Source organism: Erythrolamprus reginae, chromosome 10 (genome assembly GCF_031021105.1).
Source record: "Erythrolamprus reginae isolate rEryReg1 chromosome 10, rEryReg1.hap1, whole genome shotgun sequence".
In the NCBI taxonomy this organism is placed as follows: Eukaryota; Metazoa; Chordata; class Lepidosauria; order Squamata; family Dipsadidae; genus Erythrolamprus; species Erythrolamprus reginae.
Window position 1 is genome coordinate 45,964,174 of NC_091959.1, and position 265,658 is coordinate 46,229,831.

Consider the following 265,658-nt stretch of genomic DNA (forward strand, 5'->3'; position numbering starts at 1 on the left):
TTCTCCAAAGCAGCTGAGGGTAGAAAAAGAAGCAATGGGTGGAAACTAAACAAGGAGAGAAGCAACCTACAATTAAGGAGAAATTTCCTGACAGAACGGTTGAACAGTGGAACAGAAGTTGCCTCCAGAAGTTGTGGATGCTTCAATACTGGAGGTTTTTATTAAGAAGATGTTGGATGACCTTCTGTTCTGAAGTAGCGTAAGGAGGAGGTTGGACTAGAAGACCTTCAAGGTCCCTTCTAATTCTCCTCCTCCTCCTCCTCCTCTTCTTCTTCTTCCTTCTTCTTCTTCTTTTTCTTCTTCTTCTTCTTCTTCTTCTTCTTCTTCTTCTTCTTCTTCTTCTTCTTCTTTTTCTTCTTCTTCTTCCCCCTCTCTTATTCTTATTTATGATTGTGGACACCATAGCTGGTTGATTGGGACACAGATATTGGTCATTTCTCACAGGACTTCCGTAAGTGCTTGAATTTCCCCTACGGGAAATCAGAAATTGTGCTACAAACGTTTTTGGCCTTGATCCAACTGGATTCTTCATTTTCTTATCATCTCCCGGAAAGTTCCTTCTCATTGGCTAAGTTAATGTACCAGACCAAACTCACTCACTAAACTAATCCACTTCCTGTTAGAAACAAGACAGTTCGGAAGATTTCACACGAGTTGACTCCTGTCTCTGCAGTTTCCTTTGAGAATGATATGGAACAAGATTGACCTTTCTTTCTGGGATGTTTTGGGAGACCTCCTTGTAGTTTACAGCCCTGAGATTACCTTGTGGTCTCCCCCTCCTAGGATGAACCAGGCCCTTTTAAGATCATCCACCTCTGTCCAAAAGCAAAAGGATTTTTGGAAAGGAATCCATAAATGGTTAAAAGAGGTCACAAAAGAAGAAATAGAATTTTTGCCCGAAAATATGGTGCTAGGAATAGGGGGGGGGGGGGGGAGGCAATTAATTATCTAATGATGCATATAACGACAGCAGCTAGAATATCCTATGCCCAACTCTGGGAAAATAAATGGATACCATCAGAAAATAATATAATTGATAAAATTTATAAATGCGCTGGAATGGACAAAATGACCGTGGAAATTAAGGGAATAAACCATTCGAAATGCTACAATACAATAAAGTGATATAATGTGTAATCGCATACAAAACCAGATCAATATATGTAATGTAATGAACAATTTGCAAAGGCAAACTGATTGATATAGAAATGTAAATATATAAAATGGAAAAATGGAAATATAAGGAACATGAAGAAATGGGTAAGATCTGTAAAAAAAAAAGGAAGATATTGTGTTGTATACACCTTTTATTTATTACTTTGCAAAACTTAATAAAGAATTAAAAAAAAAGATTATCCATGGTTTGCTGGGGACTCACAGTCATTTGAACTGTGGGACATTTATTTATTTATTGTTCTATTTATTTTATTTTATTTATTTATTCATTTGTCCAATACACAAATACATAGGAAGAAAAATAGACATGTAGTAATATATATAAGGGTAAAGTGAACTTAGAGGAGAGGATATATGAAAGGAAGAGAATATATATAATAGGTGAAAGAAAGGAAAGACAATTGGACAGGGGACGAAAGGCACACCAGTGCACTTATTCTATTCTATTCTATTCTATTCTATTCTTTGATCCCTAAGACAGATCAAGATAAGGAAAAAATCCTAAACTATAGACTGATATCTCTTTTGAACACTGACTATATAATATTTATCACAATATTTGCAACAAGGATTAAAAAAAAATTAGATCCAATAATACACCAAGACCAAAATGGGTTTTTACCCCAAAGACAGATCAGAAATAATTTGAGAACAATAATCAATCTACTTGAAAACTATTAAAACAACCCGTGAAAGCACTATTTATTTATTTATTTATTTGTTTGTTTGTTTGTTTATTTATTTAGTACAATACACAATGAGGGTTTTAGTGGGTATATATCTATATACACATAGTAAAACACATGATGAAGGTTATAGAGGAGATACTCATAGTAAAATATATCTAAGAAATAATAGAATAGAAGGTATAGTAATAGAACATATCAATGAAAGAATAGAAGAAGAGATATAGGAATAGAAGAAAGGTCTAGGAGATATAGGAGAGCAATAGGGTATCTACGAGACCGCCTTCTGCCGCACGAATCCCAGCGACCGGTTAGGTCCCACAGAGTGGGCCTTCTCCAGGTCCCGTCAACAAAACAATGTCGTTTGGCGGGCCCCAGGGGGAAGAGCCTTCTCTGTGGCGGCCCCGGCCCTCTGGAAGCAACTCCCCCCAGAGATTAGAATTGCCCCCGCCCTCCTTGCCTTTCGTAAGCTCCTTAAAACCCACCTCTGCCGTCAGGCATGGGGGAACTGAGATATTCTTTCCCCCTAGGCCTTTACAATGTATGCATGGTATGTTTGTTTGTATGTATGTTTGGTTTCACAAATAAGGGTTTTTTAATTGTTTTAGTATTAGTTTTAGTATTGGATTTACACAATGTTTTACATTATTGTTGTTAGCTGCCCTGAGTCTACGGAGAGGGGCGGCATACAAATCCAATAAATAAAATGAATAAATAAAATAATAAATAGGACAGGGGATGGAAGGCACTCTAGTGCACTTGTACTCGCCTCTTACTTAGGAATTCTGGGACTTGAAGTCTACACAACTTAAAGTTTCCAAGTTTGGGAAACGCCGAGCTATTTTCTAGGGCAGTGATGGTTAACTTTTTTCTATGAAAGGAGCAAAAAAGCCTTCCCCATTCCTGTCTTGTTTTATTTTTATTTTTTAAAAATTGCACAATGAGGACTTGTATATCGGGGAGACGAAGATGGCAAAGGAGCTGAATTCAGATGGGATTTAGCGAAACCTGACTTAGCAGTCCACTGGGGGGAAGTGATATCTGTTTGAGGTCATCATCCTTTCAAACGGATATCTATACATTTTGCTTTTTTGCTTATGATTTCCTGTCTTTCGCTTTTAACAGGAAATTAGTGGCATTGCACTTGCAAATATCTTTCTTCCAGGAAAAAGGCAGCTGGACTTTCAACATAATCTTACGCTCGGTGGGTCTCGGATGTGCCATTTGCTAAAATCCTGATGCAGTGGGACCTCTATTTACGAACTTAATTCGTTCTGTGACCAGGTTCTTAAGTAGAAAAGTTTGTAAGAAGAAGCAATTGTTCCCATAGGGATCAATGTAAAAGCAAAGAATGCGTGCGATTGGGGAAACCACAGGGAGGATGGAGGCCCTGTTTCCTCCCAGGAGATTCCTAGAGAGGCCCCACAGAGGCTTCTCCCTGCCTTTTCCGGCCCTATTTCCTCGCAGGAGATTCCTAGAGAGGCCCCAAGGAGGCTTCTCCCTGCCTTTTCCAGCCCTTTTTCCTCCCAGGAGATTCCTAGAGAGGCCCCACGGAGGCTTCTCCCCACCTTTCCGGCCCTATTTCCTTGCAGGAGATTCCTAGAAAGGCCCTACGGAGGCTTTAGTAACCAAGTAGTTGATGCATGGAATGCACTACCTGACTCTTTTATATCATCACCTAACCCCCAAAACTTTACTCTTAGGCTATCTATCCACTGTTGACCTCTCCCAATTCCTAAGAGGTCAGTAAGAGGCGTGCACCAGCCTGCCTTCCATCTCCTCTCCTAATGTTTCTCTATTATTAGTATCATGTTTAGTATCATTAGTATCATTAGTATCAGCAGACGTGATTGGTAAATCCACAGTAACTGAATTGAAACATGCCTAGGATAAATATATATATCTTTCCTAAGATAAAATACAGGAAATAGTATAAGGGCAGGCTAGGTGGACCATGAGGTCTTTTTCTGCCATCAATCTTCTATGTTTTCTACGTTTCTATATATACAGTGATACCTCTAGATACGAGCTGCTCCACATGCGAGTATTCCAAGTTACGAGCCGCGACGTGAGCGAAATTTCTGTTCGACACCCGAGCTCAAATTCGGGATACGAGCCGAACTTCCGCTAGTTGGCGCAAGAATCTCCTTGCTTCCGGTTATCTCAGCGCGAAAAACAAAGTCTAAAGGCATTCGTTCAAGATACGAGTTGATTGACTTACGAGCTCGGGTCTGGAACGAATTAAACTCGTATGTCGAGGTACCACTGTATAAACATTGTTATATCTTTTTATACTGCCCATACATACTTGACTAAACAAACAAACAAACAAATAAATAATAAACAGTGGACCCGAAGTTGCCTGCAGAGGTGGTAAGTGCTCCATTACTGGAGGTTTTCAAGAGAAGTTTGGACAGCCATTTGTATGGGATAGAACAAGGTCTCCTGCTTTGGGCTAGAGGTTGGACTAAATTCAATCTCAGTTGAAGCGGGGTAGGAACCTGATGGATAACAGGGCTTCCAATTCTTCAACCCACCTCTCCAAATAAGTCTCAAACTCTCCTGCCCTTTTCCCATTGAAGGTCACTTATAATGCAGTGATGATAACTGAGTTTCAAATATATACTGCTCAAAAATAAATAAATAAATAAATAAATAAATAAAGGGAACACTCAAAGAACACAATATAACCCCAAGTAAATCAAACTTCTGTGAAATCAAACTGCCCACTTAGGAAGCAACACTGATGGACAATCAATTTCACATGCTGCTGTGCACCTTCAACTTTGTACAGAACAAAGTATTCAATGAGAATATTTCATTCATTCGAGATGAGAAGGAAAATTTTAAATAAATGGTATTATACACCGGCACAACTTGCACACTTCCAGAGGAAAGGGAAAGGTAATTGTTGGCATGGTTGCCAAAAGAAAGGAATCTTCATGCATATGTTCTGGGAGTGTGTTGAAGTTCAGAAATTTTGGAAGGAAATGCAGAATGAAATAAATAAAATGTTAAATATTAAGTGGATAATTACAAAAGAAATAGCGATATTAATTAAACAAAGAGAATTAAGAGACTTCAAAGAAATAAAAACTGCAGCATTGGAAAGCACTCCAGCGGTAGTGGTATTGGGTTGGAAAGAGTCTAAAAATGGACATTACAGAATTGGTACTGGTACATGGTGGATCACATTCATTTTGAAATTATGGAAATAAAATTAAGCAATTTTGACGAAAATAAATTGGATAAGCTGATGGTACAATGGAATAAGGTGAAAGATTATATGTTGAGTAGAATTTGTGACGAAAATGTGAAAAATAGACTCCAATCACTCTTTTAATAATAATAAATGCAAAGTAGAGCTAAGGAAATAAAAGAATATAAACTAGTAAATATTTGAAACCCCCGCAATTGGTGGTGGTGGTGATGGTATTGTCAGTCGGGTGATGGGCACATGCACTGTGCACCGTGTTTTATGTGTGTTTATGTAATTCTTATGTGCAAAACCAATAAAAATAACTTTAAAAAAAAAAGAGAATATTTCATCCATTCAAATCTAGGATGTGTTCTTTGAGTGTTCCCTTTACTTTTTTGATCAGTGTAGATCAGAATATCTTAAAAGGATGTCCTGTTCTTAAAAGACATCAAGACGGTTGGGTGTTGTTTTGTTTTTTGTTTTGATGAGCTTGGTTTCAAAGAATGCTTGGCCGGGGTTTTTTTTTTTAGCTAGTTTTAATTTTTTTACATCCACTTTTGATAAGCTTCCCAAGACCACTAAAGGGAGTGGCTGGCATATCTTTTTTTTTTAAATTGATGAAATAAAATATTTCAGGAGAAATGTACTTGTGGAGCTGACTTTGAGATAAGGACCTTATTGGGGTTTTTTTTTCTTTTACTCAGCGATAAAAATAAAATTTGCAAACCCAACCACCATAGCTATGGATGATTTAAAAAGAAATAAAGCGAGTTGCAGCAAAAGCATAAGAAAAGCTAGAGTTCAGCCAAGCCACGGACTAGCCTATTTTTGGATGGAGTTGGGGTGGCTAAGCCTAGATAAGAATTTCTTAAAAGAGTAGAGTAGAGTAGAGTAGAGTAGAGCAGAATAGAATCCCTCAACTCCGTCAAACTATTTACTAAATCTGCACTACTATTACCACTAAATTTTCTCATCATTCCTATCACCCATCTCCTCCCACTTAGGACTGTATGACTGTAACTTGTTGCTTGTATCCTTAAGATTTTTATTAATATTGATTGTTTCCTGATTGCTTATTTGACCCTATGACAATCATTAAGTGTTGTACCTCCTGATTCTTGACAGATGTATATTTTCTTCTATGTACTGAGAGCATGTGCACCAATGACAAATTCCACGGCCAATAAAGGATTCTATTCTATTCTATTCTATTTCTATTCTATTCTATTCTATTCTATTCTATTCTCTGTTCTGTTCTGTTCTGTTCTATTCTATTCTATTCTATTCTATTCTTTTATGTACACTGAGAGCAAATGCACCAAAGACAAATTCCTTGTGTGTCCTATCACACTTGGCCAATAAAGAATTATGTTCTGTTCTATTCTATTCTATGTTATATTTCCGATAAGGTCCCACAGAGTTGGCCTTCTCCGTGTCCCGTCGACCAAACAATGTCGTTTGGCAGGCCTCAGGGGAAGAGCCTTCTCTGTGGCAGCCCTGGCCCTCTGGAATCAACTCCCCCCCCCCCCCGGAGATTGGAACGGCCCCCATCCTCCTTGTCTTTTGCAAGTTTCTCAAGACCCACCTATATCGCCAGGCATGGGGGAATTAAGACATCTCCCCCAGGCTTTCTTATATTTTATGTTTGGTATGTATGTGCTGTATGGTTTTTTGTTGGGGTTTTTAATATAATTTTAATATAATTTTATTATTAGATTTGTTCCATTGTTTTTATTACTGTTGCATACAAATCTAATAAATTGAATTGAATTGAATTCTTTTATGTACACTGAGGGCATCTGCACCAATGACAAATCACTTGTGTGTCCCACATCACACTTGGCCAATAAAGAATTCTATTCCAGTCTATTCTAAAATTGCCAAGAGAGAGAAGCTGCCTCGGATGTTAGCCTTGCGATGCCAGGTTTAGATTCCCGGCAAGGGCATCTGTGGAAGAGCCCCCGCTGTCGCAGGAATGCATGGAAACTCAGAACTTTTGGCCTGGTTTTGCATGCAGAAAATGCAAACGGTACAAAGCAGCCCTTTGAGCTATAAATAGAAACCCGCTCCGAATAAAAATAGCCTCCCTTGGCATGCAGGCATTTTTCCAAAGAAGCAGACAGCAAGGAAGCCGAAGGAGAAATCCTCCCCATTTTGTGCAGATATTTTATCATCCTGGAGAATGTTTGCAGGACAACTCAGCACTGAGACAAAGCAACAGACCCAAACACATAAGCAGAAAGAATTTTATTTTTTATTTGTTTCCTTTGTCAAGTACGTATTGGTTTTATGCAAAGTTATAACAATATTTATATACATGATACTAGTAAGAGAGAAACATTAAGACAGGGGACAGAAGGCACGCTGGTGCACTTATGCACGCCCCTTACTGACCTCTTAGGAATCGGGAGAGGTCAACAGTGGAGAGTCTAAGAGGGTAAAGTTTTGGGGGTTTGGTGATGATACTACAGAGTCTGGTAGTGAGTCCCATGCATCAACTACTCGGTTACTAAAGTTGTATTTCCTGCAGTCGAGTTTGGAGCGGTTTACTTTGAGTTTGTATTTGTTGTGTGCTCATGTGTTGTTGTGGTTGAAGCTGAAGTTATTGACAAGAATGGACACTGTAGCAGGTGATTTTATGGGCTTTGCTTAGGTCGTGTTTAAGGCGACAACGTTCTCAACCTAGGATTGTTACGTAGGGTATTCCGTTGCGAGTGGAGGAGTGGAGGACTCTTCTAGTAAAGTATCTCTGGACGTTTTCTAGGGTGTTTATGTCCGAAATGTGGTGCTATTCCAGACAGATGAGTTGTATTAAAGGATTGGTCTGGTGAAAGTTTTGTATAGAAACATAGAAGATTGACGGCAGAAAAAGACCTCCTGGTCCATCTAGTCTGCCCTTATACCATTTCCTGTATTTTATCTTAGGATGGATCTATGTTTATCCCAGGCATGTTTCAATTCAGTGACTGTGGATTGACCAGCCACGACTGCTGGAAGTTTGTTCCAAGCATCTATGACTCTTTCCGTCAAATAATATTTTCTCACGTGGCTTCTGATCTTTCCCCCAACTAACTTCAGATTGTGCCCCCTTGATCTTGGGTTCACTTTCCTGTTAAAAACACTTCCCTCCTGAACCTTATTTAACCCTTTGACATATTTAAATGTTTCGATCGTGTCCCCCCTTTTCCTTCTGTCCTCCAGACTATACAGATTGAGTTCATGAAGTCTTTCCTGATCAGTTTGATGCTTAAGACCTTCCACCATTCTTGTAGCCCGTCTTTGGACCCGTTCAATTTTGTCAATATCTTTTTGTAGGTGAGGTCTCCAGAACTGGACACAGTATTACTCCAAGTGTGGTTTTTGTAGGAACCTGTGAGAGTTGAGCTCCCGGTAACAGAGACGCCAGAAGCTCCCCAGGAGACAAGCGGTGATGCGTGAATAATGTGATGAAACCTTCCACCAGACAAACTTCTCCCGGCTTCTTGCCAAATCTCCGAGAGCGAGTGAATGATCTCAGATCCTGTTGGATCATTCTCCAGATCTCTGGGGGATTCAAATCCCTTCTTCTCTCCGCAACATGCCTGGTCAGATGGCTTTCTCCGGTCTTGTGGAACGGAGAAATCACGAGGTGGCCTCTTGACCTTCCAGTGATGTAAAAGGACTGGTGATGAGTTTTGTTTTGTCGTTTTGTCCTCTGGGCTGCCTCAAAAAGTGGCCTGGTTCACAGATGCCCCATTGATGTCTGGGTTTTAGATAGTGGTGGGAATAAGTGCTTGTCTTGTGTCACCCACTCTCTCCCTTCCATGGCATCGGAGAGCTGCGTCACCCGCCCAACATAGCAAGAATGAAATCCGGGATCTCTTTTGGTTCAACGGCGTGGAGAAACATACTTTGGTATTTTTTTCATTTTTTTAAAAAAAATCTCCGCCTTCTCACATACAAGTTTAACATGGATATACCTTCCAAGATTACATACAATATGTATAATTTACACATTTTTATCCATTGTTCATAAGCCAATATCTTATTTAATTTTTTTCCCTTCCTTCCTTCCTCACCTATCCCTAACTCCTTTCTTTCTTTCTTTCTTTCTTTCTTTCTTTCTTTCTTTCTTTCTTAGTTTCTTTCTTTCTTTCTTTCTTTCCTTCTTTCCTTCCTTCCTTCCTTTCTTTCTTTCTCTTTCTTTCTTTCTTTTTTCTTTCTTTCTTTCTTTCCTTCTTTCTTTCTTTCTTTCTTTCTTTTTTTCTTTCTTTCTTTCTTTCTACTAGTTTTTCTCATCATTCCTATCATTCTTTTCCTCCCACTTAGGACTGTATGACTGTAACTTGTTGCTTGTATCCTAAGATTTTTATTAATATGGATTGTTTCTTCATTGCTTATTTGACCCCTATGACCATCATTAAGTGTTGGACCACATGATTCTTGACAAATGCCTCTTTTTCTTTTATGTACGCTGAGAGCATATGCACCAAGACAAATTCCTTCTGTGTCCAATCACACTTGTCCAATAAAATTCTCTTCTCTTCTCTTCTTCTTTCTTTCTTTCTTTCTCTATCTCTCCCATTTCCTTCCTCTTTCTTTCTTTATTTGTCTCTTTCTCTTTCTGTATATTTTTCTTCCCCTTCCTTCCTTCCTTTCCTTTCCTTTCCTCTCTCTCTCTTATTAATTTTGAAACATATCAAATGGAATACCAAGTTGAACTTCTCTGGATGTGAAGTTACTCTTCTTTCTTTCTTTCTTTCTTTCTTTCTTTCTTTCTTTCTATCTATCTATCTATCTATCTATCTATCTATCTATCTATCTATCTTTCTCTCTCCCACCTCCTTCCTCTTTCTTTTTTTATCTTTCTCTTTCTGTATTTCTTTCTTCCCCTTCCTTCCTTTCTTCCTTTTTTGCTTCGGCTATGACTAATAAATACCTGCATAATAAAGCCTTGCCTGGCCATTAGCAGTTACAGCTCACAGAGAAGTAGAGGTTACACACCCTATAGTGAAACCTAACAATGGTTAGGAACACACAATTGTCTTGGCTCTTTAACAGCTCCCACCAGTAAAAGATGCCCAAATCCTCTGGGAGTTTAGAGAAGAGAGGGGAGATCAATTATACACAAGGGTCCTTGTAGATTTGGCCGTATAATATAGCCTAGATGGGAGTTGTAGCTTTTTTGTGGCACCTGTTTTCATGGTCCATTAGCCTTAAGGCAAACGGGATTTTCCTGACTGCTGTCCAAAGCTGGTGACTGAAAGAGTGGGGAATTTTAATGACATTCCAATGGGTGAACAGCATTCCCATCCAACAGGGAGGTGGAAATAGCTTCTCTGGTGTTAGTGTCACATCTCTTTCTGTGTGTGTGCATTGAACCTCACAACCCAGAAAGAAAAAAAACTCTTTTTTTTCCTCTGGTGAATTCAAATAGTCACCGGACACTACTCGGAAGTCATAGCTCAGCCATCTTTTCAGCTGAGCGCGGAAATTCAACGCAGATACTATCTCCTTAACAGATGGAAAGGCAGGAAAAAACAACAACTTCGTACCCACCAGCGTATCTGAGATGAAAGATAGGGATTTCTTGAAACAATTTTTATACCTTGATTATATCCTCCACTTAGAATCATAGAGTTGTAGGGCAGGAAGAGACCTTGGAGGTCTTCCAGTTTTGATGCCCTGTCCAAAGACATAGAAACATAGAAGATTGACAGCAGAAAAAGACCTCCTGGTCACCTAGTCTGCCCTTATACTATTTCCTGTATTTTATCTTAGGATGGATCTATGTTTTCCCCAGGCATGTTTACATTCAGTCACTGTGGATTCTTCCTTCCTTCCTTCCTTCCTTCCTTCCTTCCTTCCTTCCTTCCTTCCTTCCTTCCTTCCTTCCTTCCTCCCTCCCTCCCTCCCTCCCTTCTTTCCTTCTTTCCTTCCTTCCTTCTTTCCTTCCTCCCTTCCTCATTCATAGAAACATTGAAACATAGAAGATTGATGGCAGAAAAAGACCTCCTGGTCCACCTAGTCTGCCCTTATACTATTTCCTGTATTTTATCTTAGGATGGATCTATGTTTATCCCAGGCATGTTTACATTCAGTCACTGTGGATTCTTCCTTCCTTCCTTCCTTCCTTCCTTCCTTCCTCCCTCCCTTCCTTCTTTCCTTCCTTCCTTCTTTCCTTCCTCCCTTCCTCATTCATAGAAACATTGAAACATAGAAGATTGATGGCAGAAAAAGACCTCCTGGTCCACCTAGTCTGCCCTTATACTATTTCCTGTATTTTATCTTAGGATGGATCTATGTTTATCCCAGGCATGTTTAAATTCAGTGACTGTGGATTCTTCCTTCCTCCCTCCCTCCCTCCCTCCCTCCCTCCCTCCCTCCCTCCCTCCCTTCTTTCCTTCCTTCTTTCCTTCTTTCCTTCCTTCCTTCTTTCCTTCCTCCCTTCCTCATTCATAGAAACATTGAAACATAGAAGATTGATGGCAGAAAAAGACCTCCTGGTCCACCTAGTCTGCCCTTATACTATTTCCTGTATTTTATCTTAGGATGGATCTATGTTTATCCCAGGCATGTTTAAATTCAGTGACTGTGGATTCTTCCTTCCTTCCTTCCTTCCTTCCTTCCTTCCTTCCTTCCTTCCTTCCTTCCTTCCTTCCTTCCTTCCTTCCTTCCTTCCTTCCTTCCTTCCTCCCTCCCTCCCTCCCTTCTTTCCTTCCTTCTTTCCTTCCTTCTTTCCTTCCTCCCTTCCTCATTCATAGAAACATTGAAACACAGAAGATTGATGGCAGAAAAAGACCTCCTGGTCCACCTAGTCTGCCCTTATACTATTTCCTGTATTTTATCTTAGGATGGATCTATGTTTATCCCAGGCATGTTTAAATTCAGTGACTGTGGATTCTTCCTTCCTTCCTTCCTTCCTTCCTCCCTCCCTCCCTTCTTTCCTTCTTTTCTTCTTTCCTTCTTTCCTTCCTTCCTTCTTTCCTCCCTCCCTTCCTCATTCATAGAAACATTGAAACATAGAAGATTGATGGCAGAAAAAGACCTCCTGGTCCACCTAGTCTGCCCTTATACTATTTCCTGTATTTTATCTTAGGATGGATCTATGTTTATCCCAGGCGTGTTTAAATTCAGTGACTGTGGATTGACCAACCACGTCTGCTGGAAGTTTCTTCCAAGCATCTACGACTCTTTCAGTCAAATAATATTTTCTCATGTTGTGTCTGATCTTTCCTCCAACTAACCTCACATTGTGGCCCCTTGTTCTTGTGTTTATCCATCCTAAGATAAAATGCAGGAAATAGTATAAGGGCAGACTCGGTGGACCATGAGGTCTTTTTCTGCCGCCAATCTTCTATGTTGTTTCTATGACTCGACTGTCATGAATTGCTACTCCCTCCCCCTTCCTTTACAATGACTTCATCTGAAATTCTTCCCCACGGGGGAAAGTGGAATCCAGCAGTACCTGAGGGCAGGTGAGATCCTTCGGGCAGTGGCCTGATTTGATGACGGTGATGCCATACCCGTTGAGTGTTTGCCTTTGCATCATGTGTTAGGAGCTGGGAATTTTCCATATTTTGTCACGACCTGTTTTGCAATGGGGGTGGTGATGATGATGTTGTTATTATCCATTCAGTGGTGTTCAACTCTTGGCAATTCTGTCCACATCTCCTGATCCTGCACTATGGCTTTGAGTTGTTCCCAGGCTCCAGCTGATGTCAGGTTTGATGACGATTTTGCAATGGGATGCCCAGCCTAGCCCAAATTGGGAAGGTTGTCTTGATAGATAGATTATAGATGGATAGATCAATAGATGGATGGATTGATTTTATTATTATTATTATTGTTGTTGTTGTTGTTGTTATTGTTATTGTTATTGTTATTATTATTATTATTATTATTATTATTATTATTATTATTTATTATTTATTTATTACTTAGATTTGTATGCCGCCCCTCTCCGAAGACTCGGGGCGGCTCACAACATGTAAAAAACAAATCATAAGCAATCCGACAGATTTAAAATATTTAAATATTTAAAAAACCCCATATGCTAACAGTCACACACACAGACATACCATGCATAAATTAAACGTGCCCGGGGGAGATGTTTCAGTTCCCCCATGCCTGCCGGCAAAGGTGGGTTTTAAGGAGTTTACGGAAGGCAGGAAGAGTAGGGGCAGTTCTAATCTCCGGGGGGAGTTGGTTCCAGAGGGCCGGGGCCGCCACAGAGAAGGCTCTTCCCCTGGGGCCCGCCAACCGACATTGTTTAGTTGACGGGACCCGGAGAAGGCCCACTCTGTGGGACCTAATCGGTCGCTGGGATTCGTGCGGCAGGAGGCGGTCTCGGAGATATTCTGGTCCGATGCCATGAAGGGCTTTAAAGGTCATAACCAACACTTTGAATTGTGACCGGAAATTGATCGGCAACCAATGCAGACTGCGGAGTGATGGTGAAACATGGGCATACCTAGGTAGGCCCATGACTGCTCTCGCAGCTGCATTTTGCACGATCTGAAGTTTCCGAACACTTTTCAAAGGTAGCCCCATGTAGAGAGCATTACAGTAGTCGAATCTCGAGGTGATGAGGGCATGAGTGACTGTGAGCAATGAGTCCCGGTCCAGATAGGGCCGCAACTGGTGCACCAGGCGAACCTGGGCAAACGCCCCCCTCGCCACAGCTGAAAGATGTTGTTCTAATGTGAGCTGTGGATCGAGGAGGACGCCCAAGTTGCGGACCCTCTCTGAGGGGGTCAATAATTCCCCCCCCAGGGTGATGGACGGACAGATGGAATTGTCCTTGGGAGGCAGAACCCACAGCCACTCCGTCTTATCCGGGTTGAGCTTGAGTCTGTTGACACCCATCCAGGCCCCAACAGCCTCCAGGCACCGGCACATCACTTCCACCGCTTCGTTGACTGGGCATGGGGTGGAGATGTAAAGCTGGGTATCATCCGCATATTGATGATACCTCACCCCATGTCCTTGGATGATCTCGCCCAGCGGTTTCATGTAGATGTTGAATAGCAGGGGGGAGAGGACCGACCCCTGAGGCACCCCACAAGGGAGAAACCTAGGAGTCGACCTCTGGCCCCCCACTAACACCGACTGCGACCGGCCAGAGAGGTAGGAGGAGAACCACTGAAGGACAGTGCCTCCCACTCCCAACCCCTCCAGCCGGTGCAGAAGGATACCATGGTCGATGGTATCGAAAGCCGCTGAGAGGTCAAGGAGCACCAGGACAGAGGATAAACCCCTGTCCCGGGCCCGCCAGAGATCATCCATCAACGCGACCAAAGCGGTTTCCGTGCTGTAACCGGCCCTGAAACCCGACTGTTGGGGACCTAGATAATCGGCTTCTTCCAAGGACCGCTGGAGCTGGAGTGCCACCACCTTCTCGACAACCTTCCCCATAAAGGGAAGGTTGGAGACTGGACGATAGTTGTTAAGTACGGCTGGGTCCAGAGAGGGCTTCTTGAGGAGGGGGCGCACAAGCGCTTCTTTATAGAGTGATGGAAAAACTCCCCTCCCCAAGGAAGCGTTGGTAATCTCCTGGGCCCAGCTCCGTGTCACCTCCCTGCCGGCCGAAACCAACCAGGAGGGACACGGATCCAGTAAACAGGTGGCGGAACTCACAGCTCCGATGGCCTTGTCCACTTCATCAGGTGTCACCAGATCAAACTCTTCCCAGACAGGTGGACAAGTACGTGCCCCAGTCACCTCGACTGACTCGTTGTCAGTCGACTCTGTTACACAATTGGAGTCGAGATCGGCCCGGATCCGAGCGACTTTATCAGCGAAAAACGTGTTAAAATCCTCGGCACTACTCTGTAAGGGCTCCCCAACTCCCCCCTGGTTGAGAAGGGAGCGGGTCACCCTAAACAGAGCGGCCGGGCGGGATTCCGCTGATGCAATCAAGGCGGCATGGTACGCGCATCTTGCCGCCTTGAGCGCCACTTTGTAAGTCTTAATAAAAGCTCTTACAAGTGTTCGATCGGATTCAGACCTACTCTTCCTCCATCGCTTCTCTAGACGTCTCTTTTGGCGTTTCAACTCCCGGAGCTCCTCGTTGAACCATGGGGCTCTACGGGGTCTAGCGCCATGGAGAGGTCGCAAAGGCGCAATCCGGTCAAGAGCCCCCGCTGCAGCCCTGTTCCAGGCCTCCGCGAGAGACTCCGCCGAACTGTGGACGAGTGCCTCTGGAATAACCCCAAGCGCCGTCTGAAAGCCCTCTGGGTCCATCAGGCGCCTGGGGCGGAACATCTTCATTGGTTCCGCCTCCCTGCGGGGGAGGATTGGAGCCAGGAAGTCAAGCCGTAGTAGAAAATGGTCTGACCATGACAAAGGCAACACTTCTAAGCCCCTTAGTCTCAGACCATTACTCAATTGCTCGGAGAGGAATACCATGTCAGGTGCGTGCCCTCCCTCGTGAGTCGGACCCTGAACTACTTGAGTCAGGTCCACGGCTGTCATGGTGGCCATGAACTCCTGTGCCAACCCAGAGGTTTCGCCGAGTGACGGCAGATTGAAGTCCCCCAAGACAATAAGTCTGGGGAACTCTACCGCCAACCCGGCTACCTCCTCGAGTAGCACAGGCAGGGCTTTTGACACGCAGCTGGGAGGCAGGTACGTGAGAAATAAGCCCACCTGAACTCCTAAGTCCAACTTCATCAAGAGAGACTCGCAACCCGCTATTTCCGGAGCAATGAGTCTACGCAGGCAAAGGCTCTCCCTGGCTACAATAGCCACTCCTCCCCCCCTCCCCTGGGGTCGCGGTTGATGCCATATCTGAAACCCGGCTGGGCAAATTTCAGAGAGAGGAACACCTCCCTCCGGGCCCAGCCAGGTTTCAGTAATACATGCCAGGTCGGCCTCCTCATCCAGGATCAGATCCCGGATGAGGAGAGCTTTATTAACCACCGACCTGGCATTCAACAGCAGCAACCTGAGCCCAGGGCCAGAGTTACACTCATCACCAGTACCCAAGATTGGGCTCACAGAGCCAGAACAGGGGACCGTTATTAAGCAACGGTCCCTCGTTCCCCTGGAACGGCTAACTCTGTGGCCCCCGCCATATCTGCCTCTCCCCAGCAACACAGGGATATTCCGACCCCCTGCCACCCCAGAGATCGGTGCCCCTCCCTCTCCTGTCTCCCGGGCGTCAGGTGGGCCAGACATATCATTCACACTACTATCGATACACTCATCCATACCATATCCCCCCCCGCCCCCGCCCTCGCCCATCCAATCGTACCAGTCATTCGATTCGTAACCACAAGCAAATTTATCCCAATCATCCATTACTTAGAACCCTAATAACGTTAAAAATCAATTAAATTAATAATAGTATAAAATGACAGTTAATAACAATTTAAAAACACTAAAAACTGTTAAAAATATAACTATATACAATATACACTAAAATTATAAGTTAATATAGATTAATATAAAATTAATTAATTATTTATTGGATTTGTATGCCGCCCCTCTCCGTAGACTCGGGGCAGCTAACAACAGTAATACAAAACAGCATGTACAATCCAATAGTAAAACAGCTAAAAAACCCTTATTTGTAAAACCAAACATACATACAAACAAACATACCATGCATAATTTGTAAGGGCCTAGGGGGAAAGAATATCTCAGTTCCCCCATGTCTGACGGCAGATGTGGGTTTTAAGGAGCTTACGAAAGGCGAGGAGGGTGGGGGCAATTCTAATCTCTGGGGGGAGTTGGTTCCAGAGGGCCGGGGCCTCCACAGAGAAGGCTCTTCCCCTGGGTCCCACCAAATGACATAGTTTTGTTGACGGAACCCGGAGAAGGCCCACTCTGTGGGACCAAACCGGTCGCTGGGATTCGTTCGGCAGAAGGCGGTCTCGTAGATGGATGGATGGATGGACAGACGGACGGACGGATGGACAGACAGACAGATGATAGATGATAGATAGATAGATAGATAGATAGATAGATAAAGATAGATAGATAGATTGATAGATAGATTGATAGATTGATACATTGATAGATGATAGATGATAGATAGATAAATAGATAGATAGATAGATAGATAGATAGATAGATAGATAGATAGATAGATAGATATGATAGATATAGGGAGACAGTGAGAAATTCAATGACGACACGCTACTTGTAACATAGAAACATAGAACATAGAAGATTGACGGCAGAAAAAGACTTCATAGTCCATCTAGTCTGCCCTTATACTATTTCCCGTATTTTATCTTAGGATGAATATGTTTATCCCAGGCATGTTTAAATTCAGTTATTATGGATTGACCAACCACGTCTGCTGGAAGTTTGTTCCAAGCATCTACTACTCTTTCAGTCAAATAATATTTTCTCATGTTGCTTTTGATCTTTCCTCCAACTAACCGCACATTGTGCCCCCTTGTTCTTGGGTTCACTTTCCTATTAAAAACACTTCCCTCCTGAACCTTATTTAACCCTTTCACATATTTAAATGCTTCAATCATGTCCCCCCACTTTCCCTTCTGTCCTCCGGACTATACATATTGAGTTCATTAAGTCTTTCCTGATACGTTTTATGCTTAAGACCTTCCATCATTTTAGTAGCCTGTCTTTGGACTCGTAACACACGTCACTGACAGGTCCCATTTCGAAATTCTGCTGCTGCTACGCTATCCATCTGAAGAAACGTTTAAATTTACAAACCAATTACTGACAATTCAAATAATGTATATCTAAAGTTTCGCATTCATACCATTACTGTCGGGTGAGAAAAAAATGTGGTGCATTGCTTTCTGGGCGACCCTCGTAGCTGCGGAAGTTTTGAATCCTAATTTACAAGAGTAAAACTACCTGTAGCTGTAGGTCCTTTCTTCCGTTGAGTAAGATGAGGAATATTTGGAGTACTGTGTCCAGTTCTGGAGACCTCACCTACAAAAAGATATTGACAAAATTGAGCGGGTCCAAAGACGGGCTACAAGAACGGTGGAAGGTCTTAAGCATAAAACGTATGGAATAAGGTGAAGATGGAATATGGAATAAGGTGAAAGGTTATATGCTGAGTAGAATCTGTGATGCAAATGTGAAAAATAAACTCCAATCACTCTTTCAGTAATAACAAATGCAAAGCAGAGCCAAGGAAATATATATATATATATAAATTAGTAAACATTTGAACCCTCCGCAATTGGTGGTGCTGGTGATGGGGTTTTTTTTGTCGGTCAGGTGATGGGCACATGCACTGTGCACTGTTTTATGTTTGTTTTATGTAACCATATTTACAAAATCAATAAAAAAAATTTTTTAAAAAAGGAAAGACTTAATGAACTCAATCTGTATAGTCTGGAGGACAGAAGGAAAAGGGGGGACATGATCGAAACATTTAAATATGTCAAAGGGTTAAATAAGGTCCAGGAGGGAAGTGTTTTTAATAGGAAAGTGAACACAAGAACAAGGGGACACAATCTGAAGTTAGTTGGGGGAAAGATCAAAAACAACATGAGAAAATGTTATTTTACTGAAAGAGTAGTAGATGCTTGGAACAAACTTCCAGCAGACGTGGTTGGTAAATCCACAGTAACTGAATTTAAACATGCCTGGGATAAACATATATCCATTGTAAGATAAAATACAGGAAATAGTATAAGGGCAGACTAGATGGACCATGAGGTCTTTTTCTGCCGTCAGTTTTCTATGTTTCTATGTTTCTATTTGTGGGTAGGGCAGGGGTAGGCAAAGTTGGCTCTTCTCTGACATGTGGACTTCAACTCCCACAATTCCTGAGCTAGCACGATTGGCTCAGGAATTCTGGGAGTTGAAGTCCACATGTCCTAGAAGAGCCAACTTTGCCTACGCCGGGTTTAGGGAATCAAGATGGCTTACACAACCGAGACCAAACCGATTTCTACCGCTTGCACGCACCACCTTACGTCAGATTGTTCCTCTCCTTCTTCGGCTTGACCTGGCAAAGAGCGAGAGAGACCACGAGTCTCCTTTTCCCACCACTCATGTGGGCTTGGCCCGATGGGAGAAGAAAGGCAGCTGTTGCTCGGCAGAAGACTCGAAAACGCTGCAGATCGAGGACCGAGGGAGCAGTTCCAGCTGATGTGACATTTCAAGGCCCTCTTTCCGTGCGTAGACAAAACAACACGTCCGAGGCAGCAGATGGTTGGACTCAAAGGAAGAGATGGGCAAGGAATGTGGTGGAACTCTCAGCCACACCGGCTTATGTGTATATTGTGAGTCTGAAGGGAGGGGGTGGGAAGGAAAAGAGAGCATCACGAATCATTTAAAAAAAAAACCACTGTGCAGAAATGACCAATTGTCTCTCCTTTATCTCAAATATCTTTTCTTCCTTTCATATATCTTCTCCTCTATTTCAAGTTTCAAGTTTTATTGGATTTATATGCCGCCCCTCTCCGAAAACTCGGGGCGGCTAACAACAATCATAAACAATATACAATAATAATCCAATACTAAAAGCGAATTAAAACCCCTTAATATACAAAACCAAACACACATACAAACATACCATGCATACAATTGTAACGACCTAGGGGGAGAAGAAGTCTTAATTCCCCCATGCCTGTCAGCAGAGGTGGGTTTTAAGTAGCTTACGAAAGGCAAGGAGGGTGGGGGCAATTCTAATCTCTGGGGGGAGTTGGTTCCAGAGGGCCAGGGCCACCACAGAGAAGGCTCTTCCCCTGGGTCCCGCCAAGCGGCATTATTTAGTTGACGGGACCCGGAGAAGACCCACTCTGTGGGACCTAACTGGCCGCTGGGATTCGTGCGGCAGAAGATGGTCCCTGAGGTAATCTGGTCCGGTGCCATGAAGAGCTTTATAGGTCATAACCAACACTTCGAATTGTGACCGGAAACTGATCGGCAACCAATGCAGACTGCGGAGTGTTGGTGTGACATGGGCATATTTAGAGGAGCCCATGATTGCTCTCTTTTCTTCTATCTGTTTCTTTATATACAGTCTTCCCTCGATTTTTGCGGGTTCGAACTTCGCAAATAGCCTATACCACGGTTTTTCAAAAAATATTAATTAAAAATACTTCGTCGTTTTTTTCTATACCCTGGTTCTTCAAAAAATATTAATTAAAAATACTTCGTGTTTTTTTCCCTATACCATGGTTTTTCCTGCCCGATGACGTCATATGTCATCGCCAAACTAATAATTTTTGCAAATAAGTAAGAAAAAAAAAATTATTGTCAATAAATAATTATGTTTATAAATATCAGGATCACTAAGTGTCTTATTCAATGGTGAGTATCGGTAATAATGGTGAGTAAATGGTTGTGAAGGGAATGGGAAATGGTAATTTAGGGGTTTAAAGTGTTAAGGGAAGGCTTGTGATACTGTCCATAGCCAAAAATGGTGTATTTACTTCCGCATCTCTACTTCGCGGAAATTCGACTTTCGTGGGCGGTCTCGGAACGCATCCCCCGCGAAAATTGAGGGAACCCAACAGGACCGACACAGACTTCAGAGGAGAATCAGAACTGCAGAAAAAACAATCGCTGCCAACCTGCCTTCCATTGAGGACCTGTATACTGCACAAGTCAAAAAGAGGGCGGGGAAGATATTTACTGACCCCTCACATCCTCGACACAAACTGTTTCAACTCCTACCCTCAAAACATTGCTACAGAGCACTGCACACCAAAACAACTAGACACAAGAACAGTTTTTTTTCGAACGCCATCACTCCACTAAACAAATAATTCCCTCAACACTGTCAGACTTTCTACTAAATCTGCACTTCTATTCTACTAGTTTTTCTCATCATTCCTATCACCCATTTCCTCCCATGTTGACTGTATGACTGTCACTTGTTGCTTATATCCTAAGATTTTTATTAATATTGCTTCTTCATTGCTTATTTGACCCCTATGACAATCATTAAGTGTAGTACCACATGATTCTTGACAAATGTATATTTTATTTTATGTATGCTGAGAGCATATGCACCAAGACAAATTCCTTGTGTGTCCAATCACACTTGGCCAATAAAATTCTATTCTATTCAATTCAATATATTACTACATGTCTATTCTCTTCAATATGTATTGTGTATTGGACAAACAAACAAATAAATAAATAAAAAGTTCCCCCTTCCCTAGTTTCCTCCGTCCTGTACCCAGAAGGGAAATTGGGGAACGTATTAAGAGCAATAAATATGTCAAGACAACCAAACTCTGCTGCCAGGCGTGTTTGGGAAATGAAATTTCCAGTTGGCCAGGACTGCAGGCAGAAGGAATAAAAAGGAGGAGGTGGCATTGCAAGAAATGTAGGCAAATTTTCAGTGGCTGATATCCAGAGTCGAGAGCAGGAAATTAAAGGATGGAGCCCTGTGTGTTTGTGTTTATGTTTTCCTCTGTGTTGCTAAAGGATTCCAAAACGTCAAGATTGGGGGTTAAAACTCACCCTTCGGAAATTTGTGTATTCTTTTACGACCCCCTACCCATTGTGGACTCTCCTCCGGAGACAAATGGAATTGGTTTGGCTAAATTGGGCGAACGATTTCTGGAATACAAGCTGAAATGAGAAAAAGGGGAAGTGGAAGGAAAGGAAGGAAGGAAGCAGAAAGGAAAGGAAAGGAAAGAAAAGAAAAAGAAAGAAAGAAGAGAGAAAGGAAAGGATAGGAAATGAAAGAAAAGGAAAGGAAGAAAAGAGAAAGGAAAGGAAAGGAAAAGAAGAGAGAAAGGAAAGGATAAGAAAAGAAAGGGAAGGGAAGGGAAGGAAGAAAACAGAAAGGAAAGGAAAGGAAAAGAACTCTGGGTTTTCATCCCCAAACCCCCCAAAATTTAACCTTAGGTTGTGTACTGTTGACTTCCCCCCATTCCTAAAAGGTCTGTAAGGGCTGTGCATCAGCACATCAGTGTGCCTACCATCCCTGTCCTAATGTACCCTTTTATTTTTATTCATATACATTTCATGTATTCAATTCATGTTTATTTTATCTAGTACATGCTTGACAAAATAAATAAAATAAAAATAAAAGAGAAAGAGAAAGAGAAAGAAAAAAGAGGGATAGAAAGAAAGGAGAAAGAGGGAGAAAAGGAAGGAAGGAGAAAATGGAAAAAAGAAAGAAAATGATGAAAAATGATGATGATGATGATGATAATGATAATGATAATGATAATAAACAATGTTTATTTATAATGCCCTTTTAACAAAGGGCATGACAGCAAGCCAACTAACAAGGACAGACTGTAGGCAATACACACACTTAGCTAAAACACAACTAATAAAACCACAAACCTTGTTAGAAAGAAAAGAGGAAGGAAGGAAAGGAAGGAAGGAAAGGAGGGAGGGAGGGAGGAAAGGAAGAAAGGAAGGAAGGAAGGAAAAAGAAGAAAGAGGAAGGAAGGAAGGAGAAAGAAGGAAAGAAGGAAAGAAAGAAAGAGGAAGGAAGGAGGGAGGGAAAGAGGGAGAAAAGGAAGGAAGGAAAAAGAAGAAAGAAAGAGGAAGGAAGGAGAGAGAAAGAAAGAAAGAGGAAGGAAGGAGGGAGGGAGGGAGAGAGGGAGAAAAGGAAGGAAGGAAGGAAAAAGAAGAAAGAAAGAGGAAGGAAGGAGAGAGAGAGAAAGAAAGAAAAGAAAAGAAAAGAAAGACTTCTAGGTTTGAACTACAGACTCTGGGTCTGTTGTGGGTGAGTCATTCCACAACAAAGCATGACCTCAGCTTCCGAAGGGGAGGAGGCCAAGTGAGTAATGGGACAAGAGGTATCTCTTCCCCTCTTCTGACCCGGCAACTTTCCTCTACTTGGCAAAGACCAGCCTGGCACGGAGAGCTCTGCCTGGGCAGAGAGTGAGGAAGGCAGGAGGAATGGGGCAGTCTCTTCCGCTCTGGGCCTTCGCAAGGGGAGCTCATCCCACACCCAACTTTCACACACACCCAACTGCTTCTTTTAAAAAAACAGGGGGGCTATCTTATTTATTTTATTCTTATTTTATTTATTTGTTTGTTTTGCCAAGTACATATTGGTGGTGGTGGTGGTATTATTATTATTATTATTGTTGTTGTTGTTGTTGTTGTTGTCATTGCTGTTGTTATTGTTATTATTGTTGTTATTATTTATTAGATTGGTATGCCGTCCTTCTTCGAAAACCCGGGGCGGCTGGTATATAAAACAATGATGTGCATGATACTAGTAAGAGAGAAACATTAGGACAAGGAATGGAAGGCAGGCTGGTGCACTTATGCACGCCCCTTACTGACCTCTTAGGAATCGGGAGAGGTCAACAGTGGAAGGTCTAAGGGTAAAGTTTTGGGAGGTTAGGTGATGATACTGCAGAGTCAGGTAGCGAGTTCCATGCATCAACTACTTGGTTACTAAAGTCATATTTCCCACAGTCGAGTTTGGAGCGTTTTACATTAAGTTTGTATCTGTTGTAGGCTCATGTGTTGTTGTGGTTGAAGCTGAAGTAGGAAAGAAGTTGTATGGGCTATGCTTAGGTCGTGTTTAAGGCGACGTAGTTCTAAGCTTTCTAAGCCTAGGATTGTAAGTGTAGTTGTGTAGAGTATTCTGTTTCCTTTTTCCTCTCCCTCCCTTCTCTTCCCTTCCCTTCCCTTCCCTTCCCCATTGCCTCTCCCTTTCCCTCCCTTCTTATTTTTCCTTCCTTCCTTCCTTCCTTCCTTTCCTTCCCTCCCTTCCTTTCCTATCCTTCCTTCCTCTCTCCCTCCCTCCCTCCCTTCCTTCCTTTCCTTCCCTCCCTCCCTCCCTCCCTTCCTCCCTCCTTCCCTCCCCTCCCTCCCTCCCTCCCTTCCTTTCCTTCCCTCCCTTCCTTTCCTATCCTTCCTTCCTTCCTTCCTCTCTCCCTCCATCCCTCCCTCCCTTTCCTTCCTTCCTACCTTCCCTCCCTTCCTTTCCTCCCTCCTTCCCTCCCCTCCCTCCCTCCCTCCCTTCCTTCCTCCTAAAATGGTCTTCCAACTGTACCGGATGGGCCTCCCTTCATTTCTCAATCTCAGCAGGAAAGCACCAGCCAGCTGCTTTGGGAATTTCTGGTGGGCTCTGACTCAGGGATCAAACAACTCTAGACTCCGCTTAAACTTTCAAGCCCGGACAAGTCCAGACGATTCCACCTGCGGCATAATTATGAATGAACAAAACAAAGGAGAAAAAGAAAAAACACAAAGGGGGGGGGGCACACATTCACAATTCCCAACCAGTAGCCAAGGTAAGTGAAACCCATTACTGGTCCACAGAATCAAGAGCCGGGGGTGGCGCAGTGGTTAGAGTACAGCGCTGCAGGCTACGTCAGCTAACTGTAGTTCAGCAGTTCAAATCTCACCACCAGCTCAAGGTTGACTCAGCCTTCTGTCCTTCCAAGGTGGGTCAAATGAGGACCCTGATTGTTGGGGGCAAGAGGCTGATTCTGTAAACCACTTAGAGAGAGTGCTGTAAAATCACTGTAAAAGTGGTATATAAGTCTAAGTGCTATTGCTATTGTCCTTCCTTCCATCCTTCCTTCCTTCCTTCCTATGTTTCCTTCCTTCCTTCTTTTCCTTCCTTCATTCTTTTCCTTCCTTCCTTCTTCTCTTTCCTTCTTTTCCTTCCTTCCTTTTCCTTTCTTCTTTTCCTTCCCTCCTTAGAAACATAGAAACATAGAAGACTGACGGCAGAAAAAGACCTCATGGTCCATCTCGTCTGCCCTTATACTATTTCCTGTATTTTATCTTAGGATGGATCTATGTTTATCCCAGGCATGTTTAAATTCAGTGACTGTGGATTTACCAACCACGTCTGCTGGAAGTTTGTTCCAAGGATCTACTACTCTTTCAGTCAAATAATATTTTCTCACGTTGCTTTTGATCTTTCCCCCAACTAACTTCAGATTGTGTCCCCTTGTTCTTGTGTTCACTTTCCTATTAAAAACACTTCCCTCCTGAACCTTATTTAACCCTTTGACATATTTAAATGTTTCGATCCTGTCCCCCCTTTTCCTTCTGTCCTCCAGACTATACAGATTGAGTTCATTGAGTCTTTCCTGGTAAGTTTTATGCTTAAGACCTTCCACCATTCTTGTAGCCCGTCTTTGGACCCGTTCAATTTTGTCAATATCTTTTTGTAGGTGAGGTGTCCAGAACTGAACACAGTATCCTTCCTTCCTTCCTTCCTTCCTTCCTTCCTTCCTTCCTTCCTTCCTTCCTTCCTTTCCTTCTTCCTTCCTTCCTCAAGGTTGACTCAGACTTCTGTCCTTCCGAGGTGGGTCAAATGAGGACCAAGTTTGTTGGGGGCAAAAGGCTGATTCTGTAAACCGCTTAGAGAGGGCTGTAAAGGCACTGTGAAGCGGTATATAAGTCTAAGGGCTATTGCTATTGTCCTCCCTCCCTCCCTCCCTTCCTTCCTGACTCAAGGTTGACTCTGTAAAACTACTTAAAGAGGGCTGTAAAGCATTATGAAGGGGTCTATAAGTCTAAACGCTATTGCTATCCCTCAACCAAGCATGACCTCGAATGCACTCGGAAGAAATCTCTTCAGATTGCACAGCTTTTTCTTCAACTAGCTCTCTTGCCAAGTCCCATATATGGGGCTCCAAGGGCCAGTCTCTCTGAGGAGCAGAAGATCGTGGCCTGATATGGTTAGACATTTGATCAGATTTGGCTGACAAAATGAAAACCGCTGCACGATCTGATGGTTGATGCTTGCTGTTTCCGACGGATATGTCAGGTTTTTGTTCCATCCTTCTCTAGCTTTGCTAAGCGATAACAACTGTTCAGTGCCCGACTCGCTACCAAGTGATCTCCTTGATAGGGTTCTGATAGACTAAGACGGCTCCACGTTACAACCTCAAACCCAGCAAACTAAGCGTAGCCATGTTCATCTCGCGTCCTGTTTTCTGCAAATGTACCACACATGGCTTCACATGATGGGTTGGCTGATAAAGTATGCTTAAGATTGATTGATTGATTTACTTGCTTATTCATTTTATTAGTAGTACTGCTTGTTTATTATTTATTAATAACCCAGAGAGCTTATGCATTGTGTGTCCAATCACACTTGACCAATAAACTATTCTATTCTATTCCAGTCCAGTCCAGTCTAGCCTAGCCTAGCCTAGCCTAGTCATTCCTACTCTACTCTACTCTACTCTACTCTACTCTAGTTTAGTCTAGCCTAGTCATTCCTACTCTATTCTATTCTATTCTATTCTAGTCTAGTCTAGTCTAGCCTAGTCTAGTCATTCCTACTCTACTCTACTCTACTCTATTCTATTCTATTATATTATATTCTAGTCTAGTCTAGTCTAGTCTAGTTTAGTCTAGTTTAGTCTAGTCATTCCTACTCTATTCTATTCTATGCTATTCTATTTTAGTCTATTCTATTCTAGTCTAGTCTAGCCTAGTCTAGTCATTCCTACTCTACTCTACTCTACTCTACTCTACTCTACGCTATTCTATTCTAGTCTAGTCTAGTCTAGTCTAGCCTAGTCTAGTCATTCCTACTCTACTCTATTCTATTCTATGCTATTCTATTCTAGTCTAGTCATTCTTATTCTATTCTATTCTGTTCTGTTCCGTTCCATTCTATTCTGTTCCATTCTATTCATTCTTATTCTAGTCTATTCTACAAGAATGGTGGAAGGTCTTAAGCATAAAATGTATCAGGAAAGACTTCACGAACTCAATCTGTATAGTCTGGAGGACAGAAGGAAAAGGGGGGAAAGGATCGAAACATTTAAATATGTCAAATGGTTAAATAAGGTCCAGGAGGGAAGTGTTTTTCATAGGAAAGTGAACACAAGATCAAGGGGACACAATCTGAAGTTAGTTGGGGGAAAGATCAAAAGCAACATGAGAAAATATTATTTGACTGAAAGAGGAGTAGATCCTTGGAACAAACTTCCAGCAGATGTCATTGGTCAATCCACAGTAACTGAATTTAAACATGCCTGAGATAAACATATATCCATCCTAAGATAAAATACAGAAAATAGTATAAGGGCAGACTAGATGGACCATGAGGTCTTTTTCTGCCGTCAGTCTTCTATGTTTCTATGTTTCTTGTAGCCCGTCTTTGGACCTGTTCAATTTTGTCAATCTCTTTTTTGTAGGTGAGGTCTCCAGAACTGAACACAGTATTATTCCAAATGTGGCCTCACCAGCGCTCTACACAGCGGGATCACAATCTCCCTCTTCCTGCTTGTTATACCTCCAGCTATGCAGCCAAGCATCCTACTTGCTTTTCCTACCGCCCGACCACACTGCTCACCCATTTTTGAGGCTCACCAGCGTTTGCAATGGGAAGCACGCTACCCAATCTGGCTCGAGGTCATTCATCGAGCCGGATAAAAGGTTTCTGAATCAGCCTGGGAATTTCCAAAAGGCCAAAACAAATGAGGGATGCTCCGAACGGCAGCAACTACAACAACAACAAAATCTCTCTCCGTGAGGTCTCGGGGTAAACAGGAGAGAGAAACGGGGATGTTCCAGGGAAAGCCGAGAACAAAAGTGGCAGTGTGCTTTGGCACGGAACTCCCTGCTCACCCACGCCGACTTCGCAAAGTTTTCGTGTCCTGAGGGTGACACGCCCGAGTAAGACAGTAAAGGAATGGATTTATTGGGATTATTCAAAGGAGGAAGGTGGCATTTTGCCCTGCTTGTTAAAGCTAATGGAAATAGATAGGAACTGCCGCCTTTTGCCAAAACAAGCCACCTGGGATAAATTACATTTAATTAACCACTTCCTTCAGACTTCGGTGAAGTATTTGGGGAATGTTAGTGTAGTTTTTAGCCATGAACTAGGCAACCCGTAACCTATTGGCTCGTCGTTTCAGGGCCTAAACAGAGAAACAGAATGACTTAAGGTCTCTAAAAGTAGTTTTCAAATGTAAAAATAATGCACTTGGGGAAAAGGAATCCTCCATCTGAGTATTGTATTGGCAGTCCTGTGTTAGCAAAAGCTTCAGAAGAGAAGGATTTAGGGGTAGTGATTTCAGACAGTCTCCAAATGGGTGAACAGTGTGGTCAGGCGGTAGGGAGAGCAGGTAGAATGCTTGGCTGCATAGCTAGAGGTAGAACAAGCAGGAAGAGGGAGATTGTGATCCCGCTGTATAGAGCACTGGTGAGACCCCATTTGGCATAATACTGTGTTCAGTTCTGGAGACCTCACCTACAAAAAGATATGGATAATCTTTCAGCTGTGGCGAGGGGGGCATTTGCCCACGTCCGCCTGGTGCAAAGGTTGCGGCCCTATTTGGACCGGGACTCACTGCTCACAGTCGCTCATGCCCTCATCACCTCGAGGCTCGACTACTGTAATGCTCTCTACATGGGGCTACCTTTGAAAAGTGTTCGGAAACTTCAGATCATGCAGAATGCAGCTGTGAGAGCTATCATGGGCCTTCCTAAATATGCCCATGTTACACCAACACTCCGCAGTCTGCATTGGTTGCTGATTGGTTTCCGGTCACAATTCAAAGTGTTGGTTATGACCTATAAAGCCCTTCATGGCACCGGACCAGAATATCTCCAGGACCGTCTTCTGCCGCACGAATCCCAGCGACCAGTTAGGTCCCACAGAGTTGGCCTTCTCCGGGTCCCGTCAACTAAACAATGTCATTTGGCGGGACCCAGGGGAAGAGCCTTCTCTGTGGTGGCCCCGACCCTCTGGAACCAACTCCCCCCAGATATCAGAGTTGCCCCCACCCTCCTTGCCTTTCGTAAGCTCCTTAAAACCCACCTCTGTTGTCAGGCATGGGGGAATTGAGATATTCCCTTCCCCCTAGGTTTATAAAATTTATGCATGGTATGTCTGTATGTATGATTGGTTTCTTAAATTGGGGTTTTTTACATTACTTTTAATATTAGATTTGTTCATATTGTCTACGGAGAGGGGCGGCATACAAATCTAATAAACAAACAAACAAACAAATAATAAAATAAAATTGAATGGGTCCAAAGACGGGCTACAAGAATGGTGGAAGGTCTTAAGCATCAAACTTATCAGGAAAGACTTCATGAACTCAATCTGTACAGTCTGGAGGACTATACAGATAAACCTATATCCATCCTAAGATAAAGTACAGGAGATAATACAAGGGCAGACTAGATGGACCATGAGCTTTCCCTACTGCCTGACTGCACTTTTCACACATTTTAACACCCACCTGAACAGCTCTAAAATTCTTGCCAGAGTTAAATAGAGATCCAGATGTGGCTGGGGTTGAGGGGGAGAGTGCATTTTTGGCCCACTGGGTTGGAGAAGTGGAACGTGGTTAGATATGTATCAGGCTATCTTCATTTTAACCGCTTCCCAATAATCAGTTATCCTGGAGGCAGGAAGTGCATTTCTAAATATATTAGGCAATTATTTTTTAATTGCACAAAATTTTAAGGACATGTCTTGAATACAGGAAAATCCCCTCCCAAATTGCAACTCAGCCTTGAATGGGGAAGTGCCACGCCTTGGTGGTGGTACTTCTGCTGATTGCCGGCTGCCGGCAGTTTGGCAGATCGAATCTCACCAGGCTCAAGGTTGACTCAGCTTTCCATCCTTCCAAGGTGGGCCAAATGAGGATTCAGATTGTTGGGGGCAAGAGGCTGACTCTGTAAACGGCTTAGAGAGGGCTGTAAAAGCACCGTGAAGCAATATATAAGTCTAAGTGCTATTTCTATCTCCTTCCTTCCTTCCTTCTTCCTTCTTCCTTCTTCCTTCCTTCCTTCCTTCCTTCCTTCCTTCCTTAGTTCCTTCCTTCCTTCCTCCTCTCCTCTCCTTCATTTCTTTCCTATTCTGCCCACTGCCAGGAGTTTGATCCTGACCAGCTCAAGGTTGACTCAGTCTTCTGTCCTTCCAAAGTGGGTCAAATGAGGACCCAGATTGTTGGGGGCAAGAGGCTGACTCTGTAAACGGCTTAGAGAGGGCTGTAAAAGCACCGTGAAGCAATATAGAAACATAGAAACATAGAAGACTGACGGCAGAAAAAGACCTCATGGTCCATCTAGTCTGCCCGTATACTATTTTCTGTATTTTATCTTAGGATGGATATATGTTTATCCCAGGCATGTTTAAATTCAGTTACTGTGGATTTATCTACCACGTATGCTGGAAGTTTGTTCCAAGGATCTACTACTCTTTCAGTAAAATAATATTTTCTCATGTTGCTTTTGGTCTTTCCCCCAACTAACTTCAGATTGTGTCCCCTTGTTCTTGTGTTCACTTTCCTATTAAAAACACTTCCCTCCTGGACCTTATTTAACCCTTTAATATATTTAAATGTTTCGATCATGTCCCCCCTTTTCCTTCTGTCCTCCAGACTATACAGATTGAGTTCATGAAGTCTTTCCTGATACGTTTTATGCTTAAGACCTTCCACCATTCTTGTAGCCCGTCTTTGGACCCGTTCAATTTTGTCAATATCTTTTTGTAGGTGAGGTCTCCAGAACTGAACACAGTATACTGTATAAGTCTAAGTGCTATTTCTATCTCCTTCCTTCCTTCTTCCTTCCTTCTTCCTTCCTTCCTTCTTTCCTTCCTTCCTTCTTTCCTTCCTTCCTTCCTTCTTCCTCCTCTCCTCTCCTTCATTTCTTTCCTATTCTGCCCACTGCCAGGAGTTTGATCCTGACCAGCTCAAGGTTGACTCAGCCTTCCGTCCTTCCAAGGTGGGTCAAATGAGGACCCAGATTGTTGGGGGCAAGAGGCTGACTCTGTAAGCGCCTTAGAGAGGGCTGTAAAAGCACCGTGAAGCAATATATAAGTCTAAGTGCTATTTCTATCTCCTTCCTTCCTTCTTTCTTCCTTCCTTCTTCCTTCCTTCCTTCTTTCCTTCCTTCCTTAGTTCCTTCCTTCCTTCTTCCTCCTCTCCTCTCCTTCATTTCTTTCCTATTCTGCCCACTGCCAGGAGTTTGATCCTGACCAGCTCAAGGTTGACTCAGCCTTCCGTCCTTCCAAGATGGGTCAAATGAGGACCCAGATTGTTGGGGGCAAGAGGCTGACTCTGTAAACCATTTAGAGAGGGCTGTAAAAGCACTGTAAGGCGGTATATAAGTGCCATTGCTATTGCTAACCCAATGCTCACACCGGAGACCTATATTATGGATCCAGCCGCTTGGAAAATGCTCAGCCAAGACCAAGAAACATCTGGAAGGCATCAGATTGAGGAAAGTTGCTTGATGCCACTGATATGGGACTTGTCTCCTTCCTACATATCTCTCCCTTAAACACACAATCACGTGAAGGGTTAATAATAATAATAATAATTATTATTATTATTATTATTATTATTTATTAAATTTGTATGCCGCCCCTCTCCGTAGACTCAGGGCGGCTCACAACAATAGTGGCAAAACAATATGTAATACAAATCTAATAATTTAAACTAAATCCCATAATTAAAAAACATGCACACAACACACCATACATAAACAATATAGGCCTGGGGAAGTTATTTCAGTTTCCCCATGCCTGACGGCAGAGGTGGGTTTTAAGGAGTTTACAAAAGGCAAGGAGGGTGGGGGCAATTCTAATCTCTGGGGGGAGTTGGTTACAGAGGGTTGGGGCCACCACTGAGAAGGCTCTTCCCCTGGGACCCACCAGACGACATTGTTTAATCGACAGGACCCGGAGAAGGCCAACTTTGTGGGACCTAATATCACTTTATAAGGCCTTGGTAAGGCCACACTTGGAATACGGCATTCAGTTTTGGTTGCCACGATGCAAAAAGGATGTTGAGACTCTAGAAAGAGTGCAGAGAAGAGCAAAAAAGATGATTAGGGGACTGGGGGCTAAAACATACGAAGAACGGTTGCAGGAACTGGGCATGGCTAGTTTAAAGAAAAGTAGGACCAGGGGAGACATGATAGCAGCCTTCCAACATCTCAGGGTTGCCACAAAGAAGAAGGAGTCAACCTATTCTCCAAAGCACCTGAGGGTATAAAAAGAAGCAATGGGTGGAAACTAAACAAGGAGAGAAGCAACTTAGAAACATAGAAGATTGACATTCTGATCTTTCCCCCAACTGACCTCAGATTGTGTCCCCTTGTTCTTGTGTTCACTTTCCTATTAAAAACACTTCTCTCCTGAACCTTATTTAACCCTTTAACATATTTAAATGTTTCGATCATGTCTCCCCTTTCCCTTCTTAGAACTAAGGAGAAATTTCCTGACAGGGAGAACAAAAAATTCCTGGAACAGTTTGCCTCCAGAAGTTGTGAATGCTCCCACACTGGAAGTTTTTAAGAAGAGATCGAACAATTATTTGTCTGAAGTAATTTAGAGTTTTCTGGGTTGGACTAGAAGACCTCCAAGGTCCCTTCCAACTCTCTTGTTGTTGCTATTGTTATTGTTATTGTTATTGCTATTGCTATTGCTATTATTATTATTATTATTAGTAGTAGTAGTAGTAGTAGTAGCAGTAGTATTACAACATAGACTCCCCTTCCCCTGTCCAAGAATCTCTCGAGAAACCTCTTCACCTGACGCCAATGTCAAGTCTGCACAACCTCTTTGTAGTTTGGTCCTGCAACAAGAAAGTGGTAGATTTCAATGTCATTTGGCAGGCCCCAGGGGAAGAGCCTTCCCTGTGGCGGCCCCGCCCCTCTGGAACCAACTCCCCCCGGAGATTAGAACTGCCCCCACCCTTCCTGTCTTAAACTACCCAAGACTCACTTATACCGCCAGGCATGGGGGAGTTGAGACACCTTTCCCCCAGGCTTTTTTTTAATACTTTGTTTTATGTTTGGTATGAATGTGCTGTTTGTTTTTTTAAATAATGGTAGGGTTTTATATGTTGTTTAATATTAGATTTGTTCCACTGCTGTATTGTTTTTATTACTGTTGTGAGCCGCCCCGAGTCTTCGGAGAGGGGCGGCATACAAATCTAATAAATAAATAAAATAAATAATAAATAGATCCATAGACCGTGAGGTCATACTGTCCCATTTGTCTGCATTCTTTGTGAAAATAAGCAGGCGTCCCCCCCCGCCTGCCCCCCCTCCCTGTTCATTGATCTTTCCTCCTCTGCAACAGACACACATATATACAAATACCCTAAGGCATCATCAACCAAAGGATTGGCACCGTGTGAGCATTCTTAGATGTCTTGATAGCGCTTCAAAGCAGAACTCCATGATGAAATGGAATTGTTTGGAGCACGCCCAGATCAGCATGGTTTCCACAGAGGCCTGATATAATCATGAGGCAGGTCTCCAGGAATCTCTGCGGGTGTTCGGATTTTAGACAGAAAAGGGGTCCGATCTGAGCATAGCCCATGACATCATCTGCTACAGCGTCAACGGCTACTTCAGCTTCAACCACAACGACACACGAGGCACACAACTGATGCAAACTCAAAGTAAACCACTCTAAACTCGACTGCAGGAAATACGACTTTAGTAAGTACGCTCCGAGTCTTCTGAGAGGGGTGGCATTCAAATCTAATTAATAATAATAATAATAATAATAATAATAATAATAATAATCAATAATAATAATTAAAAAAAATAGCTGATGCATGGAACTCACTATCAGACTCTGTAGTATCATCACTTAACTCCCAAAACTTTACCTTTGGACTATCCACTGTTGACCTCTCCTGATTCCTAAGAGGTCAGTAAGGGGCGTGCATTAGTGCACCAGCGTACCTTCTGTCCCCTGTCCTAATGTTTCTCTCTTTTAGTATCATGTATATAAACATTGTTATAATAATAACAATAACAATAACAACAACAATAATAATAATAATAAATAAAATAATAGCTGATGCATGGAACTCACTATCAGATTCTGTAGTATCATCACGTAACTCCCAAAAATTTACCCTTGGACTCTCCACTGTTGACCTCTCCCGATTCCTAAGAGGTCAGTAAGGGGCGTGCATAAGTGCACCAGCGTGCCTTCCGTCCACTGTCCTAAAGTTTCTTTATATTTTTTTTACTAGCGTCGTGTATATGAATATTATTATATCTAATGTTTTTTCTTATTTTTCTTTTTACTAGTATCATGTATATGAATATTATTATATCTTTACATACCTCCAATGTGTACTTGACAAAACAAACAAACAAATAAAAAATAAAGTTATTTTTTTTTACAAAGCCTTACTTCCTAAACAGCAAAACACCTAGCAATGATTTTCCTTAATGTGGGGGTGAGTTGAGGTGAATTTAATGTCAGGCAAAGAAAATGAGGAGTCAGAATTAACAGATTAACAGAGTTGGAAGCAGTGATGGGCTGCCAAGTTTTTTTACTGCCACAGTGTGGGTGTGGCTTGTTTTGTGGGGGCGGTTTGATGGTCATGTGACCCGATAGGAGTGGCTCGCCAGCCATGTGACCAGGTGGGAGTGGCTTGACAATCATTTATTTATTTATTTGTTGGATTTGTATGCCGCCCCTCTCCGGAGACTCGGGGCAGCTAACAGCAATAATAAAACAGCATATAATAGTAATCCAATACTAAAAACAGACCGGAAACTGATCGGCAACCAATGCAGACTGCGGAATGTTGGTGTAACGTGGGCATATTTTGGAAAGCCCATGATTGCTCTCGCAGCTGAATTCTGCACGATCTGAAGTTTCCGAACACTTTTCAAAGGTAGCCCCATGTAGAGAGCATTGCAGTAGTCGAGCCTCGAGGTGATGAGGGCATGAGTGACTGTGAGCAGTGACTCCCGGTCCAAATAGGGCCGCAACTGGTGGACCAGGCGAACCTGGGCGAACGCCCCCCTCGCCACAGCTGAAAGATGTTTCTCTAATGTGAGCTGTGGATCGAGGAGGACGCCCAAGTTGCGGACCCTCTCTGAGGGGGTCAATGATTCTCCCCCCAGGGTAATGGACAGACAGATGGAATTGTCCTTGGGAGGCAATCATGTGACCGGGGGTGGCTTAAAGGTCATGTGACTGGGTGGGAGTGTCTTACCGACCAAGATAAGTTTTCAAATAGGTGCTTGGACTCTTTTTTCAGTGGATTTTTTTGAATAGCCACAAAAAGGACAAATGATAGACAGCGTTATTTGTTGAGAAGCACAGGAACATTTTAAGGTTTTGTACCAAACCCACAAGGTTCAGTATGATAACAGATTAGGCAAGTAGTTCAATTTTCTTTAATTGCTATCAAAGATCAGTTCTTCATAATGATTAAAATGATTAAAGTGTTTATGGGTAAGAACATACTATTGAATTGTTTCCTATTTTAAAAGTAATTATGGATCGTACTAAGGTACTAGAGAAGGAAGGACAATTTTTTAAAAAAACTATTAAGTATTCAATAAATATTTGTCTTGGTGCAGATGCTCTCAGCGTACATAAAATAAAATATACATTTGTCAAGAATCATGTGGTACAACACTTAATGATTGTCATGGGGTCAAATAAGCAATGAAGAAGCAATATTAATAAAAATCTTAGGATATAAGCAACAAGTTACAGTCATACAGTCAACATGGGAGGAAATGGGTGATAGGAATGATGAGAAAAACTAGTAGAATAGAAGTGCAGATTTAGTAGAAAGTGGCCAATAAAAATTCTATTCTATTCTATTCTATTCTCTTTATATATATTACTTCATGTCTATTCTCTTCCATATGTATTGCGTATTGGACAAATAAATAAATAAAATAAAATAAATCAGTTTCCAGAGCCCAGGCAGTTCAAATGAATTTAAAGGTTTGTTGTACAAGAATCTGAACTACTAAGAGTCAAAGCCGATGGGTGGTAGAAAAAAAAAGTCTACTACACTGAAACAACAAGAATATAATTAGCTTATCTGGCCGTATTACCTATCTGGTCTACATGACAAGAAAATACAAGTCATTTCTACTGTCACAATACGCTGCTTTCGTGAGAAGAATCAATAAAACCTACTTCACTTAAAGTCCACACACATTCTCTCCATTGTCTGAGATTCTTGCAAATAAGAAGTGGTCATACCAATTGTATTTGGAGATCCAGGGACGTATTTATAGGAAATTCTCTTCCACTTCAGTCTGGGCAAGGTAATCTTCTGTGTCCAAAAAGGATTTTGTGAGAAGTAACACCTTTTTTTAAAAAAAGAAATTGACGTTATTTTATGGTCAACATCATGTGGTTTCTCTCTCCACCCATTTTTTTTAACCATTAATGTTGGTAAAGGTAAGCTACTCACCTCCAGGTGGAGATCCAGATAAATGGTCAGAAAACGTTTATAGTTGTTTTTTTTAATTGACGGGCATTTTTTCTGGGTCTTTTTTACTTCCATCCTTGGCTCCTATCGCTTATTGCTGAATTTTCAATTTATTCAATTCAATTTATTAGATTTGTATGCCGCCCCTCTCCGAAGAATCGGGGGCAGCTCACAACAATAATAAAACAATATTCCAGCGAAAACAAATCTAATATTAAAAAGCACATAAAACCCTATCATATTTAAAAAAGGAAACAACATATACATACCCAAACATAAATATAAAAAAGCCTGGGGGAAAGGTGTCTCAACTCCCCCGTGCCTGGCGGTATAGATGGGTCTTGAGTAATTTACGAAAGACAAGGAGTGTGGGGGCAGTTCTAATCTCCGGGGGGGGGAGTTGATTCCAAAGGGCCGGGGCTGCCACAGAGAAGGCTCTTCCCCTGGGGCCCGCCAAACGACATTGTTTGGTCGACGGGACCCGGAGAAGGCCAACTCTGTGGGACCTTATTGGTCACTGGGATTCGTGCGGTAGCAGGTGGTTCCGGAGGTACTCTGGTCCAATGCCATGCAGGGCTTAAAAGTCATAACCAACACTTTGAATTGTGACCAGAATTTTCTGCTTTTTACATGCAAATTGTCCTCAACTTGAGCCCAAACTTTCTTTCTTTTTTTTTTTTTTCAATTTTTTTATTATTTTTTTCATAAAAAACAAACAAATACATACAAACAATAAACATAAAGTGGGGGTATATTTCCCCCGCTTCTTTTGAAAGTATACATTCAAATATAGAAAAAGAATACATAGTTAAATATATGTTAACTATTATAGTAAAAAAAAATTAATAAATTTGAGTTAAAGTTTTACAAATCTTGATATGCGTATTAAGTAGGGTTAGTATAACATAATTACCAAAAAATACCTTTAATATAATCTTAATTACTATAGTAAAATAATGTCAAACCTTCAATTCAAACAATAAAGCTAAATTCAACTATTATGCATCTTGGTATATTGCTTATACTTATACATACATACACTACTATATCATAATCGTCAAAAAGTCCTTTTAAACTAATATTAGTATTATTATCACCTAGGTAAAAACTAATACAGAAAAAAAACAACTAAAGATATATCTTATTTTTTCTTATCTATCCATTTATAGACATTGTTCCATGTTTCATAAAATTTAGTATCCTCTTGATCGTTTAATCTTCTTGTCATCATATCCATTTCAGCGCAATCTAATATTTTACCTATAACCTCTTCTTCCTTGGGGATTTCCTCCCCTTTCCAATTTTGCGCATATATTATTCTAGCCGCAGTTAATATGTGTATAATTAAATAAAAGATTTCTTTCTTATAGGTCTGATTTGTAACACCTAGTAAATAAAATTCCGGGGTATTATCTATATCTTGCTTTATTATTTCTTTTAATATTTTTTCAATCATTTTCCAATATATTTTTGCTTTACCACATGTCCACCATTGATGATAGTAGGTTCCTATATCCTTCTTACATTTCCAGCATATTGGGGATGTTTTAGGAAACATTTTTGCTATCCTATTTGGTGGAAGGTGCCATCTATAAAACATTTTGATTTGATTTTCTTTTAGGGAAACTGATTTAGTCATTTTCCAATTATTAATCCATACTTTCTCCCATGTGTCTATATCTATTTCCTTACCAATATTTCTACACCATCTTATCATAGTATCTTTTAAAGTCAACTCTATATTTTTATGAGCAATAAGTAGTTTATATATTTTCCCTATCATTTTTGTTTAATTGATGGTGATTAAAGTAGTTAAAGGATTTTTACTTTTATTAAAAATGTAAAGAGTTTTATCCTTCTGATATCTAGATCGGATCTGGGCGTAGTGCCACCAATCTATTATTATCCCTTCTTCTTGTAATTCAATTCTAGATTTAAGCTTCATCTGATCATTTAATAGTTCTTTATATCTATAAGTTATTTTCCTATCCTTTATAGACTTTGGATGTATTATTGCTTCTAAAGGAGCTAGCCAGTCTGGGATACTTAAAAAATGATTTTTCTTTATGTCTTTCCATACTTCTAATAAGTATTTCCTCAACGTATGCCTTTTAAAATATGAATGGTTTTTGTCCTTATCATACCATAAAAATGCGTGCCATCCAAGCATTAAATCATGTCCTTCTAGGTCAAGTATTCTTTTGTTATCTAAAGTTATCCAATCTCTAAGCCATGTTAATGCAGCGGCCTGATAATATAGTTTCCAATTTGGAAGGCCAAATCCGCCTCTTTCTTTAATATCTTCTAAACAATTCATTTTTATCCTTGCTTTTTTACCTTGCCATATAAATTTTTTAACTAAGTTTGTTAAAGTTTTTAAAAAAATACCCCCTGGGTTTATTGGTATTGTCTGGAAAAGAAATAAGACCTTGGGTAAAATGTTCATCTTGATTGTTGCAATTCTTCCTAAGAAAGATATTTTCAAATTATTCCACATTGCTAAGTCATTTTTAATTTCTGCTAATAATTTCATATAATTATCATTTTTTAATGTTATTGTTTTCGCTGTTAAATTTATTCCTAAATATTTTACCTTTTTTACAATCTTTATTCCAGAAATACTTTCTAATTTCGTTTCTAGTGTTTTATTCATGTTTTTTGTCAAGTAATGTGTTTTGCTTTTGTTTATCTTTAAACCTGCTACATTTCCATATTGTTCAATGGTTTGTAATAAAGTAGGAACTGTTGTAATCGGGTCTTCAATTATAAACATTAGATCGTCTGCAAAGGCCTGGAGTTTGTAGGTTTCATCTCCTACGGTTAAACCTTTTATTTTGGGGTCCGCTCTTATTTTAATTAATAAAGTTTCAAGGGTCATAATAAATAGCAATGGTGATATAGGACATCCTTGGCGAACTCCCTTATTTATGTCAAGTATTGGTAATTGACTGTTATTCAATATTATATTCGTTGTTTGTTTTGAATATATGGTATCTATTAGGTTAACAAATTTTGGGCCAAATCTCATTTTATTTAATTGCATTTTTATAAATATCCAATTAACGTTGTCAAAGGCTTTTTGAGCGTCCAAAAACATTAAAGATGCCGTCTTGTCTGGGTGTTGTTCATAGTACTCTAGTATATTTATTACAGTTCTAATATTGTTTTTAATTTGTCTCCCTGGAAGAAACCCATTTTGGTCTTGGTGTATTATTCCATTTATAACTCTTTTAAGTCTCTCTGCATAAATGGCGATAAAAATCTTATAATCTACATTTAATAGTGAGCCCAAACTTTCTGTGGCTATGTGAAATATTCGCTAAGTGGGTTTTGCAACATCTTACGACATTTCTTACCACCATTGTTAAGTGGATTGTGTCCCCTTGTTCTTGTGTACACTTTCCTATTAAAAACACTTCCCTCCTGGACCTTATTTAACCCTTTAACATATTTAAATGTTTCGATCATGTTCCCCCTTTTCCTTCTGTCTTCCAGACTATACAGATGGAGTTCATGAAGTCTTTCCTGATACGTTTTATGCTTAAGACCTTCCACCATTCTTGTAGCCCGTCTTTGGACCCGTTCAATTTTGTCAATATCTTTTTGTAGGTGAGGCCTCCAGAACTGAACACAGTATTCCAAATGTGGTCTCACCAGCGCTCTATATAGCGGGATCATGATCCCCCTCTTCCTGCTTGTTATACCTCTAGCTATGCAGCCAAGCATCCTATTTGCTTTCCCTACCGCCTGACTGCACTGTTCACCCATTTTGAGACTGTCTGAAATCACTACCCCTAAATCCTTTTCTCCTGAAGTTTTTGCTAACACAGAACTGCCAATGCAATACTCAGATTGAGGATTCCTTTTCCCCAAGTGCATTATTTTACATTTGGAAACATTAAACTGCAGTTTCCATTGCTTTGGCCATTTATCTAGTAAAGCTACATCATTTACCATATTACAGACGCCTCCAGGAATATCAACCCTATTGCACACTTTAGAGTCATTGGCAAATAGGCAAACCTTCCCTACCAAACCTTCCCCTATGTCACTCACAAACATATTAAAAAGAATAGGACCCAGAACAGACCCTTGTGGCACACCGCTTGTAACCTGTCTCTGCTCAGAATACTCGCCATTAACAATAACTCTCTGATGTCTACGCTTCAGCCAGCTGCAAATCCATTGAACTATCCAGGGATTAAGTCCAATCTTCACTAATTTATCCATCAGCTCTTTATGTGGATCCGTATCAAAGGCTTTGCTGAAGTCCAGGTAGGCAATATCCACGGCACCACCTTCATCCAACACCTTTGTGACATAGTGAAAGAAATCAATGAGATTAGTCTGACATGATTTGCCTTCATTAAAGCCATGCTGATTTGGGTCCAATAAGTTATTGTGTTGTGTGAATGTTTTCTTGTTATAAAAATCAATAAAAATCAATAAGAAAAAAATAAGAAAAAGCACTGCGAGTGTGGCTCCTTTAAAAGAAACTGCGTGTCTCAGGTCACATTTTCTGGGCCTTGTGACTTGAAAGGGTAAAGACAGAATTTCCAGGATGCTGGTTGTTTTTGTTCTTACTCAGCAGATCTCTCGGCAGTTCTTGAAGTCTTAAATAAGGGCATCACTGGAAGCCAAAGGACCTGGCGGGGAGCCAGGCTGAGAGCTTCTTCAGTTGCAAACAGCTGGCTCGGTTGTGCCTCAGCAATGCCTTTTGCTGCAGTGTGTGTCGTTCCTTTGCAAAAAATAAAAATCGTGAATCAGACCCTTTCTCCTCTGATCCGGGCTTGACGCCCTCCTCTACTACACCAACAACAACAACAACCACCCCCGGCTTCCAAGAAAAGCAGGCTTTAATTGGTGGAAAGTGAATTCTGCCTTTTGCTTTGCAAAGTAAAAGTTGTGTTTTTGTTTTTGTCCTGTTGCAATCCAGCTGTTGGTTGTTTGAATCAACTGAGTTCAGCAGTCGGGGCGGCAGACGGTGGGAATTTCTGAGATCCCTGAACGAGAAGCAGATGTTTAAAGGATGGAAGTGAACATTTCGTGTTCTTGTTTCCTCAGGCAGATGCCCTACAAATGGATTGAAGAAGGACACTTGGAATTCTCATATGGGCTGAGAGTTCTCACAGTGAAGGGCTACCAAAGTTTTTACGACCACACTGTGGGCATGGCTTATGCAGGGTGCCCTACATTTTCTTTCAACATCTGTGGGACCGATTAGGTCCCACAAAGTTGGCCTTCTCCGGGTTCCGTTGACTAAACAATGTTGTCTGGTGGGCCCCAGGGGAAGAGCCTTCTCTGTGGCGGCCCCGGCCCTCTGGAATCAACTCCCCCGGAGATTAGAACCGCCCCCACCCTCCTTGCCTTTCGTAAAACTGTAAAAAATATGACTTTAGCAATCAAGTTGTTGAAGCTATGTATCATCTATCTATCTATCTATCTATCTATCTATCTATCTATCTATCTATCTATCACCTTTCCCCTCTCTCTCTCTCAATCTATCATCTATCTATCTATCTATCTATCTATCTATCTATCTATCTATCTATCTATCTATCTATCTATCTATCCATCCATCCATCCATCCATCCATCCATCCATCTATCTATCTATCTATCTATCTATCAATCACCTTTCCTCTCTGTCTCTCTCAATCTATCATCTATCTATCTATCTATCTGTCTGTCTGTCTGTCTGTCTGTCCGTCCGTCCATCCATCTATCCATCCATCCATCAATCGATCCATCTATCCATCCATCCATCAACCTTGTGCTGTAAACATATATTGAAATAATATTCCATGGCTTTTTTTCTATTCATTACTCCTAAAGGAAAAAGTTTTGAACTCAGTTGCACATCCATCTTTAAAATCATCTGTATTAAAGTAAGAATTTGAATCAATGCTTCATCTGCTGCAGCATAGCTTTTTTAAAAAAAAGAAAATGTAAGAAAGCCCTGACTCATATTATTTCCTGCTTCCCATCTGATCTGCAGACTGTACTGGAGAGTGCCAGAGACCAGTGCCAGGCACGGGGGTGGGCGTGGGGATTAAAACTCTCTCCCTCCCCCCCGTTAAGTGTTTTGAAACACCAAATGGTTTTCCAAATGTGTTTTCAATGGAAAAAAAGAATTGAGGAAAATGGAATGTGGTGCTCTGGCATTTGGACAGAGTATGTGTTTGTCTATGTGTCTGTGCGACAGTGTAGATAGTGTGTTTGTGTGTATGTGTGTGTGTGTGTAAGAGACAATATCCTACCTTTTTTATTTTTTTTATTTATTATTTATTCATTTTATTTATTTATTTATTACTTAGATTTGTATGCCGCCCCTCTCCGAAGACTCGTCCAATACACAAATACATAGGAAGAAAACAGACATGTGATAATATAAAAAGAGGATGAAAGTGAACTTAGAGGAGAGGATATATGAAAGGAAGAGAATATATAAGATAGGTGAAAGAAGGAAAGACAATTGGGCAGGGGACGAAAGGCACACCAGTGCACTTATGTACGCCCCTTACTGGCCTCTTAGGAACCTGAAGAGGTCAATCATGGAGAGTATAAGGGAGAAGTGTTGGGGGTTAGGGGTTGACACAATTGAGTCCGGTAATGAGTTCCACGCTTCGATAACTCGATTGTTGAAATCATATTTTTTACATTCAAGTTTGGAGCGGTTCGTATTAAGTTTGAATCTGTTGCGTGCCCTTGTGTTGTTGCGGTTGAAGCTGAAGTAGTCATTGACCGGTAGGACGTTGCAGCATATGATCTTGTGGGCAATACTCAAATCGTGTTTTAGGCGCTGTATTTCTAGGCTTTTTAGGCCTTTTATTCTACAGCCATCGTTTAAAATCTGCAGATCCCCTGCCTTCCAACACTTCAGTGTCTCCCCCCCCTCGAAACAAGAAATTAATAAGAAATTTCTTTCCCAAATCAATTCCTTTGCCCATTCCCCACTCCTCCAAAATGGAATTGTGTGACTGTAGGATGGTATTTATTTATTTATTTATTGTTAGAGTTGAAAGGGACCATGAAGGCCATCGAGTTCAACCCCCTGCCCAAGCAGGAACCCTATAGTACACCAGTCAAGTGGCAGAGAATTTCCAAACTGGGTTGTAAATATATCTGGGAAAAGCTGTTGTAACTTCGAATAGTTGCCAAGTGACCAGTCATAGGTCAGGGACTACCTCTAAAGAATTATTCCCTCAAGAAATGGCTGGTAAATTTCTCCTTTCCAGAAACTGTATTGCATATTCTTTTCAGATTCAATTCGCTGTAAAATTGTTGACAGTGAGGAGACTCAATCAGTGGAGTGGCTTGCCTTCAAATAACAAATAACAACAACAGAGTTGGAAGGGGCCTTGGAGGTCTTCTAGTCCAACCCCCTGCTTAGGCAGGAAACCCTACACCACTTCAGATGGATGGTTATCCAACATCTTCTTAAAAACTTCCAGTGTTGGAGCATTCACAACTTCTGGAGGCAAGCTGTTCCACGGATTAATTGTTCTGACTGTCAGGAAATTTTTCCTTAGTTTTAAGTTGCTTCGCTCCTTGTTTAGTTTCCACCCATTGCTTCTTGTTGTACGCTCAAGTGCTTTGGAGAATGGGTTGTGGGTTGTCCATCACTGGAGTCTTTTAAGAAGAGACTGGACAGCTACTTGTCTAGCAAGGTTTAGGGTTTGAACAAGGGGTTAGACTAGAAGGCCCCCGAGGTCCCCTGAACTAGGAGACCTCCAAGATCCCTTCCAGCTCTATTACTAAACTATCACCTTGTTGCTAAATTATCAGCCTTATGTTTCAGCCATTATATCATCCACCTTTTTGTGTACAAATAGGGCTCAATTTATTCATAGAAGAGGAGGGTTGGACAGTGTCAAGCTATTCTCCAAAGCATCTGAGGGTAGAACAAGAAGCAATGGATGGAAACTAATCAAGGAGAGAAGCAATCTGGAACTAAGGAGAAATATCCTGACAGTTGGAGCAATTCATCTTGGAATGGCTTGCCTTCAGAAGTTGTGGGTGCTCCATCATTGGAGGCTGGTTTGGACCAGAAGACCACCAAGATCCTTTTCAATTCTGTTATTCTGCTGGAAAATTTCTACAAGCTCTTCATTGAAGTGGGTTGAAAAAGGAGATGATGGATTGCATATATATTGAAATACAGTGGTACCTCTACCTACAAACGCCTCTACTTATGAACTTTTCTAGATAAAAACCGGGTGTTCAAGATTTTTTTGCCGTTTTCCACTTACAAACCCGAGCCTCCAAAACTGTAACCGGAAAAGGCAGGGAGAAGCCTCCATGAGGCCTTTCTAGGAATCTCCTGGGAGGAAACAGGACAGGAAATGGCAGGGAGAAGCCTCCGTGGGGCCTCTCTAGGAATCTCCTGGGAGGAAACAGGACAGGAAAAGGCGGGGAGAAGCCTCCGTGAGGCCTTTCTAGGAATCTCCTGGGAGGAAACAGGACAGGAAAAGGTGGGGAGAAGCCTCCGTTGGGCCTCTCTAGGAATCTCCTGGGAGGGAACAGGACAGGAAAAGGCAGGGAGAAGCCTCCGTGGGGCCTTTCTAGGAATCTCTTGGGAGGAAACAGGAAAGGAAAAGGTGGGGAGAAGCCTCCGTGGGGCCTCTCTAGGAATATAGAGTGCTATTGCTAACATGTTGTAAGCCGCCCTGAGTCTAAAGAGAAGGGCGGCATAAAAATTGAATAAATAAATAAATAAAATCTCCTGGGAGGAAACAGGGCCTCCACCCTCCCTGTGGTTTCCCCCATCACACGCATTATTTGCTTTTACATTGATTCCTATAGGAAAAATGGCTTTTTTCTTACAAACGTTTCTACTTAAGAACCTGGTCACGGAACGAATTAAGTTCGTAAGTAGAGGTGCCACTGTAATGGGCATTTTTCTCAGGCCGATCACAACCATAGGGAGATGAAGTTTAGGAATTGTCAGGGAAATGTCTTGGGTTGTATCACCGTGGAGTTTCCTGCTGATGAATAAATAAATGGGGCATGGCAATTCATCAGGAATTTAATTCTTTGCTTTGCTTCTATGAAACAGGGGTGCCTAGTTAAATGTTTTCTTTGCCCTTTGGATTATAAGAAAAAAACGAAATATGGAAACCACCTTGGCTTGGAGAAACATTCACCCTCATCATCAAGGAAACCAAACAGGAGGATTTGGTTTGATAGAGTGTAAAAATCAAAAGGCCACATACTTCAATTTTGCATTTTTGGCCTCTTTTGCGTGATTTCCATAAACGGATATAGAAAATTTTGGCTCACTGCTAGGCTTTCTCAAACCTCACGAGTCGGCTCTTGGGAAGATGCCAGCGGTTTGACTTGCCTGCTACTCATGCTCCAAGGCCCACGTTGTTCGCTGAAACCGTGGCTGGTGACCACGGACAGAGGAAGCTGGCAAACACCCGTTCTCCTGACGTGCTGCTTTGCAAGCAGAAAAGCCCTGAGTCAGGAAAGCAGTGACGCCAAAGAGTTGGCAGAGCAGCATTAGTAACATCCAGAGCAATTCGGCTCATTCATATGGAGAGACATGACTTAATGGGCATTGCTTACCTAATTACTTCATGCCTCTTTATTCATTTGCAAATCGGACCTTATTCTGTTTGACTCACGGATGAGGCTTTGTCAATCCAGCCTCTTAGGATGCTGAATCCATCTCCAGGAATTATTAGTGTGTTTCCATACCTTTCAGGTCTTGGAGAAGTGTTGTACGTTTGTGGGGAGAGCAGCTTAGGGAAAGCTGCGGTTGGTCAATCCACAGTCACTGAATTTAAACATTCCTGGGATAGACATAGATTCATCCTAAGATAAAATACAGGAAATAGTATAAGGGCAGACTAGATGGACAAGGAGGTCTTTTTCTGCCATCAGTTTTCTCTGTTTCTATGTTTCTGTGAATGAGGAAGGGAGGGGGGAGGGAAGGAGGGAGGGAGGGAGGTAGGAAGGAAGAATCCACAGTCACTGAATTTAAACATGCCTGGGATAAACATAGATCCATCCTAAGATAAAATACAGGAAATAAGGGCAGACAAGATGGACCATGAGGTCTTTTTCTGCCGTCAATCTCCTATGTTTCTATAAAATGGGGGCAAAGCTCACTTTAACAAATTACCTTTCTTATATAAATTTTGGGCTGAATTGTGACCATAGCTGAACTTCTCTGCTCAGTACTAAATATTGTTTTGAGCTGAAAACGAAGGCGCGAGGCCCACGCTAATAACCTTGAGGAAAAATGCTGTCTCTTGCTTTAAAAGAAAGATTACAATTTAAATTATTTCAGTTTGGATGCAGCCCAACTCCAATCAGCTCCATTTCACGGAGGTCTATTTTCTCACTTCTTGAAGACTTTGAACATTGGGGAGGGGGGGAGGAAGCTTCCTGAAAAAGAACCCAGGTGCTGCCCAGTGAGATCATGGGAAACCATAGCAGAAGAAAAGGAATTGCCAAGAGGTGATTCACCCCTTTTGCCCAAGGATGCCTGGCTGACTTTGGAGGTGAGAACTAAGTGGGTGAAGCCACGAGGCCCATTGTCTCCTACCTCATCACCGAATGAACTATGCGAGGAGCTGCAATGATGATCTGGAACTTTTATTACTCACTGGAAATTGAGAAAGGTCAACACTCCTTTGACCAGACATATCAGATGAGATTTGGCTCCGCAGAGCGGGAAAGTTTGGCACACCGGAACTTGCCTTCTGCTTGGTAGAGTCCCTTAGTTTTCCCTGCAGTGAAATGAAAAGCAAAACAATAATCCTGGACCAGTCTCCACTGAGCTCACACGCAGAGTAATAATCCTAGACTTATATTCATCACCAGTAGTGGAATTTCCACTGAAACTCATTGGGATTGTAAATGTTCTGACCCAGCCTTAGTAGAAACCAGAAACAGACTCCTCATCATGAAAAACCTCTCTTGTGGATTAATGGCACCGAAAAGTCCAGGCAAGAGCCCTGCAAGAGTTAACTTAAGGGGCGAGCATAAGTGCAAGGGGCGTGCATAAGTGCAACAGTGTGCTTTCCGTCCCCTGTCCAATTGTCTCTCCTTTATGACATAGGGGAAGGTTTGGTAGCGAAGGTTTGCCTATTTGCCGATGACTCTAAAGTGTGCAATAGGGTTGATATTCCTGGAGGGGTCTGTAATATGGTAAATGATTTAGTTTTACTAGATAAATGGTCAAAGCAATGGAAACTGCAGTTTAATGTTTCCAAATGTAAAATAAAGCACTTGGGGAAAAGGAATCCTCAATCTGAGTATTGCATTGGCAGTTCTGTGTTAGCAAAAACTTCAGAAGAGAAGGATTTAGGGGTAGTGATTTCTGACAGTCTCAAAATGGGTGAGCATTGTGGTCGGGCAGTAGTAAAAGCAAGTAGGATGCTTGGCTGCATAGCTAGAGGTATAACAAGCAGGAAGAGGGAGATTATGATCCCGCTATATAGAGTACTGGTGAGACCACATTTGGAATACTGTGCTCAGTTCTGGAGACCTCACCTACAAAAAGATATTGACAAAATTGAACGGGTCCAAAGACGGGCTACAAGAATGGTGGAAGGTCTTAAGCATAAAACGTATCAGGAAAGACTTCATGAACTCAATCTGTATAGTCTGGAGGACAGAAGGAAAAGGGGGGACATGATCGAAACATTTAAATATGTTAAAGGGTTAAATAAGGTCCAGGAGGGAAGTGTTTTTAATAGGAAAGTGAACACAAAAACAAGGGGACACAATCTGAAGTTAGTTGGGGGAAAGATCAAAAGCAACGTGAGGAAATATTATTTCACTGAAAGAGTAGTAGATCCTTGGAACAAACTTCCAGCAGACGTGGTTGGTAAATCCACAGTAACTGAATTTAAACATGCCTGGGATAAACATATATCCATCCTAAGATAAAATACAGGAAATAGTATAAGGGCAGACTAGATGGACCATGAGGTCTTTTTCTGCCGTCAGTCTTCTATGTTTCTATGTTTCTATGTTTATTTCCTTTATCTTTTCTTTCTTTCTTTCTTTCTTTTATTTATTTATTAGATTTGTATGCCGCCCCTCTCCGAAGACTTGGGGCGGCTCACAACAGCAATAAAAAACAATATAACAGTGGAACAAATCTAATATTAAAAACATATAAAACCCTATTATTATTTAAAAACCAAACAGCAAAAGGCTCTTCCCCTGGGGCCTGCCAAACGACATTGTTTAGTCGACGGGACCCGGAGAAGGCCAATTCTGTGGGACCTTATCGGTGGCTGGGATTCGTGCAGTAGCAGGCGGTTCCGGATGTAATCTGGTCCATTGCCATGTAGGGCTTTAAAGGTCATAACCAACACTTTGAATTGTGACCGGAAACTGATCGGCAGCCAGTGCAAGCCACGGAGTGTTGAAGAAACGTGGGCGAATCTTGGAAGCCCCATGATGTCTCTCGCGGCTGCATTCTGCACGATCTCCTACATCTAACTTTCGGGGGATGCCTTATATTACGCAATTCTACCTCTCTTATGTCTTACTTTCGGGGGTGACTTATTTTCGGGAAAACAGGATATTTATTCCTCAGCCAGGGAGGAGCCATTCAGCACCCATGTGTGCTTTGCTTCCTGAGTCGACTGTTGCTCATCCTCTGTTGCTCACCTATCCTAAGTGTTCTGCACACAGGTGCATCTGGAATAGACCCCCACTGTTCTTCCTCCCCAGTCATCTCAGCCTCCAAAGGCAGCTGTCTCTCTGGTGGCTGGGAAATGGCAAGACAGCCCTGGCTCTATCTCTGCATCCAACTCAGAGCCATCCCCAAACTCCAGAACTGGCCCACGTTCCTCCCCAAACCGCCTCATCGTCAGAGTCTGCCTCTAGCACCCTTGGCAGCTGACGGGCCTCAACAGTAAATCAAGTCAGATCAAATTTTATAAGTGGTTATTTAGTGCTTATGTGGTCCTTAAGTGAATCCAGCTCCCCCAAATGGCCGTTTTGTTTGTTTGTTTGTTTGTTTGTTTGTTTATTCATTCATTCATTCATTCCGCCCCTCTCCGTAGACTTGGGGCGGCTAACAACAATGATAAAAACAGCATCTAACAATCCAATCCAATACTAAAATAACTAAAAAAAACCCTTATTATAAAACCAAACATACATACAAACATAGCATGCGTAAATTGTAAAGGCTTAGGGGGAAAGAATATCTCAGTTTCCCCATGCCTAACGGCAGAGGTGGGTTTTAAAAAGCTTACGAAAGGCAAGGAGGGTGGGGGCAATTCTAATCTCTGGGGGGAGTTGGTTCTAAAGGGTCGGGGCCGCCACAGAGAAGGCTCTTCTCCTAGGTCCCGCCAAACGACATTGTTTAGTTGACGGGACCCGGAGAAGGCCAACTCTGTGGGACCTAACTGGTCGCTGGGATTCGTGCAGCAGAAGGCGGTCCCTGAGATAATCTGGTCCGGTGCCATAAATTGGCAAAAAAAGATGGCAAAGGGACATTACAGCTGGTCATAAAGTTGACTCAACTGCCCAATTGCAATTATGAAATTGTCAGAGTGGTGCGATGGCTGTAAGTAGGGGTCATAAGGTGCTTTTTCTGAGGGCATTGCAATTTTGAACCTTTCTTAGATAAATAAATCAAGAAGTTACCTGTATTTGCAGCATCCTTTCTACACCAGGTGAACAGGAGCAGGTTATTTCGCCTCAAAGGAAAAGGACTAAACCAAGTGAGGAAGGTGAAATCATTAATGTCGGTCGAGAGTCACTTCACACGGTCACAATTGCTTACACACACAGGGCAGCTCTGTTTTGAAAACTTGACATCGGGTTGAAGAATAAGGAAGTGGCTTGCGTTGCGAGTCTTTTCTGGAAAAGCAGTGCGGCTTTAACTCAAGTGATTCCTGGCTAGAGAGGAGTACAAGATACCTCTGTGAAAGGAAAGGTGTACAGTGTTCCCTCGATTTCCGCTGGGGATGCGTTCCGAGACCGCCCGCTAAAGTCAAATTTCCGCGAAGTAGAGATGCGGAAGTAAATACACCATTTTTGGCTATGGACAGTATCACAAGCCTTCCCTTAACACTTTAAACCCCTAAATTATTACTTCCCATTCCCTTAACAACCATTTACTCACCATTATTACTGGTACTCACCATTGAATAAGACACTTAGTGATCCTGATATTTATAAACATAATTATTTATTAACAATAATTATTTTTTTTTGTTATTTATTTGCAAAAAGTATTAGTTTGGTGATGACATTTGACGTCATCGGGTGGGAAAAACCGTGGTACAGTATAGGAAAAAAACCTGCAAAGTATTTTTAATTAATATTTTTTGAAAAACCGTGGTATAGGCTATTCGCGAAGTTCGAACCCGCAAAAATCGAGGGAACACTGTATTCCGTGTTTGTAAAACATACCGGATAGGCAAGATTTGTGGGAGAATCCCCCTCACTTAGCAGTTTCTTGAAACAAGGTAAAGGAGGCTATGACTTGTGTGTGTGTCTCTCTCTCTCTCTCTCACACACACAAAACCTTTGCATTGCCTCTGTTAAGTTGGTCAAGAGTTGACATGGAAAATATTTCATTTCTGTGTTACACACCTCATAGTTTCCCCTGCTGATTTCCCTCGCTCATCCAGAACATAATAAACAAGACATGAAGTAATGGAGTGGAAGGTCAGCAAAGGGAGATCAAAATGAGAATTAAGGAGCGATTTCTTGACAGTGAGAACGATGAATCGAGGGAGTGATTCCTCTCCCAGAATTAAGGTTGCTCCATCATTGGGGTTTTCTCAAGAATGAACATTTGTCTGGAACGGTATAGGGTTTTCTGCATGAGCAATGGGGTCGGACTAGAGTAGAAGACCTCCAAGATCCCTTCCCAATTCTCTTATTCTATGTTCTAAGACAGCGCTTACCTCTAATGGGTCTGTTATAACTAAGAATTCCAAGGAACCAGGAAATGGTTTCTGTTTCTCAACTACAGTGTTACCTCTACCTAAGAACGCCTCTACTTACGAACTTTTCCAGATAAGAACCGAGTGTTCAAGATTTTTTTGCCACTTCTCAGTCTTCGAGTCTACGGAAAGGGGCGGCATACAAATCTAATAAATAAATAAATAAACCATTTTCTACTTACAAACCCGAGCCTCCAAAACTGTAATCAGAAAAGGCAGGGAGAAGCCTCCATGGGGCTTATCTAGGAATCTCCTGGGAGGAAACAGGGCCAGAAAAGGCAGGGAGAAGCCTCCATGGGGCTTATCTAGGAATCTCCTGGGAGGAAACAGGGCCAGAAAAGGCAGGGAGAAGCCTCTGTGGGCCTCTCTAGGAATCTCCTGGGAAGAAACGGGGCCAGAAAAGGTGGAGAGGAGCCTCTGTGGGACCTCTCTAGGAATCTCCTGGGAGGAAACAGGGCCGGAAAAGGCAGGGAGAAGCCTCCATGGGGCTTATCTAGGAATCTCCTGGGAGGAAACAGGGCCAGAAAAGGCAGGGAGAAGCCTCTGTGGGCCTCTCTAGGAATCTCCTGGGAAGAAACGGGGCCAGAAAAGGTGGAGAGGAGCCTCTGTGGGACCTCTCTAGGAATCTCCTGGGAGGAAACAGGGCCGGAAAAGGCAGGGAGAAGCCTCCGTGGGGCCTCTCTAGGAATCTCCTGGGAGGAAACAGGCCTCCACCCTCCCTGTGGTTTCCCCAATCGCATGCATTATTTGCTTTTACATTGATTCCTATGGGCAAAATTGCTTCTTCTTACAAACTTTTCTACTTAAAGAACCTGGTCACGGAACGAATTAAGTCCGTAAGTAGAGGTACCCCTGTACTGCCCTTCAGGGGAATCTGGATTATTGCAGCCCTGTTCTGTAGGGTACAATCACACAAAACTCCAAAAACTTCTTTGCAACTCAACTGAACATTTGGAAAAAAGCCGTACAAAGGGTATTTGGACCGTGTCTGTCTGTCGGCAGGATAATTCTCCTAAACCTGAACAGAACAGAGCCAAACATGCCCTTGTGGGAGGGTGATAAGAAAAGCATTCCAGAAAAATATCCTTTAGCGTGGGAATGACCTTTGAGAGAAGGAGGAAGGGCTGCAGCCTAGACAATGGCCTGATAAATGAAATTTGAATCCAAGGGAAGAGGGGTGGAGAATGCATCTCAGACGAGCTCCTCCTTAGTTTTGGAGAGAGTAAAAGCAAGGGATGGGAGGGGTACTTTTGGACTTGCAGAACTGCTGTTAGCCCTTCGATATAGTGTAGACAAGAAACACAAGCAGAAGTTCATCTGTCTGGAACCCATACCACATCTCGGACATCAACACCCTTGAAAATGTCCAAAGATACTTCACCAGAAGAGCCCTTCACTCCTCCACTCGAAACAGAATACCCTACGAAAACAGACTATCAATCCTAGGTCTAAAAAGCTTAGAACTACATCGCCTAAAACACGATCTAAGTATTGCCCACAAGATCATACGCTGCAACGTTCTACCTGTCAATGACTATTTCAGCTTCAATCGCAACAACACAAGAGCACGCAACAGATTCAAACTTAATATTAACCTCTCCAAACTTGACTGTAAAAAATTTGACTTCAGCAGCCGAGTTGTCGAACTGTGGAACTCATTACCTGACTCAGTAGTGTCAACCCCTAACCCCAAACATTTTTCCCTTAGACTATCCACAATTGACCTCTCCAGGTTCCTTAGAGGTCAGTAAGGGGCGTGCATAAGTGCACCAGTGTGCCTTCCGTCCCCTGTCCAATTGTCTCTCCTTATCTCATTTATCTTTTCTTCCTTTCAAATATGTTCACCTATACATTTATATCTTTTCTTCTATTCTTTTCTTTACTTATATTATTACATATCTTTCTCTTCAATGTGTATTATGTATTGGACAAAATAAATAAATGAAATAAATAAATAAGTAATAGCTTTATCTGTATCCTCCAGAGTCTGAAATGTGCGGTAGGAATTGCTCAATATACAGCAATTTTTATGGCACATTAGTAGAAGAGTATCTTATTCCTAAAGCTGTATTTGCTGAAAAACCATCTGCTCTTTAGGCACAGCCTGTGTTAGAATACACAGTTGATATCAACGCAACAAACAAAACACCGATCTGTCGTATAAATTATAGCTGCTAGATACAATCAATCAACTTATGTCTGTTTTTAGTGAATAACTTAAAGCTATCATTTAACAGGATCATCAGGGGGGTTTTTTATACCAGAACTGACAAGTTCTTCCTGCTAGATTAAATCTCTCACATTAGAATATCAAATTCCATCATTTACAAATAGCAAGGGGGAGATCACAAAGTTTTACATTAAAAATCTCTGAAGGTTTTGGACCAATACTGTGTGCTTGGCCCTATGAAGCGGTATGCTTTACAAATATACATAAAAGAACACCACCACTACCACCACACTACCCACCCCCCAAAAAAGTGAAAAGGAGCAAAACAACCTAGAGAAAAAAACACCATTACAGGAAAATGAAATGTTTTCTAGAAATGACTAAGATGAGACTCGAGATAAGTCTAGCCATGCAAAGTGAGGAAATGGCTTTTTTCCCCCTGGGTTCTTGCTTAGCTTAATCAAGTTAGAAGTAAAGATAGCAATTTAAATTAGCCTTGATGTTTTTGATAACTGGTGGCTCCATATACCCTACTGAGTAACACTATACCAAGAAATGCAATTATTAGTGGTTTAGAACGAGAGTTATACGCAATTCTTCTGTATGTATTTAAAAATAAAGAGAAAATGGGGAGAACGCATAACATCTCCAATGCATTCTCCTCCATGTAGAATAATCCACAACAAACATCACTGGAAATTTTGTGCCCAGGGAAACACAATGAAACAAAACTTATGCCAGACCCATCCTTGAATATAGCTCATCTGTCTGGAACCCATACCACATCTCGGACATCAACACCCTCGAAAACGTCCAAAGATATTTCACCAGAACAGCCCTTCACTCCTCCACTCGAAACAGAATATCCTACGAAAATAGACTAACAATCCTGGGTATTAAAAGTTTAGAACTGCGGCGCCTAAAACACGATTTAAGTATTGCCCACAAGATCATATGCTACAACGTCCTTCCAGCCAACGGCTACTTCAGTTTCAACCGCAACAACACAAGAGCACGCAACAGATTGAAACTTAATATTAACCGCTCTAAACTTGACTGTAAAAAACATGACTTTAACAATCGAGTTGTCAAAGCGTGGAACTCATTACCGGACTCAATAGAATCAACCCCCAACCCCCATCATTTCTCCCTTAGACTATCCACAATTGACCTCTCCAAGTTCCTAAGAGGTCAGTAAGGGGCATACATAAGTGCACTGGTGTGCCTAACGTCCCCTGTCCAATTGTCTTTCCTTATCTCATATATCATATATATTCTCTCCCTCTCATATATTTCTCTTCTTTTTCACATATTATATTTATATATATTACTCAATGTCTATTCTCTTCCATATGTATTGTGTATTGGACAAAGAATAAATTAATAAATAAATAAAATAAATAAAAAGTACTACAGGTTAGCTGTATTTCTAAGCTTCTAAATTGTTAACCAAAAGGGTGATACAATCTCATTACATTGACAGAAATTTTTTATTGAAGAAAGACTGGGAGATGCCTTCCCAAATGGCAGAATCAGTTTGCTTATTTTGGCTGGGATAATTTTTCCCTTTATTCCAAATGGGCTCAAAATTGCCATTGTCCCAAATATATGCCGTCTATAGGTAAGAGATCAGAAATCACTGTCCAGATACATTACAGTCACCGCTATTGCTTTCAAGGTTGTCATAACTTTTGAGGGGCAAGAATCATATCAAATGTTGTGCCGACTTCTTCTTCTTCTTTGCTACACTTGTGTTTTCTTGGCTGGAAGCAAAGTCCATTTGCCATGCCTGCAAGAACCACCAAAGAGGACATTTAATGCAAGAATTCATATTCATATTTACTCATTCTGCTATATTTTGACATTTTCAATACTGCCCCTTCACTCACAAAAATGGACTTGGTACAAAGGTAAGGGAATAATGCTAACACGGTCTGTGTTTATCTTATAAAAATAAATAAGTATGAAGGAGGCAGCAAGAAACATTCTTAGAATAAACATAAAATCAATGTGTCTGAACATATAATGTATTTTTAATCTGGCACCCAATGAATAGAAAGCTTGAAATAATGGAAAGTTATTTAATATGCTTAAAGAAGGCAGATTTTTTTTTTAATTTTTAATTTTTATTGGATTTGTATGCCACCCCTCTCCGCAGATTTTTATTGAATGTCAGGAAAACTTTTCAAAAGTAAGAACAAATTGACAATTTCCCCAAACAGCAGGGTGATTATTTTAATAAAATGAATTGAAGATGAGGTTAAAGAGGCATCTGTTGGAGAATTCTTAAACTGGATTTCTACATTAAGCATGAATAGAACTGATGGTTCAATGGTCCTGTCCAACTCTACAATTCTAAAATCATTGACACATCAAAGTGTTGCTCTTCATGACTATTTCTTATTGCACTAATGCAGCAGAAAGATTTCAGGAAAGAGATGGAAACACCATCTAAAGTTATTAAAAATTACAGTAATAAAAGTAATCAATAAATTAATAAATTAAATGGTAATAAATTAATAAATTAGAAATAAAGAATGTTCAATTATTTAAAATTATTTTAAATGAAAAATAAAAGAAAAAAGAAACAACTGAAAAAAAGAAGGAAAAAATAACGGATAAAATATCAAGAGGTAGAAAAGTACTGAAGTTGCAGAGTTAGTGCTCATTGAATTGTTTGTTTGTTGATTTGATTTGATTTGATTTGATTTGATTTGATTTGTATGCCGCCCCTCTCTGCAGACTCGGGGTGGCTAACAACAATGATTAAAAAACAACATGTAACAATCCAATTTAATAAAACAACTAAAAAACCCTTATTATAAAAACCAAACATACACACAAACATACCATACATAACTTGTAATGGCCTAGGGGAAGGAATATCCTAACTCCCCCATGCATGGCGACAAAGGTGGGTCTTGAGTAATTTGTGAAAGACGAGGAGGGTGGGGGCTGTTCTAATCTCTGGGGGGAGTTGATTCCAGAGGGCTGGGGCCGCCACAGAGAGGCTCTTCCCCTGGGGCCCGCCAAACGACATTGTTTGGTCGACGGGACCTGGAGAAGGCCAACTCTGTGGGACCTTATCGGCCACTGGGATTCGTGCGGTAGAAGGCGGTTCCGGATGTATTCTGGCCCAATGCCATGTAGGGCTTTAAAGGTCATTACCAACATTTTGAATTGTGACCGGAAACCGATCGGCAGCCAGCCAGTGCAGGCCGCGGAATGTTGCAGAAAAATTAACTATAAGTACAAAATATATTTTAAATATTTGACTGTTTCTGATTTCAGTTCTTTGGTGATTTCTTTTCTACTCTCTCCACCACCCCCAAACTTAGATTGCAACATAATATGTAATATGTGCTATATATGGAAGCCATTCTTGCTTAAATTTGTCAAACATCTGTTATTAATATGAGACGGTAATTTTGTCATTATTGCATGTTCTCCAAGTTCAAATCCTCCAGTGTAATATGGTTGGTAAGGAACTTCTGGTGTTCAAAACATTGCTCAATTGCCGATTATCCTTACATATTCCTGATCGGAAATCTGAATTTTTGTAAATTAAAAAATAACTTTCTGTAAGAAAGGAAAACATTTATAACATATAACGGTAGGTAAAAATGATTCAAGCATCATTGCAACCATGTTTATGCGGCTGTTAATTAATTCAAAGATTTTTTTTGCTGGAAAAACAGGAAATGGGTCACAATTCTATGAAGATACTGGTTTATTCTAAAAACCCTGCGTGCAGTTTACTAATTTAATTCTGTATGATATCATGTTTCATAGAATCATACGATTGCTTTACCAGGGAAGAGTGACATATCGTTCTTTGAACTATAGTATCATCCAAAACAAATTAACAAACTTCATGCAGGATTTAGTTTGTTTGTTTATTTATTCATTTGAGTTATGCCCAATTCAAATATTCTTTCAGCCATATTGAGTATGGCTGAAAGTTATAGTTCCCAATTCGAATGGTCTTTCAGCCATACTGAGTAACTTCGTTGAGGACGTGTTATAGAATTACAACACTTGCGAAATTACCTCGGTTCAATCTCTGATATTATGCAAGAAATAAAAGGAAAATGCTATTACCCTGTTTCCCCGAAAATAAGACAGTGTCTTATATTAATTTTTGCTCCCAAAGATGTGCTACGTCTTATTTTCAGGGGATGTCTTATTTTTTTTCAATGAAGAAGAATTCACATTTATTGCTGAACCAAAAAATGAACATTTATTATATACTGTACAGTAATTGTCATCACAAACAAGCATAACCAGACAAACTGAATCCTATCAAGAATTTCTTACTACTACCATACCATTATTTCCATGTACAACAATTATACTTTCTTCAAATATATGTTATATATGTTCTGTTTGGGAATGCTGTGAAATGAAACGTCTCTATTTGCATACCGAGCAAATAGATCAACAGATGATGCTCTTAATATGGCTCTACACTACATCCTTCAACATCTTGAATCTCCAATGACCTACGCTAGAGTCTTCTTTGTGGACTTCAGTTCAGGATTCAATACCATCGTACTGGACATTGTCTTAACCAAACTAAATCATCTAGCGGTCCCTGAACACACTTGTAAGTGGATCACAAGCTTCCTAACAGACAGGAAGCAGCAGGTGAAGCTAGGAAAAATCACATCAGATACATGTACAATTAGCACAGGTGCCCCCCAAGGCTGTGTACTCTCACCACTTCTCTTCTCTCTATACACTAATGACTGCATCTCAAATGATCCATTTGTTAAACTACTGAAGTTTGCAGATGATACAACAGTGATCGGACTCATTCGAGACAATGATGAATCCGCATACAGACAGGAAGTTGAACAACTATCCTTGTGGTGTGACCAGAACAATCTAGAACTGAACACACTCAAAACCGTAGAAATGGTGGTAGACTTTAAGAGAAACCCTTCCATCCTTCCACCTCTCACAGTACTAGACAACACAGTATCAACAGTAGAGACCTTCAAATTTCTAGGTTCTATCATATCTCAAGACCTAAAATGGTCACCTAACATCAAAAACATCATCAAAAAAGCGCAACAAAGAATGTTCTTTCTGCGCCAGCTCAGGAAGCTCAAACTGCCCAAGGAGCTGCTGATACAGTTCTACAGAGGAATCATTGAGTCTGTCATCTGCACCTCTATAACCGTCTGGTTTGGTGCTGCAACCCAACAAGACCGACACAGACTTCAGAGGACAATCAAAACTGCAGGAAAAACAATTGCTGCCAACCTGCCTTCCATTGAGGACCTGTATACTGCACGAGTCAAAAAGAGGGCGGGAAAAATATTTACTGACCCCTCACATCCTGGACACAAATTGTTTCAACTCCTACCCTCAAAACATCGCTACAGAGCACTGCACACCAAGACAACTAGACACAAGAACAGTTTTTCCCTGAACGCCATCACTCTACTAAATAAATAATTCCCTCAACACTGTCAGACTTTCTACTAAATCTGCACTTCTATTCTACTAGTTTTTCTCATCATTCCTATCACCCATTTCCTCCCATGTTGACTGTATGACTGTAACTTGTTGCTTATACCCTAAGATTTTTATTAATATTGCTTCTTCATTGCTTATTTGACCCCTATGACAATCATTAAGTGTTGTACCACATGATTCTTGACAAATGTATATTTTATTTTATGTACGCTGAGAGCATATGCACCAAGACAAATTCCTTGTGTGTCCAATCACACTTGGCCAATAAAAAATCTATCTATCTATCTATCCTATGTCTTACTTTCGGGGGATGCCTTATATTAGGCAATTCTACGAAACCTCTCCTATGTCTTACTTTTGGGGGTGACTTAGTTTTGGGGAAACAGGGTATGATAAAATGTCATTGTAACGGACTAGCCCTTGTTATTCACAAATGTCTGTTAAATAAGAAAGCATCATGTGACCGACCCTTAAATATGACAATGATACAAGCTTATGCTCCGACCATTGATGTTAAAGAAGAGGACAAAATGATCAGTCAAGCAAAATGCACTCTTGGTGGAATGTCAAAACTTGAAAAACCAAACGGAAGTGAATTGATGATAGAAAGGTTTGGGAGGGGGGGCTGCTCTCAAAAGCTAAATGGTGGTTTTTTTTGTTGTTGTTGTATGTTGTATGCTCACTTCCCACTCAGAAAGTAGAGAGTTCAATCTTAGGCAAGGATTTCTCTACCAGGACACAAAGAGAAACTATCCGCGTGAACTTCGTGTAGGCATCAGCTAGTAAACACTCAGCTCCAGAGTAGATTTAATAATTCTATGCATTCTATACACTTTTACACAATTTTGCACATGTCAGCAGTGACAGAACTGCAACTAGATCGACCACATTTTCTCTGCAGAAGCATTATTGGAACCCTACATGGCATTGGACCAGAGTACCTCCGGAACCGCCTGCTACCGCACGAATCCCAGCGGCCGATAAGGTCCCACAGAGTGGGCCTTCTCCGGGTCCCGTCGACTAAACAATGTCATCTGGCGGGCCCCAGGGGAAGAGCCTTCTCTGTGGCGGCCCCGGCCCTCTGGAATCAACTCCCCCCGGAGATTAGAACTGCTCCCACCCTCCTTGTCTTCCGTAAACTACTTAAGACCCACCTATACCGCCAGGCATGGGGGATTTGAGACACCTTTCCCCCAGGCTTATTATAATTTATGTTTGGTATGTATGTGCTGTTTGGTTTTTAATTATGATAGGGTTTTTAGTTTGGTTTTTTTAATATTAGATTTGTACCAGTATAATATTGTTTTTATCGTTGTTGTGAGCCCCCCCCGAGTCTTCGGAAAGGGGAGGCATACAAATCTAATAAATTATTATTATTATTATTATTATTAGTTGCGGTGGCGCAGTGGTTAGAATGCAGTACTGCAGGCTATTTCTGCTGCCTGCCGGCTGCCTGAAGTTTGACAGTTGGAATCCCTCTAGGCCCAAGGTTGACTGAGCCTTCCCTCCTTCTGAGGTGGGTAAAATGAGGACTCAGGTTGTTGGAGGAAAGATGCTGTCTCTGTAAACTGCTTAGAGGTGGTTGTGAAGCACCGTGAAGCGGTATGTATGGTAAGTCTAAGGGCTATTGCTATTATTTCCTTTAAGCGTTGTTTTATTTTGATTAAAGAATAAACCATCTTCATAGAATAGAAAGCTCAACTAGATTTTGTTTTAAAAAATCATTTCTGTAGATCTGAAGGTCAGCAGTTCAAATCTCATCACCGGCTCAAGGTTGACTCAGCCTTCCATCCTTCCGAGGTGGGTAAAATGAGGACCCCGATTGTGGGGGGAATAGGCTGGCTCTGTTAAAAAGTGCTATTGCTAACATGTTGTAAGCTGCCCTGAGTCTAAGGAGCAGGGCGGCATAAAAATTGAATGAATGAATGAATGAATAAACTTAAGTATAAAGTGAAACCTGATATTCCCAAAGAGAGAAGAGGGAATTTTCCACAATTCTCCAAACAAACTATCCAGAGGATCCTTGTTCCCACATTAGAAAAAGTCTTAAGTGCACTTTACAAGCCTCCCCAATTAGCCATGTGAATCATATCTTCCTGGAGATCTCTAAGACAATAGGATTGATTGTTGGGTCGGTAATGGTCCACTAATGACCAAATGGATTCACTTGGCTGGCCCTGTAATTTTTCACAGGGAAAGCATTACACCTTTGAAGTCTTAGTATTTTAGTCATCCACAATTGCAGACATATCTGATGGAGGAAAAGTGTTTTGGGAAGTTCATTTTAATATTTAATCCTGCTAGTGTTCAAATCAGACCTAGGCAGACTCTTTAGCCTAACTTTCTTCATCATTTTAATGGAAGGTAGGGTGAACATTATTATTATTATTTATTATTTATTGGATTTGTATGCCGCCCCTCTCGGGAGACTCGGGGCGGCTAACAGCAATAATAAAACAGCATATAATAATAATCCAATACTAAAAACAGTTAAAAACCCATTATTATAAGAATCAAACATACATACAGACATACCATGCATAAAATTGTAAAGGCCTAGGGGGAAATAGTATCTCAATTCCCCCATGCCTGGCGGCAGAGGTGGGTTTTAAGCAGCTTACGAAAAGCAAGGAGGGTGGGGGCAATTCTAATCTCTGGGGGGAGCTGGTTCCAGAGGGCTGGGGCTGCCACAGAGAAGGCTCTTCCCCTGGGTCCTGCCAAGCGACATTGTTTGGTTGACGGGACCCAGAGAAGACCCACTCTGTGGGACTTAACTGGTCACTGGGATTCGTGCAGCAGAAGGCGGTCCCTGAGATAATCCGGTCCGGTGCCATGAAGGGCTTTAAAGGTCATAACCAACACTTTGAATTGTGACCGGAAACTGATAGGCAACCAATGCAAACTGCAGAGTGTTGGTGTAACATGGGCATATTTGGGAAAGCCCATGATTGCTCTCGCAGCTTCATTCTGCACGATCTGAAGTTTCCGAACACTTTTCAAAGGTAGCCCCATGTAGAGAGCGTTACAATAGTCGAGCCTCGAGGTGATGAGGGCATGAGTGACTGTGAGCAGTGACTCCCGGTCCAAGTAGGGCCGCAACTGGTGCACCAGGCGAACCTGGGCAAACGTCCCTCTCGCCACAGCTGAAAGATGTTTCTCTAATGTGAGCTGTGGATCGAGGAGGATGCCCAAGTTGCGAACCCTCTTTGAGGGGGTCAGTGATTCTCCCCCTAGGGTAATGGACGGACAGATGGAATTGTCCTTGGGAGGACAAGACCCACAGCCACTCCGTCTTGTCTGGGTTGAGTTTGAGTTTCTCAACCAGCGGAAAGGTTGATGGTATGCCTATCTAGGTAAATTAACCAATAAATCTTAATCAGGTTCAATTAGATTAAACGTAAGAACTGTAGAAAACACAAATGTGTTTAAAGCCAAATACAGTAAGGAAAAACACAAAGGGGAAATGAAAAATCCTGTGGAATTATTTCCATATAAGCACGTCCATTGAAAAGTGACGTGGGAAGAAAGGCATTTCCATCTTCTGGAAACCTGCTCTCTCCCTTCTCACAGACAGATGTGAATGGAGACAAGAGAGGAGATCGCGATCCGCCCTCTGGCCTTTGGGGACTGCCAAGACCAATATTAGGGATGGGAAGATGGTAGAGTTTCCTAGGGAAGGATGGAAAAGGGTCCCCACCCTGTCTGCTACAATATTTTCCCCGTCGTTCTTCTAAGAAGCCGAAGGGTGGATAGGAAAGAACTGGAAAACTAACTTTTAGGGGAGGCTCAAGATTTCCCAACAATAGCAAATTATACTATGTTTGGGATCCTGGACAATTCGGTTTCTTTGTACTGGGTGTGGCATCTCTATAAAATGAGGGAAATGTAATTGTCATGTTTTAAAAATAAAAAAAGGCATTTGGACAGTTACCAGATTTGAGAGGCCTGGCCATATGTTCTATGTACAGTTACCAGATTTGGACAATTTTTTTAAAGCTGTTAAGATTAGATTAGATTAGATTTATTGGATTTATATGCCGCCCCTCTCCGCAAACTCGGGGCGGCTCACAACAAAGTAAAACCAATACATAATAACAAATCCAATACCCACCAATCCAATTACAACGTTAAGCTAAAAAAATTCATAAAAAACAACCCCAGAATATTAAAAAACAAGCACACAATCAATCTAACACCAAAACAACATGGGCAAGGGGGAGATGTTTCAGTTCCCCCATGCCTGACGGCAGAAGTGGGTTTTAAGGAGTTTGCGAAAGGCAAGGCAGATACATACAAGGAGTTGCAATCTTGTCTCCCCTACATTATCCTACTATTTAATGTCACTTTTTTCATCTCAAAGCTCAAATCTGATCTCTTCTAAATTTTTATGCTCCCCAGAGTCACCTTATAGGGGAGATGGGTGGCACATAAATTAAACCAACCAAGCCAACAAACAAATAAAATCTATACAGGTTTGTTTTCCTTTTCAACTATTACAAGCTTGCATTTTAAAAACAAATATGTGTTAGCATATTTATGTTGTACTGTAGAGCCCCATGATCATAGTTCCCTCTAAGCTGAGCAGTGAGCAATCGCTCACTTAAAAATCATCATCAACTCAGAGTTTTCCAAACCTGTCCAGAAGCCGAGAGGGAAAGAGTGAGAGGGAAGGAGAGAGAGAGGAAGAGAGGAAGAGAGAGAAACAGATAGAAAAAAGAGAGGAAGGAAAAGAGAAAGAAAAAGAATGGGAGTAAGGAAGAGAGAAAGAAAATCAAAATCTAGTTTGAAACTAGCTCAACTATTTAAGTGGCATTTTGATATTGATAGAGTTGCCCTATTATGAGCTCACTGTTATAGACACACAGTACAGTATTTTATTTTGAAATTCTCTGAGGCAAAACAGGGTGGGTTTTTTATTTATTTGTTTGTTTGTTTGTTTGTTTGTTTATTTATTATTTCTGTGCCGCCCAGTCCCGAAGGGACTGCCGCTCAGACACTATACTTTTCCGCCCCCCCAAAAAAAAATTAGAGGGAACACTGCCTATGATAATCAATTTGAAATTAATCAAAGGATAATAAAAATGGATTGAGGAGAGCCATTAAACTGCAGACAAAATTAAATTTGCAGGATCTATCAGAGTTATGTGCAATTTGCTGCCAACTTTAGAAATGCTGTTTTTCAGTTCTGGATTTCATAACAATTGGTCAAATGAACTGGCATCCTGATATATCAATAGATCATATCCTGATAGCATCATTTCCTGCCCTTGCTCCATATTTCTAGGTACTTATCAACAGCAATGTCTAATACGTTAATGATTTCGGGACTGGGCAAATATAACAAAATAGGAGAAAAAGAGAAGTAGGAACTGAGGATGTGGTTACCATTCTGGTTTCCATCGAGTCTTTAGAAGAACGTTTTCCTTGGCCCTGGGAGAAAGGGAAATTAAAATATTACAAAATGTGGTAAATCCTGCAACAGTGGTTAACACAGCTGGAAGGGGCCTTGGAGGTCTCCTAGTTCAATCCCCTCTGGAGCAGGAAAACCTATATGCCAGTAATTTCACACAAATACTTGTTAAATGTTCTAAGAAATTTCTCATTGGTTCTAGATTGGTTCTCTGCTTGATCAGTTTCCATCTGTTGTTTCTTGTTCTGCCTTTAGATGCTAGTAGCGTGCCTCTTAAATAGAAACATAGAAACATAGAAGACTGACGGCAGAAAAAGACCTCATGGTCCATCTAGTCTGCCCTTATAGTATTTCCTGTGTTTTATCTTAGGATGGATCTATGTTTATCCCAGGCATGTTTCAATTCAGTTACTGTGGATTTACCAACCACGTCTGCTTGAAGTTTGTTCCAAGGATCTACTACTCTTTCAGTCAAATAATATTTTCTCATGTTGCCTTTGATCTTGCCCCCAACTGACTTAAGATTGTGTCCCCTTGTTCTTGTGTTCACTTTCCTATTAAAAACACTTCCCTCCTGGACCTTATTTAACCCTTTAACATATTTAAATGTTTCGATCATGTCCCCCCTTTTCCTTCTGTCCTCCAGACTATACAGATGGAGTTCATTCAGTCTTTCCTGATACGTTTTATGCTTAAGACCTTCCACCATTCTTGTAGCCCGTCTTTGGACCCGTTCAGTTTTGTCAATATCTTTTTATAGGTGAGGTCTCCAGAACTGGACACAGTATTATTCCAAATGGGGTCTCACCAGCGCTCTATATAAGGGGATCACAATCTCCCTCTTCCTGCTTGTGATACCTCTAGCTATGCAGCCAAGCATCCTACTTGCTTTTCATACTGCCCGACCACACTGCTCACCCATTTTGAGACTGTCAGAAATCACTACCCCTAAATCCTTCTCTTCTGAAGTTTTTGCTAACACAGAACTGCCAGTGCAATACTCACATTGAGGATTCCTTTCCCCCAAGTGCATTATTTTACATTTGGAAACATTAAACTGCAGTTTCCATTCCAGATATTGGAAGACTGCTGTCATGTCACACCTAGTCCTTCTTTTAATTAAACTATACATATCCAATAGTTTGTGATTTAGTGCATTGTGCAAATACAGGAAAGGAAGTACAGTTCAGGAAGCCAAGTCGTCTTAATTTGGTTGTTCAGTAAACTGTAGAGAAAGAGACTGAATCACACCCCCATACATTCTTTAGCTTCCATTGCCTACATTTAATGGTATTTGGCACAATTTATATCCAAATATCTCACCCATGATGTGTCACTTTGTGGGTTTTTTTTTTGAACTGCCATTGCATGGATTCCAATGAGCAACCTGCTGCCCAATCATTTTGCTTACCTATTTCCTAGTGAGACAATAGGTAGGGAAAGTCCCTCTGCTATGTCGAAGAGAAATAATGAATCATTCATAAAGTAATAGCTTTTCCAGACAAATAAACTGGTTTTGCCTAGCTTTCCATTTTTCCATGAAATGAGCCACATGATCGTTCTAGTCTAACAGTCCTGCAAAATAGGGAACAACAGTTTCCCCATGAAAATAAATAAATAAAACCCCATGAGTGAACTGAAAAATTGTTGGTGCTATAATGGTATAGCTTAGGCACCAAACGGTAGAAGAGATAGAAACATAGAAACATAGAAGTCTCATGGTCCATCTAGTCTATTTTCTGTATTTTATCTTAGGATGGATATATGTTTATCCCAGGCATGTTTAAATTCAGTTACTGTGGATTTATCTACCACGTCTGCTGGAAGTTTGTTCCAAGGATCTACTACTCTTTCAGGAAAATAATATATTTCTCATGTTGCTTTTGATCTTTCCCCCAACTAACTTCAGATTGTGTCACCTTGTTCTTGTGTTCATTTTCCTATTAAAAACACTTCCCTCCTGGACCTTATTGAACCCTTTAATATATTTAAATGTTTCGATCATGTCCCCCCATTCTATAATGGGCTCATACAAAATAGAATAGAATAGAATAGAATAGAATTTTATTGGGCAATTGTGATTGGACACACAAGGAATTTGTCTTGGTGCATATGCTCTCAGCGTACATAAAATAAAATATACATTTGTCAAGAATCATGTGGTACGACACTTAATGATTGTCATAGGGGTCAAATAAGCAATAAAGAAGCAATATTAATTAAAATCTTAGGATATAAGCAACAAGTTACAGTCATACAGTCAACATGGGAGGAAATGGGTGATAGGAATGATGAGAAAAACTAGCAGAATAGAAGTGCAGATTTAGTAGAAAGTCTGCCAGTGTTGACGGAATTATTTGTTTAGTAGAGTGATGGCGTTCGGGGGAAAAACTGTTCTTGTGTCTAGTTATATATATATATATATATATATATATATATATATATATATATATATTTGTTTTCGTAAATTTTCACGGGTATATGTATGTAGATTGTTCTGAGTTCGGGTTTTGCCCTGTGTAATGTTTTGCATGTCTATGCGACGTTTCGGCGAAATCACATTCACCATCATCAGGCTGGAGTTCCAATCTTTGTGTTTTTGCAAATGAATATTAGCAACTGACATTTCTTCTTAGCATGTAGTGTGGGGGTGGAGATTTGCTTTGAATGTAGCAAATAGATTGGGTGACTATGCTTCCGTGATCTGATTGGTTGGTGTAATCATGGTTATAGAAGGAATGGCATGAAGATTATGAAGTGTTTTGTTTAAGTCTGATTTCCAAATATAAAATTCTAAAATCATAATAATTAAAGGATTGACATATTGATTATAATGAAGTGTTTATTTTGTTTAAGGCTGGTTTCCAAATCTCTGGCAGGCGCGAGGTATCATCCCTTTTATTTAAACAAAAGGATCTCTTTTCAATTTCGATAGCTTCTAGAGAGATTCTTTTATATAAATTCTCTGTTTTGTGGAGTAATTTAGTTTTTTCAAAGTCAATTTCGTGCCCTGTTCTTTTAATGTGCTGGACAAGGGAGGAGGTCTTCTCCTGTTTCTTGACTGCATTCATATGTTCTGCCATGCGCTGGCTCACTCTTCGGTTAGTTTGTCCAATGTATGTGGCTGCACATGTTTTGCAAGGGATTTCATAGATTCCTTGGTATTCTAATTGGATTTTATCTTTGGGGCTCCTTAGGATATTAGATATTTTTTGGTTAGTGCAAAATGAGGTTTTGATGTTATGTTTTTGTAGAATTTTACTAATTTTATCCGTGGTGCCTTTGATGTAAGGAAGGATGGTGGTGCCATTGTCCTGTTCTTGATCTTGTTTTTTGGGGGGTGTCTCTTTATTGATTAGGTTTGTTATTGTTTTCTCTTTGAATCCATTAGAAATTAGTACATCTTTGAGTTTGTTCAATTCAGTTTTTAAGTGCTCATGGTCAGCTAAGCGTTTGGTTCTGGTGATGAGAGTTTTGGCCACTGAGGTGATTTGTGCGGGGTGGTGGTGTGAGTGTGCATTTAGATAACGGTTGGTATGGGTTTTCTTTTGGTAGATAGTATGTCCTAGGCTGCCATTGGGTTTTTTATAGACCAGTACATCTAGAAAGGGAAGTTGATCATTGATTTCTGTTTCCATAGTAAACTGTATTTTGGGGTGTAGGCTGTTGAGATGAGTGAGGAAATTGTCTAGTTTTTCTTTACCATGTGGCCAAATTACAAAGGTATCATCAACATATCTCAGCCAAAGTTTGGGTTTGTATTTGGCTTGCTCTAAAGCATTATTTTCGAAATATTCCATATAGAGGTTGGCTATGACAGGTGATAGAGGTGATCCCATGGGGGCTCCCTCTATTTGTTTATATCTTTGTTCATTATAGATGAAGTATGTATTGGTCAGGCAGAACCAAACGCTTAGCTGACCATGAGCACTTAAAAACTGAATTGAACAAACTCAAAGATGTACTAATTTCTAATGGATTCAAAGAGAAAACAATAACAAACCTAATCAATAAAGAGACACCCCCCAAAAAACAAGATCAAGAACAGGACAATGGCACCACCATCCTTCCTTACATCAAAGGCACCACGGATAAAATTAGTAAAATTCTACAAAAACATAACATCAAAACCTCATTTTGCACTAACCAAAAAATATCTAATATCCTAAGGAGCCCCAAAGATAAAATCCAATTAGAATACCAAGGAATCTATGAAATCCCTTGCAAAACATGTGCAGCCACATACATTGGACAAACTAACCGAAGAGTGAGCCAGCGCATGGCAGAACATATGAATGCAGTCAAGAAACAGGAGAAGACCTCCTCCCTTGTCCAGCACATTAAAAGAACAGGGCACGAAATTGACTTTGAAAAAACTAAATTACTCCACAAAACAGAGAATTTATATAAAAGAATCTCTCTAGAAGCTATCGAAATTGAAAAGAGATCCTTTTGTTTAAATAAAAGGGATGATACCTCGCGCCTGCCAGAGATTTGGAAACCAGCCTTAAACAAAATAAACACTTCATTATAATCAATATGTCAATCCTTTAATTATTATGATTTTAGAATTTTATATTTGGAAATCAGACTTAAACAAAACACTTCATAATCTTCATGCCATTCCTTCTATAACCATGATTACACCAACCAATCAGATCACGGAAGCATAGTCACCCAATCTATTTGCTACATTCAAAGCAAATCTCCACCCCCACACTACATGCTAAGAAGAAATGTCAGTTGCTAATATTCATTTGCAAAAACACAAAGATTGGAACTCCAGCCTGATGATGGTGAATGTGATTTCGCCGAAACGTCGCATAGACATGCAAAACATTACACAGGGCAAAACCCGAACTCAGAACAATCTACATACATATACCCGTGAAAATTTACGAAAACAAATATATATATATATATATATATATATATATATATATATATATATATATATATATATATATATCAATTCTTTGTTGATGCAATGTTCTCTTGCAAATGTGCACCAAATTGTCACAATATTTTGATGAGGAGTGCTCTTCAGTGAATGACTCGGCAAATCTGGAATTGCTGACTCAAGAAAAGTATATATTTTTGAAGCAAAAAATGGGGCATAAGGGAACAAGCAGCCCAGAAATCTACCTAGCCATTACTTCAAACAAAATACCAGATAATCATTTCAACTTTACCAGGCCAACTGAGGCAATGACTTCTGAGGTTAGAAATAGACAAGGGCTAAGATTCTGACTGAATTTTAAATGTTTAGCGTACAGACAAAAGTTTCACTTAAATTCTTGCCCAACACAAAGTTCTGGTTAGCACCAGATGACAAACAAAACATAACAAAACCCCAAGTCAAAACAGTGAGCCTCACTTTGCGAGACGTCTTAGTGCCACATTTTTTCGCTGTCTCTTCAGCTCCATCCTTTCTGATTGTTTCTAAAATAAACAGTTTATATAATTTACAGACAGACATCAAAAATATTTTGTACATGAAAACAAAACTTGCAAAAATGGCAACAACCTATCTAAACAAAAAAATTGTGTGAAAGTAGGCATTGTTGGTTAATTGGAAAATTTTATAATCTCAGTCTTTAGCCAAAAGGATTCATTTATGTATCCTAAAAAGTCAGAATGGTTCCTACACACAGGCATCCCAAATTATTAGATTCATGCAGCTATTGAAATGTGCACATTGAAGCAATATGACAAGCAAAAATAAAACCTAAAACTCATCAGGGGAGTGAATTATTTATAAATAAATATTGTAGTCCAGAGGTTGAAGGGATTTGGGTGACCTTGTTTAGTTTCAAGTTTCAAGTTTTATTGGATTTATATGCCGCCCCTCTCCGAAAACTCGGGCGGCTAACAGCAATCATAGACAATATACAATAATAATCCAATACTAAAAGCAAATTAAAACCCCTTAATATAGAAAACCAAACACACATACAAACATGCCATGCATACCATTGTAACGGCCTAATTCCCCCATGCCTGGCAGCAGAGGTGGGTTTTAAGTAGCTTACGAAAGGCAAGGAGGGTGGGGGCTATTCTAATCTCTGGGGGGAACTGGTTCCAGAGGGCCGGGGCCGCCACAGAGAAGGCTCTTCCCCTGAGTCCCGCCAAGCGACATTGTTTAGTTGACGGGACCCGGAGAAGGCCCATGTTTAAAATTTACATGATGCATTTATGACTCTTCATGAAAGAAAACAGAAACTTTTAAAATTATTTATTTGTAAAATTTATATGCGGCCCAACTCCACTTGGACTCTGGATGACTTACACTAATTTTTTTAATATTTGAAAAATCTTTGCTTATGTCCCCCAAAGGCAGCATCCAATAGCAATGCAAAAGTAGTTGATAATCTAAGGCAACTTTGGTAACTTTAAGACTCGTAGACTTCAACTCTCAGAATTGTTTATGTTTCTAACTTTGCTTTAAAAAAAGAAAATCCAAGAGTAGAACAGAAACACGCATTCTATTAAAACGTCTAAAATCAAATAGTGTGCGTAAATTTATTTTTAAAAGGCAATTCAATTCCCATGTTTTTCACGTGAATGCAAAAAACTGTGCATGAAGTGATACCATTTATATGGTAAAAGTTCTGTGTCCAATATAACAGATAAAAGTGAGTTTTGGAAGAATAAATAAACTGAAAATACAGCTTTCTGAAATAAATGACTGAGAGCATTCATCCTTGTCCTTTGTAATGAAGGACATGGGGTTACTGTAAAGCAGGGGTCCCCAAATTTTTTACACAGGGGCCAGTTCACTGTCCCTCGGACTGTTGGAGGGCCGGACTATTAAAAAAACCTATGAACAAATATCTATGCACACTGCGCATACCTTGTTTTAAAGTAAAAAACAAAATGGGAACATACTATTTAGAGGGGGGAGAAGGTCTGAAATTCGTATATGTTTATGTTTTGTTTTTAATTTTCTTTTGTTGACATCAGATTGGCTATAGAAGGTTTTCTTGGCTTATGCAAAATGTATAAAGAAAGAAGGAAGCACTTTGGCATAATGGTTAATAAGTTAGAAATATAATTGGTGTTGCACTTTTTGAAGGAACATTAGGGAGGGAATTTAATTAAAAGAAAATGAATGTAACTGGATGACAAAATTAGGGGGAAAAAACTTTTGCAACTTTTTTGATGACTGATATTAGTTACTAACAAAATACCACATTTTATTCATGGAAAATTAGATGGTACACTGTGTTGTTTGAATGTATGTTGAGAGAAAAATTTAAAAAAAATTACTCCCCCCCAAAACAGTCCTTCCTTCCTCTTTCCCTCCATTCATTTCATCCTTCCTTCCTTCATTTCTTCCTTGTTCCCTCCATTTCTCCTTCCGTCCTTCCCTCCTTCATTCCTCTCCACTTCTCCTTCCCTCCCTCTCTTTCCCTTTTCTCTCTCTTTTCCCTGTGCTCTTGTCACTCACCGGCGGGCCGGATAAATGGCCTCAGTGGGCTGCATGTGGCCCACCGGCCATAGTTTGGGGACCGCTGCTGTAAGGAGAGTCCATGAAACCATTATAAAATATATTCGATGAATATATTTTATTCCTTTGTGAGATTTTGCAGAGGGGGAACAAGAGATGACATATTTGCTGCGTGCAAATATTGTGACTTACGTATCTAATGGATGATACCTGCAATACCTGGGCAATGCTGACTGTGACTTAATGACCATTTTTCACACTTACAATTGTTGCAGCATTCCCATGGTCACACACAATCAAAATTCAGGTGCTTGGCAAGGGCGGCATATAAATCCGATTAATAAATAAATAAATAACTGACTCATATTTATGTTGGTTGCCGTGTCCCGAGTTCACAGCATCCCCTTTTGTGACCTTGTAACAAGCAAAGCCAAAGGGGAAGCCAGATTCACTTAACAACCGTGTTGCTAACTTAGTTGCAATGATAAACTAGAAAGTTTAGAACTACGACGCCTTAAACAAGATCTAAGTATTGCCCACAAGATCATATGCTGCAACATCCTGCCTATCGGTGACTACTTCAGCTTCAACCACAACAACACAAGAGCACACAACAGATTTAAACTTAATATTAACTGCTCCAAACTTGACTGTAAAAAATATGACTTCAGTAGCATGGAACTCATTACCGGACTCCATAGTGTCATCCCCAAACCCCCAACACTTTATCCTTAGATTATCTACGTTGACCTATCCAGATTCCTAAGAGGTCAGTAAGGGGCAAGTACAAGTGCACTAGAGTGCCTTCCGTCCCCTGTCCTGTTGCTCTCCTATATCTCCTATACCTTTCTTCTATTCCTATGTCTCTCCTTCTATTCTTTCATTGATATGTTCTATTACTATATCTTCTTTTCTATTATTTCTTAGATATATTTTACTATGAGTATCTCCTCTATAACCTTCATCATGTATTTTACTATGTGTATATAGAGATATATAGCCACTAAAACCCTCATTGTGTATTGGACAAAATAAATAAATAAAATAAATAAATAGATTTACTTAACAACTCTGGCAAAAAAAAAAGGTCGTAAAATGGACCAAAACTCACTGTCTTGCTTAGCAATGGAAATTTCGGACTGAATTGTGGTCATAAATGAAGGATGTATCTCAAAACCAAGCAAACTGTGTCGTATAAATCCAATTAATGACAGAAAATGCCTCTGGGGTGTACACATAATGTATGTTTTAGATACATATACCTGTTACATCTGCATTCAAATGGGGCATCTGCTGTGACCCTGTGTTTTCTTCGAGCATCCTATTTTTATCCATGTAAGCCCCCGTAAGCTTCCTCTGCAAGACAATAGTTCTATTTCTTAAATTTCCGTTGAAGGAAGACGTAACAATCTTATTTGCCTAACTGACAACAAAAGGTATTGCTCAATTCACTGCACGATACCCTGTGATGCGTGAATTTGGTTAACCCACAGGTTAAATGTACCAGAACTGAAAATCTTGCTGTAAAAGTGAAAGTAACGAGGGAATTTAAAAACTGTTAGAACAACCGCAAGAGAGTAATAGGTAGGTTTCTCTACCAGTTTTCTAAGGGCTTAATCATCATCACTTTCTCATATCACCTTGGCCATTGTATGAGAAATGAGAAAGATACGTATTTTCCGTTAAGAAATTTAAAATGTGCTTTCCCTAACAGTTCCCTGCAGGAGAAATTTCCCCTTTCAGAGAGGACTCCACCTTCATTCATCTACAGAAAATCATATATATATATATAAACATGTGACATATATATATATATATATATATATCCTAGTCTCCCTTAATTTTCAAATTCAGCTTAAACATGTGACATATATATATAATATATATATATTATATATATTATATATATAATTATTTTTTATTATTAAATTTATTATTAAATTTATTATTAAATTATATATATAATTATAATTATATATAATTATTTATTAGATTTGTATAAATAATTTTATATATACAGTATATATATGTGTGTGTGTGTGTGTGTGTGTCACATGGTTTTTTTTTTCTGAATTTGAAAATTAAGGGAGACTAGGATAGATCTATTTCGGCCTTATTTTGGCCTCATCAGCTAGCCATACCCTCACTGGGACTTGAACCTGCAACCTTTGCCTTGTAAGGCAGAAAATTATCCTCTAGGCTACAGTATCCAATCCCTTCAGCTCTGCACCAGGGAAGGGTTACATATTTTTGTGTCGAATCACCCTGGTGTATTGAAGGAACATCACAGCTCCTTATTTGCCTCTCAGCAATAAATAATTATTCATTAGATTTGTATAAATAATATAATATAGTTGTCGGCTATAAATAAAAAATTAACTGCCTTGTAATGGTCCTGGGTTGGACCTAGAGGCAAAAAGGAGCTGTGACGTTCCTTCAATATACCAGGGTGATCCGACATAAAAAAAACCCCATATATATATATATATGTAGATTGTTCTGAGTTTGGGTTTTGCTCATTGACAATGTAGCACAAATGAGTCAGTCTCTGTCAATGTGACTGATTTGTGTCAGCATAAAGCTAATCCTTTAAATCTATCTGGGGGGAATTTGTGTGTGTGTGTGTTTGTGTGTGTTTGTGTTTGTGCACGCACATGTAGATATTTGACTGAAACCAGAGGGTTTTTTTCTGGGTAAAAATAACTAAATTGGGATACATTTTTCCCTGAGCAAAAACAGGTACATTTTTACCTAGGCCTTCTGATTAAGTTAGAGGGTGGGTTTTCTTCATTTTGGAAAGAGATTGCTGTTATGGCCTACATAGAAACATAGAAACATAGAAGTCTGACGGCAGAAAAAGACCTCATGGTCCATCTCGTCTGCCCTTATACTATTTCCTGTATTTTATCTTAGGATGGATCTATGTTTATCCCAGGCATGTTTACATTCAGTTACTGTGGATTTACCAACCACGTCTGCTGGAAGTTTGTTCCAAGCATCTACTACTCTTTCGGCAAAATAATATTTTCTCATGTTGCTTTTGATCTTTCCCCCAACTAACTTCAGATTGTGTCCCCTTGTTCTTGTGTTCACTTTCCTATTAAAAACACTTCCCTCCTGAACCTTATTTAACCCTTTGACATATTTAAATGTTTCTATCCTGTCCCCCCTTTCCCTTCTGTCCTCCAGACTATGCAGATGGAGTTCATGAAGTCATAGAAACATAGAAGACTGACGGCAGAAAAAGACCTCCTGGTCCATCTAGTCTGCCCTTATACTATTTCCTGTATTTTATCTTAGGATGGATCTATGTTTATCCCAGGCATGTTTAAATTCAGTTACTGTGGATTTATCCACCACCTCTGCTAGAAGTTTGTTCCAAGGATCTACTACTCTTTCAGTAAAATAATATTTTCTCATGTTGCTTTTGATCTTTCCCCCAACTAACTTCAGATTGTGTCCCCTTGTTCTTGTGTTCACTTTCCTATTAAAAACACTTCCCTCCTGGACCTTATTTAACCCTTTGACATATTTAAATGTTTCGATCATGTCCCCCCTATACTCCACAGGTAGAGTATAAAAATAAGAGTCATATCCTGCTCTAAGGGAGGAGGGATAGTAATTGGCAAATTTCATCTTTTTCCTACGGGACAATATGCTTTTTACAGAAGTTACCAGAAACTCTTTTCCACTTCACAAGAAGTCAAATATTAACTTTTCCCCATAGCTGACAAATTATTTATTTACTAGATTGTTAAGGCACCTTTCAGATGCAAACAGCATCACCTCTACCCATGTTTTCTCACCAAGAAAAAGCCTTGAGGTAACAATTGAAGAGAGCATCTGTAGCTCAGGACTGAACTGTGGATTCCTTGGTGCTCTCTGGGCTATTGTTTGTTTGTTTGTTTGTTTGTTTGTGGATGTTTTATTGCCCAACTAATACATTTAAATCTCCATCTTTCCAATGATATTCATACACCATATTGGCTCTCCCCAAGTTTTAATCTATGGGTCTTTGCTCTATGTGTGTAGCTGTGGATTTCTTGGTGCTCTCTGGGCTATTGTCTGTTTGTTTGTGGATGTTTTATTGCCCAACTAGATTGATTAATACATTTAAATCTCGATCTTTCCAATAATATCCATACACCATATTGGCTCTCCCCAAGTTTTAATCTATGGGTCTTTGCTCTATGTGTGTAGCTTTAGCCTTTAAACATTCCTTCAGGTCTTCATGGAAGATGGGTTTGATCCAACTTCAATGACCCTGGTGTGTTCAATGAAAATGTGAGTAGTTCGGAGAACCGGCAAATACCACCTCTGGATGGCCTTAGAGTGGAGTGGGAATGGGATTTAGCAATATCCTTCCCGCAGGAGTAAGGAGGGAATGGGGATTTTGCAATATCCTTTCCTGCCACACCCACCAAGGTAAAAATGTTGAATTTCACCTCTGCTCATAAACCCATTTTATGACTGATGTCAGGAAAACAAAAACCCCAGGCCACCCTAATTTTTGTAGAAAATGGTTTGTGGAAAAGACAGTGTAACCTGTTCTGGTACTTTAGTGCTGTCCTCTTCTTCTTCTTCTTCATCATTATCTTCATCATCGCAGTCTAAACCTTGGTGGGAAATTTCAGTGGGGCCGTTCTCCTCCGCTAGCATCCCTATTCTTTTGCTCTCTGTTGTTACCTTCACTTTCAACACATGGAATCCAGTGGAAACAGATCCTACTTTTAGGTTCACAGGGTCACCATCAAAGAGAAGACCATCTGAACTGTCACCTTCTTTGAAGCCATGAGGTTGGTAATCAATGGGCGTGACTGCAAAGGAAGCAGGTGTGAATCCTGGAGCAACAGGTATTGTCTCTAGGACAAGATTGTGTCTGTCTGTCTGTCTGTCTGTCTGTCTGTCTGTCTGTCTGTCTGTCTGTCTGTCTATCATCCATCCCTCCATCCATCCATGAATGATGGGGCAAAGCATCTAAATAAATTCCATGGACTGTATGCACATATTTGCCCCAATAATTCATTTAAAACATGTTTACTTTATGAATCGGAGAAGTTTCTCATAATGACTTTTTATTTATTTATTTTTAATTTTATTTATTTATTAGATTTGTATGCCGCCCCTCTCCGAAGACTCGGGGCGGCTCACAACAATAATAAAAGCAATAAAACAGTGGAACAAATCTAATATTAAAAGAAAAAATATATAAAACCCCAACAATTAAAACCATACAACACATACAATACATAAAATATAAAAGCATGCGGTAGGTGTCTTAGTTCCCCCATGCCTGGCGATATAGGTGGGTCTTGAGTAATTTGCGAAAGACAAGGAGGGTAGGAGCCATTCTAATCTCCAGGGGGAGTTGATTCCAGAGGGCTGGGGCCGCCACAGAGAAGGCTCTTCCCCTGGGTTCCGCCAAGTGACATTGTTTGGTCGACTGGACCAGGAGGAGGCCAACTCTGTGGAACCTTATTGGCCGCTGGGATTCATGCCATAGAAGGCGGTTCCGGAGGTATTCCGGAGGTCCAATGCCATGTAGGGCTTTAAAGGTCATTACCAACACTTTGTATTGTGACTGGAAACTAATCAGCAGCCAGTGCAGGCCACGTAGTGTTGTAGAAACGTGGGCGAATTATGTTTATATTAATAAACATAATGTTATGGACAGAGATTATCTTGTCTAGAAAATACAACAGTGAAGGAAAAGAGGAAGCAGAGGAAGGAGAAAAATGTAAATCCTTGTTCCTGGAGAGAGCACTGGAATGCAAACAACTGGGAGAGAAAATGATGATAATAATAATAATAATAATAATTTATAGTAATTTATTCGATTTGTATGCCGCCCCTCTCTGGAGACTTGCGGTGACTACAGTCCTGAGCTATGATTTTCAATGAAAGAGAGAGGAGGGAGGGAGGGAGAGGGGGAGAGAAAGAGAGAAAGAGAACAAGGATCTGGTCTCTGCTTTATAATTGATTCCTGATTCCACATTTAGTTCTAGTTAGGTGACAAGCCCCCAGTCCTTCATTGGCAACTCCAATGTCATTTCAATGGCAACTTCTACATCTCTGGGTTGGGTTTTGTCCTAAGTGTTGGTTATGACCTATAAAGCCCTTCATGACATCGGACCAGAATATCTCCGGGACCACCTTCTGCCGCACGAATCCCAGCAACCGGTTAGGTCCCACAGAGTTGGCCTTCTCCGGGTCCCGTCGACTAAACAATGTCGTTTGGCGGGACCCAGGAGAAGAGCCTTCTCTGTGGCGGCCCTGACCCTCTGGAACCAGCTCCCCCCGGAGATCAGAACTGCCCCCACCCTCCTTGCCTTTCGTAAAGTTCTTAAGACCCATCTCTGCCATCAGGCATGGGGGAACTGAGACATCTCCCCCGGGCCTATACAGTTTATACATGGTATGTTTGTGTGTATGCTTGCTTTTAATAATGGGGGTTTTAGTGCTTTTTAAATTATTAGATTTGTTCTTACATTGTCTTTGTTATTGTTGTGAGCCACCCCTAGTCTACGGAGAGGGGCGGCATACAAATCTAATAAATAATAATAATAATAATAATAATAATAATAATAATAATAATAATAATTGGAAGCCGGAACAGATAGGAAATCTTGCCACTTACCATCTTTGTAATAGAACAATTTCATGGTCAAAGTAATATCATTAGGAAGGGGTCCAAGATGTTGCATCAATATATATAATTTGCGGATCAGTAGAATACTGGCTTTTTGAATTTCTTTGCTGTTTGTTCCATTGCGAAAGCTGACTTGAGAACTACCAGGAAAAAAAACACATATGTTAAAAATGATCTTAACTGATGTGGCTTAAACCAAGAATGCACATGCAGCCTAGAGGCATGGATTCTGTAAATCCTAGAGCAGAGGTCTCCAAACTAGGCAACTTTAAGACTTGTGGACTTCAACTCCCAGAATTCTCCAGCCTGGCTTCCCTGAATGGAATGGGGCTAAGAATTTGGATTCTTTTTGCATATTGGGGGAAATAAGAATTGTTAAGAGCTAAATGACTGCCTTAAACTTTAATTGCTTATTTATTTTATTTTTTATATTTTATTTTATTTATAGGCTAAACATTTAATAGTATACTGAGCTGTGTCTTCTTTTGCTTTCTTTTAAAGAGCAATGTACTTATTTAATATAGGTAGTCCTTGATTAATCCTGGGCCTAGAAAGCCTAGAACTAAGACGCCTTAAACAAGATCTAAGTATTGCCCACAAGATCATATGCTGCAACGTCCTGCCTGTCGGCGACTACTTCAGCTTCAACCACAACAACACAAGAGCACACAACAGATTTAAACTTAATATTAACCGCTCAAAACTTGACTGTAAAAAATATGACTTCAGTAACTGAGTTGTCGAAGCGTGGAACTCATTACTGGACTCCATAGTGTCATCCCCAAACCCCCAACACTTTACCCTTAGATTATCTACGGTTGACCTATCCAGATTTATTTATTTACTTACTTACTTACTTACTTACTTACTTACTTACTTACTTACTTACTTACTTACTTACTCGATTTTTATGCTGCCCTTCTCCTTAGACTCAGGGCGGCTTACAACATGTTAGCAATAGCACTTTTTAACAGAGACAGCCTATTGCCCCCACAATCCGGGTCCTCATTTTACCCACCTCAGAAGGAAGGAAGGCTGAGTCAACCTTGAGCCGGTGATGACATTTGAACCGCTGACCTAAGATTCCTAAGAGGTCAGTAAGGGGCGAGTACAAGTGCACTAGAGTCCCTTCCGTCCCCTGTCCTATTGCTCTCCTATATCTCCTATACCTTTCCTCTATTCCTATATCTCTTCTTCTATTCTTTCATTGATATGTTCTATTACTATATCTTCTTTTCTATTCTTTCTTAGATATATTTTACTATGAGTATCTCCTCTATAACCTTCATCATGTATTTTACTATGTGTATATAGATATATACCCACTAAAACCCTCATTGTGTATTAGACAAAATAAATAAATAAATAACTAAATAATTTGAAAGGTGTATCATTGGGTCCCCATTCCCTTCATTTCCCTAGGAGTACAATGAAAGAATTGTGATTGTAATTAATTGTGAAATTAAATGATACTGCCTGACTCGCAACTTTGCGAGTATTCATCAGAATAATCTGCTCACAAAAGGGATAATTTAGAGACATTAATAGAACCAAACTAATGACTTCACGGGACACTAAATGGTTAAACCATCCTAAAAATGGGAACAAGAAGGCACGTGGACTAAATCTGAGCAAAATGTCCCGTCCAAAAGTATTTTGGTCACTAAATAAAGTCGCTGTGAGCCCAATGCTAAATACCTAAACCAACACTACATTGACCCAATGCCAGATGGACTCCCTACTGAAAAAGACTTGTTAGAGACTGCTAGAGTATCCAGATGGATTTTGCCACAAATAGCATGATACATTAATTAAGTCAGAGTAAGTCAGATGTCTATATTCCACAACTAAGACATTTGTTAGAATTGGGGTACCACTTCTCAGTTGCAGCGTAAGTCAAAAGAGTAAAAACGAAACACAGCATTAGGACAAATATAGAGCACCCACTGACTCATTTTACTGGAAGGACAGGACAAAGCGGCAGAGTCCTTTTTATAATTTCAATAAGATAAATAGGGTCACGGAGGCATATTAGTGGTTGGCAATTGTCTAGAGTTACAAACTGGGTCATTAACAGTGAATTGATACTATGATGCACCAGGGCACATCTCCAAACACACAGAAAGATGATGAATACTCCTTTGTTGGGCTATTGAACTTATGTCTCTGTGTGACCCCTCTAAAAAAAAAAGAAATGGGGCATTAATTCCCATTAGACAGAATGGGCCCAGCTTCTTCAACTACTTCAGCTTCAACCACAACAACACAAGAGCTCACAACAGGTTTAAACTTAATATTAACCGCTCCAAACTTGACTGTAAAAAATATGACTTCAGTAACCGAGTTGTCGAAGCGTGGAACTCATTACCGGACTCCATAGTGTCAACCCCAAACCCCCAACACTTTACCCTTAGATTATCTACGGTTGACCTATCCAGATTCTTAAGAGGTCAGTAAGGGGTGAGTACAAATGCACTAGAGTGCCTTCCATCCCCTGTCCTATTGCTCTCCTATACCTTTCTTCTATTCCTATCTCTCTTCTTCTATTCTTTCATTGATATGTTCTATACTTTAACTTCTTTTCTATTATTTCTTAGATATATTTTACTATGAGTATCTCCTCTATAACCTTCATCATGTATTTTACTATGTGTATATAGATATATACCCACTAAAACCCTCATTGTGTATTGGACAAAATAAATAAATAAATAAATAAAATAAATAAAAAGGGGAGGAAAAAGGCTGGACGGTAGGTACAACTAGAGTTCCTCCCGGTTTGACCAGTTCACCCAAACTGGTAGCAAACTACTGATGATGTCACAATGACATCACGGAATTGGTTCAATTGGTGCTGGTCCTTGAAGGCTGCCATCTTTTTTAAAAAAAAATTTAAATGGGATTCTTTTCCGGGTTGTATTTCCTTCTGTACATGCGCAGAAGCTAAGTTTCCAGCACTGCATATGCATCACCATCTTGTTTTCAGGGATTTAAAATTTTTATTTTATTTTATTTTTTGTTATTGAGCAAGTGCAGTATGAATGGCCATGCGGCATGGGAGGAAGCAAACTGGTAACGAGTTATGTTCGAACCCAACCCTAGAGACTACATTTACACAATGAAAATATTAAAAATTAAAGAAATCAGAATTGGCATTCCTCACAACAATTTCCGCTGGTGAGATATTTAATACAAAGTGTCTGTTGTTTCCAGAAATTAAAGAATGAAAAAGTTACCTAGCAAAGTCCATCTGAGGTCCATTTTTTGAGTATTTGAACTTGAACTGATAGAATTCGGTCAAGCACTAAGGATGGAACAGGAAACAGAAATTGAACTTGTTTTCCTTTTTTTTTAAAAAAAAGAGAAAACTAAAAGTATTTATTCAATGTACAAATACAGATTTAAATTCAATCAATGATCCTATTATTGTTATTCAGAAAAGTTTACAGTTCTTTCCGTCAATTAAAAAAATATAGCAGCATGACAGGAAAAAACACAACATAATAAGCACAGAGACAGGCCTTAAAGGCATTGAATAGGAAATAATTTAATATCATTGCTATAGCATAAATTTAATATCAAACTTTCTGTTAGCTTATTAATTATCAGAATAACAGAGTTGGAAGGGATGTTGATTGCTTGCTTGCTTGCTTGCTTGATTGATTGATTGATTGATTGATTGCATATATATGCCGCTTACTCCGAAATGGATGTTTAGATGTTAGAGATCATCTAGTCCAGGCTTATTCAGGAGACCCTATCCCATTTCAGACAAATGGCTGTCCAGTCTTTTCTTTAAAACCTCTAGTGACGAAACACCCACAACTGTCAGGAAATTTCTCCTTAGGTTGAGTCCCTCCTTGTCTGGAGGCTGTTGGGGTCTGGATGGGTGTCAACAGACTCAAGCTCAACCCGGATAAGACGGAGTGGCTGTGGGTTCTGCCTCCCAAGGACAATCCCATCTGTGCATCCATAACCCTGGGGGGGGAATTATTGACCCCCTCAGAGAGGGTACGCAACTTGGGCGTCCTCCTCGATCCACAGCTTACATTAGAACAACATCTTTCAGCTGTGGCGAGGGGGGCGTTTGCCCAGGTTCGCCTGGTGCACCAGCTGCGGCCCTATCTGGATCAGGACTCACTGCTCACAGTCACTCATGCCCTCATCACCTCGAGATTCGACTACTGTAATGCTCTCTACATGGGGCTACCTTTGAAAAATGTTTGGAAACTTCAGATCGTGCAGAATGCAGCTGCAAGAGCAATCATGGTAGTATGCCCATGTTACACCAACACTCCGCAGTCTACATTGGTTGCCGATCAATTTCCGGTCACAATTCAAAGTTTTGGTCTTGACCTATAAAGCCCTTCATGGCATCGGACCAGAATATCTCCGGGACCGCCTTCTGCCTCACGAATCCCAGCGACCGATTAGGTCCCACAGAGTTGGCCTTCTCTGGGTCCCGTCGACCAAACAATGTTGTTTGGCGGGTCCCAGGGGAAGAGCCTTCTCTGTGGCGGCCCCGACCCTCTGGAACCAGCTCCCCCCTGAGATTAGAACAGCCCCCACCCTCCTTGCCTTTCGCAAACTCCTTAAGACCCACCTCTGTCGTCAGGCATGGGGGAACTGAAATATCTTCCCCAGGCCTATACTGTTTATGTATGGTATGCTGTGTGAATGGTTTTTTTAAATTATGTGTTTTTAGCTTTCTAATTATTGAATTTGTATTTTACACTGTTTTTCTGTTGCTGTTGTGAGCCGCCCCGAGTCTGCAGAGAGGGGCGGCATACAAATTTAATAAATAAAATAAATAAATAAAATAATAAGTTTCCTTCCATTAGAAATTTTCTGTATCTTGAGAATTAGGCAAATTTAATGCATAAAGCTAATCAAAAGTTTGGGCAAAAACATTATCTGAAGGAGGGTGGAAAAAGTGTGGTGGCCCACATTGAAGAAAGCAAAAAATAGATGTAATAATGATACTAAAGGGAATTTATATATTTCATTTGCATCATTATCAAGGCAGCTAATCAGATGAATCCTGTCTGACTTAAATATGAAATGAAAACATTCCGTCTGTACTGCTTGTGGTTTACAGTTTGTACCTCTTACCTCGGGGTCTTTGGGGTCGGTATAGATCTGTTTCAAGAAAGTAGACAAAATTAATATGGCTCTTCAGTGAATTATCATAACAAAATAAAGCCAAACCACAGCTTTGTTTGATCACAGACTGATAATCATGACTGCAGGAATGTTTCTTTTTGTCATTCTTCTTGCATCTGTAACTAGTCATATAAACAGCAAATTATAAAATGATGAGAAGAGTGTGCCTATATTTGGAGAAATTAAGTAATTTTTTCCATAAACCAAGCTCTTATCCAGAGAATTGTTCACCACCTACATAGACAACTGTGGTCAATTCATCAACCCTTCCAACCCACAAATAATTTGTTTTAAAAATCTCAAATAGCAGAAGTGTGTGGCCTCACTTAATTTCAGTGAGGGGTTTTTTGCAGAACAGAGATAACACCATCTATTTAGCTAAGATGGTGAAGTGATGCAATTTGCCTCACCAAATGATTTTCTTGTTCAATTGTTCCATTAGTGGAAGAAGGCTTTATCATTCCAATAGCAAACAGAAGAGCTAGAAGGGAAGTTAACTTTCCTAGCATTAGAACTTCATTTTTGCCTCTTTCCCCTAGTGGGAGGTATTAATACTTTGTGAATGTGTTTTCGTAGATTTTCACGGCTGCAGGTATGAAGGTCTTGGCATATTCCGGTTTCTTCCCGTGTAAGACTCAGTGATTTCTGGCGAAGTTTCGACAAGTTCCCACTCGTCATCTTCAGGCTGGTGCTTCTGTCCTTGTTCTAGGGTGAACACAGCTGTGATTTTAACCCCGTGTTCGCCCTAGAACAAGGACAGGAGCATCTGCCTGAAGATGACGAGTGGGACCTTGTCGAAACGTCGCCAGAAATCACTGAATCTTACATGGGAAGAAACCCGAATATGCCAAGACCTTCATATATATATGAAGTCCCAGTGGGTATGGCTAGCTGATGAGGCCAAAATAAGGCCGAAATAGATCTATCTTAGTCTCCCTTAATTTTCAAATTCAGCAAAAAAAAAACCAAACCATGTGACACATACAGATAGAATTGTCAGCTATCAATAAAATTAACTGCCTTGGAAATGGCCCTGGGTTGGGCCGAGTAGCAAATAAGGAGCTGTGATGTTCCTTCAATACACCAGGGTGATTCGGCACAAAAATATGTAACCCTTCCCTGGTGCAGAGCTGAAGGGATTGGATACTGTAGCCTAGAGGATAATTCTCTGCCTTACAAGACAAAGGTTGCAGGTTCAAGTCCCAGTGGGTATGGCTAGTTGATGAGGCCATCCCTTAATTTTCAAATTCAGCAAAAAAACATGTGACATATATATATATATATATATATATATATATATATATATATATATATATATATATAGTCATCTCAAATCTTATATATATATAAAATATATATATTTTATATAAAAAATATATATATATTTTATATATAAAATATATATATTTTATATATAAAATCTTATATATATATATATAAAAAAAAAAAACACAAAGATTGGAACTCCAGCCTGATGATGGTGAATGTGATTTCACCGAAACGTCGCATAGACATGCAAAACATTACACAGGGCAAAACCCGAACTCAGAACAATCTACATATATATATATATATATATATATATATATATATATATATATATATATATATATATATATATATATATGATAGATAGATAGATAGATAGATAGATAGATAGATAGATAGATAGATAGATAGATAGATATAGATATAGAGAGAGAGATAGAGAGATAGATATAGATATATAAAAGATTTGAGATGACAATGCTTTGGCTGTGAAAGACAAACCCTTCTGTCATGATACGATAGGATTCCTCAAGCTACCTTTTCTAAACTGAGAATGAAGAAAGTACTTACTGCCAAAACTGCCATATGTAGCTGCGAAATAGAAAGAAACTGTTCAAAATTTGCATTTCATTTACAATGTACTCATCATTGCCTTTCAACTACCAGTTACCTTGAAGAGAAAAATCCCTTCTATTTAGTGTGCCACTTTTTTATTTGCTAGTTGGTTGCCCTAAGAGGTGTTAATGCTTCCTTTCATGTTAAAAAAGAGGAGAAGAAATGGTTATCCTGCCTCCTCACAATGGGAAAGATCTACTTCTGCAATGACTAGTAGTCAATGACTACTTCAGCTTCAACCGCAACAACACAAGAGCACGCAACAGATTCAAACTTAATATTAACCGCTCTAAACTTGACTGTAAAAAATATGACTTTAACAATCGAGTTGTCAAAGCGTGGAACTCATTACCGGACTCAATAGTGTCAACCCCCAACCCCCATCATTTCTCCCTTAGACTCTCCACGATTGACCTCTCCAAGTTCCTAAGAGGCCAGTAAGGGGCGTACATAAGTGCACTGGTGTGCCTTTCGTCCCCTGTCCAATTGTCTTTCCTTATCTCATATATCATATATATTATTTTCCTCTCATATATTTCTCTTCTTTTTTACATATTATATTTATATATATTACTCAATGTCTATTCTCTTCCATTTGTATTTGTGTATTGGACAAATGAATGAATAAATAAATAAATAAAATAGGTGTCGTTTCCCCCATCAAGAATTTGAAGAATTTCAGGACTCAGATGAATTGCAAGAACATCACTGACCCTCTGTGGCCATTTGGCTTCATTACAAAGACAGAAGCTGGGGTTGATTTTTTTTTTTCCCCAGATGGGTTTCCCTCTGTCCAAATAGTACGCTAGAAATTGTCTTTCTATACCAGAATAAAATTACCAACTTAAACCACTCTTTTGCATATTTCAACGGCTCTTTCAAGGACCCAAACTGCATCCCTCAAACTTTTTTTCAAAAATTAAAAAAAACCCTAATTAAATGTGTATACCGTGTTTCACGAATAAAACAATTCTCAAGCATGCAAATATTTCCTTCATCATATTAATGACTCTAAAAAGCAATAATAAGCCTGGATTCCATGAAGATGAGCATAATTAGAATACCAAAGTCTGTGCTGGAGTGGAGAAAATGAATGTGAGAAAATGGGTGAGAAAATACCTTTAATTGCAATCTGACCCCAAGAAAACCAAGGGAACATATATGTTTATAGATATTTGTTAAAGCAGGCACCTAGAAAAATACTTGGAATTTAAAAGGGAAAAAATATTTTCTTTTAAAATACAAATAGAAATTTGGATTTTCAAAAACAAAAGGCATGATGGGGAGAAGGCATTTTAAATGCTGGAATTACAACTCCAAACCTCTTTTTTATATTATCATTTATTGGATTTACAATTTAAAATAACTGAACTTGGATTTTTTAATAACATTGCAGAAGTACTGGAGTAGATTGAAGTGAGAGCGCCATCTGCTGATAAAAGAGGAACTAAGCAACTTTGGAAATAAATACTCAAAAAGTCTAAAAATATTTGTTGGATAAGCTTCTACCTTAAGACAACTGGAGATTTTGCTAAAATAGAGGTAGAAATAAGAGAGGAATAATAGTAAAAACGGACACTAAAATGATACAACGTATGGAAGAACTATGGGAAGGTTTAGAACTGAAAGATGATAGTAAAAATTATGGGTTAGCAAAATAAAAATGAAAATGAAATGTAATTATTAGGAATAATATTGTTATGTTTATTTATATTGCAATGTATGATATCCAGGTACCAGATCACTTTGTTGTGAGCCGCCCCGAGTCTGCGGAGAGGGGCGGCATACAAATATAAATAAATAAATAAATAAATAAATAAATACATACATACATACATACATACATACATACATACATAAATAAATAAATAAATAAATAAATAAATACACACACAATGAGATGTATAAAATATAAAATAAAATAAAACCTTAAAAAAAAAAAGGTGAAAGCCTTTCTCTTTTTAAAAAAATAGAAAGGATGAATCAAAGGTTGGAATTAATTCAATTCAATTCAATTTATTAGATTTTTATGCCGCCCCTCTCTGAAGACTTGGGGCGGCTCACAACAGTAATAAAAACAGTATAACAATGGAACAAATCTAATCATAAAATATATAAAAACTTCAACAATTAAAAACCATACAGCACATACACATCAAACATGAAATATAATAAGCCTGGGGGAGATGTCTTAGTTCCCCCATGCCTGGCGATATAGGTGGGTCTTAAGTAACTTGTGAAAGACAAGGAGGGTGGGGGCCGTTCTAATCTCCGGGGGAAGTTGATTCCAGAGAGCCAGGGCCACCACAAAGAAGGCTCTTCCCCTGGGGCCCGCCAAACGACATTGTTTAGTCGACGGGACCCGGAGAAGGCCAACTCTGTGGGACCTTATCGGCCGCTGGGATTCATGCGGTAGAAGGCGGTTCCGGAGGTATTCTGGTCCAATGCCATGTAGGGATTTAAGATTGTTGGGAGAAATATAAACAACCTCAGATATGCAGAAGATACCACTCTAATGGCAGAAAGTGAAGAGGAACTAAAGAGCCTCTTGATGTGGGTGAAGAAGGAGAGTACAAAGGTTTGAAACTTGGCTTGAAACTCAACATTAAAAAAACTAAAATCATGGCATCTGCCCCTCTCAATTCCTGGCCAATAGGTGGGGAAGAAATGGAGCCAATGACAGATTTTATTTTCCTGGGCTCCAAGATCTCCGCAGATGGGGACTGCAGCTGAGAAATTAAAAGATGCTTGCTCCTGTGGAGGAAAGCTAGGGCAAATCTAGACAGCATGCTAAAAAGCAGAGACATCACCCTGCCAACGAAAGTGCGTATAGTTACGGCTATGTTTTTTCCAGTTGCAATGTATGGCTATGAAAGGTGGCCCAGGAAGGCCAAAGAATTGAGGCGTTTGAACTGTGGTGCTAGAGAAGACTCCAACGAGTCCCTTGGACTGCAAGGCGATCCAGCTAGTCAGTCCTAGAGGCATGTGGAAGTGATGTGCCGGTGCCTTGAGGCTGTTGGGATCTGGATGGGTGTCAACAGACTCAAACTCAACCCTGATAAGACGGAGTGGCTGTGGGTTCTGCCTCCATCTGTCCATCCATAGCCCTGGGGGGGGGAATTATTGAGCCCCTCAGAGAGGGTCCGCAACTTGGGCGTCCTCCTCGATCCACAGCTCACATTAGAGAAACATCTTTCAGCTGTGGCGAGGGGGGCGTTTGCCCAGGTTCGCCTGGTGCAACAGTTGCGGCCCTATCTGGACCGGGGCTCACTGCTCACAGTCACTCATGCCCTCATCACCTCGAGGTTCGACTACTGTAATGCTCTCTACATGTTGGTTATGACCTATAAAGCCCTTCATGGCATCGGACCAGAATATCTCCGGGACCGCCTTCTGCCGCACGAATCCCAGCGACCGGTTAGGTCCCACAGAGTTGGCCTTCTCCGGGTCCCGTCGACTAAACAATGTCGTTTGGCGGGATCCAGGAGAAGAGCCTTCGCTGTGGCGGCCCCGACCCTCTGGAACCAGCACCCCCCAGATATCAGAGTTGCCCCCACTCTCCTTGCCTTTCGCAAGTTCCTTAAAACCCACCTCTGTCGTCAGGCATGGGGGGATTGAAATTTTCCCTTCCCCCTAGGCTTATAGAATTTATACATGGTATGCTTGTATGTATGATTGGTTCTTTAAATTGGGGTTTTTAAGATTTTTTTAATATTAGATTTGTTTACATTGTCTTTTTTATTGTTGTTAGCCGCCCCGAGTCTTCAGAGAGGGGCGGCATACAAATCCAATAAATACAATACAAATACATGGGTGGGCTACTGCCCAGACGGGGTGGAACGCAGTGGGGTAGCAAAAATAATAGAGCTTCCACCCCAGAGCACCCAATTTGCACTGAAAGATGTTGAAAGAAAATGCATAAGCCACGCCCACAGTGTGGTAGTAAAAATTTTGGTAGCCCTTCACTGCCTAGAGGAGATGAACCATAACTGCTCTTTAGAAGGCCAGATCCTGAAGATGAAACTCAAATCCTTTGGCCTCACTGGAGGAAGGACTCACTGGAGAAGAGCCTGGTGGTGGGAAGGATTGGGGGCAAAAGAAGGGGAAGGCAGAAAATGAGGTGGCTGGATGGAGTCAGTGAAGCAGTAGGAATAAGCTTAGATGGACTCCAGGGGATGGTAGAGGACACGAAGACCTGGAGTTGTCCATGGGGTTGAAACAACAAGCCCCTTTCATGTCTCGAGCAAAGTATTGCAGTGCATTAGGCAATCTTAAAAATATGACAATTAATTAGATTTATTAGCATTTATATAGTCACTCCAAAGGCAAAATATCAAAGTTAAGCATTTGAAAGTTTTCAGCATACCATTTGTATGGAATTGCTTTTGTGTATATGGCCGTTCAAAGCAAAAGAACAAGACTTCCCCCCCCCCTGAAAATTTGGAATGAAATCACATTGCATCAAAAATGAGAAATCACTTTTCAACACCACTGATAACACACTCACCCCCCAAAAAGACCTGGACTTTGTCTCAGACTGGTCTAACACCTGGCAACTTCAAATATCAACCAACAAATGCTCTACCCTCCACATTGGCAAAAAGAATCCTAACCGCACATACGAACTGAATAAACAATCTCTCACTGCTAACCCACACTCAGTAAAAGACCTTGGAAGACTAATATCAAATGACCTAAGTGGCGAGGGGGGCGTTTGCCCAGGTTCGCCTGGTGCACCAGTTGTGGCCCTATCTGGACCGGGACTCATTGCTCACAGTCACTCATGCCCTCATCACCTCGAGGTTCGACTACTGCAACGCTCTCTACATGGGGCTACCTTTGAAAAGTGTTCGGAAACTTCAGATCGTGCAGAATGCAGCTGCGAGAGCAGTCATGGGCTTACCTAGGTATGCCCATGTTTGTTTGTTTGTTTGTTTATGTTTATTTAGATTTGTATGCCGCCCCTCTCTGCAGACTCGGGGCGGCTCACAACAAAGTGCAAAAAGACAATTTATAACAAATCTAAATTTCTACTAAAACATTTAAAACCCCATTTCTAAACACACATACATACACACATACCATTCATAAATTGTATATGCCCGGGGGAGATGTCTCAGTTCCCCCATGCATGGCGACACAGGTGGGTCTTAAGGAGCTTACGAAAGGCAAGGAGAGTAGGGGCAGTTCTAATCTCTGGGGGGAGTTGGTTCCAGAGGGTCGGGGCCACCACAGAGAAGGCTCTTCCCCTGGGGCCCGCCAACCGACATTGTTTAGTTGACGGGACCCGGAGAAGGCCCACTCTGTGGGACTTAATTGGTCGCTGGGATTCGTGCGGCAGCAGGCGGTCTCGGAGATATTCTGGTCCAGTGCCATGAAGGGCTTTAAAGGTCATAACCAACACTTTGAATTGTGACCGGAAGTTGATCGGCAGCCAATGCAGACTGCGGAGTGTTGGTAAAACATGGGCATACCTAGGTAGGCCCATGACTGCTCTCGCAGCTGCATTCTGCACGATCTGAAGTTTCCGAACACTTTTCAAAGGTAGCCCCATGTAGAGAGCATTACAGTAGTCGAACCTCGAGGTGATGAGGGCATGAGTGACTGTGAGTAGCGAGTCCCGATCCAGATAGGGCCGCAACTGGTGCACCAGGCGAACCTGGGCAAACGCCCCCCTCGCCACAGCTGAAAGATGGTCCTCTAATGTGAGCTGTGGATCGAGGAGGACGCCCAAGTTGCGGACCCTCTCCGAGGGGTCAATAATTCCCCCCCCCAGGGTAATGGAAGGACAGATGGAATTGTCCCTGGGAGGCAAAACCCACAGCCACTCCGTCTTATCCGGGTTGAGTTTGAGTCTGTTGACACCCATCCAGGCCCCAACAGCCTCCAGGCACCGGCACATCACTTCCACTCCTTCATTGACTGGACATGTGTTTCACCAACACTCTGCAGTCTGCATTGGTTGCCGATCAATTTCCGGTCACAATTCAAAGTGTTGGTTATGACCTTTAAAGCCCTTCATGGCATTGGACCAGAATACCTCCGAGACCGCCTTCTGCCGCACGAATCCCAGCGACCGATTAGGTCCCACAGAGTGGGCATTCTCCGGGCCCCGTCAACTAAACAATGTCGGTTGGCGGGCCCCAGGGGAAGAGCCTTCTCTGTGGCGGCCCCGACTCTCTGGAACCAACTCAACCCAGAGATTAGAACTGCCCCTACTCTCCCTGCCTTCCGTAAAGTTCTTAAAACCCACCTCTGTCGACAGGCATGGGGGAACTGAAACATCTCCCCCGGGCATGTACAATTTATGTATGGTATGTTTGTGTGTGTGCTTGTTAGTATATCGGGGTTCTTTTTAAACTTTTTTAAATATTTAAATTTATTTGGATTTGTTACGATTTGTTTATGCCTTGTTGTGAGCCGCCCCAAGTCCGCGGAGAGGGGCGGCATACAAATCTAAAAAATAAATAAATAAATAAATAAATAAATAAATAAATAAATAAATAAATAAATAAATAAATAAATAAATAAATAAATAAATAAAGCCCACTGCAACAATATCGCCAAAAAAACCTCTAGAGTTGTTAACCTGATCCTACGCAGCTTCTGCTCAGGCAATCTCACACTACTCACAAGAGCCTACAAAACTTTTGCCAGACCCACCCTAGACTACTGCTCATCTGTCTGGAACCCATGCCACATCTCAGACATCAACACCCTTGAAAACGTCCAAAGATATTTCACCAGAAGAGCCCTTTACTCCTCCACTTGAAACAGAATATCCTACGAAAATAGACTAACAATCCTGGGCCTAGAAAGCCTAGAACTACGGCGCCTAAAACACGATTTGAGTATTGCCCACAAGATCATATGCTGCAACGTCCTACCAGTCAATGACTACTTCAGCTTCAACCGCAATAACACAAGAGCACGCAACAGATTCAAACTTAATATGAACCGTGCCAAACTTGACTGTAAAAAATATGATTTCAACAATCGAGTTATCGAAGCGTGGAACTCATTACCAGACTCAATTGTGTCAATCCCTAACCCCCAACACTTCTCCCTTAGACTCTCCACAATTGACCTCTCCAGGTTCCTAAGAGGCCAGTAAGGGGCGTACATAAGTGCACTGGTGTTCCTTTCGTCCCCTGTCCAATTATCTTTCCTTTCCTTCACCTATCTTATATATTCTCTTCCTTTCATATATCCTCTCCTCTAAGTTCACTTTCACCCTCTTTTATATTATCACATTTCTATTTTTCTTCCTATGTATTTGTATATTGGACAAATGAATAAATGAATAAATAAATAAATAAATAAATAAATAAAATAAAGACACTTTCTATATCGGTTTAATTACAACTTACATAGTTCTTTTCCAGTGCATCGAAACATCCCTGGATCCTATCAAAAAAGAAAGGTAGATGAGTAAACATCAAATATCTCTGTTGGTACGAGAAATTTCTAAACTGGCAGGTGCAGTTAACAGCTGATCACTAATAAAACGAAAAACTGAAATGCAAAATTGCAAAACCAGATTTAACAATAAAGATAATATCTCTGGGGTTATTTTCTCACTCTTACCATTTTACTACCTGAAGTGATCCCTGGCAACTTTTATCTTCTCGGAGGATTTTTAAACATATGTCTGGAAAAAGAAGTACATAATATTTTAGAATTAACCAACTTTTCATGTGGTTCATTTTCAGGTGCTGTGAGAACTGAACATTGGGAAAGTTTGAATTGCGCAATTACTTTTTAGTGCACTTAAATGACAGTTCTAACGAGAGCCTTACAGTGTTAAAATATAAAGTGATTTTTCCAGCACAAGCAATATAAATACAGGTGGGAGACTCACTTGATAGGTTATGGGTAACAGGTACCTTTTAAGAGTATTGTCTTTTGTCTTTTTATTTTATTATACTAAACCAAATCATTTTGAAGAACATATGCGGATTTACATGTTTCCCTTTCATGACAATATATAATTCTGAATCTGCGGAGAGGGGCAGCATACAAATCTGATTAATAAATGAACAGTTATTAGGCTAGATCTTCAACCGGGATGAAATGAAATGCCATGACTGATGTGGTTGTAAAATGTAGCGCTCACACACACTTATTATTTATTTTATTTATTATTTATTAATCAGATTTGTATGCCGCCCTTCTCCGCAGACTCGGGGCGGCTAACAGCAGCAATAATACAATGTAAACAAATCTAATATTTAAGTTAATTTAAAATCCCAATTTAGAAACCAATCATACATACTAACATACCATGCATAAATTTTATAAGCGTAGGGGGATGGAAAGTCTCAATTCCCCCATGCCTGACGACAGAGGTGGGTTTTAAGGAGCTTATGAAAGGCAAGGAGGGTGGGGGCAACTCTGATATCTGGGTGGGATTTGGTTCCAAAGGGTCGGGGCCGCCACAGAGAAGGCTCTTCCCCTGGGTCCCGCCAAACGACATTGTTTAGTTGACGGGGCCCGGAGAAGGCCAACTCTGTAGGACCTAACTGGTTGCAGGGATTCGTGCGGCAGAAGGCAGTCCCGGAGGTATTCTGGTCCGGTGCCATGAAGGGCTTTATAGGTCATAACCAACACTTTGAATTGTGACCGGAAACTGATCGGCAACCAATGCAGACTGCGGAGTGTTGGTGTGACATGGGTGTATTTAGGAAAGCCCATGATAGCTCTCGCAGCTGCCATTCTGCACGTGAAACACATTCACTCACAGATGTGAACTGATTGTAAGAAATCATTCACAACGAACTGAATTCTCCCTGAGTGAACTTGCTGGTGAGAAGATTACAAAGAGTGATCCATCGCCTCTGGATGCTGCAACCATTCAAATTTTATTCAGTACATCGTAACAGTTATGAAAGATCGTCATAAATCACTTTCTTCAATACCATTGTAACGTCAAGCGATCAGTAAACGAATGGTTGCAGGTTCAAGAGTACTTGTTTTACTTGTTTCACTTTTCTGCATGCAAATAAATTTAGCATGTTGTATCTTCAAAATGCTATGGCTGTTTTATGTGAGACAAGTTTGGGTCTGGAGGTTCTGGAGGCTGCCAAAAGGAAAGTGTGCAAACAGCTGGCACGTTCTTGTTCCAGAGCAACGTTGGAAGAAATTTCCTTCTGGGTTCAGTTCCAAGCAGGGAAGAAAGACACTGGAAATATGGTGGTTGTTTGGAAAGATGGTTTTAATGGTGGATCACATGTCTTGAAGATGTTGGGCGAAGGAAAAAAAAGGGAAGAGATGCTGAGAGTACCTGAGTTTTATACCCTCTCTGGACTTTTGAATTTGAGCTTGCATTCTGATTGGTTGTCAGATAACCATGAGCAGTGTTCCCTCTAATTTTTTTTTGGGGGGGGGAGCGGAAAAGTATAGTGTCTGAGCGGCAGTCCCTTTGGGACTGGGCGGCACAGAAATAATAAATAAATAAATAAACAAACAAACAAACAAACAAACAAACAAATAAAAAACCCACCCTGTTTTGCCTCAGAGAATTTCAAAATAAAATACTGTACAGTACTCTGTGTCTATAACAGTGAGCTCATAATAGGGCAACTCTATCAATATCAAAATGCCACTTAAATAGTTGAGCTAGTTTCAAACTAGATTTTGATTTTCTTTCTCTCTTCCTTACTCCCATTCTTTTTCTTTCTCTTTTCCTCCCTCTCTTTTTTCTATCTGTTTCTCTCTCTTCCTCTCTCTCTCCTTCCCTCTCACTCTTTCCCTCTCGGCTTCTGGGCAGGTTTGGAAAACTCTGAGTTGATGATGATTTTTAAGTGAGCGATTGCTCACTGCTCAGCTTAGAGGGAACTATGCCCATGAGTCACTCCAAGTCTTCGGAGAAGGGTGGCATACAAATCTAATAAATAATAATAATAACTCTGTAGGCTGTCCTAAGTCCCATGCTGGGTGATGATGTAATGAAAGGGCTTTGGGATTCCTATTATGGCTCTGCCTGAAGGATCTGCCTGATCTTTGTTATGTAGAATTTATTTATTTATTTCTTTATTTTGTCCAATACATAATACACATTGAAGAGAAAGATATGTAATAATATAAGTAAAGAAAAGAATAGAAGAAAAGATATAAAAGTAGAGGTGAACATATTTGAAAGGAAGAAAAGATAAATGAGATAAGGAGAGACAATTGGACAGGGGACGGAAGGCACACTGGTGCACTTATGCACGCCCCTTATAGAATAGACTGGCCCAGGTCTTAATGACCCATTAACAAAGGTGTCTGGGTGAGCAGGGAGCTGCTTTATCTTGAAAACATTTTTTCATCCAGGGAAATATAATATTCTTGTTTGTTTGTTTGTTTGTTTGTTTGTTTGTTTGTTTGTTTATTATTTAGATTTGTATGCCGCCCCTCTCCGCAGACTCGGGGCGGCTCACAACAGAATAAAAACAATTTATAACAAATCCAAATATAATTTAAGAAATTTAAAAAAACCCGATTTGATTTTTTTTTTAAACCCCATTTACTAAACAAACATACATACAAACATACCATGCATAAATTGTATAGGCCCGGGGGAGATATCTCAGTTCCCCCATGCCTGACGACAAAGGTGGGTTTTAAGGAGCTTACGAAAGGCAAGGAGAGTAGGGGCAGTTCTAATCTCTGGGGAGAGTTGGTTCCAGAGAGTCGGGGCCGCCACAGAGAAGGCTCTTCCCCTGGGGCCCGCCAACCGACATTGTTTAGTTGACGGGACCCGGAGAAGGCCCACTCTGTGGGACCTAATCGGTCGCTGGGATTCGTGCGGCAGAAGGCGGTCTCGGAGATATTCTGGTCCAGTGCCATGACGTGCTTTAAAGGTCATAACCAACACTTTGAATTGTGACCGGAAACTGATCGGCAACTAATACAAACTCTTCCTTTTTAATATTTCCTAAAACATTTCATTCTTCTAGGAGAGGGTGTGTGTGTGTGTGTGTGTTAACTTCCTACAGCAATCTCAGTTAGGGAGTTAAGGCAGTAAGCATGGTTACCTTCTAAATAGCAGGTACCATAAGAGCTTTCCGGGAAGAGACCTCGCAGGTAACTGATGCAGGAAATTGAAACTGCAAGCAGCTTTTTCACCAGAATCAGGGACTCTTGTTCAGAAGCAATTCGGCTCGGAAAAAGGGCTGTTTCCTGCATCAGACAAAAATGAGTTGCATTATCTGTTACGAAAGCAAATTGAAAAGCAAATCCCCAATTTTCTTTCCTGGAGTTTCATACCTTCAACGTTTTATGCCTCTGGCCGATGGGCTTGGTTTGGGCAGTAGCCATATAAATTTAGAGAGCTGGCTTTTGGGTCACAACCTAAAGGAAGACAAGACAGTTATGTTTGAAATAATCTTTACATTCACACCATGCACATTCGGCTTGTGCTTCTCCTTTGATCAGATCATCCGCAATGAGCACAAATTGCCATCAGTAACCTCCTGGATATGAGGTTTTTTCAGCCTCAGATTTTGCCTATGAAATATCTCTGAGGTTTTCTCCTTTTGAACTCTGCATTATCCACCCCGAGTCTTTGGAGAGGGGCAGCATATAAATCCAGATAGATAGATAGATAGATAGATAGATAGATAGATAGATAGATAGATAGATAGATAGATAGATAGATAGATAGATAGATAGATAGATAGATGATAGAGAGAGAGAGAAAGAGAGAGGGATGGAGGGATGGATGGATGCATGCAGATGGGTAGGTAGGTAGGTAGAGAGAGAGAGAGAGAGAGAGAGAAAGAGAGAGAGAGAGAGATGGATAGCTGGATGGATGGATGGATGGAGGGAGGGAGGGAGGCAGATGGGTAGGTAGGTAGGTAGGTAGGTAGGTAGATAGATAGACAGATAGAAAGAGATAGATAGAAAGAGATAGATAGAGAGATAGAGAGATAGATGGATGGATGGATGGATGGAGGGAGGGAGGCAACTGGATAGGTAGGTAGGTAGGTAGGTAGGTAGGTAGGTAGGTAGATAGATAGATAGATAGATAGATAGAAAGAGATAGATAGAAAGAGATAGATAGAAAGAGATAGAGAGATAGAGAGATAGATGGATGGATGGATGGATGGATGGATGGAGGGAGGCAACTGGATAGGTAGGTAGGTAGGTAGGTAGGTAGGTAGGTAGATAGATAGATAGATAGATAGATAGATAGATAGATAGATAGATAGAAAGAGATACATAGAAAGAGAAAGAGATAGATAGATAGATAGATAGATAGATGGATGGATGGATGGATGGATGGATGGATGGAGGGATGGATGGAGGGAGGGAGGCAGATGGATAGATAGATAGATAGGTAGGTAGGTAGGTAGATAGATAGATAGATGATAGAAAGAGATAGACAGAAAGAGATAGATAGAAAGAGATAGAGAGAAAGAGATAGAAAGAGATAGATAGATAGAGAGATAGATGGATGGATGGATGGAGGGAGGGAGGGAGGCAGGTGGATAGGTAGGTAGGTAGGTAGGTAGGTAGATAGAAAGAGATAGATAGAAAGAGAAAGAGATAGATAGATATATAGATGGATGGATGGATGGATGGATGGAGGGAGGCAGATGGATGGATAGATGATAGATAGATAGATAGATAGATAGATAGAAAGAGATAGATAGAAAGAGATAGATAGATAGATAGATAGATAGATAGATAGATAGATAGATAGATAGATAGATAGAGATAGGTAGGTAGGTAGATAGATATAGATAGATATAGATAGATAGAAAGAAAGAGAGAGAGAGAGAGAGAGAGATAGATAGGTAGGTAGGTAAATTTTATAAATTGCTGTTTTTGATGCATTTTTTGCCTTTAAGACTTTTTTTTTAACCTTTAGAATTTTCATTATAAAACATTTAAGAGGAAAAATAAATGGCTGGATAAAACGTTACAGGAGGAAATAAAAAAGACATTCTAAACAAAAAGAATAGCAGAATAACAGGTACCTTAGAGGTCATCTAGTTCAACCCCCTGCTGAAAGAAAATCCCTCTATACCATTTTTGACAATTGGCTATATAATTTTTTCTTGAAAGCCTCCAGTCCAGCACACAACTTTTGATAAACAAACTTTTACAATTTCATAACATTAAAAATATATTTAGCTTGGCAGCTGTTTGTTTTTATTATTCTTAAAAAGTTTAAATGTCTGTTTCAAAACACGTAAAGAACAAAATACATATAAAAGACAAAAAATGACATAATGAATAAAAATACATCTTTCGATACATTTTAAATAAAATTTAACATGTTTTTCATTTTGTTTTTTCAATCAATGCATTTAATGTCCTATTTTGTTTTTAAACGTTAATTTAAAATTAATGTAATGGACAAATGAAGAGAAAGTTCTTTTTCATAATAGTTTTAAGGTACAGGTAACTGAAGAGATAAAAAGGTGGGTTTTTTTAGTAATTTAAGGAATAGCCAAGTGAAGAGAAAATGTAATTTATAGTAATAATTTAAGTAATAGAAAACTGAAGAACAAAGAGGTTTTTTAAACAATAATTTAAGGGGCAGACAGTGGTGGAGAATTGAATTGAGACAGAATATCAATTGATTAGGAATAATTAAATAAAGATAAGAATCAGTTTTGAGGGGGCTGTTTGCTTTTATTGCTTTAAAGATTTAAACATTTGTTTCAAAACATTTTAAAAGGGCAAAATAAAGAAGACAATAAAGACAAAGAAGGCATTATGGGTGAAAATAAATCTGTGAATAAATTTTAAATACAATGACATGTTCTCATTTTGGTGTTTTTTTTTTAAATCAATGCATGTTATATTTTTTAATCAATTCAACAAGCAAATGAAGAGGGGAAAAATCCTTTTAGTAATACTTTAAGGGGCAGCTGATGAAAGAGAAAAAGCTCACAATAATTTAATTGAAGCCAATTGAAGAAAATACAGTATCTACTTTCTAGTAACAGAAGGCTCTTTTTAACAATCATTTAATGGGTAGGCAACAGTAGAGAAAAAAGCACCTTTCGATGTCAGTTTACTACAAATAATAAAATGGGGAAAACAAGAGCAACTTTTCAAACAGCTGTGAGGGGATTTTGGCGGGAAGAAGGAGGCCATCTTGGTCCGCCATTTTTTTCCCTCAGGTGACTCACCCCTCCCTCAAGCTCTCCTCTCAGTTGCTCTTTTAGCTTTTTCTTCCTTTTATTTCTTGCTATTTATTGCATCCCTCATTCTCCTCTCCATCCTGGGAAGCCTATGAATAGCTAAAATAATATTTCTTTCTTCCCAGTTGATAAATTTCTGTTTGTTTCTTTGTTTCTCTCTCTTTCAGTCTGCTATCTCCACTTCTGTTTATTTAAGCCTCAAAGGAAACTCCCTTTTCAGCTGAAGCAAGATAAACCTTTGGATGGGAAAAGATGGCACCTTCAATTCTTTTAGTGAAGGAAGCACACAGATTCTTATTATTTTCTTCTTATTTCAGATCCCACCCTGCTTTTGTATTTGCTGCCTCTTCTTATATAATAAGGGATTGTATATGTAGGGGAAGAAAACTAAGTCATCCTCCTTAGGGGGAAAGGTAGAATTACTGGCAGTGCTACAATAATAAAATAATAGATTCAAATAATAATAATAATAATAATAATAATAATAATAATAATAATAATAATAATAATTTTTTAAAAACAGAGTTGGAATGGACCATGGCAGTGCTACAACAATGAAATAATAGATTTATCAACAACAACAATAACAACAACAATAATAATAGTAATATAACAATAATATAACAACAGAGTTGCGAGGTACCTTGGCAGTGTTACAACAATGAAATAAAAGATTTAACAATGCTGCTGCTGCTGCTGCTGATATAATAATAATAATAATAATAATAATAATAATAATAATATTTTTTTAAAAACAGAGTTGGAAGGGACCACAGCAGTGCTACAACAATGAAATAATAGATTTATCAACAACAACAATAATAATAATAACAACAACAACAACAACAATAATAATAATAATAATAGTAATATAACAATAATATAACAACAGAGTTGGAAGGGACCTTGGCAGTGCTACAGCAATGAAATAATAGATGAACAATAATGATGATGATGGATGATGATGATGATAATAACAATAATAATAACAATAATAATATAACAACAACAACAACAACAACAACAACAGAATCGGAAGGGACCTTGGGGGTCTTCTAGTCCAACCCCCTGCTTAGGCAGGAAACCCTACACCAAATGGTTCAATTTAATGAGATTTAATGTTAAATAGCCTGTCTTATATATTGTCAAGGTTCCATTTCTCTTTGAATTCACTGCCTCTTCACCGCATTTAACAAGCATCCTTCTAACATTGTGTGTTTGTGTGTGTGTGTTTGTGTATCTCCCTTTGCTGTGGTTTTCTCCTCTTCCCGTTAATTTAATCAAACCTCCTCCTCCACCATCCCACCTTTTCCCCTGAATGCATCCTCAACTCTGTCACTTTGCAACTTCAGCAGTTTTAAGCCCAGAATTCCCCCCAAAACTCCGAGAATTCCCCAGTCACTGTGCTGATGAAAGATGTACAGGCTTTTTCAGTTGCTTTTCAAATTCAGCATCTTTTTAAGATCCTAAGTTCTAAGTTGTTTCTCTCCTTGGTTAGTTTCCATCCATTGCTTTGGAGAATAGGTTAACCCCCAACTCGTCTTTGTGGCAGTCCCCAGTGGTGACTAAGCATCTGGATAGGGCCACAGGCCCAATGGGAACATCACAAAGTTGAGAAAGGGGGGGGACAGTATGTACAACATTATATACAGGGGGGGGGGAGAGATTTGTCAGCGCTTAGGACACCAGTGAGCCTTAATCTGCCCCTGGCATCCCCTCAAATATTGGAACATTGCTATTATGTCACCCCTAGCCTTTCTTTTCACTAAACTAGAATAGAATAGAATTTTTATTGGCCAAGTGTGATCGGACACACAAGGAATTTGTCTTGGTGCATATGCTCTCAGCGTCCATAAAATAAAATATACATTTGTCAAGAATCATGTGGTACGACACTTAATGATTGTCATAGGGGTCAAATAAGCAATGAAGAAGCAATATTAATAAAAATCTTAGGATATAAGCAACAAGTTACAGTCATACAGTCAACATGGGAGGAAATGGGTGAAAGGAATGATGAGAAAAACTAGTAGACTAGAAGTGCAGATTTAGTAGAAAGTCTGACAGTGTTGAGGGAATTATTTGTTTAGTAGAGTGATGGCGTTCGGGGAAAAAAACTGTTCTTGTGTCTAGTTGTCTTGGTGTGCACTGCTCTGTAGCGACGTTTTGAGGGTAGGAGTTGAAACAATTTGTGTCCCCAATTCCTGCAAGTGTTTTTCATATGTTTTGATCTCCAGTCCCCTAGAAGAAAATATCTTCTAGTCCGCGATCTTTTTCTCTCGCACTGGCGCCTCCCCTGAACACCTACTATCGCCCCCGGGATACCCGCCTACCCTAAATCCCTGTAGGAACGCCCTGCGCGGGGCGGGAGGGCATCATTTCGCCCACGGCCACCTTTCTTCCCCGAACGAAGCCTTTGCGGCGACCGGGAAACTGCGGAGCGCTCGAAGGTGTCAGGGTGTGATCATGGAGGCGCCTCGCACAGGGAATCCCTACCTGGAAGACCCCTTGCTCCAGGGCTACCTGAGAGCCCATCTGCCCGCCCAGGTGGGTCAGCGCCAGGTGGGGACTCAGCGGTGGGGGCTGCAGGGCTGGTTCGGCGCTTCCCCGCCTCCTTTGCTGCCCGTGGCCCCCTCCTCTTGAGCCCCCGGCCCCTGCCGATGTCCCTTGATCGGATAGGGACGGGAGGGTGGGATGCGCACCCGGTTGGGAACCGTCACGCTTCCGGGCAAATGGGTGGACTGGAACCTTGGCAACGTATTTGTTTGCTTGCTTGTTTGTTTGTCAAAACGTGTACAAGATAATAGGTATGATATAAACATAAACAAAAGCAAGTAAGTAAGTATAGGTAAATTTGGACAATAGGACAGGGACAGTAGGCACGAGGGTGCGGTTATGCACGCCCCTTACAGATCTCCTAGGAATGGGGTGAGTTCGACTCTAAGTTCGACTAAGATTAAAGTTTTTGGCGTTTGGGGAAGAAACCACAGAGTCAGGTAGTGCATTCCAGGCATTGGTCCCTCTGTTGCTGAAGTCCTATACTGTATTCTGCAGTCGAGTTTCGAGCAGTTTACATTGAGTTTGAATCTATTTTGTGCGTGCGTGTTGTTGCAGTTGAAGCTGAAGTATTCACTCACTGTGAGGACATTGTGGTAGATGATTTTATGAAATACATTTAGATCAGATCCACGTCGCTCTAGGTTTTCTAAGCCCAAAATTTCAAGTCTGGGGGAATAAGGTGTTCTGTTGTGAGCAAGGGACATTTCTTGTGAAATATTTGTGGACTCTCTCAATTGTATTAATGTCCGATGGGCAGCGTGTGTTCCATATGGGTGAGATATATCCAAGGATTGGTCTGGCAAATGTTTTGCAGTTTAATATAGCCAGAGAAGAAGTTATGCAAGATTTATTTATTTATTTTATTTATTTATTTTGTCCAATACACAATGAGGGTTTTAGTGGGTATATATCTATATATACATAATAAAATACATGATGAAGGTTATAGAGGAGATACTCATAGTAAAATATATCTAAGAAATAATAGAAAAGAAGATAAAGTAATAGAACATATCAATGAAAGAATAGCAGAAGAAATATAGGAATAGAAGAAAGGTATAGGAGATATAGAAGAGCAATAGGACAGGGGACGGAAGGCACTCTAGTGCACTTGGGTTAACAACTCTTAGTGCAATGGTCTCTGGCACTTAGGTCATTAGATATGAGTATTCAAAAGCAGTTATTCAATCATGAAGGGGACCAGAGATGCCATACGTTTTTAGTTTTCAAAGTAGTTTGTTGAATCAAAGGTCTATCTAAATTGCATCTATCAGTTTACGAGTTGTGAAGTCCATATGTTTTTGCAGTGCAGGAGTTCTAAGTTGGTGGATATTTTTTTTTCTGAAACCAAACTGTTTGTTAGAGAGTAGGTTTTCATTTTCTAGGTGAAGTGTGATGGATTGATTTATGATTGATTCCATGACTTTGTAGGTGATGCAACGTAACGAGTTTGGTCTGTAATTTTCAACCTTATTATGGCTCTCCTTTGAAGATAAGGATGACTGTGGCTGATGAATTCTGGAGTTGATGTCCACAAGTCTTAAAGTTGCCAAGATTGGAGATCCCTGGACCAGAAGACCTTCGAGGCTCCTTCCAACCCAATGGTTCTATGACAGAGTCAACGAGGGTGGAAAGCTCCAATTTTCTGCAATTTAGATTTTTGGAGTACTTTCCAACCGCTCTTGTAGGCAGGTTGTGATGGCAGAGTTATGATGGCAGAGTTGGAGTCATGCTTTTCCTGAGTAGCTTCAAACTTCGATATTTCCATCTTTTGGAACCCTGCCATGATTTTGTATGCTCACTGACCAAGGCCCCATTCATTAAGCAATACCTTTGGCACATGAGCAGTGAGCAAATAGAACAGAACAGAATGTTTTTCATGAGCATCTTGATTCTGGAAACACAAATGTGAAGACTTGAAAAAAAATAGCAATGATCCAATTCTTTTTTTAAAAAAAATAATTTTTGTTGAACTTTTCCAAATTAATGACTATATTGATTAAACCATAAAAAACAAACATATAAACCAAGTGTACATGACATATAGAAGGAATTTCCTTCTCAATTCATTTCCTAATTATGGCTATTGTTTTCTACTTAAACATGTTTTTATCTTTGCTTATTTATTATATTCACCATTAACTAATAATTCTATACATTATTCAAATTTAAGTTACATCTATCACATTTACACCTTTTTCTAACCTTATCTTAATTAATTTAAATTTTCTTTTGAAGCCAATCATAGCATCTGTCCCATATATTATAGTACCGTTTCCTCTTTCTCTCTCAATTCCATGGTTAGTTTACTCATCTCAGCTGCAGTGATCCAACTCACTCATTAGATTACACAAATTGAGTTTCAATTTGATACAATACCATTGCAAACAAATGATTATACAAAAACATACCTTAACTTGCGGCATCTACAAGATAAGCATCTGTGGCTCTTGTAATGTAGTTCACACCATTAGGTGTGGTGGCTGAGGCTGCTTGGAATTCTGGTAACATTTTCTACTACCCTTACCTTACGCAGTGCAACCTGACAATTGTTAAATCATTACATGCAACAAATGTTGGACATGTTGTAATATCCCACTCAAGCTAAAGAGTTAAACATGCTCCGGAGGCCTTGGGAGAACCACTGAAAACTTTGATTCATAAATATTGGCGGGACCCAGGGGAAGAGCCTTCTCTGTGGCGGCCCCAGCCCTCTGGAACCAACTCCCCCCAGAGATTAGAATAGCCCCCACCCTTCTTGCCTTTCGCAAGCTTCTTAAAACCCACCTCTGTCGTCAGGCATGGGGGAATTAAGATATTCTTTCCCCCTAGGCTTCCACAATTTATGTATGGTACTTTTGTATGTATGATTGGTTTTAAAATAAGGGTTTTTAGCTTCTTTAGTATTGGATTGTCGCATGTTGTTTTTACCACTGTTGTTAGCCGCCCCGAGTCTACGGAGAGGGGCAGCATACAAATCCAATAAAATGAAATGAAATGAAATGAAATCCCTTTTCAATGCTGTATTTTCATCAATTGGTTTACTCAAAAACCCCCCAAAGATGATGGAAATACAGTGAACCGAGCTTGAAACTCAGCTCATATACATTGTGAATGTTCTTTAGAAAAGACATTGAGAGGTGACTAAGTTGTTCTAAGAACTAACCAGAAACCAGTTTGTTGGAAGAAGCAACACCGGATGAAACTACTGGCCAAATAAGAAAGAAACCAGCAGCCCTTTAACTTAGCTTCCTTTTTCTCCTTTCAAAACTACATTCTGGTTGGTGTCCTACCACCTCTTCATGTTCTGTGTTTATGCATTGACCTTGTAGGTGTTTGCGGAGGTGAACGTTGACCTGGAACGGTTTGGAGCTCGTTTGAGATATGAAATCGACTTCTTGATCCAGGACTGTGAGCTAAACCCACCCAGATTATTGCATTTTGATGCCTGGGGACGACGTGTGGACCAAGTGACCACCAGCCCATCCTGGAAGAGGCAGAAGGACATCTCTGCTGAGGAGGGCCTTGTGGCTGAAGGTTATAAAAGGAGATATTCCTGTTGGAGGTACTGTTGAGATTTATGGGAGCCATTCAAAGCCATGTGAACCTGTTTGGCCATCTCTGGCATATTCTCATTAGCATGGCTTAATGTTTGGTAGGGTGTTTTTTTTGTTTAATAATAATAGATTAAATCTGCTTTCATTAAAGTCCATTAAGAGACACCAGAAACAACAACTATATTGATTAAACCAAATAATCCAATCTCACAGTCCTTTCTTTTCGATTAAAGGATTTTGGTCTTTAGACCCTTAAAATCATCCGTTTTAAATCAGATCAAAATCTCCAAATTCCAGACAAAATTCTGAGAAGTTTCCTCATTTTACAACGGCTCTGCCCACCATGGAATCAATTTCAATTCACCAACTACATCCTCAAAAGTCCTTCTCCTTTTCCAATGTTTTAAATCTGCCATAAATGTGTTGGTGAGTACCAAGTACACCTTCATGTATCTCTTTTCGCAGCCGTGTACATCAGTTTGCCAAGGTGTATCTTTTTCCATCCCCTTATGCAGCCCCTCTAGCCATGACTGATGGCGCAGCAAAAGTAATTGAGGTAAGTCATTAATGTTGCAAAGGGGGAACTGCTAGACTAAGTGACTGTTTTTGTTATTTAAAACCTCCAGGTGTCCTTTATTATAATCTCTCCGTCCTATCTCCTATCCTTCTATACTATCTCCAAATCGGAAAGTCATATCCATTTTCCACCTGTTAAATAGTTATGGCGCTTCCCACCTACACCACCGAAAAATTCCCTGAAGGATGGTTGGATTCTGCCTCCCCTCCAAGATTCTCTCCCAGGATCTGGCTCCAATTCCAGAGCATTTGTTAAGCTGTCCAGAATCATCAAGAATGAACTGGGTGGCCATATAAATTTTCTTGAATATGAATATTAAATCATGTCCTCTCACTCCCAGTCTCTACAGCGATACTGGCTCTGTGTGCCAAAAGCCCCAGTTGATGATGAAATTTAATAACTGGTTCTCAAAATAGTCTTGACAGCGAAGAGGAGAACATTTGGCTGTCACGTTAATAGGGAGTAGAAGAGCTGGTTGGACCACAGCATCCTTCAACTTTCTTTCTTTCTCTTTCCTTTCTTTCTTTCTCTTTCCTTTCTTTCCTTCCTTCCTTCCTTCCTTTATGCTGCCCGTCTCGGAAGACTTGGGGCAGTTTACAACATTTGTCGATACTGTGGGTGGGATCAGCAGAAGTGGGGTTGCACATCCTGATGGCTGATTTGCTAAAAGACACACACTACACCCAGAGAAGTCAAAGACCAGACCTACCTTCCTTCCTTCCTTTCTTTTTCTTTCTTTCTTCCTTTCTTTCCTTCCTTGTTTCTTTCTTTCTCTTTCCTTTCTTTTTTCTTTCTTTCTCTTTCCTTCTCTTTCCTTTCCTTCCTTCCTTCATGCTGCCCCTCTCAGAAGACTTGGGGCAGTTTACAACATTTGTCCATACTGTGGGTGGGATCAGCAGAAGTGGGGTTGCACATCCTGATGGCTGATTTGCTGAGAGACACACACTACACCCAGAGAAGTCAAAGACCAGACCTTCCTTCCTTCCTTCCTTCCTTCCTTCCTTCCTTTCTTTCTTTCTCTTTCCTTCCTTTCTTTCTTTCTCTTCCTTTCTTCCTTTCTTTCTTTCCTTCCTTCTTTCTTTCTTTCTTTCCTTCTCTTTCCTTCTCTTTCCTTTCCTTCCTTCCTTTCTTTCTTCCTTTATGCTGCCCCTCTCAGAAGACTTGAGACAGTTTACAACATTTGTCGATACTGTGGGTGGGATCAGCAGAAATGTGTTTGCAAACCTTGATGGCTGATTAGCTGAGAGACACACACTACATTCAGAAGTCAAAGGCCAGAGTGGTCTGAGCCCCAATTGACTTTCTGCAGATAAAAGGTTTATGCAGTGAACGGGTGAAGCACTCAGAGCTGAAGGCCCAAGAATAATTGTCAAGCCAGCATATAAGGAGTCACTTCCAAGGATCAGGAAACCTCTACCGGAGAGATTTTATAATCCGGGCTGCAGCCCTTTACTCCAATTCATCTGGCATTCATTAATTCTGAAGAGCCACCCAAGGCACCCTGTCTTCGAAGGAAGCTTTGGTGCACCTCTGGGTCTGTTAATTGGAAGCCAGCAGCTGGGTGGCTGCATGGGGTATACTGGTATTTCATCTCCCCATCCATCTGTATAGGGTATCTGCCTTTTGTCTCTTGCTTACAACTCCAACAGTCTTTAGGTATCCCAAAACCCCTGGAAGAAGCCTATGCTCATTTGACATCAAGTGACCCCAAGACATTCTGGATCTCTGGCCAATGGATGACTGAACGCAAAGGCGGCTCTGATGTTGGTAAGGAGGGGCAACACAGTGGTGGGAAGGGAAAGGGAGGGGAGGGGAATAGGGAAGGGACTATAGGTTCCGCTCTGGAATGAAGGACTGACTTTCCCAACAACATCAACAAGCCACCATCAGATAAGCTTCAATTATTTTGTCATAATTACACTACCTTTGATAATTTTGTTACACTTAAACAACCTTTAAAGATTTTGTTTTGATTACATAAGCATTTATGATTTTGTGATTATAAAATAAGCATTTATAATTTTGTTATGTTAAACAGGTGCATTTCATATTAATAAAATGGAAGTTCTCTGATCATTATTTGACAAATGTATTTATTTTTTTAAAAAACCATATCAGTGGCCCGCGGGACTTAAAATTATAAATTTGGTGGTGCCTGAAGTCCAAAAGGCTGGGGGACCCTTTGTTCTAGATTACTGTTCATTGTGGTTCCTTCTGTAGCTTTTGAATTTTGTGCTTTTATTTATGCATGCTATTCTCTAAAAAAAATGGAATGCGATGTCCATAAACTACAACTTGCACAATGGTAATACAAGTTACCGTCTTCTAGATTACTGTTCAGTGTGGTTCCTTCTGCAATCACAGATAGCAGATAAAATCAGATACCTTGTTCACACAGAAGTTACCACAATATTCCTGATGAAACTGGAAACCTTACAACATGTCCTCGGAGGCAGAGGAATTGTGCTGACCGTTAATTTAAGCCTTAATATATGTATGTATGTATGTATGTATGTATGTATGTATGTATGTATGTATGTATTTATTTATTTATTATTGATTGATTGATTGATTGATTGATTGATTTGATTTGTATGCCGCCCCTCTCCGTAGACTCGGGGCAGCTAACAACAGTAACAAAAAACAGCATGTAAATCCAATACTAAAACAACTAAAAAACCCTTATTGTAAAACCAAACATCCATACATACAAACATACCATACATGAATTGTAAAGGCCTAGGGGGAAAGAATATCTCAGTTCCCCCATGCCTGATGGCAGAGGTGGGTTTTAAGGAGCTTACGAAAGGCGAGGAGGGTGGGGGCAATTCTAATCTCCAGGGGGAGTTGGTTCCAGAGGGCCGGGGCCGCCACAGAGAAGGATTTTCCCCTGGGCCCCGCCAAATGACATTGTTTTGTTGACGGGACCCGGAGGAGGCCCACTCTGTGGGACCTAACTGGTCGCTGGGATTCGTGCGGCAGAAGGCGGTCTCGTAGATACCCTGGTCCGGTGCCATGAAGGGCTTTATAGGTGATGACCAACACTTTGAATTGTGATAGCTAGTCTGTTAAGTAGGGATTGACATTGATGAGAAAGTATTGTGTCATTAAAAGGCATTTTGGTCTTTTAATATTTGGGATCTGGTCTGGCTGTAAAAAAACAGTTTGTTTTGTAACCTACCTCACAGTTTTGAGCTGAGAAAATAGCAAGAGGGAAATACGTAGGTCACCATAAACTCCTGAATGAAAACAGGATCAAAACCTAACTAATCAGTCCAAAAATGTGGGGTTTTTTTCCCCAGGAGGTGGAACAGAAACTGCTGCACGGAAAAATCCAGATGGCTCCTACAGCCTCCACGGATTCAAATGGTTCACGTCAGCGGCTGATTCAGACATGACACTGACCCTGGCAAGGATCGTGGGACCTGATGGGCAGATAAAACAGGTCAGATTCCCAGGCCAACCCAAAGAATATGAAACAGCAGCTTGCAAGTACAGTGTTCCCTCGATTTCCGCTGGGGATGCGTTCCGAGACCGCCCGCGAAAGTCGAATTTCCGCAAAGTAGAGATGCGGAAGTAAATACACCATTTTTGGCTATGGACAGTATCACAAGCCTTCCCTTAACACTTTAAACCCTTAAATTACAATTTCCCATTCCCTTAACAACCATTTACTCACCATTATTACTGGTACTCACCATTGAATAAGACACTTAGTGATCCTGATATTTGTAAACATAATTATTTATTAACAATAATTATTTTGTTTGTTATTTATTTGCAAAAATTATTAGTTTGGTGATGACATATGATGTCATCGGGTGGGGAAAACCATGGTATAGGGGAAAAAACCATGAAGTATTTATTAATTAATATTTTTTGAAAAACCGTGGTATAGGCTATTCGCGAAGTTCGAACCTGCGAAAATCGAGGGAACACTGTAGTTGTGCGGTCAGTAATGTCCGAATTCCAGCTCCGTTTATTTGGTCTCACGCTGGCATCTTTTGTGTGGCAGGGCTCCAGAGGCCTCTCGCTCTTCTACCTGAAAATATATGAGGATGGGAAACTGAACGGCATAAAAATAGAGAGGCTGAAAGAGAAGATGGGCACAAGGGCCTTGCCAACTGCAGAGCTGACGCTGGATGGAGCTCGAGCCCATCTGGTAGGAACCACGGAGGAGAGGCTGCTGCCTTTGAAAGGAGAGAACCAGCAAGATGGAAGGGATCATTTTGACCAGCGTTTTTCAGGCTTGGCAACTTTGAAATATGTAGACTTCAATTCCCAAAATTGCCCAGCAGGTCCGAGGGTAGCCTAAAATAGGATTAATGATCTAAGCATTTGCAATGGACAATTGCTCAGGCTCTACATTATCATTATTATTTATTAGATTTGTAGATTTGAGGAGTGGAAAAGCTACGCAGGGGAAGATCCTCACTTTTAGTGTCTGGTGTGGCTTCTTTGAAAAGATTAGATTAGTAACTAAATACTGTATTAGTTTTTAAAGTTGTTAACAAAGAAAAAAAAAAGCTTGAGATTTGCCAGCAATGTTTTAAAAGTCTTTGGACCCAGAGGCAGACAAAATAGCTCCCTTTTGTGCATTGGTCAACAGATTTTGATGGAGTATTTGAAATATGTAGACGTCAATTCCCAGAATTGCCCAGCTAGCATATGGATTTATACCAGCAGATCTGAGTGTAGCCTAAAAAAGATCTTCTATCCAATAATGTCCACAATGGCAAGCCCTCGTCCAGATACGGTAATCTGAAGCTATTTCTTTTATGTTTTCAGATCTCTGCGGAAGGCCAGGGGATAGGTTGCATTGCCAACATGTTGAACATCGCCAGGATTTACAATACCATCTTTGCAAGTCAGCAGATGAGAAGGTGATTTTCATTCCACCCCATAAGAAATGGAAGCAACTAGGAAGAACTGGGCAAAATTTGAACCAATTCTGTTCTGCTGTTGTCTGAAGGATAATTAAGCAAAGCTTAATTGGCATGAACAATTTGAAAATGTAGTTTGGAGTCTCCTGACTTCCAAATTGCTACCTGAATACTCTTGTGGAGTTCAGCTTCCTCATTTCCTCATTTTATTATAACTTTTCCAAGCCTGCTTATGCATGTGCAGAAGCAAAAACCAGCAAAAACCTCCATTTGGGATTTGACCATAAATTGGGACATAACAGAGAAGGGCTATTTTATATTTTGAAAAAAAATCTTGCCCCGAAAGGCTATTATAGAGGCCATGGGAGATGTGATGTCACCTGAAAATGTTGGACATCTTACTGGAGACCTGAAGTAAAGGAATACTCAGGTGTATTAATGTTTTGACATCTTTGTGCGCCTACCTGCAAAGGTTGCTTCATGCAAAAAATAAAGCCAAGAAAAATACATATTTTGTTCTCCAATATTGGCAGCATGTTCTTCAGTGGAGAGGTTATTATTATTACTATTTTATTATTTATTAGATTTGTATGCCGCCCCTCTCCACGGACTGTTTCTGTAGTCTATATAATGAGAAATTGAAATAATTTTGCTACCTAGAAGTTGGATTGATAAAGAGGAAAAATTTCCTAGCATTTTTATTGTATCAATGTTATATCCCTCCAGTATATAATATTATATATTGGTTCCCCTGATGTTATGCCTTAATTAAAGAATGAAATAAGTGTTGGGAAATAGCAGAAATACACTTTAAGTAGGAATAAAGTTTGTAGTTAATCCCTGTCTTTGTTCCCATCCATAGAATTGTCGATCTGGCAAGGGATTATGCCACCAAAAGGGAAGCCTTTGGAAAACCCCTCAAAGATCACCCTTTGCACATGCAAACTCTGGCACGAATGGAGGTGAGCACATACCCTCTTGGGTCAAGAAGTGATTGGGAAAGATTCCAGCATGTCCTCTTCCTATTGTTTGGAATCAGGAGACAGTGTAGGGAATATAGCATAGAAATGAAGAACTTGGAGAATCTAATCCTACGTAGCTTCCGCTCTGGCAATCTCACACTACTTACCAGAGCTTACAAAGCTTTTGCCAGACCCATCCTAGAATATAGCTCATCTGTTTCGAACCCATACCACATTTCTGACATTAATACGTTCAAAAATGTCCAGAAATACTTCACCAGAAGAGCTCTTCACTCCTCTACCCATAACAGAATACCCTACGAAACTAGACTTGCAATCCTGGGTATAGAAAGCTTAAAACTAAGACGCCTCAAACATGATAAGTACTGCCCACAAGGTCATATGCTGCAACGTCCTGCCTGTCAAAGACTACTTCAGCTTCAACCACAACACAAAAGCCCACAACAGATACAAGCTTAATATTAACCGCTTCAAACTTGACTGTAAAAAATACGACTTTAGTAATTGAGTTGTCGAAGCGTGGAATTCACTACCCGACTCTGTAGTATCATCCCCTAACCCCCAACACTTTACCCTTAGACTATCCATGGTTGACCTCACCAAGTTCCTAAGAGGTCAGTAAGGGGCGTACATAAGTGCACCAGAGTGCCTACCATCCCCTGTCCTATTGTCTCTCCTATATCTTCTCTTCTATACCTATATCTTTTTCTGCTATTCTCTCATAGTTATATTTTACTCCTTTATTTTCTCCTCCATTCCCCCTTTAATACATTCTACCTGATTACATCCTGTATAACCCTTATTGTGTATTATTGTGTACTGGACAAAACAAACAAACAAACAAACAAGTTCTTAAGACCCATCTCTGCCGTCAGACATGGGGGAACTGAGACATCTCCCCCGGGCCTATACAGTTTATACATGGTATGTTTGTGTGTATGCTTGCTTTTAATAATGGGGTTTTTAGTGGTTTTTAAATTATTAGATTTGTTCTTACATTGTCTTTGTTATTGTTGTGAGCCACCCCGAGTCTACGGAGAGGGGCGGCATACAAATGTGATAAATAAATGAATGAATGAATGAATGAATGAATAAATAAATAAATAAACAAACAAACAAAACAAACACACATACAATAAAATAAAATAAAATAATAAAATAAAATAAACATTAACAACAGAATGAAGCGTGTAAGATCCAAAAAGCTTTCCAAGAGAACTGTCGGGATTCGTCCAGGAATCATAGGGAAACTGCCATTGCCACCCACCAACCATGTTTTGTAATTTGCCATGTGATTATTGCTCCAGGTAGTTGTAGAAGGAGGAAGCAGGAAGGGGAAGGAAGGAAGTTCTCAAAGTGCCGGTCTTGCTCAGATGAACTGCCTTCCCACTTGTGCAGGTGCAAACCCAAGCAGCGTTCCTGTTGGCGATGGAGGTGGCGAGACTGCTTGGCCTGGAAGAAACGAAGGAGGCGACGGAGGAAGAGAAACACCTGCTGAGGCTGCTCACCCCTCTCGCTAAACTTTATACGGCAAAGCAGGTCATTTTCAAGTTTGATGCCCTGGGCTTAGCAAAAGATCAAATGCAAAAAACCCCAAAAGTATCTGCAATATTTTTTAAATATGTAAACAAGTCCATTTGTGTTTCAGGCTATTGCTGTGTCCTCAGAAGGCCTGGAGTGTTTTGGGGGACAGGGCTACATGGAAGACACAGGCCTGCCTGCCATTCTTTGCAATAGCCAGGTAAGGAAGCACTGGACTTTTTATTTTTGTTTAATCCTTCTCTGGGGGAAAAAAACCACCTGCTTTTTGAGCTCTGCTTCTCTTTCCCCACTAGGTGCTATCAATCTGGGAGGGAACTACAAATGTCTTGTCCCTGGACGTTCTGCGCTCCATCCTCAAGAGCCAAGGAAAAACACTGGATGTCTTTTTCTCCACTGTCCAGGTAGGCAGCAATAAATGAGTTTGTCACACCACCTATAAATGTTAGGGCTCATGTAAAACTGAGGTGGTCTGTATTGATGTTGATGTGCTGCTATTACTTCAGAACTCACTTCGCTGTAGTTTGCAGTTTATTTCATCTTGTTCATAGTTAAGGGAATGAAATTGGTTCACTAGAGAAATTGGTCTTTTAGGTAGCACAGTCCTAATTTACTGCCAATTCTTTTACTGCGTACATTCAGAAGTATTGTGAGTTATTATGTTTGTTCTGTGACTTGGGGGATACCTTGCAGGCCAAGTTGGAGGCAGCTACCCGGCAGTCCGAACTGCAGTCTTCTGTGCAAATAATTCAGAATAATCTGCAAAAACTCAAGGAGTTTGTTCGAAGAATGGACTCGGAGGGAGAAGCTGGCTGGCAGCTTGCAGCAAGAGACTTTGCCTATAATCTGGCATGGATCTATGAAGGTAATGAAAGAATTGCCAAAAAACTCCTGTGCTTCCTTATCACAAAACCATCTTAAATTGTTGAATGTTGTTCTGACAGACTGAATAATCCTCTGAAACAACCCAGCATTCGGAGTTGAAATGAATGCTTTAAAAAGATTCTGCAGCCCCCTCCCCAACACAAAGAAGAGACACATAGAAAGAGGCTCATTGGAGAGATGGAGCAGACAAAAATGAGAACAGTCTTAAGCCTCACAAATGTTGGAGGTTGTGTAGCAGGCTAATTAGAGTGTTAGAAAGAACTAGCCTGTGATATGTGCAGCACTGAAGATGGCTATGATGCACAATTCGGATTAAGGTTAGGTCTTAGTAGGAAGATAAATCAGAAATGTTCATAGACAATATATTTAATTCCCACAGGAGTCCTTCTACTGGAGCATGCTGCCAGGACTGGTGCATCAGCCACAAACATCTACGCTGCTCAGAGGTAGCCATTAAATCTAAAGTCAATGCAAATTTCTGATATATATGTGTTATTAAACTCAGGGCAGATGCCATCAAAGCTTTGTGCTATATATTCTTATTGAATGTTGATTATCACAGATCTGCATTGGTAGCCAAGATGTGCCATCACCATTCAATTGTAGCAATAGGAAGCAATGGGGTCTGAGACTGGGAAATGCAGTTTTAATTTAAAGACGGAAGGTTTTCTCCTCTCTTCTGCAGGTGGTGTCAGGAGGACATCTGCCTTGTGGACAGAAAAGAGAAGGCTGGTTCTTACAACTCTACAGCAGCTTCCCTGGATAAATCTTTGGTTTATGATGGGTATTCTTCCCTGAGAGGAAAACTGTAGCAATTGACAGCTGATCACTGATAAAGTAAAGGCCAGGAATATAAAATTAATTCCATATTATTTAAAAGTAATGATAATATTTCTGGGTTTCCACAGCCCTTGTATATTCAAAGTGTATAAGCCTACCGTTCCTGTCCTAATGTCTTTTTTTATCTTTTCTATCTCTACTTTATGCTTACATTATGTTAAACATACTACAATACAATACTATATTTGTATGACAAATAAAATAAACAAATAAATAAGTATTGACAGATAGATACTCAGTATTATGGCATTCAATTCTCATTTTTACCATTTGACAACCCATACAAATTTATTCTCTCAATTAAAAGTGATTCTTAATAGACTACTTCCCTCCATATAAATAGGTCTGAAATTAAAATTGTTTTCATAATTTGTCCAATAATGTCATGATGGGCATATCACTGTAGCTATCTGATACCTGTGATATTACACTGGCATCATTCAGTGTCAAACGACCATGGTATCATGCTCTGGATTACCTGTGATAAATGTCTTGAAATATTGAATATGGATGTTTAAAAAAAAATTCTTTCTCTTTTAGATTATAAATGTGCTTTCGTGATTCAGAACAATGTGGATTTATTTTTCATTTTGTGTAATTCTTCCATTCTGATTTATTTTTTTTAAAAAGACTTAAACAAGAATTACGTAGAACTTTTCTGAAGTTTTGTTTATGCCTGATAGATTTTTTTTTTTTAATTACATGCCTCTGCATACTTTGAATAAAGAAATTTCTGGCTTGCTATAATTATATTCTTAATATGTTATCTCAAGTTTTCCCTCGTTCACCTCTTTCCAGAACTCTTAAGTTTGCACTTGTGTATTATGAAATTGATTCCACGTATCTTGGGCTAAACAACTATAAACCCCAATAAATGAATACAGATGGATTATTATTGGAGTTCAAGCTTATTTGGTACCAGCATGGTTTGTGATTAATGGTTGATATTCTCTTAATGCCATTAAAGATAATTTCCATGCTAATAAGTTTAGCAGTTTGGATCTTCAAAATATTTTGGCTGTTTTATGTGAGACAGGTTTGGGCTACTAAGGTATATTATGGGCCTACGGTTCCTGTCCTAATATTCCCTTTTATTCAGAGTTCTAGTTTAGTTTATAGTTTATTAGATTTGTATGCCGCCCCTCTCCAAAGACTCGGGGCGGCTCACAACATAGCAGTGATACAATATATTACAAATCCAACAGTAGCAAATTAAATCAATTTAAAAAACATTAATAACATAATAAAATCCCTAACTCTACAATCATACACATTCAACCTAATCCATCATACAGTAAGGCAGAAAGCATAATAAAAAAGGGGGGAAGGTGGTAATTATCCCGCCTGGTGACAAAGGTGGGTCTTCAGCATTTTACGGAAGGTGAGGAGGGTAGGGGCTTTTCAAATTTCTGGAGGGAATTGATTCCAGAGGGCCGGGGCCACCCCAGAGAAGGCTCTTTCCCGGGGTCCCACCAGCTGACATTGTTTGGTCGACGGAACCCGGAGAAGCCCAACTCTGTGGGACCTAATCGGCCGCTGGAATTCATGCGGCAGAACGCGGTCTCAGAGATATTCTGGTCCGATGCCATGTAGGGCTTTATAGGTCATAACCTATAAATCGTGTATTCATAATCATGTTAATACTTATCTCTGTTATCTAATACAGTGTTTCCCAACCTTGGCAACTTGAAGATATCTGGACTTCAAGTTGCCAAGGTTGGGAAACACTGATCTAATACATGCTTCATGAAATAAATAAAATAAAATAAATAAAATACATTGGCAACAGCTCTGGAGACTGTTAAGAAAGCAAATTCAAAAGCAAATCCCCAATTTTCCTTCCCTGAGCATTTTGTTCATCTGGAGTTTCATACTTTCAAGGTTTTATGCTTCTGGCTGATGTGCTTAGTTTAGGCAGCAGCCATTTCAATTTAGAGAGCTGGCTTTTGGGTCACAACCTAGAGGAAGACAAGACAGTTTTATGTTTGGTATAATTTTTATATTGTGCTTATCCTTTGATCAGACGGTCTGTGATGAACACAAATTGCCATCAGTAACCTCCTGGATATGAGTTTTTTTTCGCCCCCAGACACTGCGCTGAAAAAGCTCTGAATTTTTCTCCTTTCAAACTCTGCATTTGCTTTGATGCATTTGCTGTTTTAAAAAAACCTTTAAAATCTTTATTTTAAAACATTTAAGAGACTAAATAAATTGCTGGATAAAATGTAACAGAAGACCAAAAAAAAGTACAGTGTAGATTGAATATAAAACATGAGTCTATAAACAAAATGTAACAATTGTCAAAACATTCAAAATGCACAATCTCAGTTTTGAAAGGGCTGTTTGTTTTTTTTATTATTGTTTTAAAGATTTGTTTCCAAACATTTAAAGGCCAAAATGAAAGACAAAGAATTGCCAATTGACATTATGGCTGAAATTTTAATTTAATCTAACTTGACATGTTTTTATTTTTAAATCAATACACGGCATGCCCTGATTTGTTTTTAAATCAATGCAACAGAGAAGTGAAGGGGGGGGATCTTTTTAATAATAGTTTAAAGGGCAGACGATAGAAGAGGAAAAGTTCTTCTTTATAATAATTTAAGGAATAGCCAATTGAAGAGATAATATCCCTTATAGCAATGATTTAGGCCAGTGTTTCCCAACCTTGGCAACTTGGAGATATTTGGACTTCAACTCCCAGAATCCCCCAGCCAGCGAATGCTGGCTGGGGAATTCTGGGAGTTGAAGTCCAAATATCTCCAAGTTGCCAAGGTTGGGAAACACTGATTTGGGCAATAGGGAGCTGAAGAATGAAAGGCACTTTTTAAGAACAATTTCAATGGTATAGAAAAAGCTCTTTTGAATATCAATTTATTACAAGTAACAAAATGGAAACAACGAGTAACTTTTCAAAAAGCTCTGAGGTGATTTTGGCAGGAAGAGGGAGGCCATCTTGGTCCGCCATCATTTTCCCCTCAGGCACCTCATTCCTCAGCCCTGCCCGGGCAGCATTCCTCTTAGATGCCTTTTTAGCTTTTTAAATTTCTTTTTCTGTTATTTCTTTTATTTATTGCCTCTTCTGTTCTCCCCCTGGCTCAGAGCAGCCTATAAACCTCCCAACAGAAAGATTGAAATAGCTAAAATAATATTTCTTCTTGTAGGAAGTTTTTCTCTTTCTTTGGAGCATCAAAGTTCTGTTCATTCCATTTGGGAGGCAAAAAATGGCCCATAGAGAATTAAAGAATAAAGGGCTATTTTTAAACAATAATTTAACGGGCAGGCAATAGTAAAGAAATATCTCTTTTGAATATCTATTTAATAAAATAAGGGGAAAAAGTCTGACTTTTCAAAAAGCTCTAAGGGAATTTTGGCATGAAGAGGAGGGAGGCCATTTTGATTCTCCTATCATTTCCCCCTCAGGCACCTCATTCCTCCCTCAGCCTTCACTTGGCAGCTCTCCTCCCATCTGCCTTTTTAGCTCTTTTATTTCTTTTTCTTTTATTTATTTTTATTTCTTGCCTCTTCTGTTCTCCCCCTGGTACAGAGCAGCCTACAAACCTCCCAACAGAAAGATCGAAATAGCTAAAATAATATTTCTTCTTCTGGGAGTTGTGTACTGACTGGGCTGCTTTTCTCTTTCTTTGGAGCATCAAAGCTCTTTTCATTTTATTTGGGAGGCAAAAAGTGGCCCAATTGGTAAAATTCTGTTTTGTTTTTTCCCCACTTTCTCTCACTCTGAAATAACGTTCCCCCACCCCCCAAAATCAAAGCTCTTTTCATTTCATTTACTATTTGTTTATTGGTTCATTCATTTTATTACCAGTAGGGTGGCTCGGTTGCTAAAATTCTGGCTTTTCCACCCTTTTTCATTCTGACATGCTTGATTCTCTCCCTCATGTGAGACCAGTTTAGAGGGAAAGCTGTTTGCACATGCTCTAGGGCAGAGGTCCCCAACCGCCGGTCCGCGGACCGGGACCGGGCCGTTGGGGTTTTCCAGCCGGTCCGCGGTGCCGCTGCCCTCCCGGCAGAGGACATTATGCAGGACAGGGTGGGGCGTCGGGCAGGGCGGGGAGAATCAGGAGGCTCCTTTGGTGGCTGGGGGCTGCCTGGCTTTGTGATTTTGGCTGGGGGGGAGTTAGGAAGGTCCTAATTCTCCCCCCCCCCAGCCAAAAACTCAAAGCCTATCTGCTGGATACGGGCGATGAGCGGGACGAGCGGCGCCGAAGCCGGTGGCTGTGGCAGCTGCTGCAAGAGGCTTCCGCGCCGCTCTGTCCCACTCATCGCCCGTATCCAGCAGATAGGCTTTGAGATTTTGGCTGGGGGGGACTTAGGAAGGTCCTACTTCTCCCCCCCCCAGCCAAAAACTCAAAGCCTATCTGCTGGATACGGGCGATGAGTGGGACAGAGCGGCGCGGAAGCCTCTTGCAGCAGCTGCCACGGCCACCGGCTTCGGCGCCGCTCGTCCCGCTCATCGCCCGTATCCAGCAGATAGGCTTTGAATTTTTGGCTGGGGGGGGAGAAGTAGGACCTTCCTAACTCCCCCCCCCAGCCAAAATCACAAAGCCAGGCAGCCCCCAGCCGCCAAAGGAGCCTCCTGATTCTCCCCGCCCTGTGGAGAAGTGTGGAGGGCTGCGTCACTAAGCTCCACCCCTCCATAACCCCACCCCCATTTGACCAAAGCCCCCCCCCACCGGGCCGTGGAAAACTGATCTAGCTTAAAGCCGGTCCCTGGTGCAAAAAAGGTTGGGGACCTCTGCTCTAGGGCACCAGGCCCAAAGGGAGCAACACAAAGTTGATAAAGGGGGGGAAAAAACAGTATATACAACAGTATATACAAAGTGGGGCGGGAGGGGGGCAAGATTTGTCAGTGCTTAGGGCACCTGGGTGCCTTAATCTGTGACTGGCACCCCCTCAAATATTGGAACATTGCTATTATGACTCCCTTAGTCCTTTTCACTAAACTACACATCCCCAATTCCTGCAAGGAAAACTTTTGCCTTAGTTCTAAGTTGTTTCTCTCCTTGATTAATTTCCATCCATTGCTTTGGAGAATCGAGTGATCCCCCCCCCCAGTCTTCTTTGTGGTGTTGTAATAATAACAAGAAGAAGAGAGTTGGAAGGGACCTTGGAGGTCTTCTAGTCCAACCCCCTGCTTAGGCAGGAAATCCTACAGCACTTCAGACAAACGATTATCCAACATCTGCTTAAAAACTTCCAGTATGGGAGCATTCACAACTTCTGGAGGCAAGTTGTCCCATTGATCAACCGTTCTGACTGTCAGGAAATTGCTCCTGGTTTTAAGTTGCTTCTCTCCTTGTTTAGTTCCTACCCATTGCTTCTTGTTATGCATTAAGCAGAGCTACCTGCCAACCTTTAGGACAGAGTTTCCCAACCATGGCAACTTGAAGATATCTGGACTTCAACTCCCAGAATTCCCCAGCCAGCGAACGCTGGCTGGGGAATTCTGGGAGTTGAAGTCCAGATATCTTCAAGTGGTCAAGGTTGGAAACAACCCCTTTCTCTCCGTTTTCGCAACGTCCCGGAGACTGAAAACTCGCGATCTTTTTCTCTCGCAATGGCGCCTCCCCTGAACACCTATTATCGCCCCCCGGGATACTCGCCTGCCCTAAATCCCTGTAGGAACGCCCTGCGAGGGGCGTGGGGGCAACACTTCGCCCACGGCCATCTTTACTTCCCCAACCGGAGCTTTTGCGGCAATCGGGAAGCTGCGGGGCGCTCGAAGGTGTCAGGGTGCCAGCATGGAGGCGCCTCGGACAGGGAATCCCTACCTGGAAGACCCCTTGCTCCAGGGCTACCTGAGAGCCCATCTGCCCGCCCAGGTGGGTCAGCGCCAGGTGGGGACTCAGCGGTGGGGGCTACAGGGCTGGTTCGGCGCTTCCCCGCCTCCTTTGCTGCCCGTGGCCCCCTCTTGAGCCCCCGGCCCCTGTCCATGTCCCTTGATCGGATAGGGACGGGAGGGTGGGATGCGCACCCGGTTGGGAACCGTCGCGCTTCCGGGCAAATGGGTGGATTGAAACCTTGGCAACTTATTTGTTTGCTTGCTTGTTTATTTGTCAAAACGTGTACAAGATAAAAGGTATGGTATAAACAGGGGTGGGCTACTGCCCGGAAGGGGAGGGGACGCAGACGGGTAGCAAAAATGAAGCTCCACCCCAGAACACCCAATTTGCACTGAAATATGTTGAAGGAAAATGCATAAGCCACGCCCACAGTGTGGTAGTAAAAAGTTTGGTAGCCCTTCACTGGGTATAAGCATAAACAAAAGCAAGTAGGTATAGGTAAATTTGGACAATAGGACAGAGACAGTAGTGAGTAACATTCTCACCACCCTTACCTTATGTAGTGCAATCTGGAAATCATTACATACTACAAATATTGCATATGTTGTAATAGTCCAGCATAAGTAAATCATTCATATCACCAGCAGCTCAAAGGTTACAAGTAACTTTTTCCAAGGCCTTCATAATTTTGAACTGTTGTTAAAGAAATGCTTATAAGTCAAGTAGTAGGTGTACATTTACGTAATGTATCATGCATTAAATTCCCACTCAGGCTAAAGAGCTAAACAAGCTCCAAGGGTCTTGGGAGAACCACCTAAAACTTTGATTCATATTTATCATCCCTTTTCAATGCTGTATTTTCATCAAATGGTTTACTACCACCACCACCACCCAAAATGGATGATGGGAATATAATGAACCGAAACTGAGCTCATATATATTCTGAGTGTTCTTTTAGGAAAGAGAGGCGACTTGGTTGATCTAAGAACTAGCTACAACTCAGTTTGTTTGAAGAAGCAACATCGGATGAAACTAGAAAAGAATAGAATAGAATTCTTTATTGGACAAGTGTGATTGGACACACAAGGAATTTGTCTTGGTGCATATGCTCTCAGTGTACATAAAAGAAAAGATATATTTGTCAAGAATCATGTGGTACTTACTTATTGTCATAGGGGTCAAATAAGCAATGAAGAAACAATATTAACAAAAATCTTAGGATACAAGCAAAAAGTTACAGTCATACAGTCCTAAATGGGAGGAAAGGGGTGATAAGAATGATGAGAAAAAAACTAAAAGAAATAGAAGTGCAACTACTGGCCAAATAAGAAAGAAACCAGCAGCCCTTCAACTTAGCTTCCTTTTTCCCCCCTATCAAAACTACATTCTGTTTGGTGTCCTACCACCTCTTCATGTTCTGTGTTTATGCATTGACCTTGTAGGTGTTTGCGGAGGTGAACGTTGACCTGGAACGGTTTGGAGCTCGTTTGAGAGATGAAATTGACTTCTTGGGCCGTGAGTGTGAGCTAAACCCACCCAGATTATTGCATTTTGATGCCTGGGGACGACGTGTGGACCAAGTGACCACCTGCCCAGCCTGGAAGAGGCTGAAGGACATCTCTGCTGAGGAGAGCCTTGTGGCTGGAGGTTATAAAAGAAGATATTCCTGTTGGAGGTACTGTTGAGATTTATGGGAGCCATTCAAAGCCATGTGAACCTGTTTGGGTATCTCTTGCATATTCTTGAATCTTAGCATGGGTTAATATTTGGTAGGTTTTTTTAAAAATAATAAGAGATAAAATCCACTTTCATTAAAGTCCGTTAAGAGATACCAGAAACAACAACATATATTGATTAAACCAAATAATCCTTACAGTCCTTTCTTTTCAATGGAAAGATTTTGGTCTTTAGACCTTTAAAATCAGCAGTCTCCAACCTTTCGGGTACCATTCCATGAAAAACAATTTTTCCATGAACCCAAGGTGGGGAGGGTTCACACGTTATCTAGATCCCATGCTTGCACAGATGAAGTTTGGCTCACTTGCACAGTCTGGTTAGAAATTAATTCGTGGAAAAATGCTGATCAACAGGGCCTGTCTGCTTGACCCAAGTACTTTTCTTTTTTAGAAGGCAGGGGCCCCTGCAGAAACCTTCTCTAAATTTTAGAGGGTATTAACCCTGGCATGTTGCAATCCTCTACCCAAGCAGTTCTGAAGGGCCGATGTAAACAGGTCCCATATGAGCCGAGATTGTGAAACTATAGCTCATTTGTATTGCCCCCTCAATATGGACTTATATAACAGATGAAATATATGTGGGGCGATCCTAAGTCGCCGCCTCCTTCAGAATTCCAGACAGAATTCTGAGAAGCTTCCTTATTTTTTATTTATTTATTATTTATTTATTATTTTATTTATTAGATTTGTATGCCGCCCCTCTCCATAGACTCGGGGCAGCTCACAACAGAATTTTGCAAGGACTCTGCTCTCCATAGACTCAACTGCATCCTAAGGAGTCCTTTTCCAGTGTTTCAAATCTGCCAAAAAGTCATTTGGGGGAGGCATGCCAAGTACACCTTCACGTATTTCTCTTTTCGCAGCCGTCTACATCAGTTTGCCAAGGTGTATCTGTTTATGTCCTTTTCTGCGCTTTATGGGTGCCCCCTAGCCATGACTGACGGAGCAGCAAAAGTAATCGAGGTAAGTCTTTAATGTTGCAAAGGGGGAACTGCTAGACTAAGTGACTGTTTTTGTAAGTGACTGTCCTTAGTAACATTTGGAAAAATCTGCCTGTCATATTTATTTATTGATTGATTGATTTGATTTGATTTGAATGCCGCCCTTCTCCTTAGACTCAGGGCGGCTTACAACATGTTAGACATAGCACTTTTTTAACAGAGCTAGGCTATTGCCCCCACAATCCGGGTCCTCATTTTACCCACCTCGGAAGGATGGAAGGCTGAGTCAACCTTGAGTCGGTGATGAGATTTGAACTGCTGACCTTCTCCTATCCCTCTGTTCTATGGAAAGTCATATCCATTTTGTACCTGTTAAATAGTCATAGTGCTTTCCATCTACACAACCAAAAAATTCTCTGAGGGATGGTTGGATTCTGGACCCTGCAAGATAATCTCCCAGGATCTGGCTCCAATTCCAGATCATTTTACTTTGTAAACCATCCAGAATCATCAAGAATGAACTGGGTGGCCATATAAATTTTACTGAATAAATAAATATAAATATTAAATCATGTTGTTTCACTCCCAGAGTCTCTACAACAATACTGGCTCTGTGTGCCAAAAGCCCCAGTTGATGATGAAATTTAATAACTGGTTCTCAAAATATAAAACCAGACCAGATTATCTCAGGGACCGCCTTCTGCTGCACGAATCCCAGCGACCAGTTAGGTCCCACAAAGTGAGCCTTCTCCGGGTCCCATCAACCAAACAGTGTCGTTTGGCGGGACCCAGGGGAAGAGCCTTCTCTGTGGCGGCCCCAGCCCTCTGGAACCAACTCCCCCCAGAGATTAGAATTGCCCCCACCCTCCTTGCCTTTCGTAAGCTCCTTAAAACCCACCTCTGCCGACAGGCATGGGGGAACTGAGATATTATTTCCCCCTAGGCCTTTACAATTTACACATGGTATGTCTGTATGTATGTTTGGTTTTATAATAAGGGTTTTTTAGTTGTTTTAGTATTGGATTGTTACATGCTGTTTTTATTATTGTTGTTAACCGCCCCAAGTCTGCAGAGAGGGGCGGCATACAAATTCAATCAATCAATCAATCAATCAATCAATCAATAAATAAATAAATAGTCTTGACAGGGAAGAGGCGAACATTTGGCTGTCAAGTTAATAGGGAGTAGAAGAGCTGGTTGGCTCACAGCATCCTTCAACTGCTGCCTATTTGTTGATCTGTGGGTGGGATCAGCAGAAATTTGTTTGCAAACCCTGATGGCCGATTTGCTGAGAGACACACACTACACCCAGAAATCAAAGACCAGACCTGGTCTGAGCCCTAGGTGACTTTCTGCAGATAAAAGGTTTATGCAGTGAACGGGTGAAGCACTCAGAGCTGAAGGCCCAAGAATAATTGTCAAGCCAGCATATAAGGAGTCACTTCCAAGGATCAGGAAACCTCTACCGGAGAGATTTTATAATCCGGGCTGCAGCCCTTTACTCCAATTCATCTGGCATTCATTAATTCTGAAGAGCCACCCAAGGCACCCTGTCTTCGAAGGAAGCTTTGGTGCACCTCTGGGTCTGTTAATTGGAAGCCAGCAGCTGGGTGGCTGCAATGGGTTATACTGGTATTTCATCTCCCCATCCATCTGTATAGGATATCTGCCTTTTGTCTCTTGCTTACAACTCCAACAGTCTTTAGGTGTCCCAAAACCCCTGGAAGAAGCCTATGCTCATTTGACATCAAGTGACCCCAAGACATTCTGGACCTCTGGCCAATGGATGACTGAACACAAAGGCGGCTCTGATGTTGGTAAGGAGGGGCAACATAGGAGACCCAATCCTTTCTCTCTTAAATAAAAATGGTTTAGAATAGAATAGAATAGAATTTAATTGGCCAAGTGTCATTGGACACACAAGGAATTTGTCATGGTGCAGATGCTCTCAGCGTCCATAAAATAAAATATACATTTGTCAAGAATCATGTGGTACGACACTTAATGATTGTCATAGGGGTCAAATAAGCAATGAAGAAGCAATATTAATAAAAATCTTAGGATACAAGCAACAAGTGACAGTCATACAGTCAACATGGGAGGCAATGGGTGATAGGAATGATGAGAAAAACTAGTAGAATAGAAGTGCAGATTTAGTAGAAAGTCTGACAGTGTTGAGGGAATGATTTGTTTAGTAGAGTGATGGCGTTCGGAAAAAAACTGTTCTTGTGTCTAGTTGTCTTGGTGTGCAGTGCTCTGTAGCGACGTTTTGAGGGTAGGAGTTGAAACAGTTTGTGTCCAGGATGTGAGGGGTCAGTAAATATTTCCCCCACCCTCTTTTTGACTCGTGCAGTATACAGGTCCTCGATGGAAGGCAGGTTGGCAGCAATTGTTTTTTCTGCAGTTCTGATTCTCCTCTGAAATCTATGTCGGTCCTGTTGGGTTGCAGCACCAAACCTGATTTAGCAAATCAGACTGTATTTGGGTAGACTGACGTATTCAACAGGAGTCTGCATTTAAAGAAATTGCATTTGTATCGCAGGCGGGTTCCTGCCTATCCGGACTAATTCGCCTGTAATGATCTGTTGGTGACGTGATAATGGCAGCACCGAACCAGTTCTGTCAGTGCTGGACTGTGGGCACTACCATCTTTTTAAAAAGATTTTTTGAATATTGTCAATTTTTTTTGCTGAGTTTCCAAAAGTGTGCATGCGTTGCCATCTTGTTTGGGGCTTTTGGGGGGCATGTGTGTACATGCAAAGGGTGCATGAGGTGTGGCCCCGATGCATTGGTGTAAGCAAACTGGCAGTGAGCTAAGTTAGAACCCATCTCTGATTTATATGATGGGCTATTTGTCAATAGTGTATGTTTTGTGTGTGTGTGGGGGGGTTTGCTACGTTTCGTGGGGTGGGTTTTTTTTTTTGCTACGCTTTTATTTATGCATGCTATTCTCTAAAAAAAAATGGAATGGGATGTCCATAATGGAATGGGCTTTCCCAAATATGCCCATGTTACACCAACACTCCGCAGTCTGCATTGGTTGCCGATCAGTTTCCGGTCACAATTCAAAGTGTTGGTTATGACCTATAAAGCCCTTCATGGCATTGGGCCAGGTTATCTCAGGGACCGCCTTCTGCCTCACGAATCCCAGCAACCAGTTATGTCCCACAGAGTGGATCTTCTCCGGATCCCGTCGACTAAACAATGTTGCTTGGTGGGACCCAGGGGAAGAGCTTTCTCTGTGGCGGCCCCGGCCCTCGGGAACCAACTCCCCCCAGACATTAGAATTGCCCCCACCCTCCTTGCCTTTCGTAAGCTGCTTAAAACCCACCTCTGCCGCCAGGTAAGGGGGAATTGAGATACACTTTCCCCCTAGGCCTTTATAATTTTATGCATGGTATGTCTGTATGTATGCTTGGTTTTTATATTAAGGGGTTTTTAATCGTTTTTAGTATTGGATTATTATTGTATGCTGTCTTATTATTGCTGTTAGCTGCCCCGTCTCCGGAGAGGGGCAGCATACAAATCCAATAAATAATAATAATAATAATAATAAGCTACAACTTGCACAATGCCTATACAAGTTAGCATCTTCTAGATTACTCTGCGATTGCGGTGTCCTTCTGCAATCAGATGTCAGATAAAGTCAGACACCTTGTTCACACAGAAGTTACCACAATATTCCTGATGAAACTGGAAACCTTACAACACGTCCTCGGAGGCAGAGGAATTATGCTGCCCGTTAATTTAAGCCTTAATAGCTAGGCTTTTTAAGTAGGGATTGACATTAATGAGAAAGTATTGTATCTTTAAAAGGCAGTTTGGTCTTTTAACATTTGGGATCTGGTCTCACTGTTTGTTTGCAAGCAATATCTCTTCAAATCTAACCTACCTCACAGTTTTGTGCTGAGAAAATAGCAAGAGGGAATTACGTAGGTCACCATATACTCCTGAATGAAAGCAGGATCAAAACCTAACTGATCAGTCCAAAAATGTGGGTTTTTCCCCCCGCAGGAGGTGGAACAGAAACTGTTGCACGGAAACGTCCCGATGGCTCCTACAGCCTCCACGGATTCAAATGGTTCACGTCAGCGGCTGATTCAGACATGACGCTGACCCTGGCAAGGATCGTGGGACCTGATGGGCAGATAAAACAGGTCAGATTCCCAGGCCAACCCAAAGAGTATGAAACAGCAGCTTGCAAGTAGTTGTGCGGTCAGTAATGTCCGAATTCCAGCTCCGTTTATTTGGTCTCACGCTGGCATCTTTTGTGTGGCAGGGCTCCAGAGGCCTCTCGCTCTTCTACCTGAAAATATATGAGGATGGGAAGCTGAACGGCATAAAAATAGAGAGGCTGAAAGAGAAGATGGGCACGAGGGCCGTGCCAACTGCAGAGCTGACGCTGGATGGAGCTCGAGCCCATCTGGTAGGAACCATGGAGGAGAGGCCACGTTTCGGCCGACCAGGAAGGACGTCTTCGTGACATCAAAGCTCCGCCCATGGAATTCCCTATTGGGATTCCCCACCTCCTTTCCAGCCTCCAGATCGGCTGAAAACGCTGCCACCGATCGCAAAAACAGCGCTCCGCCGAGCGGTGCTGCCCGGCTGCAACCTTCTGAAACAGCCGGGCACTTCTCGGCGGCCTCCGGAACCCAACCCCGAACTCAAACTTTCGGGTTCGGGAGAACGCCGAGAAGCCCCCCTGCTGTTGAAGAAGGTGACAGGCAGGCGGCGGCGCTTCTCGGCTGCCTCCCGAACCCGAAAAGTTCCGGTTCAGGAGAACGCCGAGAAGCCCCCCGGCTGTTTTAAAAGGTGACAGCTGGCCGGCGGCACCCAGCGGAGCGCCATTTTGGGATTTCCCCCCCCCCCTTGCACGCATTAATCGCTTTTACATTGTTTCCAATGGGAAACATTGTTTCGTGTTACAAACTTTTCGCCTTACGAACCTCCTTCCGGAACCAATTAGGTTCGTAAGACGAGGTATTACTGTATTAGTTTTTAAAGTTGTTAACAAAAAAAGAAGCTTGAGACTTGCCAACAATGTTTTAAAAGTCTTTGGACCCAGAGGCCGACAAAATAGCTCCCTTTTGTGCATCGGTCAACAAATTGTGATGGAGTATTTATTTGCCTTTCTTATCACAGTTGTTAATAATTGCAGTTAAGTTAGTAATAGTTATTAAATGCTGGCTTCCCCATTGACTTTGCTTGGCAGAAGGTTGTGATTTCATGACTCCTGGACACTGCAACCGTTATAAATATGAGCCAGTTGCCAAGCTTCTGAATTTTGAATATGTGACTATAGGGATGCTGCAATGGTTGTTAAGTGTGAAAATTGGTCATAAGTCACTTTTTTCTGTGCCATTGTAGCTTCAGTCCCAAAACGAATGATTGTAGGCTGAGAACTATTTCTATTGACTAAATTCTTATGCTGTCCATCTCACTGTTATGGGACTTTCAATGGTAAAATATTATGAAAGATTAAACCAGTAAGACAATATATATAACTTAAAATTAGCAAATAACTAAGATAGTTGGGTACACCATAGAATAGACGGGAGATCTGCTATCCCATAATGTCCACAATGGCACGACTCTGTCCAGGTACGGTAGTCTGAAGCTATTTCTTTTTATGTTTTCAGATCTCTGAAGAAGGCCAGGGGATAGGTTGCATTGCCAACATGTTGAACATCACTAGGATCTACAATACCCTCCTTGCAATTGCACTGATGAGAAGGTGATTTTCATTCCACCCCATGAGAAGTGGAAGCAACTAGGAAGAACTGGGCAAAATTTGAACCAATTCTGTTCTGCTGCTATCTGAAGGATAATTAAGCAAAGCTTAATTGGCACGAACAATTTGGAAATGTAGTTTGGAATCTCCTGACTTCCAAATTGCTGCTTGAATACTCTTCTTGTGGAGTTCAGTTTCCTCATTTTTTAACTTTTCCAAATAGAAGTCTGCTTGTGGATCGGTTTTAATTATGCATATTACAGGGGTGGGTTCTAACTTACCTCGCTGCTAGTTCGCTTTCTCCCACACCAAATGGGTGCACACACATTGCTGAAAACTAACCTCTAGCCAGCTCAATGACGTCACCACCGGTTTACATTGGACCAGAGTACCTCCGGAACCGCCTGCTACCGCACGAATCTCAGCGGCCGATAAAGTCCCACAGAGTTGGCCTTCTCCGGGTCCCGTCAACTAAACAATGTCGTTTGGCGGGCCCCAGGGGAAGAGCCTTCTCTGTGGCGGCCCCGGCCCTCTGGAATCAACTCCCCCTGGAGATTAGAACTGCCCCCACCCTCCTTGTCTTCCGTAAACTACTTAAGACCCACCTATACTGCCAGGCATGGGGGATTTGAGACGTCTTTCCCCCAGGCTTATTATAATTTATGTTTGGTATGTATGTGCTGTTTGGTTTTTAATTATGATAGGGTTTTTAGTTTTTTTAATATTAGATTTGTGCCATTATAATATTGTTTTTTTAATCATTGTTGTGAGCCGCCCCGAGTCTTCGGAGAGGGGCGGCATACAAATCTAATAAATTATTATTATTATTATTATTACTACCTGTTCCAAAGAACTGGTGCAAAATGGGATGAATCCACGTCTGGTGTATTACAGATGTGAGCGGATTTGGGATCTGAGCATAAATTGGGCTTCATTTATATGTAGGGCATAATAGAGAAGGGCTATTTTATACCTTTATTGCCCCTAAAGGCTATTATAGAGGCCATGGGAGATGTGATACTCAGGTGTATTAAGCATTTTGACATCTTCAAGCACCTGTCTGCAAACTTTGTTTTAAGCAAAAAAAAGCCAAGAAAAATACCCATTTTGTTCTCCAATATTGGCAGCATGTTCTTCAGTGGAGAGGTTATTATTATTATTTTATTATTTATTAGATTTGTATGCCGCCCCTTCTGTAGTCTATATCAGTGTTTCCCAACCTTGGCAACTTGAAGATATTTGGACTTCAACTCCCAGAATTCCCCAGCCAGCGAATGCTGGCTGGGGAATTCTGGGAGTTGAAGTCCAGATATCTTCAAGTTGCCACGGTTGGGAAACACTGGTCTATATAACGAGAAATTGAAATAATTTTGCTACCTAGAAGTTGGATTGATAAAGAGGAAAAAAATCCTAGTATTTTTTATTATATCAATGTTATATCCCTCCAGTGTATATTATATACATTCCCTGATGTTATGCCTTAATTAAAGAATGAAATTAAATGCTGGGAAACAGCAGAAATACATTTTAAGTAGGAGAAAAGTTAACAGTTAATCACTGTGGCTGTCTTTGTTCCCATCCATAGAGTTGTCGATCTGGCAAGGGATTACGCCACCAAAAGGGAAGCCTTTGGAAAACCCCTCAAAGATCACCCTTTGCACATGCAAACTCTGGCACGAATGGAGGTGAGCACATACCCTCTTGGGTTGAAGAGTGATTGGGAAAGATTCCAGCAAGTCCTTCTACTATTGTTTGGAATCAGGAGACAGTGTAGGGAATGTAGCATAGAACTGGAGAACATTAACAAGAGAATGAAGTGTGTAAGATCCAAAAACCTTTCCAGGAACCATAGGGAAACTGCCATTGCCACCCACAAACCATGCTTTGCAGTTTGCCACGTGATTATGGTTCCAAGTAGTTGTAGAGGGAGGAAGCAGGAGGGAGAAGGAAGGAAGATACTAGTCTCAAAGAGTGCCGGTCTTGTTCAGACGAACTGCCTTCCCACTTGTGCAGGTGCAAACCCAAGCAGCGTTCCTGTTGGCGATGGAGGTGGCGAGGCTGCTTGGCCTGGAAGAAACGAAGGAGGCGACGGAGCAGGAGAAACATCTGCTGAGGCTGCTCACCCCTCTCGCTAAACTTTATACGGCAAAGCAGGTCATTTTCAAGTTGGATGCCATAGCTAAGCAGTGTCCATGACTGGCCAAGAGGGTGCAGATATTAAGGGGAGTGAAGGGAGAAACCATCTCTGCAGGCTGTTATATTCTTAACGAGGCTGTTTGGCATGGAGTCTACGGCAGGGCTGTCAAACCATGGTATGATGCGTCATGTGCTGGCCATGCAAACATCTAGTTTAATGAGAGGGGGGGGATGTCCCGATATGCAAAATAAAGACGGTTCTGTCATTAGAATTGGGGTGATCTATAGGCCTCCAGGGCAATCTGACAACAAGATGGTGGATGAAATTACTCTAATGGCAGTAAAGGGAGATATTGTGGTTATGGGTGATTTCAACATGCCTAATGTTGACTGGAATATCCCCAGTGCCCTTACATGCAAAAGTAAGAATATAGTAGAGGCCTTTACAGGAGCAGCACTGGCACAGCTGGTTAAGACACCAACTAGAGGGGAGAATATTCTAGATTTAGTTTTTACGAATGGGAATTGGGTTTCAGAGGTCAAGGTGGGAGAAAATTTAGGTTGCAGTTACCATCTATGTTTGTGGTTTGATGTACGTGAGACCACATTTGGAGTACTGTGTTCAGTTCTGGAGACCTCACCTACAAAAAGATATTGACAAAATTGAACGGGTCCAAAGACGGGCTACAAGAATGGTGGAAGGTCTCAAGCATAAGACGTATCAGGAAAGACTCAATGAACTCAATCTGTATAGTCTGGAGGACAGGAGGAAAAGGGGGGACATGATCGAAACATTTAAATATGTTAAAGGGTTAAATAAGGTCCAGGAGGGAAGTGTTTTTAATAGGAAAGTGAACACAAGAACAAGGGGACACAATCTGAAGTTAGTTGGGGGAAAGATCAAAGGCAACATGAGAAAATATTATTTTACTGAAAGAGTAGTAGATCCTTGGAACAAACCTCCAGCAGACGTGGTTGGTAAATCCACAGTTACTGAATTTAAACATGCCTGGGATAAACATATATCCATTGTAAGATAAAATACAGGAAATAGTATAAGGGCAGACTAGATGGACCATGAGGTCTTTTTCTGCCGTCAGTCTTCTATGTTTCTATGATATGTTACTCCACTCTGATGATGTGAGTTTGACACTCCTGGTCTATGGGATCAAATCAGCCCTTCTTTCCCCAACAACGTTTATTCAAAAGCATCAGTTTTTGTCACAAACTTATGAAGGCAGATGTCTTTGAATGAAATGGGTTTATCAGGAGAGGAGCTACTGGGTTCCTGGTTATTTGGCTGGGCCGAAGACCATAAGCAGACCGGCCTTTGAATCCTTAAGTAAATATGGCTTAGCAAAAGATCAAATACACCAAAGCAAAAAACTTTCAAACATTTAAGTATCTGGACCCTGGCATGTTTTTTAGATGTGTAAACAAGTCGGTTTGTGTTTCAGGGTATCGCTGTGTCCTCAGAAGGACTGGAGTGTTTCGGGGGACAGGGCTACATGGAAGACACAGGCCTGCCTGCTATTCTTCGTGATAGCCAGGTAAAGAAGCCCTGGACTTTTAATTTCGTTTTTTACTCCTTCTCTATTTTCTTGCAACCTGCTGCTATTTTAGGGGAGGAAGCAGGAAAAGAATTCTGCACTTTAGTTCCTTTATTTCTCTTTTTTCTTTCTGACATTAATTTTGTTATCAGAGTTCTGAAATCATGAAGAAAAGGGGGGAAAGTAATTCAGGCCTCTGAATACTCAGAAAGTTCTTACTTAAGGAAATAAAATGTCTTTAAACTGAACATTTCTCTTTGAAAAAACAAGAGGGCCATTCTCTAACACTTAGAGATGTTCCAAATATTTGGAAACAAACCTACTTACAAAGAAAAAATGTTTAAAGGTACATTTATAAAGTCATGACTGACAGATGTTGTTACTTTTAAGCAATTCTAATGAGACTAACACATGCATGTACAGAGCGGTCATTCATAGGAATGTGAAAAAAACCTGCTTTTTGAGCTCTGCTTCTCTTTCCCCACTAGGTGCTATCAATCTGGGAGGGAACTACAAATGTCTTGTCCCTGGACGTTCTGCGCTCCATCCTCAAGAGCCAAGGAAAAGCACTGGATGTCTTCTTCTCCACTGTCCAGGTAGGCAGCAATAAATGAGTTTGTCACACCACCTATAAATGTTAGGGCTCATGTAAAACTGAGGTGGTGTCTTTATTGATGTTGATGTGTTGCTATTACTTCAGAACTCACTTCGCTGTAGTTTGCAGTTTATTTCATCTTGTTCATAGTTAATGGAAATTGGTTCACAGTCCTAATTTACTACCAATACTTATTTTGCCTACATTCAGAAGTACAGTGTTCCCTCGATTTTTGCGTGGGATGTGTTCCGAGACCGCCCGCGAAAGTCAAATTTCCGCAAAGTAGAGACGCGGAAGTAAATACACTATTTTTGGCTAGGAACAGTATCCTAAGCCTTCCCTTAACACTTTAAACCCCTAAATTGCAATTTCCCATTCCCTTAGCAACCATTTAGATCATTACTCCCCATGTTTATTTATTAAAGTTTATTTTAAAAAATGTTTTTTAAAGGCAGACGAAAGTTTGGTAATGACATATGACGTCATCGGGTGGGAAAAACCATGGTATAGGGGGAAAAACCATGTATTTTTTAATTAATATTTTTGAAAAACCGTGGTATAGACGTTTCGCGAAGTTCGAACCCGCAAAAATCGAGGGAACACTGTATTGTGAGTTATTATGTTTGTTCTGTGACTTGGGGTGGGACCTTGCAGGCCAAGTTGGAGGCAGCTACCCGGCAGTCCGAACTGCAGTCTTCTGTGCAAACAATTCAGAACAATCTGCAAAAACTCAAGGAGTTTGTCCAAAGAATGGACTCGGAGGGAGAGGTTGGCTGGCAGCTTGCAGCAAGAGACTTTGCCTATAATCTGGCATGGATCTACGAAGGTAATGAAAGAATTGCCAAAAAACTCCTGTGCTTCCTTACCACAAAACCATCTTAAATTGTTGAGTGTTGTTCAGAAATACTTTGAATAATCCTCTGAAACAACCCAGCATTCAGAATTTGAATGAATGCTTATCTTAAGCTCCACAACTGTTGGAGGTTGTGTAGCAGGCTAATTAGAGCATTAAAAAGAACTAGCCTCTGATATGCCCAGCAAAGTGCTGGTGAGACCCCATTTGGAATACTGTGTTCAGTTCTGGAGACCTCACCTACAAAAAGATATTGACAAAACTGAATGGGTCCAAAGACGGGCTACAAAAATAGTGGAAGGTCTTAAGCATAAAACGTATCAGGAAAGACTTCATGAACTCAATCTGTATAGTCTGGAGGACAGAAGGAAAAGGGGGGACGCGATCGAAGCCTTTAAATACGTTAAAGGGTTAAATAAGGTCCAGGAGGGAAGTGTTTTTAATAGGAAAGTGAACACAAGAACTAGGGGACACAATCTGAGGTTAGTTGGGGGAAAGATCAGAAGCAACGTGAGAAAATATTATTTTACTGAAAGAGTAGTAGATCCTTGGAACAAACTTCCAGCAGACGTGGTTGGTCAATCCACAGTCACTGAATTTAAACATGCCTGGGATAACACATAGATCCATCCTAAGATAAAATACAGGAAATAGTTTAAGGGCAGACTAGATGGACCATGAGGTCTTTTTCTGCCGTCAGACTTCTATTTTTCTATGTGCAGCACTGAATATCGCAATGGTGTGCTAATGTTAGAAACTTAAAAACTCCAGAGATAACAGTACAAACTTTTGAGCAGGGAGGCAGAAAAATCCACATTTCTGTGGCCTGTGGCCTTTAGCTGCTGCATCAACTTCCTAGGCGTGATTCTGTTTATTTGACAGGCTTGGGGTTCTTTCCTAATTCCATAGTTTATTCTGTGAACTGTCCTTCCAAAATCCAAGCTTGGCAGTGGCATAAGAAGAAGCAGGAAGACCTTTCTTTAGGGGAAAGTGGTTCCTGGAATTTAGCAGCCTAATGGGGATGAATAGGAAGACTTTAAAAGGAGCTTGCGAATTATTCCCTACGGTGGAGAATTCCCCATGTGGTCAAGTGTGGAGCCCATTTCAGGTTACAGGTTAGGTTTTAGTAGGAAGATAAATCAGAAATGTTCATAGACAATGTATTTAATTCCCACAGGAGTCCTTCTACTGGAGCATGCCGCCAGGACTGGTGCATCAGCCACAAACATCTACGCTGCTCAGAGGTAGCCATTAAATCTAATGCCAAAGCAAAAATTGACAAACCCCAAAAATTGCACACACTAACTTGGGAAACAGTTCTGCCCTATGGCTGGAGGCGCTGAAAATTGAGAAAGGGGAGGTCAAATAGGACAAGCACTTTCCAACCAGGCGAGAATTGACAGGAGATCAGAGGAAGAATAAATGCCCAGCAAAGAGCAGTTATGAGAGTCTTAGTGCCCGCAGACAATGTGTTCCCCACAGCACCCCTGAATTTAAGGTGATTTTTAGTGGCACAAACTGATTTCCCCTTTGCCCACCCTCCTTTTAAACATTAAGGATGGAAATAGGAATCAAGCAGCTGTTTCGATCCTTAAAATCAGCTTCAGCCCTAAAATTATTCTACTGAAATTTGACAAAATACAGATGATATAATTTCAGATTTGCAACTTAGGTAGGGTGGTCTATCCTTCCATCCATCCAAACACAGCTCTCTGGTCTCCAAAGGGCCCCAGTCCATCCTTAAGATACGGGCCATCTTCTAACTGGTGGTGTGAACAAGTTCCATCCCTGTATTCTGGAGAAGTCACTCACCTCTGTCCTCACAATGGGGTACACCAGGGGGTTCATGGACTGCCACCAGTTATGCTGGAAATTTTCCCCTTAGGAATCAATGTAAAAGCAAATAATGTGTGAGATTGGGGAAAGCACAGGGAGGGTGGGAGCCCTGTTTCCTGCCAGGAGATTCCTAGAGAGGCCCCACGGAGGCTTCTCCCCGCCTTTTCCAGTCCTGTTTCCTCCCAGAAGATTCCTAGAGAGGCCCCACGGAGGCTTCTCCCCACCTTTTCCAGTCCTGTTTCCTCCCAGGAAATTCCTAGAGGCCCCACGGAGGCTTCTCCCTGCCTTTTCCAGCCCTGTTTCCTCCCAGGAGATTCCTAGAGAGGCCCCACGGAGGCTTCTCCCCACCTTTTCCAGTCCCGTTTCCTCCCAGGAGATTCTTAGAGAGGCCCCACGGAGGCTTCTCCCCACCTTTTCCAGTCCTGTTTCCTCCCAGGAGAATCCTAGAGAGGCCCCACGGAGGCTTCTCCCCACCTTTTCCAGCCCCGTTTCCTCCCAGGAGATTCCTAGAGAGGCCTCACGGAGGCTTCTCCCCGCCTTTTCCAGCCCCGTTTCCTCCCAGGAGATTCCTAGAGAGGCCCCACGGAGGCTTCTCCCCGCCTTTTCCAGTCCTGTTTCCTCCCAGGAGATTCCTAGAGAGGCCCCACGGAGGCTTCTCCCTGCCTTTTCCAGCCCCGTTTCCTCCCAGGAGATTCCTAGAGAGGCCCCACGGAGGCTTCTCCCTGCCTTTTCCAGTTAGTTTCGGAGGCTCAGGTTTGTAAGTGGAAAATGGTTCTTGAGAAGAGGCAAAATAATCTTGAACACCTGGTTCATATCTAGAAAAGTTCGTAAGTAGAGGAGTTCGTAGGTAGAGGAACCACTGTACTCTTATTGAATGTTGATTGTCACAGACCTGCATTGGTAGCCAAGATGGGCCATCGCCGTTCAATCGTAGCGACAGGAAGCAATGTTGAAGAAGATGGAGGTCTGAGACTGGGAGGATTTATAAGTTTTAATTTAAAGACGGAAGGCTTTCTCCTCTCTTCTGCAGGTGGTGTCAGGAGAACGTCTGCCTTGTGGACAGAGAAGAGAAGGCTGGTTCTTACAACTCTACAGCAGCTTCCCTGGATCAATCTTTGGTTTATGATGGGTATTCTTCCCTGAGAGGAAAACTGTAGCGAAGTACGAGGAAGGTGAAAGAAGCCATCGGGCGAAGGACATGACCTGGAGGAGAAGTGTGTCTGTATTGTGTATGCGTATACGTAAGTCTCAAGCTTCCTGTTCAAAATGAGTCTTGAAAGGACCCACGTAGACAATGTTCTGACATTAACATTAAGCACCTCTATTGTAGGTCAAATGGTCAGTTGGCTTCTGAACTCACAAACTGACTTTTGAAATAATTCTTGAAGGTAGAAATTGTGTCACCACTGTTTTATATATATATATAATTTTAAGCAATCTTTCCCATTTCTTGCTCTCTGGATGTGCTGGACTTCAACTCTCATGTCTCATAGAACAGGTTATCCACCAGGTGATGGTAGTTGAAGGACAACACATCTGAAAGGGGCTGGACCTGGAAAGGTAGTAGTGTCCCCTTCAAACTTCACGAAAAGTCTATACCATAGTTTTTCAAAAAAATTAATTAAAAAATACTTTGCGGGCTTTTCCCCTATACCACGGTTTTTCCCGCCCGATGACGTATATGTCATCGCCAAACTTTCGTCTGCCTTTAATAAATATTTTTTTAATAAACTTTAATAAATAAACATGGTGAGTAATAATCTAAATGGCTGCTAAGGGAATGGGAAATGGTAATTTAGGGGTTTAAAGTGTTAAGGGAAGGCTTGTGATACTCTTCATTGCCAAAAATAATGTATTTACTTCCGCATCTCTACTTCGCGGAAATTCAACTTTCGCGGGCGGTCTCGGAACGCATCCCCCGCGAAAAGCAAGGGAACACTGTATTACGATTATTGTGAAGCTATAGTACCAGAATCTTGAAAACCTGAACAAGCTTCTCTCCCCCTCCCTTGGAGTGAACCAGGAAGGAACCAGATTGTGACATATTCTCACATTATCTTTTGGGGTCCCTTCTCGAGGCCCTTTTTATCTGGCCTTGACTTTGGCAGTGCCTCATTTTCCTGTTCGTTAAATTTGTCCCCCCTGCTCTACACTTTTAACAATCCAGGCTCAGACCAAGATTTGTTCAGGTTCCCTTCCCTGATTTTTTTTTCTTCCAAGTAACAAATTTGGCACTTAGTTGTCATAATTAGTAAACTAATTTCTGGCCGTCTTTCAAACTCCTCTCTTCTATTTAACATTAAATCTGAAGATACAGAAACAGAGCACATTGTAATGAAGCACTCAAAGCAGCTCAGTTTTTTTAATTTTGTTTTTTAAACTATTTTAATTGGTACAAGAATGTGAACTACTCTAACCAAATGGAGACAGTTGGATACCAGATAGATAACAGTGCCTTTTAATTTTTAAAGAACAAGCAAATATTGGGTTTGCTGGACTCTGCTTAACTTGATGCAATAATAGACGGTTTCTTGGATATAATTTCCATAAAAATAAACTTTATTCTGACTCTCCTGCCTTACCGCATTCCACATTATTTTCATGAAGATCCACCGTTGACTTTCTTTTGACTTGAGCTCCTGCATTCCTTTTTTATCTTCCATAAATTTAAATGCCACAAATATTTTCCATGAGCAGCTGTTGCTGATGAAGCAAGTTCCAAATGACTGGAATTACTTGCAGATATGGATAGCGGAGGATCAAAGTTCCACTTGCAGGGAACTTGCTTTTAAATTTTTTATTGAGCTGAGGGGAAATGGATGGCTCTGTTTAGTTGGAGCGAGTACAGCTTAGATGTTACGAGATGAAATAAATCCAAAATATCAATGGATACCTGACGTAAGGATTGAGTTACTGACATCAATGGCCTGACTGGCTGATGTTGAGAACAAGATGCAGAAGAGCTACACTTTTCCAATGTGGTTTTGATAAAGAAAATGAACAATATCAGGAACAATTCTTCCAAAAGGATATTACTCCAAAAAAACCAGCTAATAGCAACTAACACGAAATAACTTGGGTTACAAAGGTGGTTTGCCAGCACGAAGCACGACTTTTCCTGTGAATGTTCGGTCTTTCATTAAACCCTCTTTCTCAAACGATTAAAAACCCATTAATATAAAAACCAGACATACATACAGACATACCATGCATAGAATTGTAAAGGCCTAGGGGGAAAGAGGATCTCAGTTCCCCCATGCCTGACGGCAGAGGTGGGTTTTAAGCAGCTTGTGAAAGGCAAGGAGGGTGGGGGCAATTCTAATCTCTTGGGGGAGTTGGTTCCAGAGGGCCAGGGCCGCCACAGAGAAGGCTCTTCCCTTGGGTCCCGCCAAACGACATTGTTTAGTTGACGGGACCCGGAGAAGGCCCACTCTGGGATTCGTGCGGCAGAAGGCGGTCCCGGAGATATTCTGGTCCGATGCCATGGAGGGCTTTATAGGTCATAACCAACACTTTGAATTGTGACCAGAAACTGATCGGCAACCAATGTAGACTGCGGAGTGTTGGTGTAACATGGGCATATTTGGGAAAGCCCATGATTGCTCTCGCAGCTGCATTCTGCACGATCTGAACTTTCCGAACATTTACTCATCCGGGAGCTAGTTGGCTTGTTTGTTCTTGCCACTGTGACACACTCACAAAGTTTAAAACCATTGTAAGAAGAGAAACCGATGATGTCCCAGTTAAAAAAATAACACATACACCCCCCCCCCCCAAACGAAACCCACATCCCCAACAGAACTTATCTAATTGCCTGGCTCTGGAAGAATTTCCATGAAACCTTCATGACTTACCGTCCTTTCAGCCAGGTAGGCTTCCTGGCAATTGGAAATCCAGAGAAAACTGGAAATGGTGGTTGTGTGTCCCCCTTTGTGGAATTCCAAATGACTGCAGAGTTGCCGGATTCACACATTCATATGAAATCTCACCTAAGTGCATACACTGAACCGGCTGAGCAGAGGCAGCAGCAAAGGAAGGTTTTAAACAATGTGAGACTTGCAAAATAGAACCAAAGTGTGGGGGGGAGGTCTTGCTTTATTAATATGACTTGTGTCGCATGAGAAACCCCTACTATGGAAGGTGTGGCTAGCACCGTTAACTGGGAATACAGTGTAGTGTCATTATACTGGACGTGCCTTTCCACAAGTGAGGATTACAGTGCTTTTAACTTTGTCAAAGTGCCTTTTCAAATCACGTTCAACATTCTCGGGAAACTGTCTCAAGTCGTCCCCTTCATCCTTAGAAACATAGAAGACTGACGGCAGAAAAAGACCTCCTGGTCCATCTAGTCTGCCCTTATACTATTTCCTGTATTTTATCTTAGGATGGATCTATGTTTATTCCAGGCATGTTTAAATTCAGTGACTGTGGATTTATCTACAACGTCTGCTGGTAGTTTGTTCCAAGGATCTACTACTCTTTCAGTAAAATAATATTTTCTCATGTTGCTTCCGATCTTTCCCCCAACTAACTTCAGATTGTGTCCCCTTGTTCTTGTGTTCACTTTCCTATTAAAAACACTTCCCTCCTGAACCTTATTTAACCCTTTAATATATTTAAATGTTTCGATCATGTCCCCCCTTTTCCTTCTGTCCTGCAGACTATACAGATTGAGTTCATGAAGTCTTTCCTGATACGTTTTATGCTTATGACCTTCCACCATTCTTGTAGCCCGTCTTTGGACCCGTTCAGTTTTGTCAATATCTTTTTGTAGGTGAGGTCTCTCATCCCAAAGAAGGACACAAACTTTTTCAATCCTGGAAACTGCAAGGAAGAAGATCAATTGGGATCATTAACAGATAACTGAAGATTTACTAGCTAAATCCAATATGAGAAATGAAGGGAATCTGGTCTAGCCTTCAAGCAATGTAGGGAGGATTCCTTGAAGCTATCTAGGAAAATAAAATTCACTTGGTTAGCTTTTAAATGTGACGGCCTTGAAATTAAGGGAAGTTTGGGCAAGAGAGAAACCTCCAGACTGATGTACACTGCTCAAGAAAATAAAGGGAACACTCAAAGAGAACATCCTAGATCAGAATAAAGGAAATATTCTCATTGAATACTTGGTTCTGTACAAAGTTGAACGTGCACAACAGCAGATGAAATTGATTGTCAGTCAGTGTTGCTTCCTAAGTGGACAGTTTGATTTCACAGACGTTTGATTGACTTGGAGTTATAAGTGTTCCCTTTATTTTTTTGAGCAGTATATTTCAGCAGGAGGAAATAACAGTTCAAGGACAGGGGCAGATGAAAATTAGGAAGTATTCATTATTTCACTGAAAGAGTAGTAGATCCTTGGAACAAACCTCCAGCAGACGTGGTTGGTAAATCCACAGTAACTGAATTGAAACATGCCTGGGATAAACATAGATCCATTGTAAGATAAAATGCAGGAAATAGTATAAGGGCAGACTAGATGGACCAGGAGGTCTTTTTCTGCTGTCAGTCTTCTATGTTTCTAAGTAGCTCAACAATTGTTCCTGTGTGCAATCTCTAAAGTTTATTTCATTTTTAATTATATATTGAATCGTTCTAGAGTATTTAAGTCTGCATTTGACAAAAAGTAAAAAATCAAAGTAGTTTTGCTCCTCTTTAGAAGATCTATGGAGTACACACTCTCTCTCACACACACACACATACACATGCACGCACACACAGAGCCATGTTTCCTGCTTCACATCCAACGGGAGAACACATGAATAAAAAAAAGGGCTCCATTGATTCAAAAGACTAAGAGCTGCAAGCTTTTATTCACACTGTACATCACAGCCCCCCCCCCCCAAAAAAAACCCGTATTGGAACCCCTTGGCACCTCTTACGAACTGCTGAACGTTATACCTTTTTTTTTTTGCCATCTGTACCATAAAACCACACCGGCTCAAGTGCGTCACACAATACCATTCCCCTTTATTATTCTTTGCTTGTTTGAAAATGTCTCGCTGTACACCCGTTGCATTGGAAAAAGCGTGATTAGCCAGCTTTCTGTATGTCACTTCAATAACCTGCTTCCACGTCCCCCCACCTGGGACTTTATACCTCTGCTGGTTTCCCCAGTGTTTCATTCCTTAAGGGTGGGGAGGGTGGTGGTGGGGGAACCATATTGAGAATTTTGTACCAGTCCTCCCAGTTGAAAGAAGCAGGCAAGGAGTGCCAAAAAATGACACCTGGCCTGCGTTAAAGAAGACGGCGCCTCTGGCTATGCGCTGCCGGAATTTGGATCCTTATTTTCAAAGGTCTTTTTCCCTGCATTGTGTTTCTGTTCTACGCAAGACAAGCCTCCTTCACAACCAACCTGGGAAAATTGAAACATCAAGAATGAAATGGGCTCACAAACACACCTTCCTTTTTTTTTGGAATCAGTCTGAAAACTAAAAACTGTTTTTGACAAGCCTCACTTTTACATTTCCTCCTTGGCCACAGGCTCACTAAACCGGTTTGGAAGGCCAGCCTAGTTATTACAACACAAACTGCTTGGAATAGCGTTTGTCGTGTTCTTTTTATGGCTCGTTGTTGTGTGGCCTGCTCTTTTTATGGCTCTTATGCAGAGCTTCACGCCAGGGCTGTGCGCTTGTGGCAATTGTGGGTGTGGGAATCTCCCTCTTGGTAGGGCTCGAGGCCAGGGTGGAGATCTGCATTGTGTGGAAATTAATGTTGCGGAGAAGGTGTTTGAAGTGTGGTGACACAGAAAGACAGGAATGGCATGTGCCAATCTAGGTTCTCCAAGACAAAACAGGTGACAGCAGTAAGGAAAGAATGGATTCTGGTTATCACAGGTGGTAAACTCTCTATTATGGTTCTTCCTCCCACTCCAAAACCATAAACTCAGCCCATTTTGAAGAGAGCGAAGCCTGAGGGAAAATACAAAATTTAGAAAAATAGGAGGACTCTATCAAACGTTGATGGGAGGAAAACAGTTTCAGATTGTTCCGGACGACTCGTGTCTTTTCCCAACGCCTCGTGTTGGGGGGGCTTCCAGCAACCCACCTTTCCCTAGCTAGCTCTAGAGCAAAGTAAAACCTTGCTTCAAGGGGTCGTTTTTTGTGAAAAGGACACCTCGACGTTGCGCAACGCCTACTCGGGTGCGGTGAAAACAGCTCTACTTCCTGTGTAAACTAGGTTTAAAATGAGGGCAAAAAGGAGAGAGAGGCATTTCGAAAGCTTCCGTCAAAAGCCCAGGCACCGATTCCTTTACAAAATAAAAATAAAAATGGATGTACAGAATTTTACATCGGGGAGGCGCCGGTTTAAAGCCGCCCCTTCCCCTCTCGCGTCTCCCCAAAGCCGAGGCGTCTCCAGAGGAGGGCCCAGCGTGGAGATCCGCCACCCACCCCTTTTATTTGGGCCGACGGGGGCAAGGGTCCTTTTGAGAAGGCCGTTTCCGTTTCTTCTAGCAGCAACAACTCTCCAAACAGCGTGGGGCTGCTGGGAAGTCACAGGAGTGACCGAAAGCACTAGTTCTAACTACAGGTATTCACAATCTCTCTGGTGATTCCCCTTCCTCTCCTCTCCGCAAAGGAAGAACAGCGCAGGGAGACTCCCCACAAGACCCCGCTCACCGCCTTCCTGCAAAATCCACTGCTAAATTTACATGAGAAGGGTGGAAGGGGAAGAAGTATCCGTGGGGAAGGACCGCTCCTGCTCATCCAAGACCTATCTACCCATCCTCCTCCTCTTTCTCTCTCTCGTAAGCAGTAACCTGTACTTCCAACTCAAAGTGCATAGCTCCTCCAATCCTACCAGCTTCAGTCCACCGGCAATCGATGAGTCTCCTCCGTCAAGGGACAAAGGCGGCTTTGCCTCCTCCTCCCAAGCTTTCCTTCCAGGCTGAAGCCTCAGTTTGAGGGGGCGGCAATGGGTTTGTCCAGTTCGAGGTCAAGGCTGGCGCTACTGGGGTGCAAGCTGCTGTAGCAGGTTTTGCAGACCCGGCTGGGTTCGAAGAGCTGTTGGCTGGGGACCGGCGCCTTCTGGTTACAGCAGCTGGAGCAAAACACATTTCCACAATTCCTTCGGTCAGAAGCGGGAAGAATAAAAAAACAAAACAAAACAGATGAACGTGAGTTTGCAAGGCGGAAAGGCAATTTCTAAACAAGAAGAGTCCGAAAGGAGCCCTCCTGGAGAGAGAAGAACCCCGGGAGTAGAGGTTGGAGTTCCTTCCCTTCAGGGACGGGGCTATTCCTGCAATGTAAGGGTCGGGAGCAGGAGGAGTGGACAAGAGGCATAAAATCCCTTTTGGACCGTCAACGTCTCTGTGCTGGCTGCAATGGGACACTTGGACTCTGCCTCCAGGTGATAGAAACATAGAAGATTGACGGCAGAAAAAGACCTCCTGGTCCATCTAATCTGCCATTATACTATTATTTTATCTTAGGATGGATCTATGTTTATCCCAGGCATGTTTAAATTCAGTGACTGTGGATTGACTGACCATGTCTGCTGGAAGGTTGTTCCAAGCATCTACGACTCTTTCAGTAAAATAATATTTTCTCACGTGGCTTCTGATCTTTCTCCCAACTAACCTCAGATTGTGCCCCCTTGTTCTTGGGTTCACTTTCCTATTAAAAACACTTCCCTCCTGAACCTTATTTAACCCTTTAACGTATTTAAATGTTTCGATCGTGTCTCCCCCTTTCCCTTCCGTCCTCCAGACTATACAGATTGAGTTCATGAAGTCTTTCCTGATACGTTTTGTGCTTAAGAGCTTCCACCATTCTTGCAGCCCGTCTTTGGACCCGTTCAATTTTGTCAATATCTTTTTGTAGGTGAGGTCTCCAGAACTGAACACAGTATTATTCCAAATGGGGTCTCACCAGCGCTCTATACAGCAGGATGACCATCTCCCTCTTCCTGCTTGTGATACCTCTAGCTATGCAGCCAAGTATTCTACTTGTTTTCCCTAATGCCTGACCAAACTGTTCACCCATTTGGAGACTGTCAGAAATCACTACCCCTAAATCCTTCTCTTCTGAAGTTTTTGCTAACACAGAACTGCCAATACAATACTCAGATTGAGGATTCCTTTCTTCCAAGTGCATTATTTTACATTTGGATTCCCCAACATCGACACCAACTGATCCTGACGACGGAAAGCAAACCACGTTGCCCGAGAGAAGTTGTTAGGACTTGGAGTCCACCGTAGCCCACCAAGGCTTCGGCGCCAGAACAGGTGAATCTGCCATGCAAAAAGAAGTCACACAGCAAGCCGCGAGGGAAAACAAGTTACAGTCCCCGTGGTGTGAGCGATGGATGCAGCAGCTGAACGGCCTGGCCGGTGGTCAATCAGCACGAGCATTCTAGCACATGCGCCTGGTCTGGGTCACTGGAGGCAATGCAAGGGCATCCTCGTTGCTTACAGCAGTGTTTCCCAACCTTGGCAACTTGAAGATATCTGGACTTCAACTCCCAGAATTCCCCAGCCAGCATTTGCTGGCTGGGGAATTCTGGGAGTTGAAGTCCAAATATCTTCAAGATGCCAAGGTTGGGAAACACTGGCTTAAACTGAGAAACTGGACTGAAGAAAGACCTTTTGCTCTTCGCCCCAAAGGTTTATTCCGCGCCCTATGCGGCTTTCCAAGAGAGATGGTGATGCTAGAGAAAAGGATGTAGTAGAGCAAGTCCCCCCCTCCTCACTGTTTGATTTAAACTTTTTAATATTTGGCTGTGATTTCGTTTATGTTATCACATAGATAAAAAGAGACACTTGGCGAAGCAGCCTGAAAATTATCGAGCAGAAAAAAAATAAAGGGAACACTAAAACAACACAATATAACTCCAAGCAAATCAAACTTCTATGAAATCAAATTGTCTACCTAGGAGGCAACACTGATGGACCATCAATTTCCCCTGCTGTTGTGCACATTCAACTTTGTACAGAACAAAGTATTCAATGAGAATATTTCATTCATTCAGATCTAGGAGGTGTTCTTTGAGTGTTCCCTTTATTTTTTCTCAGCAGTATATTTCTACCAGGGAAGCCAAACTAGGCTGGGATAAGCGATTCCAGAGGCTTCTTGTGGATTCAAATAGGCCCTGCTATTAGAACTCCAATACTCTGGACATTTTAAAGAAAAAATTGGACTGCCATTTGGCTAGGAAGCTATAGGGTTCCTGCATAGGCAGGGGGTTGGACTTGATGACCCGCATGGTCCCTTCCAACTCTAACAATAAATAAATAAAGAGAGAGAGAGAGAGAGAGAGAGAGAGAGAGAGAGAGAGAGAGAAAGAAAAAGAAAGAAAGAAAGAAAGAAAGAAAGAAAGAAAGAAAAAGATAAACAAATAAACCAAGAACAGCAGGAGGGGAACTTTGGTAAGAGAGAAAGCAAAATCAATCTCAAAATAACTATTTTCTTCAATTTGCATTGCTCATTTAGGATGGAAAGAATCTCCTGCTATGGGAGGCTATTTCTGAGATATTTTGAGAAGCAGAGGCTGTTTATGGAATCCTGCCTGAGTAGATCTCAAAAAGATTTGTTCCTTTTGCCAAAATTGACCGTTGGCACTGATGGAAACAGAGTCCTTGATGATCCATATGACTAGCAAAGCTGAAAATATGGACAATACAGTGACACCTGGTCTTACAAATGCCTCATCATACAAACTTTTCAAGATACAAACCTGGGGTTTAAGATTTTTTTGCCTCTTCTTACAAACTATTTTCACCTTAAAAACCCACCACCGCCGCTGGGATGCCCCGCAAAAACACAGAGGTCCGGAGGTGGGATTTCGAGGACTTCGGTGTTTTTGCGATGCTGCGATTTCACTGATGCTCCCTTCGCTGGGAAACCCCACCTCCGGACTTCCGTTGACAGCGAAGCGCTAGTTTTTGCGATGCTGGGATTCCTCTGCAGCATCGCAAAAACACGGAAGTCCAGAGGTGGGGTTTCCCATGGAGGGGAGCCTCAGGGGAATCCCAGCAGCGCAAAAACGGGCACTTCGGCTGGCAAAAGGGGTGAATTTTGGGCTTGCATGCATTAATCGCTTTTCCATTGATTCCTATGGGAAATATTGTTTCGTCTTACAAACTTTTCACCTTAAGAACCTCATCCCGGAACCAATTAAGTTTGTAAGACAAGGTATCACTGTATACGCCCCCAACCATTATTTTTACCTAAATTTTATCCCTTGGTGTTAAAATTTGTTTGCTTTTAGATTTGGGACTGATTGTTCCAGTACCCGTGAGCTACCGTCAGCTGCCCCATGACACCAAGGAGACCAAGACCAAAATAATCTGCTGATGGGGCAGCGTACACGAACCAGCTGCTGTTGCAAGGGAAACACTTCACCGGTTAAGACATTGGCAGCCCCCATTGTTAAACAAAAAGCCCTGGATTCCACATCTCATTGGCTGCTTGTGCTTTATGACTTCTGGGGGAAAGGAAGCGTGGGGGGGGGGGGGGGGGGAGGCAAATGTTAGTCTGGAGAGCTGACCGAAGAAATGCGGACAAGACAACAGAGGCCGATGCAAATGCTCACCCAGTCTGACCCACATGTTCGGGATCCCTGCAGGGAGGGGAGAAAGAGCTCAGAGCTGACACTAAACCAGAGAAGTTTAAAAAGTACCACTAATACCTTGGGGGGGAATTTGGAAGCACAGGAGAGCAATATCTGAATTCTTTTTTTCCCCTTTCTTTTTCTTTTATTTCTTTTTGTTCATATTTGTATGCCGCCCCTCTCCGCAGACTCGGGGCAGCTGACGGCAATAATAAAAACAATGTACAACAAATCTAATATTTAAAAATATCTAAAAGACCCTTATTTAAAAAGCAAGACATACACACATACATACCATGCATAAACTATATAGGCCTGGGGGAGATGTCTCAATTCCCCCATGCCTGACGGCAGAGGTGGGTTTTAAGGAGTTTGCAAAAGGCAAGGAGGGTGAAGGCAATCTTAATCTCTGGGGGGGGAGCTGGTTCCAGAGGGTTGGGGCCGCCACAGAGAAGGCTCTTCCCCTGGGTCCCACCAGACGACATTGTTTGGTTGATGGGACCCGGAGAAGGCCAATTCTGTGGGACCTAACTGGTCGCTGGGATTCGTGCGGTAGAAGGCGGTCCCAGAGATATTCTGGTCTGCTGCCCTGCTTGCCAAACAGCTGGATGCTTGGCCAGGGAGCTGCACTAACTGGGAAGGAGGTCGGCCAGAGGTCCAAAGGCCTAGTGGGGATTGCAGAGTGCTGTCTTGAGAGCACCAAGGCGGGGCTGCACATGGGAGGCACCGTACCTGCAGTGGTGTTTCCTGCTGACGAGCCAGAAGACACTGTCACAGCCGTAACAGTGCGCAGCCAGGTGATCGGGCAGCCACCGCGTCACCTGCAAAGACAAGAAGAGAGCCTTTGCTTTCACATGTTAACACCGACAGGCGAGCACCGAAAGAAACGAGACAACAGCGGAAAAACAAACCGAGAAGCTCCAGCATTTGGGAGAGAGGAGAGAAGAGGAGAAAACGTCTGAACATTCTTCTGGAAGAGAAATCCCAAACCCAAGTGACTCGACCCCCGTGTGAGGAAGCCGTCACACGCTCCTTTCCCCCTGCACGCTTGAGTCCCCAAAGGGTTTTCCCCCGCTTCCCAAAGATGCAGAGCAGAAAGCAAGTGAGCCTTTGGCACAGGCAGAGTCGAGGAGGAAAAGCTTTATCGAGGCCGGTGTTAGGAGCCGAGGGAGGGAATCACAGAGCGGCATCGTTAGTAGAACCGGTGCGCTGATTAGGCAAGGAAGAGAGGGCGCCGGAGACGGGTAGAGGAGGCCTGTACCTCGGTGTCCTGCTTATCCACCTGCTCCCAGCTGGCTTCAGAGAAAATCTCTGTACTGCAGCGAGACAAGCAGTTGTGATCCGGGTTGCTTTCTGAGTCGAGCACTGACGTCTGTTGGCAAACAAACACAGCTGAGCATAACCTACTCCCGGTCCGCGGAAGGGGTTGGCGGCTGAGAACAGGGCCTCTTCTACCTCTGCGGTGGGGGGCAACCAGAGCAGAGGTTGGGAAAAGCAGGGTGGGGAAACTGACCCTATCTACCTCTGGAAGACGGCCTCCCCGAGAAGAGCAGTGAGACTGGTGTTGGATTATCTATCCGTCTGTCCATCCGTCCATCCATCCACCTACCCATCCGTCCATCCGTCCGTCCATCCATCCACCCACCCACCCACCCATCCATGCACCAATTATCTTATTTATGCCGCCAGTCTTGGGGCAATTAGACCCTAGCCCCCTGGCCAACAAATGTTGTGTATGGTTGTTGTTTGAAGGGGTATGATTGATGTTTAATATAATTAATGATTTTAGAGTACCGTAATTTATTTAGTTTTAACTAATTGGATTAAGCGTATTGTATCTTATTGTTTTTTTATATGTTGTAAGCCACCCTGAATCCTCGGAGAGGGGTTGTACATAAATCAAATAAATAAATAAATAAAATCCATCCATCCATCCATCCATCCATCCATCTATCCCCCCTCTATAATATCTATCTATCTATCTATCTATCTATCTATCTATCTATCTATCTATCTATCTATCTATCTATCTATCTATCTATCTATCTAATCATCTACCTACCTACCTAATCATCTATCTATCTATCTATCTATCTATCTATCTATCTATCTATCTATCTATCTATCTATCACATTTGTATGCCGCCCCTCTCTGTAGACTCGGGGTGGCTCACAACAATAACAAGAACAATGTAAGAACAAATCTAATAATTTAAAAAACGCTAAAAAACCCATTATTAAAAGCAAACATACACACAAACATACCATGTATAAACTGTATAGGTCCGGGGGAGATGTCTCAGTTCCCCCATGCCTGACGGCAGAGATGGGTCTTAAGAACTTTACGAAAGGCAAGGAGGGTGGGGGCAGTTCTAATCTCTGGGGGGAGCTGGTTCCAGAGGGTCGGGGCCGCCACAGAGAAGGCTCTTTCCCTGGGTCCCGCCAGATGGCATTGTTTTGTTGACAGGACCCAGAGAAGGCCAACTCTGTGGGACCTAACCGATCGCTGGGATTCGTGTGGCAGAAGGCGGTCACGGAGGTATTAAGTTTTTACTTGCTCGTTTCACACTATCTTTTAAACCTTGTCATCATTTTGCAAGGCACTCAAGAGTTGAACCAACTCAATCAGGGATAAAGTCATCGATGGGTTGCCCGTCTCTAGGGCAGCCTTTGGTTTGGGGTTGTTTTCTGTGCTGCATTTCTGCCCTGGGCACTGCGGTTAGTGTGAGTACTATGTACATAACAGTTTGGGTTTGGCAATATATAAACAAGCTAACAATGAATGCTTGTATGTATTGAAGCACTATAGCTTCAAGCGTTAGTGTTGGAGATGGCCACAAGAGGGAGCCAGAAGCGTGATTCTCTTTTTCTGTCTCTGTTATTTCTCTCTCTGGTACTGCTGATTCATTGTGTCTGCTGTAGTAAGAACTGTGTGTTTGGTGATAGTTTATGTCTTTGTAACCTGTACAAGTAAAGCCTGTAGTATTGTTAAGGTATTGAGAGTTATTGACTGATTTGACTGTGTATGATTGGACTGTTCAACTTGACTACGATGTTTGCTGAAGTAAATACAGTGTCCCCTCGATTTTCGCGGGTTCGAACTTTGCGAAACGGCTATACCATGGTTTTTCAAAAATGTTAATTAAAAAAATACTTTGCTGTTTTTTTCCCTATACCATGGTTTTTCCCGCCCGATGACGTCATACATCATCGCCAAACTTTTGTCCGCCTTTAATAAATATATATTTTTTAATAAACTTTAATAAATAAACATGGTGAGTAATGATCTAAATGGTTGCTAAGGGAATGAGAAATTGCAGTTTAGGGGTTTAAAGTGTTAAGGGAAGGCTTATGATACTGTTCATAGCCAAAAATAGTGTATTCACTTCCGCATCTCTACTTCGCGGAAATTCGACTTTCGCGGGCGGTCTCGGAACGCATCCCCCGCGAAAATCGAGGGGACACTGTACTATTTTATACAATTTAATGTATCTGGTTTGTATGACTGAACCATTACTCATATCCCCTGATAGCTATACAGTGGTACCTCATGATACGAACCCCTCATCTTACGAACAACCCGAGATACAAACCAGGGGTTCAGAAAATTTTTGCCTCTTCTTACGAACTTTTTTCTTCTTACGAACCAGCCACGCCGCCCGGCTGTCGCTTTTTGAAACAGCCGGGGAGCTTCTCAGCCTCCTCCTGAACCCGAACGCCAAACCCGAACTTCTGGGTTCGGCGTTCGGCGTTCGGGAGACCGCTGAGAAGCCCCCCGGCTGTTTCAAAAGACTACAGCCGGGCGGCGGGACTTCCCAGCGGCCTCCCGAACCCAAACTTTTGCCAAACTTCCGGGTTCGGCATTCGAGAGGCCGCTGGGAAGCCCCGTCGCCTGGCTGTCACCTTTTAAAACAGCCGGGGGGCTTCTCGGCGGCCTCCTCAACGCTGAACCCGGAAGTTCGGGTTTGGCGTTCGGGTTCAGGAGGACGCTGGGAAGCACCCCCGGCTGTTTCAAAAGGTGACAGCCGGGCGGTGGCATTTTTTTGCAGGGTTTTTTTGTTGTTGTTGCACGGATTAATTGATTTTACATTGTTTCCTATGGGAAACAATGTTTCGTCTTACGAACCTCCCCCTGGAACCAATTATTATTATTATTATTTATTGGATTTGTATGCCGCCCCTCTCCGCAGACTCGGGGTGGCTAACAACAGTGGTAAAACAATATAAACAATCCAATTAATAAAAACAACTAAAAAAACCCTTATTATAAAAAAAACCAAACATACACACAAACATACCATGCATAACTTGTAGTCGCCTAGGGGGAAAGGATAACTTAACTCCCCCATGCCTGGCGACAAAGGTGGGTCTTAAGTAATTTGCGAAAGACAAGGAGGGTGGGGGCCGTTCTAATCTCTGGGGGGAGTTGGTTCCAGAGGGCCGGGGCCGCCACAGAGAAGGCTCTTCCCCTGGGGCCTGCCAAACGACATTGTTTGGTCGACGGGACCCGGAGAAGGCCAATTCTGTGGGACCTCATCGGCCGCTGGGATTCGTGCGGTAGAAGGCTCGTAAGACGAGGTATTACTGTACTTGATATCTACTAGAAATACACATTTCCTTGATGCTTCCTTTATAACTCGGGGGTCACTCTGCCTACTCCTTAAGAATTGGCACGAGTGGAGGCAAGCGGAGAGGACAAAGGAACGGGCCTACTCACCACTTCATCCCCGTACTCCCCGTTGAAGCGCAGTGAGCTGTTCAGGTACTGGCTTTCCAAGCGGCTCTTCAGTTCCTGCACCTGCTTCTTCAAGCTCTCCACCTCCTGCTGGTGCCCGCTCTCAATCTGACGGAGGCGCTGCTGAACGACGTCGGCGTAGATGGGCATCCCGTCGTCATCCAGGTGATTCCGGGCGGGCTGGTCCGGGCTGCCCGCTGCTTGCTGCCGATTCGGGACGGCGTGAACCCATTTGTGGTGGAGGCTCCTTGGATGCGGCGGGGTGGAGCCGCTCCCTCCGCTGGTGGCGGAGATCTGCCGGCCGAGGGGAACTTTCACCCGGCTTTCTTCCCCGTTCAGGCAGTGCCCGTTGGGCGCGGCATATTTCTGAGGAGCAGCAAACCCTGCCGGGCCCTCGGACATCTTGTTCTCGGTCGCCAGGTCTCCGTTGCACACCACCTCTTTGTAGTCTATTAAAGGCAAGGCACACGGGGAAGGGTTGCTGCTGTAAGGAGTCCTATTTAGAGCTGCGGCCAACTTGTGCGCGTCCATCAAGTCCTCCTCCTCCTCCTCTTCCTCCAGCCGATTCTCCACCGCCTGGGAAAGATCGCCGACACTGTTGTCCATGGGATGACCCCAATGGGAAGCCAGTGCCCTTTCTGGCCTGGCTCCTGTTTCTGTTAAGGTCTCGGTCGAGCTCTCCATATTTGGTGTGGCCGCCTCAAGTCCTACAGGCAACAGCGGGATGGGTTGGGCAGGACTAAGAGCATCTTCAGCTTCTGCCGAACTACTACTAACACCCTCCTCCTCCTCCTCCTCTTCTTCCTCCTCTCTTGAAACTTCGCTATTTCCAGGATTGTCCCAAAAGCCAAGCAGCATCTCTGCCCCCTGAATTGGCTCCTGGATCGTGCAAGGGACAGCTGGGTGGCTCTCCTCCTGCAGCTCAGAAGCACCCTGTGATACCACCTGTTGATTAGAAACTGGATTGTCTAAGGAGCTTTCCTCATCCGCGTCGGACTTTTCACAAACAGTGGCAGAACCAGCCAGGTGTTCAGTCCTGCGTCCCTTGCCTAGCGCGAGATCCCCTTCTCCGTCCTTCCCTGCCCTTCCCTGGCTACGCCTCGCGTTCCCCTCAAGGTTCCCTTCTTCTTTGGTGGCTTCTTGCAAGATGTTCTCCATCTGCCCCTCGGCCACGGCTACCGAAAGCTCTGCTCCGATCTGGGGCCTGCTTGACTTGCCCAAACTCTCGCCCTCAAAGAGGTCTTCTCCCGGGTTGCCGAGGTTGCTGAGCTCCAGGGACCGGCGATGTTCCTGCCATTTCTCGTTGAGGCTGGGGTCGCTGCTACGCCGGTTGGTGGGGGCGACGCTGCTGTCACAGGCTGTGGTCAGATTGTCAAAGGACCTGGTCTTTGGTAGCCTGCAGAAGAAAAGTGAGAGCAATCAACGGTAAGTTTAACTTTCTTAAGTTAAGGGAAATGGTGGATGTGATGTGCCGGTGCCTCGAGGCTGTGAGGGTCTGGATGGGAGCGAACAGGCTCAAGCTCAACCCCGACAAGACTGAAGGGCTATGGACTATACCAGTGATGGCGAACCTATGGCATGGGCGTCACTGGTGGCCCGCGGAGCCATATCTTCTGGAACACGAGCCGTTGCCCCAGCTCAGCTCCGACGTGCATGTGTGTGCCGGCCAGCTGACTTTTGGCTCACACAGAGGCTCTGGGAGGGCGTTTTTGGCTTCCAGAGAGCCTCCGGAGGGATGGGGGAGGGCGTTTTTACCTTCCCCAGGCTCCAGGGAGGTCTTTAGAGCCTGGGGAGGGCGAAACATGAGCCTACTGGGCCCACCAGAAGTTGGGAAATAGGCCGTTTCCAGCCTCCAGAGGGCCTCCGGGGGGGCAGATGAAGCTGTTTTTGCCCTCCCCAGGCATTGAATTATAGGTGTGGGCACTTGCACATGGAAAAAAGGTTTGGCATCACTGGACTATACCATCTGTCCATCCTTGGTTCTGTGGGGGGGGGATATTAACCCCCTCAGAACGGGTTCACAACCTGGGTGTCCTCCCCGATCCTCAGCTGAGACTATCTATCTATCTATCTATCTATCTATCTATCTATCTATCTATCTATCTATCTATCTATCTATCTATTTCCTTCCTTCCTTCCTTCCTTATTTATTTATTCAATTTTATGCCGCCCTTCTCCTTAGACTCAGGGCGGCTTACAACATGTCAGCAATAGCACTTTCCAACAGAGCCAGCCTATTGCCCCCACAATCCGGGTCCTCATTTTACCCACCTCGGAAGAATGGAAGGCTGATTCAACCTTGAACCGGTGATGAGATTTGAACCGCTGACCTTCAGATCTACAGTCAGCTTCACTTGCCTGCAGTACAAAACTCTACCTGCTGCGCCACCCGGCTCTCTGGAGACTAGAACAACATCTCTCGGCTGTGGCTAGTGGGACCTTTGCACGGGTTCGCCTAGTGCACCAGTTGTGGCCCTATTTGGATCAGGAGTCTCTTCTCACGGTCTTATTACCTCATGACTCGACTATTGTAACACGCTACCCTTGAAAAGCATTCGGAGACTCCAGTTGATTCATCATGCACCCACATCACATCAACACTCCAGTCGCCTCTCCGAGTGCAATTCAAGGTGTGGGTTATCACCTATAAAGCCTGTAATTCTTACTCCATTCATATTTCTCCTGAAATTCCCACTCACCTGCTCAGAGGCTGATCCTCGGGGTTGGAGCCTGGGACGGGATAAGGGGCACAGCTATCATCCACAGGGGTGGAAGGTGAGGAGCAAGGCAGGTACACGGCACTCCACAGCATCAAATTGCGCACGTGGCACACAGGATACAGCACCTAAGAAAGACGGACAGAGACTGAGCTCAACCCAAACTTACAGTTTTGTTTAGTGACCGTTTAAGTTAGAGCAGCACAGGAAAAAAGTGACCTTTGACCTATAAAAACTATTGCAGAATACCCAACTGCCTCTTATTTATGGTAGTTCCAGTCTCCCAATGTCGTTGTCGTTATTATTATTATTATTATTATTAATTAGATTTGTATGCCACCCCTCTCCACAGACTCGTCATTGTCATCCCCTTCTGGCAAACAAGGTCAAACAAGATTCACTTAACCAACCTAACTTAAGAGCTGTGGCCAGAAAGGTCTTCAAATGGGCCGAAATCCACTTAACAGATGTGGGCTTAATTGTGGTGGCAAGTCGAGGATTACTTCTATTTAAGGCTGCAGTGGCCCCACCCTCCTTGCCTTTCGTAAGCTACTTAAAACCCACCTCTGCCGCCAGGCATGGGGGAACTGAGATACTCTTTCCCCCTAGGCCCTTACAATTTTATGCATGGTATGTCTGTATGTATGCTTGGTTTTTATAATAATAGGTTTTTAATTGTTTTTAGTATTAGATTATTATTGTATGCTATCTTGTTATTGCTGTTAGCCACCCCGAGTCTTCGGAGAGGGGCAGCATACAAATCCAATAAATAAATAAATAAATAAAATAAATAAATTATGAAGCTGAGCTTATGTAAACTGTAAATTTATAAGATAGAAGCAACCTTCCACTTGAGGGGTGGAAAGTTATAAAGGTCTTAGTACCAACGGTAATTTATTTGATGGTTGGGTGCGATTGATTTTTAATTTAATTAGGGACTTTAGATAGCTTTGTAATTTTAATTTAATTGGATTGATTTTATTGAAATTTATTGGCGTTTCTATATGTTTTAAGCTGCCCCGATTCTTCGGAGAGGGGCGGCATAGAAATCAAATCAAATCAATAAATAAATATGGGTTTTTCCTTCCCTGATTATATTACTCAAAAGTTTGAGAAAGAAAATTTCAAGCATGTTAAGATTGACACTGACCCCTGCTGGTCATTATCAGTATGACAGACACTGTTTATGGTCAATGGGTTACAGTATTTTCAATTTTCTGTGCAATTCTCAGCTGTTGAGTCTAGAGAAATGCACAGAAATGTTAGCCATAAATTTTAAAAAACCCTACCTTCCTCCAATTAGGTACACCTGTAAAGTGATATCCTCCACTACTCCAAAGAGGGTAGAAATAACACAAACAAAAAAAGGACCAATGCAGAAAACTAAATTAGGTGAGGCTGGAGGAGGCGGAAGAAGAAACCAAGCAACTATGTGGCTTCCTGGAGGATCTCAATGCGTGTGATAGAATGAGCACCTGGAGAGGAGGGGGGGGGGGTCATGGCAGGGGCATGGTGGTTTGCCAGGGAGGAGGAAGTGCATTTGAGAGAGAAGACCACATTAGGAGAATGCAGAGTCCCGAGCTACATGGGGAAGCAAGAAAGAGGTTCAGGGGGAGGGCAACTTTATAAGCTGTGGACTTCAACAGGTCCAAAGACGGGCTACAAGAATGGTGGAAGGTCTTAAGTATAAAACGTATCAGGAAAGACTCAATGAACTCAATCTGTATAGTCTGGAGGACAGAAGGGAAAGGGGGGACACGATCAAAACATTTAAATATATTAAAGGGTTAAATAAGGTCCAGGAGGGAAGTGTTTTTAATAGGAAAGTGAACACAAGAACAAGGGGACACAATCTGAAGTTAGTTGGGGGAAAGATCAAAAGCAACATGAGAAAATATTATTTCACTGAAAGAGTAGTAGATCCTTGGAACAAACTTCCAGCAGACGTGGTTGGTAAATCCACAGTAACTGAACTTAAACATGCCTGGGATAAATATATATCCATCCTAAGATAAAATACAGTAAATAGTATAAGGGCAGACTAGATGGACCCTGAGGTCTTTTTCTGCCGTCAGTCTTCTATGTTTCTAGGTCTATGGCATGGCTGGCTCAGGAATTCTGGGAATTGAAGTCCACAAGTTGTAAAGTTTTCATAGCTGCCTATCTCTACTCTAGAACCTCTCAGGACGTTGCAATAGCACTTAGACTTATATATCGCTTCACGGTGCTTTCCAGCCCCCTCTCTAAGTAGTTTATACAGTCAGTCTCTTGCCCTCCAACAATCTGGGTCCTCGTTTTACCCACCTCAAAAGGATGGAAGGCCGAGTCAACCTTGAGCCGGTCAAGATCGAACTCCTGGCAACGGGCAAAGTTAGCCTGCCATAATGTTATCTAAACTTTAGACGTTATAGCTTTAATCTGGCAAGATTCTGTCCATTTGGCGCAAACAAATAAAGGATTGAACTCGGTTGCATGTGTGTCTGGGCTTAGGGGCTTCATGGGGGGCAGCTGTGAGAGTCAAACAGGGAGAGGGAGTTGGGGGCTCAGGCCCCTGGGAAGAAGGAATCAAGAGGGAACAAGAACCAGTACGTACAGTTTCAGACTGGGAAGAGTAAAGCAGGTTTTTGAAGGCCTTGTTTCCTCCTCGCAGCAGGGACCACACCGAGCAGGTCCTTTCTTGGGTGTGCTTCTCGCCTCTCTCCTTCGCGTTGTTGCACAGGAATGTACCAAAGAGGCAGGAGTAGGTGTGTTGCACCAGCTTGACCTGCAAGAAAGGACAGTCCTGGGATCTGGGCTGGCCAGAGCCCTACACCACAGGAGGGACAATGTGTATCCACTCGCTTACTTGGAGCCCATCAAGGTCTAGAAATAGATTCACTTCTGCCGCACGAATCCCAGCGACCAGTTAGGTCCCACAGAGTGGGTCTTCTCCGGGTCCCGTCAACTAAACAGTGACGCTTGGCGGGACCCAGGGGAAGAGCCTTCTCTGTGGCGGCCCCGGCCCTCTGGAAGCAACTCCCCCCCGGAGATTAGAATTGCTCCCACCCTCCTTGCCTTTCGTAAGCATCTTAAAACCCACCTCTGCCGCCAGGGCATGGGGGAACTGAGACATTCTTTCCCCCTAGGCCTTTACAATTTTATGCATGGTATGTCTGTATGTATGTTTGGTTTTATATTAACGGTTTTTAACTGTTTTAATATTGGATGTTTATATGCTGTTTTTATTACTGTTCTTAGCTGCCCTGAGTCTACGGAGAGGGGCGGCATACGAATAAAATAAAATAAAATAAAATAAAATAATAAAATAAATAAAATAAAATAATAAAATAAATAAAATAAAATAATAAAATAAAATAAATAAAATAAAATAAAATCAATCAATAAATAAATAAATAAGACACATGAACGGACTCATCTTTGATGAAATGAACTTTGAAAAAATGTCCAAAGAAGTACAAAGAGAGGAAAATAAACCATGCATGATTAATTACAATTATCTAATTCCTGTTCAAGACGGGGTTGAAAACAAGATACAAAAATCCCCGGAATGTTATCTTTCTGTTTTTAAGATGTGCCTCGTTGTGACAGTTTGCGTTACGGTACGCAACACCTACAATTCTATATAGTCAAGTCCTACTGAACAGTGATTGGACCGACACCAAAGCTCACTTGGGACACCAAGAATATTATTGGAATGAAATTAATTCTTGAAATGAAAACGTTTCACTGGGAGCCTACACAAAGAATTGTGAAAATTCGACTTCTACTTTCGCCGCCTTCGGAAGTCTGATCCGCGAGCTCTGCGGTCAGCTCCGGCCTCTCCTTATTGGAGGGTCCAAATCGGGACGATGGCCACCCTGGAAGGGTGGTGAAGCAGAGGGGGACCGCCTAGCAGGTAGAGGGGAGCCTCATCTCCTTCCCTGTCTAGGAAAACCCCTTCCGCCAATGACAGGGACCAGCGGCAGCATACATGGCTGCCATGGTGGAAAGGCAGCTTGAATACCTAAGACTAAGCAGGAGAAGAAAGAGTGGCTTGCGAACTGGGTAAAATAACTTTAAAAAAACCAAACAAACTGAAAATTACCCCAAGAAAATTAAGGGGGAAGCATATTGGAGCTATTTTCCAGCGGCGAAAAAGCACATAAAGAAAATCGGAATACAGTAGTACCTCTAGATACGAGTTTAATTCGTTCCAGAAGGGAGCTTGTATGTCGAGGCAACTCGTATCTGGAACAAATGGCTTTAGACTTTGTTTTTCCCCTCCGACATAACCAGAAGCAAGGATTCTTGCGCCACCTAGTGGACGCTCGGCTCGTATCCCGAATTTGAGCTCGGGTCTGGAACAGAAATTTCTCTCCCCTCGTGGCTCATAACTTGGAATACTCGCATGTGGAGCAGCTCGTATCTAGAGGTACTACTGTACTTAAGAGAATTTTGTTGAAAAAATAATAATAAAGAATTGAACTCTCCAAAGGAAGACGTGGTATTGAAAAGATATTTAAAAAATACTGGAACTTGAGCTGGAACTTGGTTTTTTTTATTATTGGAAAACCTGCCCTTTTATTAGATTTATAAATTTGAAATAATTACATATCAGGTGGGAGAGGCAGTACCAAGTTGGAGCTGGAGCGCCACCTGCTGTTAAAAGGAGAATAGTGGGACTTTTTGCATTTGCTGGATTACCAATGTTTACTTTATATATATTATTATTATTATTATTATTATTATTATTATTATTATTATTATTATTATTATTATTATTATGTCAGTACAACACAGCAAACGAGATCACTATGCTGGATTTCGTATTTCATCACCAGTCGGGCGCTTCCCAAGCACCTAGGACTGCGTGATGTAGCGGCGAATGTTTGCCGATCCCAGTAAAGCGGCCTTTTGCAATTGACAGATGGAGATGTTGTCAATTCCGATGGTTTTCAAATGTCCGCTGAGATCCTTTGGCCCTGCGCCCAGCGTGCCAAGTACCACTGGGACCACTTTCACGGGCTTATGCCAGAGTCGTTGCAGCTCGATTTTGGCATAAGCCCGTGAAAGTGGCTTATATTATCATCATCATCATCATCATCATCATCATCATTATTATTATTTTGTATTAAAAAATACAAATGTTTACTTTAAACATCTTGGAGAATAATACAATAACAAGATCTTTAACCAAGTGACCCCTGAACATTGTTGAATAAATAAAAGTGCTTGGAAGTGCTTGGAATTCATCACTCAAAACTCTTTATTTTTCCCCCAGAAATATATTTTTTTTCTGAGCAGAGGTGAAGTGAAGCCCCACTTTTACTCCAAGGCAGGATCTCAACATTCACCCAGATTGTGTAGATTGTTGACCCGGATATTATCAGCGGGAAGAATTATGAATCACTTACAAGGAATGCTTCATTGAACTCGAAGGAGCAGGGGAATTGCCTCTGGAGTTGGTGGACACAGTCGAGCCACTGCAGAAACACCGGGCAGCGTTCGTTGAGGTCGTCCGAGTTCTCGCCGTGGCCACAGCGGTCTGCAAACTTATGGCCGAAGTCCAGCCATTCCATCTCCACCAGCACTTGGAAACCCTGCGGGAAACAAGCCCGTCCTCTCTTTGAGCTCCTGGATCCACTGAAGCCCCTTCGGAGACAACCGTAGCCCTCCGTGGCCCTGACCATCAGCATCTTTGCAACTTTTAAGACCTCTGGATATGAGCTCCCAGAATTCCTCCATGCTGGCTGGGGAATTCTGGGAGTTGAAGTCCACAGGTCTTAAAGTTGCCAAGGTGGGTTTGCAACCCCTGATATACATCTCTATTTCCATTTGATGCCTCTATCAATGAAAGTCTTCCACAATCCTTATTGTATTCACTTGTAATAATCAGGTGTGATAATCTGTCATTTAAACCTACAAAGAATCTGGCAAGCCTAGTCAGGCCATTCCTTCATTTCCTGTCCTTGTGGACCTTTATCTGTTTTATTTTCATTTTTTGCTTATCCTTGTCTTTCGGGGGGAGGGGTGTGTGTCTGGGGGTTTGTTTGTTTGTTTGTTTATTTGATTTGTATGCCGCCCCTCTCCATAGAATCGGGTTGAAGTCCACAGGCCTTAAACTTGCCAATGTTGGATGCCCATGGAATCAAACCGCCACAAAACCTCTGGGGAAGTGTAAAACACACCAAGGCTGCTTTAATTTAATTCAATTTATTAAACATTGGGGGGGGGGGGTTGGTCCCATAGAGTCGGGGCAGCAACAGAAAAGGCCCTCCCCTGCGATCCCGCCAACCTACATTGTTCGGTCGACGGGACCTGGAGGAGGCACTTCTTCTTTAGTGCAAGAACGAGGGGGCTGTATGTGTGAATCGCTTGTGGTTATGTCTCCAACAAGCCAGATTTCTTTCACTTGGCCTTTCCCCCAAACTGACCTAAGTCCCTTCCGGTCTCCACCTGCTTCATTCATCCTAGGACACAACTTTGTGCCTCCCAGTACTCTCTAAACATAGAAATCTAGAAGATTGACAGCAGAAAAAGACCTCCTGGTCCATCTAGTCTGCCCTTATACTATTTCCTGTGGATCTATGTTTATCCCAGACATGTTTAAATTCAGTTCCTGTGGATTTACCAACGTCTGCTGGAGGTTTGTTCCAAGCACCTACTACTCTTTCAGTAAAGTACCTCCTTACTCTTACTAACACCTCCTTCCTCTGCCTTCCCTCCTTCCAGGGAGTACCGCCCAAGCATTCTAGCTCAAAGCCTCTTCTCAACCCAGAGCCAAAGGTGTCCCCCGATCTAGACCGGTTCCGGAGCGACAAACCTCAATGGTCCGGTAATATGGATCCAGCAGCAGCTTGGACAGAGCCACGATCTGCGGAGTCCGATCCCAGCCGTCGGAGCAATGGACCAGGACAGGCCGCTGGTCTCTGTCCACTGCGTGAACCACCAGCAGGGCTGATTTCAGGAGCACGGAGAGATGCTGGAGCCACTTGGTGCTCTCCAGAGCCGACAGCCAGCTGCAAAGGCAGACAAGAGGGGGCAACCTGGCTTGGGTGTTAAACCACACGCAGAGGGGGGGCTTTCCTTGAATGGGATTAAAGGGGCTTGGATTAAAGGGGTGAAAACAGTTATAGGCACCGTATTTTTGGAGTATAAGACACACCTTTTTCTCCCCTAAAAGAGGCTGGAAATTTGGGTGTGTCTTATTATTATTATTATTTATTAAATTTGTATGCCACCCCTCTCCGTAGACTCGGGGCGGCACCCAACTTATACTCCAAATGTAGCTTTTGTGAAGGTCTTTCCCCCCCCAGCCTTAATGTGTTAACGAGTTATAATGTGTATGAGTTATAGTTTATAAATAATACTTGTAAAGCTTGTTTTTTTTAATAAAAACTTAATCCAACCCAGTTAATCCTTGCTTAGTGACCAAAATTGGGACCAGGAGTTCTGTTGCTAAATGTTGCAGTCACCAAAACTCACATGACCATATTAGGCTTATTTATTCCTTACAACAAGAGATAGAAACCTCTAATCCCTTCACTACCACTGAGTTTTTAAGACTAAGCTATTAGGGTTAGCTAAAGGGTGGAGCTAATTATTATGCTAATTTAACTCAGTCCCTAACCAATAAGGCTGAAGTATCACCCATGTTGGACTCTCCACAGCAGTGCATTGGAGAATTTCAATGATACGGAACATAGCTTTGATATCAATCTTTATATTTACAGTCCATTGCAATTGCTTGTGTTTATGGGATTACCATTCAAGTGCTTTGCAACTCGTACACATCTTCCCTGCTCTGCAGGCTTTTTTTTCATTGCTAATCGCTCAGAAGATGGTTTTCCCCCCCAGCCCTGAGTTATTTGCAGGCTTGTTTCCATTGCTACTCCCTCCAAAGAATATTTTTTTCAGCCCCAACCAGGGGATAAAGTAATGCGCTGAATCTAACCAGGCTAAGGACGCTAGCCAGACGAATACCTGGTAGGTACATTCCCCCCCCCCTACTTTCCTCCCAAAAAACTAAAGTGCGCCTTATATTCCGGGGTGTCTTGTACTCTGAAAAATATAGTAGTCTTCGACTTATAAAGTTTGTTTGGCGACTGCTTCAAGTTACGACGGCACTGAAATAAGGGACATATAGTTGTTTTTCAGGCTTACAACCCCTGCAGCATCCTCAGTGATCGAAAGTTCAGATGCTTGGCAATGGACTCATATTTCCAGTGTCTGGGGGGGGGGGGGGTGTCATGTGACACCCCCCCCCCTTTTTGTGACCCTCTGACAAGCAAAATCAATGGGGAAAGCTTAACAATCATATCATTAACTAAACAACTGTGGCAAGCAAGGTCATAATATGGGGTACAACTCACTTTAAGAACTATCCTGCTTAGCAATGGTGGTTTCCAGCTCAATTGTGGTCTTATGTCGAGGACTTCAATTCCCAGCATTCCCCCAACTATGCGGGTGGGGGAATTCTGGGAGTTGAAGTCCACAGATCTTAAAAGTGGCCAAGATTGGGGGCCACGTGTGCTAAGGCCAGAAAGGAGGAGTGGGGGCCACTTACTTTCCAGGGTCCGGCATCTGCGTGCAGAGCAGCCTCAGTGACTGAAAACTCTTCCGAATCGAGTGGATGTTAGCCATTCCCATGAACACCACTTCACAGTTGGGGTAATACTCTGTTCGAAAGCGGGAGAGAGAGAGAGAGAGGAAGAGACAGAGGGAGGGAGGGAGAGAGAGAGCGGCAAAAGCAATTCAGATAAGAGGTCGGGATGAACCCTATTATTATTATGTCAGTACAACACAGCAAACGAGATCTCTATGCTGGATTTCGTACTTCATCACCAGTCGGGCGCTTCCCAAGCACCTAGGACTGCGTGATGTAGCGGCGAATTATGTTTGCCGATCCCAGTAAAGCGGCCTTTTGCAATTGACAGATGGAGATTTTGTCAATTCCGATGGTTTTCAAATGTCCGCTGAGATCCTTTGGCCCTGCGCCCAGCGTGCCAAGTACCACTGGGACCACTTTCACTGGCTTATTATTATTATTATTATTATTATTATTATTATTATTATTATTTATTAGATTTGTATGCCACCCTTCTTCGAAGACTCGGGGCGGCTCACAAGTTACAAAAACAACACAACAACAAATCTAATAATTAAAAATCACTACTAAAATCCCATATATAATAAAACCAGTCGGCCAATTCATTCACAGCCACACATTACATCTCGTAAAGAGAGGAGGGGGGCTTGATCTAATCACCCCAAGCCTGGCGACACGAATGAGTCTTGAGGCTCTTGCGAAAGGTGGGGGCAGTGCGAATCTCTGGAGAGAGCTGATTCCAGAGGGCCGGGCCCCCCACAGAGAAGGCTCTTCCCCTAGGCCCCGCCAGACGGCATTGTCTAGCCGACGGGACCTGGAGAAGGTCAACTCTGTGGGACCTAACCGGTCGCTGGGATTCATGCGGCAGAAGGCATGAATCCCATGAATCCCAATTACAACCTTTACTATGGAAACATGCTGGCAACCGATTGGGGCCCGTACCTTGCCCCCTCCCGCTTCTTGGGAGTTATTTATTTATTTATTCGATTTCTAGGCCGCCCAATCCCGAAGGACTCAGAGTGGTTTACAACAATATTAAAAAGTACAGTTAACAATAAAAAGAATTCAAAACAATCGCCCCAGTTATTGTTTTAATTCAAAAGGAGAGGGTGGCAACGCATGGGAATCATTCGGACACAATGTTAAGGGGACCATACGTATTTATCTCCCCGTGAGCAAATAACAATAGGGGAGTAGCAGCTAAGGTGTAGGCATGGCAGCTGCCAGTTGGAGAGGATTTTATTTATTAATCAGATTTGTATGCCGCCCCTCTCAATGTAAACAAATCTAATATTTAAGTTAATTTAAAAAACCCCAATTTAAGAAACCAATCATACATACTGACATACCATGCATAAATTTTATAAGCCTAGGGGGAAGGGAAAGTCTCAATTCCCCCATGCCTGATGACAGAGATGGGTTTTAAGGAGCTTACGAAAGGCAAGGAGGGTGGGGGCAACTCTGATATCTGGGGGGAGTTAGTTCCAGGGGGTCGGGGCCACCACAGAGAAGGCTCTTCCCCTGGGCCCCGCCAGACGACATTGTTTAGTTGATGGGACCCGGAGAAGGCCAACTCTGTGGGACCTAAGTGGTTGCTGGGATTCGTGCGGCAGAAGGCGGTCCCGGAGATATTCTGGTCCGGTGTCATGAAGGGCTTTAAAGGTCATAACCAACACTTTGAATTGTGACCGGAAACTGATCGGCAACCAATGCAGACTGCGGAGTGTTGGTGTAACATGGGCGTATTTAGGAAAGAATTAGGATCCCAACTCTGCCCTCTCTGGCATCAATTGCAACAGGAAGGTGTGTTTGGGAGGGGGAGGGAGGAGACAGGCAAGGTGAGAATTTCAACGTTTGTACAGTATTGTCCACCTTCTTCCTGGTCTACGTTGAACTGAAGGCATCAAGGCCAGGTCCAGAGACGCTTTCCTGCCTCCCGAGGTGTATAAATGCACGGGCGCCTTGAGACGAATGTATTCTCACCTGGACATTCGCAGCCCCCTCCTTTGGCTCTGTTGGCGACTGCGGCTGTGTAGGAGCGGGCGTCTAAGATCAAGAGCTTCTGGGGCTGGATGGCTAAGCTCTCTGCTCCCGAAGCATTGGAAATGGAAGAGTCTAGGGGAAGAACAGGCAGAACAGAGAGAGAATGACAAGCTAGCTAGCAAAACGGGCCTCTTTCTCCCTAGCGCTCACCCGTTGTGTCATTTCTCCATCTCAGCCATAGTTCCCTCTAAGCTGAGCAGTGAGCAATCGCTCACTTAAAAATCATCATCAACTCAGAGTTTTCCAAACCTGCCCAGAAGCCGAGAGGGAAAGAGTGAGAGGGAAGGAGAGAGAGAGGAAGAGAGAAACAGGTAGAAAAAAGAGAGGAAGGAAAAGAGAAAGAAAAAGAATGGGAGTAAGGAAGAGAGAAAGAAAATCAAAATCTAGTTTGAAACTAGCTCAACTATTTAAGTGGCATTTTGATATTGATAGAGTTGCCCTATTATGAGCTCACTGTTATAGACACACAGTAAAGTATTTTATTTTGAAATTCTCTGAGGCAAAACAGGGTGGGCTTTTTATTTATTTGTTTGTTTGTTTGTTTGTTTGTTTATTTATTATTTCTGTGCCGCCCAGTCCCAAAGGGACTGCCGCTCAGACACTATACTTTTCCGCCCCCCCCCCCCCAAAAAAATTAGAGGGAACACTGATCTCAGCTACTTTAAGACGGGTGGATTTCATGGGAATTCTGGGAGCTGAGGTCCTCCCAATGTAAAACTGCCGAGGTTGCATGACATTGCCTTGTATGAACCCTGGAGTCCTCCAGATGTGCAGAGCTGCTATTTCCAGAATTCATAGGTGAGCACAACCCAGGGGAGCGGCCGTCCCGAGGAATGTGCAGCAGGCTGATTGGGAAAGAAACCTCTTTAGTTTATCTCACCGTCGAAAGAGATGGTGGAAGATTTGTACCTTCACACTTGCAAGATTCTGTTCGTGTAGCTTTACAATAGACAGTAAGATCCATAGTGGTGCAGAGGTTGGAAGGCGGTATTGTAGGAGAACTCTGCCCACTATAAACCGATTAGAGAGGGCTGTAAAAGCACTATGCTTTTGCACTATTAAGTCTAAATGCTAATGCTATTCTTTCTTTCTTTTTTTCCTTCCTTCCTCCCTCCCCTTCCTTCCTTCCTTCCATCCATCCATCTATCCATCCGGCTAAAGGTTGAGTCAGCCTTCCATCCTTCCGTGCTGGATAAATGAGAACCCAGATGGTTGGGGGCAAGAGGCTGATCCTGTAAACCACTTAGAGAGGGCTGAAAAAGCGCTATGAACTGATATATAAACATAGAAACATAGAAGACTGACGGCAGAAAAAGACCTCATGGTCCATCTAGTCTGCCCTTATACTATTTCCTGTATTTTATCTTACAATGGATATACGTTTATCCCAGGCATGTTTAAATTCAGTGACTGTGGATTTACCAACCACGTCTGCTGGAAGTTTGTTCCAAGGATCTACTACTCTTTCAGTAAAATAATATTTTCTCATGCTGCCTTTGATCTTTCCCCCAACTAACTTCAGATTGTGTCGCCTTGTTCTTGTGTTCACTTTCCTATTAAAAACACTTCCCTCCTGGACCTTATTTAACCCTTTAATATATTTAAATGTTTCGATCATGTCCCCCCTTTTCCTTCTGTCCTCCAGACTCTACAGATTGAGTTCATGAAGTCTTTCCTGATACATTTTATGCTTAAGACCTTCCACCATTCTTGTAGCCCGTCTTTGGACCCGTTCAATTTTGTCAATATCTTTTTGTAGGTGAGGTGTCCAGAACTGAACACAGTACTCCAAATGTGGTCTCACCAGCGCTCTATATAAGGGGATCACAATCTCCCTCTTCCTGCTTGTTATACCTCTAGGTATAAGTCTATATGCTAATGCTCTTCCTTCTTTCCTTCCTTCATTCCTTCCATCCATCCATCCATCCAGCTAAAGATTGACTCAGCCTTCCGTCCTTCCGAGGTGGGTCAAATGAGGACCCAGATGGTTGGGGGCAAGAGACAGACTCTGTAAACCGCTTAGAGAGGGCTGTACAGCAGTATGTAAGTCTAGGTGCTACTGCTGTTGCCAAATAGCTCCTCAGGTCCTGCTCTCTGTCTGAACTATCTGGAAAGACTGACCTTAGTGATTGTTGGCCAGTTGCACTGCGTAAGGCAGCCAACCCTTTGGACACAAAGCAAGGTCATCAAGCCCAGCTTACCAAACTCTGCGTCGGAGAAGTCTCCCCCATTGGAGAACTCTCGCGAGCAGTTCCCGTTCACCAGTTTACCGCTGCTCAACTTGGAATCGGAGGCGCAGGCTTTGGCCACTGACTGGACAAGATGTTCGTCGTCGGCGTTTCTCCAGCCCCACCAGCTGACCTCAGGCTGCCCGCAGCGAGAAATGACCGCCCCGTTGGTCTGGTGCCTGCATGGAAACAAAAATCAATCCGCCACCATTGTAACAGGAATAAACTGCAGGTCATCCGTGGATGCAACAGGAACTAACTGCCACAGAGGATGAACAAGTACGAGGGTTGCCCAGAAAGTAATGCACCACTTTTTTTTTTCTCAGGCTACAGTAATGGTATGAATGTGAAATTTTAGATATACAGTGATACCTGGTCTTACAAACGCCTCGTCATACAAACTTTTCGAGATACAAACCCAGGGTTTAAGATTTTTTTGCCTCTTCTTACAAACTATTTTCACCTTACAAACCCACTGCCGCCGCTGGGATGCCCCACCTCCGGACTTCCGTTGCCAACGAAGCACCCGTTTTTGCACTGCTGGGATTCCCCTGAGGCTCCCCTCCATGGGAAACCCCATCTCCAGACCTCCGTGTTTTTGTGATGCTGCAGAAGAATCCCAGCAGCGCAAAAACAGGCGCTTCGCTGACAACGGAAGTTCGGAGGTGGGGTTTCCCAGCAAGGGGAGCCTCAGTGAAATTGCAGCATCGCAAAAACACAGAAGTCCGGAGGTGGGGTTTCCCATGGAGGGGAGCCTCAGGGGAATCCCAGCAGCGCAAAAACGGGCGCTTCGGCTGGCAAAAGGGGTGAATTTTGGGCTTGCACGCATTAATCGCTTTTCCATTGATTCCTATGGGAAACATTGTTTCATCTTACAAACTTTTCACCTTAAGAACCGTGTCCCCGGAACCAATTAAGTTTGTAAGACAAGGTATCACTGTACATTATTTGAATTGTCAGGAATGCGTGTGTAAATTTTGCCTTTCGTCAGACAAATAGAGTAGCTGCAGAAGTGTTTCTAAATGGCGTCTGCAAGTGATGTGCATTAAAAGCAGGCGTGTCGTCACTGCGGAGAAAGAAACTGTTGGGAACATTCACAAACGTTTGTGTACAGTTTATGGAGAATCTGCAGTCGACAGAAGTACGGTTAGTCGCTGGGCACAGAGGGTGAGGCCATTACAAGACAGAAATGGCTTTGTGACAAGAATAAGGAGTGGTACCGACAGGGCATTCATGCCCTTGTGTCTCGCTGGAGGAAGGCCACAGAACGGGACGGAGATGACGTGGAAAAATAGGGAGTGTAGAAGACACATCCTTCCTTCTTGTGCGTAAATTTCATTGTGTTCAATAAATAATTGTTGAAGAAAAAAATGGGGTGCATTACTTTCTGGGTACTTAGAGCAAGGGTCCCCAACCTCCTGTTCAGAACTGGGCTGCAGAAGTGGTGAGACAACAAGTGTGTGCAGCCCTATTTGTGCATGGGCATACGTGCAACTTGTGCAAATTGAGCTCTGAGATCGTTTGGGCCTGCCTCACGCGGAACCACCCACCCTCCACTCCCTCATCCAAGGAAAATTGGGGATTACTGATTAAAGAGACTTAGGATGCTCTCTGAAGAATTCCAAAGGAGTTAAACTTGTCAATTTAAATAACTCCCAATATTGGCCACCACTGTGATAAAACACACAAACTAACGTCCGCTGGGATTTAAGCAAGTTTTTTGGACGCTGGTGAAGGAACATGCTGCGAAGTCATATCCAAATATATCTGAATACTTAGGAAGAATTGAGTTTGCTGGGTTTTTAGGGGAGGAACAAAAACTACCAACGAATAGCACACACAGAAAACATTGAAAAAGTATGCAAAGAGAAAGAAAAACAAAAACTAAAGACTGAATCAGCTTTTGCAGACGAGTGTGAAATAACCCGAATAGAACTCGAGGTCAGCCAATTGTTCTCTCATTTTTTTAACAAAAGGCAGGTCCAAACTGCTGATGTTTCCACTCCACATTAACCCGGCTGCTGTCGCCTGACCTTGAGTTCTAGATAACTCTGGGTTATTTCGCATCACGTCTCATCTAGAGTTTACATGCACCTGCGAACGTCCAAAGTCAGTCCCCGCCTGGGCAAATGGGACCTAAGAAACATTACCTCCGGAACCGCCTGCTACCGCACGAATCCCAGTGACCGCTAAGGTCCCACAGAGTTGGCCTTCTCCGGGTCCCGTTGACTAAACAATGTCGTTTGGCGGGCCCCAGGGGAAGAGCCTTCTCTGTGGCGGCCCCGGCCCTCAGGATCTGCCCCCACCCTCCCTATCTTTCGTAAACTACTCAAGACTCATTTATACCGCCAGGCATGGGGGAGTTGAGATAGCTCTTCCCCCTAGGCCATTACAAGTTATGCATGGTATGTTTGTGTGTATGACTGGTTTTATAATAGGGGTTTTTAGTTGTTTTTTATTATTGGATTGTACATGTTGTGTTTATTTATTGTTGTTAGCCGCCCCGAGTCTGCGGAGAGGGGCGGTATACAAATCCAATAAATTATTATTATTATTATTATTATTATTATTATTATTATTATTATTATTATTATTATTATTATTAGAATGACCCCTTGCAGACTTCCGCAAGATGATTATTATCCATTCCTACAGAACAAGAGATTATTTAGAGTCTTGCCTCTCTGGGTCTGGATTTGAAGGAGGACTCCAGAGCTGAGCTGCCTGAAAAATGCCCACATATTTGGAAAAGAGAAACGCTGCGACGGTTGTAAGCACAAAAAATGACCATCGGTCACTTTTTTCAATGCCGTAATTTTGAACGGTCACTGAACTAAGAGTTGTTAAGCTGAGGACAGGGTGGCCGGGAGGGGAAAGCATTTTGAAATTCCCTGATAATTTCCCTGACATTTCCCGGTAACTTGGAATCTAGTTAAGGCCGCGGTCGTAGATGACGTCATACCCAACGGCTCAGCCGTAGAGAAATATCAGTAGCTGAGGAAACAAGTTGTTGCCACAGTTGTGCTCATTTTTGCTAGACTCTGCCAGGCAGCGCAGTCCGTGTTTTTTTACATGATTTTTCCCTGACTTTTGAACATTTTAATACAGTTTGTGTGTGCCCCCCCCCCCCCCCCATTTATTCCCCTTTCTTCACAAATTCCCTGATATTTCCCTGATAATTCCCTGATTTCCCTGTTTTTTTTGCTGGACACCCTGCGAGGACTACCTATATCAACCCTCTCTCTTCTACCCTCAAAGGATGTCCAAAGGCATCTCCCAGAAATCTCTCCCGAGATCCGGCCCTGGGATCCGGCAAACCGACCCACAAAAAACCCCGAGTCCCCTCAGAGGCCAGAAAGACCGCCTTCGGGAAGGCCTGACCTGTAAACCACCACAGGGATGCGTTTCCAAGACCGGAAATTGGCCACGCTTTCCAGCTCTTTGTCCGTTATCCAGACAGGCACGATGAGTTCTTGAGGGTAGCTACTGCAGAGCCTGCATGGAAGAGAAGAGAGAAACCACACGTGAGCAGGCACATCCGGTCTCTCCTTCTACGCTGCTTTCACGCGTGAAACACCAACAAGGTAGAAGCAGACACAGGGGTACCTCTACCTATGGACTCCTCTACTTACAGACTTTTCTAGATAAGAACCGGGTGTTCAAGATTTTTTTGCCTCTTCTCAAGGACCGTTTTTCCACTTACAAACCCCGAGCCTCCGAAACTGTAATCGGAAAGGGCAGGGAGAAGCCTCTGTGGGGCCTGTCTAGGAATCTCCTGGGAGGAAACAGGACCAGAAAAAGCGGGGAGAAGCCTCCGTGGGGCCTCTCTAGGAATCTCCTGGGAGAAAACAGGGCAGGAAAAGGCGGGGAGAAGCCTCTGTGGGGCCTGTCTAGGAATCTCCTGGGAGGAAACAGGACCAGAAAAAGCGGGGAGAAGCCTCCGTGGGGCCTCTCTAGGAATCTCCTGGGAGAAAACAGGGCAGGAAAAGGCGGGGAGAAGCCTCTGTGGGGCCTGTCTAGGAATCTCCTGGGAGGAAACAGGACCAGAAAAAGCGGGGAGAAGCCTCCGTGGGGCCTCTCTAGGAATCTCCTGGGAGGAAACAAGACCAGAAAAGGCGGGGAGAAGCCTCTGTGGGGCCTGTCTAGGAATCTCCTGGGAGGAAACAGGACCAGAAAAAGAGGGGAGAAGCCTCCATGGGGCCTCTCTAGGAATCTCCTGGGAGAAAACAGGGCAGGAAAAGGCGGGGAGAAGCCTCTGTGGGGCCTGTCTAGGAATCTTCTGGGAGGAAACAGGACCAGAAAAAGCGGGGAGAAGCCTCCGTGGGGCCTCTCTAGGAATCTCCTGGGAGGAAACAAGACCAGAAAAGGCGGGGAGACGCCTCTGTGGGGCTTCTCTAGGAATCTCCTGGGAGGAAACAGGGCTGGAAAAAGCGGGGAGAAGCCTCCGTGGGGCCTCTCTAGGAATCTCCTGGGGGGAAACAGGACCGGAAAAGGCAGGGAGAAGCCTCCGTGGGGCCCCTTTAGGAATCTCCTGGGAGGAAACAGGGCCTCCACCCTCCCTGTGATTTCCCCAATCACACACATTATTTGTTTTTACATTGATTCCTATGGGGAAAAAATGCTTCTTCTTAAAAACTTTTCTACTTAAGAACCTGGTCACGGAACGAATTAAGTTCGTAAGTAGAGGTGCCACTGTAAGCTTTTTGTCTAGAATTTATTGGATAGAACTAGCTAAGCCATAATTCACTGTTGGGCTCCTGTACGTATTGAAACAACACCAACCGCATGATGGCTAAAAGCCAAAGACCGACTCGTATGATATAGCTGGTGTCAAAAGTCCAACTTTTTGAGACCAGAAAGAAGAGAGTGACCGTTGCATCCATCTTTCCACTGATTAATTTACTTCGATCGGCCTTTGGAGACATTAAAGCTGTTCCCAAAATGTCAACGTGGCTTCAAATAATTAGCAGTTATTGGCACGCGATCACAGCTAGGGATCAGCTGAAATGCCCAGAAATGTTAGGGAGGGTGAGCCTCTGCGATCATCGAAAGGGCTTACTTGTACTTCTCGTTGATGTTGGAGATCCGCCAGGCGTTGTTCATGTCAAAACCCATCCGCTCCACTTCGTTTTTGAACCTCGACGTCACGTGCTCTCCTAGAAGAAGAGCGAGAAGCAAAACAGAAACCATGCCTGTGTTTGTAGAGGGAGGTATTGCCCAACGGCTGAACAATAGCAGAGCATTCCTGCGCTCGTTTTCACTCCTGAGCCTGTTCAGGACTTTGGAAAGCTTATTAATCCTGCTTAACAGCAAACACACAATGCTCCGTAAAACAGAGCTGTGCTCTTTTCTGAGAAAAGCCCAGTGGTCTTAAAATTGATGACGTTGGGACATCCTTGCTGTAAAGACAAAACACGCAAACCGTCTTATTTGCTCCACTGGGCTCTGAAGGGAAGCCGAGTATAGAAGCATAGAAGATTGACAGCAGAAAAAGACCTCCTGGTCCATCTAGTCTGCCCTTATACTATTTCCTGTATTTTATCTTAGGATGGGTCTATGTTTATCCCAAGCATGTTTAAATTCAGTGACTGTGGATTCTTCCTTCCTTCCTCCCTCCCTCCCTCCCGCCCTCCCTCCCTTCCTTCTGTTTCTTTCCTTCCTCCCTTCCTCATTCATAGAAACATAGAAGATTGACGGCAGAAAAAGACCTCCTGGTCCATCTAATCTGCCCTTATACTATTTCCTGTATTTTATCTTAGCATGTTTCAATTCAGTGACTGTGGATTTATATATCTTTTTTAAAAAAATTAGATTTGTATCACTGTTACATTGTTTTTACTATTGTTGTGAGCTGCCCCGAGTCTTCGGAGAGGGGCAGCATACAAATCTAATAAATAATACTGATAATAATTTTAAAATAACCACGACTGCTGGTAGTTTGTTTCAAGCCTCTTCTACTCTTTCAGTCAAATAAAATTTTCTCACGTGGCTTCTGATCTCTCCCCCAACTAACCTCAGATTGTGCCCCTTTGTTCTTGTGTTCACTTTCCTATTAAAAACACTTCCCTCCTGAACCTTATTTAACCCTTTAACATATTTAAATGTTTCGATCCTGTCCCCCCTTTTCCTTCTGTCCTCCAGACTATACAGACTGAGTTCATGAAGTCTTTCCTGATACGTTTTATGCTTAAGACCTTCCACCATTTTTGTAGCCCGTCTTTGGACCCCTTCAATTTTGTCAATATCTTTTTGTAGGTGAGGTCTCCAGAACTGAACACAGTATTATTCCAAATATGGTCTCTCCAGCGCTCTATACAGCGGGATCACCATCTCCCTCTTCCTGCTTGTTATACCTCTATCTATGCAGCCAAGCATTCTACTTGCTTTCCATACTGAACCACCGAACCGTTCCTGGCATGGGATAGTGCCATGTAGAAAGTACAACTTTGCATCCAACCATGTGCCGGTTGACGCTTCACAGGTCAAAAGCCTCATCTCGTGCACAAGCCTATCGTCAACGAGTCATCAACTCCAATGTGGTGCTTGAAGCATTGCTTCATAGAAAGAGTGTCCAATCTTGGGCTTTAGGAGCTGAGGTGGTGTAGTGGTTAGAATGCAGGATTGCAGGCTAATTCTGCCGACTGCCAGGAGTTCGATCCTGACCGGCTCAAGGTTGAGTCAGCCTCCCCCTCTTTCTGAGTTGAGTAAAATGAGGACCCAGACTGTTGGGGGCAAGAGGATGAATCTATTATTATTATTATTATTATTATTATTATTATTATTATTATTAATTATTTGTTCTGCCGGCGTGTCTCAACCGCCCGTAATTACAGGGTAATTAGTCCAGGAAGACACACACCACACGATAAAAGGAAAACCCAAAAGATTTTATCAACAGAAAAACAGAAACAGCTCCCTTTTTAAATGTCAAAGGGATTTTCTGGTACACACAAGGCACAGGTGAAATGCAGTCCAATTGCTCACCCAATAACTGGGAAATTGAGTCCAATTCTAAAGTCCAGAGAGTCCACACACACAATTCTGAACAGCAAAAAACCACGATCTTGACGAAACAATGAATCAGATAAACTGCCATGAGGCTAAAACACCAGGCTGCACTTTTATCTGTGGCACTAATTAAAGCAGCCCCACCCAACCACAGGCGGCCTCATTTTCTCTTGTAATAATCCTTCAGTTGTTGTCTCCTATGCATTCCTCTACGCATGCGTGGATGTGTCATTAATTCTTGTTCAGAATCCAGGGATGATATAGATGACTGATCTCCTCCTGGGCTGTCTGCCAAACTCCCCTCTTCCCCCACGTCACTCACGCTTCCTTGGTCAGAGGAGACTTTGTCGGCAGATTCTACTGGGAGCAAAACAGGCCTGCGGCACGTGGATGTCTCCCCAACCTCCACCTCCACATTCCTCGGGGCAGGAGCTGGGCCAGAGCTAACCACAACAATTATTACTATTACTATTAGAAATTTTAAATAAAATTCAGTTTATATAATATAGAATTCAATAAGATATAATAAGCCGATCATATTAAATTATTTATTACTGTTTACTGTTATTAACCATTAACTATTAACTATTAATTATTAATTATTGTTGACTATTTATATACTTATTGATATTTATTGATATTTACTGATTAATTAAGAATACATATATAGACATATAATTAGAAATTTTAAAGTTGATCTTTATTAACCATTGATATTTGATAACTTAGAACTGTATTAAGTGGGAAAAATCTGATAAGCTGGATTGATTGACCTTCTGAATCAAACTATAACTTCTCTCCCATAATTAATTGACGCCGTTGAATATACCTCTTATAGAGTAATTTTTAAAGATAAACTTGAGGAAATTTTATGAACTTCTAAATATTATTATCACTATTATTATTATTATTATTATTATTATTATTATTATTATTATTATTATTATTAATTAGATTTGTATGCCGCCCCTCTCCAAAGACTCAGAGCGGCTATTATTGCTATTCTACACTGCTCAAAAAAACAAAGGGAACCCTCAAAGAACACACCCTAGATATGAATGAATTAAATATTCTCATTGAATACTTTGTTCTATACAACGCTGAATGTGCACAACAGCAAAGGACCCATCGTACCTGGGCGGCACAAATCCCCATGTTGCTCCTTTTCACTGGCGTAGACCTCCATGCACCAGGCATGGTAAGCGAAGGAGAAAACGTCCTCGATCTTCGATGGGGGGCGGATGGCGTTGTTCAGCCGCTTCAGCCACTCTTGACACTGCTCAAAAGTAGAGAACTGGCACCTGCCAAAAAATATAAATAAATGCAAACGCCAATTAAAGGCAAGGAGTGCTTTAAACTTTCCTTCACAAATATCCCACCTGACGGATGAAATGGGAGGCTAAGGTCAGAGCAGAAATTACCTTTTGAGTCTTAAACTTCCTAAAGAGCTTATTTTAAATAATAATAATAATAATAATAATAATAATAATAATAACAACAACAACAACAACAACAACAACAATAATAATAATAATATGCTGTTCATTATGACCTATACATTGATTTTCTGATAGGTCAGGGGTTTCCAAACTTGGCAACTTTTAAAACTTGTGGACTCCTAGAATTCCCCAGCCAGTTGTGTCTGCAATCTGTTTCTAGACTGTGGCTAAAACTAGGACGAGGGATGGATTCTTGTTGTGTTTCTTTTTTGTGGCTTTATTGTTCTATTATTTTATTTCTCTTCTGTTTAACCCTCTTTTTCTTTCTTCCATTTGATTGTTGTAAGCCGCCTAGAGTAACCCCGTGACAAGCTAGGAAGCAGATAAACTTAACATGGGTGAAGAATGAGCCATTATTTCTGACATCCCAATGCCATCCACAGCTAAATTAAAACTTTTGAGATTATTCTGCCAGTATTACATAGAAACATAGAAGACTGACGGCAGAAAAAGACCTCCTGGTCCATCTAGTCTGCCCTTATACTATTTCCTGTATTTTATCTTAGGGTGGACATATGTTTATCCCAGGCATGTTTAAATTCAGTGACTGTGGATTGACCAACCACGTCTGCTGGAAGTTTGTTCCAAGGATCTACTACTCTTTCAGTGAAATAATATTTTCTCACGTTGCTTTTGATCTTTCCCCCAACTAATTTCAGATTGTGTCCCCGTGTTCTTGTGTTCACTTTCCTATTAAAAACACTTCCCTCCTGAACCTTATTTAACCCTTTAACATATTTAAATGTTTCGATCATGTCCCCCCTTTTCCTTCTGTCCTCCAGACTATACAGATTGAGTTCATGAAGTCTTTCCTGATACGTTTTATGCTTAAGTCCTTCCACCATTCTCGTAGCCCGTCTTTGGACCCGTTCAATTTTGTCAATATCTTTTTGTAGGTGAGGTCTCCAGAACTGAACACAGTATTCCAAATGTGGTCTCACCAGCGCTCTATATAAGGAGATCACAATCTTCCTCTTCCTGCTTGTTATACCTCTAGCTATGCAGCCAAGCATCCTGCTTGCTTTTCCTACTGCCCGACCACACTGCTCACCCATTTTGAGACTGTCAGAAATCACTACCCCTATTTTGCTGGTATATAGAAATCCAATAAATAATTAAATTAATAAATACCACGAAGTCTAGAGTTGGGAGGAAACTGCCATAAAAGGGTAATTCATAATTATTCAAAAGGCAGTTGTATTTATTTTAGGGGAGGGGAGGCCACGCTTGCATTAACTAATATGAAATACCAGGGACTGTACATACCTAATAACTTTGCAATCTTTGCATGTCAAGTGAAGCTGGAATATATCCCGACATTCCACGCTTTCTACGAGCAGCAATGGAACCTGTGATGGAAAAGGAGACATCATTTACTCTGAAAGGCTAACGCCCATTTTCTCACAAGGATTTTGTAGACAGCTGGAGGTCTGGAATGAAACATGACTCCACACCCTCCTGTTGCACAAAAGTATCCAAGGTTAAATCGCGATGCATAATACGGCATGTGGACACATTTCTCATTTCGATCTAAACTCCCATCTTGATGAAACGGCGTTGCGTTCAACTCTACTGCAAAACTAACAACGTTTTTAGAATATGTCTCCGAATCTGGCCGTAAGGAATGAGGAGGACAGCTGACCTACAAGCATCTGTGGAGATTCTCCATCATTCCGCCCCGAGTCTGTGGAGAGGGGCGGCATACAAAATAGATAAATATATAATATATATAATATTCAGGTCACGACCGTCCCAAAGTGCTTTTCCAAAAGGCAACTGGACTTTCTTGGGATTTTTTTATTTGTTCTCAATCCAAGAAGGGTCGAAGGTGCCTTCGCAACCAACAGCTATCTTTCTTAAATAGCTCTTGCTTCACCGGCTTTCAAAATTACTCTTGAGGGCTCTAACGAAGCCTGTCTATGTATGAGGAATCGAGGAAGCGTTTTAGAAATTGAGAAGGTGCTTGCAAAACTTCCCCACATTCACGTCTGGCTTGACTTCTCCAAAGACATGTGATGGGACTTCCCCAAAGACTTAAAAGCCTGTCCAGGCTCACATCGGTTCCTGTGGCTTTAGGATGAGCACCAGTTGCATAGAAACATGGAAGATGGATGGCAGAAAAAGACCTCCTGGTCCATCTAGTCTGCCCTTATGCTATACACTATCTTAGGATGGACAGATGTTTATTCCTGGCATGTTTCAATTCAGTTCCTGTGGATTGACCAACCATGTCTGCTGGGAGTTTGTTCCAAGCATCTACTACTCTTTCAGTCAAATAATATTTTCTCACGTTGCTTCTGATTCTTTCCCCCAACTAAACTCAGATTGTGCCCCCTTGTTCTTGCGTTCACTTTCCTATTAAAGACACTTCCCTCCTGAACCTTATTGAATCCTTTAACATATTTAAATGTTTCAATCATGTCCCCCCTTTCCCTTCTGTCCTCCAGACTAGACAGATGGAGTTCATGAAGTCTTTCCTAATAGGTTTTATGCTTAAGACCCTTCCACCGTTTTTGCAGCCCGTCTTTAGACCCGTTCAATTTGATCCATCTCTCTCCAGAACTAGACACAGTATTCCAAATGGGGTCTCACCAGCGCTCTATACAGCGGGATCACAATCTCCCTCTTCCTGCTTGTTATACCTCTAGCTATGCAGCCAAGCATTCTACTCGCTTTTCCCTACCGCCTGGCCGCACTGTTCACCCATTTGGAGGCTGTCAGAAATCACTGCCCCTAAATCCTTCTCTTCTGAAGTTTTTGCTAACACAGAACTGCCAAGGATCCTGTGACCAGAGAGAGGCTGCAACTGTTGTGACTTTGAAAAACGGTCATATTTTTCCAAGGACATCGTAACTTTGAATGATTATAAGTCGAAGATTACCTAGGTTAGAATTTATGGACCGGTTTGGTGTCCGGGGAAGAAGGCCGTCCCACAGATAGCCACAAAGGCCTTTAAAAGGGAACTACAGTGTCCCCTCAATTTTCGCGGGGGATGCGTTCCGAGACCACCCGCGAAAGTCGAATTTCCGCGAAGTAGAGATGCGGAAGTAAATACACCATTTTTGGCTATGGACAATATCACAATCCATCCCTTAACACTTTAAACCCCTAAATTACCCTTTCCCATTCCCTTAGCAACCATTTACTCACCATTATTACTGGTACTCACCATTGAATAAGACACTTAGTGATCCTGATATTTATAAACATAATTATTTATTAACAATATTTTTTTTTTTGTTATTTATTTGCAAAAATTATTAGTTTGGCAATGACGTATGACGTCACTGGGCGGGAAAAACCGTGATATAAGGAAAAAACCGCAAAGTATTTTTTAATTAATATTTTTTGAAAAACCGTAGTATAGGCTATTCGCTAAGTTCGAACCCGCGAAAATCGAGGGAACACTGTATACCTAGAAGTCAAAGGCCTTGTTTGTTTCACTGAACTAAATATTCTAGTCTTCGCTTGACTTCTTTTCTCTTCTTCTTACTAATTCTGGCGCTTCGACACTTACAGCCCCCTCAGTTGTCACTTCCTCTGCTCCTTGTTTCCATCTGTTCTGCTGTCCTTCCTTCTGAACAATTTCCTTTATGTGCTCCATAAAAATGGCGTGTTTACTCCCTAAGAAAGGCATTTCATGCTCCATTGGATTCTGCCTTATTTTTCCCGTGCCAAGCATTTTATCCCACTCCCCGAGCAATCTCCATGCTGAAAAATTCACCACAAAATCAAAACATACCATGCAGATCAATCATTAGTGCCAGCCTCCAATAACGATTTGCTGAATTTTGTTAGCAAAATGCAACGTTTAATAAAACAATCAATCAAGGGTTTGGGGGGGGGAATGTAACCCCTTTAGAAATGGGGAATGGGAAAAGAACTTCCAGGAGAAAGAACAACAATATAAAGATGTAAGCCAGGATATAAGCGAGCAGGGAGTATTTTAGAAATTTATATGGGAATGACAGGGACATGTTAAAGAGCAGGCTTGAAATAGATGCTATTAATTATCTGTGACCGAGAAAAATTGGCAAAAAGGAAAGCCGTGATTGTGAGAAAATGGAAAATAATAGGCTGCAGGTGGTAGATGCTGGACCCAGGAGAAGAGCCTTCTCTGTGGCGGCCCCGACCCTCTGGAACCAGCTCCCTCTAGATATCAGAGATGCCCCCACCCTCCTTGCCTTTCGCAAGCTCCTTAAAACCCACCTCTGTGGTCAGGCATGGGGGAATTGAAATTTTCCCTTCCCCCTAGGCTTATAGAATGTATACATGGTATGCTTGTATGTATGATTGGTTCTTTAAATTGGGGTTTTTTAAGATTATTTTTAAGATTAGATTTGTTTACATTGTCTTTTTTTATTGTTGTTAGCCGCCCCGAGTCTTCGGAGATGGGCGGCATACAAATCAAATCAAATCAAATCAAATCAAATCAAATCAAATCAATAAACTGGAGAAGAAGGATGTGGCTTGCTTAGGAAGCCCATTTAATTCCAGTGTTAAGATTGCATTTGTGCCCAGCAGTTAGGAGAATTATTGGATTGCTCCTCTAAATTTGAGGCCCACAAATTGGAAGGGGGGGGGAATTGTAACTTTAATTTTCCACTCATTCATTTTGCGCATTTAAATGTACTTTTCTACAAAAGGTTTTTAGGTTTTGGATCTCAAAGTGGCCCCCCAAATAGAGAAACTCTAACCTCCCCCCACCCTCAAAAAGGTAGCAACTAGGGTGAAAGGCTGACTTAAATCAGGAGTCTCCAAACGGGGTAACTTTTAAGACTTGTGGACTTTGACTTCCGTGGCTGGCTGAGGAATTCTGAGATTGGGGACCCCCTGGTTTAGGTAGGAAAGCTGCAAAGATCAAGGAGCGCCAAGGATCCCTCCCAAAGTCACACCTAGATGAAGCTGACAAGGTCTCCCAAGATTGAGAGGTGGGATTAATGAAATGTATGATGGGTGTGGGCAGAAGTCAGGAAGGTTTGGCAAAAAGCTACAGAAAAAAAATAGTTAATGATAGTGGTGCAAGTCTCTTTACCCGTTTCCCTTTCTTTGTCTTATTTAGGTTATCAAAGGCTTTCTCAGCATCCAGAAATAGCAATACAAACTCCTTGTCACTATGACTTTCAGAGTATTCTAGCATATTTAGAGTGATTCTTATGTTGTTTCTAATTTGTCTATGAGGCAGGAATCCATTCTGATCTGGGTGTATTATTTTGTTTAGAATTTTTTTCAATCTGTCTGCTATAATTGACATGTATATTTTATAATCTACATTCAGTAGAGATATCTTTCTTTGTCTTATCTTACCCTTTTTAATTGCTTTTGATTCGCTATTCCTTGTCACTTTTCTGTGCTCCTTCTCCCGATTGGTACATACATTACCAATCGCCTTCCTGGCTATGAATGAGCAGGCAGAACTAGTCAAGCTCACCCCTGGCATTTCACAGAGTATAATTTCTAGGAATGCTGATTGCCTGCAATTAAATAAACAGTCTCCTAAAGATATTAGAAGGTCCTGAACTGGCTGCGTGCTGCGGCTGGGAAGTCTTGGGGGGAAAATACACGAGTAAGGGAATTTTAAAAATTCAAAATGAAACCAAATAGGAGAAGAAAGGCTACGGTGTACAGTGGCACCTCTACTTACGGACTTAATTCGTTCCGTGACCAGGTTCTTAAGTAGAAAAGTTTGTAAGAAGAAGCAATTTTTCCCCTTAGGAATCAATGTAAAAGTAAATAATGCGTGCGATTGGGGAAACCGCAGGGAGGGTGGAGGCCCTGTTTCCTCCCAGGAGATTCCTAGAGAGGCCCCATGGAGGCTTCTCCCCGCCTTTTCCTGCCCTGTTTCCTCCCAGGAGATTCCTAGAGAGGCCCCGCGGAGGCTTCTCCCCGCCTTTTCCTGCCCTGTTTCCTCCCAGGAGACTCCTAGAGAGGCCCCATGGAGGCTTCTCCCCTCTTTTTCCGGTTACAGTTTCAGAGGCTTGGGGTTTGTAAGTGGAAAATGGTTCTTGAGAAGAGGCAAAAAAAAATCTTGGACACCCGGTTCTTATCTAGAAAAGTTCGTAAGTGGAGGCATTCTTAGGTAGAGGCAGTCAATGTCAAATCTGAACCATTGGAACTGAGCGAATGTATCCTAGACTTATTTAGGATCAAACCGAATTCAAATGCTTAATTTGAAGAGAGAAGCCTCTTACATTTCAATGCATGCATCAAGTATCCTGGCTGAATACAGTCCAAACGATGGGTGTGGGCAGCACTTCAGAGAAGCCATCATTGGTCTGCTGAATCTTTTATTCAGGTGTTTATTTAAATAGGAGGCAAGTTCATGCTCTGACATGAATCCATGCACGCCTGCCTCTGTTGCAAGCCACGGTCAGCGCATGTTCACTGTATTCCAAGCAAAAGGCGCGGCAGTTGCAAATGCTAAACAGCAATGTTCTTACTTACTGAGATCTCATAAGCAGCAAACCTACAGACGTTCTAACGAATTGCAAACAGAGAACAAAATTAGGCAAAACCCCCGAAGACGGGCTAGATAAACCTACATCGGCGAGGTAACGTAAAACAATTGCAAACTGGACGCTGGGCCCATTCAAGCTCACGTCCTGACTGGAGGGAAGCGATGTCTTTTAAAGCAGTGTGTGGGGGGGTGTATTTCATGGGGTTCACACCTTTTGTGCTTGCGAAGGAGAAGTGAGGCATCCACGGAAGGAGAACGCAACCCATACACCTGTTTTCCCCATGGCAGTCTGCTAAAACAAGGTTGGCGGAGTGAATTTGGGGTTGCTGATTTTTCTGCCTAGGCGAGGCACTCTGAAGCAAAACCTCCAGAAATCCCATCCAGTGTTACAAGGAAAGAGCTGCTTTTGTGGTTCAGGGGCTAAGTCATGTCCAACGCTCCGTTGTTCTCCAATATCTCCAGGACTTGACCCAAATTCATTGTCCCTTGCATTGGAGGAACTATCTAAACAACAAGGAAAGAGTCCAGGGGTCCGTTTTCAATGAAGCTGTGAGATAAAAGCTATCCAAGGTAATCATGCCTAATAAGGATTTGGCTTGTTCTGTTAACTCCATGGATAAAAATACTTAAAAGGGGGGAGAAGAGCTCTCCAAAGTACTGAAAATTGCAGCTGCACTACTTAGAATCAAACCATCAAACCGACCCGAGTCTACAGAGAGGGGCGGCATACAAATCTAATAAATTATTATTATTATTATTATTACAGTGTTCCCTCGATTTTCGCGGGGGATGCGTTCCGAGACCGCCCGCGAAAGTCGAATTTCCGCGAAGTAGAGATGCGGAAGTAAATACACTATTTTTGGCTATGAACAGTATCCCAAGCCTTCCCTTAACACTTTAAACCCCTAAATTGCAATTTCCCATTCCCTTAGCAACCATTTAGATGATTACTCACCATGTTTCTTTATTAAAGTTTATTAAAAAAAATATTTATTAAAGGTGGACGAAAGTTTGGTGATGACATATGACGTCATCGGGTGGGAAAAACCGTGGTATGGGGAGGGGGGGGACCGCAAAGTATTTTTTAATTAATATTTTTGAAAAACCGTGGTATAGACTTTTCGCGAAGTTCGAACCCGCGAAAATCGAGGGAACACTGCATTATAAAATTACTCAATGCGAGAGTCAGAAGGGACCAGAGAGATCATCTTAACTGACTCCCCACAAGAATCCTTCCTAGATGAAATATCCAGCCCTATTTAAACACCTACTAGCAGGTTTAAGGTTTAATCCCGTCACCATTTCTTTTGTATTGAGAAATTTCTTGGAATCTTCGTCGGTCAACTCTGTAAGGGGTGAAGAATCAAGAATCAAGAAACCAACTCCACAGGAAGATCTAGAACGATATTTACTGAGAGAGTCCAGGGCTTCTCAATTTCAGCAGCTGGGAGGAGTTGAAAGTCCACACCTCTTAAAAGTTACTAAGTCTGAGAAATACTTGGATAGGATATAGTAAACAGATTGTTGCAGGCATGGGGAAACTGAGATACTCTTTCCCCCTAGGCCTTTACAATTTTATGCATGGTATGTCTGTATGTATGTTTGGTTTTACAATAAGGGTTTTTAATTGTTTTAATATTGGATTGTCATATCCTGTTTTACTACTGTTGTTAGCCGCCCCGAGTCTGCGGAGAGGGGCGGCATACAAATCCAATCCAATCCAATCAAATCAATTTTCCCCCCACAAGGCATAGGGTTTTTTTACACTGAACAATAGCACACAGTACAGAGCAGGGGATATGAAGTGCATAGAACAAACCTTAAGAGACACCATGGAAAAATATTGAACAGGGATGAAAAGAAAGGAGGAGAGAGACGGAGATCATGAGACAAACATAAGCCTCCCGAAAGTTAAGACGAGGAAACATGTCGAAGTGTATGTAGCGCGTGGCTTCACCGGGACTACGGTGGGAGACGAGGAAAGAGCGGTAGGTTTACTGTGTCTAAAAATGTTGGCAGTGGACAGCATGAAGCCAAATAAATTAAGGCGTCACTTAAACACATGACATCCCAATCACACTGATAAGCCGCTTGAGGTTTTTTAGGGAAAATGTGCAAACAATCGTCCTGGCGGAGAGTTGGGGGGGCATAACAGAAAATAATTGAGTCATTCTTTGTCAAGTGGACCAGGTGAACTTGAAGCCTTATTTGAAAAGAAACCATCACAAAAGCAACATGTGTGATAGAAAAAAACATCCTCTTTCTACTGAAATAAAAATGAAAATGATTGAAGATGAGAAAACAGAGCGATAGGAAAAAAACTTGCTCTTTCTAATGAAGATGATTGAGCGATCTGTTTTCTCACCTTCAATCATTTTCATTTTTATTTCATTAGAAAGAGTTGGTCTTTTTCTATCATATATGTTGTTTCTGTGATAGTTTCTTTTCAAATAAGGCTGCAAACATCGGTCAAGTGGACACCTGGTCCACTTGACGAAGAATGACCCAATTGAGAAACACTGCCTATGGGGAAGGCAGCCCTGTAGATCGGGGCCTTGTTGCCATGTATTTCAAGACTCCTGTTTGAACCTCCTTTCTCAAAAATCTCAACCCACAAATCCTTGTCTTGCCCAAAAGGCCCAGAAAATGCTACCACCTCCAAGGGGTCCCTGGTGCCCTGTGAACTTGGGGGTTTGGGGACAGAAATTTCATGACTCAAACTGGTAGGTGAACCCATTGGCGCTCTGACAATGTTATTACTTTGGGTAATGAAATGCCCTTGCAGGGGTCCCTCACTTCAAAACTCCAAATATTCTCCTTTATTAGTGCCACCTCTCTTCCACACGGCCGCTCTTTGTATCCAACTATCACAGCTCTCACTATTCTTTCTCTTGCAAGGAAATAATCACATAAGAACCTAAGAAGAGCCCTGCTGAATCGGGCCAAACCTCATCGAGTCCAGCATTCTGTGGCCCACAGTGGCCCACCAATTGTCCATGAGGATCTTGAGCAGAAAGAGAAGGCAAGACCCTCCCTTTCCCTTGACCCCCAACAAATGGGACCCAAGGGAACCCTGCCTGCCTCAACCAATATAGGGGGGCACAAGGACATGATACACTTGGCATCCATTAATCTGTCTAATCCTGCCTTGAAGCTATCCAGCCTGACAGCTGTCATAACCTCTTCTGGAAGTAAATTCCATCAACCAAGGATCCTCTGGGTGAAGAAATAGCTCCCTTTTTTTGTCCTCACTTTCTTACCTATGAGCTTTAGGGAAGGCCCCCTCGTCCTAGTATTGTGTGATAGGGAAAAAAAATTTCTCTATCCACCTTTTCTATCCCGTGCATGATTTTATACTTCGATCAAGTCACCTCTTAAACGCCGTCTTTCAAGGCTGAAGAGACCAAGGCGTTGCAACCTGGTTTTATAAGGGAGGTGCTCCATTTCTTTGATCATACTTGTTGCCCTTTTTTGCACCTTTTCCAGTTCCATTCTATCCTTCTTGAGGTGAGGTGACCAGAACTGTACACAGTCCTCCAAGGGTGGTCTCACCATCGATTTGTACATATTTCAACTTAAGAAGTCTTCTTAATATTCCAATGAATGGATTAGTTCCAATAACATTCCTAGCCTAGCCAAAATGATCATCGCTGTGTAAACTGTGGTGGTTTAATGGAAGGGTCCAAATTGTTTTGTGGGAACCCAGTCACTATCTTTGTATTTTATGCAAACCAGGCCACGTTAACGCCCGTTTACGGTTTGCTTGCAGCTCACCCTGTTATAGGCACACAGCAACTATACGGTTTGTGAACTGAGGCTGGGAATTTGGTGTGTTGCACAAGCCAGCTCGCAACTGGGCCTCTTGAACTGCGGCTGCCTTCCGCTTGCCCAAGGTTTCTCATTGCAGCAATTCCCATGCAATATGAAGAGTATAAATTCATTTAATATTACATAATGGTCTGAGACGGTACCCATTCCGAGCGCTCGCTCTCGCATAGCTGAGCAATAACTCACTTTCATGTCAGCCCGCAGTTGCATTCTTTATTTAGAATGCTGTCAATTGCTAAACAAACCACATTTTTGTTCTTCGGGGTTCTTTAGGAGGTTAATTTTGCAACTGACTCGCTGCACATCAAAGACCAGAATCAACTAAAATGAAAACAAACTTGCAGCTGCGAAGGAAAGACAGAGAGAGGAACCAATCCAGTCAAGTCTGAACAGGGATTTCTTTCCGTTTACTGCATTTTTTGGAGTATAAGACGCACATTTTCCTCCCTAAAAGAGGCTGATAATTTGAGTGCGTCTTATACTCTGAATGTAGCTTTTATTTCCAGCTCTAACTAGCTACTAACTATCTTCCCAGCTCTTACCTTGCAGGCTCTTTCATTATTACTCTCTGCAAAGAATGTTTTCCAAGCCCTAAGTCTCTGCAGGGTTTTTTTCAATGCTCTAACTTGCTCTGAATAAGTTTCTTTCCAGCCCTAACCAGGTGCTAATGATTTTTCCAGCTCTTAGCAGCTTACAAGCTCTTTCATTGTTTCTCTCTGCAAAGAATGTTTTCCAAGCCCTAAGTCTCTGCAGGGTTTTTTTCATTGCTCTAAATTGCTCCGGATAAGTTTCTTCTGGTTTTAATATGATAGGGTTTTAGTTATTTCTTTTAATATTAGATTTGTGCCACTATAATATTGTTTTTATCATTGTTGTGAGCCGCCCCGAGTCTTCGGAGAGGGGTGGCATACAAATCTAATTAATAATAATAATAATAATAATAATTGTTGTTGTTGTTGTTGTTGTTGTTGTTATTATTATTATTATTATTATTATTATTATTATTATTATTATTATTATTATTATTTCCCACCCTAACCAGGTGCTAACAATGTTCCCAGCTCTTACCCGCTTGCAGGCTCTTTCATTGTTACTCTCTGCGAAGAAAGTTTTCCAAGCCCTAAACCTTTGCAGGGTTTTTCCATTGCTCTACATTGCTCCAAATGTTTCTTTCCAGGTGCTAATGGCTTGCAAGCTCTTTCAATGTTACTCTCTCTGAATAAAGTTTTTTTTTAAAGCCCTAAGCAGGGGATAAAATAATGTGCTGGCTAAGGAAGCTAGCCAGATGAATACCTGGTAAGCAGATTCTTTACCCTATTTTCATCCCCAAAAACTAAGGTGCGTCTTATACTCTGAAAAATATGGTAATTACATAATTCTGTTTTCTGGATTAGCGTGAGGGCCCTGTTTTAAAAAAAGGGAGGGTGAAATTACAGCTAAATTTGGGTTATGGCTGGGTTATGTGAAGGCACACCATGGAAAATATTTATTTATTTATTTTATTTATTTATTAGATTTGTATGCCGCCCCTCTCCGAAGACTCGGGGCGGCTAACAACAATATAAAAAGACAATGTAAACAAATCTAATATTAAAAACAATCTAAAAAACCCCAATTTAAAGAGGGGTCTAGAAAAAAACCCTGCCAAAACCTGGCTTAATATTAAGGTATAAACCAGAGCCAGTTTGGTGTAGTGATTAAGGAACCAGAGTAGAAACCAGGAGACTGGGAGTTCTAGTCCTCCTTTAGGCATGCAAGCGGGCTGGGTGACCTTGGACTAGTCACCAGGAGATGGAGAGTTCTAGTCCCGGTTTAGGCATGAAAGTCAGGTGGGCGACTTCTCTTTCAGTCCAGCCTATCTCACAGAGTTCTCCTTGTAGATATAAGTAGGAGGTGGAAGCAGTTTGAGGTATTTTCTCCACCTTATTTATTTTAAAAAGTAATAACAAAAAGCAGAATAAAAACAAATCTAAAAATAAAAATCTAAAACGAATGAATGCGACTCTTTTGTTCCAGCAGATCAAAGGCTGCAAGTATGACAGCTGAGGCTACCAAAATCCCTACAAAGATCTACCTGGCATCTGCCAGTCTAATTTGAAACAGGTGGATGAAATGGCTGTCAGGCCTGCTACAAAGAACTGGTCTCCAGCAGTTTTATTTCCTAAAAGGCTTCAGAGTCTCACATCCACAGAATTCGCATTCTGAAAAAAAAGATATGGAGATCAATGCGCTGGGAACAGAACAAGCAACCCAGAAACGACTGGTCAGCTGGGGTGCTGCAGGTGGGGAGGGGAGAGGAGGGCTCCGAGTAGGACGCTATCTATTTATTATTTCTTTATTTCTATGCCGCCCTTCTCAAAGCGACTCAGGGTGCCGTACAATATTATAATAATACAATATTATTATCCTGACCAGCTCAACGTTAACTCAGCTTTCTGTCCTTATGAGGTGGGTCAAATGAGGACCCAGATAGTTGGGGGCAAGAGGCTGGTTCTGTAAACCGCTTAGAGAGGGATATAAAGCACTGTGAAGCAGTATATAAGTCTAAGTGCTATTGCTATTCCTTCCTTCCTTCCCCCCTTCCTTCCTTCCTCCCCCTTCCTCTCTCCCTCCCCTTCCTTCCTTCCTACCATCCATCCTTTCTTCCATCCTTCTTTCCTTTCATCATTCCTTCCTTTCTTCCTCCCTCCCTTCCTTCCTGACTCAAGGTTGACTCAAGCCTTCCATCCTTCCAAGGTGGGTCAAATGAGGACCCAGATTGTTGGGTGCAAGAGGCTAGTTCTGTAAACCGCTTAGACAGGGCTGTAAAAGCACTGTGAAGCGGTATATAAGTGCTATTGCTATCTCCTTCCTCCCTCCCTCCCCTTCCTTCCTTCCTTCCTACCATCCATCCATCCTTCCTTCTTTCCTCCCTCCCTCCCCTTCCTTCCTTCCTTCCTTCCTACCATCCATCCTTTCTTCCATCCTTCCTTCCTTCCTGACTCAAGGTTGACTCAAGCCTTCCATCCTTCCGAGGTGAGTCAAATGAGGACTCAGATTGTTGGGGGCAAGAGGCTGGTTCTGCAAACCGCTTAGAGAGGGTTATAAAGCACTGTGAAGCGGTATATAAGTGTGATTGCTATAAAGGAAGATTCTCCAGTTTTGATACCCTTCCTGAGATTTTGAGCCTTGCACCGCAGAACTGCAATCCTATTTAACAATATTCCAACAGCTCCCATAGCAAAGTTGGGGATTGGTTAGCACCGAGGCCTGGGTTGAGTTAACCACCAGGATAAATTCTAACGCTGCTCTGTTTCTTCTCCCGGCCATGGGCTTTGAGATGACTCAGAGCTTCGTGATGGGAGAGGAAGAAGAACGAACCCTTGCGGCTGCGAGGTGTCCTAACTTGTCAGCGGATGAGGAAACTCGCATGTTTCCACAGCAGAATATGCACGAGGATTAAATTTATTTATTTATTGGATTTGTATGCGATAAAGGACGATAAAGGACGACAGCGATGCTCCCGTTGATGTCAACCGACCATTTGGAACCAGAGCCTGAGACAGCTTTAAAATGCCACACGCCTTTCTGCACTAGTGCCCACATCCGGGTGGCACAAGCGTTAACAATAACAACAACAACAGAGTTGGAAGGGGCCTTGGAGGTCTTCTAGTCCAACCCTTATAAAGTGGTATTAACACTTCACACTCTGTTAATGCAGCCTAGAACTGCGTTGGCTGTTTTGGCAGCTGCTGCACACAGCTGGCTCCTGTTTAAATGGTTGTCCACTACAACTCCAAGATGCGCTAGGACTCCAAGTTATCCCAGTCATCCACTAGGACTCCAAGATTCCTTTGACAGCAAAGGAATTGAAATGCCACCAACGAGAGATGCTGCCCAAAATCTTATGCCATGCTGGCTTTTCGGATATTTTCAGTTTTGAACTTGAAGCCCCACTGAGCTATCTCCCGCTGCCCTCTACACAGAGTTCCGGCTTCCGAAGAGACAACTTACATTCACCACCGATTCCTTGAATTTGATGTGAAGCCTGTAGTTGGACAGGGCAATGACGGCATCGTCCGCTCGGCCGACATACTCGGTGCTCTCCCCATGAAGCTCAAGAAATGGGACCTGCGGGCACAGTGGGGAGAATTCATTTCCTTGACAGAATGGAAGGGGTCACATCTCAAGGGTGACTGGTGAATGAAGGCTGGGGAGTTCTGGGAGTTGAAGTCTGTTGTGGTTAGCTCTGGCCCAGCTCCTGCCCCAAGGACTGTGGATGTGGGGAAAACATCCACATGCTGCAGGCCTGTTTTGCCCCCGGTGGATTCTGCTGATGAAGGCTCCTCTGACCAAGAAGGCATGAGTGACAGGGAGGAGGAGAGTGGGGCAGACAGCTCAGAAGGAGATCAATTCTCTAGCTCCTCCTTGGATTCGGAACAAGAGTTAATGATACAGCCACGCATGAGGAGAGCGATGCATAGGCAGCAACAACTGAGAGATTATTATCAAAGAAAATGAGGCCACCTGTGGTTGGGTGGGGCTGTGGTCATTAGTGAGGCTGCTATAAATAGCAGCCTGTGGGTTTGGCCATTGTGGAGGATGATCTGATCATTGTGTTTCGTGACTGCTTTAATGACTTTGACCTTTTGTGTGCTGATTTTCCCCCGCTTTGAAACTAAACCAGGGCAAAGTGTGTTTCACTTTGTGAAAGAAGAAGGACTGTGAATTGCCTCACAGCTGCAAGGTAAGTATCACAGAACTGATAAGGGACTTGTACAAATTACCAGTTTGTTTGGAGACCAGTGCTCTTTGCTATACCAAAAGAGGGCTTGGGTTAAGTGAATTTTCATTATAAAGAACATTGTTTTGCATTTTCAAACGTGTGAGTGTGTCTGAAATTTGTACCTGTCAATTTTTGGGAGGAGTCTACCAGAGAGCCCGTCAGAACAGGTGGAAACCAAACCAGGCACCTCAAAGGTTCTGCGGCCTGATCCTAGACTAAACCCACGCAGTCCCGGATCCCACCACAAGATCAAAGGAGAATCAAGTGCTCACCTGGAGATTTTCATCGTCCCGGATCAGCTGCTTCCTGGGGAAGATCTGATTAGCTTGGATGCATTCAAGGCTATGATGAGTCTCTTCATCCTGAGAAAGATTAAAGTTTAGAATTGAAGCCGACAATGCCGTTCGTGCCAATACACTGGTATGTGCCAGTCACATTTTTTTTCCTACTAACTGGATAATGGCAAAGGTTCGTTCTTAGTCACCACATTCTGAAATTCTAACAAAGCATAATCCTTGAGCGTAAATTCTGGGAGTTGAGGTTCATCCAAGTTACCAAGGTTCAGAAGATGTGGTTTAGAAACATAGAAACATAGAAGGCTGACGGCAGAAAAAGACCTCCTGGTCCATCTAGTCTGCCCTTATACAATTTCCTGTATTTTATCTTAGGATGGATATATGTTTATCCCAGGCATGTTTGAATTCAGTGACTGTGGATTTACCAACCACGTCTGCTGGAAGTTTGTTCCAAGGATCTACTACTCTTTCAGTGAAATAATATTTTCTCACGTTGCTTTTGATCTTTCCCCCAACTAACTTCAGATTGTGTCCCCTTGTCCTTGTGTACACTTTCCTATTAAAAACACTTCCCTCCTGAACCTTATTTAACCCTTTAACATATTTAAATGTTTCGATCATGTCCCCCCTTTCCCTTCTGTCCTCCAGACTAAAGAGATTGAGTTCATTAAGTCTTTCCTGATACGTTTTATACTTAAGACCTTCCACCATTTTTGTAGCCCGTCTTTGGACCCGTTCAATTTTGTCAATATCTTTTTGTAGGTGAGGTCTCCAGAACTGAACACAGTATTCCAAATGTGGTCTCACCAGCGCTCTGTATAAGGGGATCTCCCTCTTCCTGCTTGTTATACCTCTAGCTATGCAGCCAAGTTCCTGTGGATTGACCAACCACATCTGCTGGAAGTTTGTTCCAAGGATCTACTACTCTTTCAGTCAAATAATATTTTCTCATGTTGCTTCTGATCTTTCCCCCAACTAACTTCAGATTGTGTCCCCTTGTTCTTGTGTTCACTTTTCTATTAAAAACACTTCCCTCCTGAACCTTATTTAACCCTTTGACATATTTAAATGTTTCGATCATGTCCACCCTTTTCCTTCTGTCCTCCAGACTATACAGACTGAGTTCATTAAGTCTTTCCTGATACGTTTTATGCTTAAGACCTTCCACCATTCTTGTAGCCCGTCTTTGGACCCGTTCAATTTTGTCAATATCTTTTTGTAGGTGAGGTCTCCAGAACTGAACACAATCAAATGTTGTAAACACCTAAGGGTGACCCTGTTTAGCTTCCCTGCGCTTCAGCTCTCTTTCCCTTTATTCAACCCTGAAGGATCTGGGCACGTACCATGACAGAGCCGAGCTGCACGGCAAGGTTCTCCCCCTTGCTTTCCAGTTCTTCAGCGCTATATATCATGGAAAGGTCTGGAAGACAAAATTAGAAAGTGGGTGCTGAGAGCAGGACATTTATTATTTGCAATTAAATACTGCAATGTCAGAAATACCAGGGTCTGTCTGTCTGTCTGTCTGTCTGTCTATCTATCTATCTATCTATCTACTTACTTATTTACTTATTTACCTATCTATCTATCTATCTATCTATCTATCTATCTATCTATCTATCTATCTATCTATCTATCTATCTATTAGATTTGTATGCCACCCCTTTCCGTAGACTCGGGGCGGCTCACAACACAATAAAAACAGTTCATGACAAATCTAATAATTTACAATTTTAAATATATTAAGAACCCCATTATTAAGCAGACATACATACATACAAACATACCATACATAAATTGTATAGGCCCGGGGGAGATATCGCAATTCCCCCATGCCTGACGACAAAGGTGGGTTTTAAGGAGTTTACGAAAGGCAAGGAGCGTGGGGGCAGTTCTAATCTCTGGGGGGAGCTGGTTCCAGAGAGTCGGGGCCGCCACAGAGAAGGCTCTTCCCCTGGGGCCCGCCAAACGACATTGTTTAGTTGACGGGACCCGGAGAAGGCCCACTCTGTGGGACCTAATCGGTCGCTGAGATTCGTGCGGCAGAAGGCGGTCTCGGAGATATTCTGGTCCGATGCCATGAAGGGCTTTAAAGGTCATAACCAACACTTTGAATTGTGACCGGAAATTGCTCGGCAACCAATGCAGACTGCGGAGTGTTGGTGTAACATGGGCATATTTAGGGAAGCCTGTGATTGCTCTCGCAGCTGCATTCTGCACGATCTGAAGTTTCCGAACACTTTTCAAAGGTAGTCCCATATAGAGAGCATTACAGTAGTCGAACCTCGAGGTGATGAGGGCATGAGTGACTGTGAGCAGTGAGTCCCGGTCCAGATAGGGCTGCAACTGGTGCACCAGGCGAACCTGGGCAAACGCCCCCCTCGCCACAGCTGAAAGATGGTTCTCTAATGTGAGCCCAGAAAGTAAAGCACCATATTTTTTTCTCAGACTACAGTAATGAGACGAATGCGAAACTTTAGATATACATTATTTGAATGGTCGGGCGTGCATGTGTAAATTTTGTGTTTCTTCAGACAGATTGCGTAGCTGCAACGGTGTTTTGAAATGGTGTCTGTAAGTGATATACATTACAAGCAACGTGTCGTCATTAAATTTCTCACCGCGGAAAAAGAAACTGTTGGGAACATTCACAAATGTTTGTGTACAGTTTGTGGAGAGTCTGCAGTCGACAGAAGGACGGTTATTCGCTGGGCACACAGGGTGAGGCCACTGCAGTGCAGAAATGGCTTCATGAGCAGAAGAAGGAGTGGTACCGACAGGACATACACGGCCTTGTGTCTCACTGGAGGAAGGACATAGAATGGGATGGAGATTACGTGGGGGAAAAAGGAGTGTAGAAGAAACATCATTCTTTCTTGTGTGAAAGTTTCATTGTGTTCAATACATAATTGTTGAAGAAGAAAAAATGTGGTGAACTATGTTTTGGGCGACCCTCGCATTAGACTTGCCCCGCAGACCCAAAGGATACATGTAGAATTCTAGTTTATTTATTTATTTATTTATTTGTTTGTTTATTTATTTATTTATTATTCAGACTTGTATGCCGCCCCTCTCCGTGGACTCGGGGCGGCTCACAGCAAAATATAACAATCGTAACAAATCCAAATAAATTTAAAATATTTTAAAAAGTTTTTTTAAAAAAGAACCCCATTTACTAACAAGCACACACACAAACATACCATGCATAAATTGTACATGCCCGGGGGAGGTGTTTCAGTTCCCCCATGCCTGACGGCAAAGGTGGGTTTTAAGGAGTTTACGGAAGGCAGGGAGAGTAGGGGCAGTTCTAATCTCTGCGGGGAGTTGGTTCCAGAGAGTCGGGGCCGCCACAGAGAAGGCTCTTCCCCTGGGGCCCGCCAACCGACATTGTTTAGTTGACGGGACCCGGAGAAGGCCCACTCTGTGGGACCTAAACAGTCGCTGGGATTCGTGCGGCAGAAGGCGGTCTCGGAGATATTCTGGTCCAGTGCCATGAAGGGCTTTAAAGGTCATAACCAACACTTTGAATTGTGACCGGAAACTGATCGGCAACCAATGCAGACTGCGGAGTGATGGCGAAACATGGGCATACCTAGGTAAGCCCATGACTGCTCTCGCAGCTGCGTTCTGCACGATCTGAAGTTTCCGAACACTTTTCAAAGGTAGCCCCATGTAGAGAGCGTTACAGTAGTCGAGCCTTGAGGTGATGAGGGCATGAGTGACTGTGAGCAGTGAGTCCCGGTCCAGATAGGGCCGCAACTGGTGCACCAGGCGAACCTGGGCGAACGCCCCCCTCGCCACAGCTGAAAGATGTTTCTCTAATGTGAGCTGTGGATCGAGGAGGACGCCCAAGTTGCGGACCCTCTCCGAGGGGGTCAATAATTCCCCCCCTAGGGTAATGGACGGACAGATGGAATTGTCCTTGGGAGGCAAAACCCACAGCCACTCCGTCTTATCCGGGTTGAGTTTGAGTCTGTTGACACCCATCCAGGCCCCAACAGCCTCCAGACACCGTCACATCATTTCCACTGCTTCGTTGACTGGACAGTTGATAAATTTTAGGAAGAGGCATTACTAATTCCTTAAAATATTTACAGACTGCATTTCAACTCAAAGCTCTTGCCGAAGTGGCTATGTATAATGAAAGGCGTAAAGACATTCTTAAAATTAACATATAATCTACGTAAAAATGTCAAAATTTTCAAAGACACTAGGGTTCAAATTTGAATCTGACTCAAGGAACCTGTTCTGAAAAAAAGGTGACTTGCATAATGCCTTTAATGATGATAATATAACCAACCACAAATCTGACTTGTTTCTCAACTGTTTCCTCTGCTACAAATTAATTCCCTTTTAAATCTTCCCTGGCGTTCAAATATTATACAATTTAGCAGTATGTTGATCAAAAGTTAAAAGTAAAAAAACCCAACAAAACATTTCATTTTCTGGGCACACCTAAAAGAGCTCCTTGCATTCTGGGCAATTCATTTCCTAATTAAATCTAACCACCGTAATGTTCAATTCAATTTTAATGTTGCTGATACCACAATTCTAAGGTGGGAATGACGATCCAGTGTCCTCCAGTGACTTAACTTACAAGTCAGCAAAGCCACAGCTGGGAATCATGGCTACTGTTGTTCAATGTGGTATCGGAAAGTAAACCTTCAACCCCAAACCAATCGTTTTACAGGTTGGTCATCAGTTATATAGAACATAAGAACATAAGAAGAGCAATGCTGAATCAGGCCAAAGCCCATCGAGTCCAGCATTCTGTGTCCCACAGGGGTCCCCCAATTGTCCATGGGTATCTTGAGCAGAAAGAGAAGGCAAGACCCTCCCTTTCCCTCGACCCCCAACAAATGGGACCCAAGGGAATCCTTCCTGCCTCAGCCAACATAGAGGCGGCACATGGACATCCATTTCAATAACCACGGATATACTTGGCATCCATGAATCTGTCTAATCCTGCCTTGAAGCTATCAAGACTGACAGCTGTCACCACCTCTTCTGGAAGGGAATCCCATCAACCAAGGACCCTCTTGGTGAAGAAATATTTCCCTTGATTTGTCCTCACTTTCTTACCTATGAGCTTTAGGGAGGACCCCCTCGTCCTAGTATTGTGTGATAGAGAAAATATTTTTTCTCTATCCACCTTTTCTATCCCATGCAGGATTTTATACACTTCAATCAAGTCACCTATTAAACGCCGTCTTTCAAGGCTGAAGAGACCAAGGCGTTGCAACCTGGTTTTATAAGAGTGGTGCTCCATTTCTTTGATCATTCTTGTTGCCCTTTTTTGCACCTTTTCCAGTTCCATTATATCCTTCTTGAGGTGAGGTGACCAGAACTGTACACAGTCCTCCAAGGGTGGTCTCACCATCGATTTGTACATATTACAACTTAAGGAGTCTTCTTAATATTCCAATGAATGGATTAGTTCCAAAAACATTCCTTTTTCTTTTTTTAAGTGTCTGGTCTGATTTCCTGAAGATGGTAAATTGTACACTTAGCTTTTTGGATTTTGGCTTAGTGCTTCATGCGTACCCGCCACAACCCTCTGCAAATCACATTTTTGTAGGTTATTTTAACATATCCTATTTGGACAGGGAGTCATTGCTCACAGTCGCTCATGCCATCATCACCTTGAAGTTCGATTACTGCAATGCTCTCTACATGGGGCTACCTTTGAAAAGTGTTCGTGCAGAACGCAGCCGCGAGAGCCATTGTGGGGCTTCCTAGATTCGCCCACATCTCTGCAACACTCCGTGGCCTGCATTGGCTGCCGATCAGTTTCCGGTCACAATTCAAAGTGTTGGTTATGACTTTTAAAGCCCTACATGGCATTGGACCAGATACCTCTGGAACCGCCTGCTACCGCACGAATCCCAGCGACCGATAAGGTCCCACAGAGTTGCCTTCTCCAGGTCCCGTCGACTAAACAATGTCGTTTGGCGGGCCCCAGGGGAAGAGCCTTCTCTGTGGCGGCCCCGGCCCTCTGGAATCAACTCCCCCCGGAGATTAGAACTGCCCCCACCCTCCTTGTCTTTCGTAAACTACTCAAGACTCACTTATACCGCCAGGCATGGGGGAGTTGAGACACCTTTCCCCCAGGCTTTTTTATATTTATGTTTGGATATGTATGTGTTGTTTGCTTTTTAAATATGATAGAGTTTTTAATGTGCTTTTTAATATTAGATTTGTTTTCGCTAGAATATTGTTTTTATTGTTGTTGTGAGCCGCCCTGGGTCTTCGAAGAGGGGCGGCATACAAATCTAATAAATTGAATTGAATTGAATATCCAACTGCAGCTTATTAAACAAAACATGGCTGTTGTTAAGATACGTGAACCACCTTTTGAGAAGGTGAGGGTCCCGGAAACCAGACCTAGAGAACATATTCAATGTCGTTTGGCGGGATCCAGGGGAAGAGCCTTCTCTGTGGTGGCCCCGACCCTCTGGAACCAACTTCCCCCAGATATCCTTGCCTTTCGTAAGCTCCTTAAAACCCACCTCTGTTGTCAGGCATGGGAGGAATTGAGACTTTCCCTTCCCCCTAGGCTTATAAAATTTATGCATGGTATGTCAGTATGTATGATTGGTTTCTTAAATTGGGGTTTTTAAAATACTTTTAATATTAGATTTGTTCATATTGTCTTTTTACTGTTGTTAGCCACCCCGATTCTACAGAGAAGGGCGGCATACAAATCTAATAAATAAATAAACAAATAAATAATTCTGATCTGTACATTCAGCATGATGTATATGGGAGTCCCAATTGCAAGGAAAGTCAGATCTTAGAAACCAGGGAAGGTCAAGGGTTTATTACAGCAATTTCTGCTAGGGTTCCGGCTAGGGCAAGGAACAGAAATGACAGAAGTGAAGAGCCAATCTTCCCCAGTGACGTTCAAAGTTGCGTCACAGATATCAGCAGGTTGGACTGTCCTGGCTAGCTGATGTCATTTATAGGCATGAAAGCCAGGAGGGTGACTTTGGGCCAATCACCAGGAGACTGTCAGTTCTAGATCCGCCCTAGGCATGAAATCCGACTGGATGACTTTGGGCCAATCGCCAGGAGGCGGTGAGTTCTAGTCCCGCCTCAGGCATGAAAAACCGGTGTTCTTGTGGGTAAAACAGGAGGAGGAAGGAGTATAAAAATAATAAAGGCAGGATAAAAAATTCAAGGCGAGGGAAAACTTCCGGTTGGTGCTGACTAAGAGACAGGGTGGAAGGCGAGCGAGATTTATATGCATAGTCTATATGGATCTTTCCTAATTAGGGACTTAATGAAACGAAGGCTCCACACAAAACTGGTTTGGTTAAAAGAGGAAAAGGGAGAAATTAATCACGGGCCCAGACTGCGGCTTTCCTGATCGTATGAAAACACACAATTTGTGGATAAACGAGTGCTGAAAGAAAAGAAGGAGAAATCGACAACAAGGGCCCAGATTGTTGGGGGCGAGGTGCTAACTCTGTAAACTGCTTAGAGAGGGCTGGGAAGCGCAGTGAAGCAATATACTGTATGTGCTATTGCTGTTGTTATATACCATATTAAGCAATTCCACACAAATATTTGAGAGGTTAAAGAAAAGAATTTAAAAAAAATATTGTGCCCTTTCAGCACACTTCCACTAGCCTACGGACAGAATCAAACAATTAAAAATAAATAAATACCTGGAAAGTTAAACAAGATGACCTTTAAAGCCCTACATGGCATTGGGCCAGAATACATCCGGAACCGCCTTCTACCGCACGAATCCCAGCGGCCGATAAGGTCCCACAGAGTTGGCCTTCTCTGGGTACCATCGACCAAACAATGTCGTTTGGCGGGCCCCAGGAGAAGAGCCTTCTCTGTGGCGGCCCCGGCCCTCTGGAATCAACTCCCCCCCCCCCCGTAGATTAGAACGGCCCCCACCCTCCTTGTCTTTCGCAAGTTACTCAAGACCCTCCTATATTGCCAGGCATGGGGGAATTAAGACATCTCCCCCAGGCTTTCTTATATTTTATGTTTGGTATGTATGTGTTGTATGGTTTTTAAATTGTTGGGGTTTTTAATGTAATTTTATTATTAGATTTGTTCCATTGTTATACTGTTTTTATAGTCTTCGGAGAGGGGCGGCATACAAATCTAATAAATTGAATTGAATTGTTGTAATAATAATAATAATAATAATAATAATAATAATAATAATAATAATAATAATAATAATTTATTAGATTTGCATGCCGCCCCTCTCCAAAGACTCGGGGCGGCTCACAACAACGATAAAAAAACAATATTATACAGGCACAAATCTAATATTAAGAAAAAACTAAAAGAATTTTTCTCTATCCCCCTTTTCTATCCCATTCATGATTGTTATATACCATATTAAGCAATTCTGCACAAATATTTGAGAGGTTAAAGAAAAGAATAAAAAAAAAATATTGTGCCCTTTCAGCACACTTCCACTAGCCTATAGACAGAATCAAACAATTAAAAATAAATAAATACCTGGAAAGTTAAACAAGATAAGTGATTGGCTATTAAATTATGCAAAATAATTAGCAGGATTTAAAAACAAACAAACAAAGAAACGCAAGGAAAACTCTGTTGGGCATTAACAATCTATAAACTTACCGATTAACAATAAACCCCTCTGATAAATTTTAGATGCGATTCACGATTGTCAGGTATTTCACAGTGAAGTCTGAAAGGACAAAAAGGAGCATTCTGTAATTAAACTGAATCGCATGATTGTGAATCAGCTTCATCCTAAAACAACATTTAAGCAGCAAAATGAAAGCAAAATGCTTCTAATTTATTCTCCCAATCTCGGTCAATACAGGGATAATCCTCGGCAGTCCGACGTTACAATGGTGCTGAAAAAAGTCTCACACTTATGACAGTCGCAGCACCACCCGTAGTGACAGCATGAAAGTTCAGGTTCTTGGCACTGGTGTGCATTTACTGTACAATGGTTACAGCATCCCGGAGTGGTGGGAATTCTCATGTGCAACCATCCTCACACTACTCACAAGAGCCTACAAAACTTTTGCCAGACCCATCCTAGACTACTGCTCATCTGTCTGGAACCCATGCCACATCTCGGACATCAACACCCTTGAAAATGTCCAAAGATATTTCACCAGAAGAGCCCTTCACTCCTCCACTCGAAACAGAATATCCTACGAAAATAGACTAACAATCCTGGGCCTAGAAAGCCTGGAACTACGGCGCCTAAAACACGATTTGAGTATTGCCCACAAGATCATATGCTGCAACGTCCTACCGGTCAATGATTACTTCAGCTTCAACCGCAACAACGCAAGAGCACGCAACAGATTCAAACTTAATACGAACCGCTCCAAACTTGACTGTAAAAAATATGATCTCAACAATCGAGTTATCGAAGCATGGAACTCATTATCGGACTCAATTGCGTCAACCCCTAACCCCCAACATTTCTCCCTCCCACGATTGACCTCTCCAGGTTCCTAAGAGGCCAGTAAGGGGCGTACATAAGTGCACTGGTGTGCCTTTCGTCCCTTGTCCAATTGTCTTTCCTTTCTCTCACTTATCATATATATTCTCTTTCTTTCATATATCCTCTCCTCCAAGTTCACTTTCACCCTCATATATATTACCACATGTCTATTTTTCTTCCTATGTCTTTGTGTATTGGACAAATGAATAAAATAAATAAATAAATAAATCCTTGGGCGCTTCTGACAAGGGGCCAATAAGGGAAGCCAGATCCACTTAATGATTGCACGATTCACTTAATACAGAGGCCTTCAAACTTGGGCCACTTTAAGACGTGTGGACCTCAACTTCCAGAATTCTGAGAGTTGGAAGTCCACAAGTCTTAAAGATGCCAAGTTTGGGGATCCCTGACTTAACGGCTATAGTGATTCGCTTAACAACCATAGCAAAAAAAAGATTGTAAAACGGGGCATCACACATTTAACAACTGCCTTGCTTATCCACAGAAATTTGAGGCTCAGACTATTTATGGGACCGCCTCCTGCAACATATCTCCCAGAGACCAATACGAGCACACAAGTTGGCCTCCTCCGGGTCCCATCGACTAAACAATGTACGTTGGCAGGACCGCAGGGGAGGGCCTTCTTTGTGGCTGCCCCGGCTCTATGGAACCAACTACTCCTACCTTACTGGCCTTCCGCAAACCTGCGAAGACCTGGGGGCCATGAATTGTACACCTTTCATGGCCAAACTCTATGAATGCCGCACGAATCCCAGCGACCGGTTAAGTCCCACAGAGTTGGCCTTCTCCGGGTCCTGTCGACTAAGCAATGTCGTTTGGCGGGACCCAGGAGAAAAGCCTTCTCTGTGGTGGCCCTGACCCTCTGGAACTAGCAATCCATTTCACAGGTTGTCAGCACATTCACCTCTGCCGTCAGGCATGGGGGAATTGAAATTTCCCTTCCCCCTAGGCTTATAGAATTTATACATTGTATGTATGAGTGGTTCTTTAAATTGGGGTTTTTAGACTGTTTTAATATTAGATTTGTTTACATTGTCTTTTTATACTGTTGTTAGCCGCCCCGAGTCTTCGGAGAGGGGCGGCATACAAATCTAATAAATACAAATACAAATACAAGTATGTATATGATTGTAATTGTTTTTTATACTATGAGTTTTATTACGGGGTTTGTTTTAAAATTATATCTGACTTCTTTTATTATTGTATCTTTTTGTATTGGCATAGAAGTTGGATATAATAGATAGATAGATAGATAGATAGATAGATAGATAGATAGATAGATAGATAGATAGATAGATAGATAGATAGATAGTGGTCTTACATCAAGGACTATGTGTATATAAAAGTTACATCAATATATTAGGAAACCCCAATTTACTCAAAAAGCTCAGGGCTGGTATCTAAATCAAACTAGGACCTCCTGGTTTGTCGCTCCCCAACAAGCTAAGATCTTTGCATCAGAAAATGCCCTTTTCTTGACTGAATTGTTCTCATTGTTTGCCAAGTGGGTACACATGAACTAAGTGAAAGAAATGTTAAGTCGGGAAATGTCCAGATATTAGCTCTGACTCTGTTTAGACATAAACTGCAGCCACCTCAGATAATGCAGATAAAAATTAAAGCTAAACATTAAAAATCTGTGAGGTTCCTCCCCGGCCACCCTTTCTTTTTCCCCTTTTTTGCTAAAAAACAAGGACAGGACGGTCTCTAGAAGAAGAGAGAGACAAGGTCAGGAGGCAATGCTTACATTCCCTTCAAATCATTCCTGGGAGCCTGCCAATACGTTTTTCTAGCTTTTTACAAGTCAACCCTAACCTACATCTCTCCCTTATAAAATCCAATTTCCTCCCCACCCCTCACATGCTCCCCCCTCCCCCCCGGAAAAACGAGGATAAGCAAAAAAAATGAAAATAAAATAGATAAATCTCCACAAGGACAGGAAATGAAGGAATGACCTGACTAGGCTGCTGGATTCTTTGTAGGTTTAAATGACAGATTATCACACCTGATTATTACAAGTGAATATAATAAGGATTGTGATAGATTCGTTGATAGATGGAAATAGAGATGTATATCAGGGGTCACCAAACTGGGCAACTTTAAGACTTGTGGACTTCAACTGCCAGAATTCTGCGATTTGGAGTCCACAAGACTTAAAGTTGCCAAGTTTGGCGACCCCTGATTCAATTCAATTCAATTTATTAGATTTGTATGCCGCCCCTCTGCGAAGACTCGGGGCGGCTCACAACAATAATAAAAACAATATTCCAGCGAAAACAAATCTAATATTAAAAAGCACATAAAAACCCTATCATATTTAAAAAGCAAACAACATATACATATCCAAGCATAAATATAAAAAAGCTTGGGGGAAAGGTGTCTCAACTCCTCCATGCCTGGCGGTATAGATGGGTCTTGAGTAATTTACAAAAGACAAGGAGGGTGGGGGCAGTTCTAATCTCCGGGAGGAGTTGATTCCATAGGGCCGGGGCCGCCACAGAGAAGACTCTTCCCCTGGGGCCCGCCAACCGACATTGTTTAGTTGACGGGACACGGAGAAGGCCCACTCTGTGGGACCTGATCGGTCGCTGGGATTTGTGCGGCAGAAGGTGGTCCCGGAGATATTCTGGTCCAATGCCATGTAGGGCTTTAAAGGTCATAACCAACACTTTGAATTGTGACCGGAAACTGATCGGCAGCCAATGCAGGCCACGGAGTGTTGCAGAGACGTGGGCGAATCTAGGAAGCCCCACAATGGCTCTTGCGGCTGCATTCTGCACGATCTGAAGTTTCCGAACACTTTTCAAAGGTAGCCCCATGTAGAGAGCGTTGCAGTAATCGAACCGCGAGGTGATGAGGGCATGAGCGACTGTGAGCAATGATGTAAAGCTATCCGTTCTAAAGTCTGATGAAATGACAGGTTGGATACCCAAATTACCTTTCAGATCTGGTCCTATTTATAGCATTTCTTCTCTGACTATCTTTCCAGATTGGAAACCATCTTAGCAGATATGATCTGCTTACAGATAACAGCAATGATTCCAACGATCTGGCCAAAAAATAAATAAAAAATGCCCTGCACGCCAGCTTTAATTTTGAGTAAACAAAGCCAGAATAGCAGATCAAGCCGGCCTCAACCTCTTAGGCTGTATCTCAAGCAAACAGAAGCATGTGATAACACAAGTTAAAACATGTGCCCTTCTGCTCTGGTTCTGATAAGGGCTGGGGTTGGGTTTTGTTTTTTGGCCTATTAATAAACACCCAGCACACACACATTCAAAGTTATGTCTTCGTTCTTGAGGAACAGAAATCCAGGGATCATAAAAATGAAAAGGGGTGCTAACCGGAACTGGTGTGAATGTTATTATTAAGAAAGGAAGAAAAAAACTCCTCCCTTTTCCAAAACTTCAAAACTACAGGACATGAAATTGATTTTGACAGTACCAAAGTAATTTCCAAAACAGAACACTACAGCAAAAGAATAATCATGGAAGCCATCGAGATAGAAAAACATCCCCAAAATATGAACAAGCGGGATGATACCTCCCGCCTACCAGACATCTGGAAACCAGCCCTCAAACGTATCCCAGCCATAGAAACTGAAACCAGACTCAGAACACACATTGCAAAACAATCAAGTAGCCTGAAAGCTCCAACTACTCAGGGTATCACGCCTAATCTACAATCATTAACTAATCAGCATACCTCAGCTACATCAACGACCCCAGGTGTTACCCCACTGACTCACCAGGAAGTTTCTACACAACAGGCAATTGCTGAGCCATCAAACCACACCCAGCCACCAGTATTTATAGAAAGAAGGCAGCTCAGGTCTTGCTGTGTTCGCCCTAGAACAAGGACAGAAACACCAGCCTGAAGATGACGAGTGGGACCTCGTTGAAACGTCGCCAGAATATAACTCCAAGTAAATCAAACTTAAGGATGACCCACAGTCCAAAGAATGGATTTCTCAGATTATGATCAGGGTAGCAATGTTTTGTTTGAACCACCCTCTAATTTCCAAAATAGGACCTTGCGATAAATATGTCTGACAGAGACGGAGCTCCCCAAAAAAGCCATTCGTACTTGAAAGGAGAGAAAGGTTTTAACTCCAAAAAGTTTATTGTTTGTTCTTCAATGCTGACTGAGGAATACTTAGCCACTGTCTCGTTTAGCGACAGAAATTTGGGGCTCAATTGTGGTTCGGAAACCGAAGATTACCTGTTACCTTTCTTCATGTATTTAAAGGGCTTTATGATAATGCTGCAAACTGCCCAGAGTCGCTTAGGTGAAATAGCCGACATAGAAATTAAACAAACACATAAATACCATAAAGTATGAATTTGGGAACACACGCAGAATTTCCACTGATAACTTGTCGCACAACATTTAGTTATCTTCTTTCTAAGTGAAGCCCTTATCCACATTTTTAAAAATGCCACTGATACCGCAGTGCTCCAAAATATACACTTATCATCACACAAGGGCAGCTCCTGTTTTGAGGCAGAAAGCACAGGCAAACAATGCTGCCCATATTTTTCTTTCAACAGGAAAGAGGTTCGTCCACTTTCCGGCAATTTCCCAAGCAAAAACCTTGGACGGGCACCTCAACTATTTCCCCTTGCCCTCTGTCATTGCCAAACTTTTGATCAAACACGGCAGCAATTGAATGGGTTAAGAGGGCTCTTAACCCATTAGAGGACGGTGTCACTTCTCAGGCTCCATTAGGAAGAAAATACAATGCCCTCGTGCTGTACAATAAAGTAAACACCAAGGTAACATAAGCCTTCCCCTTCCAATCTTGGGGTTTTTATAATTTATTTATTTATTTTATTTATTAGATTTGTATGCCGGCCCTCTCCGTAAACTCGGGGCGGCTCACAACACAATAAAACAATTCATAACAAATCTAATAATTTAAAATATTTTTAAAAAACCCATTATTAAGCAGACATACGTACAAACATACCATACATAAATTGTATAGGCCCGGGGGAGATATTTCAATTCCCCCATGCCTGACGACAAATGTGCTTTGAGGAGTTTACGAAAGGCAAGGAGGGTGGGGGCAGTTCTAATCTCTGGGGGAGCTGGTTCCAGAGAGTCAGGGCCGCCACAGAAAAGGCTCTTCCCCTGGGGCCCGCCAAACAACATTGTTTAGTTGACGGGATCCGGAGAAGGCCCACTCTGTGGGACCTAATCGGTCGCTGGGATTCGTGCAGCAGAAGGCGGTCCCGGAGATATTCTGGTCGGGTGCCATGAAGGGCTTTATAGGTCATAACCAACACTTTGAATTGTGACCGGAAACTGATCAGCAACCAATGCAGACTGCGGAGTGTTGGTGTAACATGGGCATATTTGGGGAAGCCCATGACTGCTCTCGCAGCTGCATTCTGCACGACCTGAAGTTTCCGAACACTTTTCAAATGCCCTAAAATTATGCCAGGTGGGCTCTCTAGGATAAATGTAGAGTTTTAATCCAACTCAGAAAGGACGGGCACGGGGATTTAAAGGGCCAGACTCTGATTGGAGTAACTTTAACCTGGATAAAGTTAAAATCTCTGACTTGAATTCTTTATCCTAGGGGCCAAATGATTATGCTATCTCTCTCATCCATCCATCTATCCATCCATCTCCCCTGGAGGAAATTTTAATCTAGGTGGTTTACAATCAATAAAACTGGGTTTTTTTTCCTTTTCTTTTTACAGCCCTTTAATACCTGTATTCTGGGTGGAGTCACGGCAGTTCAATGGAACCAGTGCACAACATTAAAACAATAAATAGCATGGAATTTAGGTTTAAAATTCATATAGAGGGGGAAGAAGGGAGCAAGAAGAATGAGATATTGAGCAGAAAGAGAAGGCAGAACCCTCTCTTTCCCTTGACCCCCAACAAATGGGACCCAAGGGAATCCTGCCTGCCTCATCCAACATAGAGGCAGCACATGGACAAGATGCTTGGAAACAATATGGAAGCATCTTGCCAACATAATCTACCTGCCACCCTAAAAATCATCAGGGATTTTTCTTCTGAGCACATATCCTATTTATATATATCATGAAGTTTAAAACTAGTCCAGGGAGGGTTGACAGCAGAGAAGCAAAGGCAATCGGCAGCAAACATCAGGAAAAATAATAATAACATCCTCATTGATGTATATACAGCCTGCTCAAAAAAAATAAAGGGAACACTCAAATAACACCTCCTAGATCTGAATGAATGAAATATTCTTATTGAATACTTTGTTCTGTACCAAGCTGAATGTGAAATGGATTGTCAATCAGTGTTGCTTCCTAAGTGGACAGTTTGATTTCACAGAAGTTTGATTTACTTGGAGTTATATTGTGTTGTTTAAGTCTTCCCTTTATTTTTTTTTGAGCGGTGTATATATTGGGTCTTGAGCCATCGATGGATCCAGGTGGGTCTCTACAGCTCGAGGCAGGCCTAAAACACATTCCAAACATAAGTCAAAAAGAGGGTGGGGAAAATATTTACTGACCCCTCACATCCTGGACACAAACTGTTTCAACTCCTACCCTCAAAATGTCGCTACAGAGCCCTGCACACCAAGACAACTAGACACAAGAACAGTTTTCTTCCGAACGCCATCACTCTACTAAACAAATAATTCCCTCAACACTGTCAGACTTTCTACTAAATCTGCACTTCTATTCTACTAGTTTTTCTCATCATTCCTATCACCCATTGCCTCCCATGTTGACTGTATGATTGTAACTTGTTGCTTATATCCTAAGATTTTTATTAATATTGCTTCTTCATTGCTTATTTGACCCCTATGACAATCATTAAGTGTCGTACCACATGATTCTTGACAAATGTATATTTTATTTTATGTACGCTGAGAGCATATGCACCAAGACAAATTCCTTGTGTGTCCAATCACACTCAGCCAATAAAATTCTATTCTATTCTATTCTATAAGCAAGAAATAACCATCAGGAAACACGATATTGAGATGTCAATAAAAGGCACGGCATTCTGCAAAAAAAAAAAAAACCCAACGGATGAAACTGTCCCAAAATCATTTACATAAGTTCCATGGGTCTGTATTTGATGTATGCCTCTGTGCGTGCCACTGAATCGATCCACAGTAATTATTCAAAACAGACTCAGTAGTCATTTCAGAAAAAATGTGGAAGGACAGCTTGAAAATTAGATTTCGAGTCAGAAATTTAATTAAAGAAAACGAACAAAAGGCATCCATTCATTTTTTTACCGATGGGTGAGGAGGGTTTCTCTCTTCCCGAGTTCAGCCAGAGTTTCTGAACGAGAAAGGGCATTTTAAATGCGTTTCTTGATTAAAGGGGTCACTATGAAAAGGACAGGCCTCTATCTACTGAACTTCTCACCAGTGGCAAGACAAACCACGGATTTCAATTCTCCGCCTTTCTAGTTTTACAGGGCAGCTTGCTTTTCTCCTCGGCAAACAAACAGGTGGTAAAAGGAAGGTATAGAGAAGTAGTTACACTGCCCATTTTCTATTGTTTTGGGTGGTCTTGCGGTAGGTATCTTTCACAGAAGATTGATAACACTGTAGTCAAAGTGAATATCAATCATTTATTAATTCAATTCAATTCAATTTATTAGATTTGTATGCTGCCCCTCTCCGAAGACTCGGGGCGGCTCACAACAACAATAAAAACAGTATAATAATGGAACAAATCTAATAATAAAATTATATTAAAAAAACCCAACAATTTAAAAACCATACAACACATACATACCAAACATAAAATATAAGAAAGCCTGGGGGAGATGTCTTAATTCCCCCATGCCTGGAGATATATGTGAGACTTGAGTAACTTGCGAAAGACAAGGAGGGTGGGGGCCGTTCTAATCTCCGGGGGGAGTTGATTCCAGAGGGCTGGGGCCGCCACAGAGAAGGCTCTTCCCCTGGGGCCCGCCAAACGACATTGTTTGGTCGACGGGACCCGGAGAAGGCCAACTCTGTGGGACCTTATCGGCCGCTGGGATTCGTGCTGGGATAGAAGGCGGTTCCGAAGATATTCTGGTCCAATGCCATGAAGGGCTTTAAAGGTCATTACCAACACTTTGAATTGTGACCGGAAACCAATCGGCAGCCAGTGCAAGCCACGGAGTGTTGTAGAAACGTGGGCGAATCTAGCCATCTAATTAGCCATTACATTGGTTGAAAGTATGCATCGTTTTTTTATATACAAGAATTTTTATTGAACATTTTGTAAGTTACAAACACAGAAATTTCTACAATTCCCTCCTTTTTAACAATTTCACGTCGCTAGACATTTTGAATTTTACATTTTTTTTCCTCTTCAATTTCCCCTTCATTTTATACATATATTTCGCAATTCTATTTGTGTACAACATATAGTAGTATATTGTATTTCTACCTTATGCGCTCTTTCCCTTCTACTTCTTTCATACATAATTCCATTATCAAAAATCAATGATATATTTTTCCTCCATTCTGTATTTCAATCAATAATGTGTTTCCCTTCTCATCTTCTTCTAACGTAAATCGCTATTTCTCTTTTTCAGGGTGTCCAGGGGGAAAGCATTTTGAAATTCCCTGACATTTCCCTGTAACTTGCGATCTAGTTGAGGCTGCGGTCGTAGATGACGCCATACCAAACAGCTAAGCCATGGAGAAATATCGGTAGCTGAGGAAGCAAGTTGTTGCCATAGTTATGCTCATCTTTGCTTGACTCTGCCCGGCAGCAATCCTTTTTTTTTTTTTTACATGATTTTCCCCTGACTTTTAAACATTTTAATACAGTTTGGGTTTTTTCCTCTGATTTATTCCGGGGTTTTTTTCAGGAATTCCCTGATATTTCCCAAACTGCCGATTTCCCTGATAATTCTCTAATTTCCGTTTTCCAGGTTTTCTGCACCCCCTAATTTTTTGTTGTTGTGCTACTACTACATATCAACAAACTCAAACTCAACCCAGACAAGACGGAGTGGCTGTGGGTCTTGCCTCCCAAGGACAATTCCATCTGTCCGTCCATTACCCTGGGGGGAGAATCACTGCCCCCCTCAAAGAAGGTTCGCAACTTAGGCATCCTCCTCGATCCACAGCTCACATTAGAGAAACATCTTTCAGCTGTGGCGAGGGGGGCGTTTGCCCAGGTTCGCCTGGTGCACCAGTTGCGGCCCTACTTAGACCGGGAGTCACTGCTCACAGTCATCATGCCCTCATCACATTGAGGCTTGACTACTGTAACGCTCTCTACAAGGGGCTACCTTTGAAAAGTGTTCGGAAACTTCAGATCGTGCAGAATGCAGCTGCGAGAGCAATCATGGGCTTCCCAAGGTACGCCCATATTACACCAACACTCCGCAGTCTGCATTGGTTGCCAATCAGTTTCCGGTCACAATTCAAAGTGTTGGTTATGACCTATAAAGCCCTTCATGGCACCGAACCAGATTATATCAGGGACCGCCTTCTGCTGCACGAATCCCAGCGACCAGTTAGGTCCTACAGAGTGGATCTTCTCCGGGTCCCGTCAACTAAACAATGTCGCTTTGCGGGACCCAGGGGAAGAGCCTTCTCTGTGGCGGCCCCGGCCCTCTGGAACCAACTCCCCCCAGAGATTAGAATTGCCCCCACCCTCCTTGCCTTTCGTAAGCTACTTAAAACCCACCTCTGCCGTCAGGCATGGGGGAATTGAGATCCTCTTTCCCCCTAGGCCTTTACAATTCTATGCATGATATGTATGTATATTTGGTTTTTATATTAATGGGTTTTTAATCGTTTTTAGTATTAGATTACTATTGTATACTGTTTTATTGTTGCTGTTAGCCGCTCCGAGTCTCCGGAGAGGGGCGGCATACAAATCCAATAAATAAATAAATAAATATAAGTTACCTAATGTCTTAAGTCATAAAACAAGGAGCTGGGAAGCAACACGAGGCCTCCTAGAACATTCAAGCGTGAGACAGAAAAAAGTCGAAGCAAAAGTTGAATTACTCTGCGCTTACTGGACAAAGTGATCCGCATTTCAGGCAGAATGCACAAACCAAATCCTACAGGAATGCACATGGTAAGAATTTATTTTTAAAAAATATGTTTACTTAGCAAAAAAAAAATTAAATATGGAGAGCGGCAGGAGCAACATTCTTTTCCATCTGCAAAGTGCATTATCTTGCTGTGACAGCTTGTCTAATAAAGTAGAAAGGTTCACTGCGTACAGACAAAAGAACCTAATTTGATCACACTAAATACCCAGCCACGATGTCATGTTCCCCGTTCACAGCAAATTCTTGCTAGTTACTGGGACTGTGAATAGTGAAGACACAAGCAGAAAATATCTCAGAGGGTTTTTTTTAAGTTGAAGATGCCATGCAACAGGCTTTATTCCACTGCTATTGCAAAGTCCAAAACTAGTCTCAGACCAAAGATTAGTGGACATCATTTATTTATTTTATTTATTTATTTATTTTGTCCAATACACAATGAGGGTTTTAGTGGATATATATCTATATACACATAGTAAAATACATGATGAAGGTTATAGAGGAGATACTCATAGTAAAATATATCTAAGAAAGAATAGAAAAGAAGATATAGTAATAGAACATATCAATGAAAGAATAGAAGAAGAGATATAGAAATAGAAGAAAGGTATAGGAGATATAGGAGAGCAATAGGACAGGGGACGGAAGGCACTCTAGTGCACTTGTACTCGCCCCTTACTGACCTCTTAGGAATCTGGACAGGTCAACCGTAGATAATCTAAGGGTAAAGTGTTGGGGGTTTGGGGATGACACTATGGCGTCTGGTAATTAGTTCCACGCTTTGACAACTCGGTTACTGAAGTCATATTTTTTACAGTCAAGTTTGGAGCGGTTAATATTAAGTTTAAATCTGTTGTGTGCTCTTGTGTTGTTGTGGTTGAAGCTGAAGTGGTCGCCGACAGGCAGGACATTGCAGCATATGATCTTGTGGGCAATACTTAGATCTTGTTTAAGGCGTCTTAGTTCTAAACTTTCTAGGCCCAGGATTGAAAGTCTAGTCTCGTAGGGTATTCTATTTCGAGTGGAGGAGTGAAGGGCTCTTCTGGTGAAGTATCTTTGGACATTTTCAAGGGTGTTAATGTCTGAGATGCGATATGGGTTCCAAACAGATGAGCTGTATTCGAGGATGGGTCTGGCAAAAGTTTTGTAAGCTCTGGTAAATAGTGTGAGATTGCCAGAGCAGAAACTACGTAGGATTAGGTTTACAACTCTTGAAGCCTTCTTGGCTATATTGTTGCAGTGGGCTTTGGCACTTAAATCTTTTGTTACTGGTATACCAAGGTCTTTAACCGAGTGGGGATTATCTGTGATAATTTGATTATTCAGTTCGTATTTGGAGTTCAGATTCTTCTTCCCAATGTGTAGGACAGAGCATCATCTCTAACTCCAAACAGCTCAAGTTAAATTTTATGCATTTGGTGAATAAACATCGTTCAAAAGGATGCCATGAGCCAGTAGTGCATTAGAAGTGGTCTAGTTATAGTCTAGTATGTTGCACTTAATAGGAAATTATAATTAGTGTTCTATGAAAACAACAACTTTTTAAAAATCAACTGGCAGCTTCCTGCTCAATTTTGCACCTCGTCAGCCTATATAGAAATAGAATGCTTGACTCATCCATAGCCACCTGTAGTAGCAGGCCCTGGAAATCAATTATGGATAGAACTCCCTACCAAAAGGATACTCACTGTTTTCAAAGGTTTGCTTTTTTTATACAACATAATTTTCTACCTGTTGCAAATGGATGTCAACACTGATTCACTTCTATCCTAATAGCTGGAGAATATCCCTCCTACAGAAGCCAGTCTACTACAGAATAATCACATTAAAACCAGACCAGGTTGCAATTAATAGTTCCAAACTTCCAACGTTCATCCTACTTTACAATCAAGAAGCCCTTGGAAACATCTTGATTCTCTCCTCCCACCAAAAGACATCGCTTATAAGTAGTTCTCTACTTATGATCATTCGCTTAGAGACTGTTTGAAGTTACGGCACTGAAAAATGTGACCTGTTTTTCATACTTATGACTGTCACACGGCTCTCCTCCCTGGTCACCTGGTCAAAATTCAGGCGTTTGGCCACTGACTCATGTTTACGTCAGTCGTGTGATCAATTTTACAGCGTTCTGAATGAGGAAGTCATATTTAATCAACAGCCCATGTCATTAACCTAAAAGCTGCAGGGATTCACTTCACAACCGTGGCAGGAAAGGTGGTAAAATGGGGGCAAAATTCACTTAACAACTGTTCATCTTTCGCAACGAAGCGGCTCAACTGTGGTTGTAAGTCAAGGACCTGTGCTGAAATCTCGTCCTGTGGAATTTAGATAACTACAACGTTGAGATTAAAGGGGCAGAAGAATAAGGGAGAAATATGCTACCAATAGGAACAGGGTACAGAAGATACCTGTACATCAGGTAAGAAGAATTTATGTTTGGGAAGAGGAAAAAGAAATCGCCAATGGAAGGACTAAAAACCTGGGAGAAATATCACAAGAAATCAACAGAAACCTGTTTTCACGTTGTTTTGAAAGGAAGGCAGGAAGTTACGACAAACAAGGTACATACATTAAGATTTTTTTTTAAACACCATTTCCTGAAAATGTAAGAGTGAGTGAGTGATATGTTCAAGCAAATAGAGTGGATCTTCTCCGGGTACAGTCAACTAAACAATGTCGCTTGGCGGGACCCAGGGGAAGAGCCTTCTGTGTAGTGGCCCCGGCCCTCTGGAACCAACTCCCCCCAGAGATTAGAATTGCCCCCACCCTCCTTGCCTTTCGTAAGCTACTTAAAACCCACCTCTGCCGCCAGGCATGGGGGAACTGAGATCCTCTTTCCCCCTAGGCCTTTACAATTCTATGCATGGTATGTATGTATGTTTGGTTTTTACATTAATGGGTTTTTAATCATTTTTAGTATTGAATTACTATTGTACACTGTTTTATTGTTGCTGTTAGCCGCCCCAAGTCTCCGGAGAGGAGCGGCATACAAATCCAATCAATCAATCAATCAATCAATCAATAGGAGAAAGGCAAGGAAGAATTTTCTAAGCGTTCAATGCCCTGGATAATCAAATAAACATTTTTTAAAAAAAATTGGGGAAAGTCTCCAAAGCACCCCAATATCCTTGGAACAATCTTATGAAAAAGCCTTCTCCAAACGATTAGCTTTAACAGGGGATGCCATTCCACAGAATTAGAAGAAAGAATGACCGCCAGTCCAATTCACAATGTTGGTTGTGTATCAAGGAATTTCTACTAATAAGAGATTTGCTGACTCAACTGTTTTGCTCTCTCTGACCCCATGGACATAATTTCACCGAAATAAACCCATACAATGGTGTGCTGTGGCAGCCTGATTCATACACTCGCACTCACATATAATGGCTGGGTTTAATATTGTGCTGAACGACAAAACTACCCCACAGGCATTTCAGCATAGGTAAAAGTGTTAGCTGTAATTGCGTTACAACAAAATACGAGATAAAACATAGAAACATAGAAGACTGACGGCAGAAAAAGACCTCATGCTCCATCTAGTCTGCCCTTATACTATTTCCTGTATTTTATCTTACAATGGATATATGTTTATCCCAGGCATGTTTAAATTCAGTTACTGTGGATTTACCAACCATATCTGCTAGAAGTTTGTTCCAAGGATCTACTACTCTTTCAGTGAAATAATATTTTCTCATGTTGCTTTTGATCTTTCCCCCAACTAACTTCAGATTGTGTCCCCTTGTTCTTGTGTTCACTTTCCTATTAAAAACACTTCCCTCCTGAACCTTATTTAACCCTTTAACATATTTAAATGTTTCGATCATGTCCCCCCTTTTCCTTCTGTCCTCCAGACTCTACAGATTGAGTTCATGAAGTCTTTCCTGATACGTTTTATGCTTAAGACCTTCCACCATTCTTGTAGCCCGTCTTTGGACCTGTTCAGTTTTGTCAATATCTTTTTGTAGGTGAGGTCTCCAGAACTGAACACAGTATTCCAAATGTGGTCTCACCAGCGCTCTATATAAGGGGATCACAATCTCCCTCTTCCTGCTTGTTATACCTCTAGCTATGCAGCCAAGCATCCTACTTGCTTTTCCTACTGCCCGGCCACACTGCTCACCCATTTTGATGTATGCGAAACATCAATGCAGCAGCTTAAATCTGAAATTTATCCCGCTTAGGCAGGTTGCACTCTGGAAGAAAGGAGAATGACATATAAATAGTGTCACCGGCCTTTTAAGTTAAAAAGAAATGATTCTTTTCCTCAAGGAAATGACAATGCGATTTATTAATATTTTGGGAATAACTGTCGTTCTGGCATGATGTGCCAACACCGATAACGGAAAACTGACAGGTAGCAATTAAGTATGGATTCACATCACAAGGAAAGCCATCATGGGGATTGATTGGTTTTGACTCTGTGGGTGGCATGCTGCAAGAGCCCAGCGTGGAGGTAACATGAATGGATTAATATAGAGTGCCAACCAGCAACTGGCTTGATTCACTAAAGTGGGTGCACATTACCTAAAAACCCCAGACTTCATTGATTTTGTGTACAGTAAGGCTGGATATGTGTGCATTTCTTCGAAAGTGAAGAGTTGTTAACAGGTAGATAAAGGGGACGGAAAAAATATTAAAAAGTCCTTGACTTATATCCATTAATGCAGTGTTTCCCAAGCTTGGCAACTTGAAGATATCTGGACTTCAACCCCCAGAATTCCCCAGCCAGCATTTGAATTCTGGGAGTTGAAGTCCAAATATCTTCAAGTTGCCAAGGTTGGGAAACACTGCATTAATGAATGCTCAAAGCTGCAACGGAGCTTCCGGATGGTACTTAGGACCCAGCTTCAAAGTTCTGATGTCTCTATCTCTCTCTCACACTCACACACACACACACACACACACACACACACACACACACACACACAAACAGGCAGTGTCACACGACACCTTGGCAACCAGTACACATTTACAGCTATTTGCAGTGTTCTGGGGACATGTAATTTCAATTTGCTATATGTATGCATATGTATATATGTATGTATGTATGTATTGTATTTACGGTATTTATTTACTGGACTTGTATGCCGCCCCTCTCGGAGGCCTTGGGGCAGTTCACAACATATCAAAAAACAACAACAATATACTATGAAACACCTGAAATCCAATTAATATAAATAACTAATCTAAAAGCCATTCTAAAAACCTTAAAACATTAAAAATCATTCATTCAGATTCAGACAACAAACATTCAGCATTCTTGTTGACCAGAGGCTAGGGTCTAGTGACCCCAAGCCTGACGGCATAAATAGGTTTTCAAATTCTTGTGGAAGGCGAGGAGGGTGGGGGTCGTACGAATCTATGTATGTATGTATGTATGTATCTATCTATCTATGTATCTATGTATCTATCTATCTATCTTATCTATCTATCTATGTATCTATCTATGTATCTATGTATGTATCTATCTATGTATCTATGTATCTATCTATGTATCTATCTATCTATCTATCTATCTATCTATCTATCTATGTATCTATGTATGTATGTATGTATGTATGTATCTATGTCACTTTTTTTTTTTTTTTTTTTTTGGCTGAATTTGAAAATTAAGGGAGACTAGGATAGATCTATTTCGGCCTTATTTTGGCCTCATCAGCTAGCCATACCCACTGGGACTTGAACCTGCAACCTTTGCCTTGTAAGGCAGAGAATTATCCTCAAGGCTACAGTACCCAATCCCTTCAGCTCTGCACTAGGGAAGGGTTACATATTTTTGTGTCGAATCGCCCTGGTGTATTGAAGGAACATCACAGCTCCTTATTTGCCTCTCGGCCCAACCGAGGGCCATTTCCAAGGCAGTTAATTTTATTGATAGCTGACAATTCTATCTATATGTGTCACATGTTTTTATCTATCTATCTATCTATCTATCTATCTATCTATCTATCTATCTATCTATCTATCTATCTATCTATCTATCTATCTATCTATCTATCTATCTATGGGAAATTGGCATTTACTATATTTTTCAGAGTATAAGGCACAACTTTTTCCCCCAAAAAGAGAAGGTGAAAATCTGGGTGCTTCTTATACTCCGAATGTAGTCCCACTACCCAACCTCTCAAATAGAGCTTTCAAAGGCTGAAAAAAGCCTATAAAACGGAGCTTCAGACCCCCCCCCCTCTGAAATGAAGGTTTTAGAGGCAGGAAAAAAAGCAAGGTGCACAGCTCACAAACAATGAACCTGTTGCTAAAATTCACCTCTGGGAACAGCTGATTGGGGATATTCTGGGAGGCCAATCCACCCGCCAATCAGCTGTTTTCTTATTTTCCTCCCCAAAAACTAAGGTGTGTCTTATAGTCCGAAAAAATATGCTACTTCTGCTTTCCAGACGTAAATTGCAACACCCATTGCAAACAATGACTTTGCTTAATAATCACATTGTTCCTTTAACTAACATCATGGAAAAGGTTGTAAAATCAAGAACTACCGAGTGGGGAAAGACTTTTTAACAACTGACACGACTTACGACCTTCTGGGCTCAATTATGGCTGCAGGTCGAGGGCCACAATGGTGCTGTGAATGGATCTATGGGTTCCTGTCATTTTATATCTAGTTGATGCCCCAATCCATCCGGCTGGATTTTGTTTTAAAAAAATGCTTTCAATCAAAATGAAACAAGAAGTGGCTCGGCGGCCTCCCTCGTGGAAATTGAATGGAGAGAGGTTTGCTATTAATACACGTTCAAGCTGATTGCTATTAATTGCCCTGTTCCTTTCAATGCTTGCACTAATTTCATAAGCAACAGTATCTTTTATCTGCAGGAAACACATACCACGAAGGAAAGCCCTTCCTTTTTCTGACATGGCGGTCTTTGGTGAGCTACCCTAAAATCTCTGGGTTTTCCAGACATTCTTGGAGAAAGGAGTTTGGCAAATTCAGAAGTTTAGCCATGCTTTAAAAAAAAAAATGAAACAATACTTTTGTTAAAATCACATTTCTTAGGGAAAGGGACCAGCAATGGCACTAGGAGGTGTGACAAGGTTGGTTCTCGCTGCTTTCCAACTTCAGGAAAGTGTTGGGAAATAAGGAATATTGTATTTTTCCGACTATTTTATTTTATTTTAATTTATTTATTTATTTATTTATGGATTGGATTGGATTGGATTTGTATGCTGCCCCTCTCCGTAGACTCGGGGCGGCTAACAACAATGATAAAAACAGCATGTAACAATCCAATCCAATACTAAAATGACTAAAAAACCCTTATTATAAAAACCAAGCATACATACAGACATACCATGCGTAAATTATAAAGGCCTAGGGGGAAAGAATATCTCAGTTCCCCCATGTCTGACGGCAGAGGTGGGTTTTAAGAAGTTTACGAAAGGCGAGGAGGGTGGGGGCAATTCTAATCTCTGGGGGGAGTTGGTTCCAAAGGGCCGGGGCCGCCACAGAGAAGGCTCTTCCCCTGGGTCCCGGCAAACGACATTGTTTAGTTGATGGGACCCGGAGAAGGCCCACTCTGTGGGACCTAACCTAGATGCACCAGTGTGTAAGACGCACCAAGATTTCAAATAGGTAAGTTTAAAAAAAAAATGTTTTTGACCTCCCTGGCCCCCAGGAGCATTTGACAAGCCTCCCAAACCCTCTACATGTCCAGGTTTTTTACAAAAATTGTGGTGTTTTTGCCTTTCCCCAAGAGCACTCTGCAGGCCTCCCAAACCCTCTGCGCACCCCATTTTTGTGGAAAAACGGGCCCATTTTTTGCAAAAATGGAACGCAGGGGTGTGGTTTCGGGAAGGCCAAAATGGCTGTATTTGGTGTATAAGACGCACCGACATTTCCACTCTCTTTTGGGGGGAGAAGGTGTGTTTTATATCCAAAAAATACATTAATTGAAGGTCTTCAATTGCTGCCTTCCAATAGCAATCTTAGAGTTCTCAACATTATCAGAAGAAGTTTTCAAAAGTTGGTTTTACGCACAAACCCACAAACACACCACTACCACTACATGCTCCAGATTGGAATGCTAGCATAAATTAGTTAACGCAAGTTGATCACAGCTTTTAACAAACAGATAGGAAGTGCTACTAGATTTACAAGCAATACTGGTGTGTTTGTGTGTATGGCGCTAGCACAGGAACGTGTATAAATATTTTTTTGATTCTGACTCAAATGCCCTTTTCCTCTGGGCTGCTGTTTCCTTTACATTTCCTCAGAGAGCTGTCCTCACGTTCTAAATCACTTTTTTATGAACATTGCTTAATCCTTATTTTTGGGTATAGCCTAATGGGCCATTTTTAAATTAACTAAGTGTGTCTTCCCAGACCAAAACAAGACGACGTTTTACACAAATCACTGCGCTGAAGAGAACAAAAATAAACAAGGCACTGCAACCCAACTCGCCCCCTGGGAACCATTGCAGTCGTAAAATATGTGACATTAAAAAAAAGAAAAAGAAACCGTTAGAAAGGTGGCTTGTGCATCAAATTGCATCCCAGTCCGGAGACGGCCATAAACCCGATCGGGAGAAGAATCCCCAAACACCGGACGAGAATAAACACGGTCAAGAAGCCAAGAAAGGAAGAAAGGCTCCTTTTGTCCACTAGCAAGGTTGGTATCCATATTTAGGGTCCCGTGGAACGCCCCTCTGGTTTGTGTAAGCACACTGAAAGGGAGTTTGTGCAACTGAAACAGGCCTCAGCAACCTCACCTGGGGAGAGGAAACCTCAGCATCTGTCTCTGCGGGCAGGAAGAAGTTGCGTATGGCCTAAGCAGAGGTAGTTATTTCATTCTCTTCCCCCTTCGCTCCTGTGTCAGGAATTGCCAAGGAAGAAGACACAGCTACTAGGATGGATAACTACCCTGTTTCCCCGAAAATAAGAGCCTGTCTTGTGTTTTTTTGAACCCTGAAATAAGCGCTTGGCCTTATTTCCATGCACCCGAAAGCCCGATAATTAGCAAGGGAGGACTTATTTGGGGAGAAACAGGGTAGCAGACTCCTGAGTCTGAATTTTTTTGTTCCATGTGTCCAGAGGGATGTTGCAACGGACGTTAAGTGTGGAAAAAAACAGTCGTACGTTATTTTTTGCCACTGTAACTTTGAAAGGTCATTAAATAAAGGGCTGTAAATTGAGAACATGTTTCAGGAGTGCAATAGAAATATTACCCTATTTTCCCAAAAATAAGACCCTGTCTTATATATTTTTTTGAAGCCTGAAATAAGCACTTGGACTTATTGCCATGCACTCAAAAGCCCCATTGGGCTTATTATCAGGGGAGGTCTTATTTTAGGGGAAGCAGGTTATCTGTCTGCCTGTTTATCTATCTCATCTATCCATCTATCAATATGTTTCTTTCTATTACTATCTCTATTATATCTATATCTACTGATCTTTCTTTCCTTCCATCTATCATCCATCTATCATCTACCATGTTTCCCCCAAAATAAGACCCTGTCTTATATTTTTTTTGAACCCTGGAATAAGTGCTTGGTTTTATTTATTTATTTATTTTACTTTTTTATGCCGCCCTTCTCCTTAGATTCAGGGCGGCTTACAACATGTTAGCAATAGCACTTTTTTTAAACAAAGCCAGCCTATGGCCCCCACAATCCAGGTCCTCATTTGACCCACCTCGGAAGGATGGAAGGCTGAGTCAACCTTGAGCCAGTGGTGAGATTTGAACCGCTGACCTGCAGATCTAGCAGTCATTGCCATGCACTCAAAAGTCCAATCGGGCTTATTATCAGGGGAGGTCTTATTTTGGGGAAAACAGGGTTGGTCTCCCACAGGCCCTCCATTCCCATTCTGAAATCTCCCCAAAAAGGGAGGGGAAGAGAAATTGGTCTGGTTCTCGCCAATGGCGTCCTCAGAACTTCCTCTCTAGGAGTCTTGTTCTTCTCTTCCACCCTTCAAAGGACTGCGGCATTGCAGCACACCTGAAACCCAGAAGGCTTTTTTTGGAATATTTACATCCTATGGAGGCTGGCATTCCTTAAATATCATTTTAATTTAAAACTGATTCATTAGCCTACTTCTGTCAGTCACTTGAAGTAACCAGCTTGTCTGTGGCTACGTCTGACATGCTAAATAGGCAACGTAAAGTCTACATGGCAGTGTGCCTGGGCTCGCACAAGGGCAAGGCTCGGAAACCCCAGCATGGCTAAGTTCCCATTATGCTTTATTGCCTTCCCATTAATCATAGGCCTGATGGATTTATACACTTTTTGTCCAGGAGCTCAAGGCAACGCACACAGTAGGCCCTCCCACCCCAAAAAAACCCTCCTCCCCAACAATCTGGTGAGACAGACTGAGCTGAGAGAGAAAGTCTGCTCGGTGAGCTTCCGTGGCTAAGAATGGAACAGACCTTCCTCGTCCAGGGGTGGCCAAAGTTGGCTCTTCTATAACTTGTGGACTTCAACTCCCAGAATTCCTGAGACAATCATGCTAGCTCAGGAACTCTGGGAGTTGAAGTCCATATGTCATAGAAGAGCCAACTTTGCCTACCCTTATCCTAATCCAACATTTTAACCTTCACATTAAGAAGCGGGGACTTCGATTCCCAGAATTCCCATCTCTGGCTAGGCGCACAGGTAGGCAAAGTTGGCTCCTCTATGACTTGTGGACTTCAACTCCCAGAATTCCTGAGCTAAAATGACTGGCTCAGGAATTCTGGGAGTTGAAGTCCACAAGTCATAGAAGAGCCAACTTTGCCTACTCCCGGTCTGGGGAATTCTGGGAATTGAAGGCCACACCCTTTTACCAATGTTGAGAAACACAGCCTCTATACCACATATTAAAACACCTGGATTCCTACAAAATTATGACCCACAAAGTAACCGAACACACTTCAGCCTAACTGCGGTATGTTTTATAAACCCAACCGTTTATTTTATTTATTAAATAGGCGTTGATTGCTTACCTGAACGCCTCTTCTCGTACGGTGAGCGGGTACAGCAGTCACATGGGTTGCTCATGTCCAATCCGGTGGAACTGAGCCTAGTATTAAAAAAGCTTGCCGGATCCGCCCCTTCCCCAGAATTCGCGAATCCATAGACTAGGCTCAGTTGTGAAGCTCTGTAGTGTTCAACTCTCATTGTTAGAGGAAAAAGGATTATAGAAAGGTGAAGAAGACACATACAAGGGCGGGAAGTGACTGCTGTACCCGCTCACCGTACGAGAAGAGGCGTTCAGGTAAGCAATCAACGCCTATTCTCCGTACTGAAGGAGCGGGTCCAGCAGTCACATGGGACATACCCAATAGATGGTCCCTAGGGTGGGATTAGATTGCTATCGTGTGAGATAACGGATTGGAGTACCCTTCTGCCGAAGGCAGCGTCCGCTGAAGCGTAAGAATCAATCTTGTAGTGCCTGATGAAGGAATTTGGCGAGGCCCAAGTGGCTGCTTTGCAGACCTCCTCCAACGGGGCTTGAGTCGCCCAAGCGGCCGAGGTGGCTGCGCTCCTGGTGGAATGCGCTGTGATGTTCCTTGGAACTGAGAGGGAGGCCGACTCATAGGCCTTAGATATAGTCCCTCTGATCCAACGGCCTATTACTGTTGAAGACACTTTGGCCCCCATGACTCTGGGATGATAGGCTACAAAAAGTGCTTCTGACCTCCGAAAGGGTCCTGTGCGTTGGATATAAATTCTCAGCGCTCTGGTGAGATCCAGGGTGTGCCATCTAATTGCCAAGGGATGGTCTCGTTGGAGGCAGAAGGAAGGTAGGACAATATCCTGAGATCTGTGGAACATGGAACTGACCTTGGGTAAGAAGGTGGGGTCCAGTCGCAAGACTACCTTGTCCTGATGGAATTGACAAAGGTCCTGCCTGATTGAGAGGGCAGCCAGCTCCGAAATGCGTCGGGCAGAGGTAATAGCCACCAGGAATGCTACCTTAAAGGATAGGTACCTGAGGGACGCCGATTTTAGGGGTTCGTATGGTGCCTGCGTGAGGGAATGGAGAACCCGTGGCAAATCCCAGGATGGGTACCTGTGGACCTTGGAAGGTCTGAGGTTGGCTATGCCCTTGAGGAATTCCTGAACTTCAGGGAAGGATCGGAGAGGCTGTCTGCGGGGACCCCCTAGGACAGATGAAATGGCTGCCAGATGACGCCGGAGGGTGCTGGTGGAAAGTCCTTTATGGAAGCCTTGCAGAAGGAAGGAAATTATTCTGTGTATGGGGATGCACAGAGGGGAGAGACCTTCCTGTAGACACCACTGGTGAAACTTGGACCACGTGTGGTCATAGATTCGATTGGTCGAACCCCTTCTGGCCTTTAAAATGACCTCCACTGAATCGGGGTCATGACCACGCAGTTCTAAATCTCTCCTGATAACAGCCAGGCGGTGAGGTGGAACCACTCCGGGTCTGGATGGAAAGAGGCCCCCTGCCGCAGCATATCCCCCGAAACGGGGAGTCGCCAAGGGTCCTGGACGGACAGCTGTTGGAGATCCGCGAACCAGGGCCGGCGGGGCCAGTGAGGGGCGATTAGGATTACTCGGGCCCTCTCGGTGAGGACCTTGTGAATCACGTCCGGGAGGATTGGAATTGGAGGAAATGCGTAGAGTAGGCCTGGAGGCCATGGACTCCGGAGGGCATTGATTGCTTCCGCTCCCGGGGATGGAAATCTGGAATAGAAGCGAGGGAGTTGGGCGTTCGCATTGGTCGCGAAGAGATCCAGGATTGGTAGGCCGAATCTGAGGGTGATTTGATGGAACAGGTCCTGATGGAGGTTCCACTCTCCTGGGTCTATCGTTGCTCGAGATAGCCAGTCCGCCTGGACGTTGAGGCTCCCCGAGATGTGATCGGCTAGGAGCGACCGAAGATGTTTTTCCGCCCAAAGGCCTAACTTGAGGGCCTCCCTCATGAGAGCTTTGGATCTCGTGCCCCCCTGTCTGCAGATATGGCTTTTTGTGGCAATGTTGTCGGTGAGAATGAGAACGTGCCGGTTGGGAATGCGAGGAGAGAAATGCTTCAGAGCCAGGGAAACGGCTCTTAACTCTAGCCAATTGATTGGCCTGGAAGCTTCCTCCGGGGACCACGTGCCCTGGGCTATCATCCCCTGGGCGTGGGCGCCCCATCCCGATAGACTGGCATCTGTGGTGATGACAAATTGATCCGGGCATCTGAACGGGGATCCTTTGTCCATGGCCGGAGACTTCCACCACTTGAAGGATCTGCGAACACTTGGTGGGATGACAATGCGCCGATTTGAGTTGCTGTGCCCCGATCTCTGAAAGGGTAATAGGAGCCACTGGAGTTCCCTAGCATGAAGGCGAGCCCAGGGAATGATGCCTATGCATGACACCATCTTCCCCAAAAGGGAAGACAGAGTGACTATGGATACTGAAGAATTAGATAAAATGTTAGAAATTAACTCCCCTATACTGAGTTTTCTCTCGGGAGAGAGAAAAACCTGGGAAGATTCTGAATTGATAATGGAACCCAGGTGAGAAATGGATGTGGAAGGTTGGAGGTGACTTTTTTCAAAGTTGATGGAAAAACCATGGTCCTGAAGGACTGACATGGTGACAGAAAGGTCTGTTTTCACTTTCTCTAGGGAGTTCCCCTGAATCAAAATATCATCAAGATAACATAAAATGTGAATGGGAGACGCCCGGATATAGGCCGCCAGGGACCCCAAGAGCTTTGTAAAGACCCGAGGGGCCGAGGAAAGGCCAAATGGCATCGCCCTATACTGGAAATGCCTGCCTTGAAAGGAAAAACGTAAAAACTTCCTGTGGCATTTGGCTATAGGAATGTGAAGGTAGGCCTCAGTGAGGTCTAAGGAGACCATGAAATCTCCGGAGTGAATGGCGGCCAAAATAGAAGATAAGGAGTGCATTTTAAACTTCCTATATTTGATGAATAGGTTTAGTTTCTTTAAATCCAAAATAGCTCTCCAACCTCCAGAGGATTTTGGAACCATAAATAAAATGGAGTAAAAACCTAGGCCCTTCTGACCGGAAGGAACCGGTTGAATGGCTCTGATGGACAATAGATGAGAAATGGCCTCCTCCATACGGTTACAATCTGAGGAGGACCTGGGAGAAGGGCAGGAAATAAAACGTTTGGGGGGAGGAGAAATAAATTCTAAAAGAAGGCCAGTTTGAACAGTGTCAATGACCCAGGGGTCCTTGGAGGTGAGACGCCAATTTGAGGCGAAATGGGCTAGGCGACCCCCTATGGGAATAGAGGGAAAATTACCATCTAGGTTTTTTTGAGGCCCTGTTAGAAGAAGCTCCCCTTTGGAAGCGAAAACCTCTACCCCTGGAGTTCCTACTTTGGGAACGAAAGCGGGGGGAATACTGACCTGGAGATCTCTGATAGGAAGCCGCTTGATCTTGCTGGCGCCCCGGGCGACGAAAGGACTGCGTTTTGGTAGCCTTTTTTGTGGTTGGACCCAAAACTTTCTTCTTATCCGTGGTTTCCGTGAGGAGTGGATCCAGAAGATCACCGAAAAGAAGGTCGCGCTTTAAGGGTCCCTGGGATAACTGCCACTTCTGGCGTACTCCCGCTTGCCAAGGGCGAATCCAGAGGAGTCTCCTTGCCGTTGTAGAAGCTGCAATAGACTTAGCAGAAAATCTGGTAGATTGCAAGGTGGCATCAGCCACGTACTGGGCAGCTGCAAAGACCTTGTTGAAGTCTTGTTGACCTCTCAAGTCATCGGGAGGAATATGCTGTTGAAGTTGGCGAAGCCACAGCAGCATGGCTCTGGAGAAAAAGGAGGCTGCTGCAGAACTTTTAATGGCCCAGGAATCTGCCGTGAATCCTCTTTTGAGCATTTGTTCAATGCGCTTGTCCTCTGGGCGGAGGACTTCCTCCGCCTCTCCCGGCACAGCCGCTGCCGAATGAAGGATCTTGACAGGTTCATCCGGTTTGGGAAAGGATAGAAGCTCTTCATAGGAAGAGGAAAGTTTGTACAACTTCCTGTCTTTAGTTGAGGGATTAAGACTAGAGGCTGGGAAATCCCACTGTTTGAGCAAGGCATCTTTAAATAATTTAGGCATAGGAATTACCTCGTTATCCTCCTGTTCCTCAGTGAAATAAGGTAAATTCTCCTCCGGGGGATCAGTGGAAGTGGAGGCTTGTTTCTCCTGGGCCGCTAATCCCGTAGAAATCCTAGCTTTGAGGAGGAGAGATTTGAATAATTGAGAAGGGAAAATGGTAATTGGAGAAGGAACCTTTATTTGGGATTCCTCATCATCTGATAGCCCTTGGAAAGGGTCCTCATCATCCTCCATATCCTCATATTCGTCCTGAGAGGAATCTGAATCATCCTGAATAGGAGCCCTAACCGCTGGGGAAGAACCCAAGGGGCGGGAGGGACGAGGAGGAGGAGGAGGTAAGGGAGGCTCATTGATGGAAGAGAGTTTGGCATCAATGGCCTTAGACAACACAGCAAAAATAGATTGGAACTCAGGAGGTAGATTAGAAATATCAGCAGGAATGGCAGAAGAATCCCTAAAGGCCTGGGAGGATCCTGGCTGGGAGGGATCTTCAATAATATCTGGTTCCTCTGGCCCTATGCCCCATAGGTTAGGTTGGGGTCTGTCTAGGTTAGGCTCATCCAGAGATAACACAGGGACCCCAGAAGGAGGTAGACTAGAAGCCTCTGGGGGGTCTTGACTACTGAGTACTTGGGCCTGCACTTTTAAACGTTTTGCTGATTTGTCATGGATTCTTTGTAGGGCTAGGTCCCTTCTCTTCTCGGCCCTGGTGACCTTAGTCGAGGGGCGGGCCCCAGGAGAAGAGGAGGAAGAGGCCTGGGGGATACTAGTAATCTCATCGCCTGTAGGCCTGGCCTCTCTGGGACCTTTAGTTGTGCCTCTCTTGGGAAAGGAAGCCATAGTCTGAAAATTAACAGAAGACAAGGCTGAGCCAATAACTGAATAGAAAAGGAGAAGAATTTTAAGGACTTCCCAAGAGGAATGGATCCTGCTTCGAGGCCTCGAAGCTGCTGAGACGTGAGGACAATCTGGGCAAACCCAGAGTTCGTGCCCCCAAATCCAGCGGGGCCAGCCTCCCTAAACTTTTCAATTAAGTAAACCAAGGCACTCTGGTTGGAGGCTTAGCCGGTGGAGAATTTAGCCTGGGACCCCCAAGGCCCGCTCCGGGATCCACGCGGTGGACTGAGGCCTACGCGGCTGGCAGGAGGCCAACACGAGAGGCCTAGATTTAAAAAGGGCGCGAAGGCCTTCGCGCCGAAAAATCGCTCCGAATATGCCTTAAAGGGGAAGCGATCGACTAAGTCCAGGAGACTAGAAAGCCGTCTCACTCCGCAGGAGGTATATTTTAAGCCCTTTAATATATATGCAATAGAGAATCAATAAGGCAATCAATTAATACTTGCACTAGAACCTCCAGGCCAAAGGATTAAAAGAATCCACAAGCGGCCGCGGGGATCGTACACGGCAAAACCGCCGGGGGAAAACGAAACCGCAACTTCTCCAAGGGAAAAAAGCCGAGCCGCAAACGGCTGGCGCTATTAGTGCAAGTAAAACCAATAAGGATAAACAGTCTTACTATTTTTGAAGGAAAAGATCGAAGGGAAGGTGTTAGAATGTTGAACGAATGTTGAACGAGCTATCACAATACAACCGCAGGATATGCGAACTGAGCGAATTCTGGGGAAGGGGCGGATCCGGCAAGCTTTTTTAATACTAGGCTCAGTTCCACCGGATTGGACATGAGCAACCCATGTGACTGCTGGACCCGCTCCTTCAGTACGGAGAATGCTTATGCCACTCGTCTCCTCTAAAAGGTGATTTTGGGGGGCGAAGAACTACATTCTTCCTAGTACCACTTGGCATAATGTCTATGGAGAAGAGTGACATAGAAATCCAAACAAACAAACAAACAAACAAACAAATAAATAAAACTGCAAAGCATTTTTGCTCAGCAAACTGCAAAGCATTTTTGCTAAATGTATATTATTGGGGGACGGCTGTTTTCCGATTTTTAGACTTTTCCCAAAAACAATTCCTACTGTAGAACTGGGAAAAGATCTGTGACCCGGAAAAAAAATAATAAGTTGAAGGGAATTAAAGTAAAGGTGCCAAGAGTTTAATACAGAGTAAAACAGGTTCCTGCAAAAATCAAAAACCTAGTAAGATTGTTTTTTGGGGTTTTTTTTAATACTTCAACATGAGCATGATAGATCACATGAGAACCAGCTGGAATAGCTCTTTAACGAGCTGTATAATTTATTTATTTTTAAAGAAACAAATTAAAGGAGGCCAGAGCCTGACTTCCTCTTACCTGATTACCCAGTCCCATAAGCATAATAGCAACCTGCAATTTTGCCCTTGAACCAAAAAGGAAAAAAAAAGGATCCCTTTTGAATTCGTCTTAGCTCTTTTTCTGCCTTTCTCCCTGCCTCTTTAACACCTCTGCAGTTATATAATTGCAATGCACGGCTCAATATGGCACCAGGAGATATTTTGCTTTGTGCCACATGAAATGACACAGCAGATTGCTGGCCCAAGCTTTCTGTAAAGCGAATAACACTCGGTCCCCTGAAGCCCTGCAAATCCTCGACTTCAAACACCCCCACCCCCCAAATATCTTTACTTTTCCTGCTGTTTTTTCCAACTGTTACACGTTTTTCCCCCCAGCCGCTACTTCTGCCCCAGGAACCTCTCTGTTCTCACTCAATTAACTTCCCCTTCTCTGAAAATTCTGGAATCTCTCTGCTTCTCTACACATTTCCCATTCTGGGTTTCTAAGAGAGCAACCTAAAGAAACAGCAAGTGACAATTACAATTCAGCAGCCTGCACAGAGAACTGAGAAGATTAATTTGGGGACCTGAACCGGGAGTATTTAAGCCATCTACAAATACTTCCGGTTAGCTGAAAGGAAGCAGTTTGGGAAAGCCTGGAGAATTTCTTCTAAGAAAGGGCACTTCCCAAAACTGCCCATTGTTAGCTGAAAGGCCAATTCCAGATGTGCTCTTTTTAATTTGGGACTTTTAAGTTGCAAAACTCATCCTGCCTTGCAGGCCCCAAGCAAGGATTCATTTTAAAGCAGGGAATCTCCAACCGTGGCAACTTTAAGACTTATGGACTTCCACAAGTCTTAAACTTTGTCTAGGTTGGACATCCCTGTGTTTAAAGGGACTGTTTTTGAACAGCAAGGAGAGACAATTAGGCACAGAGGCAAGAAAAGGTCACAGAATGTATGACATGGAAAGTTCAGGGGTAACCAAAAATCGGAAGTACTGTACTGTAATTTGCTATTAAATGGCGCAACACCACCAACCCAAGCGACCATCCCACTTTTTTTTTTTTAAAAAAATTTATTGAACATTTTATATTAAAATAATATGTTACATTCTGGTTTGGGGACAATTGTCCCTCTTTAGTTTACATTCTTTTCTTATTCGTTTGTCCCACTTTAGTATTTGTAATAAACAAACATTATATTTACATATTATATACATACATACCTATATACATGTTTCCACATACCCTTTTTCCCCACAGATTGCTATAGTATAGTACAGTGTTTCCCAACCTTGGCAACTTGAAGATATTTGGACTCCAACTCCCAGAATTCCCCAGCCAGGTTAGGAAACACTGGTATAGTATAGCAATGGCGAACCTTTTTTCCCTCCGGTGCCGAAAGAGCATGCACCATCACCCATGCGCGAGTGCACACACCCATAATTCAATGCCTAGGGAGGGTGAAAACAACTCTTCCTCCGCCCCAGGAAGCCCTCTAGAGGCCAGAAACATCCTGTTTCGCAACTTCTAGTGGGCCCAGAAGGCTCGTGTTTTGCCCTCCCCAGGCTCCAAAGGCTTCCCTGCCCTCCCCCATCCCTCCGGAGGCTCTCTGGGGCCCAAAAACGCCCTTCCAGAGCCTCTGTGAGAGCCAAAAACCATCTGGCTGGCACACACATGCATGTTGGAGCTGAGCTAGGGCAAGGGTTCACATGCCAGCAGATATACTCTGCGTGCTACCTATGCCATAGGTTCGCCATCACTGGTATAGTACTAACATTTCATAAAATATAATCCGAGTCTACGGAGAGGGGCGGCATACAAATCCAATAAGTAAATAAGTAAATACATACATATATACATACATACATACATACATACATACTATTGTGTGGACTATCCCATTGCTGAAGAACTAATTGAAGGCCAGAAGGAAATATCAGCTGTCTCAGTCCTCTCTCCCTCTCCCTCTGTGCCCAGCATGCTGTGACTGCTCTCCACTGTTTCAAAAATCCTCAACTTACGACCACAACTGAGCCCAACATTTCCCTCGCTAAGTAAAACGTCCGCAAAGTGAGCTTTGTCCCATTTTACAACCTGTCTTGCTCCGGTCGTCGCTAAGTGAATCTGGCTTCCAAAGGTCGCAAAAGGGGATCACAGGACCCCAGAGAAACTGCAACCCGTCATAAACCCGTCAGTTGGCAAGCATCTGAATGTTGATCACGTGACCACGGGGATGGTCACGTGATTATCATCTGTAGAAAGAAACAGTCACAAGTCATAACAGCCTTGAAAAAAGTGACCAATGGCCGTTTTCCCCACTTACGACAGACGCAGCGTCTCCGTAGCCCCCGATCAAAATTCAAATACTTGCAAAAAACCTGACTCCCTATTTATGATGGTTGCAGTGTCAGGGTCTTGTGATCGCTTTTGCGACCTTCAACGGGTAAGCCAGATTCACATAACATCCGCGTCACTAATTTTAAGACCCGCAGTCATAGAAGTGACTTTAAGGAGAATACATAGGAACAGGAAAATTGGTACGGATAAAAACATTTCGTATTCAATGGTGGAAGATCGTAAATGTGTTAATTAATTAAAATATATTTTACTCAATAGCAACCATTTAATATTAAGGTGGCAGAACTACAATACACCAAAAATGAGAATGTTACCACGCTAAACGATATGAATAACTGCATGAAATATTTTTTGGGGGGGGGAAAAGGATATAAGTAAGAACTAGATAGCCAGGAGAGAAAGGAAGCTTTCTCTCCTATTTTTAAATATGTTAACTTTTGTGTGTTTTTATATTTTCCTTTTTTCCTTTGTTTGCTGTTGTCATGTTGTTCTTTGATTTATATGCACATTTTTAATTACAAATGGTTTACTTTGCTTTTAACAATAAAATATCTATTAAAAAGAAAACATATATATCTATTACATAAAAAATAAAAATATTTATTTTTTAAAAATGGAACCGCAGTCATTCACTGAACCAAAGAGGCAAGGAAAGTCGTAAAATGGAGCAAAGCTGCGCAAATTCCTCACTCAGCAACATAAATTCCGAGCTCAATGATTGTTGTAATCCGAGGCCTACCTGTAGTTATCACCGGTATTTAATAACCGATGGGCTGATAGTCCTGTTTAGTCATTTGTGGCCGTTTAAAGACTTTAAAAGAAGTGTGGCTTCTGTTCCAATTCCGCATCATTCATTCCCCCCACACGCAACTTGGGGAGAGGTGCTTTTACAAACCTGTTTCCATCCCTTAAATCATAATCACCGCAGCCCAGATTACAGTGAGAGGCAAAGGCGGACAGATTGTCCCCACACCCTTTCCCAGGTAGCCTAATCTGCATGATGAATGGAAGTTACTCTTAAGCAGTGTTTCCCAACATTGGCAACTTGAGGATATCTGGACTTCAACTCCCAGAATTCCCTAGTCAGCTGGAGAATTCTGGGAGTTGAAGTCCAAATATGGTTGGGAAACATTGCTCTAAAGGAAGTATTAACTACTGGCTGGAGTTAAGGCCAAGCGAGCTAGGGGAAAAAGAAGAAAAACCCAGAAAGCTCAAACTTGGGGAATTAAAACAGAAAGCTGCCATGTCTTGCGCGTGAGATTAGATTAGATTAGATTAGATTTATTGGATTTATATGCCGCCCCTCTCCGCAAACTCGGGGCGGTTCACAACAATAATTAAAAAACAGTACATAATAACAAATCCACTGCCCACCAATCTAATTACAATTTAAAATTAGTAATTTCATAAAACAATCCGAATATATATTAAAAAAACAGGCACACAGTCAATCAATCAACAAAACAACATGGGCAAGGGGGAGATGTTTTAGTTCCCCCGTGCCTGATGGCAGAGGTGGGTCTTAAGGAGTTTACGAAAGGCAGGGAGGGTGGGGGCAATCCTAATCTCACGGGGGAGCTGGTTCCAGAGAGTCAGGGCCCCCACAGAGAAGGCTCTTCCCCTGGGTCCTGCCAGACGACATTGTTTAGTTGACGGGACAGGGTATATGCAATTTCTAGAGGAAGGAAAATGACATATAAGGGTAAAGAATTAAATATATTAAAGCAAATCCCTAGAAAGGTAAGAGAGAGAAGGAGAGATTATAAGACACTAGCCTCTGTCCTAAACAAAAAAGAAATTACATTTAGATGGATTAATCCCGAAGGGATGATGATAAATATTGATGGCAGAAGAGTTAAAGTGGACTCCCTTGAAAAAGCACAAGAAATATACGAACAATTGGTTAACACTGAGATAGAGTTAGAGAGCGGGGAGAGATTAGAATCTAGTAAAGAAGAAGAAATTGAAATTGACAAACAAACAGGTGGAAGGACGGGGGAGACGGGGGGAGAAAGAGAAAGGGAAGAAGGGGCTAAGACCAGATCCCAAACAGCAGCAGCAGCAGCAGACAAATAGAAACAAACAAACAAAAGGAACTAAAAACAACCAAGAAGGAAAAGCCCTCTTTCTTTTATTCTTTTATTCTTGTCTATATATTCTCTTTCTACCCATTCAAAGCTAAATGCCACTGGGAACTAAACTAATTTCAATAAACATAAATGGTCTCAACAACAATCAGAAAAGAAAAAAGGTTTTCTCCAAACTCCTGAAACAGAAAGCACAGATAATATGTCTACAAGAAGTACATATCAAACTTGCACACAAAAAATATTTAGAATACACCAAATTGGGAGAGCTATACACTTCTCTAGATGAAAAAGAAAAGAAAAGAGGGGTAGCCACATATGTGAAAAAAGAATTAAACCCAAGAGAGATAAAAACTGACCCAAAAGGAAGATATATTATAGTAGAAGTAGAAATCAAAGGAGAGAAAATATTATTAGTAAATATATATGCACCAAATCATGAATTGAAACAATTTTATAAAAAAATACATGAAATATTATTACAATTTAACCAAACAAATATATGTATAATAGGAGACTATAACGGAATAGTGAACCAAAAACTGGACTACAAAATAGAAACCAAGAGTAAAATAAAAAGAGCCACACTACCAACCACATTTGAGAAAATGACGGATGAACTAGATCTGGTAGATATGTGGAGATTAATACATCCAAATGAAAAACAATTTACATTCTACTCTGCCCCACACAACTCTTTCTCTAGGATAGATATGGTATGGCTAAGTAAGAATATGCACAAAAAAATAAAATCTGTTGACATAGAACCAAATACGTGGGCTGACCATAACCCAATAACAATCACTTGGCAGGGGGAAAAGAAAGAATTTAGAAGATGGTCATTAAATACAAACCTACTTCGAGATGAAAAATATACAGAAATGCTAAACAAAGAAATAAAATTATTTCTAGAGGAAAATAAGAAACAACCCACCTCAACTCAAATACTATGGGACACACTGAAAGCATATACTAGGGGAGTTACTATATCATATACAGCTAAAAAACAAAAAGAAGAGAAGGCAGAATATAATCACTATGTAAATAAAATAGCCAACCTGGAAAAAACTCTTCAACAAAACCCAACAAACAAACAGACACAAATATCACTAAGGGAAGCTAAATCCAAAATAAATATATTAGAACAGCAAGAATTTATTAGAAATTTAAAACAAACGAAACAAAAATACTTTGAAACAGCTAACAAACCAGGTAGATGGCTTGCACAGAAAATCAAAAAAATGAGAAGCGAAAAATTAATTTATCAATTAGAGGATAAAGACGGGACAATACAACACATGGAACAACAGAAAAAGGAAATAATACAAGATTATTACAACAACCTATATAAAGAAGAACCAATTGAAATGGTAAAAATTACTAAATACATACAAGAAAATAATACCATACAAATTGAAGAACTCGATAAACAAATTTTAAATGAAAAAATTACTCTACAAGAAATCCAATTAGCATTAAAAAAACAAAAAAACAATAAAACCCCAGGGCCGGATGGACTCCCGGGGGAATTCTATAAAGGAAATAAAGATCTATTTGAACCCATATTACTGGAGACATACAATGAAATATTAGAACAAGCAAAAATTCCAGAATCCTGGAGAGAATCATACATAACGATGATACCAAAGGAGGGGTTAGACAAACAGAAAATAAAAAACTACAGACCAATTTCTCTGCTTAACGCGGATTATAAGATCTTTATGGTAATCTTAGCAGACAGAATAAAAGAAATATTAAATAAAATCATCAACACAGACCAAAATGGCTTTCTACCCTCCAGACAAATTTTCAACTGCACCAGGACAGTTTTAGACGTCTTAGAATATGGTGAAGCCCATCCAGGAAAACAAATAGCTCTTGTCTTCCTGGATGCCCAGAAGGCATTTGATAATGTTAATTGGCAATACTTAAATGAGTTAATTAGAGAATTAAAATTAGGTAACAGATTTGAAAACATTATCAAAAATATATATACCACCCAAAAGGCCAGAGCAATAATAAATGGAGACACTACAAAACCAATTTTGATAGAAAAAGGAGTCCGCCAAGGCTGCCCAATGTCACCCTTATTATTTATACTGACACAGGAACTACTACTAAATAAAATAAGAAATAATAAAAATATACAAGGAATTAAAATTAAAAAAGAAGAATACAAATTACAGGCATATGCGGACGATATGGTGTTCTTTTTAGAAGAACCAACCAGCTCTGGCCCAGAGCTAATCAAAGAAATTGAAATTTTTGGGGAATTTGCAGGTCTAAAAATAAATAAACAGAAAACAATGTTAATGACAAAAAACATGAGTATACGACAAATTAGGAAATTAGAAGAAACTACTAAACTCCAAACTACAAAAAAAATGAAGTACTTAGGATTAATATTAACAAACAAAACAATTACACTTAAAAAGGACAATTATGACAAATTATTGCAAGATACCAAAAAAAATTTAGAGAAATGGAAAGACCTACAAATATCAATGTTAGGCAGAATATCTGTAATAAAAATGGATATTCTTCCCAAATTTTTATATCTTTTTCAGACAGCTCCGATTAACTTGGAACCAAATTTTTTTAAAGAAATCAATAAAATCATCTCCAAATTCATCTGGCAAAACAAAAGGCCAAGAATAAAATATGTGTATCTCCAAGATAATAGAATTAGAGGAGGCCTGGGGCTCCCGGATCTAAAATTATACTACAAAGCGGCAAGCCTAATTTGGATAAAAGAGTGGATTAACTTAAAAAATAAGAGAATACTTGTATTAGAAGGTCATGACTTACAAACAGGCTGGCATGCGCATTTATGGAAAGATAAATTGCAAAAACAAACTATATTTGACAGGCACTTGATCCGTAAATCACTACTAAAAACCTGGTACGAAATTAAAAATAAACACTACGACAAAATTCCAAGATGGCTTTCCACTATGGAAGCCATCATCTACCCAAATTTGATCGACATAGCCAAAACCATCCAGTACAGAGACATATTACACCCAAACGGGGAACTCAAATCTAGACAAGAACTGGAAAGATTAAATCATAAAATGGATTGGTGGACATACGCCCAAATAGAATCCAGATTTAAAAAAGACAATCAAACACCCGGTATTCAAAAATCTATGAACCCATTAGATAAGATTCTGATAGGAAATGAAAACAAACAAATAAGCAGAATATACCAAATACTTTTAGAACAGGAAAGAATAAAAGATACGATCAAAACACCAATGATAGCGTGGGAAAAAAATCTGCAACACGCCATCCATATTGCCGACTGGGAAAGAACATGGACCACAATATCCAAAATAACCCTTTCGGCAGCATATAAGGAAAACTATTACAAATTATTCTACAGATGGTACCTCCCACCGGCGAGATTAGCAAAGATCCACCCAACGTTATCAGACTCATGTTGGAAGTGTAAAAAGGAAAGAGGTACGTTTTTCCATATGTGGTGGTCCTGCCCCATGATACAAAAAATTTGGACAATAACTCATACTTGGCTCACAGAGATCACGAAAGAGGAAATAGAACTCACACCGGAAGCTATGCTTTTAGGAGTTTGGAGAAAACATTATTCAAAACAAACAATGCTCCTCACAACACATATTAACACCGCCACGAGAATTGCGATAGCACAACTCTGGAAAAGTGATCAGATACCAACGGAAGATTTAATTATAGATAAGATATATGCATGTGTAGAGATGGACGAATTCACGAACTCAATTAAGGGAAATAAATTAATAGAATCAAAAAGAACATGGCAAAAATGGCACGAATGGGTTCAAATGAGAACATAAAAGCAACATAATATGAAACAACAGTACAATTGAAACGACCTACAGTTACCGTGTATAATTAATGAACGTAATAGATTTTAGAATTTAAAAATATAAAATACAATGTATATAATGAAAGAAAACCGGTTAAAACTTACTGTCAGAATGTTAACTGAGAATATGTATAATCTGTAATTCAAAATAATATGTGATGGGAATGACATAAGAAAAATTAATAAAGAGATTTAAAAAAAAAAAAAAAAAAAAACAACATGGGCAAGGGGGAGATGTTTTAGTTCCCCCGTGCCTGATGGCAGAGGTGGGTCTTAAGGAGTTTACGAAAGGCAGGGAGGGTGGGGGCAATCCTAATCTCACGGGGGAGCTGGTTCCAGAGAGTCAGGGCCCCCACAGAGAAGGCTCTTCCCCTGGGTCCTGCCAGACGACATTGTTTAGTTGACGGGACTCGGAGAAGGCCGACTCTGTGGGACCTAACCGGTCGCTGGGATTCGTGCGGCAGAAGGCGGTCCAGAAGATATTCTGGTCCGGTGCCATGAAGGGCTTTATAGGTCATAACCAACACTTTGAATTGTGACCGGAAACTGATCGGCAACCAATGCAGACTGTGGAGTGTTGGTGTGACATGGGCATATTTGGGAAAGCCCATGATTGCTCTCGCAGCTGCATTCTGCACGATCTGAAGTTTCCGAACACTTTTCAAAGGTAGCCCCATGTAGAGAGCGTTGCAGTAGTCGAGACAGAAAGCAAAGAGGGCAGAGGCTCCGTTTCCTGCTCTAGAGATGAAAGAGGGCAGATCCCAAATCTGGCAGCAACCAGTCTAGGAGAGGCAAAATTACACCTCTCCTTTACTTACCAATTTCTGCAGAGACACAACTGTGATGTGGCACCCCTGCTTCCTGGCTGAAATTGGGACTTTTTAAAGCAAAGGTGAATTTGCCCCAGCTGGGAAGGAACAATGCTGTGTGCTCCAGTCATGGCCATGAGCACCCCTAAAAGTCTTAGGGTTTCTCTTCAAAGGTCAGCTACCTATCTTGAGAGGAGACACACACCCAACACTTCTAACTCCAGTCCCCCCCAACAGCCCATCTGACTCCCCAACCCATAACACTCCTTCCTGGACCATCCACAGGGCTGGTAACTCTCTTTCCAAGATACCCCAAGCCTCCCTTTCCCCCTCCAGAGCAGCCACCATGCTCCCCAATTTGTCCCCTGGTCAGGGATGATGGGACCAGGAACCCATCTGCCCACATTGGATGGATCTCCCTCGTAGGAGAAGGATCAGGCCTTTCTGCCCACCTCTGCAGACCAACTCCAGCTTCTAGTGACTAATTATTAATGGCCAGAAGTGATGGTGAGGGTTTTTTTTATAACTATTAAGATCTAATCTTCAATTTCATTCATAATTCGGGACTGGTAAACACTGAACAGTTCAAGTCTTAAGATCTCAAGGACCGAAAAGCCGTTAAGGTAAACCGTCTGAATACATATCATCATTATTATTATCATTATCATTTGATCTTCAATTCGATTCACAGTCTGGGGCTGTCAAAAACTTAACAGTTCAAGTCCTAACTAAGGACCCAAGAACTATTATGGTAGCATCTGAGTATTATTATTCTTATTATTGATTTAATCTTCAATTCAGTTGACAGTCTGGGACAGGTAAAAGCTTAAACAGTTCATGTGCCAACCATAGTTCCCTCTAAGCTGAGCAGTGAGCAATCGCTCACTTAAAAATCATCATCAACTCAGTTTTCCAAACCTGCCCAGAAGCCGAGAGGGAAAGAGTGAGAGGGAAGGAGAGAGAGAGGAAGAGAGAGAAACAGATAGAAAAAAGAGAGGAAGGAAAAGAGAAAGGAAAAGAATGGGAGTAAGGAAGAGAGAAAGAAAATCAAAATCTAGTTTGAAACTAGCTCAACTATTTAAGTGGCATTTTGATATTGATAGAGTTGCCCTATTATGAGCTCACACAGTACAGTATTTTATTTTGAAATTCTCTGAGGCAAAACAGGGTGGGTTTTTTATTTGTTTGTTTGTTTGTTTATTTATTATTTCTGTGCCGCCCAGTCCCGAAGGGACTGCCGCTCAGACACTATACTTTTCCGCCCCCCCCCCAAAAAAATTAGAGGGAACACTGGTGCCAACCAAGGAGGTAACATCTAAATATATAAAGTAGTTTTTGCAAAGTCAAAATATTCAATAATCTACTAAATTCAAGATTTCCCTGTATCTAGCCAGCCCTTTGGGGTATTTCTCCAAGAGCTCCTATTACTATTGATACAACCATTGTTTTCTTCCTCACCATCACTCAATTTCAACCTGTAGCTCGCAGTATATTGTTATTTTTTTCCCCCCTAGTCATTTCTCTTCAATTCGTGCATCACCTGGCAATTGCAATATACATCTGAACTAGACAGTCTTGTTTCTCTGTGTCATAGAATAATATATGTGGGTATATGCATAATTTTGTATTTGTTTATGTATTTATTCATTCTGTCATGGTTATGCAGTAGTGTACTTTGGAGGGTGGAGACCCTTCGAGAGCGGTATGCAATGAATTTTCATTTTAATGTATGCTGATTAGTGCATATTTAAAATGACAATAAAGTTACTATTTTCTATTCTCTATAAAATAAGAGGATAAACAGAGGATAATCAGGACTGCAGAAAAAAAAATACTGCCAACCTGCCTTCCATTGAGGACCTGTATACTGCGTAAGTCAAAAAGAGGGCTGTGAAAATATTTACTGACCCCTCGCATCCTGTTTCAACTCCTACCCTCAAAAAGACGCTATAGAGTACTGCACACCAAGACAACTAGACACAAAAATAGTTTTTTCCCAAACACCATCACTCTGCCAAACAAATAATTCCTTCAACACTTTACTAAGGCTGCACTACTATTAATCTTCTCATCGTTCCCATCACCCATTTCCTCCCACAAATGACTGTATGCCTGTAACTTTGTTGCTTGTATCTTTGCAATTTATATTGACTGATTCCTAATACGATTGGATTGCTTATTTGTACCCAGACTATTAGGTGTTGTACCTTATGATTCTTGACAAACGTCTTTTCTTTTATGTACCCTGAGAGCATATGCACCAAGACAAATTCCTTGTGTGTCAATCATGCTTGGCCAATAAAGAATTCTATTCTATTCCATTCTACTCTACTCTCTCTATATGACATCAGGGGTTGTCAATCTTTCGTATCTCAGGGACCATTAAATTCATAATTCTGAATCCCATGGACCTCTAATATGAATCTTTTAAAAAGATAAAATAGGATTTAGTGCAATATTTTAAAAATGCAAATATTTTTTCTGCGGGCCACCTTTTCCAAGGACCATCGGTTGGTGACCACTGCTCTATATTATACTCTATACAGTATTCTCTTCTATAATCTATATTCTCTTTTCTTTGCTGTGTTCTATATTCTATTCTCTATACTGTCTTCTCTGGTCTATTCTAGTCTCTATATTGCCTTCTATAGTCTATTATATTATCTATATTGTCTTCTATAGTCTATATTGTCTTTTCTATATTCTCTTCTATTCCCTATATTGCTTTCTATTCTATTCTCCATATTTTGTCTTCCATAGTCTATATTCTCTATATTACCTTCTAATTGCCTTTTATTCTCTATATTCGATTCTATTTTCTATATTGCTTTCTATATTCTATTCCATTCCCCATATTTTGTCTATTATATTCTATTCTATTCCCTATATTGCCTTCTAGTCTATATTGTCTTCTATTCTCTATATTGCCTTCTATATACTCTATTCTCTATATTCTAGTCTATTCCCTATACAGTATTCCCTTCCATAGCCTATATTGTCTTCTATATTCCATTCTATTCTCCATATTTTCTCTTCCATAGTCTATTCTATTCTCTATACTGCCTTCTACAGCCTACATTGTCTTCTATTCTCTATATTGCCTTCTAGGCTATATTCTCTTGCATTCTCTATACCGACTTCTACATTCCACTGTATTCCATTCTCTATACCGACTTCTACTCTCTCTATGGACTCCTATAATACAAGCTCTTCTATCCTATCCACCAGGCAGACCTCTTCTTCTTCTTCCTCCCTCATCATCCTCACCACCACCCTCCTCTTCCTCCTCCTCCCTCCCCTCCGGGGAATTAAAGACACCCCCTTCTCACTCTCCTCAGTACTTAGGCCTCCCGTGTCCGAAGCGTGACCCCCCCGGAGGGCCCGAGCGCCCCCCCATAGAGCCTCCCATCCCCCCCCCTCAAGCCCCAACCAATTGCCCACCCCCCGGTCAGGCCCGGCCTGTCAGGCCCGTCAAGCTCACCCGGCGGCAGCAGCAGCGGCGTCGGCTCCCGGCCATGGCGCGGCGGCCCCCTCCGGTCCCGGCGTCGGCTGGGCAGCCCCTGCGGGGTCCTCCGTGGCGGCCGTGGTGGTGGTGGCGGCGGCGGCGGCCGCTCTCCCTCGCTTGCCCGCCCAGCCTCCGCCTCCCTCACAAGCCAAACAACATGGCGGCCGGGGCCACACGCCGGGGGCGGGGCCAGGGCGGGGACGCCGACGGGAGGGGGGGTGAGAGTGGGCAGGGCGCGTCTGGCCCGTCCGGGCCAATGGGAGCGGGAGGGGGCGGGGCCTGCTCGGGGAAGCTCTTCTGGATTGTGAAGTTTGTGGATTCTTTATTCTTGATTGGCCGAGTGTGATTGGACGCGCAAGGAATTTGCCTTTGGTGCATAGTCTCTCAGTGTTCATGAAAAGAAAATATACATTTAGTCAAGAATCACGAAGTAAAAAATGCTTAATGATTGGCATGGGGTACAAGTAAGCAATGAAGAAACAATCATTATTAATGAAAGTCTTAAGGATACAAGCAGCAAGTTACAGTCCTACAGTCATGATAGATCAGGGGTAGGCAAAGGTGGCTCTTCTATGACTTTGTGGACTTCAGCTCCCAGAATTCCAGAGACAATCATGCTAGCTCAGGAATTCTGGGAGTTGAAGTCCACATGTCATAGAAGAGCCAACTTTGCCTACCCCTGTCTGTCTGTCTGTCTGTCTGTCTGTCTATCACAGGGGTAGGCAAAGTTGGCTCAGATAGATAGATAGATAGATAGATAGATAGATAGATAGATAGATAGATAGATAGATAGATAGATAGATAGATGTAGGTAGGTAGGTAGGTAGGTAGGTAGGTAAGTAGAATAGAATAGAATAGAATAGAATAGAATAGAACAGAATTCTTTTATTGGCCAAGTGTGATTGGACACACAAGGAATTTGTCTTGGTGCATATGCTTTCAGTGTACATAAAAGAAAATATACATTGGTCAAGCATCATGAGGTACAACACTTAAAGATTGTCATAGGGTCCAAGTACAAAGACAAACCCAGTAGCCAGGCGTCCACATTTTGATGGTGTAACTGTGGGGCTGCGGCAACGGTAGTCGCTTTGACCATGCCGTTTTATTTTATTTATTTATTTATTCATTCATTCATTCAATTTTTATGCCGCCCTTCTCCTTAGACTCAGGGCGGCTTACAACATGTTAGCAATAGCACTTTTTTAACAGAGCCAGCCTATTGCCCCCACAATCCAGGTCCTAGTTTTAACTTTGGTCACTTAACGAACGGTTGCAAATCAAGGACTATCGTGCAAATTTCAATCTGCTATCAGAACTGTGTGTCCCCCATCCCACACATTCAACTCCTTAAGACTGGACTTGCCCTATTCATCCAGGGAGGCTATTGGTGCCTCCCTTGGAAAGGAAGGATTGTAAGGGGGAAAAAAAGAGTGACTTTTCTGGCTGGACTCGGGGACTTCCTGCCCAATAATGTTTTCCAGGCTGAATTCTTGGCTCCGCTTTGGGCTCTTGACAAGCTCACATTTAAGCCTGACAAACGATCTCCCTTCGGGGATCTGATTTATGGAAGCAGTCCTGAAATGGCCTGGATCGAGGCGGAAAGATTTGTCCAAGCGGGCGGGCGGGGGGGGGGCAGGTTTGCAGCAATACGCAGAGACAGCCCTGTCGGAAAAGGCTCCTTTATGCAAAACCCTGGCCATGAATTAGCAGTGCACCAGGACTGCAAAGGTGGTGTGTGTCTGATTAGTAGCTCAAGGAAAAGGTTTTTTGGGGGGAAAATCTGGGAGGTCATTTAAGGTATTTATTTTATTTTATTTATTTATTTTGTCCAATACACAATGAGGGTTTTAGTGGGTCTATATCTATATATACATTTATTTATTTATTTATTTATTTATTTATTGATTGATTGATTGATTGATTGATTGATTTGATTTGATTTGTATGCCGCCCCTTTCCGTAGACTCGGGGCGGCTCACAACACAATAAAAACAGTTTATAACAAATGTAATAACTTACAATATAAAATATTTTAAAAACCCATTATTAAACAGACATACACACAAGCATACCATACATAAATTGTATAGTAAAATACATGCTGGAGGTTATAGAGGAGATACTCATAGTAAAATATATCTATGAAAAATAGAAAACAAGATATAGTAATAGAACATATCAATGAAAGAATAGAAGAAGAGAGATAGGAATCGAAGAAAGGTATAGGAGAGCAATAGGACATGGGATGGAAGGCACTCTAGTGCACTTGTACTCGCCCCTTACTGAGCTCTTAGGAATCTGGATAGGTCAACCGTAGATAATCTAAGGGTAAAGTGTTGGGGGTTTGGGGATGACACTATGGAGTCCGGTAATGAGTTCCACGCTTCGACAACTCGGTTACTGAAGTCCTATTTTTTACAGTCAAGTTTGGAGCAGTTAATATGAAGTTTAAATCTGTTGCGTGCTCTTGTGTTGTTGTGGTTGAAGCTGAAGTAGTCGCTGACAGGCAGGACGTTGCAGCATATGACCTTGTGGGCAATACTTAGATCTTGTTTAAGGCGTCTTAGTTCTAAACTTTCTAGGCCCAGGATTGAAAGTCTAGTCTCGTACGGTATTCTATTTCGAGTGGAGGAGTGAAGGGCTCTTCTGGTGAAGTATCTTTGGACATTTTCAAGGGTGTTAATGTCTGAGATGCGATATGGGTTCCAAACAGATGAGCTGTATTCGAGGATGGGTCTGGCGAAGGTTTTGTAAGCTCTGGTAAGTAGTGTAGGTAAATGTTGAGGAGTGTGCCGAGCCCTTGAGTTATCACAGACAGGCACAGAAGAAAACATGGGATTCCAGCAGATATCCAGACGATATGATTAATTATTTAGTCATGCATTACAGCTCACAAATACATCAAACTATCATCAAACTCACAGAGCTTACTACATCAGTCACAGCGAATCCGCAGAAAGAAGAGAGAGGCCAGAAGAGAGAGAATCATGCTTTCTGGCTACCTCTTATGGCAATTTGCAATACTGTACAGTCTTCCCTCGATTTTTGTGGGTTCGAACTTCGCGAATAGCCTATACCATGGTTTTTAAAAAAATATTAATTAAAAAAATACTTCGTGGGTTTTTTTCCTATACCACGGTTTTTCCCACCCAATGACATCCTGTGTCATCGCCAAACTAATAACTTTTTCATAGATACTGTGTTCAGTTCTGGAGACCTCACCTACAAAAAGATATAGACAAAATTGAACGGGTCCAAAGACGGGCTACAAGAATGGTGGAAGGTCTTAAGCATAAAACGTATCAGGAAAGACTTAATGAACTCAATCTGTATAGTCTGGAGGACAGAAGGGAAAGGGGGGACATGATCGAAACATTTAAATATATTAAAGGGTTAAATAAGGTCCAGGAGGGAAGTGTTTTTAATAGGAAAGTGAACACAAGAACAAGGGGACACAATCTGAAGTTAGTTGGGGGAAAGATCAAAAGCAACATGAGAAAATATTATTTTACTGAAAGAGTAGTAGATCCTTGGAACAAACTTCCAGCAGATGTGGTAGATAAATCCACAGTAACTGAATTTAAACATGCCTGGGATAAACATATATCCATCCTAAGATAAAATACAGAAAATAGTATAAGGGCAGACTAGATGGACCATGAGGTCTTTTTCTGCCGTCAGACTTCTATGTTTCTATGTTTCTATGTATGTGTTGTTTGGTTTTTAATTATGATAGGGTTTTTAGGGTGTTTTTTTTAATATTAGATTTGTGCCAGTATAATATTGTTTTTATCGTTGTTGTGAGCCGCCCCGAGTCTTCGGAGAGGGGCGGCATACAAATCTAATAAATTATTATTATTATTATTATTATTATTATTATTATTATTAATAATAATAAATAATTATGTTTATAAATATCAGGATCACTAAGTGTCTTATTCAATGGTGAGTACCAGTAATAAGGGTGAGTAAATGGTTGTTAAGGGAATGAGAAATGGTAATTTAGGGGTTTAAAGTGTTAAGGGAAGGCTTGTGATACTGTCCATTGCCAAAAATGGTGTATTTACTTCCGCATCTCTACTTCGCGGAAATTCGACTATTGCGGGCGGTGTCGGAACGCATCCCCCGCGGAAATCGAGGGAGCACTGTACTACCTTTTAAAAGCTATAGTACTTCAATACAAATGGACATTCATTGTTAGCTTGTTTATTGCCAACCCAATATAAGGAAAGAAGGAAGGAAGGAAGGAAGGAAGGAAGGAAGGAAGGAAGGAAGGAAGGAGATGGATGGATGGATGGATGGATGGATGAATCCCAGCGACCAGTTAGGTCCCACAGAGTGGGTCTTCTCCGGGTCCCGTCAACCAATGTCGCTTGGCGGGACCCAAAGGAAGAGCCTTCTCTGTGGCGTCCCCGGCCCTCTGGAACCAACTCCCCCCAGAGATTAGAATTGCCCCCACCCTCCTTGCCTTTCGTAAACTGCTTAAAACCCACCTCTGACGCCAGGCATGGGGGAATTGAGATACTCTTTCCCCCTAGGCCTTTACAATTTTATGCATGGTATATCTGTATGTATGATTGGGGTTTTTTATATTAATGGGTTTTTAACTGTTTTTAGTATTGGGTTTTGTTATATACTGTTTTATTGCTGTTGTTAGCCGCCCCGAGTCTGCGGAGAGGGGCGGCATACAAATCCAATAAATAGATAGATAGATAGATAGATAGATAGATAGATAGATAGATAGATAGATAGATAGATAGATAGATAGATAGATAGATAGATAGATAAATGATGGATAGAAGGGAGGGAGGAAGGAAGGGGATGGATGGAAGGAAAGAAAGGAAGATTGCAACATTGACTGGATTTTCTCTAGTGATGATGCGATATTAAAATTGGGATTGGAGCTGGTTAGAATGTTGATGGGAAACCCTCCAGAAAATACCAGGGCAGGACTGGGCAGCCAAAACACACCTCCGAAGACAATATTTTTTTCTGCAATCATTGCCAATAAAAACGCATGGACATGCTTGAACTCAACTTGAAATTGACATGATATTTACTTCTTCTTTTTTTATCCTGGATTGACAGGAGTGCCCATCCCTGTTCTTTGATTTGATGCCTAACTCGATGGCTAATTGGTTTTTGCTTTGAAGGTTTATTGAAAAAAAATAATGCTGGCGTTTACTCCTAAGTTATGTGCGTGAGAGAAAGATGGAATGTTATCTCCTGCTAGACCGCATGGTCAAGGTTGACTTTATTTACACGTTGATCCCATTTACAGACTGTTGGGGTCTGAAAGGATTCCCAGCAGTTCATAAAGACGGAGTGGCTGTGGGTCTTGCCTCCCAAGGACAATTCCATCTGTCCGTCCATTACCCTGGGGGGAGAATCATTGACCCCTCAGAGAGGGTCCGCAACTTGGGCGTCCTCCTCGATCCACAGCTCACATTAGAGAACCATCTTTCAGCTGTGGCGAGGGGGGCGTTTGCCCAGGTTCGCCTGGTGCACCAGTTGCGGCCCTATCTGGACCGGGAGTCACTGCTCACAGTCACTCATGCCTTCATCACCTCGAGGCTTGACTACTGTAATGCTCTCTACATGGGGCTACCTTTGAAAAGTGTTCGGAAACTTCAGATCGTGCAGAATGCAGCTCCAAGAGCAATCATGGGCTTCCCCAAATATGCCCATGTTACACCAACACTCCGCAGTCTGCATTGGTTGCCGATCAGTTTCCAGTCACAATTCAAAGTGTTGGTTATGACCTATAAAGCCCTTCATGGCACCGGACCAGATTATCTCCGGGACCGCCTTCTGCTGCACGAATCCCAGCGACCACTTCTTCTCCGGGTCCCGTCAACTAAACAATGCCGCTTGGCGGGACCCAGGGGAAGAGCCTTCTCTGTGGCGGCCCCGGCCCTCTGGAACCAACTCCCCCCAGAGATTAGAATTGCCCCCACCCTCCTTCCCTTTCGTAAGCTACTTAAAACCCACCTCTGCCGTCAGGCATGGGGGAACTGAGATATTCTTTCCCCCTAGGCCTTTACAATTTTATGCATGGTATGTCTGAATGTATGTTTGGTTTTTTATATTAATGGGTTTTTAATCGTTTTTAGTATTGGATTATTTTGTATACTGTTTTATTATTGTTGTTAGCTGCCCCGAGTCTCCGGAGAGGGGTGGCATACAAATCCAATAAATAATAATAATAATAATAATAATAATAATAATAATGACAATAATGTACAATATATGCAATTAAAATACACAAAACATCCACAGTCCAGCAAAATAAGCTTTACCAATTATATACCCAACACTGATTATCTTCAGTCAAAAAGGTATCTGTTAGTACTATTACTACTAGTTGGGCTTGGCAATATATATAAACAAACTAACAACCTATGTTTAAATGTATTGAAATACTATAGCTTTAAGAGCTAGTGTTGCAGATTGCCAGAAGAGGGCGCCAGAAACATCATTCTCTCCCTCTACTATTCTGTTATTTCTCTGTGACTGCTGTAGTAAGAGCTGTGTGTTCAAATGATGGTTTGTGTATCTGTAAGCTGAGGAAGTAAGGCTTATAGTATTGTTAGTGTAGAGAGAGCTATTGACGGATTTAACTGTGTATGACTGGAGTGTTCAACTTGACTAAGATATTTGCCAAAGTAAAAACATATTTTATACACCTTAATGCATGTGGTTTGTATGGCTGAACCATTACTCCTGGCTTGGTTGGCATGGTAGGGGAAGGATCCTGCAAAATCTCCTTTCCCGCATCATTCCAGGGGAAAGGATCCTGCAAAATCCCCATTCCCTCTCCACTCCAGGGGAAGGAGACTGCAAAATCTCAATTCCCTCCTCATTCCAGGGGGAAGGATACTGCAAAATCCCCATTCCCTCTCCACTCCAGGGGAAGGATACTGCAAAATCTCCATTCCCTCTCCACTCCAGGGGAAGGATACTGCAAAATCCCCATTCCCTCTCCACTCCAGGGGGAAGGATACTGCAAAATCCCCATTCCCTCTCCACTCCAGGGGAAGGAGACTGCAAAATCTCCATTCCCTCCCAACTCCAGGGGGAAGGATACTGCAAAATCCCCATTCCCTCTCCACTCCAGGGGAAGGAGACTGCAAAATCTCAATTCCCTCCTCATTCCAGGGGGAAGGATACTGCAAAATCTCCATTCCCTTCTCATTCCAGGGGGAAGGATCCTGCAAAATCTCCATTCCCTTCTCATTCCAGGGGGAAGGATCCTGCAAAATCTCAATTCCCTCCTCATTCCAGGGGGAAGGATAATGCAAAATCTCAATTCCCTCTCCACTCCAGGGGAAGGAGACTGCAAAATCTCCATTCCATCTCCACTCCAGGGAAAGGATACTGCAAAATCTCAATTCCCTCCTCATTCCAGGGGGAAGGATCCTGCAAAATCTCCATTCCCTCCCCACTCCAGGGGGAAGGATACTGCAAAATCTCCATTCCCTCCCCACTCTGGCCCAACCAGAGTTGGTATTGGCTGGTTCTCCGAACTACTCAACATTTTCGCTACCGGTTCTCAGAACTATCAAAATTTTCGCTACCGGTTCTCCGAACTACTCAAAATTTTCGCTACCGGTTCTCCGAACTACTCAAAATCTTCGCTACCGGATCTCCGAACTATCAAAATTTTCGCTACTGGTTCTCCGAAGTACTCAAAATTTTTGCTACCGGTTCTCCAAACTATCAAAATTTTCGCTACCAGTTCTCTGAACTACTCAAAATCTTCGCTACCGGTTCTCCAGAACCCGTTAGGACCTGCTGGATTTCACCCCCGGAGCCAACCTGTTCTTTCAGCCTCCTTAAAGTTTGGATTTAACCAGAAACAGGGCAACTCTTAAAATTCACCGCTCTTTAGAAAGCAGCTGAAGGAAACAGGAAGGAAAGCACAACCCCGATTGACCACGATGACTCAAACCATTGCAAGAACAGGTTTCAAAACACTTTAAAAAAAAGAAAGCAGGGGGGGGAAAGCCCAGACCCAAGTCTGGTTCTGCTAAAAAAAAAAAAATCTGCAAAGAGATATGGCCACGCTCAATAGGAAACAAAACAAGTTTAAAGAATGATCCTGTATGTGAGGGCAGGGAAGTTCTGGTTGCTGGATCTGTTGGTGTTTATTGGAGCTCCAGGAAAAAAATTAAGAAACTCTTCCAAAAATTAGAAGTGAGGCTTTTAAGGCGACTGTGTTCGTGCATCGCCCATCTCCTCCCATTTATGACTGTGTGACTGTATCCTTGTATCCTTAAGATTTTTATTAATATTGATTGTTTCATCATTGCTTATTTGACCCCTAAGACAATCATTAAGTGTTGTACCTCATGATTCTTGATAAATGTATATTCTATTCTATTCTGTTCCATCTTAATTATTCTATTCTGTTCTGTTCTGTTCAATTCTACTCTATTCTACTCTACTTATTTTTCTTTTCTTTTCTTTTCTTTTCTATTCTATTCTACTCTACTCAACTCTACTCTATTACGTTCCATCCTAATTATTCTATTCTATTCTACTCTACTCTATTATGTTCCATCCTAATTATTCTATTCCATTCTATTCCATTCCATTCTATTCTATTCCGTTCCATCCTAATTATTCTATTCTGTTCTGTTCTATTCTGTTCTACTCTATTCTACTCTACTCCTTATTCTTCTTTTCTTTTCTATTCTATTCTATTCTACTCAACTCTACTCTATTACGTTCCATCCTAATTATTCTATTCTATTCTATTCTGTTCTGTTCTATTCTAATCTATTATGTTCCATCCTAATTATTCTATTCCATTCTATTCCATTCCATTCTATTCTATTCCGTTCAATCCTAATTATTCTATTCTGTTCTGTTCTATTCTGTTCTACTCTATTCTACTCTACTCCTTATTTTTCTTTTCTTTTCTTTTCTATTCTATTCTACTCAACTCTACTCTATTCCATTCCATCCTAATTATTCTATTCTATTCTATTCTGTTCTATTCTATTCTACTCTATTATGTTCCATCCTAATTATTCTATTCCACTCTATTCCATTCCATTCTATTCTATTCCGTTCCATCCTAATTATTCTATTCTGTTTTCTTTTCTTTTCTGTTCTATTCTATTCTACTCTATGTTCCATCCTAATTATTCTATTCCATTCCATTCCATTCTATACAAGCACACACAATTTCTACTGCTGGTAGGGTCTTATTCCAAAACCAGGGGGATGCAACCCTGCCCTCCAAGTCACAGCCGCATACCTGTGTAATGAAAAAGGACCGACACAACTATGCAGCCCCTTAAACTGCGGCATTGTTCATTTCCTTCCCCTTGGAAGGCATCTCCCACCAAATAGGATAGCAAAAATGTTTCCCAAAACATCCCCAGTATGCTGGAAATGTAAGAAGGATATAGGAACTTATTACCATCAATGGTGGACATGTGGTAAAGCAAAAACATATTGGAAGATGATTGAAAAAATATTAAAAGAAATAACAAAGCAAGATATAGATAATACCCCGGAATTTTACTTACTAGGTGTTACAAATCAGACCTACAAGAAAGAAATTCTTTATTTAATTATACACATATTAACCGCGGCTAGAATAATATACGCGCAAAATTGGAAAGGGGAGGAAATCCCAAGGAAGAAGAGGTTATAGCCAAAATATTAGATTGCGCTGAAATGGACATGATGACAAGAAGATTAAACGATCAAGAAGATACTAAATTTTATGAAACATGGAACAATGTTTATAAATGGATAGATAAGAAAAAATAAGACATATAGATTGATTTTTAGTTATTTCTTTTTGTATTTGTTTTTACCTAGGTGACAACAATATTAATACTAGTTCAAAAGTACTTTTTGATGATTATGATATAGTAGTGCTTATGCACAAGTATAAGCAACATATTAAGATCCTTGATGTATAATAGTTGAAATTAGCTTAAATGTTTGGATCGATGGTTTGACATTATTTTATCATAGTAATTAGGATTATATTAAAGGTATTTTTTGGCAATTATGTTATACTAACCCTATCTAACATTTACATCGAATTCAAGATTTGTAAAACTTCAACTCAAACTTATTAACTTTTTTTTTCTACAATAGTTAACATATATTTAATTATGTATTCTTTTTCTATATTTGAATGTATACTTTCAAAAGAAGCGGGGGAAATACACCCCCACTTTATGTTTATTGTTTGTATGTATTTGTTTGTTTTATGAAAATTAATAAAAAATTAAAAAAAATAAAAATAAAAAAAAAATAAAAAAAAATAAAAATAAATAAAAATAAAAAAAAATAAAAAAGGAAGTCACTGGGGGGGGGGGAAGTACCAAAACCAACCTTTGGCCAATGGTCTCCCTCCAGACTCCCCCACCCCAGCTGGCAAAAGCCCAGCTAGCCATGGAAAAGCTTCCGTAATTCCACGGAATTTGTCGCCCCCCCCCCCCTTCTATTGTTGAATGGGTTGTTTTATAGACTAACTTGCCGGTGAAATGTACAGTTTGATTTGTTTATGCTTTCCAGGTTCCCTGACCTACTTTGTGGAAAGGGGGGGGGGGGTGAAAAAGAAATGGACAAAGCCTCACAATGACTCACAACCCTTCGCGCCGCCAGCGTTTCTTTGTCTGTCGTTTCCTTTGAAAATAAAAGTGAGAGGGAGAAGCCAGCCAAGTCGAGGTCGTCTTCGGACTGCAGCCGAGGTTGGCCGAAACAGCAGAGCGCGAGCCTCTTTCTGCGTGGAAAAAGGAAATAAAGTTTTTATATATGTGATTAGACAACTTACAACTCCCTCGCCTCCGTTCCGGCTTAACTCTAGTTCATAAAATCACAGACCAAAATGTCCTTCCTGTTAGTGACTACTTCACCTTCAACTGCAACAACACACGAGCACGTAATAAGATTTAAACTAAATGTCAACCGCTCTAAAAACTAGACTGCAAAAAATACGTCTTCCGCAATAGAGTGATCAACACCTGGAATGCACTACCTGACTCTGTTGTTTCTACTACTAACTCCCAAAAACTTTAACCTTAGATTATCTACAAGTGACCTCTCTCCCTTTCTAAGAGGTTTTTAAGGGGCGTGCTTTCTTTCTTTCTTTCTTTCTTTCTTTCTTTCCTTCCTTCCTTCCTCCTCCTCCTCCTTTTTCTTTCTTTCTCTTTCCTTTCTCCTCCTTTTTCTTTCCTTTCTCCTCCTCCTTCTTTTTCTTTCTTTCCTTCTTTCTTTTCTCCTCCTCCTCCTTTTTTCTTTCTTTCTTTCTCTTTCCTTTCTCCTCTTCCTCCTTCTCTTTCTTTCTTTCCTTTCTCCTCCTCCTCCTCTTTCTTTCTTTCCTTTCTCCTCCTTCTTTCTTTCTTTCTTTCCTTTCTCCTCCTCCTCCTCCTTTCTTTCTTTCTTTCTTTCCTTTCTCCTCCTCCTTCTTTTTCTTTCTTTCTTTCTTTCTTTCTTTGATTTTTTTTTATGTCGCCCTTCTCCTTAGACCCAGGGCGGCTTACAACATGTTACCAATAGCACTTTTTAACGGAGCCAGCATATTGCCCCCACAATCTGGGTCCACATTTTACCCACCCCGGAAGGACGGAAGTCAACCTTCAGCCGGTGATGAGATTTTAACTGCTGACCTGCAGATCTAGCAGTCAGCTTTAGTGGCCTGCCGTGCTGCACTCTACCCACTGTGCTGATTTAATGATAAATTATAAATTATAATAATGCATGTGCACCATTGTGCCTACTGTCCCTCTCCTACTGCCTTTTATCATTATTTTTATGGTTCCTTTTTTCTAATGTTATGTTTATACAAATTACCATCCTATAATTGTTTGACAAATATACACTGCTCAAAAAAATAACGGGTACACTTAAACAAGTGTGGTCGGGCAGTAGGAAAAGCAAGTAGGATTCTTGGCTGCATAGCTAGAGGTATAACAAGCAGGAAGAGGGAGATTGTGATCCCCTTATATAGAGCGCTGGTGAGACCACATTTGGAATACTGTGTTCAGTTCTGGAGACCTTACCTACAAAAAGATATTGACAAAATTGAACGGGTCCAAAGACGGGCTACAAGAATGTTGGAAGGTCTTAAGCATAAAACGTATCAGGAAAGACTTCATGGACTCCATCTGTAGAGTCTGGAGGACAGAAGGAAAAGGGGGGACATGATCGAAACATTTAAATATGTCAAAGGGTTAAATAAGGTCCAGGAGGGAAGTGTTTTTAATAGGAAAGTGAACACAAGAACAAGGGGACACAATCTGAAGTTAGTTGGGGGAAAGATCAAAAGCAACGTGAGAAAATATTATTTTACTGAAAGAGTAGTAGATCCTTGGAACAAACTTCCAGCAGACGTGGTTGGTAAATCCACAGTAACTGAATTTAAACATGCCTGGGATAAACATATATCCATTGTAAGATAAAATAGTATAAGGGCAGACTAGATGGACCATGAGGTCTTTTTCTGCCGTCAGTCTTCTATGTTTCTATGTAACAACACAATATAACTCCAAATAAATCAAACTTCTGTGAAATCAAACTGTCCACTTAGGAAGCAGCACTGATGGACCATCAATTTCACCTGCTGTTGTGCGCATTCAACTTTGTACAGAACAAAGTATTCAATGAGAATATTTCATTCATTCAGATCTAGGATGTGTTCTTTGAGTGTTCCCTTTACTTTTTTTGAGCAGTATATATAAATAAAATAAAAAATCTTAAAATTACAGACTTGTCTGTTGCTTGAAGTGGCCTAGAAAGTTTGAATGGGGGTTTTAAGGGGTGGGTGGGGGTTTGTCTCTCTTTGTTAGCAGATCTGCATCAATAAAATGTCAGCTTTAAATCTGCCCTTCTGTGTTTCTGCTCTTGAGAACCTTTGGGAGGAAAATGCCTCTTTGTACCCTGTTACCGGCTGTGCCAGGAAGTTTCTCCTAACACTTAAAACTGAGCCAAGATTAGCGGCGTGCATCTGTCAAGCTTGCCTGTTGAGGCATTATCTGAATCATTGACTGGCAGAGCGTGACTAACCACTCCAAAGTTGCTATTTGTCGTGCCCCAAAACTTCCCCAAAACCATCCATTCCCCAAGGAAAGATTTTATATCAATTGCGCTGTTGTGTGTAATTCATTTATTTAAACATAGAAGCTACGGGCTACAAGAATGGTGGAAGGTCTTAAGCATCAAACGTATCAGGAAAGACTGAATGAACTCAATCTGTCTAGTCTGGAGGACAGAAGGAAAAGGGGGGACATGATCGAAACATTTAAATATGTGAAAGGGTTAAATAAGGTTCAGGAGGGAAGTGTTTTTAATAGGAAAGTGAACACAAGAACAAGGGGGCACAATCTGAAGTTAGTTGGGGGAAAGATCACAAGCAACGTGAGAAAATATTATTTAATACACAGTAACTGAATTTAAACATGCCTGGGATAAACATATATCCATCCTAAGATAAAATAGAGGAAATAGTATAAGGGCAGACTAGATGGACCATGAGGTCTTTTTCTGCTGTCAGACTTCTATGTTTCTAAGCATAGAAGATGGATGGCAGAAAAAGACCTCCTGGTCCATCTAGTCTGCCCTTATACTATTTCCTCTATTTTATCTTAGGATGGGTATATGTTTATCCCAGGAATGTTTAAATTCATTTCCTGTGGATTGACCAGCCACGACTTCTGGAAGTTTGTTCCAAGCATCTACTACTCTTTCAGTCAAATAATATTTTCTCACGTTGCTTCTGATCTTTCCAACTAATCTCAGATTGTGCCCCCTTGTTCTTGTGTTCACTTTCCTATTAAAAACACTTCCCTCCTGAACCTTACTTAACCCTTTAACATATATAAATGTTTCAATCATGTCCCCCCCTTTCCCTTCTGTCCTCCAGACTATACAGATTGAGTTCATGAAGTCTTTCCTGATAAGTTTTATGCTTAAGACCTTCCACCATTTTTGTAGCCCGTCCTTGGACCCGTTCAATTTTATCCATGACTTTTTGTGGGTGAGGTCTCCAGAACTGAGCACAGTCTTCCAAATGGGGTCTCACCTACGCTCTATACAGTGGGATCACAATCTCCCTCTTCCTGCTTGTTATACCTCTAGCTATGCAGCCAAGCATTCTACCTGCTACATAAACACTATTAAAATCTCTTCTCCCCCCCCCCCCCAAGGTTCTGGAAAATATCTCCACTAGAAAAGCTGTATTCAGACTTATGTCCATTATCAATTTAACAAATCATTGTAAAAATGGCCGTAAATCCGAATCCAGTCATGCGGGGACTTGACTTACAACCGCAATGACTTAGAACCAACATTCTGGGCCTGATTGTGATCCTATGTCAAGGATTACCTACAATAACACAATTCTTTTTGATCATCAACATAAAAAAAAATCATCAGCAAAAGTAATATGTCTGTTTTATGGAGTTTGAGGTGCTGATTCCACCAGTTACAGGAAGGTGCTCTGCGGGCCTATTTTATGATGCTATGATAGTTATTATTTTTATTTTTGTTATTAATAGAAACATTTATATTATTATTTTTATTTATTTATTTTTATTTATTACATAGGTCAACACAAAAAAAATCAGTAAAAGTAATATGTCTGTTTTATGGAGTTTGTTGCACTGATTCCAAAAATATGCTTACCACATAAAGTGTCTGATACAGAAGCATTTCTGTTATTATGTTATTTCTGATATGTAGATTACTGTTTTTTTAATGTCACCAGTGTATTTCCTATACCTTATAACAGCGGTCCCCAAACTATGGCCCGCGGGCCACATGTGGCCCACTGAGGCCATTTATCCGGCCCGCCGGTGAGTGACAAGAGCACAGGGAAAAGAGAGAGAGAAAGAAAGAAAAGGGAAAGAGAGGGAGGGAAGGAGAAGTAGAGAGGAATGAAGGACGGAAGGAGAAATGGAGGGAACAAGGAAGGAAGGAAGAATGAAATGAATGGAGGGACAGAGGAAGGAAGGACTTGGGGGGTGTAATTTTCTTTAATTTTTCTCTCAACATACATTCAAACAACACAGTGTACCATCTAATTTTTCATGAATAAAATGTAGTATTTTGTTAGTAACTAATATCAATCATCAAAAAAGTTGCAAAAGTTTTTTTTTCTAATTTTGTCATCCAGTTACATTCATTTTCTTTTAATTAAATTTCCTCCTTAATGTTCCTTCAAAAAGTGCAACACCAATTATATTTCTAACTTATTCACCATTATGCCAAAGTGCTTCCTTCTTTCTTTCTTTATTTTTCATAAGCCAAGAAAACCTTGTATAGCTAATCAGATGTCAACAAAAGAAAATTAAAAACAAAACATAAACATATATGAATTTCAGACCTACTCCCCCCTCTAAATAGTACGTTCCCATTGTTTTTTACTTTAAAACAAGGTATGTGCAGTGTGCATAGGAATTTGTTCATAGTTTTTTTTATAGTCCGGCCCTCCAACAGTCCGAGGGACAGTGAACTGGCCCCCTGTGTAAAAAGTTTGGGGACCCCTGCCTTATAATAATGATGCTGCTCCTTAGAAATTATACCTGCTACAGAAAAACTATACACATTTTTGAAATCAGAACCAAAAAAAGGATTCAGAAAAGTACAAAATCAACTGCGATGATTACAAAAAATATTTTTTTGCAGACCTGTGTAATTTGCCATTATTACAGTTGGCTGAAATACGGCTGTCTGCTATCTGTATAATGGGTGGAAAGCCATCTGTAGATAGGAACCGGAATTTTTCTACCAATCCAATTTGCAAATAAGGATTTCCGATTGCATTGAGACTGGAGAAAAGTGTCGCCTAAACATTCCATCCCCAAGTTCCTAGACTGGTTTGTTGCCATCATGGAAATTTATCTCCTGTTCATTGAGGAAGTTGCATTGTCTCCTTTTGACCACATCTGTCTCACCTGCACTGGTGACGAAACACAAACTAATTCTAAGATTTATAAGGGACAGTGGGAAGTTGCAGCTACATCCGGTACCTGCATCTTGAGGTGGCATCCAATCTTAGGATAAGGTCAAGTTTGCCTGTCGTGTTTTTCCCAAACTGATCTTGATTATAATTCAATAAATGAAAAATGAATAAGAAGTGCCTTTTCGAACAGGTGTGTTCTAAAACCAAGGAATGTTAAGTGTAAACTAAGGATGGGGAAAATTTGGAAATTGGAGGTAGGATGAAATAAATTATTCTTAAGAAGGTTCTCATACACAAGAGAACATAGACTCTTATTCTTTTTTCTAATATACTGATTTTTAAACCTCAACACAAACTCTACCCATAAATCTTCAGCGGAATAGAAATATTGGCCTTTTTGATTGTTCATAGCATAATAAAATTTCATAGTTTTGCATTCAGGGAGAGCCTACTCCATGCTGGAGTACTAAAAATAAGTTTTCCTGTACCTTTTCTTTATATTAATGTGAGACAAAATTAGGATTTATACATCACTCTTATTCTAGTTACACTATATTTTAAAGTGTCAAACATTGCCCTGAATTATTAAATTGCCAAGTGGGATGGGTTTGCATCACATGGTAAATCTCAGAAAAACTAATTGAAGTTAGAAGTTAATAAGTTAATAAGATTGTTAATAAGAAGTTAATAAGATTGTGATCCCCTTATATAGAGCGCTGGTGAGACCACATTTGGAGTACTGTGTTCAGTTCTGGAGACCTCACCTACAAAAAGATATTGACAAAATTGAACGGGTCCAAAGACGGGCTACAAGAATGGTGGAAGGTCTTAAGCATAAATCGTATCAGGAAAGACTTAATGAACTCAATCTGTATAGTCTGGAGGACAGAAGGAAAAGGGAGGACATGATCGAAACATTTAAATATGTTAAAGGGTTAAATAAGGTCCAGGAGGGAAGTGTTTTTAATAGGAAAGTGAACACAAGAACAAGGGGACACAATCTGAAGTTAGTTGGGGGAAAGATCAAAGGCAACATGAGAAAATATTATTTTACTGAAAGAGTAGTAGATCCTTGGAACAAACTTCCAGCAGACGTGGTTGGTAAATCCACAGTAACTAAATTTAAACATGCCTGGGATAAACATAGATCCATTGTAAGATAAAATGCAGGAAATAGTATAAGGGCAGACTAGATGGACCATGAGGTCTTTTTCTGCTGTTAGTCTTCTATGTTTCTAAGTACATATCTAGCAAAGACAGTCGCTAGATTTGCAACTTTAGGATTAAGATCAGTTGAAGCATCTCGTGGTGAATTAGCTTTACTGTTATTACTTTAATCCATCCAGAAAACATTGTTTTCCTATTGTATATGGGTTTTATGTCGGGAGAGTGTAAAAATGATTAGCTTGGACAATGTGGAGCTTCAGAACTAGAGGATTACTTGAAATTGAAAATTAAATCAGCCATCTCCACATTGGTGTCTGTATGACTTATTGAGATAATTAGATGGGAAATTGGAACGGGGACATTGTAATTAGAAATGTCTAGCAAGCAGCTTGAATGAAATGAAGTTTAGCCAGAGATGTTCTTAAGGGAGAGGATGCATAAAACTCCAACACGTACAATTCCTGTGGGGAATTTGCTCTTGATGCTGCCCAGAGATAAAGTGTTGAAATGAGTGAACCTGCCTTTCTGGTTTGAGGACTCACAAACCTAAAGTGTGTTTAAAACAAGGGAGACAGAAACATTGTTTTTTTTCCCCTCTGTAATTTTGTGTTTTTACCTCATTGTTTTGCCTACTTACAAAGGAAGAGATTATTTGGAAAGATCACTTGACTAGCTCAACTAATGGAGAATGCTATATATTATATAATTAGTAATCCTTTATATGCATGCATTTGTACATTTACATTCATGGATATTGTATGTAAATCGTTCTATTTATTCATACAGATGTACATCTACATACAACCCACCTCTATCGTCAGGCATGGGGGAATTGAAATTTCCCTAGGCTTATAGAATTTATACATGGTATGCTTGTATGTATGAGTGGTTTTTTAAATTGGGGTTTTTTAGATTGTTTTTAATATTAGATTTGTTTACATTGTCTTTTTATATTGTTGTTAGCCACCCCGAGTCTTCGGAGAGCGGTGGCATACAAATCTAATAAATAATAATAATAATAATAATAATAATAATACAATACACAAGCTAAAATATTGTAATATATATTATGAAATGCTGTATGTAGAAATGTATTTCATATAGATATAATTTTATCCAGAGATTTAGAATAGAATAATAGAATTCTTGATTGCCCAAGTGTGATTGGACACAAAGAATTTGGGTACATAATAAAAAGGATACATTTTTATTATAAGGTATAAGAAATATACTGGCAACATTAAGAAAATAGTAATCTACATATCAGAAATGACGTTATAACAAAAATGCTTCCATATCAGACACTTTAGAGTAAAACTAAGCATATTTTTGGAATCATCACATCAAACTCCATAAAATTTTTACAGATTTTTTGTGTGTTGACCAATGTAATAAATAAAAATAAATAAATAATATATTGTTACGTCCATTTTATACTAGTTTTATTAGGATTTTAGAGATTAGGTAATATTTTTGACTTCTATAGTTTTGTAATTCTTTTATTGTTATAAGCTGCCCTGAGTCCTTTGGGATTGGAAAGCACAGTCAAATTCAATCAATGAATCAAACAAATATTTATATTAATAATAAAAAAATAAAAATAACTATCATGACATCATAAAATAGGCCCAGAGTGCCTTCTCGTAACTAGGCAACGGGGAGGGGACGTTTCGGCCTTGTCGACCCGGAAGTGCTTTTCCTAGCACCGGAAGTGAGAAGCTTACTGGACTCTATAACCAAGACGGGTGCCCGGTGATTGCCGGGTGTTTCTCGACTGCCCCGGGGGGGAAGAAAGAGAATCGGCGAAAAAAGCTAAAAGGCTCCGGAGGGTCTCGGTGGCGTGGCCAGCTCTCTGTCTTCATACCGGGCCCGCCTTCCATGACTCCGGACTCGGCCTGGAGTAAGTAGACGAGGCTGGGGAGTCAGAAGACCCGGATGTAGGGCGGGGCCTGCCGTGACGTGGCTGAGCCGTGGAGACGTCACGGCTCAAGAAGCGGATTGGTTGGCTGCGGGAGAGGGCGTGGAAAGGGCGGGGGTAACGGGCGTGGTGGTGATTAAATGTCAGCTGGCGTTTCCTTAGTCCGCCTTGCAGGGTTGTTGTGCACTGGAGATTTCTTGGGAAAGGTGACGTGGGGGGGAGGGCAAGGGTGGGTGGGGAATTATGAAATGATCCTTTGAAGGGCAGTCAGAGGAGGGGGGAGGGCTTCCCAGGACTACAGTTCCCATGAATGAAGGGAGAGACTACAATACCCATCTTCCACTGAAGCTGAGCCAGCCAGAGCAACAAAAAGGAAGAACTGGACGGAGAGAGGAATTTTTGGCCTTGGAGTCAATCCAGAAGCAGGTACAGTATTCATTTAATGACCATTCCCAAGTTAGGACAGCACTGAAAAATGTGACTCCGGGCAGGGTCCCCCCCCACAGTTATTTGACTGATTGATTGATTGATTGGACTTTTATGCCACTCCCCCTCCAAGGACCCAGGGCAACTTACAACATATAACGGAACAATATACACTGCTCAAAAAAATAAACAATATATAAAGAAATCTAAATTGCTATAAAAGAATTATGCAAATTACTAAAAAATATTTTAAAAAGTATTACTAAAAAGTATTTTAAAAATTAAAAAGTATTTTAAAAAGTATGGTTTTTTTCAGGTGAAAGGAGCCCGGAACCATGCCGGTCTTGCCTCTGGATGATATCCGGATTAAAAAACAAGATTCACTGACGGGGAAGATAATAAATTTACCAGCATTGGTAAGCGGAGTTGAAAGCCCGTTGTGGCTTCTAATTATGGGTTTCTTTGTGATTAAAAGCAATCTCAGCGGCGGCTGAAATGACAGTGGTTGAAATTACAAAGAACTGATAAAGAAATAAAGGGAGTAGTATTGATCTATTTCAAGCTATTTCAGTCTTGAAATAGTTTCATGCTCTGGAAAGAGTTCCTGAAATAGCAATAGCATTTAGACTTATATAATGCTTCACAACCTTGAGTCAGGAAGAAAGGGAGGAAGGAAAAAAGGAAAGGAGAGAGGGAGGGAAGAAGGAAGGAAGGAAGGAAAAAAGGAGGGAAGGAAATAAAAGAGGGAAAGAAGGAAGAAAGGAATAGCAATTGTATTTAGACTTATATAATGCTTCACAACCTTGAGTCAGGAAGAAAGGGAGGAAGGAAAAAAGGAAAGGAGAGAGATTAGATTAGATTTATTGGATTTATATGCCGCCCTCTCCGCAGACTCGGGGCGGCTCACAACAATGGCAAAAACAGTACATAGTGACAAATCTAATATTTACCAATCTAATTACCGTTTTAGGTTTAAAAATTCATAAAAGAAACCCCAATATATATAAAAAACAAGCACACAATCAATCAAACACCAAAACAACACGGGCAAGGGGGAGATGTTTCAATTCCCCCATGCCTGACGGCAGAGGTGGGTTTTAAGGAGTTTAAAAAGGGCAAGGAGGGTGGGGGCAATCCTAATCTCAGGGGGGAGCTGGTTCCAGAGGGTCGGAGCCGCCACAGAGAAGGCTCTTCCCCTGGGTCCCGCCAGACGACATTGTTTAGTCGACGGGACCCGAAGCAGGCCAACTCTGTGGGACCTAACCGGTTGCTGGGATTCGTGCGGCAGAGGGAGGGAAGAAGGAAGGAAGGAAAAAAAGGAAGGAGGAAGGAAGGGAGGGAAGAAGGAATAGCAATAGTATTTAGACTTATATACCGCTTTACAGAGAGTCAGCATATTGCCCCTAACAATCTGGGTCCTCATTTTACCTACCTCGGATGGATGGAAGGCTGAGTCTGGGAAATTTCAGGGAAATATCAGGAAATTTCAAAATGCTTTCACACTGGACACTGGAATAGAATCTCCTGCTCAAGCAAGGGGTTAGTTTAGAGCAGGGGTCCCCAACCACCGGGCCGCAGACCAGTACCGGGCCGCGGGGCATGTTGCACCGGTCCGTGGAGTCAGCAGCTGCCGGCCCTCATGCCACCACCCCCTCCCTCCAGCGCTTCGCCTCCCGCCGGGCAAGAGGCCTCAGGAGGCAGGTTCTGCCGGCCACAGGACGATGGATGGGACAGAGGGGCGGGAAGGACCGAGAGGCTCAAGCCTCTTTTGGCTTCTGCCGCGGGGCGCTTTTGCGTTTTTGGCTGGGGGGAGGCAGGAGGGCCAGCCTGACCCCCTCTCTCCAGTGCTTAGCTCCCGCTGGGCAAGAGGGCTTGGGAGGCAGGTTCTGCCGGCCACAGGACGATGGCGGGAAAGAGGGGCGGGGAGGACCAGCACCCCCATGCTTAATCCCGCCCCCAACCACGCCCCTTTCCGCCCCCACTGGGCCATAGAAAAATGGTCTTGCTGAAACTGGTCCCTGGTGGAAAAAACGTTGGGGACCACTGGTTTAGAGGACCTCCAAGGTCCCTTCCAACTCTTTGTTACTCTGTTAAAGAAATAGCAATCCACTATGCTCCTCCTTAGCCACATTTTTTTAAAATAAAAAAGCAGGATAAGACAACCTGCAAAGCATTCTTTCTGGCTCCGATGTATAATTTGTGCTGGACGAGGCGCAGGAAAAAGTGAAGTCCTGCTCACAAACCAATGGAACGCGCTTCAATGTCTCCCCAAAGTTGTTTTGAAGGCTGCAGCACTGAAGAGCCATTGATATTAAAAGGCAATTACGTTCTGTTGACTCTCTCCGAGGCTTCGGAAAGGGTTTCTCCCAGGGGCTGCCAAAACCCCATTTGGGCAGAAGCCATTGCGTCAAGTTAAACAAAATATAAGGACAAATAGACATCTGTATTTTGAGGGGCAGGCCAGCGGTGAAGTCCAAATGTTTCTAATGCCACAGGTTCTGTAGAATAGAATAGAATAGACTAGACTAGACTTCTTTTATTGGCCAACTGTGATTGGACACACAAGGAATTTGTCTTTGGTGCAGATGCTCTCAGTATACATAAAGGGAAATATACATTGGTCAAGCATCATGAGGTACAACACTTAATGATTGTCATAGGGTACAAATAAGAAATCAAATCATATTAAGGACCAGTCAATATAAATTGTAAGAATACAAGCACCAAGTTACAGTCATACAATCATGATAGATAGATAGATAGATAGATAGATAGATAGATAGATAGATAGATAGATAGATAGATAGATATGGATAGATATGGATAGGTAGGTAGGTAGGTAAGTAGAATAGAATGGAATAGAATAGAATTCTTTATTGGCCAAGTGTGATTGGACACACAAGGAATTTGTCTTTGGTGCAGATGCTCTCAGTGTGCATAAAAGAAAAAGATACATTTGTCAAGAATCATGTGGTACAACACTTAATGATTGTCGTAGGGGTCAAATAAGCAATGAAGAAACAATATTAATAAAAATCTTAGGATACAAGCAACAAGTTTCAGTTATACAGTCCTAAGTGGGAGGAAAAGGGTGATAGGAATGAGGAGAAAAAACTGGTAGAAATAGAAATGCAGACTTAGTAAAAAGTTTGACAGCGTTGAAGGAATTATTTGTTTAGCAGAGTGAGGGCATTCGGGGGAAAAACTGTTCTTGTGTCTACTTGGTGTGCAGTGCTCTGTAGAAGGAAGGAAGGAAGGAAGGAAGGAAGGAAGGAAGGAAGGAAGGAAGGAAGGAAAAAAAGGCAGAGCAAAGCAATTTATATACCGTTTCATAGTTCTTTTACAGCCCTACCTAAACGATTTACGGAGTCAGCCTATTGCCCCCATCAATCTGGGTCCTCATTTTATACAGCTCAGAAGGAGAGAAGGCTGAGTCAACCTTGAGTCAGAAAGAAGGAAGGAAGGGAAAAAAGGAAGGAAGGAAGGACTATATCAATAGCTTTTAGACTTATATCCTGCTTTGTAGTGCTTTTACAGCCCTCTCTGAACGGTTTACAGAATCAGCCTCTTGCCCCCAACAATCCGGGTCCTCATTTGACCCACCTCGGAAGGACGGAAGGCTGAGTCCACCTTGAGACGGTGGGGAGCTTTGAACTGCTTAACTACAGCTAGTAGAGAGCTGAAGTATCCTGCTCGCATTTAACTGAAGTTCACCAAGAAAGCAACGTCAACAATTACTGTTCTGTCTTGGGGCTTTTGACCTCCCACCATCCCACCTGTTTTTTGTCTTTTCAGCATCCCCGAAATAAAATAGACCACTCTTTCGTGGTGTACAAGCCCCTCCCGAGCACCACCGATGACCCAGCCCTGGTGGAAGAGTTTTCGGAACGAGCCCGATTTATTGCGGACGATCTGGACTGGCTCCTGGCTCTACCCCACCATAAATTCTGGTGCCAGGTACTGTTGTTGTTGTTGTTATAGAAACATAGAAGATTGACGGCAGAAAAAGACCTCCTGGTCCATCTACTCTGCCCTTATACTATTTGCTGTATTTTATCTTAGGATGGATCTATGTTTATCCCAGGCATGTTTCAATTCAGTGATTGGATTCTTCCTTCCTTCCTTTCTCCCTACCTTCTTCCTTCCTTCTTCCTTCCTTCCTTTCTTCTTCTTTCCTTCCTTCTTTCCTTCCTTTCTCCCTTCCTTCTTTCCTTCCTTCTTCTTTCCTTCTTTCCTTCCTTTCTCCCTTCGTTCTTCTTTCCTTCCCTCCTTCCTTCCTTCTTCCTTCTTTCCTTCCTTCTTTCCATCCTTCTTCTTTCCTTCCTTCCTTCTTTCCTTCCTTTCTCCCTTCTTCATTCATAGAAACATACAAACATAGAAGATTGACGGCAGAAAAAGACCTCCTGGTCCATCCAGTCTGCCCTTATACTATTTCCTGTATTTTATCTTAGGATGGATATATATTTATCCCAGGCATGTTAAAGATTCAGTGACTGTGGATTGACCAACCACGTCTGCTGGAAGTTTGTTCCCAGCATCTACTACCCTTTCTGTTGTTGTTGTTGTTGTTGTTGTTGTAAATGAGAAAAAGGTGGAAACAAAGGGGGATTTTTCAAATAGAATCGATAGGGCAAGGGGCAGAAGCAGGGAACCAGTGGGAGAAAAATCCTCTCTCCGAATTGTGGGTGCTCCATTTTCATGAAAGGATTGGACATCCATGCCGGACT

At 42.0% G+C, this 265,658-nt stretch overlaps 5 protein-coding genes and 1 long non-coding RNA gene across 14 annotated transcripts in view; 4 read left to right on the top strand and 2 right to left on the bottom strand.

Moving 5' to 3' along the window:
- Positions 1–62,198: 62,198 nt before the first annotated feature.
- HORMAD2 (HORMA domain containing 2) lies at positions 62,199–96,574 on the bottom strand. The gene is given in 14 exon segments (XM_070762340.1): positions 62,199–62,320; positions 62,323–62,344; positions 64,103–64,147; positions 69,505–69,569; positions 72,840–72,933; positions 76,123–76,394; positions 78,215–78,366; positions 81,463–81,530; positions 83,339–83,365; positions 85,229–85,249; positions 92,644–92,680; positions 92,861–92,924; positions 96,292–96,436; positions 96,524–96,574. Coding segments are annotated over 14 exon segments (1,185 nt in total).
- A 5,291-nt stretch (positions 96,575–101,865) lies between these two features.
- Positions 101,866–115,291, top strand: LOC139173308 (acyl-CoA dehydrogenase family member 11-like). Its single transcript, XM_070763018.1, has 14 exons — positions 101,866–101,961; positions 105,306–105,538; positions 105,996–106,086; positions 107,757–107,874; positions 109,410–109,552; positions 110,123–110,269; positions 110,896–110,990; positions 111,853–111,952; positions 113,372–113,512; positions 113,622–113,714; positions 113,809–113,916; positions 114,206–114,377; positions 114,777–114,843; positions 115,083–115,291. Exons 1-14 carry the CDS (start codon positions 101,881–101,883, stop codon positions 115,207–115,209), a joined length of 1,716 nt encoding a protein of 571 aa, XP_070619119.1. The 5' UTR covers positions 101,866–101,880; the 3' UTR covers positions 115,210–115,291.
- A 5,606-nt stretch (positions 115,292–120,897) lies between these two features.
- Positions 120,898–138,989, top strand: LOC139173307 (acyl-CoA dehydrogenase family member 11-like). Of its 2 annotated transcripts, XM_070763016.1 has the most exons (14): positions 120,898–121,080; positions 122,484–122,716; positions 123,641–123,740; positions 125,418–125,535; positions 127,733–127,875; positions 127,998–128,144; positions 129,358–129,452; positions 131,035–131,134; positions 131,463–131,603; positions 133,043–133,135; positions 133,624–133,731; positions 134,385–134,556; positions 135,761–135,827; positions 137,450–138,989. In XM_070763016.1, the coding sequence occupies exons 1-14, from the start codon at positions 121,000–121,002 to the stop codon at positions 137,574–137,576; spliced, it is 1,725 nt and encodes a 574-aa protein (XP_070619117.1). In that variant the 5' UTR covers positions 120,898–120,999; the 3' UTR covers positions 137,577–138,989. The 2 variants fall into 2 exon arrangements, with proteins under 2 accessions (XP_070619117.1, XP_070619118.1); XM_070763017.1 differs by lacking the exon at positions 131,463–131,603 and having other exon boundaries at positions 120,923–121,080.
- Positions 138,990–141,214: 2,225 nt separating this feature from the next.
- On the bottom strand, positions 141,215–241,671 carry MTMR3 (myotubularin related protein 3). Of its 7 annotated transcripts, none has more exons than XM_070763106.1 (21): positions 241,463–241,553; positions 200,743–200,812; positions 193,473–193,549; positions 192,106–192,195; positions 191,062–191,178; positions 178,050–178,132; positions 176,419–176,585; positions 173,336–173,432; positions 171,658–171,771; positions 168,250–168,455; positions 165,989–166,120; positions 163,964–164,075; positions 162,221–162,416; positions 160,812–160,997; positions 158,012–158,182; positions 155,401–155,546; positions 152,684–154,097; positions 149,228–149,338; positions 148,699–148,787; positions 147,949–147,975; positions 141,215–141,243 (listed from the first exon to the last, which is right to left on the bottom strand). In XM_070763106.1, the coding sequence occupies exons 3-21, from the start codon at positions 193,539–193,541 to the stop codon at positions 141,231–141,233; spliced, it is 3,540 nt and encodes a 1,179-aa protein (XP_070619207.1). In that variant the 5' UTR covers positions 193,542–193,549; positions 200,743–200,812; positions 241,463–241,553; the 3' UTR covers positions 141,215–141,230. The 7 variants fall into 7 exon arrangements, with proteins under 7 accessions (XP_070619207.1, XP_070619204.1, XP_070619206.1 ...); XM_070763103.1 differs by lacking the exon at positions 141,215–141,243 and adding an exon at positions 142,201–144,483; XM_070763105.1 differs by lacking the exons at positions 141,215–141,243; positions 147,949–147,975 and adding an exon at positions 142,201–144,456 and having other exon boundaries at positions 241,463–241,671.
- Positions 241,672–260,270: 18,599 nt separating this feature from the next.
- LOC139172973 (uncharacterized) lies at positions 260,271–264,884 on the top strand. 2 transcript variants are annotated; one of them, XR_011559962.1, is made up of 4 exons: positions 260,271–260,487; positions 260,854–260,931; positions 261,248–261,347; positions 264,727–264,884. It is a non-coding gene; the product is annotated as an uncharacterized lncRNA (long non-coding RNA). The 2 variants fall into 2 exon arrangements; XR_011559961.1 differs by lacking the exon at positions 260,271–260,487 and having other exon boundaries at positions 260,749–260,931.
- A 627-nt stretch (positions 264,885–265,511) lies between these two features.
- ZMAT5 (zinc finger matrin-type 5) overlaps positions 265,512–265,658 on the top strand; it is a 4,071-nt gene continuing 3,924 nt past the window's right edge. Inside the window, exon 1 of the mRNA XM_070762745.1 lies at positions 265,512–265,522. Within this exon, the coding sequence (XP_070618846.1) occupies positions 265,512–265,522 (11 nt within the window). The remainder of the gene's footprint in view (positions 265,523–265,658) is intronic.

Coding starts and splice junctions, on each gene's coding strand:
- LOC139173308 (XM_070763018.1), top strand. CDS start 101,881: ATGGAGGCGCCTCGCACAGGGAATCCCTACCTGGAAGACCCCTTGCTC. Junction 113,715..113,808: donor CCATTCTTTGCAATAGCCAG/GTAAGGAAGCAC, acceptor TTTCCCCACTAG/GTGCTATCAATCTGGGAGGG. Junction 114,378..114,776: donor TCTGGCATGGATCTATGAAG/GTAATGAAAGAA, acceptor TAATTCCCACAG/GAGTCCTTCTACTGGAGCAT.
- LOC139173307 (XM_070763016.1), top strand. CDS start 121,000: ATGGAGGCGCCTCGGACAGGGAATCCCTACCTGGAAGACCCCTTGCTC. Junction 121,081..122,483: donor GAGCCCATCTGCCCGCCCAG/GTGGGTCAGCGC, acceptor TTGACCTTGTAG/GTGTTTGCGGAGGTGAACGT. Junction 128,145..129,357: donor ATGGAGCTCGAGCCCATCTG/GTAGGAACCATG, acceptor TTATGTTTTCAG/ATCTCTGAAGAAGGCCAGGG.
- MTMR3 (XM_070763108.1), bottom strand. CDS start 193,541: ATGATATATAGCGCTGAAGAACTGGAAAGCAAGGGGGAGAACCTTGCC. Junction 168,456..171,657: donor ATCCCTGTGGTGGTTTACAG/GTCAGGCCTTCC, acceptor GTTTCCATGCAG/GCACCAGACCAACGGGGCGG. Junction 154,098..155,400: donor GAGGATCAGCCTCTGAGCAG/GTGAGTGGGAAT, acceptor TTTCTTCTGCAG/GCTACCAAAGACCAGGTCCT.